Source organism: Muntiacus reevesi, chromosome 7 (genome assembly GCF_963930625.1).
Source record: "Muntiacus reevesi chromosome 7, mMunRee1.1, whole genome shotgun sequence".
Taxonomy (NCBI): domain Eukaryota; kingdom Metazoa; phylum Chordata; class Mammalia; order Artiodactyla; family Cervidae; genus Muntiacus; species Muntiacus reevesi.
Window position 1 is genome coordinate 4,867,063 of NC_089255.1, and position 245,071 is coordinate 5,112,133.

At 40.5% G+C, this 245,071-nt stretch overlaps 3 protein-coding genes across 4 annotated transcripts; 1 reads left to right on the plus strand and 2 right to left on the minus strand.

The window, feature by feature from the left end:
- Positions 1–88,862: 88,862 nt before the first annotated feature.
- Positions 88,863–100,318, minus strand: CDO1 (cysteine dioxygenase type 1). Its single transcript, XM_065941503.1, has 5 exons — positions 99,732–100,318; positions 97,076–97,153; positions 95,409–95,563; positions 90,457–90,626; positions 88,863–89,593 (listed from the first exon to the last, which is right to left on the minus strand). Exons 1-5 carry the CDS (start codon positions 99,899–99,901, stop codon positions 89,564–89,566), a joined length of 603 nt encoding a protein of 200 aa, XP_065797575.1. The 5' UTR covers positions 99,902–100,318; the 3' UTR covers positions 88,863–89,563.
- Positions 100,319–107,799: 7,481 nt separating this feature from the next.
- ATG12 (autophagy related 12) lies at positions 107,800–129,853 on the minus strand. The gene is made up of 4 exons (XM_065942065.1): positions 129,438–129,853; positions 116,969–117,105; positions 109,508–109,570; positions 107,800–108,981 (listed from the first exon to the last, which is right to left on the minus strand). Exons 1-4 carry the CDS (start codon positions 129,598–129,600, stop codon positions 108,922–108,924), a joined length of 423 nt encoding a protein of 140 aa, XP_065798137.1. The 5' UTR covers positions 129,601–129,853; the 3' UTR covers positions 107,800–108,921.
- Positions 129,854–129,940: 87 nt separating this feature from the next.
- On the plus strand, positions 129,941–204,769 carry AP3S1 (adaptor related protein complex 3 subunit sigma 1). Of its 2 annotated transcripts, XM_065942062.1 has the most exons (7): positions 129,941–130,137; positions 158,666–158,757; positions 162,145–162,256; positions 173,634–173,705; positions 194,791–194,898; positions 202,736–202,783; positions 204,050–204,769. In XM_065942062.1, exons 1-7 carry the CDS (start codon positions 130,069–130,071, stop codon positions 204,176–204,178), a joined length of 630 nt encoding a protein of 209 aa, XP_065798134.1. In that variant the 5' UTR covers positions 129,941–130,068; the 3' UTR covers positions 204,179–204,769. The 2 variants fall into 2 exon arrangements, with proteins under 2 accessions (XP_065798134.1, XP_065798136.1); XM_065942064.1 differs by lacking the exon at positions 202,736–202,783 and having other exon boundaries at positions 129,942–130,137.
- Positions 204,770–245,071: the final 40,302 nt, after the last annotated feature.

A 245,071-nucleotide genomic window follows, 5' to 3' on the forward strand; every position in this document is an offset into this window, starting at 1 on the left:
CTTAAGCTAACACCACACATCATCTCCCATTCTGTGGATCAGGGGGCTAGGAACGGTTTACCTGGGCCTCACAGGCTCAGTCAGAGCCCTGCCTGCGCTCTCGTCTGATGGCACACGCAGGGTGCTGGCACCTGTCAGCCTGAGGCCCATGCCTTCTTGCTGCTCATTGACTGGCAGCTGCCTCAGTTCCTTGTCTCATGAACCTCCCAATACAGCCCCCATTTCTTCAAAGTCAGCTACAGAGCTTCTAGAATGAGTGAAGTGAAAGTCGCTCAGTTGTGTCTGACTCTTTGTGACTCCATAGACTATACAGTCCACAGAATTCTCCAGGCCAGAACACTGGAGTGGGCAGCCGTTCCCTTCTCCAGGGGACCTTCCCAACCCAGGGATGGAACCCAGGTCTGCTGCATTGCAGGAGGATTCTTTACCAGCTGAGCTATCAGGAAAGCCCCTGTAGAATGAATGTGCATTACCAAAGTGGACCTGCATCTGCTCTCCGGCTGTGCAACAAAGCCAGTTTGCTGACACCAGTTTGTGGGGAAGTGAAGTACAGGGTTTATATTATGCTCAAAAGACCCAAACCTCAGGGAGACTTTTCTTTAACTGTTTAGTTTACACCAGAGGATAGCTGATTAGGAATGCTATGATAGCTTCAGGCGAACAGGACAGTCCCCAGCTGTACATACACATGCATCCATTCTCCCCCACACTCCCCCCCCATCCAGACTTCCACACAGCACTGAGCAGCGCTCCACGAGCTGTACGGTAGGGCCCTGTTATTATCCATTGTAAATACAGTAGAGTATGCGGCCTCCCGGGTGGCGCAGTGGTACAGAGTCTGCCTGCCAGTGCAGGAGACGTGGGTTCGATCCCTGATGCGGGAAGATCCCACATGCCGCTGAGCAGCTAAGTCTGCGTGCCACAGCTATGGAGGCTGTGCCCTAGAGCCCGTGAGCCGCAACCACTGGAGCCCGTGAGTCCTAAAGCCTGTGCTTCACAGCAAGAGAAGCCACTGGAATAAGCAGCCTGCACACAGCAACTGGAGAGGTGGCCCCCACTCGCCACAGCTGGAGAAAAGCCCAAGCAGCAATGGAAACCCAGCACAGACGCAAATAAATACACACATACATAATAAAAAATACATCAAGAAAATACATATAGCAGAGCATACATGCCAATCCCAAACTCCCTATCCATCCCTTCCCAGGAAAGCATTTAAAGGCAATATTTGGGAGTGAGGGTTTCAAGAGTCATGACTTTCTTCTGATTGGTTAGTGGTGAGGTAACAGGGTGGTGATTCAAGAATTTCAACCATTCTTCTGGTTCAGCCACTCTGGAGTCTCTGTGCTTATGCTCAGCATGTAGTCACCCTCTGCCACCGTGGGTGGGTAGCTGGCTGGGGAGGGTGTCTTAGTTGCTGTGGAAAAAGAGGACTCTGTTTTACTGCTGAACTTTTCTTGTTTAGTGACTTTTCCTTTGTTTCTGCATTCCTTCCCTTCTCTATTTAGTAATTGCCTATTTTCCTGTTTGAAACCCAGGGAAGGCCTAGAAGACCAAATCCTGTTTTCTACAAACAAGAAATGGGGGACACAGAGAGGCTATTGTACCCAGAAGGGCCCTGTAAGCAAGACAGAATCTTATACATCCTATTGTGATCACTGAAATCATTACCTGAAAAACTGCGTTTGTCTCTTGTTGGATACTAAGTTAAAAGACATAACTAAGCCAAAGATGGGGAGAAAGAAGGATTTATTACTTGCAACAGGGAAAAAGAACACTGGGGATCTTTCTCAGAGCGAAACTGAGGAAGTTTTAAGCTAAGGACATATGCATATTCATGAAGGGGCTCGGGCAGTCAATGGAGTTTAAGCTTTAGTTAATGAAGTTACAAGGGTCAGAAAAGGTCAATAACATCATTTCTTAGGTTCCAGTTGTCTGACACTTTGTGACCCCATGGACTGTAGCCTGCCAGTCTCCTCTGTCCATGGAATTTTTCAGGCAAGAATACTGGAATGGGTTGCTATTTCTTTCTCCAGGGGATTTTCCTGACCCAGGGATTGCATCTCCTGCATTAACAGGCAGATTCTTTACCACTAGCACCAGTTGAGAACCTGCTTTGTTCCCTTAAGATCATTATCTGTTCAAGGGCAAGCATTGTGTTCAAGCTTAGATCACATAATGGCTTAGGACAAAAATGGTTTCTGCTATGTCAAGAAAGTCATGCCTGATTCTCTTGCTCTGGGGAACCCCCACGCTATTTGCCTAGAAGGTGACATTCTTTCACTTTGGCCACATTCTGCTGTTGGCAGTCACGGGTCAGCCGGTATTCAAGCAGAGGACATGAGCTCCAGACCGTGGGACTGTGATGGACCACCTTAGAGTCTCTTGGGACCCTCTTGCAGGAAGCCCTGTGACACCTCAGAGAACTGTTCGGTGCACTGCATTCACCTACCGTGTGCACGGGTGAGATCAGGAGCCCTGTCTGACCTGCTCATGAAGGTATCTGGAGTCCAAAACAGTGCCCCTCCTCACCGAACGTCTGTCTGTGAGTGAATGGTTTCTGGTGTCGTGCATGTGATACAGAAAGGGAATAAACATGATGGGCAAGAAAGAGGCTTTACACATCTGATGTGTAAAGATGTCTCTTCACTCTTAGTTAACCAGTCTGTCTTCTACAACAGAAGGTTATAGGTGAAGAAACTTTAGAAAATTGAGCCTGGAGATAAGAGAGGAGGGGGAAAGTCCCCTTTTCTGGTAGACAGAAACCCAACCTGCTCTCAGGAGGGCTTTAGAGCCCAGGTTCCCGGGTTGTTCTGGGAGGCTCTGGTGTCATAAACTTTGAAAGCACCGTAAAGATACTAACAAGGGTGCTGTGTCTGTCTGTCTTTTTTATAGTATTTATAACTTATAAATCCTCAGGGAGAGTTTTCTTTGAGTCGCATTCTCCTGGTAGCAACACTGGACACAAAGAGAAAACAGATGGAAAGACAGAGAGACTGAAACGATAAGGAAAAATTTTAGCATTAAAGCAGCTCGAAGATCCAGCTAAAGATTAAGACCGGATATGGCCTGGAGCACCGAGGACTTGACTGTTCTCCCTAGAGTGTTTCCTGTGAGGCCTGTCTCGCTGTACTAAATCTGACCCAGGCTGTGAGGCTGTGGGCAAGCAAATGTGCAGAAGCAGGGACACGAGGAGGAGAGCACAGCAGACAGTCAGGGCGTGACCCTCACCGTTAATTTAAAATGTGCAGAAGCAGGGCAGAGGTTTGATTGACAAACGGTCATGTGCTAGACAAATTCAACATGGAAAACACTGCTGTGGCTGTGTTCACAGGCTAGTGTGTTTGTCCCCAAGGGTAGACGGAGGCATTCGGGAAAGCACACCCAGCCTCACTTCCTATGAATCACACGGTTATGAAGGGGAGAAATGAGGAGTTAAGAGGGAAGAAAAAAACATTAGACTTTTCCTACACGGTGACCTAGACAGTGTGTTGAAAAGCAGAGACATTACTCAGTCGACAAAGGTCCATGTAGTCAAGGCTATGGTCTTCCCAGTGGTCACACATGGTTGGGAGTAGGCAGAATGCCAAAGAATTGGTGCCTTCGAGTGGTGGTGCTGGAGAAGACTCATGCAATTCCCTTGGGCAGCAAAGAGATCAAACCAGTCAATCTTAAGGGAGATTGACTCTGAATATTCACTGGAAAGACTGACGCTGAAGCTGAAGCTCCTGTATTTTGGTCATCTGATGTGAACAGCTGACTTAGTGGAAAAGTCCCTGATGCTGGGAAAGACCGAGGGCAGAAGGAGAAGAGGGCGACAGAGGAGGAGTTGGTTGGACGGCATCACCGATGCAATGAACATGAACTTGGGCAAACTCGGAACATGGTGAGGGACAGGGAGACCTGGCGTGCTGCAGTCCACTGGGTCGCAGAGTCGGACACGACTGGGTGACTGAACAACAACAATAACAACCCAAGACGCGTGAAAAATACAGGGATCAGAACTCAGAGACTGCCTTTGGCCTTCTCTCCAGCAGGTTTTCTAAATTCTAACTGCACAGAAATTTTCAAACAGGACAAAAGATCTATTTACAGGCTGATCCTTCACGAAAACTTACAAATCACAACATACTGTATAACGAAGAGGTAGGCCCTGAAATCAGGCCAGGAAAAACTCTAAGAGGGAGGGATTTATTCCCAAAGAAGAAACAGTGACCGTAAAAAACAAAACACAGAAGAGCAGTGAATAATCAGCATCTCCTTCCCCAGATGCTATTTACACTAGGGGTTTCTAACATGCAGGTCTCATCTTGCCACTAGCAGGTCACACTCACTCACCACAGGCTCTAAGGATGTGAGTGATCCACTGTTCACCTAGGGGTCTTAGGACTTTCTCTGTCTTGTTCCTTTTCCTCTTCTACCTGCTCTGTGGCTAACGATGAGACATGTCACTTATCTCCAACACTCACCCATTACTTCTAGATAAACTGGTTGGATGAAGGGCCTCAAAACACTTTTGTTATTCTTCCATAAAATGTTCAAACATCTTCCTAACCAACTCACCAAGTAGGGAGCTGGAAGCATTTAAGACCTTTCCAAGCACTGGGCCTTCTGACCAATGTTTGTGATTACAGATGATATTCAAAGAAGTCATAACTGAACTTTGTTTGAACCCATGAAACCAGGAGAGCTTTTCTCAAGAGACAGAATGTACAATGGCAAACATTTTACAAGTTAATCAGGGACAGTCAGAATTTTTGGAGCTATTTACAAAGATAGCCAGGCACAAAGAGAAGCTCCGCTTTGCTCTAGGTAGGAGAGTCTGTGAGACCCTGGCTGTGCTGCACTCCTTGAGTACACCATGAGTAGGAAGAATATATAACAAACTTAATGAACACAACTGTGAACTGACAATTTAGTTGAATTTTATACACGCCAAGGACACTCAGAAATGCACAAGAGTGGTGGGAAGATGGTGTAAGAACTTGAATTAAAGCCTTCGCTTGATACAATGATGATAAAAAGGAGCGAGGACATAGTGGGAAGGGGAAAGGACACAAACATGATAAATGGGTAAATGTCACATCAGAACTGATGCACAAGACATCGTTGCAACAATGTTGAAATGCTGTTTTTGTGCTTAAGGAATAAAAATAATGAAAAGGTCAAAATAGGGAAAATCAGTTTATCTGGACCTTGAACAGGCTTAGAAACAGAATTCTACTTTGACATTTAAGACAATCCAAATCTTATCAAGATTATAACTTCACTAAAATTTGTCCTCTAAGTTGAAAAAATAAGTCTTTTCTAAACCACCTGCTCCCCACCCCCCACCACCCCACCAAAGAGGAATTTTGATGGATGGATCGAGAGCACAGTAATGAGAAAACATATGTAAAAAGTCAAATAAGCCTGGCTCTCTCTGACATACCAGCCAGTCTATGAGCTTGGATGTCACTGTCTATGAGTGATGAGATAATCAGTCCTTATCCCCTTCGTCCAAAGGGGAAGCACTGACTATTTTAGTCTGCTAGTGTTGTTACTGCAAAGTTCTAGAGAATGGGTGATTTGAACAACAGAAATGCATCATCTCACAGTTCTGGAATCCAGAAGTCCAAGATCAAGACATCAGCAGGGCTGGTTTCTTCCACGGCCTCAGTCCTTGGCTCAGAGATGACTGTCTACTCCCTGTGTCTTCACACGGTCTTCCCTCTTCGTACGTCTGGGTCCTAAACTCTACTTGTAAGACACGAGTCATATTAGGACTACTGCCTCATTTTGCCTTAATTACCTCTTTATTTTTCTTCCCAATTATTTTTATTAGTTGGAGGCTAATTACTTTACAGTATTGTAGTGGTTTTTGCCATACATTGACATGAATCAGCCATGGATTTACATGTGTTCCCCATCCTGAGTCCCCCTTCCACCTCCCTCCCCATCCCATCCCTCTGGGTCATCCCAGTGCACCAGCCCCAGCACTTGTCTGATGCATCCAACCTGGGCTGGCGACCTGTTTCACACTTAATAATATACATGTTTCAATGCTGTTCTCTTAGATCATCCCACCCTTGCCTTCTCCCATAGAGTTCAAAAGTCTGTTCTATACATCTGTGTCTCTTTTTCTGTCTTGCGAATAGGGTTATCGTTACCATCTTTCTAAATTCCATATATATGCGTTAGTATACTGTATTGGTGTTTATCTTTCTGGCTTACTTCACTCTGTATAATGGGCTCCAGTTTTATTCATCTCATTAGAACTGATTCAAATGTATTCTTTTTAATGGCTGAGTAATATTCCATTGTGTATATGTACCACAGCTTTCTTATCCATTCATCTGCTGATGGGCATCTAGGTTGCTTCCATATCCTGGCTATTATAAACAGTGCTGTGATGAACTTTGGGGTACATGTGTCTCTTTCAGATCTGGTTTCCTTGGTGTGTATGCCCAGGAGTGGTCATCAAGACAGTATGGTACTGCCACAAAGACAGAAATATAGATCAATGAAACAAAATAGAAAGCCCAGAGATAAATCCACGTACCTACGGACACTTTTCTTCGACAAAGGAGGCAAGAATGTACAATGGAAAAAAGACAAACTCTTAAACAAGTGGTGCTGGGAAAACTGCTCAACCACTTGTAAAAGAATGAAACTAGAACACTTTCTAACACCATACACAAAAATAAACTCAAAATGGATTAAAGATCTAAATGTAAGACCAGAAACTATAAAACTCCTAGAGGAAAACATAGGTGAAACACTCTCCTACATAAATCACAGCAAGCTCCTCTATAACCCACCTCCCAGAATATTGGAAATAAAAGCAAAAATAAACAAATGGGACCTAATGAAACTTAAAAACTTTTGCACAACAAAGGAAACTACAAGCAAGGTGAAAAGACAGCCTTCAGAATGGGAGAAAACAATAGCAAATGAAGAAACAGACAAAGGATTGATCTCAAAAATATATAAGCAACTCCTCCAGCTCAATTCCAGAAAATAAATGATGCAATCAAAAAATGGGCCAAAGATCTAAACAGATGTTTCTCCAAAGAAGACATACAAATGGCTAACAAACACACGAAAAGATGCTCAACATCACTCATTATCAGAGAAATGCAAATCAAAACCTCAAAGAGGTACCATTACACGCCAGTCAGAATGGCTGCTATTAATTACCTCTTTAAACACCCCTCTCCAAGTACAGTCACATTTTGAGGCGTGCGGATATTCAGCCCACAACAGACTCCAAGGATGTGGAGACCAAGATGGGATTTGTCAAAAGGTGCTTCTCGCTCTCCAGTGTCCCCATTACCTGCACACCACCACTCCTGGCTGTGAGTTCTGCAGATGAGCAAAGGTTCACAACCTCCCCTAAGGCTAGCAGTGATTTCTTGCTTTGAGGCGCCGCAGTGGGGTCTACTATTGACCTCAGAGTCCTTCATAGAAACTCATGTGACAGTCAGAGGGAACTCCCAGCGGACTTTCCTTTTCTCTTTTCTCTGGCCAAACTGTACTTTCTGAGTGGATATTGTGCCTGCATGGGACCCAGTACAGCTGCGTTTTCAAGGTGTCTCCATCATTTCACTTGGAAAAACAACATCTTCACAAATTTTAGCTCAGCTTTCTAAAATGTGATTGCTATTGGCAATATCTGAGACAAAATAAGCAGGGTATCAAGTTACATGGAATCAAACAGTGAAAATGCTATTCCTTTTTGATCATTTTTTAGTTCTTTCAATTAAAGGAAAAATAAAGTGTCAGTCTGGGGCTAATATGTCTTTAACACATGACAGGAATCTTCCTAACAAAGGGAGAAGACCTTAGGTCAGAGACTTTAGCAGGTAAAAATATTAAGCTGGAACTTAATGTTGTTTAGTCTCCATGACATTTATTTTCTATCACTAGGGAGGTGATAAATATCCATATATCTTTTTAAATTAACCTGTCTTAAAAACCAAGCTAATTTAAAGAAAGTATTAAAGGAATCATAGTACAGGCGGTATTTAAATATGGCAAAAATCACACAGGCCATTTTTGTATGGGTAAGTTGCAAATGACTGAAATCTGGGAAAATCTACTTCATTTCATTTAATTCTATCAACAACTCTATGAGGTAAATTTTATTCAGCACATTTTCACAAAGACGCAACTGAGGCTCAAATAGTTTGTTGTTCAAGATCACCCATCTAGTTATTTGCAGAGCCCAAAATCACACGTAGGTGCTGTTTGACTGCAAAGCTGATGCTCTTAACTACTAAACAATCCCACCTGTTCATCAGGCCCAAAACAACTTTTTCAGTAAAGGAGCCTAAGGGCCCAGAAGAAAACCCCTCAGGGGTGGGCCTGTGGCTCAGGAAGGCAGGCTCAGGTGGAGGTTTAACTGCTGTGTGAATGAGCACCTCTTCAGTCAGTCAACAGATCTGGACCGAGCGTCTGCTACTGTGAGCCAGTAAAGCTGGCGCTGAATTAGTTTTTCTGGGAGGAACTAAAGACATGAGTTCCCAGGCAAGAAAAACAAAAGTCAAACAAAGCAAAACAACCCATAGTGGGGAGCCTCTTTTTTCCATGGAGATCAGCTCATGGCTTGAGAATGATAAAACAACCAAAAGATCACCCAGACTTGTCTGCAGCCAAGTGTACCCATCTTCTGCTCTGGACCAGAAAGTAAATATTAATGCTCTCCTCTCTAAGGGAACATTGCACCATAACTACTTTAAGGCATGGGACTCTATAAAGAACAAGGTAGGAGTTTCTCATCCAGTCTCTGCTGGTAGGAGTTTCTTAGTGTTGGCAATAGTTCCCACTAATTTTGCCAGAATAGTCATTGCAGTCTTTTAAAGACTTTACCGAGGAGGACTGCCAAGACTGAAAATTCAAACTGCGACACGGATCAGAGTCCAACTCACTGATGCTTCTCCACCTCCCTATACGATCAGTCACAAAAAGAGATGATCTAAAAACTTAACCCTGCTGGTCAGCAACTGCCACGAACAATTCTGTAATTTCTATAGTAGCAGAACAGCAGCGTGAAGAAGGCAATTACATGCCTCTCTGCCACCTCCATCAGTTTGTGGGGACTCCGTCAGCAGCCACATCCAAGAGGCATCCACAGAAATCCAGTATTAGCAACTACGGGCTGCCCCTCGTCATCTTGGAGACCTTTTCCCACTTCAGCTGGACCAGAGAAACAGAAACTCCCTCAACAGAAGCCCTCTTTGTAGAGTCAGTTTGCGAGTTTCCCTCTGTATCTTTCTTCTTTGTGAAGTGTTCCCAATTTGGGGGGGAGCACCTGGAAACTTTTGAAAGTATTCCCTGAGAGTCAGTCTCCCCCACGTAGTATCTTGGCACTGACTGCCACTCGGCAGGGGCAGAATTCCCTCTAGGCCTAAAGCAGACGGGATGGTTTGGGCTTCTATCAAAACGTACCATCCACTCAGTAGATGCAGCCAACTTGACCACAAGAAGCTATTTTTAATATCCTCTAAAAAAATGCTGGGCACCATCACATGATCACATTTGTTCCCCTCATATGGGTTTTGAGATGATGTGTAATGACAAAAAAATATGAAATGAATCCTTCTGAATGATTTTAACAATTATTAATCCTAAAGTAACTACACACACTTTTAAAATAAAGCATATATATCTAAGGCAGATTATTTACTCAGTCAGATGAACAAATAGATTCTCAGAAAAAGGTTTCCTAAGGAATCTCCAAGTCTACAGGTTGAAAAACCTTGCATTCTGCCATGAGCTCCTTGAAGATAAAGCGATGTTTTGTTTAGATTTAAATCCCTGATGCCTAGCCCAGTGCTTAGCCCATAGTAAGTGCTTGATAAAAAATAGACGCATGGGAGGCATGTTGTTTTAGTGAACACGTGTGGGGTTCATGGAGCACTTATCATGTGCCAGGCACTGGTGTAAGGGCTGTACATGTATTATCTCGCCATCGAACAACCCTAAGGGGTAGACGTTTTTACCATCCATATTTATAGATGACGAAACTGAGGCTTAAATATCTTCAACAGCTTGCTCAAGGTCACACTGCAAATAATATTAAAAGCCAGGATAGAAACTCATATTCTACTGTTTTTCATGTTTTTAAATGTAGCTTCACAGAGACCATAGCTATGGATGTTGCGTGGGGCCGTGGGCACTGCTGACCGACCAAATTAATAGGATGCTACTTGTGGTATACATATACAATGGAATATTACCTAGCCATATGAAAGAATGAAATCATATTAAGTGAAGTCAAACAGAGAAAGACAAATATATGATATCATTTACCTGTGGAATCTAAAAAATGATACAAATGAACTTATTTACAAAACAGGAATAGATTCACAGACATAGAAAACAATCTTATGGTTAGCAAAGAGGACAGCAGGGTGAGGAGAAAGACAAATTAGGAATTTGGGGTTAACATGTTTGTGTTTGTGTGTTAATCACTCAGTTGTGTCCAACTCTTTGCGACCCCATGGACTATAGCCCCAGGCTCCTCTGGTCTTGGAATTTTCCAGGCAAGAATACTAGAGTGAGTAGCCATTCCCTTCTCCCGGAGATCTTCCTGATCCAGGGATTGATCCTGGATTCCCTGTACTACAGGCAGATTCTTTACTGTCTGAGCCCCCAGGTAAGCCCTAACGTATTTACATGTATTTAAAGGATGTATTTACATATAATATAGGTAAACCTGGAGGACCTACTGCATAGCACAAGGAACTATATTCATTATCTTGTAATAACCTATAATGGAAAATAATCTGAAAAAGAATATATATACATATAAATGAATCACTTTACTGTACACTTGAAACTAATACGACATTGTAAATTAACTATACTTCAATTTAAAGAGGCTTCCCTGATTGCTCAGCTGCTAAAGAATCCACCTGCAATGCAGGAGACCCTGGTTTGATTCCTGGGTCAGGAAGATCTACTGGAGAAGGGATAGGGTACCCACTCCAGTAATCTTGGGCTTCCCTTGTGGCTCAGCTGGTAAAGAATCTGCCCGCAATGTGGGAGACCTGGGTTCAATCCCTGGGTTGGGAAGATCCCCTGGAGAAGGGAAAGGCTACCCACTCCAGTATTCTGGCCTGGAGAATCCCATGGACTCTATAGTCCATGGGGTTGCAAAGAATCAGACATGACTGACTTTCACTTCACTTCACTTCTTCAATTTAAAAATAAAATATAAATAATAGGATGCTGCTTTGACAGCTTCACCTCATTTGAGGAGAAATGTGTGCCTTTCATGAAGAAGCATTAATGTCCTTGTCTCTAGGCTACTAAGAAACAGTTTCACAAACACGCATCACATATGTATATCCTGCCAGTCCCCACCCGATGTATTTCAGACAGTAAGCTCTCACCTGGCCTTTAAGGCGAATGAGAGAGGACCTGAATGAATGATTGAGTGAATTTCTGGAGGAAGGTTTTAAAGGACATCAATTACTTTTCTGGCTGGGAGTTTTGCGGCTCTATGGTAGGCCCTTCCAGGAAAGAGAAATCTGTCAGGGTTTTGTTTCCAGCAGTGGAAGCATCAGAATCCATCAGTAAAAGACACCAAGATGTGAGGGAGAGGGGCAGGGAGGCAGAGACTGGCCCAGTGCGGTCAGTCTGATCCACTGGTCCCCGCGTCTCTGCGTGCACCAGAGCACAGGTACCAGGGGAGATGCAAACAGACACGGAGGCATACTCCCTCAGGCTCAGGATGGATGACAGAAGATGAGCGTGGACGTCAATCACCACAATACAAGGCCAAATGGCACCTCTGTTTGAACAAAAAAAGATTTGAACCAAGTGTTCTGGGAGGAGAGAAAGAGGTCAGATGATGCCAGCTAGGGGAAGCAGGAAATGCCAGCCTCTGAACTAGCTGTATTTTGATTGACAGAGATTAGCAGGGAAGGACTTTCTACGCAAGTGAAGCTCCCTGGAGAGTTGGTGGGAGCGCAGGCAGAGGAGAACAGGCAGTTCATTCTGCTTGATCAAGCAGCAGTTGTACACTGGCCAACTCTGCACTAATCTTCCCTTGGCTGGCACATTATTGTATTTTTTTTTCCAAAAACAAACGTTGTATTTGAATGCCCTGAGGAAGGACATGGACTGTGTATCCATCATCCTTCTCCACTGTCTGACTTAGCATTCACATACTCGTGTCAGCTGCTGTCCCTATAGGTTTTAGGAGCGGATGAACCCTGTTTACTAAAGTAGAGAGTGTCTGAGGGCTTGTCGGGGAACAAGGGAACAGGCGGGAGATCATCACCTGGAATTAAGGCAGAGAGAGTCTGGGGAGTGGTGTATGGTAAAGGGGGAATTTGATGGGGGAAAAAAATCTACCTTTATTTTCACTAACTTCTAGCTGAAATTTAGCATTTCCTTTCCTTTTGTATTTGAATGAAATTGTATGAGCAGTATGTGTAACTTTGTCACCAATAAATTCACAGAAGATTCCACATATCAATAGTTGTTGCAGATTTCACATATCAATCTTAAACTACTGTCTATGTTCAATACTTTGACATTACAGTAGTTATGAGACTTAAGCCAGATCTAGTCATTTAATGAGTTAATGAAGAAGTAATATCTTACTATATAAAAAATTTGATACATATTTTGATATAAATTCCATCTAAATGGTTTCCTTTATACTCTTATGAGTTTTATTTACACATTTTAAAACATTACTCTGAGAAGGAGCCCATAGTTTTCACTAGACCATCAAAAGTGGCCATGACACCAAATAGGTTAAAAACCTTTGCTGAGGGTAGCTTGCAGCCATATAACATACATGCACACATTACATACGGTCACTTCAGTCGTGTCTGACTCTGTGTGACCCTATGGATTGTAGCCCACCAGGCTCCTCCATCCATAGGATTCTCCAGGCAAGAATACTGGAGTGGGCTGCCATCCCCTCCTCCAGAGGATCTTCAACCATGTAACAGAGAGCTTTAAATATTTTCAGCAGTGTGAATTTAATCTCATAGTCCAATGGGAGCCACTGAAGGGTTTTTTTTTTCATGTCAGTTATTACTTTTCAATAATCTGATTGGAGCATAATTTCTTTTAATCAATGCTATTGAGGAATTGTTGTTTAGTCTCAAAGTCTTGTCTGACTCTTTGCGACCCCATGGACTGTAGCCAGCCAGTCTCCTTTAAGCATGGAATTTCCCAGACAAGAACGTTGGAATGGGTTGTCATTTCCTTCTCCAGGCGATTTTCCTGACCCAGGGACCAAACCTGAGCCTCTGGCCTAGCACACAGATTCTTTACCACTGAGCCATCTGGGAGGTCCTTATAAATATAATAAAGCATATGCCTTTAGAAATTCAGTGAGTTTTGACAAATGTGCAGATATACATGTAACTACCACTAAAATTAAAATACAGTTTGGATAATAGAAAGTAAAATTTCCAACACTGTATGTCCTGCTCTTGCATTCTCAAAGGATCTCCACTCTGGGCTCACAAAGACACTAGTTCTTCACTGAGGGACCCAGAACCTGCACTTCCAGGAGAATAGTCCCCAGAACAATGCAGGTTCACAAAGGAATGGCTTATTGATAATAAGGGACTTATGTATTCACGGGATACATACATAAACAGCCTAATGTCAGTCCTCACATGTCTACCTATAAAAATTTATATAACCTCTATCAAGATCACAACATTACACTGGTTAAGAAGGGGCCAAAATCTGAAGGTCCATTTTTACTGACTGATTGCATGCAATGCTGCTAACTTACTGGTACATGGATTGAGGATAGCTGTTTTATATTACCCACAGCTTGCATGATATTTTATTGAAACTCCTGAGAACTATAGACGTTCATTTAAGAGGAAAAAGTCTCCCATTATCTCCTGGGACTCTGGGAAATCAGCACAATTTATTTTGCCAGGCCCCACAAATATTTACTGAGCTGGCATAAGACAAAACAAAGTCACAAGACTGTTTGCATTGGAAGTTATTACATTAGCTGCATTAGGGTAGGTTTCCACACTCCAAAAATAAACTAGGCTTTTCCCTTTTAAAGACATAAAAATCAATCATTTTAGAACAGCTCTCCTAATCTTCTTAAAGGGCTTCCTGGTAGCTCAGCTGGTAAAGAATCTGCCTGCAATGCGGGAGACCTGGGTTCGATCCTTGGGTTGGGAAGATCAGCTGGAAAAGGGATAGGCTACCCACTCCAGCATTCTGGCCTGGAGAATTCCACGGACTGTACAGTCCATGGGGTTGCAGAGAGTCGAACACAACTGAACGACTTTCACTTCACTTCAGTTTTCTTAAGGAATGCTGAAGTTATTACTGAAACACTACAAACATTTTTTTTTAGTGTGTGAAATAAAATTGAAAAGAGCTAATTTTCTAGGGGATTATTTGGGGGGCTTTCCTTGACTATTATACAAGTATTTTGTTACATGCTTCCTTGTATTATTCATGTAAGGAAAGCAAATTACACGAAGTAAACACATATGTTCCAATATAACCTTTTTGCAAGAATGTTCATAAGCCTGTCACTGCATAATGATGATGACAACAGATGTAAGTAATATTACAAGTGATGCAAATAATTTTTCCCAATGTAGATGGTGAGTCTTCTAGCATTTAATAATTATAGTTCTCATTTGTCGGATGCTGCCTGTGAACCAACATAGTATAAGGCAATTTATTTACATATATGTTCTCATTTAATCCACCCAACAATCCTAAAAACAGTAGTAATATCCATACTTTTTACCAACGAGGAAACTGAGATGCACAGAGCCCAAAGAGGCGGATCTGACTCTGCCTTCCAAAATTCTATTCCTTCCACTTCCTTATCTTTTTTTAAAAATTTTTCATATAGTCTTTATTTCTATGATTTTATTTTATTTTCCTAATCTTATCCAGCAATATATCACTTACTATCTTACTTTCTAGTTTGTTAATTGTGCTTCAAAATCTCATTTACAACACCTGAATTGAAAGGTATGAACCAAGAGTGATAGATTCTATTTTACAATGGAGAATCTCATCTTTTGTAACTGGTGAGGAGTGGATTCTGAAGGAGAGGACCCCACCACCAAGCTCCCAGGTCTAGTTGGCTTCATTCTTCCCTCCAAGACCTATATTCTGAGCTCCTTCGTTTGTCACTATAGACTGAATGTTTGTGTGCCCCCAAAACTCATGTGTTGAAACCCTAATCCCCAGTTTAATGGTATTTGGAGATAAGGACTTTGGGAGGCAATTAGGTCATGAGGGTGGAACCCTAGATGGGACTAGAGAGTTTTTAAGAAGAGACATGAGCGAATTTGCTTCCCCTCTGGTCTCTCTGCGGTATGAGGATATGACTAGTAGATGGTATTCTGCAAACCAGAAGGAATCCCCCACCAGACACCAGATGTCTTGATTTTGAATTTCCCAGTCTCCAGAACTGTGAGAAATAAATGTCTGTTGTTTACTACACTTTGTGGATTGTATTCTGTTACAGTAGCCTGAACTAAGAAATTTGATCCCCAGTTACCACGCAGCCATACAAATGCAACTAAAGACTATACTTCATCATCTTCCTTTCTCTCTTTTTAAGCTATTCTTAGTTATTCTTCCTAAGAGCATGTTTTTAGGTAATTTAACAATAATGGCAGAGAACGGCCATAGGATGACTGCAGGGCCTGCTTTAATTCTCCATATCGTGCGGTGAACAAGCACATTCACGAGAGGTAATCAAAAGGAAACGAGCTCTGACTCCAACTGTCCCTTTAAAATTAGTTCAGTTTCCCCTTCCCTGGGATGAAATCCAGCCTGTTCCATGACTTTACCGCTCACTCTTGGGAAACAGGCCATCTCAGGTCACTTTATGTCACAAAACAGTCTCCATGCAATAATGAGGATGCCCCGTTCCATGCAATACAAAGAACTCTTTCTTTGATTTAGTGTTAGATTTCCTCTCCCAGCAAGGGCAGAGTTCCAGCAAGAGTGGTGGTGGGCCTTTTCTTACTACCAACCTGCTAAGCAATGCCCGTAGGTCCTTGGGGTTAGAGGGAAGAGGGAAAGGAGTAGAAAGTTCTTCCTTGACTGGTGTCATTCTAAAGGGCTTCGTGCTATCTGGCATGGGCGATGCTTAAAGCTGATTCTCCCATAGGGATCACTGTGAATTCCTTGGAAGTTCCCTCACTCTCTTGAGAAACCAACAGTTTCTCATTAAATTTCAAAAACTTCCATTTTGATCTGTCTCCTCATCCTTTTTGGTACCTGCTAGATATTCTATTTCAGAATCTCAGTCCACATTTCCTATTTAACAGCATATAATATTCACCATTATATAAGGCTTACGTATTATGGCTCATTGTCACTTGGACAGACACTTTGAGTATAAGTGTAGAATGACATGCCTTTCAGTCAGGAAAACTACATATTAAAAATGTTGTCTGGCCCTTGTTACAGTACCTGGAAAATTTCTCATGTTTATTTTCTTTCATTCAATTTTTTTTTTTTTTTTTTTTTTTTTTTTTTTTGGTGTAACGCACGACTTGTAGGATCTTAGTTCCCTGATTAGGGATTGAACCTGGGTTCTAACAGTGAAAGCGTTGAGTGGTAACCACTGGACCTCTAGGGAATTCTCTCAAAGTTTTGTTTTGACTACAATTTGAAAATGGATTGTAATGTCTCTTCCACAGAAATTGATTCTTTTTTCAATTCATTCCACATTTTAGTGGTTTTTAGTAATAAGAACTCTTAACTCTGGTCATCCTATGCTTAGACCTGAAATCAATTCTGTCTCTCCTTACTGATGGAAAATTTTCCTATGAGCTCATCATGTTTTACATTTCTCTAAGTTAGAATGCAGGTGAGGGCATAAACTCAAATTCCTAATCCCCAGACGATCTGCATCCTACCAGCAGATCACTGCACCATTCTTGGTCAACATCACCTGTGCTGTTGATGCACTTATCAGACACCCATTGGAGTCATGCTGTTTAAAATAACAGTAGCATGTTAATCTTTAAACACTCGAATTCCTTTCCCTCTCTCTCACCCTCCCCTCAGAATTATATCAGAGACCACTGTAGCAATCACCTCACCATGACAGTGACTGGGGTAAGGAGAGTGTGGCGTCTAAGATAAAAAAAATTTAAGGAGGTCCTCACTTGCGTGGCTACTGAAGCTCTGTGTCTTCAATTTTCACCCTGGGTGCCTCACCACTTTACCCTGGTCCTGTCTCTGTGTTTCAGATCTGCATTTACTCAGCAGTACTCCCGAGAACCTTCTGTGAGCCAGACACTGTTCTTGACTGTGGACATCAGAAGGAGAGCAGTCAGATAAAAGTTTATGCCCTTAGTGGACAGTAGCAAGTGCCGTGGAGGAAGATACAGCAGCGAAAGGGGAAAAGGAAGGGCCAGAGGGGTAGGGGGTGTCACTTACAATAGGGTGGTCAGGGGAATCCTTATAGAGAAGGTAATATTTGAGCAAAGAATTGAAAGAGGTAATAAGTTTTTGAACACTTTCTAAACTGCTCAAAATATTTTCTGAATTTGTTGCCAATAGTTTATGATGAATATATTTTACAAAAATATCTGGCTTCTCTTGACACATCCAAAGATCTGGCAACATGGAGCCCCCTCCCTGAAACACAACGAGACGAACTGAGAGGGCTGGCCTCTCTGCACCGTGCTGGGGCTTTGTATGGAACAAAAAGCTTTCTCCAGCTCTCCATCTGCCTGTCTTGGTCTATTACATCACTTGTCTGTCCCTTGCAGAATCCGAGTTTGCAAACTTTGGCAAGAATCCTTAAGAGAGAAATCAAATGCTGCCAGTCTCCCTCCAAGTAGTGATTTGGAGGCTTGGTGGCTCTGGAGATGAGAGGGTCTGCTCACCAGACCCCAGTAAAGTCACTCCACTAATGAGGCCAGGTGGCCTTGACTCTGGACTCCAGAGATGAGGGCTGTTTACTTAGTTGCTTCAAGCCGAAGGGAGAAGGTACTACTAGGCTGTCCTCTTGCACAGTGACTGGCAATACCAGAACTTCGTTAAAACCCTGCTACCCTAGTTTACACATGTTCTAACTTTCAACTAGTCCTTTTCTTGGAGCAGAAAAAAAAAATATTCTGGGGTGTGCAATGCATGGTTTCTGTCTCAGCAGAATTTTAATACAAGCAGTTGCAGGTCTTTGAAACCCCACCTACCTGATGGCACATGTCAGGCAGAGGAATTTTCCACTTGGGTGAGACGCCTGTATGATCACTGAAACTACCCTGCGGAAGAGATGTGTGGTGACAGATAGCACTGACAGACACTTCTGTGAAGTGACAACAGGCCCCCATCCAACTATCACATTCCTTACATTCTTTAGCTGGAAGTCTGTTTCTGTAACTCTGCTAAATTGGGCTCAGCGGTAAAGAAACTGCCTGCAATGCAGGAGACGCAGGAAACTTAGGTTCGATCCCTGAGTCAGGAAGATCCCCTGGAGGAGGGCATAGCAAACCCACTTCAGCATTCTTGCCTGGAGAATCCCATGGACAGAGGAGCCTGGCGGGCTACAGTCCTTGGGGTCAGAAAGAGTTGGACATGACTGAAGTGACTTAGCATGCACGCACTGCCTATATTACAAGACCTTAAACTGAGGCCAAGTAGGTGAGAACAAGTTAAGATTTCTTAATTTCAATTTATGTAATAATCGCCACTGTGGAAAAAGAAAGAAAGAAAAGAGCGAAGTCAGGATAACAAGATCCTACTGCATAGACAGGTAACTATGTTCAGAATCCGGTGATAGACTGCAATGGAAAAGAATACGTATATGTCTAACTGAATCACTGCTGTAGAGCAGACATTCACACAACATTGTAAATCAACTATACTTCAATAAAATTTTTACAAATTTAAAAAACACTAAAAAATAATCTCTACTGTGAAATTGCATGAAACTAGTTTTGTTATAAAATGAAAAAAGCTGGGACCACTGTGACTCTGAGTCAGACACACTATGTTTGTTTGACAAACCATTTAATATTCTGGATGTTTTTCAATTAACTTGCTATGTTTACACTGGATTAAAAACTCTCAAACCCTGCCTAGTGTACAGAGTACATTACGTCTCTGCTTTATTTCACAATCGGTTAAGAAGAAAGGAAAACTAGGGAGGGGGAGCATATTTCCAACCTTAACTCCAAGTTGGGCATTGGGATATTGAACTTTCATGTTAGTAAAAATGAAAACCATGGGAAAACAATTAGAATTATTTTAAAGACAAGTTTGCAAATAACTAGCAGGCCACTCATGTAACATGAATATTAAAGGCAGATGAATTGAGGGGAAATATTTTAGGGTGACCCAAAGAAAATCTGTGAAACAGGAGAAATTTCTCTTTGGGGTACAAACTTTCTTTTCTCGGTACTGTCCTTCATCTTTATCAACCTGTCCTGCCCACCACTCCCCCCACAGTTCTCATGATCAGACGCTCTTCCACACTTTAGCCTCCCCCTGTCAAAGCATGGGCCAATGGGAAGGCACAAGAAACTTGCAAAAATCTTTTTTAGAAAGCTCTGGTTCAAAAATTGCTACTGATTTTACGAACGTGAGGGAAAGAAGGTCAAGGGAAGAAAGACTGTGTCTCCTTACAAATTCTTATGACTTATTTCTTCTCTGGAGCACATTTTTTTTCAAAGGATGCAAACATTTTTACAATGGAAGGTTTTTGTAGTTTTCTTTTGGGTATCAAACATTAAGCAGCAGCATCTGGGACTTAGCAAAAGGAAAACCAAGAGAAACTGAATTTTAATTTTTCCATTAAAATAAATCTTCAGAGTTTTTTTAGCCATCCTGTATCCCTTTTCATTCATCTTTTGTTTAACTTATTAGACAAACTTGCAAATAACTACTGACCCAAACCCAAAGCTTGAATACTAAATCCATATTAACTTCAGGAAAATTTAATTTTAGTTTAACCCTCCATTTTCAAGAAACCACATGTGAGAGAGATATTATTTTAAAATATCCTTAAGATGCAATATGGACATTTCACAAGAAACACATTTTTAAAAAAGACTAAAGAACAAAATGGGTACCAGTCTCTTTGCAGTGACCTAGAAATCACAACACTGGTGAATAATTCTGCTTTTCCTGAGATTTAACCTGCCTACCTGTTTTCCTTTCAGGAGTCATTACGAAGGTGCGGCAGTGTCTCAGATGTCCACAAACAGATGACAGAGGCCAGCCCCTGTTCTCAAGGCCATGCATGGTGTGAGAAAACCACTATCTTTTCTCCACCTTCTGTGACCACCCCTCCCTCTCCACCCCTGGCACCTTTTTCCTTCCTGCAGAGGATGAGCTTCTTTCTCTGACTCCTGGTTCCATGGGATCTTAGTTCCCCAACCAAGGACTAAGCCTGCGTCTTCTGCATTGGAAGGCAGATTCACAGGTGCTTAACCACTGGCCCACGAGGGATGTCTCTCTTTTCTCCTTTGGACCATCTTCCCCTCTTTCTATAACTTCCTTTCGTGCTAAAAACTTGCGCCCATCTCCCCTGTTCTGAGACCCTTCTTGACACTGTGCTGTCACTACAAGATACTACTGTCAATGTTCTTTTCCTGCCAGTCACCCTGAACAAGGACCCTGCAGCTGCTCCAACACTGCTTGCAGGAAAATCACCCAGAGTGCATCTGCATTCGAAGGCAGACTTTGAGTCAGTGAGGGCCAGAGAATCTGCATTTCTAATGAGAACCCGGGCAATGCCCATGTGAAGGACTCTCCAGTCAGCACATTCACTTTATTCATTTATTCCTCACCATTTCTTCCACCTCCCTGAAATAGTTCCTAAAAATCACCACTGATCTTCTTACCCTCTTATCCAATGGCTCGTCCCTTTGTTCTTAGCATCTTTAATCCATCCACAGTATCGTTTTCCACAAGTGGTCACTTGCCATCCTTCTCTTGAAATTTCTTCTCTTGGATTCACTGATATGATACTCCTTTGGCTCTTCTTTCATGGGCAACTCCAGTTTCCATTGGTTGTAGCCCTTCCTCCTCCTGTGACCTGAAGGAACCTAGTCACCACAAGTGACGACCCTCCTATTCAGTATTTGCTCTTTGGTTTACCTTTGTCTCTGTTCTTTCCCTCAGGAACTATCTGATTTCATGACCGCAAAGTGCATTTTTCAGATGCATGTTTCTAAAGGGCCTTTGCCCTAGATCACATTCCAACCTCCAGCTCCACCTGGACAAGCTGCTCATAGCTGAAACTTAGGTTTTAAATCAAACTCGAAACCTAATTTCTATGGCTCACTTTTCTGTTTCTGTGAGTGATGTCATTATTACTCTGGTCACACAAGCCCCCAGTCTTTGAGTTATCCTTGGTCTTCCTGTCTCTTTATATTCTCTCAGAAATTCTAAGCCAGAAGGACAGGAAAGACAGCTCACAGGGTCCAGCAATGAGTGAGTTGAGAGTACTGGACTGGGAGGTTTACTAACCACATTTCCAGCTACAATTTAGCAACACTTTTATATCCTGATGATAAATCTACATACAGCTCAGCTAACTCACCAGCTTAAACCCACCAGCCTGTTTTTCATCTCCCCCGTTCTGTCCTTTCTCTTTTCATTTGCATCCACATCTCCTATTTCCTTTTCATTCCTCTCCTATCTCATTGTTTCTCTTTCTCTTTCTCTTCCATTGGTAATCAATCAGACATTTTCAAAGGAATCATGGACTTCTCTCACGGTACAGTGGATAAGGATCCACCACTGCAGGGAACATGGGCTCCATCCCTGGTCCAGGAAGATCCCACATGCCATGGAGCAGCTAAGCCTGTGTGCCATAGCTCCTGAGCAAAAGAGCCACGACTCCTGGGTCCGCGTGTGCCGTGAGCCCACATGCCACTGGAGTGAGAAGGCCGTGCTCTGCAATGAAGAGCAGGCTCTGTTCACCGCCGGTAGGGAAAGCCCATGCACAGCAACGAAGATTCAGTGCAGCCAAAAGTAAATAAAATAAAGGCAATCACATTCCCTCAGCCTCTCTCCATTCGAACTCATTTAGTGAATAATATCTCTCCAGTCCTACGCATCTCTCATCTAGCTATCTCACATTTGTTTCCTCACCATACTCATTCTCATCATCCTTCCGAATCTTAAAACAGTTCCAGGAGAACAAAGACCATTTGTATGTTATTATTTTGTCTTGTATCCCCTTGGTGTCTGACATGAAGTGGTCAGTAAGTGCTTGTGAAAGGAGGAAAGAGGGAAGAGAAGGCAAGGGGGAAGAGAAAGAATACAATCGTCATTTGGCAGATAAGTAAGTAGGGCTCCAAGAGCTTAAGCAACCTGTCTACAGTCATACGCTTGACTGATGATGGAGACAGTCTGCTACATCTGTCCTGTCTGAAGCTAAAGCCTGTATTAAGGACGCTGCCTCAGACGATCTTATTTACAAAGCAGAAACAGAGACACAGGGAACAAATGTAGGATAGCAAGGGGGGAAAGAGACGGGATGAATTAGAAGATTGGGACTGACATATATAAACTATTACTACTAAGCATAAAATAGATAACTAATGCAAACCTACTAGATGGCTCCAGGAAGCCTCCTCAGTGCTCTTTGGTGACTAAGTGGGAGGGAAGTCCAGAAAGGAGGGGGTCCATGTCCACATACGGCTGATCGACTTTGCGGTACAGCAGAAACTAAGGCAATACTGGAAAGCAGCTTTACCACAGCAAACGTTTTGTTTTTTTTTAAGGGGCGCTACCTTTCTTTATCCCCAGCTCTGTATTAGGTGCCCCAGGAGGAGACAAATACATACAAGACAAGGGCTCTGCCCCCTAAGAAGTATGTAATTTAGTAAGGAAGTGAAATACAAAAATAACTGTAATATAAAGTAGGGTGTAATCATGAGCTCACATTTTCTAAAAAGATTTGATGAGTACATACTTTCTTGGTAAATAATTTTAGAGTGTGACAGAATAAAAAAGTTCATAAACAGTGTTCAAATGGAAGGCTCTCCTCTTCCCTGGAGCCTTGTGGTTGACATGACTAAGAATAAGAGTCTTGAAATTCGAGCATTGCGAACTTTCCCTCACATGTCAGATCCACAGGCCCAAGTTAATGGAGATTCCATCGTAGTTCTCAGCCTAAAACCAGATTCAAGGCACTTAGCAGCAAGTCTTAACTGCTGGCTGCCAAGAGCAGAAACAGTGTCATTTAAACATGCTGCCAGCTTACTGTCTACAAGTTGTCTACAAGTATTCTACAAGTTAGTACAAAAGAGGAAATTTCTCTAAGGCCTGGAAGGGAGAGAAAATTACTTCCCCCCCGCCCCCAAACCTAGAGCAGACACACAATGTAGGTCTCTTTTGTAATTTTTCATTTTCAGGTGGTTTATTGCAAAAGTATTTGATCTTCAGAAGAAAAATTGGGCAAGTCCTTCTGGTTGCTTAGGGAACAGAATGACTGGGTAATACATTCAAAATCACACAAGTTTATTAGGATAGAACTCAAGCAGCAAACAAGTAAGCATTATAGTGGGGTTAGTGTGTGGTGCAGCTCTGGGATGGAGAAGTTTAATATCATAAGGGTAAGCATTAGCCATGGACAAGCTGGTTCCACATGTGCTTCTTACATTTCTCAGTTTGTGCCAGTTTGGGGCCAAAGATTTTCATAAAGCAAACATTTCAGAACAGAGGGAATAATGGTATTGGGGTAACTGGCTACGTAACTAGGGGGAAAAAAAGTTAAATCATTGCCTTAACCCTCCATGGAAAAAATACAACAGGTGTGCTTAAAAATTTAAGTAAAATTTTAAACTATGTAAATAGTAGAAAAGGTGTGGAATAGGTGGATCATTTTCCACCCATAGGTAAATAAAGGTCTTTCAGCATGACACAAAGGCGGAACCGTGAAGTACAGGATTACATTTAAGGACACTTAAGAATGAAAAAAGAAAACTTTATATTGCCAAAAGGTGCAATAAAACAATGTCAAAATTAAAAACTAGAATATATTTTAAAGTATGAGATATTTACATTTCTATAGTCATTCAGTTCAAAAAGGAGGAAATACATCCATGCTATAAAGAGATAAGTAAAATAATTTTTTTAAAAAAGTTCCACAGTTTCTCAGCTAAACAGATGGCCAAAAATTATAAGCCTCATCATATTTAGTTACAGCAAGCATAGGGGAAAATGAGCTTCATGTAGGATTGGTGAGAGAATAATTGCTACCATTTTTGTGAAGGACACTTTGGTAATTTGTACCACAAAACCTTCAAAATAGACCCAGCAACTCTACTTGTAGGAATTAATCCTAGAAAATTATTAGAAAAACACAAATAAATTTATGTCCAAAACATTTATTGTGGCATTGTTTATAACAGTGAAAACTGAAATCATCTAAATGTTGAATCATGAATGAATTAAATATATGATGATCCAATCATATAGCAGAATATCCTGCTGCTATTAAAAAGATCACAATATGAATATGCTTTTACTGACACAGAAAGCTATTTAAGCTGAAGCTCCAATACTTTGGCTACCTGATACAAAGAGTTGACTCACTAGAAAAGACCCTGATGCTGGGAAAGATTGAAGGCAGGAGGAGAAGGGGACGACAGAGGATGAGATGGTTCGATGGCATTACCGACTCACATGAGTTTGAGCAAGCTCCAGGAGATGGTGAGGGACAGGGAAGCCTGGGGTGCTGCAGTCCATGGGGTCACAAAGAGTAAGACACGACTGAGTGACTGAACAAAAACAAGTTACAGAAAATCCCATTACACAACAATTTTATAATAATTTCTTTTTTATAGAAAGAATATCCTGTTTATATGCAGAATCTAAAACAACGATATAGACTAACTTATTAACAAAACAGAAATAGATCACAGACATAGAAAACAAATTTATGATTATCAAAGAGGAAAGGGCCAGGAGGAATAAGTTAAGAGTTTGGGGTTAAAATATACACACTACTATATATAAAATAATCAACATGGATCTACTGTATAGCATAGAGAACTATACTCAATACTTTGCAGTAATCTATAATGGAAGAGAGTGTAAAAAAGGAGTATATATGTATAACTGAATCACTCTGCTATATACTTGAACAAACACAACATTGTAAATCAACTATATCTCAGTAAAAATCTTAAAAATAAAATTAACTAAAAATTAGAAAGGATATCAGACAACACAACATGTATAACAACTTATTTTACATTTATTTAGATACATATGCATATTTATACACGTATGTGTGTGCTAATGAGTTCCCCTGGTAGCTCAGCTGGTAAAGAATCCATCTGCAATGCAGGAGACCCCGGTTCCATTCCTGGGTTGGGAAGATCTTCTGGAGAAAGGATAGGCTATCTACTCCAGTATTCTTGGACTTCCCTGACGGCTCAGCTGGTAAAGAATCCATCTGCAATGTGGGAGACCTGGGTTCGATCCTTGGGTTGGGAAGATCACCTGGAGAAGGGAACAGTGACCCACTCCAGGATTCTGGCCTGGAAAATTCCATGGACTGTATAGTCCATGGGGTTGCAAAATACATTAACACATATGTGATATGTATTGATACATACATACACATGGAGAGAGAGAGAAAAAATGAGCCAGACAGTTCAACCCCAATGCCTTTGAGGATCCAGTATTATAACCTTGTATTAGATTAACATGAACTTCAAGATCTTTGAATGTTCAACACCCTCCCCTCGGTTACTTCTTCATGCTTCCAATTGCCTCTGCACTTCTGTTCTACTGTGCACCTGTCTTTTTTCACCTCATGAAACACAGATGTAAATCTTAGCCCTTTCACAATAAATCCACTCACACTAAGCCTCTGTTGAGTTTTTGCTGACTTTATTGAAGTTTTAAGAAGAATGATGGTGATCACTTGGACTTCTATCTCAATAGCTATTTAGCCATTCTCCTTATTGATTCCTGGGAAGTTTTGCTGCCACCCAATATCTGACCCCAAAAGGAAGGTAATAGACTAAGATTCTCTCTTTATCATTAGATATGTGTGTATATATGTATATATATATGTATCATATATATGTATTGTATATGTACATGTATATATGTGCATATATAATTATATATATATATAAATGTATGTATAAAATATCCTCTGACTCCCTGGATATTTAAAAATCCAGAAAGCAATTATTCAAAATTTAGCAGGGGCTATCACTATTTAGTGGGAGTTCAAATGACTTTTATATTCTTCATACTTTTCTAAATTTTCTGAATTTTTTAAAGCATGTATTATTATTAGAATAAGAGGGAAAAAATTTAACTTATTTTTATTTTAAAGGGTAGAGGTGTAGTACTAACAACAAAGCAGTTTTTCTCTGCATTCGTTCACACCTGACTTGCAGAAACCCAGCCCCTTCTAATTTACCCCAAATTGTTTAAGGAGCCTGCGGGAGGCATCCCACAGGCACCCTAAAGCCAGCCATCTTGGGTACCACATTAGTCTCCCATTTCCTGCGGTGACATGCCTCACCAGGAGCCCAAACGACATCCCTCCTCACGTGGCCCTCAAAGAGCCCCACACTCCCGCTGGTCAATGCCCTCCAGCACCTCAGCCAAAGGACCAGAGGTCTCCCAAGGCCACCACCCCTTATCTTTGCCCAAACTGACCTTCTACTGACTTGCTTTTTTGCAGCTACTGCAAAGGACCCTGGTACGTTCCAGAGCCAATAGTGGCTTTCCCCCTCCCCTTTCCACCTTTGGTAGAAAGGAAAGATAAGAAATAAATAGGGATTAATGTCCAGAGCAGTTGGGCAGTTTCTCCTCCCTCTCAGGCTACAGAGAACAGGAGATGCCTGCACTGCCGCCTTCCTGGAAGTCTCGCTGTAAGGCCCGGGCAGAGGCTGCCTGGAGCAGCTGAGGGACTGGCTGGGCCACCCACACAGAGAGGGCAGAAGCTTCTTTGGCTCCCGGTCTGCTTGTTTGGTGGAGCGGTGGGAGACCAGGCAGAAGTACCCAAGTGAGCATCCCAAGCAGATTATGAATGACCGTCCCACTGGCCAGTCCATGGAGCTGTGCCAATACACTCTCTCACAAGGCTGAACCTTGTTGTGGCAGGGTCACCCCTTACAGCCCGCCCCTCTGCAGAGGGTGCGTGGGTGAAGAGCACTCCCAAGGCCGTAAGCTATGGCCTCCTGTGACGGTCTCCACCTGGCTCCACAGCCTCAGGATGGGGAATGTACAAAATCTGGGGTCAAGTCTCAAAGGGCCTGGGTAGGCAAAAAACCACACTAAATACGTAGGCTTCCAGAGAGAAAAAGAATCTCAGGATCTCAGACAAACTGGCTTGCCCCAGGCTAGACTAGGCTTGCAGCTATGCTTTATTTTAGGCCACTCACCTGAATAATATTTTACTAATAATATTATCTAGCACTTATATGGGGTTTCCCTGGTAGCTCAGATGGTAAAGAATCTGCCTGCAATGCAGGAGATTCAGATTTGATCCTTGAGTTGGGAAGATCCCCTGGACAGGGAGACCTGGCGTGCTGCAGTCCATGGGGTCACCAAGAGTCAGACACCATTTAGTGACAGAAGAGCAACACTCACCTAAAGGGGTGAGAAAGTGACTACGGATATATCCCAGGGAAGAACATTCTAGGCACAGGAAATAGCCCAGCGGAAGATTCTTAGCAAGGGAGGTTGCCCAGTGTCTTCAATCAAAAGCTCACGTGGTTTGGGTTCCCTTAGTGGTAAAGAATCCACCTACCAATACAGGAGATGGGTTTGATCCCTTATGCAGGAAGGTTCCGCATGCCGCAGAGCAACTAAGCCTGAGTGCCGCAACTATCGAGCCCGCGAGCCCTAGAGCCCGTGCTCTGCAACAAGAGAATCCACGTCAGTGAGAAGCCAGAACACTGCAACTAGAGACGAGCCCCCACTGTCCTGCAAATAGAGAAAGTCTGTGCGGCAACAAAGACCCAACACGCCAAAAATAAAATGAATTAATAAAATTAAATTGAAATTACATATATGAAAAAAAAATCTAATGTGGTTTGGTGCAGACTAAGTACATAAAGGAAAAGATATACCCATTTGAACGCAGAGTTCCAAAGAATAGCAAGGAGAGATAAGAAAGTCTTCCTTAGTGATCATTGCAAAGAAATAGAGGAAAACAATAGAATGGGAAAGACTAGGGATCTTCTCAAGAAAATTAGAGATACAAAAGATGGGCACAATAAAGGACAGAAATGGTATGGACCTAACAAGCAGAAGATATTAAGAAGAGGTGGCAAGAATACACAGAAGAACTGTACAAAAAAGGTCTTCATGACCCAGATAATCACGATGGTGTGATCACTCACCTAGAGCCAGACATCCTGGAATGTGAAGTTAAGTGGGTCTTAGGAAGCATCACTATGAACAAAGCTAGTAGAGGTGATGGAATTCCAGTTGAGCTACCTCAAATCTTAAAAGATGATGTTGTGAAAGTGCTGCACTCAATATGCCAGCAAATGTGAAAAACTCAGCAGTGGCCACAGGACTGGAAAAATCAGTTTTCATTCCAATCCCAAAAAAAGGCAATGCCAAAGAATGCTCAGACTACACACAATTGCACTTATCTCACGTGCTAGCAAAGTAATGCTCAAAATTCTCCAAGCCAGGCTTCAACAATACGTGAACTGTGAACTTCCAGATGTTCAAGCTGGTTTTAGAAGAGGCAGAGGAACCAGAGATCAAATTGTCAACATCTGCTGGATCATCGAAAAAGCAAGAGAGTTCCAGAAAAACATCTACTTCTGCTTTATTGACTATGCCAAAGCCTTTGACTGTGTGGATCACAATAAACCGTGGAAAATTCTGAAAGAGATGGGAATATCAGGCCACTTGACCTGTCCCCTGAGAAATCTGTATGCGGGTCAAGAAGCAACAGTTAGAACAGGACATGGAACAACAGACTGGTTCCAGATAGGGAAAGTAGTATGTCAAGGCTGTATATTGTCACCCTGATCATTTAACTTATATGCAGAGTACATCATGTGAAATGCCGGGCTAGATGAAGCACAAGCTGGAATCAGGATTGCTGGGAGAAATATCAATAACCTCAGATATGCAGATGACACCACCCTTATGGTAGAAAGTGAAGAAGAACTAAAGAGCTTCTTGATGAAAGTGAAAGAAGAGAGTGAAAAAGTTGGCTTAAAGCTCAACATTCAGAAAACTAAGGTCATGGCATCTGGTCCCATCACTTCATGGCAAATAGATGGGGAAAGGATGGAAACTGTGACAGACTTTATTTTTGGGGGCTCCAAAATCACTGCAGATGGTGACTGCAGCCATGAAATTAAAAGATGTTTGCTTCTTGGTAGAAAAGCTATGACCAACCTAGACAGGATATTAAAAAGCAGAGACATTACTTTGCCAACAAAGATCTGTCTAGTCAAAGCTATGATTTTTCAGTAGTCATGTATGGATGTGAGAGTTGGACTATAAAGAAAGCTGAGCACCAAAGTAATGATGCTTTTGAACTGCAGTGTTGGAGAAGACTCTTGAGAGTCCCTTGGACTGCAAGGAGATCCAGCCAGTCAATCCTAAAGGAATCAGTCCTAAATATTCATTGGAAGGACTGATGCTGAAACTGAAACTCCAATACTTTGGCCACCTGATGCAAAGAACTAACTCAATGGAAAACACCCTGATGCTTGGAAAGATTGAAGGTAGGAGGAGAAGGGGATGACAGAGGATGACATGGTTGGATGGCATCCCCAACTTGATGGACATGAGTTTGATTAACCTCTGGGAGTTGGTGATGAACAGGGAAGACAGGCATGCTGCAGTCCATGGGGTCGCAAAGAGTCGGATATGACTGAGTGACTGAACTGAACTGAAGTACATAAAGTAAGAGATTAGAGAGATTATAAGGTAGAGATGGTATGGGTCCTGTAGCCTATTGTCATTTACTGGGTAAGATGAGAAGCCATTGAAAGGTTTTGCTAATAATAATCACAGTAAAGTTGTTGATTTTATTTTAGTGGAGCTAAGAAGAAAAGGAAATATTTTTTATAGCCATGTCCCCTTCTTGGTCCCTGTAGACATCTGAGTTTGCAATTCCTGCGACAGTTCATAGGAAAATCATAAGACAGGACAAAACATGTGGCTTTCTCCACCCTGATAGGCAAAGCCAGTCATACTGACTAACTTTTCCAGATATGCCACCTTTGCTGGTTTCCCCTCTCTAGCCTTTGGAGCTTCAGCCGCACCACTGTACTTTCTCACTCTTTGTAGCATGCATTTGTTTTCCTCTGCTTGTCATTCCTTAGCTCCCTCATCACCTAGAAAGTGAAGTCGCTCAGTCGTGTCCGACTCTTAGTGACCCCAGGGACTGCAGCCTACCAGGCTCCTCCGTCCATGGGATTTTCCAGGCAAGAGTACTGGAGTGGGGTGCCATTGCCTTCTCCACTCATCACCTAGGGTCTTCCCTAATTCCCTGTGCCAAAGCCACCCCTCTGGAGGCTCCAATCAGGTATCTATTCTAGGTCCCAACCTGGCGCTGCCCTACTTTAGGACTCTCACATCACTGACAGCAAAATTTATAATCTCTTGCAAAGGAACTTGTAACACCTTGAAATTTACTTAGCAACCACACCCCAGAGGTAAACTCTACAAATGGAGCCCTTATTTGAAATGTGCTTTGAGATTAAAGGAAGCAGTTTCACTTCTACATCCAAAGCAAACTTCTCTGAAATTAATGCACCAATGAGGAAAAAATTTTATATTCACTCAGGAGATTAGAAGCTAGGAACTTAGCCTAAAAAGTTATATATGATTTTGGAAAAGAAACAAATTTGACCAACAGTATCTGGCAGAATGCAGTGTGTGAAAAAGCAAACGAGAGCAAGGTAAGTCAGTCAATGGAAGTTTGCGCCTACATTAATATCCCCAGTTACAAATGACAACTCAAACTCATGCGACTAGTTGATGGAACCAATTAAACAGGAATCCACATATTTTACCTTGTTTATAGAACTTTCTAGAGCCAAGTTATTTCAAAATATTTGGACCCTGAGCATACACCAAAAGAGTTAAAAGAACATGACTGGAAGCTAGAGTGGATGCATTTCTTCCTATTCCTTCCTCCAGGTATAGCCAGATCCCTGTACATATATCATATGTGAACAAGCAATAGAACTCAAAGGCTGAGAGAAGACAGACCAGCTAGAGCCCTTGGAACCTGAGAAAGAACAGGGCGTGAATTCTCACAGCTTTCTTTTGCCTTATATATTCTGGACTAGGTGCTGAAGAAGCCTGAAACCCAGAAACAGCAACAGACGCAGGCAAAAAACGCAGTAAGAAAAGCCTATTCTCTCTGGCTAAAGTCTTGCTCTCTCTAGCTATGTCAGCCTAGCAAGCCAGAACATTTGCCATGAAAACCACCCAGCTCCAGCTCAACACCATGGGGAAAACTAACATTACCCTCACCCCTGGCAGCAAAGTTCCAGCGGGGAGCTCAGGTTTTCACCCTCCCCCAGCTCACTGGGAAGGGCCCTCTCCCCTTTTTGCGGGGGAGACAGGAACTGGGGACCTGACAACGCCTTCCCCGGCCAGTGTGACGCTGGAGGAGCCTGCCAAAACAGGAGATTCCAGTAAGACCCGTAGTTTTACAGCTTAATACCCAACGTGTCCAGATACAATGAGAAAAGTCATTTCATAACAAACTCCAGGAAAATCTCAACTTGAATAAGAAAGGGAAGTAAAAAAAAATGCCAATACTGAGGTGACACATATGTTATTAGAATTATCTGATGAACATTTTAAAACAGCTATCATAAAATTACTTCAACAAGATTTACCATCACACTTGAAACAAATGGAAAAAAAGTCTTATCAAAAAACAACCAAAAAGAGGAAGAAGACAGAGAACCAAAAGGAAATTTCAGAGCTGAAAAATATAATAACCAAAGTGAGAACCTCAGCTGATGGGCTCAACAGACAATGAAGAGGAAGGAGGAAGGAATTAGTGAAATGGAAGACAGCACAATGAACCTGAAAATAAGCTGGAAAACAAAAATCAACAGAGCCTCAAGCACCTACAGGAGCATAACAAAAATTCTAATGTTTGTGTTATTGAAGTTCTGGAACGAGGGGAGAAAAAAATGGGGGAAAAAAATTCAAAGAAATCATGGTTGAAAATTTTCCAAAATTAGGCAAGAGACAAAAATGCACATATTCAAGAAGCTAAATGAATTTCAGATAGAATAAACCTAAAGAAATTCCCACCAAGACCTCATCATCAAGCTTCTAAAAGCTAAAGATATGGGAAAACCTTTAAAAAATCAGAGAGAAAGTATACTTCACTAATAAGAAAAAGACTGCTTGACTGATAATAGATTTCTCATCAGAAACCACAGAAGCCAGAAGGATGTGACTCACATTTGTCAAGTGCTAAAAGGACTGTCAACCCAGAATCTAAGAATGGGCATCATCAAAAAATCTATAAACAACTAATGCTGGAGATGATGTGGGGAAAGGGAACCCTCCTACACTGTTGGTGGGAATGTAAACTGGTACAGACACTGCGGAGAATAGTATGGAGGTTCCTTAACAAATTAAAAATAGAGCTACTATATGATTCAACAATCCCACTCCTGAGCACATATCCAAAGAAAACTATAATTCAAAAAGACACATTCACCCCAATGTTCAGTACAGCACTATTTACAATAGCCAGGACATGGAAACGACCTAAATGTCCATCAGCAGAGGAATGGATGGAGAAGATGTGGTATACATACACAATGGAATAAAAAAAGAACAAAATAAGGTCATTTGCAGCAACCTAGAGAGTGTCATACTGAGTGAAGTAAGTCGGAGAGAAACAAGTATCATATAATACCACTCATGTGTGCAATCTAAAAAACGGCTACAAGTGAACTTAAATGAACAATACAGAGTTATAAATGTAGAAAACAAATTTATGGTTACTGGGGGCAAAGGGGGAAGGGATAAATTGGAAGATGGGGATTGTCACATAGACACCGCTATATATAAAATAGGTGACTAATAACGACCTGCCGTATAGCACAGGGAACTCTATTCAATGCTCTGTAATGACCCATATGGGAAAAGAACCTAAGAAAGAGTAAATGTGTGACTGGTGTAACAGATTCGCTTTGCTGCACCCCTGAAACTAACAGCACTGTAAGCGACCAATGCGTGCATTCGTGCTCGGTCATGTCTGACCCTTTGTGACCCCGAGGACTGTAGCCCACCAGGCTCCTCTGTCCATGGAATCTTCGAGGCAAGAATACTGAAGTGGGCTATACCCCGACAAAAATTTAAAAAACAAACACCCTCCCCCCAAGATGGTTTAGTTAAGCTCTAAAATATTAATACATTAAAAAATGATTATGGATATATGGGTGCCACCCCATATTCCTCAGAGTACTATTATTTTGTGCTCTAAACCTTCATTTGTTAAAATGAAGGCTTGCATTTTCAGATACATCCAGCATAGTTAAGGTCACATTTTCCCTCATGATTTTCCATTCATCTGACTCGTTAAAAACTTTAAGATGTTCTTCAAACCACAGACCTCAGAAACTAAAGCAGTAATCAGTCGGGCAGGATTCACGATTACCTAAAGCTATGATCTAATATTCAGCACTTCCTCCAAAGTAAGTCTTTCCAAATATTTCAGAATTAAATTAAACCTTTTTTGTCTACCGTACCTCTGCCCCTTAACTGAGAGTAAGGACAATCTCTAAAGTTACCAGGAAGAAATACTCCAGCTGGTTGTATGACATCAACATATGTTGTGATTGGAAACAGGATGAAAGACTTTGACACAAGTCCATCTCTGGTACAATGCTTATCTTTTCTTTCCTTCTGTCATCTCTAAGGTTTGTGAGCTAATTCTTCTTCTAAGTAAAAGGAAATTACATCTACTTTGAAGATTAAACAAGTTTGGTAAATGTGAATGTATCTAATGTAGACCAAAGTAAACAGGAGGTAATTAATATGAGCTCTCCTCCTTCCATCTCAGTTTTCTGTTGGGCGGACAAATCTAGAAATCTTTAGAACGGAGCGCCACTATATACTTTCATGTTTTCTTTTTAATTTTTCTTTTGTGAACCCGAGTATAATCTTGATATACAGACCACTCAGAGAAGAAATTACTAGAGCATTTAATCATGCTGATGCTATCACTCATGTTTAGGGTGACTACTGAATCTGTGATTGTATGTGGAACACTTTTGAGAATGAAACTGGACACCATTAATATATTACCCTAGGGCATCAGGACTCTCATGGAAAAAGCTAGATATATAGTCACGGGTCAGAGATTTAGCTGTGATCCAAAGACGAAACCACAAAGGCAGCAGAGCAGCCAAAGTGAAGACCTCAAAATGAAGAATCCACAAATTCACTCAAGGTCATGCGTAGTATTTATGGGGAAGCGCTAATAGTTTTCAGCAGAGCCCATTTAATCTTATTTTGTTGTTGGTGGTGTTCAGCCACCCAGTCGTGTCTGACTCTTTGCGACCCTGTGGACTGCAGCATGCCAGGCCTCCCTGTCCCTCCCCATCTCCTGGAGTTTGCTCAAGTTCATGTTCATTGCATCGGTGATGCCATCCAGCCATCTCATCCTCTGATGTGCTCTTCTCCTTCTGCCCTCAATCTTTCCCAGCATCAGGGATTTTTCCAACGAATTGTCTGTTCTCATCAGATGACCAAAATACAGGAGCTTCAGCTTCAGCATCAGTCCTTCCAGTGACTATTCAGAGTTGATCTCCCGTAAGATTGATTGGTTTGATCTCCTTGCTGTTCAAGGAAGTTTCAAGAATCTTCTCCAGCACCACAGTTTGAAGGCATCAATTCTATGTGACCACTGGGAAGACCACAGCCTTGACTGGGAATATCATAGCCTTGACTATATGGACCTTTGTCAGCAGAGTAATGTCTCTGGTTTTCAACACACTGTCTAGGTTTGTCATCACTTTCCTGCCAAGTCTTCCGGTTTCATGGCTGCAGTCACCGTCTGCGATAATTTTGGAGCCCAAGAAGAGGAAATCTGTCACTGCTTCCACCTTTCCCCCTTCTATTTGCCATGCAGTAATGGGGCCAGATGCCGTGATCTTAGTTTTTTAAATATTTAGTCTTAAGCAGGCTCTTTCACTCTCCTCCTTCACCCTCTTCAAGAAGATCTTTAGTTCCTCTTGGCTTTCTGCCATTAGAATGGCATCATCCACATATCTGAGGTTGTTGATGTTTCTCCTGCCTATCGTCATCCCAGCTTGTAACTCATCCAGCCCAACATGTCCATGATGTACTCAGAGTACAGATAAAACCTACAGGGTGACAGCAGACAGCCCTGTCGTACTCCTTAGTCTGTCTTGAACCAATCTGTTGTTCCAAACAGGGTTCTAACTGTTGCTTCTTGACCCGCACACAGGTTTCTCAGGAGACAGGTCAGATGGTCTGGTATTCCCATCTCTCTAAAAGCTTTCCATAGTTTGTCATGATCTACACAGTCAAAGGCTTTAGCATAGTCAATGAAACAGAGATAGATGTTTCTCTGAAATTCCCTTGCTTTCTGTATAATCCAGTGAATGTTTGCAAGTTGATCTCTAGTTCCTCTTCCTTTTCTAAACCCAGCTTGGACATCTGGAAGTTCTTGGTTTGCATAATGCTGAAGCCTAGCCTGCAAGATTTTAAGCATGACCTTACTAGCATGGGAGATGAGTGCAATTCTTATTTTACACCTAGTTCATTAAGATTTCTTTTCCAGTTTCTAGTTCCTAAGGATGTTGACTACAAGACATGACAACTGATAGAAAGGATGCAAGGGAGGCAATATAACCATGAGTAAAACAAACAGGACACTCAATAGCATAGCAGTTTAGGAGTGGAGACAAACAGCTGCACCCTTCAACACGCAGGAAAGAGCTATATTATAAAACAGTGTCAGAAATCTTGTTTATAATGTTGATCTTGAGTCATTAAGGAAAGTTTGACTCATGCTCAGATTACACTGAGACATTAGTGAAGACTGAACTGCATTTCCACCTAAAACTTTTTTGAATTTCTGTTTCCCAATGAATACAAGTTTCACTATTTACATTTCAACCAGTTAGGAAATGTAATAGGAGGCTTAGCTTGAGCCTCAGAGCTATGTGATCATGAGAAGACAGGCCCGTGGAGAGGACTCTAGGGCTTCCGGAGGGAAAAAAGACTCACTGCAGGAAAAGGGAGCACCTGCAAAAGAAGGTGCAGGAAAGAGGTGTCTGAAGAGCCGAGGTTCCCCTCCCCCAGCCTTGCCCCCTGCCCCGGCTGGTCCCCCACACGCCGCCTACCGGCAGGCCTCAAAAGGGCCCCAGAGAGTGGGGGACTGACGCAGCCTTTCCCCGTGGCTGAGAGTGCTAAGTGTGCGCAGCCGGGGAGACCCTCTAGGGGTCTATGGTAAAGGGCCAGACACTCCTGAGATGAGTGGGTCTCAGACCCCTTTGGGGAAGCTGAGAGCTTCACTGTGCGGTGTCAAATGAATTCTATTTCCTCTATGCTGTTGTTCTTCTTGGTGTTGTTTTGGTTGGTTGGCTGATTTTGGCCACACACTATGTTATCTTTTTTCCCCAACCAGGGACAAACCCAAGCCCTCAGCAGTGAAAGCAGAGTCCTTCCTAATCACTGGACCACCAGGGAGGACCCACTGCTGTTTTTCACACTGGCAACACTTGAAGATTTGACACCTAAACTCTTACGCTGATGAAAAGGGAATATATCTACTACTAGTTGAAATAAAAGTAGTATCATAATATCAACTGTGAAGAAAGAAGAAAATATAAATATATATGTGTGTATGTATATACATAATGTATAAATGTAATATGTATGTACATGTATTTATGTATATTATATATATATACTCTCTTAAGTAATATGGGGAAATGGAGGAAGATAAAAGTGGAGCAAATAGCTGAAATAAAAACAGAGATAACAAGGTCTGAAAAGCTGGTTACAATGTGCGAAATCTGTAACTTAATTTTCTTATATGTGCACTTGTGTGATTATTTGTGCATGTTCAGTTTTTTTGTATCTCACTATAAGAGAAGCTATTTGGTCAATAATATATTTGGAGACTGAGACTATAACAAAACTGCTATAATGTGGATGAATTTTGGTTAGATCCTTATCCGGGGACCTTAGATAAAGGTTTATGTTCCTACAAAGCTGTTGTTTCTTGAATGGATTATTAAAATATCTTCTTAGATAAATTAGCTCTCATTCAAATATTTAAAATGAATATATAGTGTGTGTGTGTATGCATATATGAACACACACTAGTTTAGGGGCTAATTTTAGATATAAGAAACTGATCTGGAAAGTGATTAATGTATTTTGAATAATTAAGAGATAATTTTAAATAAAATACATGTGCCATTTAAAATAACAATGCACAGTATTGGGATTCAAAGATAGTTAAAAAATGACACCTTTCTTCTCCTTGAGTTTTTAAATAACATTTAAACAAAACAGATATAAATATTTTCAGTATTTATAACAAAGGGTGTAGAGCTTTACTATAAAATAGATACACCAAATGCCACATCAAACAGAAAGGGGAAAAGGAAGAAAGGACAATGCATGAAGGAGGAAATAGACAAGCGTGCAAAGCCTTTTCTCTACTATGAAGTTTAAGTGAGTAACATGATGTTCTCCCCCCTCCTTTTACTGGGAGGGAGAGAGGGATTTCCAAACCAAAGAGATGTTAAAAAATGTCTAGAGCCACTCAAGTTGGCAAAAGTGTTTAGAAATGGATTACGTCCCGTGAGTGCAAAGGAACACACAAGGGGTCAATAGCGCGTGATCTCTACCAGCCAGACCCAAGACAAGCTCAACATTCACTCGCAGAAAGCAGCTCATAAACCATAACACCACTGATAGAGTAGATTTACAGTCAGGTCAATCTGTGCTCACTCGTTAGCTCTGAGATTAATGACATGTTGTTAGGGAACCAGAAAAACAAACAAAACCCAGATGTGAGATCTATTACCTCTTTTGTTACTGAAAAAACTGATTCTGGAGAAGGCAGGTCTATATTTGTGGACAGGAAACTTCCTGGTACTGAACCTGGAATTGGGCCCTCTTTCAACAGCACGGGCAGGGCCGTTCTCTGCTCATGGAGGAGGAAGGCACATATGTGCTCTCTCTGGGGGCATTCACTTTCAGAAGGGAGGTTCAAATGAAGAGTATAAGTCACCCACGCTGATTTCCTCTCTCTGAACTCAAGGGTGTGATAAGACAGAGGGTGGAGAAAGTGGTACCTAATGAATGTGCTTCACGTGGAAGGAAACATCCAATATGTTTGGGAAGAAACAAATTCTCTAATTCTGTGTCCTATTAACCACTCATCCTGGGGTGTGGCCACTCTCTTGAGGGAAAATATCAGTCGTTGGCCAGGACCGTTCCGGGCTCTCCCACCATCAGCGCTTCCCAATAGCAATGCCTTCCCCTTTGAAGAGCATCCTGGAACCACTGATGGGAGCTTTGATTTTGCCTCCAGAGGCTTGGAACAATACATTAGGTAGATTAAGGGCAAAGCTGCTTTCTACCCAACTGTAGATATTGACTACCCCTTTTGCTTCCCATCATAAATCCTGAGCACAAATCCTCATCGTCCAACATAGTTTGTAACAGGTTCACCATGACAGCAAGTGGCAATATAAATTTAGTCCAACAAAGAATGGTCAACATAGGAATATGACTATAAACTTCCTTTCATTCTCAAAGAGGAGTTGAGGTCCATAAATTAAGTCCTACTTATAAAGTGAATCTACAGCCATTATGGTCAAAAGAAATGAAAAGTTGAAAATCAATTTCCCTTGCCTTTCAAAATTAAAAAGACATTAACATTCAAAATGCACCCTTCCTAATTTCTTATCTTGTTCAGCTGTAATAGAGGGATTCTCCATCCAGGGTAAAGTGATTCTTGCAGCAGCTATAGCGTAAACTGTCTTGTACTGTAGTCAATGTAGTTCATAAGAACTGTATTATTTATTGCCAAATCTTTACAAACCACCCTTGAAAGAAGTCCAGAGTTAATTGCCAGTAGGACATACAGGATTATGATAGCTCTGGCCCACAGCTACCAAATTTAGAAAATGACTCAATCCCTAGTCTCTTGGGCAGTTAGCTTGGAACAAAATTATATTCCCGGAACTTAGCACCTAGTCCAAACCAAAAAGAGTTGGCAAGAAAACAGCAGAGATTCAACAGCATTGACAGAAAAGTACCAGTTTGTTTTGAGCTGTGCCAGTGCACCAGAGTTTTTATCAGTTGTCCAGAGACCATGACCTGTGAACTTTAAATCAATGGGGAAATATCTCTTGGCAAGAGATTATTTTGTAACTATCAATTTTCTAGATTGAGAGAGAAGCCTATGCCTACTGTCTTCTCAGAGAAGACCATTTAAACCATTGCTGCTTTGAGCAAAGTCTAAAAATTTGACTTAGTGGCAACCCCAGTCTTATTTGAGGGGACTTTCATTTCTACCTAATGTATGTAACATTTCCTAAGTTTCAATTTTGCCTTTAAACTCCATGTGTCTAGTGTTAAAAGATATTTTCGAAAGATGCAAAATCATAACTCACACACAGATATAAAATGAATACAAGGTAAAGATTTTATTTAACTCACTGAGTAAACCAAAGAGATAAGCAACTGGTTCAAGGGAGAAGGCAAAGAAGCACAAATTCTTACAGAGTAAGGAATGTTGAAGTGAATATGCAAACAGATACAAAATTGGTTTTTGCATAGGATGGAGGGGTAGGTGTCCTCCCTCCATGGTAGGAATCATTTCCATGTCAGCAGACAACAGTTACTTTGTGTTGCCATCAGTAATTTTCAACTTACAGAGTTGTAAAATAGCTCCACAAAATCAGAATTGGATAACCACAAAAGGCGTGTGTTACATAATTGGGACAAAGTTACATAATTTTTTATCAGAGCGCACCTTTTACCTCACTAGAACCCCAATATTAATTTGAATGTAGACCCCACTTTGCTATAATACATAGCATTTACATTCTTCTGTGAGCAGGCCTTTCTCATCTTTGGCTGTAGATGCTGTTTCTACTACCTCTTGCTGTGGGTTCACTAGTCCTAAAAGTCCTGCCTTGTAATCTGAGCCTTATTAATATCACATGGTGGAGAGTGATTCTTGAATCTGTGCACAAGCTCCTTGACAGCTCACTTCTTTGGTCTGGAGGCAGAATGGAACTGACACAGCTCAGCTAATGCTCCCTACCAAGGTCTGGCACTCATCATTGAAACTCTCTCTCTCTCTCTCTCTCTCTCTCTCTCTCTCACACACACACACACACACACACACATTCTAAAAGCAGCAAAAGAACGCTGCTTTATAAGTGTGTCCAAAACAATTTCTTTCCCCTGTAAGTGGATAAGTGCCTCAGCCCGTCCACTATCAATCCTTCTGAAACTCACTGGTGTTGCAGGAAGCCCAGGAGGCTGAGGCACGTGTGCCTTGGTAATCCAAGGAACTGCAGCCTGGATGTCAAAGCCACCACCTGGGGACAGTACCTCCATGGAGGACAGCAAGGCCGGGATTGGGTTGCTCACCAGCCTCCCTCACGGCTGTCTGCTGAGGCCAATCATGGACCCCCTACACTTACTGTGTCTCCTCTTTCATAAAAGACAACCACAGGCCTTTGACTAAAACCTCATAAGCAGCAGTAACCAGCAAGTTCAAAACACCACGTGGCCCAGGTGAAAGAGACTCTGGTCCAGGCTGCAGCACTTAGGGGTTGCTTGTGCAGCCGTGCAGACTGCATCAAACACTATGGTCAAAAAATCTGTGTGATGCGGCCCCACCTAAACCTTCCATCTTGGATGGCTATTTTGGCGCACCCAAATCAATTCTACTCCTTACATATTTCTCCAGGTTCTCTGAAAATGCCCAAAGCCCATCATTCCCCTAGATTCAACTCGCCTCTCCATCCTCAGTCCAAGAGGACCAGGCAAGGCAGCGGGGGCCCCTGCAGCCCAGGCTCCACCATGCTCTCCAGCTGGGGAGGCAGGAAGGGAGCGGGTGGAGACAGGCCAAAAGAATCAGAGCTAAATGCTACCCCATCACATCCATCAAAGGAAATACAGAGTCAGAAATAACTACTCAGCTAATACCAAGGACTACTTCAGGTGAGTTTCTGTCTCACGTATCACCAAGATAGGAAAAAAGAACTGTCCTTTAAGCGACGTCACACCATCTAATGTAAGATACATCCCGGTTAGAAAGAAACTACATACTGGAACAAGAAAAAGTGAATCTTAGAATCAATGGCATACAATAATAATAGTAACACAAGCTAAAATTTGTGTGTAGTTCCTACGTGCCAGGCACTGTTTAAGTTCTTTATTTGCATTGTCTCATTCAGCCCTCAGAAGAGCTTCATGAAGGCAGATATTATTAGTATTATTATCCCACTCTTTACAGAAGGAAATGAAAGTAGAGTGAGTTAGTAACTTGCCCAAGGCCACATAGGTGTTAGTGGAACCAAATGACTGAATTCCTACTCCTGCATCATCGCAGCTCATCTGGAAATTACACAAAATACACAGAAGCAACAAAAAAGTCACTTGTCATCCTATTGCTGAAAGACAACAGCCAGATCTGACACTGTTCCTTCCAGTCATAAAAATAACAATACACTGTCTATGTGATTTTTAATGATCAGTATTTTTTAAGCAATAGTGTGTAGAGGAACCAATTGGAACAATATATATATTAATAAGTATCACCCTGAAATTTCTGTCCAACATTTTAGAATAAATGCACCATGAACCCTTTGAACTACAGGAATTTTGTTGGGCATCCCAGCCATTCCTCTCTTGCTTCATCCCTTACTGGGTTAACCCAAGCTTTCCCAAGGTTTGCCCCTTTTCTAAGAAGGTCACCCAGTAATGTGTTTCTCATATCAGTGCCAAATGCCTCTCTTAGACCCTGGACACCGTAACATGACTTTGCTGAATTCTTGCAGAAAATGTTCACAGACCCCTTGAGATACCATATGGCAAGCAACCAGATGTCATCATAAAAGCATGACTCAGATTTCCATGCAGCCAAGAGCCTCAGAGGACAAAGCTCCTCCAAGGCCCTGGAGTGCTTGCAACACCACTGACTGGTTGGAATGGGTATCTCCAGGTCAGAAAACCCATCCCAGAGGGGTGTCCGGCACTTGGGAATGCAGGTGGGGCTTAAAAGCTTGTGCAAAACAAAGTTGAAGGTTTCGCCTGCGCCTGTGACAGCAGCCAGTCACCCAGCCAGCCAACCCAGACCAACGGAAGGCAGATTAACAACAGCCTCCAGAGACAAACTGAAAGCATGAGGCTGTGATATATTCCCCTGAGACCACACAAAAGGAAAAAGTCCAGCTCCTTTCACTGTTAAAGCCTCCAAAGACCCTGTGTGTGATTGGGAATGCTTTTGTATAGAAATAGACTTGGGGCTGCTACAGGTTTTCTCAAACTAGGCAGCAGGTGAGAGGGATTTGCTATTTCTGTGAGGCTTGGGAGTTTTGTGAGGAGTTTTAAATGCTAAATTTTTTATTTTAAAGATAGCATAACATCATCTTGTTATCAAGAGATCATGCATCTGCAGTGATAATTCATATGCAAAGAAAGTCTTTCTGTAAAATAAGACTTCTGTTTCTTAAGTGAGTGTTTTTCCCACTGAAGTCAACCTATTCTTGGAATTTTATAAGAAGGTTTTTTCCTTGAAAAGGTTAATATAGCTCTCAAATTTGAGAAATATTGGTCTGGTATGTTAAAAAAAATTTTTTTTAAACTCCAATACCTCATCATGATTTGGGATCAAACTACAATGTGGGATTCCTCTTTATTTCCATTTCTCTGTTACATGACTTCCTCCCACTCGTTCCCTCAAATGAGATATAAAGTCGGGTGAAGTTAATATTCCCTGATGGCTCAGCGGTAAGGAATCCACCTGACAACTCAGGAGAGGCAGATCTGACCCCTGGGTCAGGAAGATCCCCTGGAGAAGGAAATGGCAACCCACTCCAGCGTTCTTGCCTGGAGAATCCCATGGACAGAGGAGCCTGGTGGGCTACAATCCATGGGGCCGCAAAGAGTCAGACACGACTGAGCGACTAAAAACAACACGAAATTAATGTGCCATAGATATCTCACTGGAAAGATATGGATTTAATGAAGGGCATTGATTGTTTTAGGCATAAGTATAGTTCTGTACCGGAGAAGGCAATGGCACCCCACTCCGGTACTCTTGCCTGGAAAATCCAATGGACGGAGGAGCCTGGTAGGCTGCAGTCCATGGGGTCGCTCAGACACGACTGAGCGAGTTCACTTTCACTTTTCACTTTCATGCATTGGAGAAGGAAACGGCAACCCACTCCAGTGTTCTTGCCTGGAGAATCCCAGGGACGGGGGAGCCTGGTGGGATGCCGTCTATGGGGCTGCAGAGTCGGATATGATTGAAGTGACTTAGCAGCAGCATAATTCTGTAATAGTAATGAAAGGCGCTCTACAGAAAGAAAAATGCATTCTTACCCAGAAGCCTTGTGGGGGCGAGGGCGACAACAACGAGACAGGTTCCCAAAGCCAGCGAGCGGCTCCTGGCTCCTCTGGCTCCTCCTCCTCGGGGGTGGAGCCTCCTGGGCATGATTGGCACCAGACCTACCGCTTGGGAGGAGCCGCAGCGGGGCTTCTATGGGTTGGCCAGAAAGTTGCTTGTTATTCAAGTAAAAATAAAAGACACATTTTTCATTTTCACCAAGAACTTTATTGAATAACGTATTCACCAATTTGTTCCGCTATCTTCTGTCATTTTTCAGGCAACTTTAGAATTCCATCTTCCCAAGACATTTGATCTTTTTGAGCAAAGAACTATTCCAGGTTCCTTTTACAGTCTTCCAGGGAATTGAAATGCTCTGTATTAAGAGAATTTTGTGAGGACTGAAATAAAGAGCAAGCTGAAGGTGCAGTGCCTGGTGAATACGGTGAATGAATCAGAACTGCCCAGCCAAGCTGTAACGATTTCTGCCTGGTCACCAAAGAAACACATGGTCCTATGTTATCATTATCCTGATAGAAGATTATGTGTTTTCTGTTGACTAATTCTGTGTGCTTTTCATCAAGTGCCGCTTTCAGTTGGTCCAGTTGGGAGCAGTACGTGTTGGAATTAATCATTTGGTTTTCCAGAAGGAGCTCATAATAGAAAATTCTCTTCCAATTCCACCATATACACAACATCACCATCTTTGGATGAAGACTGGGCTTTGATGTGGTTGGTAGAGGTTCATTTCACTTGTCTGATGATCTCTTCTGTTCTACATTATTATATAGTATCCACTTTTCATCACCACAGTTGTTTCATTGTCACAATTTGTTTTAAAAACCAAACATCTTCATTATGTTTAAGAAGAGAATTGCATGCAAAAATGCAGTCAAGAAAGTTTTTTCTGCTTAGCTTTATGTGGAACCCATGGAGAAGGAAGTGGCAACCCACTCCAGTGTTCTTGCCTGGAGAATCCCAGGGATGGGGTCGCACAGAGTCGGACACAGCTGAAGTGACTTAGCAGTAGCAGCAGCATTATGTGGAACCCAAGTGAAAAGTGTGTGTCCGACTCTTTGTGATTCCATGGGCTGTAGCCCACCAGGCTCCTCTGTCCATGGAATTCTCCAGGCAAGAATACTGGAGTGGGTTGCCATTCCCTTCTCCAGGGATCTTCCCAACCCAGGGATCGAACCCATGTCTCCTGCATTGGCAGGAGCCACAAGGGAAACCCATGTGGAACCAAAACATCAAAGCAGTTAATATAACCCAGCTGGTGCAAATTATCTTCAATGCTTGATCTGGATATTTTGAGTATGTTGGCTATCTCCCACATGGTACACCATTCATTGTTCTCAATTACTGTCTTAATTTGATCACTATCAACTTCAAGTGGTCTCTGGATGTGGAGCAAGAAATTTCCAGCCTGAAACTTCACAAACCGCTTCTGACACATTTGATCAGTCACAGCAACTTCTCCATACACTGCACAAATTTTTTTTTTTTACATTTCAGTTGAGTTTTTAACCTTCCTTGAAGAAATGAAGCATAGTATGCCAAAAATGTTGCTTTTTTCCTTCCATCTTCAATATTAAAATGGCTACACAAAAATTCACCAATTTTGATAAGTTTTTTTTTTAATGCAGTGCTGACATGACAGCCATCACCATGCAATCTAACAAAATTGTTTCAAATGAAGTTAAAGGCAACTAAGCTATACTAGAGCCATCTTATGGAAAAACTGAAAAAATTTTTTAGCCAACCCAATATTTTGACCGAATGAGTAAAGTAAACTTCCGTGGAGGGGTCTGTTGCATGCAGGTGAATGTGCATGTGAAAGTACCTTCATGATGCTTGGCACAAAGCAGATGCTTCACAAGATTTGTTCAGATCACCTAAGCATCTAGTTAAAATGCATAGTTTGATTCAATAGGTCTAGAGATCTTGAGATTCTGTGTATCTAACAAGCTCCAAGATGCCAATGCTGTTAATCCATGGATATTTGTAGCAAGGACGTAAAAGATGCATATGAAAAATATGAGTAGAATGGTTTATTGATATGTTAGAATGGGAGAAAATAAAATTTCTAAATTAGAACATTATTTTCTATAATATGTAATTTAAAATTTGTATAACAGATTTATTAAGTGACACGGTTTAGTAATCATTTCAAAATTTCATCTACTTCAGTAAAAGTTTTCATATTCAAGATGGCCCCCTGAAACTTTAAAAAATGAGAAATTAGGAAGACAGCTTTTATTTGTAGTTGCTTTTTATCTGGACATATTGAGTGCTTTTGGAATCTTGAATCATGTCCTATAGGGTTTCCCTGGTGCTTCAGTGATAAAGAACCCACCTGCCAATCCAGGAGACTTGAGTTTGATCCCCTGGAGCAGGAAGTGGCTATCTGCTCCAGCATTCTTGCCTGGAAAGTCCCATGAACAAAGGAGCCTGGTGGGCTATAGTCCACAGGGTCACAAGAATTGGACATGACTTAGCAACTAAACAGCAACAACATCGTGTCCTATAACTCTCCTGGATTTGATAACTCCTGGGGCCATCGCTTAGGTCACACTCAGTAAGACAAGACATTTTAAAAGTGAGAGGTAGTGAGAGAAAAGAAGGGTAAAGAATCCAGAATCTGCCTGCAGTGCAGGAGACCCCGGTTTAATGCCTGGGTTGGCATGTTCCCTTGGAGAAGGGAATAGGTTACCCGGTTACCCACTCCTCTATTCTTGGGCTTCTCTGGTTACTCAGACAGTAAAGAACCCACCGCAGTGTAGGAGACCTGGTTCAGTTCCTGGGTTTGGAAGGTCCCCTGGAGGAGGGCATGAGAACCCACTCCAGTATTCTTGCCTGCAGCGTCCCCATGGACAGAGGAGCCTGGCGGGCTACAGTCCACAGGATTACGAAGAGTCAGACGTGACTGAGCGACTAAGCAAACACAGTGAGAGAAAAAAGATGAAGAAATCTAGTTCTCAACTCAGACAAATCTGACTTCTAATCCCAACTGTATTAATGATCTCTTCCTATGTAATAAATTAACCCCAAATTTAGTGACTTAATACAGCCAAAATCATTTTTTATCTCTTATGTTTCCTATTGGGCTTCCATGGTGGCTCAGATGGTAAAGAATCCATCTGCAATGAAGGAGACTCAGATTTGATCCCTGGGTTGGGAAGATCCCCTGAAAAAGGGAATGACTACCCACTCCAATATTCTTGCCTGGAGAATCCCACGGACAGAGAAGACCAGTGACTAACAGACACATGATTCCCACGGATCAGGAATCCAGGCACAGCTTGAGTGGGCAGTCTGGCTTGAGTTCTGTCATGAAGTTACTGTCAGATGTTGGTTGGGACTTAAGTCATCTGAAGGCCTGATGGGGACTGGAGAATCCAGTGCTGCTGGCTCTTCACTGGAGGCTTCATTTCCTCTATGCATGGACTTCTCCGCAGGGCTGCTGGAGTGTCTTCATAATTCACAACTCAAAAGTGAGGTTGAAGCTCCATATCTCTTATAACCTAGTTTCTGAATCACGTACCATCACTTGTGCCACATTTTATTGGACACAGAGACCAGCTCTGACTTCACTATGAGAGTAGATGGCACATGAATGGGAATGCGTGTGTGCATGCTAAGTGCTCAGTTGTGTCTGACTCTGTGTGACCCTATGGACTGTAGCCCACCAGGCTCCTCTGCCCATAGGATTCTCCAGGCATGAATACTGGAGTAGGCTGCCACGCCTTTCTCTAGGGGATCTTCCTGACCCAGAGATTGAATCTGTGCCCCTTACTTTTCCTGCATTGGCAGGCAGGTTCTTTACCACGAATGCCACCTGGGAAGCCCATGGGTGGGAATCTCAGGAGGTAATGATCATTGAGGGCCACCTTAGAGACTGACTACTGTAGTTTAGCTCTGTCACTTATTTTGGGAAGATTTTCTAATCCCTCTGAGCACCAATGTATATATCTATAATGTGGGATTTAGTAATAGTCTCTAATTCTTAAAGTTGTTTAAAGAGGAGGTGATATATATGTGCTCTTCACTTAGTTGGAATCCAGTATACATTAAACATAATCATAATAATACTATCATCCACATTGTTAGATGATGGCTGTGATACTATGATTTATAATAAGAAACATAAATTTGATCTTCCTCTCTTACATACTGCTCCTAAAACCCTTGTAATTTCCTAAGTAATAAGAAAAATGGAAGCATCTTTTGTTTTTTATGTCCTGGTTCCTGAAACAGCTCTAGAGCAATAAAGATGAAAGGGGTACCTTTTGTTATTTACAAACAGTTCCTTTCAACCACTCTTGAAGTGAATTTTGGAAAGCCCCTAGATAACTACTGATAAGGGCTAGTTGCCAAGGAAACCAACCATGTGATTAAAGGTTGAAATTTCAGCTTCACCCTCCACCCTTCAGGGAGAGAAGGACTGGAGGTTGAATTAATCACTAATGGCCAATAATTTAATTAACCATGCCTATATAATGAAACTTTCCTAAAAGTTCCTAAGCTTCGTAGGCAGGGCTAATGGTAAAGAACCCACCTGCCGATGAAGGAATTGTAACAGACATGGGTTCTATCCCTGGATCAGGAAGATCCCCTGGAGGAGGGCACGGCAACCCACTCCAGTATTCTTGCCTGCAGAATCCCGTGCACAGAGGATCCTGGCAGACTACAGTCTATAGGGTTACACAAAATCAGACATGACTGAGCAACTTAGCATGCACGCATGGAGCTTGGGGGTCAGAGAGCTTCCAGTTTGGTGAACATGTGGTGATGCTAGGAGGGTGGTGTGCCTGGAGAGGGCATGGAAGCTCTGTGCTCCTTCCCAAATGCATCTCTTCCATTTGGCTGCTCCTGAGTTGTATTCTTTCATAATAAAACAACAACCTAGGTGTAAACTGTTTCTCTGAACTCCTTGAGTTATTCTTACAAATTAACAAATGGGAAGCGGGGGGTCTTGGGGACTTCTGATTTACAGTCAGTCAATAAGAAGCACGAGTGACAACCCAGACTTGTAACTGGTGCTTGAAGTGAGGGATTAGTCTTGTGGATTGCTGTTGCCATTCGGTGACTAAGTCGTACCCACCCCTTTGCGACCCCATAGACCGCAGCACACAGGCTCCTTTGTCCTCCACTATCTCCCGGAGTTTGCTCAAATTCATGTTCATCGAGTGGGAGTGATCCCTTTAACCTGTGGCATTTGATGCTAACTCTAGGTAGATAGTGTCAAAATTGAGTTAAATTGTTGTTGCTAGAGAACTGGACAGTGTAAGGGGAAAAAATCCACACATTTGGAGGCCAGAAGTGAAGTCTTAAGAGTAGTGTGTGTGGAGAGAAGGAAAACAATATCTTTTTCCTCTCAAAGCCTAAAAACCTTCCCACAATAAAACCACGTATCTGCCAGTCCAGTTCACAGAGAAATCCACGTTGTCCAGGTAAGGAAGTGGAAGCCTGGCCTACGATGCTGGTTCCTTCATAAATTCATAGAATGTGAGAACTGTCCATCTCCTGCAGCCCTCCTCCTGCCCTGCAGATCACACACTTCAGCTCTCTGCATTGAGTGACTTACAATAAGTGACTTACATAAGTTACTCCACATTTTAAGTCTTCATGAATGCTTTTCCCCTGCCTGAAATGCTTTGTCTCTCCAATACTTCACTGAATTTCAACTCATCCTTCTTTCCTTAATAAATATACGGATATGTTTTCCTAGGCATTCTCTTTTTCTCTTGTACTTTTTTTGTTTCTTTCCCCTATATTTATACTCTTTTTTTTTTTTTTTTTTTAAACTCCTTTTTCCTTTTATTCATTCAAGAAACAGTTACTGAATGCCAACCATGTGTCAGGAAAGCCTTGGTCAACAAAACTAAGTTGCTGTCCTCCTGGGACCGATAATTTGATGAGAAGCATAGAAATGAGTTTAGTTGCTTAAAGTCTCGTCTAACTCGTTTTTGACCCCATGGACTGTAGCCTGCCAGACTTCTCTGTCTGTGGGATTTTCCAGACAAGAATACTGGAGTGGGTTGCCATTTCCATCTCCAGGGGATCTTCTCGACCCAGAGATTGAACCTGCATCTCCTGCACTGGAAGGCGGATTCTTTACCACTGAACCACCAGGGAAGCAGAGGCATGAGTACCCCTCCCCTAATATATGTATAATACACCATGTGATGATAAGTGCTATGAAGAAATACCCAGCAGGCTGAAGAGATTAATAGTTGTGAACATGGGGAGCTATTTTAGTCAGAGAAATTTAAGTAATTCATCTTCTTCATAGACTGTCAGAGTCAGATATTAGATCATTGGCCTATAAATCTGCAATACTTAACGTATCTGGAGCCAAGGAGATGTTTAATCAATATTTGTTGAGTTAAAGAAAGAAGGAATGAATAGGTGGATGAATGAATGAATATTAGATTCTAGTGTAAACCACAGATGCAAAAACTGAGTCCCAGAGAGGTTTGATTTGTCGAAGAGCAAGAAATAAAATCTTAACTTCCAAGAATGCTTGCTTCAAGGACAATGCTGTTTTTACTGTATCATATTATGAATGCCTAAAACATCTTTGTTTAAATAATGTCTCATCTGTTCCTCTTTCCGCATTTGACTAGAGTTGGCTACTTGAATGGAATTCTGAGAGCTTGTTTTTCTAGTTTTTAACTTAGTCTTCATGGAAACCATCCACTATTGACTCTCGAATCGACAAAGGGCTTCACCCAAGTCCCTACAGTATATTTGTTTGCCTGGTCAAGCTGTTGATTGGTCATAAATCACAAGGGTTCAGAAAGCAAAGCGGATCAGGGACCAGGAAAGAGTTTCCAATGAGATCCCCTTGGATGCTTTTATAGAAGAAAAATAAATTTGGGTCAATAGATGTTTCAGACTTTTTGGCTCAGGACAACTTTACTCTCTTAAAAATTATTGAACATCCCGAACAGCTTTTGCTTATGTAAATTATGAGAAGTGAAAGTGTTAGTTGCTCAGTCCTGTCCAGACTCTTTGTGACCCCATGGACTATGTAACCCACCAGGCCCCTCTGTCCATGGAATTCTCCAGGCAAGAATACTGGAGCGGGTAGCCATTCCCTTCTCCAGGGGATCTTTCAGACCCGGGGATCAAACTCAGGTCTCCTGCACTGCAGGCAGATTCTTTACCCTCTGAGCCACCAGGGAATCTATATCTACTTGTATTTACTGTATTTGAAATTAAAATTAGGTATTTAAAAACATTTACTAACTTATTTTAAAATAATAAAACTGGCATCCCATGTTAACATAAATAACATGGTTTTATGAAAAATAAAACTTTTTCCAAACAAAAAATAAATAATGTGTGGCATTGTTTTATATTTTTTGAAAATCTCTTTAATATCCAGCTAGTTTAACAGAGAGAGACTAGATTCTCCTCTCTGCTTTGGCATTCAGTTTGTGGTGATACCACTCACCATTTCAGTTCAGTTCAGTTCAGTCACTCAGTCCTGTCTGACCCTTTGTGACCCCATGGACTACAGCACCCCAGGCTTCCCTGTCCATCACCAACTCCCAAAACTTGCTCAAACTCATCTCCATTGAGTTGGTGATGCCATCCAAACATCTCATCCTCTGTCGTCCCCTTCTCCTCCCATCTTCAATATTTCCCAGCATCAGGGTCTTTTCCAATGAGTCAGCTCTTCACATCAGTTTGCCAAAGTATTGGAGTTTCAGCTTTAGCCTCTGGGAAACTCCACTGCATATCCATGAAAGACTGTGCATGAAGGCCTTCCCTGGTGGCGCAGTGGATAGGAGTTTCCTGCCAACGCAGGGGACACAGGTTCCAATCCCTGGTCCAGGAAGATCCGCACACCATGGAGCAACTCAGCCCAGGTGCCACAACCGTTAAGCCTGTGCTCTAGAGTCTGGGAATCACAACTACTGATGCCCGAGCACCCTGGAGACTGTGCTCTGCGGCAAGAGAACCACTGCAACCAGAAGCCCTTGGAGCACAACTGGAGAACAGACTCCACTCTCTGCAACCAGAGAAAGCCCGCGTGCAGCAAGGAAGACCCAGCACAGCCAAAAATAAATAAATAAATATAGCAATGTGTACATGTCGAAACAAATTTTTTTTAAAGAAGAGTGCATACGAAAAAGTCAAGTAATGTCTATTATTACAAAAGTTGTTTCGATCTGTGGGCTCCATGAAAAGGCTTCAGGGATCCCAAGGATCCCCTGGGCCACACTGAAGACTGCTAGTTTCAACAGTCATAAGTTTGTATTGAAAAACAAGCCAGGAAATGAAATTAAACTATCTTTTGAGGTTTTTTCCCCCCTAGAAACCTATATGTTTTTGTATTCCTATAACAATGGTCCTCTATTTTTGGTGCATATGCTTAAGAATCATTTAGGAGGCATATTTAAAATACTGATTCTGGGCCTCCATCCCCAGATTGGCTGATACACTCAATTCAACTGAGATCTAGAATATGCACTTTTTAGCAAGTCTCCACCCCTGTTCCTCTGCCCGCAGGTAGTACTTATCCACGGTAGAGTGTTTGAGAAATTTGTTTTAGAGGAGAAGAAAAATAGTTTAGGTAGTTTGCAAAACTTAAACACGTTTCAGTGAGATGAAATTTTAAAATTTGAAATGAAAGAAAATACCTAAAACAGAAGGAGATACCAAGAAAAGGGAGACCAATTTCTTGGGTGATGTATGGGCCTATTCTGTGATTATTGCACCAGAAACGTGTCTTCTTGGGAGTGTGTGGCCTGTAGAGTTTTCCTGTCCACTGGATTTCATAATAGCTTAAAGTCGTCTAAGGTTTTCCAAACACAGTTCTTCAGCCTCCTAGTAGGATATTTACTTTATATTATGAGAGTACAAAACCAAAGTGCTATCTTCTAGAAGGAGCTGAAGATATCATTAAAGCTTATTAAAAATTTTAAGAAAAAATAAAGTTTTTTGTGAACATTAAGGTAGCTACTTTTTTCTTTACATAGTGATGGCAATTAAATTCATCATTTCATTCATTCACTTATCAAACAGTTAAAAGTTTGCAAGCAAGGTCCTGGAAATGTCAGCTTATTTACCAGTTGGCGCTCTCATTTCTGCCACTGGCACCACCATCACCTACCTATTTGTTCAGGTTGAAAACTTGTGAGCCACTTGACTTCTTTTCTTTTACACCTCACTTCTCATATATCAGCCAGTGCTATTGACTGTAACTCCAAAAGATATCTCAAGCTTGTTGGCCCTTCTCAACCCCCATCACCTCCACTTTAACCAAGCCAACAATATCTTATGCCTGGACTCCTGCAATTATTACTAACTCATTTTTTCATTCAATATTTATGAGCACCTGCTAAGTACCAGGAACTTTTCATTCCTGAAGATGGAGCAGAGGAACAAAACAGATAAATCCCTGCCTTTATGGAACTTTAATTTTAGTAATGGAGAGATAGACCAAAAACCAACTGTTCAATTAAATGTGGGTAAGCCAAAGAGATAATTGGGTTGGTGACAGGATTTTGGAGGCGAGGTCAGGATACGTTATATTTCAGTCTTCTGGAAATTCCAGGAATGAGCCAAGCACTCATTTGCTCCCAAGGCCTTTGTACATACTGTTCCCTTTACTTGGGACTCTATTCTCTTCACATTTTTCAAGACTGATACTTCCTCACACCTCATACCTCACACCATCTGTCACCTTCCTCAAGAGCCTGTCCCTGATCACCTGATTTAAATCAGGTTCCTCCTTTAACTTCCTCTTTAGTAGTGCCTATTTATTTTCCTTCTTAGTACACACCACACCTTGCAAATATACATTACTTGTGCATCTGTCATTTCTGCCCATACTAAGCTGTAAATTTCATCTCTGTTTTGTTTACCGTTGAACACTCAGTGCCCATCACAAAGTGGCCATGTGATTCAGCAAGGGTTCTGTCAAAGAGCACACGTCATACACGTGTGTGAGATTTATCAGGGAGAATTGCCTTATGCCCTCTGAGGGCTGCTGAGGCAGTTCTGAAATCCGTAAGGTGGTAAGGCAGGCAGGAAAGGCTCAGTCGGGCACTAAAGCTGCAGCCCTTAAGTAGAATTTTTTTTCCTGGGGGAAACTTTGGTTTTGCTATTGAGGTCTTTCAACTGACTGGATGATATGTACCCATATTATTTAGGATATTCCCCTTGATTTAAGGTCAACTGATCATATATGTTCATCACATTCACAAAATACCTTCATAGCAGCACCTAGATTTATATTTGATTAAACAGCTGAGTACTATAGCCTACTCAAGCTGACACTAATCATCACAACATGCAATAAATATTTACTGGATGAGTAAATAAATAAGTGAAATGTTAGTAAAGGGGCCCCTATTTTCAGGGAGCAAATAGGCTAGCAAAAGAGATGAACACGTGAACAGACAATTACAAAACAGCAAAGCAACTGTTAGGTCTCGAGGGATGCGCTTACTGCCACAGGCATCCTCAACAATGACCAAAAAAGTTACATATGTTGAAGCTGCAATTGTTTATTCTTGTTGTAATTAGCTATGAGATTAACAAAACCCCCCCACTAGCTTAGGGAAAGATGGAATTCATTTATTCCTGGAATTAGCTGGAGACTTTCCATTTGCTCTGAAATATTTTCTAGGATAATTCTGGTTGATGGTGTCTTCAGGGTTTATTCACACAATTAACCAGTGAAGGAATCCATAGGAAAGCCAAATCTTCCTTAGGTCTATGGTATTATCTATTAGAGGCATAGCCAATGAAAAGACAGAGCTTATAGTCAGAGGCTAGTGTTTATACAAAATATAGAATCTTTTCTTGGAGAAGAGCAACAGTGATTGTGAACTATGTTGAACATCTTTGAGGTGCTGTCTGTTAGCACTTACTAAAATAAAGGAAAAAATAAATATTGCTTCTTACAACCTATGAGGTCTTATGTGGAAGCTATAAAAGAAGGATCAGTTGTGCAGCTTTGTGTAGTACAATGAATTAAAACACAAGATTAATATTAATATATAGCTTTATTACACTGTAAAATATTCAAGACATACAAAATTATGAAAAATAAATAAAACTGGGCTCTCTAACTTCCAACCCACACTCCTACTTTATTTTGCAGTGCTGTGTATCCTTCTAGCTCTATTTTTATGCAGTTGACTGCAAATGTTTACATATATAATTTTTAAAACATCAGAGAGATTAAATAGTATATATACATTTCACCATTTTCTTTTTTCACTTATCAAGCTCTTGAAGAATTTTGCAAATCCATGCATGCAGCTCTACCTTTTTTATTTTAGTGGCTGCCTCAGTTCAGTTCAGTTTAGTCGCTCAGTCATGTCCGACTCTTTGCGGCACCATGAATCGCAGCATGCCAGGCCTCCCTGTCCATCACCAACTCCCAGAGTTTACTCAGACTCATGTCCATCTAGTCAGTGATGCCATCCAGCCATCTCATCCTCTGTTGTCCCCTTCTCCTCCTGCCCCCAATCCCTTCTAGCATCAAGATCTTTTCCAATGAATCAACTCTTTGCATGAGGTGGCCAAAGTATTGGAGTTTCAGCTTCAACATCAGTCCTTCCAATGAACACTCAGGACCAATTTCCTTTAGGATGGACTGGTTGGATCTCCTTGCAGTCCAAAGGACTCTCAAGAGTCTTCTCCAACACCACAGTTCAAAAGCATCAATTCTGCACTCAGCTTTCTTCACAGTCCAACTCACACATCTGTACATAATATTCCACAATAGGATGTGCTATATCTATTTATCCATTCTGCTGCTTATAAGCATTTAGGTTGTTTAGCTATTCTTCTCTATTACTAGTGCTGCAGTATACATTACATCAGTTAGGAGGCATTTGGCTGAAAATAATAGAAACTCTGACTCAAACTACTTTAACAATAAAGAAATTTATAGCTCACATAACTGGGATTAAAGAGATTAAGCAAACTTTATTGCTGGTTGATTAATTGGCACAACAATGCCATCGTGAACCACATGCTCTTGGACTGAAAGAATTAATATTATAAAAATGGCCATACTGTCAAAGCAATCTACAGATTGAATGCAATCGCTATCAAAAGTACCCTTGATATTTTTCACATCTGCCTGCAATGTGGGAGACCTGGGTTCGATCCCTGGGTTGGGAAGATCCCCAGGAGAAGGAAATGGCAACTCACTCCAGTGTTCTTGCCTGGAAAATCCTATGGACAGAGGAGCCTGGCAGGCTACAATCCATGGGGTTGCAAAGAGTTGGACATGTCTAAGCGACTAAGGACACACACAGAACAAATAATCCTAAAATGATACAGAACAACAAAAGATCTAGTATTGCCAAAGCAATCCTGAGAAAAAAGAACAAAGGAGGCAGCATAACCCTCCCAGACTTCAGACAATACTACAAAGCTACAGGAACCAAAATAGCATGATACTGGCACAGAAACAGACATAGTGATCAATGGAACAAGACAAAAAGCCCAGACATAAACCCACACACTTATGGTCAATTAATCTTCAACAAGGAGTCAAGAATATACAGTAGAGAACAGACAGTCTCTTCAGCAAGTGGTGTTGGGAAAGTTGGACAGTGATATGTAAATCAATGAAATCAGAACACTTTCTCAAAACATACACAAAAATAAACTCAAAATGGCATAAAGACTTGCACAAAAGACATGACACCAAATAACTCCTAGAAGAGAACATAGGCAAAACATTCTGTGATGTAAATCATACATAGGTATGTTTTCTTGGGTCAGTCTCCCTAGGCAATAGAAACAGAAGCAAAGATAAACAAATGTGACTTGGCCAAACTTACAGACATTTGTATAGCAAAGGAAATAATAAACAAAATGGAAAGATAACCTACAGACTAGGAGAAAATGATTTCAAATGATGCGACTGACAAGGGCTTAATTTCCAAAGTATACAAACAGTTCATACAACTCAACAAAAAAACAAACAACCCAATTGAAAAATGGTCAGAAGACCTAAGTAGACATTTCTCCAAAGGAAACATACAGATGGCTAGCAGGCACATGAAAAGATGCTCAACATCACTAATTATTAGAAAAATGCAAGTCAAAACTACAATGAGGTACCACCTCACACCAGTCAGAATGGTCATCATTAAAAAGTGTACGGATAACAAGTGCTGTTGAAAAGGAAGCCCTCCTACACTTTTGGTGGGAGCATAAATTGGTGTAGCCATTATGGAAAACAGTATGGAGGTTCCTCAAAAAACTAAAAATAGAGTTGCCATATGATCCAGCAATCCCACTCCTGGGCATATATCCAGACAAAACCATAATTTGAAAGGGTACTTGCATCCCTATGTTCACAGCAACACTATTCACAATAGCCAAGACGTGAAAGCAACCTAAATGTCCATTGGCAGATGAATGGATAAAGAAGATGTGGTACATATACAAATGGAATGAAAGCTCTAAAACAGAATGAAAAAATGTCAGTTGCAGCGACATGGATAGACCTAGAGATTAACATACAAAGTGAAGTAAGTCAGAAGGAGAAAGACAAATTCCACATGATATCATTTGTATATGGGAATCTAAAATGACATAAATGAACTTATTTACAAAACAGAGACAGATTCACAGACACAGAGGATAGATTTGCGGTTGTCAAGGGGGAGTGAGAGTGTGGAATTAGCAGGAGCAAACTATTATATATTGAATGGATAAACAAGGTCCTATACCAGGAATTATATTCAATATCTTGTGATAAATCACAGTAGAAAAGAACATGAAAAAGAATGTATATACACGTATAACTAAATTTTTACTTTGCTGCATAGCAGAAAATAATACAACATTATAAATCACCTATATTTAAATAAAATAAATTTTGAAAAACAAAAGACACCATCATGAGCCAGGTCCTTTCTATCTTGCTACCCTGCCAGTCTCAGCATTCTTCTCATCTCAAGGCTAGCTCACCTCTGGACATAAAATGACTGACAACAATGACCAGAGCTATATGCTTTCTAATTTGCATGCCAAATGGGAAAAGATCTGCTTCTCAGAGTTTTCTTTTAAGAGTGAAAAGGAGCTTTTTCAGAAACCTTTACTAAAGGTACCTCACATTTCATTGGTTCAGTTCAGTTCAGTTCAGCCACTCAGTCGTGTCTGACTCTTTGCAACACCATGGACTGCAGCACACCAGGCCTCCCTGTCCATCACCAACTCCCAGAGTCCACCCAAACCCATGTCCATTGAGTTGGTGATGCCATCCATCCATCTCATCCTCTGTTGTCCCCTTCTCCTCCTGCCCTCAATCTTTCCCAGCATCAGAGTCTTTTCAAATGAGTCAGCTCTCTGCATCAGGTGGCCAAAGTATTGGAACCTCAGCTTCAGCATCAGTCCTTCCAATGAACACCCACTAAATTTACTTGTTTCTGAACCAGTCAATGGCAGCGAGGTTGGGGTCACTAAGACTCTTCAGACCCACCATCCTTGCTGACTTCAGTTCCGTAAACTGCCAGGCAGTTTCCAGTAATAGAGAAATGGAATCGAGTTTGGAAAGTGAACCAAAATGTCCTAGTTCACAACATGTCACCTCACAGAACTACACTTTTGAGAATCTGTGCAACCAGAATTTCTTTAGGACTCTTTCTTGTACATATAGTTTCTGGTTTAAAATGTATGCACATTTAATATGTTAATAGATTCAGCTTAATTACCCTAAAAGCAACAACAACCATTATCACCACTACAAGGAAACACAACCTGACTCAACTTGAACTCTCACAAAAAGGATGAGAACACCTTTTATTCACGTATTTGTCAAAATGGCCCTTTCCCCACCTTTGTATTGGTGTTGGGAGTGAAGAATATATGTTTTAATATTCAGTTTGTGGATTACTGATGAAGTGGGGTGTCTTTTCATTTGCTCTTAGTCACTTGAATTTCTTCTGTGACTTGCTAATTTAATTCCACCATTGGATCTTCATCCTTTTCGTACGTATTCTATGAACTCTTTATATATTTGATATATTAATCCTTTCAGATATGTTTCAGATATTTTCTGAAAAATCTGTTGGTTGCTATCTTTTACAAGCTTATGGTAATTTCTGTACTGTAGATTTTTAAAATGTTTACAGTTTAAATATAATTTATTATCTTTTTAACCTTCATGGTTTCTAAGCTTTGACTGAATCTTGTTTAAGTGATGTCTTTCTCGCATCAAGATCATAAAATTTTTTCTTTATTCATCTTACTATTGTAAATAACTTTAGGCTATGTTTTAACATGGAATCATCCTGCCTCCCTGGGATAAACCCTACCTGCTAATACACCAGTGAGCTTCATTTGTTAGTATTTCATTTGTGCTTTTCTTGCCTCAGCTGGGTATCCAATTGAGGTTGGCCTATAATTTTTATTTCTTTGTTTGTTGTTTGTGGTGGTGGTGGTAGTATTTGAGCCTAATAGAATGAGGTAGGAAACTTTTCATCTTTATGTGTGCCTGGAATGTTTTCTATAGTCTAAATTAGCCCATATAAGTCTAGTCATTTGACTTGCTTGCCTATTTAGCTGAGAAGAAAAATATGTTGTCTTACAATGAAGTCTATGAATAAATACATTAAATATGTTAATATTTACAAATATCTAAAAAGATCTGTTATTTTGTTACTTTATTTTTATTAATTCCTTACTTAAATCTTTTTAAAAAACAAATTATATTTTTAGGATCCCTACCACCTCCCTCACTTCCCTCTGTCTACCCCTCCTCCGAGGTGGATATCAGAATTTCTAGGTGTTGCTAATTAGTAAATTAATTATTCAACCAGATCTTCTAACCAACATTTAATCTTCAATTTTGTCCATTCTTCTATTAAGTTTATTCACTGAGCTTTAACATTGTCTATGATCATATTTTTAATCTCCAAGAATTTTGGAGTTTTCAAATAATTGCCTATCTTATTGTATATATTAATTATAACTGTTTTAAACTCTTTTCTATTTGTTCTCTTCACTCTGTTTCTTTGACATTGGTGTCTCCCTTTCACAGTATTCAAACACTGAGATAGAATTCACAGCATTTCAAGAATCAAGTGGTGATTCTTAGTTGTGTGCTTATCTTAGTATCTATGGGTCTGTGTGTAAACATGTTTGTGGGTTTTACTTCTGTTTTCTACAGTCTGCTCCAGGGACTGTGGGTGAGACAGACTATGTGGCTAGGAGGAGACATCCCAACAGACGTCTTTGGTGTAAGAGGTCTTTCTGTGCCGCACCGGGTCAGCAGATCAGTGGGGCTGCTGTGCTGCGTTATCCCCGGGGTTCACTGAGCGCATCTGCTGTCACTGCTGTTGGGAGAAGGAGGAGGGGCTGACCTGCCCGTGTGCTCTGCATAGGATTCCCTAATTAACATCTGTGGCCTCTCTCAGCTTAATGGCATCTGTTGGATGGGCTTACAGGTTTCTGGAACTACAGTTGGATTTCACAGTTACTTACAACAGATTGCCTTTAAACAGCAACTATTATCCTAGAGAATTTACACATTGCATAAAATGAAGCACATTTATATCAGTATTATTATGATTTTATCACCATTGAGAGATCCAGATAATCCCGATGGTGTGATCACTCACCAGGAGCCAGAAATCCTGGAATGTGAAGTCACGTGGGCCTTAGGAAGCATCACTATGAACAAAGCTCATGGAGGTGATGGAATTCGTTGAGCTATTTCAAATCCTGAAAGATGATGCTGTGAAAGTGCTGCACTCAATATGCCAGCAAATTTGGCAAACTCAGCAGTGGCCACAGGACTGGAAAAGGTCAGTTTTCATTCCAATCCCAAAAAAAGGCAATGCCAAAGAATGCTCAAACTATGCACAATTGCACTTATCTCACATGCTAGTAAAGTAATGGTCAAAATTCTCCAAGCCAGGCTTCAACAATATGTGAACCGTGAACTTCCAGATGTTCAAGCTGGTTTTAGAAGAGGCAGAGGAACCAGAGATCAAATTGCCAACATCTGCTGGATCATCGAAAAAGCAAGAGATTTCCAGAGAAACATCTACTTCTGCTTTATTGACTATGCCAAAGCCTGTGACTGTGTGGATCACAATAAACTGTGGAAAATTCTGAAAGAGGTGGGAATACCAGACCTGCCTCTTGAGAAACCTGTATGCAGGTCAGGAAGCAAGAGTTAGAACTGGACATGGAACAACAGACTGGTTCCAAATAGGAAAAGGAGTACGTCAAGGCTGTATATTGTCAACCTGCTTATTTAACATATATGCAGAGTACATCATGAGAAACGCTGGGCTGGATGAAGCACAAGCTGGAATCAAGGTTGCTGGGAGAAATATCAATAACCTCAGATATGCAGATGACACCACTCTTATGGCAGAAAGTGAAGAGGAACTAAAAAGCCTCTTGATGAAAGTGAAAGAGAAGAGTGAAAAAGTTGGCTTAAAGCTCAACATTCAGAAAACTAAGATCATGGCATCTGGTCCCATCACTTCATGGCAAATAGATGGGGAAACAGTGGAAACAGTGGCTAACTTTATTTTTCTGGGCTCCAAAAATCACTGCAGATGGTGATTGCAGCCATGAAATTAAAAGACACTGACTCCTTGGAAGGAAAGTTATGACCAACTTAGACAGCATATTAAAAAGCAGAGACATTACTTTGCCAACAAAGGTTCGTCTAGTCGGGGCTATGGTTTTTCCAGTAGTCATGTATGGATGTGAGAGTTGAACTATAAAGAAAGCTGAGCGCAGAAGAATTGATGCTTTTGAACTGTGGTGTTGGAGAAGACTCTTGAGAGTCCCTTGGACTGCAAGGAGATCCAACCAGTCCATCCTAAAGGAGATTAGTCCTGGGTGTTCATTGGAAGGACTGATGTTGAAGCTGAAACTTTGGCCATCTGATGCGAAGAGCTGACTCATTTGAAAAGACCCTCATGCTGGGAAAGATTGAGGGCAGGAGGAGAAGGGGACGACAGAGGATGAGATGGTCGGATGGCATCACCAACTCAGTGGACATGGGTTTGGGTGGACTCTGGGAGTTGGTGATGGACAGGGAGGCTTGGCGTGTTGCGATTCATGGGGTCGCAAAGAGTTGGACATGACTGAGTGACTGAACTGATCTGAGAGATCTACGAGATTTCTTAAAGTCTCTTTAGAAATGCTTTTGCTAGGGAATTCCCTGGAGGTTAGGACTCCACACTTTCACTTCTGAGGGCCTAGGTTCAGTCCCTGGGAACTAAGATACTGTAAGCCACATGGCCAGAAACAAACAAGCAAAATATCTTTTGCTTTATGACCTACATAAATTGTTTTTAAAAATTTCTAAAGAAATGTAAAGTTCTCAGACTGCTGTTTTAAAAAGGCAACACTAGCCATGAATCACTTTCTTGGTTGTATTTACTGATCTCCTATTTATTGGTATATCTTTTTCTCAAGAAAGTAGAATTATAGCTTTTGATAAAGCAAAGAGGTAAGTAAAAGCAAAATAGTTACATGCAAATTCAGATCTTATTTTAAGAAATTTTTAGTAGGAAACTATTACCATCAACATCAGAAAAAAATTGAACACCTCCTTTAATACAATAGGGGACTTCCCTGGTGGCTCAGATGGTAAAGAATCTGCTTGCAATTCAGGAGACCTGTGTTCAATCCGTGAGTTGGGAAGATTTCCTAGAGAAGGGAATGGCAACCCACTCCAGTATTCTTGCCTGGAGAATTCCATGGACAACGGAGTTTGGTGGGCCACAGTCCAATCAGTTACAAAGAGCTGGACGCAGCTGAGCAAGTAACATACATATATTAATAGAATAGATTTTAAATATCTCTGTATAGTTTGAGGAGATTAAATGAGAGAGAGAGAAAAAGGCATAAGCTCAGTTTAAGTTGCTGTTTTTAAAGATACTAAGGTCAATAATGATATATTTTTTTTAATTTTAGAAAGCAAATCTTTTTACTACTGTGTAAAATGTTTAATGTTTGTTTTAACTAGAATATTATATTAAACAGGGTTGTCAGGCATCCTATATATATGGGACAAGATCTGTATTTAAACATGGCCTACCCTTTATAGAGCCTGTGTTGGAACCCATTAAATGCCTTGTAGTCAGATTTTTTTTTTTTTTTGAGAAATTACAAATATTTATCAGTTAGAGCTATTTTTCTGTCACAATGATTGGTGCTTAAATCACTTAAATGGTAATCCTAGGCATTTCTATATTGAGGCATAGAAAACTATACCTCTGTAAACAAATATCTGGACAATCTCTTACTGTTGCTCCTACAGGTTTGGTTGAGGGGAGAGAAAAAGGGGAAACTGAGAATTAAAAATATTTACTTTTCATATTCAAGAAAAGAGAACATTCTTCTTTGGCCAAATTGCCAAGCTGTGAACAAGAAATCACTGTTAATTCACAATAACTTGGTGCCAGTTTATATGCTCTGAATATCAGCCAAATAGCTATCGCCTCACTCCCATAGCCCTACTTCTGGAAGCTGGCCAGTCAACAGCCTCGCTGCAAGCATCTAAAAGCAGGCAAATTAGTACCAGCCCTGGTTTCTGAAGGCCAACCAATCAGTGACAAATCCCCAGTCCTGAAGGTCAGTGCTCTGTGCTAGCCTGTGCTTCTGTATACAATACCGGCTAGCAAGGAGCACTCCTGGAAGTCACGGTCAGCTGACCACCCGCCACTTTCTTCCAGTGACCATACCAACCCAGTTGGAAGTCCTTCAGTCTCTGTACACACTTGCTTCTGAAAGTTCTTAGTCTCTGAATGTCAAGTTTCCCAAGACCTTATGTAAGGTCAGCTCTGGTTTTGCTCATGAAAACTGTCTTACAAGTGTAGCTCTCCCTTGCAGGCAAGCAGAACAATTACCTACTTTGCATCAGATATGGAGTTCAGTGTATTATTGGTCAGCAACCTTGCAACCCTTTTCGTAGTTCCTTATGATTTCAGATTTGTGAGCGACCAATGGAATTGATGTGGCCATAAGATTATCAAGTTCAGTTGTCTCAAATTTTGCAGTGATTGATAATAACAAATCAATGATTTTTAAATTTGTGTATATTTGAAACCTCAAATGCCAAAACACAGAGTAATTTTGAGATGAATTTCCAAACAGTGGACATGTATGAAGTGAGAAAAAATTTCATTTGAAACCTTTGTTTAATACACAACAGTTTATTCAATATAAAAACTGTCAGGCATAAACCAGCATATAATAAAGGCTGAGCATAAGAGATGTATGATTTCATCATCTAGTACCAAAGAAAATAATAAAATATTAAAATTTTTTGATTGAGAGAAATTCATATGAAGATAAAATAATCACAGCAGAAGTTATAATGGCCTTCATGGTCTATATCATCAGCTGCATTTTAGCTTGAATGTTTAAATGTACTGCTACCAGGAGGATTTTCTGATTCCAAAACTGCCAATACATACTCAAGAGCTGGGACAAAATCTATGGCCATAATAAAGTGTTACTGCATTTATTACCACAGGTTATCAACAATCTAAATGCTTCCTCATCTTTTTGCAGCATAGCCACAAATAACCATAACCAGAAAAATTTTTTTCCTGTTTCTGCTTTATGTGAAAAAAGACTTGCTCACAAGGTCATTGTGAGTGAAATCTCTTCCAGACAAGACTTCAGAAACACTAGCAAATTTCAGCAAGGACTTTATTACTGAGTTAGAAGTTCATGAGATCAATTTCACTGCTTTTGATGTATATAATACGGATTTTTGTTTAAAGGTGCAAAAATGTTCATTCAAAGTTAAAGCAAAGAATGAGACTCCCCTAACAGTGTTGGTTGTCCTGGCTCTATTCTGCTCAAATAGTGTATGATGTTCTTTCTATGGATACTGCCAGGACATTGTTATAAATGTACGCTCTTATGTTAGCATTTATACTAACAGCATAATAATATTTGGATTAGTCAGTTTTAAAAGCTTGTGTCAAAGGACTTGTATTAAGCAATCCAGGAGCCAAAACTGAATAAAGAGCAACCAGAAACCCAGAACTGGGTTAACTTCTACAATAGTCATTGCTAGAGGATACAGAAGACAACTTTTTGTTGTTGTTGTTGTTGTTTTGTTTGTTTGTTTGTTTCATTTATTTTTATTATTTGGAGGCTAATTACTTTACAATATTGTAGTGGTTTTTGCCATACAGTGACATGAATCAGCCATGGATTTACATGTGTCCCCATCCTGAACCCCCCTCCCACCTCCCTCCCCATCCCATCCCTCTGGGTCTTCCCAGTGCACCGGCCCTGAGCACTTGTCTCATGCATCCAACCTAGCCTGGTGATCTCTTTCACAGTTGATAATATACCTGTTTCAATGATATTCTCTCAGATCATCTCACCCTCGTCTTCTCCCACAGAGTCCAAAAGTCTGCTCTATACATCTGTGTCTCTTTTTCTGTCCTGCATATAAGGTTATCGTTACCATCTTTTTAAATTCCATATATATGTGTTAGTATACTATATTGGTGTTTATCTTTCTGGCTTACTTCACTCTATATAATGGGCTCCAGTTTCATCCATCTCATTAGAACTGATTCAAATGTATTCTTTTTAATGGCTGAGTAATATTCCATTGTGTATATGTACCACAGCTTTCTTATCCATTTGTCTGCTGATGGGCATCTAGGTTGCTTCCATGTCCTAGCTATTATAAACAGTGCTGCAATGAACATTGGGGTACACGTGTCTCTTTCAGGTCTGGTTTCCTCGGTGTGTATGCCCAGGAGTGGGATTGCTAGGTCATATGGCAGTTCTATTTCCAGTTTTTAAAGGAATCTCCACACTGTTCTCCATAGTGGCTGTACTAGTTTGCATCCCCACCAACAGTGTAAGAGGGTTCCCTTTTCTCCACACCCTCTCCAGCATTTATTGCTTGTAGACTTTTGGATAGCAGCCATCCTGACTGGTGTGCAATGGTACCTCGTTGTGGTTTTGATTTGCATTTCTCTGATAATGAGTGATGTTGAGCATCTTTTCTTGTGTTTGTTAGTCATCTGAATTTCTTTGGAGAAATGTCTGTTTAGTTCTTTGGCCCATTTTTTGATTGGGTCATTTATTTTTCTGGAATTGAGCTGGAGGAGTTGCTTGTATATTTTTGAGATTAATCCTTTGTCTGTTTTTTCATTTGCTATTATTTTCTTCCATTCTGAAGGCTGTCTTTTCACCTTGCTTATAGTTTCCTTTATTGTGCAAAAGCTTTTACGTTTAATTAGGTCCCATTTGTTTATTTTTGCTTTTACTTCCAGTATTCTGGGAGGTGGGTCATAGAGGATCCTGCTGTGATTCATGTCAGAGAGTGTTTTGCCTATGTTCTCCTCTAGGAGTTTTATAGTTTCTGGTCTTACATTTAGGTCTTTAATCCGTTTTGAGTTTATTTTTGTGTATGGTGTTAGAAAGTGTTCTAGTTTCATTCTTTTACAAGTGGTTGAGCAGTTTTCCCAGCATCACTTGTTAAAGAGGTTGTCTTTTTTCCATTGTATATTCTTGCCTCCTTTGTCGAAGATAAGGTGTCCATAGGTACGTGGATTTATCTCTGGGCTTTCTATTTTGTTCCATTGATCTATATTTCTGTCTTTGTGCCAGTACCACACTGTCTTGATGACTGTGGCTTTGTAGTAGAGCCTGAAGTCAGGCAGGTTGATTCCTCCAGTTCCATTCTTCTTTCTCAAGATTGCTTTGGCTATTTGAGGTTTTTTGTATTTCCATACAAATTGTGAAATTATTTGTTCTAGTTCTGTGAAAAATTCCATTGGTAGCTTGATAGAGATTGCGTTGAATCTATAGATTGCTTTGGGTAGTATACTCATTTTCACAATATTGATCCTTCCAATCCATGAACACAGTATATTTCTCCCTCTGTTTGTGTCCTCTTTGATTTCTTTCATCAGTGTTTTATAGTTTAGAAGGCAACTTTAATAATAAACAACCAAACAGATACTCAAGGAGATTCTATTACAGCATAAATGGGACTTTCTGGGCCTAAAAAGCACTATTTTGAAATTAAATTATTCCGTGAAAAAAATGGAGAGAAGAGATGCAATTGAGAATCCAACTGATGTTGTAGTAATCAAGCTGTGAAAGTGAAATGAACGTAAAAGTCACTCAGTCGTGTCCGACTATACAGTCCATGGAATTCTCCAGGTCAAAGTACTAGAGTGGGTATCCCTTCTCCAGCTCCAAGGGATCTTCCCAATCCAGGGATTGAACCCAGGTCTCCCACATTGCAGGAGGATTCTTTACCAGCTGAGTCACAAAGAAAGCTCAAGAATACTGGAGTGGGTAACCTATCTCTTCCCCAGGGGATCTTCCTGACCCAGGAATCGAACCAGTCTCCTGCATTGCTGGTGGATTCTTTACCAACTGAGCTAAAGGTAGATTTTAACCAAGACATGTCTCAAAACAAAGAACAAAATTTCTGGTTTAAATAAAGACTGAAATCATCACCTTGAAAAAGTTTACTGAGTTCTAGGCAGGTTGAGAAAAATAAATAATATGTCTATTTCTGGAAATATCCTGGTGAAATTTTTCAAGTGCAAGGACAAACAGAAAATCTTACTTGCTTCCAGACAAAAGACAAAGTAACAACAGCAAATATGGAAGCCAGGAGATGGCAGAATAAAAAGTACAGGGCATGGAAAGAAAGGAAGGCAATTTCAAAAGCCTGCTCTCAGCCAAGATGCCATCTACCTCCCAGAGAAAGATGAAACCTGTTGGTGAATATGGGCTGATTTACATATCCCATGTGTATCTCAGCTGAGGAAAATACTAAGAAAGAATGCTTCAAGCTAAAGGAAGCTCAAGAGAAGATTTAAGAGTGATAAGCAATGAACCTTGACATACATATTGTTATATTTTATTTATTTGTTTTGGCCTTGCCTTGCAACATGCAAAATTTTAGTTCCCAAACCAGGGATTGAACCTGTGTCCCCTGCATTGGAAGGGCAGAGTCTTAACCACTAGACTGCTAGAAAAGTCTCATATTGTTATATTTTAAATAAATAGCAGCACAAAGGTTACAAATGTGCAATGTAAGTGGCAAATACAGAGTCTCAAAACTGAAGACATTGAAGACACATATGGCAAGTGAAAAGTCGAAAAATCATTTAGAATTAAAATAGCAAAGGATCTCAGCCAATAGCAACTGGGCAAAAGGGCCAACTAAGGGAATTATTTGCATCCTAAAGTTCTCCTTTAGTGAATGAGGAAGCAAAACCATGAGGATGAGTAGAAGTGCAATGCAACTCTTTAGTATCTTGTTTTTATATAAAGTAGAATATATACAGAAAAATATAAATTTTATGAGTAGGAGAAATTAGAAAATAACGTCCAGTGGAATGGAAACATAAGTAAGAACTAAAATGAGGGCCATTTGCCAGGATAATTTGGACAGAGTCTCAGTTTTATGCCCAAAGGCTCAGTTTCTTGGCTCTCAGCATCCGAACATCTCAGCCTGAAGCCAGGACGCTCATCTGGCCTCCAGCTCAAGAGTGTGAGAAAAACCTGCTGGCAAGGCAGAGCAGCAGGATACATGCAGCATGAAGTTTGGAGGCAGCCATAGCTTGACCCCATTCAGAAGCCTGTGACTATGTAGCTTGTCCTTGTCTGTGAAGGAATATAAGCCGCCCTTTACAAGGCTGCTGGGAGATGGGGTGAAGCGACATGTGGAAACGCATGCAGTGCCTACCATAAGTAGCTATGCTGCAGTAGGGATTCTTACTTTTTATTATTGTTCTCATTTTTTGAAGGGATTAGCTCAGTCTGTGCAGATGCTCTGGAGACCAGGGGCCAGCTTGACTCAGCTGGTTATGGACACCAGTTTCAACACCCTGACCCCTATTTTAGCTCTTTCTTATGTGACTTTGCTTTGTAGTTTCAAAACCACCCTCTCATGCTGAGACCCAGGACATTTCCAGGATTAAACCTCCTGCCTGGAGGTAGACTGGACTGGCTTTTTGGACCTCTGTTAACTTGAATCTTTGAATTATCTTTAGATGATTTTGGTCAGTTTCTTCACATTTTATGAAATGAGGATAGGGCTGTTGTTTAGTCGTTAAATCATGCCTGACTCTTCTGCGACCCTATGGACTGTAGCCTGCCAAGCTCCCCTGTCCATGGGATTTCTCAGGCAAGAATAATGGAGTGGGTTGCCATTTCCTTCTCCAGGAGTTATTCTTGACCCAGGGACCAAACCCATGTCGACTAAGCTGCCTGGAAAACCCAAGGATAGAGTAAAGGGAGTCAAAAGACATCATTTTGCAACTATTCAGAATAGTCTATTCAGATATAAAAATATTTGAAAATTTTAAAGTAGAAGAGTTCTATATTTCCAACCATCTTGGATTTTGAAGTTAAAAATAAAAAAACATGAAGTTGGGTTTGACCTACCCACACTAAAAGTAAAACCCATAAATTAAAGTCAAATTTTTCCCTGTTAGGACCACTGGAAGTTCCTGCCAATATTTGGTCTGGATAAAGAAAGAATGCATCAGATTCAAAACTGGACTTAAAATATTGCAGATGGGGAAAAAAACTTGATGGTCTGGCAAACAAGGAATGAATTAACACATGCAGGGAAGTTTGTATCTTGGAGAACTATAAATCATAGAAAGTTAAGTACAGTTAGCTTTTCAGGCAGCCTTAAAAGTACCTTTTATGACTTGCATAGGAATTTTTTTCCCAAAAGAAATTAGTTTGACAATTCTTTCCATCACCTGCCTAAGAATTAGATTCAGTTATATTTAGTTCAATAACCTATTTACCCAAGTAAATTAAGTGAATCTTATATGTGGAATATTTTAAGTTGAACTCACAGAAACAGTGTAGAAAAGTGGTTGCCAGGGGCTGTGGGTGGGAGAAATAGGTAGAGGCTGGTTAAAGGGTATAAACTTTTACTTGTAAGATGACTAGCATTTGAGGATCTAATGCATAACATGGTGATTATAGCTAACAACACTAGATTATACAACTGCAATTTGCTAAGAGAGTAGAACTGAATTGTTCATACCTCCATGCCACCTCCACCAAAAGAAAAGGCAAATAAGTGAGATGATGGATGTGTTAACTCAATGGTGGGAATTCTTTCACAGTGTTCAGATATATCAAATCATCATGTGCTATATATTAAATATGTTATGATTTTACTTCAATAAAGTTAAATAGTTATTGACAGAATGAAATGAAGTGAATCTACATGTTGAATTTGTAGTGACTCACACAGAATTGACTGTCCCTGTAAAGCATCTTCACTGACTTCATTTATTTTCGTTACTATACCTCATTCATGTTTCCCTGCAGATTCTGCTGATGGCAGTACAAGTCAACTTGATAAGAGAATTAATATAAAGCAGATCAGCAGATCAGCTTTAATTCTGTGTCCATATGAAAATACCCCAAATTAAACAACTTTATCTTTACAGGATATATTTCTTCCTGACTTGTCTATGGTAAATATGAATTATTCCTCCTCCCTGGAGCCTGGTGGAGATGTCAGGGTCATCTTTGATTACTTCTCCCTCCAGCCAGTTCATGGAGGATTCAGTCTGGCCAACAGCTCCTCTCTTCCTTAGCTTTTGTCTTTTCAAGTGTCAACTCCTCAACCAGATCTCCCTGTCAAGACTCCTGCAGAGGCCTCTAAAATAACCTCCCTGTCTTAACTTCTCTCCTTCCCCAGCCCGACTCACACCAAGAACTGGGTAAAACATCCTAAAACCTAGCTCTGATTATGTGACTCTTTTATTTGTCTCACCTCTCCATTGCTTTCTCCCATGACTGAACATGGCATGGCTGCTGTAACTGGGGTATGTCTCCCTTGTTTGCAGCCAGTCCCAGGGACTTTCTGCTGGGATGATAGCATTCTGTCCTTGAACAGAGAGAAAGAACGCAGAGGAACCATCTTATCTCATCTTGAGAACTGTGCCTTTTGAACATTCTGAGTGTCCTCTGGACAGTCTGCTGTCACTGCCTGCACAACTTGTCGATAGCTTATCAGCGGCATCACTGTGAGGGGGGCGACATGGAGGGGAAGCAGTAACTCTGGTGGAGATAACAGGAGTGGATGGGGCGTTGTCCTTCACTAATGATCAGGCTTAATGACTCTTGAGTTGATCCCCATAAGCACTGGTTATCACATGCCCCTGTCACCTACCCACACCTCTGGCTCTTACTGCAGCATGCTTCCCAGGAGTGAATCCTTTCTCCCCACGCTAATAACGCTAGCCACCATTGATTGAACGTGAGATAGGACAGATAATTCCACGAGGAAGGGTTTGTGCTAGGTATTCCAGCCAGGATTTGGTACCACAGACACTAGCGGTTAAGGGAATCTTTTAAAGATCTCTTTAAATCTTGCAGATCAAAAAAAATTAAAAATCAGTAGTGAGGCCTCTCCTCTGCTGAAACAAAACTATTATTGGAATTCCAACTTATAAAGTAAAAATTCAAAACCAAGCTGGTTTGGTTGCTGAAAGAGTTGGGGGTTGAGAGGTGGTGGCTTAATCCCAGACTGTTAGTCTATCCTTTATCCTTCATGAAATCTTTGAGTCTGGAGGAAAAATCCAAGTGTTTCAGGGTTTAACGGAACTCAGCATTTAAAAATTCTTCTAACTGAAAGATGAAGAAACCAGGGCCCAAAGAAGTTAAAAGCCCAGTACAAACTAGTAACAGAGCAAGGTCAGAAGCCCATATCTCTTGACTGAGTATTCTTTCCATTCCTCCTAGCACAGGGCTGTGATAGGAAAACAAAGTCAAATGAGAAACAGACTAAAATGCAGAGGAGTTATTAAGAAATAGTTTAGGTGTATCAACCTAGAGGGAGGGAGAGGGGAGGGAGGCTCAAGATGGAGGGGATATGTGCATACCTATGGCTGATTCACGCTGATGCTTGATGGAAAACAATACAATTCGGTAAAGCAATTATCCTTCAATTAAAAAAAGAAAAAGAAATAGTTTAGGCACATGCGTCATAGCTGAAGAAAGTCCCAACAGTAGTAACAAGAGTGGTGTTTCTTCACACGTGTTCTGTAGACCTTGTGAATCAGAATGTCCTGGGTTTCTGCAGAAAGCTGTTAGGTGTAGGTTTCTGCGTAAGTCAGTACAGCCTCTGTCAAGAAAAGTATGGAAGTTCCTTTAGAAACATCGAAGTAGAGCTGCCACGTGATGCAGCAATCTCACTCCTGGGCATATATCCGGAAAAGAGGAAAACTCTAATTTGAAAAGATACACGCACCCCAGTGTTCATTGCAGTACTATTTACTATAGCCAAGATATAGAAGCAACCTAGGTGTCCATAGACAGGTGAATGGATAAAGGTGATGTATATATATATTTACACACACACACACACACACACACACACACAAGGAATATTCAGTTCGGTTCAGTCACTCAGTCATGTTAGACTCTTTGCAACCCCATGAATCGCAGCACGCCAGGCCTCCCTGTCCATCACAAACTCCCGGAGTTTACTCAAACTCATGCCCATCAAGTCGGTGATGCCATCCAGCCATCTCATCCTCTGTTGTCCCTTTCTCCTCCTGCCCTCAATCCCTCCCAGCATCAGGGTCTTTTCCAATGAGTCAACTCTTCGCATCAGGTGGCCAAAGTATTGGAGTTTCAGCTTCAGCATCAGTCCTTCCAATGAACACCCAGGACTGATCTCCTTTAGGATGGACTGGTTGGATCTCCTTGCAGTCCAAGGGACTCTCAAGAATCTTCTCCAACACCACATTTCAAAAGCATAAATTTTTCGGTGCTCAGCTTTCTTCACAGTCCAACTCTCACATCCATACATGACCACTGGAAAAACCATAGCCTTGACCAGACAGACCTTTGTTGGCGAAGTAATGTCTCGACTTTTTAATATGCTATCTAGGTTGGTCATAACTTTCCTTCCAAGGAGTAAGCGTCTTTTAATTTCATGGCTGCAGTCACCATCTGCAGTGATTTTGGAGCCCCCCCCCAAAAAAATCTGACACTGTTTCCACTGTCTCCTCATCTATTTCCCATGAGGTGATGGGACCAGATGCTATGATCTTAGTTTTCTGAAAAGTTTTCAACTTTTTCACTCTCCTCCTTCACTTTCATCAAGAGGCTTTTTAGTTCCTCTTCACTTTCTGCCATAAGGGCGGTGCAGATGATATTTCTCCCGGCAATCTTAATTCCAGCTTGTGCTTCTTCCAGCCCAGCGTTTCTCATGATGTACTCTGCATATATGTTAAATAAGCAGGGTGACAACATACAGCCTTGATGTACTCCTTTTCCTATTTGGAATCAGTCTGTTGTTCCATTTCCAGTTCTGTTGCTTCCTGACCTGCATACAGGTTTCTCAAGAGGCAAATTGGAAGTGGTTAAACAGGAGATGGCAAGAGTGAATGTCGACATTCTAGGAATCAGCAAACTAAAATGGACTGGAAAGTGTGAATTTAACTCAGATGACCATTATATCTATTACTGTGGGCAGGAATCCCTTAGAAGAAATGGAGTAGCCATCATAATCAACAAAAGAGTCCGAAATGCAGTCCTTGGATGCAGTCTCAAAAACGACAGAATGATCTCTGTTTGTTTCCAAGGCAAACCATTCAATATCACGGTAATCCAAGCCTATGCCCCAACCAGTAACGCTGAAGAAGCCGAAGTTGAACGGTTCTATGAAGACCTACAAGACCTTTTAGAACTAACACCCAAAAAAGATGTCCTTTTCATTATAGGGGACTGGAATGCAAAAGTAGGAAGTCAAGAAACACCTGGAGTAACAGGCAAATTTGGCCTTGAAGTACGGAATGAAGCAGGGCAAAGGCTAATAGAGTTTTGCCAAGAGAACACACTGGTCATAGCAAACACCCTCTTCCAACAACACAAGGAATATTACTCAGTCATAAAAAAGAATGAAATGTTGCCATTTTCAGCAGCATAGATGGTCTCAGAAGGTATTATGCTGGTGAACTAAGTCAGACAGAGAAAGACTAATACTATATTATATCATTACATGGGGAAATCTAAAAAATACAACTAACTAGTGAATATAACAAGACAGAAATAGACTCACAGATATAGAAAACAATGTAGTGATTACCAGTGGGGAGAGGGAAGGGGAGGAACAAGATGGGGGGTAGGGGATTAAGAGGTAAGAACAGTTATGTATAAAATAAATAAGCCATAAGGATCTATTGTGCAGCACGGGGAATATAGCCAACACTTTATAACTGTAGTTGGAGTGTAACCTTTAAAATCTGTGAGTCACCGTCGTCCACCTGAAAGTCGTATAACACTGAACACCACCTATGCCACTGCGTTCAGTTCTCAGCTGTGTCTGCCTCTTTGCAAACCCATGGACTGTAGCCCGCCAGGCTCCTCTGTCCACGGGGATTCTCCAGGCCCAAGAACACTGGAGTGGGGAGCTTATCCCTTCTCCAGGAGATCTTCCACACCCGGGAATTGAACCAGGGTCTCCTGCATTACAGATGGACTCTTTACCAGCTGAGCCACCAGGGAAGCCCCACATCGCCTACACCTCAATTTTTTGAATTTACATTGAAATCATACATGGAGACAGCCCTAAGTGACCACTATTAGCCGCCAAGAACAGTAATTCCCACCCTGCTGCAGGTCCACGACAGCACACTAGTCTGGCACCCCCTCACTTATCTGAAGTGGGTTTCAGGAGCAAGAAAAGGAAAAGCTAGGCGAGACAGAAATGGGGCCTCTGTCACCAAGGCTGAGGACACGCAAGGCAACAAAACTTTGCTTCAAAAGCTCAGAGAAGGGCAGCTGGGAAATGCACCAAGATTCAGAATCAAGAATAACACAATCATCCTGAATCATGTCCACAATGCTAGAATTATTGCAAGAATCTGGAGACTTCATTATAATGTCATATGATTTCTAGTTCCTGCATCATGAATCTTTTACCATTCCAGCAACATCCAAGGAAAAGAAGCAGTAAAATGTAATCTTAACTTTTTCTTCATTTAATATCAGTTTTCATGTATTATATTTGCCTTTGACCAAACATGGAATGGTTTATCTGCTGAGGTGGACCTTACTGCTTTTGTGGGGTGACATCAATCAATATCTCATAGCATAATTTCCCCAAGTGTGATATACATCCACTGATACATGTGCAATTATTTAAAATGGTACACGGACCAACAACTTTTAATAGTTGATTAAAACAGTACTTATTTTCATGTATAGCAGAAAAATGTATAATTAGCTAATTGAATCCCCAATTTTATGAGAATTTTTGCTTAGGACAAGGTTGAAGTAGAAAAAAGTTAAAGAAACATAATAAATCTTTAATAATAATGTGCTAGGAGGTATGACATTCCTGTTTCCACATGGAAGTCGCTCAGCGGCACTAATGCTATGCATGCCTTTTCCAGGCCCTCATTCTGCTTGGAGGGGGAGTCTTCGGATTAGTGGGTGGGAGAAGAAGCTGAGCATGCGCACTTAGCTCCATCCTCGGCGTTACAGACTGGCCCCCACTTCGCTGCCCCTGGGGAGAGGTGGGCGAAGGGAAAGGAGTTAGGGAGGAGGCCTGAAGTTTTCCAGCTGGACCAGCGCCTGGATGAGTGACTAAGCCTAATCTAGGAGTGAGATATTAGCAAACGCACTTGGCTACAGCCCTGAAGCCTCAGGCACCAAACAGGATCAGTAACAAAGTTGATATTTTCGGCTCTATAAATCTGACTCCTAAGTATATCTCTAAACTTGTTCCACACTCAGGCCGCCCCACACTCCCACAGTGTGTGCAGCTGTGAAAGGAATCTCAGAAATATGAGCGTATACATTCCATGAAGACAGTGATCATGGATTCATTTGATATCTGTATCTCTAATCTCCCAGCACATTCCGGTTATTCTGGATAACAAATTACCCCCGAATATAATGGTGTAAAGCACCTATTTGTTGTGCTCATAATTTTGAGGGTTATGAATTCAAACAAGGCACAGAGGAGATGGTTTTTCTCTGCACTGTGATATCTGGGATCCTCTAAAAGCTCATTTACTCACATGGCTGGCAGTTTAGGCTGACTGTTGGCTGAAGGCCTCATTCCCTGTTCTCATGGGCCTCCCCATGTGATCTTTCTGCATGAGCTGGTTTGGGCTTCTTGAAGCATGGTGGCTGGGTTCCAAGAGTGAGCATGCTGAGAGAGAGTTGAGAGACAGAGAGATTAAGAACAGGTAGAAATTGATAGTCTAGCCTTTGACACCAGGTAACATTACTTCTGCCACCTTCTATTCATTGAACCAGGTTTGGGGAGAGGAAAAAGGTAGTGTCTGGAAGAGCATGTGGGCCCAGAGTGTTGGAACCATTTTAGAAAATATAAACACTGCCACACAGAGAAGTTGTCTCCCTCTTACTAAATTTGCACAATTGCTGTTGTAAGAATATGCTACATTCTGTCATTGCTTAAGATATGTGAGTCTACATAGCCATCCCTCTGAATTGTTAATCAATGCTGATGAAGTTCTGTTTGTTTAGCACATAAATAAGGAAGGGGTTGAAGTGGGCACTGTAGATGACTAGGATGAGAAAGAGAAGAAACCTTTCAGAACACCACCCTGTGGTCAAGAATATGATGGTACTTGGCCCGTGGGGACGAGCTGGAATGCAGAAAAGAGAAATTCAGAGATGTCAGCAAAATTGCACTAGCATGATTGTGAAGTTATTGTAGGATCTGGATCTTCATACTGAAAAACTTTGCATTGTGTGCAATGCTGTTTCTAATAAAGTATTTTTAGCCAATATTTTATTATGAATAATTACAAATACATAACCTAAAATAATTTGTAATTATTTATCTGTAATTTTTAATTAATTAGAATTCAATATTTGCTTACAGATCTTTTTTGAAGTAAAATTTTTAATTTTAGTATGAGTTAACTTATCTGGCACTGAAATATTAATAGCACCATATTCGAGAAATTTGAGCTTTATATCCTTGCCCAGGCCAGAGTGTTGACCAGGGAGCAGCGTTCCTTGGGAAAACCAAGCTGGGTGGTAGCAGCAGAAGCTGGAATGGGGGAAGCATCTCACAGAAAGGCAAGGCTTGAGGGCACAAAATAAGACCTACTTGGCCTGGTGCCCTGCCTCTCATGGGATGCTGCCCATGCATTAGGTCCAAAATAAACCGCTCACCAGTCTGCAGCTGTAACCTTAGATCACCACATTCTATAATATATATGCATGATGAAGCTTCCAGACCCTACCAGCATGATTTTGGATTCTTGCAAAATGACACCTGGGTATTTCTGAGAATGTGCAAGATGCTTTCTTGTATGTGTGCAATGAATTCCTTTTATTCCTCTTTGTTGACTCACCAACTGATGCTGCCAATGATGCTTAAAGATTACTGAGCACTGGGCCCATCACTGCACCCCAGCTCTGACCTCAGGGAGAGGCTGCCATGGACTCTTTGCAGATCCAACCCAAATCTTCCTTTGATCTCTCATGGCGCAACAAAAATTAAGTCGAAATGAAAAAGACAGCACTGAGGGCTTGGACAGAGTGAAATGGACTGCGCGTGGTACAGAGCCTCACGGTCCTGCGGGATGTGGTCTCTCGAGCCCTCAGGCTCGGACCTGCCCTGAGGCCCCTTGAAGAGCTGCCTCCCACCTCTACCTGGAGGGAACAGCCCTGCCCTCCTACAAAAATCCCCAGAATCATGACACATTTTACACTGTTTGGCTGGGGCAAGGAATTTCTCACCCCCTTTTAGTCTGTGGCCCACCTTCTCTTTCTCTCAGCTAGCATCTACCTCTTCCCAAAATGACTGCGAAAAAACAGACACTCCCTTCAGGAAAAGCCTGCCCCATCCTGTTCTCACCCCTGTCTCCAGATACGACCCGGCCCTCTGGCTTCAGCTGGACACCCACAACAGCAAACAGTCCAACCGAAATGCCTTGCCAAAATCTGGTGCAGTCCGTCTGGAGAGGAATTATCTGCAGAGTGACCCCCGGCCAGTCCAGTGCCTTTCCACCATCTCCCGCAGAGGGTGGTGACAGTGAACGTTTCTCCTGTAGGTCTCTGCAGGTAGCTTCCGGCAGGCTCAGCCAGACCATACGTGTTATACAGACTAAAGATCCATTTACCCCAAAGTAACAGCAAAGTCTGGGCTTCCCAGGGGGCTCAGTGGTAAAGAATACGCTTGCCAATAACAGGAGACACAGGAGCTGTGGGTTTGATTCCCTGGGTCAGGAAGATCCCCTGGAGAAGGGCATGGCAACCCACTCTAGTATTCTTGCCTGGAGGAACTCATCCCATGGACAGAGGAGCCTGGTAGGCTAAGGTCCACAGGGTCGCAAAGAGTCGGACATGACTGAGCACACACACACTACAAACTCTGCAGAGACACAAAACTGATTTATATGACACCCACCACATTTAACTTGTTTATTTCAACACTTGTAGAGAGATAAATGATAACACCACAGTTTTCCCAAAAGCAAAGGTATTGGGGGGAGGACTGTCTGAAAATACTTTCCAAGAACAAAAAGTTAGTGTTTCACAAAAGTAAGTTTGGGAAATTCTAATAATTTTCAAGTCATATTTTCCCCCAATTTTCTATTGTCCTCAAACTTTCTGATGTTGTTCCTCAAATACCAGGGTATTTCATGACATCTGTTTATCTTCTTCCTGACAAAGGCTTGAAGGCCCCCCATGATTTACACATGTTTATAGTTGATAGTTAACTTCTGTATTTGCTGATGATAATGCGCATTTTGAACCTCTGATAAGTGCCTGTTGTCAGGGACCAAGAATGACCACTATATAAACTGCCATAACAAGGAAGTGCATATTTTCAGGTGACAAAAGCATTTAAGGAGGTAAAACTAAGTGCATCTCTCAGCTCCACAGTCCACAGAGGCTCACCTGATACCTGTGAAATAGGATGGAGGTGGGCAGGGCACAATCCTTTCAGAATAACAGAGTCCTTGTGGATTTGGTGTAAACTGGTTATTAGGTTGGTGCAATAGCAATCACGGTTTTGCATTGTTGAAATTTGCCATTTAATATTGGAATACATTCTTAAATAAATGTGGTTATATTATACATCATTTTAATGCACAATTTATCACTTTAGTTTTTTTGCTAATGACATTACTTGCTGCTTATTTTATATTAGATAATGTTAGACAAAAAGCAAATTCTAGTGCTTTCTTGTTCAAGTTCAAAATGGGTTGTAAAGCAGTGATGATAATTCACAACATCAATAACACATTTGGCCTAGGAACTGCCAACGACCGTACAGTGCAGTGGTGGTTTAAGAAGTTTTGCAAAGGAGACGAGAGCCTTGAAGATGAGGAGCGTAGTGGCTGGTCAACAGAAGGTGACAATGAGCAACTGAGAGCATCATCGAAGCTGATCCTCTTATAACTACGTGAAAAATTGCCCAAAACCCAACATCAAGCATTTTAGGGTTGTTCAGCATTTGAAGCAAATTGGAGAGGTGAAAAATCTCAATGTGTGGGTGCCTCATGAGCTGACTGAAAAATTTAAAAGTTGTTTTAAAGTGCCATTTTTCTCTTACTCTAACAACAACAACCGTTTCTCCATCAGATTGTGATGTGCGACAAAAAATGGATTTAATGTGACAACTGGTGACAATTAGCTCAGTGATTGGACCAAGAAGAAGCTCCAAAGCACTTCCCAGAGCCAAAACTGCACCAAAAAACGGCCATGGTCCCTGCCTGGTGGTTTGCTGATGGTCTGATCCACTACAGTTTTCCGAATCCCAGTGAAACCGTTACATCTGAGAAGTATGCTCAGCAAATCGATGAGATGCACCAAAAACTGCAATGCCTGCAGCTAGCACTGGTCAAGAGAAAGGGCCCGATTCTTCCCCCCAACAATGCCTGACCAACACTGCAAGAGCTGAACGAATTGGGCTGCGAAGTTTGGCCTCATCTGTCATACTCGCTCTCTTGCCAACCGACTACCACTTCTTCAAGCATCTCGAGAACTTTTTGGAGGGAAAATGCTTCCACAACCAGCAGGAGGCAGAAAATGCTTTCCAAAAGTTCGTCGAATCCTGAAGCACGCATTTTTATGCTTCAGGAATAAACCAACTTATTTCTCTTTGGCAAAAATGTATTACCAGCGATTGCACACTCAGTTGTGTTCGACTCTTCACAATCAGATGGACTGTTGCCCGCCAGGCTCCTCTGTCCATGGAATCTTCCAGGCCAGAATACTGGAGTGGGTTGCCATGCCCTCCTCCAGGGGATCTTCCTGACCCAGGGATTAAACCTAGGTCTCCTGAGTCTCCTGCATTAGCTGGCAGATTCTTTTACCACTGGTGTTGCTGCTGCTAAGTCGCTTCAGTCATGTCCAACTCTATGCAACTCCATGGACTGTAGCCCGCCAGGCTCCTCTGTCCATGGGGAGTGGGGTGCCATGCCCTCCTTCAGACGATCTTCCTGACCAAAGGATTGAACCTGCATCTCTTACGTTTCCTGCATTGGTAGGCAGGTTCTTTACCACTAGCGCCACCTGGGAAGCCATAAAAGGTCAAAAAGTGGGCGGCAGCCTAATTCCTGGAAAACTCTGTTCCTTCCCTGAAATAGTTGGAATCATCATCCCTCTCATTAGCCTATGAAATCACCCAGCCCATTAAAACTAACCACCCAATATTTCAGAGTCTCACCTCCTGAAATGGCTCACACTCTTCCTGAGGAGTTTGTTTCTGTCTTGACTGCTCTCACTTTCTTGGACGACCCCATGCCCTGGAGTTGCTCTCATCTTTTGAGACGAACCACATTTTGTTTATGGAATGTGTGTGTGTCCTAAGTTGCTTCAGTCATGTCCGACTCTGTGTAACCCTATGGACTGTAGCCTGCAAGGCTCCTCTGTCCATGGGATTCTCCAGGCAAGAATACTGGAATGGGTTGCCATGCCCTTCTACAGGGGATCTTCCCAACCCAGGGATGGGACCTGCATCTCTTGCATTGGCAGGAAGGTTCTTTACCACTAGCGCCTCCTGGGAAGCCCTTACGGAATGTGTGTATCTCGAAATGGGCTTCCCTGGTAGCTCAGCTGTGAAAGAATACACCTGCCAGTGCAGGAGATGTGTTCAATCCCTGGGCCAGGAAGATCCCCGGAGAAGGAAATGGCAACCCACTCCAGTGTTCTTGGGGCTTCTCAGGTGGTGCAGAGGTAAAGAATCTGCATGCCAATGCATGAGACGCGGTTCGATCCCTGGCTCGGGAAGATCCCTTGGAAAAGGGCATGGCAACCCACTCCAATATTCTTGCCTGGTAAATCCAATGGACAGAGGGAGCCTGGCAGTCCATGGGGTTAAAAAGAGTAGGACGTGACTTAACAACTAAACAACAGCAATCTCTCTAGATAAATCTATTTTTTCACCTGGATGACATTGCTCTCTATTCTTATAAAATTTCTGCTATTTTTGCTCATGATTTGGGCCCTTTCTGAGTTAGAAACCCAGGTGTTTATAGCAGATTCTTGCCCCAGGGTCCAGTGGACTGCAAGTCTATGACTCTGAACCCATCTTGAAAGAAAATCCTTTTGACTCAGCATTCAGGTCACAGCAGCCAGGCTCTTATCCAACACTGGAAGCACTATTACTTTATTTTTCTGTGAATCAAAGTAATTCCAACTGTTGGCCAATATTGTGCCAGGCTGGTGAGAAGTTCACTCTTAGGTTTTGACTGGAAGCAGTTCCTTCCCCCTCTCAGAATTACACAAGAATTCAGGAAGCCTCTGTGCTGCTGAGAAGGCAAATACTTCCAGGTTTCAGTTTATCTTTGTCATCACTGATAAGCTCATTGCTTAAGTCTGTGTAGTCCCTGAAAAGAGCCTGCTTTGTGCTAGCTCTCAGAGTCCAGCCTTCCTAAGTGCACCATAAATCCACTCTTTAAAAACTTCCAGGGAATAAGGAGCAAGTCTTTCTAAAAGAAACCATGTCCTAAAAAAAAAAAAAAAAAAGAAATAATACCAGAAATAACAAAATGGAAAATTTGAAGAACTAAGTGAAAAACATTCATATAGAGAATTAAAAAGGACAATTAAAATATGTTTGACATGTATAATAAAATTTTAAAGATTCATTGTAAAAAAAAAAAAAGAAACCATGTACTTTCCCATTCAGCTACCACCCACAATCCCCATCATATCCAACTCCTGAATACTCAGCATAATCTCTTCATCAGTTTAGGCTTTTGGGGGAAAAAAAAGTCCAGGAGAAGTTGTCTGAAGTCACTTCTTTATCCCCTGAAGCAACAGAATTCAAAGGCAGGCACAATCAGAAAAAAAAAAAAGAAAAGAAACTCAGTGGCCCATATTCTTTCTCATTTCTGTACAATAGCAAAACAAGACACAAATTATATTCTGTAAAAAAGAAAAAATTGTCTTGCTGCAGCTCAATGCAACAAGAATTAGGGGGCCCCAGTAAAGGGAACACTGTCTAAGTGACTGCCCAGCACCTTGAGAGTCTGCTATCTGGTAGTAGAAAGGACACAAATGAATTCCTATAACCGAGAGCACAATGCAGTAATGCTACGTTGAGGAATAAATTGTCAGTCAACCTAAGGAAGAAATGGCAAATTTTATTTGAGCCATGTATGAAGATTATAACCTGAAAACACCTCAGAAAGCTCAGAGAACTGTTCCATCCATTGGAAGTCAAGACACAGTCAGATAAGTTTTTCTAAGACAGAGGACTATACTTTAAATGATGTATTATTGAGTTTATACAATCCAGAGCTAAGCCTCATTGAGGCCCCTTACAAAATCAAGAAGAAATGTTATCTTTTCAGTGGTCTTGCTGATGCTAGGAGAATGTGGCTCTTTGAGCAGGTGATTCTGCCAGTAGGGGAGGTTTGGCTGATGCGTAATTCAGATATACAATGCACAGTAGTAGGGAGAGAGGAGAGCAAAGGGTAGAGAACATTTTTCCCATTTAAATGTTTCTTATCTTGCTATAAAGTGTGAATTTTATTTCACAGCTACAAGAAAATGAAAATTACATTCTGTGGAAGCCCAAAGACAGAGAGACCCTCTCTCCCTGCGGTGCTTCTGGGGCTTTCTCTGGTGGCTCAGCAGTAAGAACATGCCTGCAGTGCAGGAGCCCAGGGGCCTCAGGAGACTCAGGTTCAGTCCCTGGGTGGGGAAGATACCCTGGAGGAGGTGTGTGGCAACCCACTCCAGTGTTCTTGCCTAGAGAATCCCAGGGACGGAGGAGCCTGGTGGACTACAGTCCAGGGGGTCACAAAGAGTCAGACACGACCGAAGTGACTTAGCATGGCACGCATGCCCGTGGTACTTCTGAAAGAATTGGTATTTGAGCTGGGCCTGAAAGAGGAGCGTGCAGGGAAGCCTAAGATCTGAATGAAACATCTGGGGAGGGGAAGGGGGAGCTAGAGGAGGGACAGGGAAGAGCTACATGAGAGGTGGGCCCAGCAGCAGCTGGAACGCTGTCCTAACAGACTTAAGCACTCATGTGGACAAAGGAATGGGCTTCCCGCATAGCTCAGTTGGTAAAGAGTCTGCCTGCAATACAGGAGACCCGGGTTCGAGCCTGGGTTGGAAAGATCCCCTGGAGAAGGAAATTTCAACCCACTCCAGTATTGTTGCCTGGAGAATCCCATGGACAGAGGAGCCTGGCAGGCTACAGTCCATGGGGTCGCAAGAGTCAAAACTTAGCAACTAAAGAGAGAAGAGAGATTTAGGAATGAACATAAAGAGAGGGATTTGAGGAACTCTCAGAGGCAATGCCAAGACTGCAACTCTTCAGCCTTGCTTTATTCAGGCTGGGGAAGGAGTGATGGGGTGGTGCTACAGCTGGGAGACACAGCTCCTCATAAGCCCTGAAGAGAAATGCCTCATCCTGCCTCCTAGTGACTTTTTCTGTTCACTTTAGTGCATGACATTTTCAACATCGTTTGTTTTCAACTTTAAGATTTAGCGAGATTCTGGGACAGTGAAAAAAGTCTGCTTGCCTCCTATCACATAAGGCTGCAATTCTGGTGGAAAAATGTTATTCATGGGTAAGAACTGATGGAGAATATTTATATATTGGAGCTTTCTTTGGGGGCACACTCAGGAGTCTATCTATAAATTCCTGTCTTTGGAGGGATGGGGTGTTTTATAAATTTCCTTAGTAAGTCAAAGAAAAACAGCTAGCACTGAATTGTTTAAATTAGTGTTAGTGGTAGTGTAGTAATGTTAGTTGCTCAGTTGTATCAACTCTTTGTGACCCCATGGACTGTATCCTGCCAGGCTCCTCTGTCCACGGGATTTTCCAAGCAAGAATACTGGAGTGAGGTGCCATTTCCTCCCCCAGGGGATCTTCCCAACCCGGGGATCAAACCCAAGTCTCTTAAATCTCCTGCATTGGCAGGCAGGTTCTTTACCACTAGCACCACCTGGGAAGCCCTAAATTAGTGTTACCAGGGATAAAAAGGTGATGGTGGTTTAGTTGCTATGATCGTTCCTTCCTTCCTTCCTTCCTTCCTTCCTTCCTTCCTTCATTTATTCAACAAATATCTATTGACTTCCCAAGTAGTAAAAATCTGTTGATTTTGTCTACCTGGCCTCTAGTCTCCCCTTCTGACTTCCCTGGGTGACCTCATGCCCCATACTAAAGCATTTGATTTGACGGAACTGGCTCCAGCCGACTCCAGAGGCAACCAGATGACTCGGGCCAGAGCCGAGTTCATATGCTGCTGCCCATAGTGAACGGGTTGGAGATGGGTATACGATGCAATGAGCGCCCACATGGCTAACTTCCTAAACTTCTATAGAAAGATTGTAAGGAAATACCTTATTTTGCGAAAACTGAATTGAAACTGTGAGCCTGGCGTTACTGGGAATCGTCCTATACAAGGGTTAGACTTCAGAGTCAGGAATGCTAGGGCAAGGTCAGAGTACTAAGAAGCTGTTTCAACCCTTTGGCCCACCTTTGCCTGAGAACCTACTGGATTTGACAGTTATATGACCTCATTTTGCTCAAGTCAGTTGGGTCACATGTTGTCACTTGCAATTGAGTGAGTCCTAATGAAAACAACCTGGAATATTGGTCTGGTGTCATAGAGTACAGCTGTGAATAGTCCCAGTGAAGACAGCCTCACTCTGTCAGACAAGCAGGAGAGAAGCACAGCTCACTCCCGAACTGTGTTATGACAGGATAATTAATTCAGATCCACTTAGGGGAAAGATCGTCCCTCTCCCTGGGTCATGAAGATCCATCCCCTGGAGAAAGGAATGGCTACCCACTCCAGTACTCTTGCCTGGAGAATTCCATGGACAGAGGAGCCTGGTGGGCTACAGTCCATGGGGTCACGAAGAGTCAGACACAACTGAGTGACTGACACTTTCACTTTTTCACTTTTCACTGTCCCTTTCAGCCTGAGTACCTTCTGAGTATTTGTTTTTTTTTTTTTTTTTTTTTAACTATGAAGTCAAGAACCAGTTGACAGATAGGAAAGCCACAGAACCACCATTGCATATTAACTTTCTGTTCCTGCTTAATAGTTTTGCTCTTCTGCCAAAGGTTCAACGTGTCCTGGGCAGAGCTAACGTCTATTTTGTTTTTTCCATTACCTAGCTGTGTGTCCTTGGGTAAACTATTTTATCTACATCTGCTTATATGTCCCCATCTTTGACATGGGGAGGGGAGAAACAATATCTCTGTCTCAATTTAAAGGATTTCTCTGAAGTGACATTTTTCTATGTATGCAAAAGTCCAGTGACAATGAAAGGATTAAAATGTATATTTAAATAGTCCAGGCAAACCTTGTCTTTATTTTGAATTGACTGAATAGGTTTAGATATAGTGGTATGCTCTCAAATATTTAACAGACTCTCTTAAGATAGAGAACTACCTACTCGGACTTGTAGTATTGACAGATTGACACTGTGTAAATATTCCCATTATTGGTAATTTTAATCTATCAGTCAGCTTGTGAAATTTCTCCACACCATCTCCCATGGGGCTGTGTGAACCTACTCCGGTACAGTGGTTAACCCTGACTTCAACTGCCTCAGTTTCATTTATCAAAAGATTTGTTTGGCAATACTCATTTCATCTTCATGATTTCATGCTAGCATTATCTTATATTTATCAGTTAGATGAATCCTGCATAAATTCATTAGAATCATACTTTCATTTCTGGAAAGGTGTTTGGCAGTGATCTATTGTTGTAATGATACTTTTTCTTCTTATGACATGCCCAGGAGGGTCCATGGAATGGAAGGCTAATCAATCTTTTCAGTTGCAGTAGATTACTTTCTAGTTCTATATTTTTACCCCTCATGTGCAAGGAATTTTTCTGGTTGCATTTTTAGGTAAATATACATCCCACTCTATCATATGATATACAGACATAAACATGTCAAGCAGATGGCCATCTCCTTGAGCTTGTATAAGAATGCCCTCTCAGGCTACTGAGGCTAAAATTAGTGCTCAAAATCACATTCAGAAGATCTCAGTCTCTGAGATCCTTTACATCTCTTTGTGAATTACTCAAGAAGCAGTAAAATGGCCCTCATTAAGCAAACTGAAGGATGTTTTCAAAAGCACAGAAAGCCGTCACATCTTCAAGCATTCATCAGGGTGAGTGAGTGAAAAAGCAAACAAAAATGGAACATCAGGAATGGGTCAGCTCTCCGATCTGCACGGGCAGAGGCCTACATTGGTCAGCAGTTTGCTCACAAAAACGCAGGTTTTCCTGCTCGTGATAAGGAATCTGAATGTCAAACTTCTGACAGTTGGAGGCTTAACGTGAACACACTTGACCAATGAACATGTGGAAGTGGCTGAATTGAACAGTGATGACATCAGGTGATAAGTTCTACACCGGAGGGGCCCTCTCCAGTTAGGGTGGCTTGCCATGACCTTCCACTGTTACCTCATTTCTTGGGGCTGAGTTATCGCAGTTGTTTTGTAATAAAGACATGTCCACTGATATTTGTGAAATGACATCACATACATGGTTACTCATTGCAGAATTGTTTGTGATTGTAAAAGGTTACAAATCACCTCAAAGTCCATCAGCGGAGGACCAGTGGGTTAAACTACAGCACATTCACACAGTGTAACACCATACAGGCAACCATCAGTACAGAGTGAGGGAACTGCTTGTGTCTGGCTATGGAAAAGTCTCCTTGTAAATGCACCACATGGGACTTCAGAATGCTACCCTGTGTCTAAGTAATGGGGACAAGTAAATGAGGAAGCACAGGAGAGTGGTCATATGGGCCAGGTTACATGGAGAGAGGAAAGCTGAGAGCCTGAGGATGGGGTGAAAAAGATACTTTTCACCACATGCCTTCCATTTCATTTGCATTCTCTATGGCAGGAAGTCTTACCTATTCCAACACACACAAACTTTACTTCCACATACACTTTTTTTTTTTTTTTTTACTATTTTAACTATACACAAGTGTTCAATTCAGTGATACCAAATACATTCACAATGCTGTGTATGCACAACTACTATCTATACCCAAGTCATTTTCATTACCCCCAACAGAAACTCTGGACCCATTGAATAGTAACTCTCATCCCCTGCCACTCCCTACCCCTCAGCCTCTGGTTGCCTCTAGGCTACCCTTTCTGTCTACGTAAATTGGCCTTTTCTAGGCATCTTGTGTAAGTGGAATCATGCATTGTTTGTCCTTCTGTGTCTGACTTATTTCACTATCCCACATACACTTTAAAGAAAACACCTACAAACTAGACAACTGAAGTTGTGAAAGACTGCAGTTTTTCATGTCTTTAGAGAGAACTGACCTTGTGAACTACGTGGATGTGCCTCAGACAAGGTAGCATCAACCTCTGGTGATTCCTAGAAACCTCCCTGCAACTTTCACAGGTTAACTAGTAACCCAGCTTGCTCAGAAAATGAAGTGAAATAGCCACCATTTGTCACGAGCCTTGGGAAAGCCTCAAATGTGGCAAAGCTCTTCACTGGGGCTTCTAAGGGCCTTCACAGGGTCTAGGAATCTTTTCTGAAATTGTAAGCAAATCTGTTGTGTGCTGGTCTTTCTGGAGACTTCTTTAGTGTTTGAGATTTCAAAGTGGGAGGAGTAAAAAAAAAAAAAAAAAGACTAAGCACCATTACTAAACGTACTGCTATCCCTTCACATGAAACACAGGTAAAAGCCCTTCATTCATCAACCAGTTCGTCCAAGTACATGGTCAATGAACCCACACCAAAAGATAAGCCTCTGACATGGGCCTTGCACACGAGGCCATGAAGCTTCTGACTTCTGACCAACAGAGCTAGCTGTAGGAAAGTGAGTCTGTGGTAGTGTTAGAGCAGCAGAATGAAATCAATCCAGTGTCTAATTCATAAGGAAGAGCTTTCTGGAATTCAATTTGTTAGTACATCTTAGCAACTTATAATAACGCCGAGTATATTGTAAATGCTCAGTCTCATCTGACTCTTCACGGCCCCATGGACTGCAGCCCACCAGGCTCCTCTGCCCATGGAATTTTCAGGCAAGAATACTGCAGTGGGGTGCCATTTCCTCCTCCAGGGAATCTTCCCAACCCAGGGATTGAACCAGTAACTCCTACATTGGCAGGTGAATTCTTTACCTCTAGCACCAACTAGACATTGATGTCAGTAAACATTAATATCCTTCTCAAAAGTGAGAGGAAGCAAAGGTATAAAGATGTAAGTAATTCTATGAGACTCCACAATCAATGGCCTAATCAGAAGTATCTTCAAAAGAGTTTACTTTCTAATTCAGTTACCAGAGATAACAAAACCCACGATTGTGACAGCTATTCGTAAGAAAATTGCCTACAGTGGGGGCAGCAAACTCAAAGGCATGAGTGGGCTTTGCGGGAAACACACAAAGGAAACAGGGAAAATGGAGATTGCCACAGATGGGGGAGGCGGCCCCATCCAAGGGGCAGATCCCAGGCCGGTTAACTGCTATCAGTGAAGGTGCAGCGCAGGTCCAGTCTTGCCAGATACTTCAAAGTCCATTCCTCCTTCCGTGAAATCCCCAGTTTTTAACTGTCGAAATCTAATTCATATATAAACACATGCAGACCCCACAGACAATTTTCAGGCAAAACTGATCATGTCTATGAGCTGCCCTAGGGCCAGAGACCCTTGGGTTGTTATCTCTGGCCAGTTGGTGAACACATATAAAAAACCCCAAAGGTAAGTTCTTCTTGAATGTGGTTTTAGGCCTTCTTATATTCTTATATCATAAAAGCACCTTCTGCAGTGCTTTTGGTAGTCTACCTAAATCTAAGAAGCCATGAATCATATGAAATTCTGATCAAGCTAAAGAAAAAGAAAACTTTGAATTATGTTCAAACCCAACTTTATTAAAATTGTTTGGCAATTCTGGCAGCAGTACAAAGTCTCAGACCACTGGATACATTAGACATTGAGTTCATAGTTTTAGTTTGTTGTGGGTTTGAGTATATGTACTTTTTGAAATCTTCTGCCCTTCATTTAATTACCAAATGGCAAAGTGCCTTACGTTTCTCTATCTACTACCCTATTATTTATAGAACAGGAATTTGTAAAATAAGATTGAAAAAATAAAATGCACAGATTCAAAAAGTTCTCCTCAAATATTAAGAACATACAAAGTATATTGAAGACATCTACATTTAACCTTCCAAGTAACAAGGTGGGTGGTCTGATATCTTGCTTTTATTTATTGCTAATTACAATCCAGAGACCAAAGTGTTTCCAGAAACTATAAAAACCATCATTGACATTCCTAGTATGGTTCTGATGGGTTTAGCAGGAAAAACAGTGGAGCTTGATTTGACTTTTACGATCATAAGCCTTTTTATCTTTAGTGGGATTTTTCTTATATAGTAGCTCGGGGCACTATTTGCTTACTTAATCCCTTATAATTAGCATCTGCCTTATGGTAGATCTAATATTGGCCTTGTAAAGTGTGTTACTGGACAGGCAAGTGGTGGGAGACCTTCCTGTTCGAGGTGAAACTTCACTGGACCTTAAAGTAAAACCTCAGAGGGTCTGGTGCCCCTTAGTTGTTCTCCAGTGATCCTGAAGTTGCCTGTAAGAAAGAAAGAAAGAAAGCAGGGTAGGATCTTTCCATCAGACATTTCTGCCTGTTCTAAGTAGTTCTGCTTCTCTAGCAGTGTTTGAAAATTCAGTACATGGCAATGAAGCTTCTGCTGTTTTGTTCCTGTGATAAGAGTATCTATCTCTTGGGGATTGGAATGCAGGAAATAAAGCAGGGCAATCAGTTGAGAGAATTCTGCCCTGGCTTCTCGCAAAGGCTGTACTTTCCTAAGATGGATAAGGATATTCAGTCTTTTCAGGCACTGTGCATTTCTGGGCATTCCCACGACTGATGAAAGATCCCTCAGCTAAACAGCCCATTGACCTCAGAGGTAGAAGACTGCCATAGCATGTTACTATTGGTTGCCATCACTGCTCAAAGACAAAGCAACTTGGGAATCAAAACAGGCAAGTTTCTTTATTCACGCTATCAGAATAGGATCTCAACGTTGCAAAGGTTAACTACGCAAGTTATTTGTGTTGTCTCAGCAGATCAGACCTACGGACATGAAGTCATGGCAGCGGCGGATTTATCAGTATAGTTCTCACTCTTATTTCCCTAATGACGATAAGGTATTTTCTTTAGTAATAAGTATAAATTTTGAAATCTTTCAATAATCAATTCTTTGCATCTAATTTAAGCTTTTTCTTTTTAATAAATGGAAGTACAGTCTCTGAAATTAAAGAAAGTAAGAGAATACAGAGCGGCCTTTTCCCCAAGTTAAGGCTCTTTCTATACGTCAACTTAAGAATTTAAATAATTCACATAATATCTAGAACAAAAAAAGCAATGTATCCATGTGATGCTGTTGACCTACAAAGCACTCAAATAAAGGAGAGAGAAACTACACTTACGAACGGAGTCCTGACCCCAAACGCGCTGTGGAATGTCATGGTGACTTTGTTTCTATGTCCTGTTCTTTGGTCAAAGGCGTGGCACGTGTCAAAAGGCGGACTGTACAGGTGCAGGCTCACAGCAGGCTCTGTGTGGCTAATGTTCTCCACTCGATGTAAGCCAATGGAATCTAAACAATACCCAAGAGGCATGGAGAGATGAAGGGGCTTAGATGATGGACTTAGGTAAAAATGTTAATCACCTCAAATCTTAAATCAACCAATACATATGGAATTATTAAAAACTAGTTATAACTGAACTTCCAGTTAAAGGGTAAATGACACTCTGCTTTTTTCCTGAAGACGCTCTTTCCTGAAGTGGAAGAATTAAAAAGGCATCAACATATAAAGATAAAAGGAAAAGAAAAAAACGTCTTTATTAAAGTGAAAAAAAAAAAAACTTAAAAAAATTGAAAGTACAGAAGTAGATTGATGACTTTGCAGAGGAGAGAAAGCTAAATCCTCAGTTATGCTTGGACATGGCCAAGAAATAACCTGATTTATACCCTGAAACTGACAAACAGCACAGAGACTGGCAGCACAGACACTTCCTGAAATGAAGGTAAAGACGGGCTTCAGATATAAGAACTCGTTGAAGTCTATCTTAAGTTTAGCCTCAAACTCTTTCCATCACGTCTCCCTCCCCTCCCCTCTAACCCTGGTAGAAGTCTGAGATCTATTTATTCTCTAGAAAGAGTATAGCAGATGAACTCAGGACCGGTGGATACTTGGTGAAAAACTGGTGACTAAAATGAAAATTTACACATTGAGTGGTAAGATCTCCACTTTCTTCATCACAAAATTGCCAAAATGCTGCCAGATGGGAATTTCTTCTCCAGACAAGAAATGGGAAACAGTTTCTCTGAGAATCTGATCAGCTCAAGAAAAAACTGAAGATATGGCCCTTGGTTGGTCCTCAAGGAAAAGCTTTACCATGATGATCTAGAGTGAAGTCCAGTTGACAAACACCATCCATGTGTGAAAGCTTCCAATTAACTTTTGTGTCCCTGGTTTTTAAATGCTAGCACACAGTCAGGGCCACCAGACATGTGAGCAGAGCCTCTAGTATAATAGAGGCAAGAGCAACCTGAAAAAAGGCAACGTGAAACAGACACGACTCATGAGAAGGCTAAAAAAACAAAACCAAAAACATCAATATCCTCATAGAAACAAGAGAGAGGGCGTTCCCTGGTGGTCCAGAAGTTAGAACTGAGCACTTTTACTGTGATGAGCTGAGTTCAAACCCTGGTTGGGGAACAAAGATCCTGTATAAGCCACCTGGTGCTTAGAGACAGAGATAAGAGGAGAATACCATAAAAGGGCTAGAGAGTAAAAAGAGCTTTCATAGATATAAAGAGAAGAAATAAAAATCTGAATAGAAGCGCTAGAAGAAAAACCTGTGAAGACTCAAAGAACAAAGGGCCAAAGATAGAACATAGGGAAGATAAATAAACCCAAAACACCAGAGGACTAGTTCGGAAGGTTTAACATCTGACCCATAGTAGTTTCAGAAACAAACACAACAATAGCAAAATCAAAGAAACGACCTGAGAATATTATTTTGAAGAACGTGAATTCCTAGCTCATAGGACCTCGTGAGCTCCCAGCACAACGAGTGTCATGAAACAAAGTGCATCAAAAGACACCCAAAGAGAAGGCCTCAAGAGTTCCTAGAAAGAAAAAATAGGATTCAGAGAAATATTCAAGAATCAGAATGGAACCAGGCTTTCAACAAGAAGAATGGAAACTAAAAGACAAGGGGTGACCTTTATAATTCTGAGAAAAAGCGGTTGCCAGGTCATGATTTCATAAGGGTTGAAGACAGAGATTTTTAGATATAAGAGGTCTCAAAAATTTATCTTCCGTGTACCCTTTCTCACAGGGCCATTGGAAGACTTGTGCTACCAAAACAAGCATGCGAACCCAAGAGAAAGCAGGCATGAGATCAGGAAATGAGGGAATAGGCGCCCGGAGAGAGGAAATGGAAAGCCTGGATGGTGTGAGGGGACCCCGGGGGAGCCCTGGCCAGCCAATCCACATTGAAGGAGGTCAAAAGGCCCAGGGGAGGTGTCTTCAAGAAGACTGAAATAAACAAAACAGTATTTTTATACCTGTGGATAAAGAAATTTCTATAGTAGAGAGACAGTTGGAAGGTGAATCAAGGAAGGAGTTCAGGGTATTAGTGTAGTTAGTTGTTGTTCAGTTGCTAAGTCATGTCCGAGTTTTGTGACCCCATGAACTACAGCACACCAGGCTTCTCTGTCCCCCACGCTCTCCTGGAGTTCGCTGAAGTTCATGTCCGTTGAGTCGGTGATGCTATCCGACCATCTCATCCTCCGCCACCCTCTTCTCCTTAGGGCACTTAATTTGGCCTTACGCTTTATCATCTAGCTCCAGGAGCTTGCATGACAAAGAACAACGTAGCCCAGAAACAGAAGACTTTGATTCTACTCCCAGTTAGACTGACTGCCTTTGAACAACTCAGAACTTCCAGGATCTTCTGTCTTCCTCATTTAAAAAAATGGGGCTTAGTTCTTAGATATGCAAACCCTTCCATTTTATAGCCTATGCTTTTATAATACACTGGCTTAATTTTGAACAAAAGTTAAACATTCTGAAGAACTGATTGCCTTTCCCCTCCAATTTCAAGCAAAGATCCCACAAAAACAGCTCGCCCATTCTTTAGAAGCCCCCAGTGCTCATGTCTGATCCCTGATGCTAGTAATTCCAACATTATTATTAGTTTCTCCCTCCTTTCCTTTTTGCCAATGATATACCCTCTGTCACACTAATACCAGACCGTTCTTGGTGATACTTATGAATGACAGCTTGTTCGAGGCAATGTCCACCTTCCACCTATTAAGACAGGTAACTTGATTTCCTTGCCCCATTTTCCCTCACCTTCCCCCTGTGATGCATACTGCTTGATCAAGACATTCCCAGTAAAATTCTGCTGACCAAAGAAAGCTCTTACTCGAAGCTTGTCTTGGAGGCTAAGGCCCTGATCTAGCTTTACTCTCCTATTATTCCTATCCAAGTCCATTCTTCTTCCCTTCCAGCTAGACCATCCGTGCAGTTTTCATTCTTTGCAATGGCTGTGCCTTCACTCATGCTTTCCTGTACTTGAAACATCTTTCCTCTGATCACTATCCATATCTAGCATTCCTCCTGCATGTAAAAATCAAAGGTTGAAAGTCTGTAGTTTTTGAGTAATACGTCTACAGAAATATTTAGCTTATCTTGTCCAGTATTTTGCAGGTTAGCAAAATTTCCCATAAAAATCAAGAATTTCCCAGGACCTCTCTGGTGGTCCACTGGTAAAGATGGTGAGCTTCCAGTACACAAGACATGGGTTCAATCCCTGGTCAGGGAAGTCTGGCATGCCATGAGGTGCAGCAAAAAAAAAAAAAAAAAAAAAAATCAGAATATTCCACTTTTATGGAAAAAAGTCAGGATGATCTCACTGGAGCTGATAGTCATGTTGTCCCTTTAGACAGGACCGCTTGCACACCAGTTCCCACAGTCTCTTGCATTGAAGATCCTTGAAAAAAAACCTTAAGTGTTTTCCAAGATCTAACAAAGCTTCACAATGACTCTGTGATTCTAGCGGAAAGTAATTATTCTGAAAGGCTTTTGGCTTTATTGTGAGGAGTATTGGTAATCTTGCTCTTGGGAGTCTCGTGTGCCTGCTATTTATGTGTGTGTATTTATTTATGTGTATGTATTTATGTGTGTCTCTTCAGTCGTGTGTGACTCTGTGCGACCCCATGGATTGTAGCCCACCAGGCTCCTCTGTCCATGGGATTCTCCAGGCAAGAATACTGGAGTGGGTTGACACGCCCTCCTCCAGGGGACCTTCCCGACCCAGGAGTGGAACCCACATCTCTTATGTCTCCTGCATTGGCAGGCAGTTTCTTTAGTGCCATTTGGGAAGTCCACCTCAAATAAGAGTTTCCTGCCACTTGAGGAATTAACCTCCTTGTGTTATGTGAATGGGGGAAAAGTTCCTACACAATCTGACCTTTGTAAGTGACTTGCATTCTTAAACTAATGAGCAAAATTAAGCCACGTACCAAGGCCAATATTTAACTTTAAGAAGAAAGAACTTGCTTTGCCAGAAAAGCCTCTGTAATACTTTATTTTAGATAAGTGGGATAGCGTCCCAACTAAGAGTGTGGGCTTTGGCATCAAATTCTTTGGGTTAAAGTCCTGAGTGACCTTACTCTTCGTATGTGTTGGCAATTTCATCTGTAAATGGGAATAAAAAAGTTATCTCATAGAAGCTTTGAGGAGCTTTTTGCAGTTACTAAGCCCTTTAGGAACACAGATGTTAATCATTGCCTCTACTGAAGAGCGTTCAGCTCTCCCATATTATATTCAGGAGAAAGAATGAATTGTCAGAGATCTAGAAATCATTGCTAAATAATGTGCTTCATAAAGTTTCTCCTGAGAATACTGTATGCACTTTAGGAAAACAGGGACTAGCTAGCATTCTTAATCACTTCCAGAACATTTCTTTCCATTTTCTAACCAAAGACTAATACTTCCAACTTGGCCTCTCACCTTTATTAAAAGACTCTCCTTATGTAAAGTCCTATTTGATTCTAACTGTCCTAAGACTTGGTAGGTAAATGACTCTTCAATGGATGCTAGCCTGCATGCATGTTTTTAATAAGTGATTCCTTTCCACACATGGGGATGGTTTAGTTACTGTCATGTCCAACTCCTTGCAACCATCCACATGCAAAAGCTTTAAGGAAAAAAAGCAAAATCCACTGCTTTTAAGTTACTTCCTAAGCAGATGAGATCATGCCTACAGGACCCATGCTCTACTGCACAAATGTAAGAGAGCAATATTTCAGATGGGCGTGCAAGGTTTTCCCCACTAGTTTGTTAAATGTATTGGATGTTACCGTTGATGTAGGCACACTGGTTTTCCCTCAAGATTCTTTCAGACTTCTTGATCATCTCATTGGATTTCTTGTCAGGCCAGGCAAACAATGTCTCCTTTAGATTTCCCTGCAGCATCTTCAGAAAGCAGTGGGAGTCGGTGTGATCATGGATACTGCTATATTTACACAAAACAACAACTGAACTCAGTAGATGAACTCAGACCTGTAACAGTCTGTCCAGAGCTTACAGCTATAACTGTCAGTAGGATACCTCCCAGGCCAATATCCTTTTCAGCTGGATTGCTAAATGTCATCAATTTATAATTCAACATTGTTCAGGGCAAAGTAATGCAACACTATATTTTCCATGTTGATGCATATAAGGGGTACAGTTTTGATCCATAACCCTACTGAAGAACAGTTCACTTTTTTAAACCCTGTTGTAAAACTACTTTGCTAACAGAAACACAAAACCAGTAACCATTTATCTTTTCCAAGATACAGCTTTTCAGTTAGAACTTGATTTAAAAACTACATTAGTGTAACTTTAGAAAGGATAATAATAACTGTAATAACAGCATCACGTTGAGAAGGTCAAAGGTCACATGACTGTTTTCCCCCTCGGGCTTTTTTTCTCTTTCTTCTGGAGGACAAAAGGTATGAACGTGTGTGACCAACTGAAAATTATACTGTAAAGTATATAAAATGTTAACATTTTATAGATTTAGAGTATCCTACCTGTGATTACTTCCCAATATTGATGGAAGAATAAAAAAGCAAATTGGATTTGGGGAAAGAGTTTATTCCTGTAAATAGTATTTAAGCTTATTAAGTAGTATCAGCTATAGGGTTGATTAAAAGGTATGAATTTGTATACATTAGAGCATTTATTTCGTACGTTGAATTCTGTTAACCCATATATGTACCATAAGAACTTGCTTCCTAATTCACAGAGCGTTGTCCTACTCCTAACATATAATCTGCTTTCAAAAAATTTTGAGAGGATGAAAACAACTTCATTCTAGATAGATAAGTAAATGCACTCTATAAACCTAACTTTCCAAAATCTTATAAATTCATGTTTCCTTTCTTGTACCAAAAACGGGTCTGGATTATTGTTTGTTTGTTTGTTTTACCATTTTCAGACCGAGGAGGACCTACTTAGAGAGGAAATCATACTTGATTGGTAGTGAGACTTGCAAATGCATCAGCTGAGGGAAAACTAAGGAACCAAGAACTGGTATTAGCCTAAATTACCTTATCTCTATATAAAGAAAATAAACAGTCAGCTTGAAGTAGAAAATTTTCCAAATTGCTTTTCTAGTTTCACATCTGGATGCTTTGGTCTTTGGCCTGACAATTGTTTACACACTTCAAAGCACCGCAAAGGTCAAGTTTTAGCATAATTCCATAGAAAGTTTAACTCCAGAGAACACAGAGGTTAAATTAAGCTGGTTACTTACCACCACCTCCTTTGATTTACCACTCATTTGAGCAGCAGGTCTCTCAGACATGGTATATGCTAAACCCCTCATGCTAATTCCCATGAGAAGTTTTGCTGGGATTAGGGAACACTGTGAACAATTTGTGATTTATTAGTGCTCACAGACACGTGGCCAGTTTGCACTATACTTTTCATGTGCTGGACTAAGTACTTTAATAAATATCCAAACGAGCAGCTGTCTTACCTGCCATGTCCTTCACCCCAGCACAGAATCATGAGATTAAATTTTCCATTTCCTTGATCCACAAGATTTCGAGTATACCTAAAAAGAACATTTCAGAAGCTTGAATTTGTTTGATGAGACAAGCACTGGGAGAAAAATGTCATACAGTATCATTAATTTACAAATGCTAATATTTTTACCTCTCAGCAACTTTAAATGTGGTTGTCTAGTTAGAAATTGAGCACAAATGAAAACAAATATTTTTCTATGGTTCATTTTAGACATTTTTGTATTTTGAATCACTGTTCACAGCTGCTCAGTTTCAATCAGTGGCATGAAAAAGGTAACCAAAAAAAAAAAATTCAAATTCCTTGATTTTTCACGTGACAGCCTCAAACTGATAAAAAGAATAAAAGTTTCTCACAGAAAGTATTTTCAAAGTACACTACTGCTCTAAGCAAGAATGCTGCTATTATCTTTTGTCCCCCTCCCTGTAGCTAAACCAGAATTTGAGAAACAAGGTTTTACTAAATAGCTGTTCTAGAATTCTCCTTAGTTTTACTACAGCCAAGACACAAATGACATCCACATTCAAAAGCATCAGAATGAAAAGTCCTCCAGAGGGACCTAAGTACCAGGACAAAAGTCACTGTACTCGTGAAGTAAAATAATACCCTAAACCTTGTACATTAGCAACTGGCCTCCAAAAATCTCAAACCAAAACAACCCCACCCACACCACCCCACCTCAGAAAATCAACTTTAAAGCTTCTCTTGGTCTAGCGGGTTCTCTTGACACCATCTAATTAACAAAGTCCATCTAATTAACAAAGTTAGGTAATTAAGACATTTATTTAAACTCATTTTTAAGGAAAGGAATCTTTATCCCGTGTTGTTTGTTCACATGGTCATCTGCTCACTGTGCCCCACACACCCCCTCCTCCCCTGGGCTAGAGGCCAGGTGCTGGCAGAGCAGGGTCCCTGAGATTGATTAGTGGATTAGAGGACAGTTATCCTTACTTTGCAGCCCTTTATGATCTGCAAGGAGCCACACACATAGCCCTTGACCCTGGGAAACGCTTCTGTACTAGGGATCCCAGTTTCCTTCCACCAGTCTTAGGGTCCTCCTCTTGCTGGGGCTTCTTCCAGAGAATTTACTGCCTAGCACTTACTCTGTGTTGCTTCTTCTGCACTGGCCTTCCCAAGGCCACGATGGCATTGATTTCTGTTCTCCCATCTCCCTCCCTCCTCCAACTGCAGGACTGCACCCATTATCTTACTGAGGGGTGCTTCAGAAACCTGTGGAATAAGTCAACCCAAAGGTATCAAGTGGTTTCGAGCTTGTCTGTCAAGGTAAATTCAAGGCCTTGGAAATGCCCTTGTTCTTACAAGCTACCCTGGTTAATTGATTTCACTTGGTCAATAATAAATCTAGGCAAAAGAAAACTATGATGGCACCTTATGTCTATAGGAAGTTTAGCAGTGGTTTAGAGTGTAGGCTCCGGAACGAGAATGCTAATTTGAATCCTGGACATAAGTTCTTATGCAGGTAATCCAACCCTCTCACTACCTACTCTTCCTCCCCCAATGGCACCTATCTCACAGAACCGCTGCAAGGTAATAAGTTAGTTCACGTGCCAAGTGATCGGAAGAGGCCCAGAGCCCTCCCAACCCTCAACACAACCAACCATTATGACCGAAGCGCTGGCTACCCTTCGGAAAAAGAAATCCTCACTCTTCTGGGTGACTAAATTTTACTCTTCTCCCCAGGGGATTGGTAGTGCTTCATGTTTCAATTTTACTTAATCTCCAAGCCAGGGCTGCCACGAGCAGCCACCCGTTCATCTCACTCTAGCACAGCTGAGGAGCAGGGGTCTTCAATTTACATTCCAGACGCTCAGATCTAAAGGATAAGAAACGGCATATTGCTTGGGGGCTGAAAGAGAAGCACTCATTTGAGAACCAAACAGTGGGTTTAAATAAACCCGCAGTCGGTGGAGACAACTTGCTTTGGGAGAGGGATCAGCATAGACTGAAAAATAGCAGCTGACATCCCCAGGTCGTTATTTTATATTAGCAAAAATGCTTGCCAGCGGACGCCTGGTTGCAGGCGACCGAGGGAGAAGTAATGTCGCTTAATTGTATCTTCCACGGTCACCCCTTTCTCCGGACCGCTCTTGGACCTTCTCCTAGGAGCACCCCAGGTTAATCCAGCCAGTCCGAGCCTGAGGGCGTCCAGCCCCCAGGGGCTCCCCGCATCTCCTCCGCGGACTAGGCGAGCGAAGGCTCCGGAGCCGGGTGGGGGGTGGAGGGCTACTGCTCTGGACGCCAAGGTTGGGAGGAGGAGCAGTGTTCGGAAGCCGAGCGGTCGATCAACGAGAAGAGAACAGAAAACTTGCAGCCGCGCGGTGTCCTCCCCTCCGGGAGCCTGTCGCAGTCTCGGGCCAGTGGGACCCACCTTCGGCCCTAAGCGCAGGGCGCAGGCCCCAGGGCTCGCGGGCATGGAGGCGCGGCGCTGGGGTGCGGGAGCGGGCTGGGAGCATCGCGAGGGTGGGCGCGGCGGGCGCCGAGCCGCCTGCGCTCTCCGGCGGTCGAACCCCCTCCTCCCGCGCCGGCCGCCGTTGGGCCGGGAGGCCGGCGCTGCGGAGCCTCGGAGAGCGGGGCGAGAGCGCGCTCACCTGTACTGGTCGAACTTGGCGTACAATGCCCACTCGGCGGGGTTGCTCTCGTAAGCCTCCAAGACTGCCTGCACCTCCTCCACGTTGACCTCCTCGCCGGCGAAGAGTTGGTGCAGGACGCGGATCAGATCGGCCAGGGTGCGGGGCTTTAGCACCTCGGTCCGCTCCATCCCCCGAGGAACTGGCGGCACGCGTCTCGCTGAAGGATGATGAAGGAGGAGCCGAGGAGCCGGAGGCGAGAGTCCCTAGGCGCTAAGCTAGACAGTTACACGCGACACAAAGCCCCCTAACGCAAGAGGGTCACGGCGTAAATAAGCCCTTTGCCAAGATACCCGCCCTGGCGGGTCTGGGTACGCGCTGCGCACACAAATTCAAAATCAAACCTTGTAGGGTCAGCCTCCCAGGGCCCTTTTAAAGCTCTCGGAGTCGGCGGGAATGTACCAACGTCCCTCGGAGGGTGGGGAGGAGGGGGAAGCGACCTGAGAAGGGTGGTTAAAGCGGCGACAACGTGTGCGCGCAAGGCCCACGCAAACGACCCCGGCTCCCTCGGCACCCTCACCCTGGCGGAACGCTGTCCTCGCGGGTCCCAGCGCTTGCGATGGGCTTCGCACAGTCTCTCCCCCGCCGGAGCAGGGCGCCTTTTGACAGCCCATCCAAAGCCTACTCCCCCGCCCAGCTCCCTGAGGCTCCGTTCTGCAGCCTCGAGTCAAAACGCTAGGTCGTCGACAGAAGGGGTCTGGAGAAGGGGAGGACGACGGGCAGGAAGGAATGGGAAAGAAAGGGGGTTTTCTTCCAAATGGAGCCGAGGGGTTGTGAACAGTTTGCCAAGGTTGAGGATGGATTGCACTCCTAAGGCTGGAGAGCTACTGTTCCGCCGATTGAAACCATCGATAACGTGCTTCAAGGCTAGGTGAAAATAAATGAAAATCTTTAAAAAATTTTTGAATGTGTTGTACTTTAAATTACAGTTTGACGAGGGAGACTTGTGTCTAGAGCAACCTAGTGAAACAATAGGCCGGATATCCCTCTGATTTTTAAAATCAAACATTTCCTTAAAAATAATATATTCAATGCAAAGACCTGATGTTTCAAGTAATGGGTCAAAGAAATTTAAAGCGTTCTAGTTACTTAAATCTCTCAATTTTAGGCTTGTGCTTGAAGGATAATACCACTGGTACTTGTGTGTACCAGTAATACATACAAGAAAATGCATTTCTATGTTGTGTGTGGCACACGGCAAGCTTTGATATGAACACAAATTAGGTATAAATGAAAATAAAAGTGAAGGACAGAAGAAATGCCAGTAGACTCTTTCTTTTTCACTATAGATAGATTGGGGTTTATTAAAGGTCTAGACTTCTGGAAGACTGGTTTATTTTTCCTAGATTTTGCTCCAAGGTATTTATATGTATATACATATGTATGAATATATGTATATATTGTAAATATGTTAGTACTCCAGAAGCCAACCTTTTGTGGTGTGTGTTGCAGGGTGGTTACAGAATCATAGGACAAAGTATTAAAAACTTGCACCCTTTTGATCATTTGCTCAAAATTTTTTATTCCTGTATTTCCTGTTGTTCAGTTGCTAAGTGCTACTCTTTGCAACCCCACTTCCCTGTCCCTCACTACCTTCCAGAGTTTGCTCAAACTCTTGTCCATTGAATTGATGATGCCACCCAACCATCTCATCCTCTGTTGCCCCCTTCTCTTGCCCTCAATCTTTCCCAGCATCAGGGTCTTTTCCAATGAGTCAGTTCTTCGCATTACGTGGCCAAAGTATTAGAGCTTCAGCTTCAGCATCAGTCGTTCCAATGAATATCCAGGGTTGATTTCCTTTAGGACTGACTGGTTTGATCTTGCAGTCCAGGAGATTCTCAAGAGTCTTCTCTAACACCACAATTCGAAAGCATCAATTCTTTGGTGCTCAGCCTTCTTTATGGTCCAACTCTCACATCCTTACACAACTACCAGGAAACACATTGCTTTAACTATATACGGACCTTTGTCGGCAAAGTGGTGTCTCTTCCAAGGAGTATGCATCTTTTAATTTTGTGGCAGCAGTCATTGTCTGCAGTGATTTGGGAGCCCAAGAAAGTAAAATCTGTCACTGTTTCCACTTCCCCCCTTCTATTTGCCATGAAGTGATGGGATCAGATGCCATAATCTGTTTTTGAATGTTTAGTTTTAAGTCAGCTTTTTCACTCTCCTCTTTGACCCTCATCAAGAGGCTCTTTACTTGCTCTTCGCTTCTGCCATAAGGGTGGTGTCATCTGCACATCTGAGGTTGTTGATATTTTTCCCGGCAATCTTGATTCCAGCTTGTGCTTCATCCAGCCCAGTCTTTCACATGCTATACTCTGCATATAAGTTAAATAAGCAGGGTGACAATATACAGCCTTGACATACTCCTTTCCCAATTTTGAACCAGTCTGTTGTTCCATGTCCAGTTCTAACTGTTGCTTTTTGACCTGCATACAGGTTTCTCAGGAGACAGGCAAGGTGGTCTGGTATTTCCATCTCCTTTAAGAATTTTCCACATTTTGTTGTGACCTACACAGTAAAAGCTTTAGCATAGTCAAAGAAGCAGAAATCGATTTTTTTTTTATTCCCTTGCTTTTCCTATGATCCAACGGATGTTGGGAATTTGACCTCTGGTTCTTCTGCCTTTTCTAAATCCAGCTTGTAGTTGGATTACAGTTGGATATCTGAAGTTCTTGGTTCATGTACTGTTGAAGCCTACCTTGAAGGATTTTGAGCATTACCTTGCTAGTATGTGAAATGGGTGCAATTGTATGGTAGTTTGAACATTCTTTGGCACTGCTTTTCTTTGGGATTGGAATGAAAACTGACCTTTTCCAGTCCTGTGGCTGCTACTGAATTTCCTGTTGAGTCTCTTAATTACTGAATACCTCATTTCAGCCATTTTAACTCACAAATATTGGGAATGAAAAACAAAAATCAAATACAAGCTTAACGTTCCTTCATTTCATAGTGGATTACACTTCCCTAAATTTTTCAGACAGTATTTTCTTTTTCCAGCTCCTCTTGACATTCAGAGACCTCAAGGATACACATATATACACACACACATATATATATGTATACACATTATATATATATATATATAATATTATATGTATCTATAATCAAGGATCTATCTATATAATATAGCTATATCCACAGGTTCATATTGCCTCTCTAAACTCTCCCCCCAAAATAACGATTGACCCCCTCTGTGGATGTCTCCTACATCTCCCTAATTGCATACACTGAGAGCAATCTTGAACACCTTTTAGTACCCCAAATGAAATATACCGTATGTAAAAACTCCTTTCGAACATGCTTTTCATTTCCTGGAGGTTCTACTTCCACGAGGCTACCGAAGTTTAAGAACCTCATCCACCACTGTCTACTTTTTCCAACTTCACTCTCATTTCAGTTCAGCTCAGTTGCTCAGTTGTGTCTGATTCTTTCCCAGCACCCGAGTTTTTTCCCATGAGTCAGTTCTTTGCATCAGGTGGCCAAAGTATTGGAGTTTCAGTTTCAGCATCAGTCCTTTCAATGAATATTCAGGACTGATCTCCTTTAGGATGGACTGGTTGGATCTCCTTGCTTCATTCTCAAGCCTTTTCAACCAATAAATAAGTTTTTAAAAGCTCCAGAATATCTTTTAGGGTTCCCCACCTTTCTATTCCTATTGCTACTCCACTTGTTCAAGCCTCTACTATAATTTTGGGTGGATTATTGCGCTGGCCTTTCCCAGTGTGGATCCTTTATTATACACACTAACTATCCTTTAAACTCCAGACAGATTATGTCTCCTGGTCAGAAACTTTCAGTAACTCTTTTTCTACACACTAGGTTTGTTAGTCTGGCACTTAAAATTCTCCATGTTTTGGTTCTACAATTCCTTTTTCATCTTTCATCTTTCCTTTTCTCGTTTACCAGATGTCTTCCAGCCAGATTGTATTAGTTAGTATTTCTTGTGGTTACCAAATCCATTCTTCTGCTTAAGCTTTTCCTTCTGCCTTTTTTTCCTTCTGCTTTTTGTTTTTTTGCAAAGAACACCCATATTCTTTCACAAAGAACTGCACATTGTAATGGTAGTATCCCTCATGCCCACCCTACCCCAAGTCACTGCCAGGACACGCTCTATGAACATAAGCAGAATACCTAGATTCAGAGGTGGCAGCTCTACCGCACGGTGCGTGGCCCAGGGCAATGATCATCATGTTTAAGAAAGATTCAAGATCATTTAAGAAAGACGCTGACATGTGGTGGATATCCAGAGAAAGGAGCTAGAATTATTAGAGGTTTACAATATTGACCTATCTTTCCACTCAACACATATTTAAAAGCATGTACCATACAGCAGGTACTGCTTATAAAACTTAAGACTGCCCTCAGTAGGCTTATGTTCTAATGTTCATGGGGTTAGCTACGGCAACTAATACTACCTATAGTACACATGGAGAAATGGACACATGGTACTATATACAACACACAATGGAGAAAAATTAAGCAGGGGGAAAGACAGTGGTGAGGAGGTGTCATTTCAGAGGGAGCTCAGGGGAACAGTTCCTTCATGAAGTGATAGTTGAGCAGGAACTGAAGGATGTTAGTGAGAAATGTGGTTGTCTGGGGGACGTTTCCAGGTGGACGATATGGTAAGCAGAAAGCCTTGGGATGGAAGCACGCCCAGTGTGTGAATAACACAGATGAACACGGATGTGGGTGGCAAGCTGTAGTAATGGGGACTTTAGATCACTTAGGACTTTTAACTTGGGGGTTTTGGTTACAGAGCAGATAAAGGGAAGCCAATTAGCTGGCTATTATATTTCACATGAAAGATCATGGTGGCCTTGGCTAGTGTCAGAGAAGAGATGAAAAATGGCTGAATTCTGAACATGTTTTTGGTAAAGTTGCCAAGATTTGCTGACAGACTGGAAGTGGGTTGTTAGAGAGGAATTAGTAATTAGTTAAAGAATCAGAAGGAATGGATCTGCCATGATTAAATAAGAGGATTTGGGAGAATTGAAGTGGAAAAGGGGAAAAGATACACTTCGTACATAGAAGAACTAGGAAGAGACAGTTTTAAGAGGCAGGGAGGAAGGCAGTAGGGAAGAGTTCTGTAAAGAATAGATCCAGCTCAAAATGGATAGGATGTCATTGTAAATAACCAATGGGCTTCAGGTATGTCTGCTTCATATGAGAATATACAGGGAACCATGGGAGCTGATTTATAAGGATTCCTCTAACTCAAGATTCTAAACATATTCATATACATACCTGCTTTCTCTTTCCTTCATCAATATCATATAAGAAAACAAAGGGAATTCTCTGGTAGGCCAGTGGTTAGGACGTGGCTCTCTCAATGCTGAGAGCCCAGTTTCAATCCCTAATCAGGGAACTTAGATCCCACCAGCTGAGTGGCACGACCAAAAAGGAAAAAAAAAAAAGAATTATTTAAATTCATACCTGACAACCTACCTAATTAGAAAGTTCCAGAACAGGGGCCTTTTGCTTTATTCCAATGCTGAGGACATAGTAGGCACTCTATAGGTGAATAAACAAACAAATGAAAATTTATAATTTCAAGGGTTTTGATAGATGGCCAAAATGTCCCTTAAATATGTAGTACTAATTCATATTCCATTCACCAAGAGTATGATAGGACTTATTTCCCCAGAATGTTGTCAATACTGGTAGTTGTTTTTAACTACTGATAATGCAAGAGGTGATAATCAGCATTTCATAGTTTTTACTTGTACTTTTCATAACTAGTGATGTCCAGTACTTTTCATGCTCCATTAGCCATCAATATTTTTATTCTTGTGAACTGCATTATACTGTATTTCGCCCATTTTTCAATGGTCTTTTTTTTTTTTTTAATCAACTGAAATGAGCTCCTCAACTATTGGACATGAAAACTGTTGTATGTTGCATTTTTATCTTCTGCCATAAAAAATTAAATCTTTATTTGTTGCTTTAAGTTAAATCATTTTGCAAACCATAATTAATTTCATAAAGTCAATATATAATGAATTACTGATTATGTGTAAGGCAATGTACTAAGTATTACATAGTGGGTACCAAATAAAAGCCCCCAAAACATCCCATTTTTAGGGATATTACAATGATGAAATGGTGTTCAACATGCTTATAAGGTAGTAAGTGCAGTAACTGCTGTAAGCGTGGTAAGTTCGCTGTGTTCTTATGAGAGTATCTCCTCCTTCTGAGATTCAGGTAATCTTTAAGATAAAAAAAGAATTAGGCAGATAAGTAAGACTTGAAGGGGCTGAGGTGTAAGAAACAGAAAACAAACACAATGCAAGTTCAGGGAATAGCGAATAATCTAGTGTAGACTGAACAATTTTGAAGGAAAAGAGTTATTTGTAAAACTAAACCTGCTGTACTGTTTTCTGAATATTTTCCTTTCATTATGTGGTCTGTAGCTGAATTCCCTTATGCCTTAGTAAGGCATATTGCACTAAGGATATTATAATCCTTGGAAAATGAAGCAGAAGCTGCACAAAAGATGGTTTTCATTATTATACCCCTGAACCCTGCACTTTCCCACTGTGGGTTGCTCACAACTAAACTGGTTGTGTAATCTAAAGCAAGTGTAATCCAATGCTATGTGATCTAAGCTTGGTCTGCACTTCTCTTTTCTAATCTTATCAGAATAGATAATATTAAGTCCCTTCAGGGTTAAAACTCCCCCACAACCCCCAACGCCTCAAAAAAATATCCAAAAAACAAAAAACTGGTTATTCCAGAAACTACTCCACCTTCTTTTGATTCCAGATAAACATTCTTACGCTTACCTTACGCCCTCACTACGGAGAGCTCACGGTGCAGTCCTCGGCACAGGCAGCTTCACAAGGAAAGCGAAGCGCCGTGAGGCCGTGTGCTGTGTGCTCAGCTGTCTACCTGTGTCCCAATCCTTGCGACCCCCACTGCAGCCCAGCAGGCTCCCTGGTCCACGGTATTCTCCAGGCAAGACCTCTGGAGCGAGTTGTCATTCCCCTCTCCAGGGGACCTTCCTGAACCCGAGTCTCAGCATCTCCTGCATTGGCAGGGCTCTTTACCACTACCTGGGAAGCCCCATATTCCAACACTACGTACACTGTAATCTCTGTACAGTAAGATAAAGCATGACATTACTGACACTCACTTTCTCATAAATATGAAAAACTTAAAATGTAACCTGCAGATTCAGGTCCCCCCCAACACCCCAAGCTCATGTCAATCAAGAGTTCAAACAACTGCAAAAATATTTTTGTAAATTGCAGTCTAGGTTCTGATAAGCAAATAACTTAGGGGATCTAGGCTTACAAGTAAGTGTTGCAAATATAGTTTGAAAAACTTGTAAAGCCCTATTTTTAAAGGTTGTGAGGGAAGAAAACAAAGTACATATTTAGCTAACCTCAGATTTAATAAATTAATTGATTATTCAGATCAAAAAAGAATAAGTTGATGACAGAATTCAAACTCAAGTAGTTTTGACTGTTGACAGTCTATCATTCTGAAACCTTAGCAGCAAACATAATATACACACAGGTTAAACACATTCTCGCTGTCTGTTAAATATAAATGCATACAGATAAATATATTTACATCCTTCAGTAAGCTCTAAAAGCATAAAACCAGACAACAGATCTTCATCATATTCAACTTATTTGATCTGAAAATAATATACTTTCCAACTTTCAACACATACGCTGATTTCTTACCTCACCTTACAAAATAAATTTACACAATTCAACCTATATTATTTCAGGGCTGAATACTCGTTGCATTAATTTATTAAACAGAGACATCATTAATAAGGGGGCTTAGAAATTTGTTCTCAAGTAGAAAATGAGAACTGAACATGATTTCATCACCTTAAACTGAATTGTTCCTTGGCATTCCCTAACGATAATGTATGGCAGATCATTAACCATAAAGTACATTCTGGGACTCAAAGGACATAAGTGTAGCTCAAAAATTCTTTGACAAAATCATACAATTCTCATTACCTTTGAAAATAAACACTTAGATTTCTTGCACACACCTTAGATCCTGTTTGAACATTCCATTCAATTTATTAGAATGTGTTATAGAAAATGCTGCATCACAAATATAATACAGAATGAAGAAAAAAGTTAAATCTTATTAAAGCAATTATCAGTTTAATAGCATCAGTAAAAAAAAAAACTAGTACTTTTACTCATGGCATAAAATCTAGCTATTTTCCAACCATTCTTTGAGCATTTTCAAGTTGGAAAATACATTATAAAAAACTGAAAGATGCTGCCAAACTTACTCACTGAGTGTTTTTGACACTAGAGATTAATACCACAGTTATAACCACTGGGACTCAAGAATCGTTAAATGATAGGATTGAAAGAGTTGAAAGACTCATTTGTCTAGAATTTGTAAAATCACTTCTGTTTCCCAATAAAACACACCAAAACCACAGATCCTCTCTAAAGCAGTATTCCAGCGTGTCAACACACGTGCTATCTTGGCTAGATGTTTGCTAGAAATCAGCAGGGAATAGCTATTATCTTCCGCTGAAGACGGAGAACAGAACTGCTCAACTCTTTCTGGCAGCTGGGCTGCCCTCTACTGACTGTCTAAGGTAATAAAGCCAGCAGGTCAATGCAAATCTGTTTCACAAGATAACACTGCTGACAGAAATGTAAATGAGAAAAGGCCTATCACAGCCACAAACGAATTGAACTCCCCTGAATATGCCCCCAAAGAATCTTTTAGTAAATTGACTTTTGCGGAGGGGGGGCGGGGGAAATCAGTAGAGTGCTAATTCTTCAAGTAAACAATTTCAGTTATTTTGAGTAGTACAAAAGCAGCTTTATATCATCTTAGTCTCCTTTTCTTTTTTTTAAATTAATTAATTTTTTTTATTAGTCTCCTTTTCAATACCTTGAAGATACCTCTGAAGAAATAACTGTAGTAATGGGTATATACTAATGTCAATCTTTTATGATGATTTGTGTATTAATACAAATCACATTTTTAAAGTCCATCCATTCTGTGGATATTTTAAAGAATAAACATGAGTCATAGTAGATACATGCTGAACAGATTACATCCACAAGTCTCTTGCGATCAAAACTTTTCAGAGCGGTTTCCTTTGTGATGATTCCTTTTAAGTTAGCAAGATCTTTTCCTCTATAGTTCACCCCCATGCTTGAGATTTGCAGTAATGCAGGACCAGTTTACCATCACTGCCAAAACACTACAGAAAGGAAAAAAAAAGGCAATAAATTAAACTCAATTTTTGTTATCTTTAGATGAAACTAAGAAAGAATTGTTATGTGTATCATAAATATCCTTGCACATGTATCTATAAAGGCTATTTCCTTCAACAGATGCAAGCTGCTATTGGACAAATACTAGTAATCATAAATGTTAAAGATGCTAAATCATTCTTACATAGTCTCCTTTTCAATTTCTTGGAGGGAGATCTGGATTACTGACTATATAAACAACGTAGAGGACACTCCCTGTAGGTAAAAAAGGAGATCTCACTTTCTGGTCATATTTCAGTCATCTTCTATTTGTATTATTCATTCCTTAATTCTTCAGTCACTGTGTCATTTATTGAGATACACTATATTCAAGGTGTTAAGAGACACAACAAAGTAATCTTTTTTGATAGACAATTATGAATGGCTTATCATCTCTTAAATGATGTGAATTAATGATCCCACTATACACAGATGAGCATATTCTATGAAGAAAATAAAGCAGGAATGTTTTACCTCATAGAGGGTCCCAACTTCCTGGTCTGGGGAGGGGGCAAAGGACTGATTCACGTAAATAAACTGCAAGAAAGAACATTTATGGTGATTCATTTTTAAAGGTATTCAGATTAATCTGCATTTTTCTGGTTCCCAGTCAGCTACCTCAAATTCTTTGTTTTCAGAAGTGAACAAAGTGTCCCTAAACTCCTTCTTTCTAATTCTCATAGATTAGTAATTAATAAGATCTTTCAGAACAATCTGTTTTCCCTCTGGAGGAGTAACAGAATTTTTGTTTCCAGTTTTTTGTAAGTAAGAAACTTTTGTTTTCACCAATAGCTTTTAAAGACTTATTCAAGAAATTACATTTGTAAAACATACCAAAATTCTCATTTATTCATAATTAAAGACAGAGTTTCTCTTAACAAAGTTTTACACACACAGCCCCAAATCAAAACATCTAATTATGTGCTGCGTACCAATTGTGTCTGATTCTTTGGGACCCCATGGACTGTAGCCTGCCAGGTTCCCCTGCCCATGAAATTTTTCAGGCAAGAATACTGGAGTGTGTTGCCATTTTCTACTCCAAGGGATCTTCTCGATCCAGGGAGTGAACCTGCATATTTTGTATCTCCGGCATTGGTAGGTGGATTCCTAACCATTGCATCAGTTAAAGTAACTTGCGGCCAAATGACACAGAAAAAAATGTAACAAAATTGAAACCTAACATCCTTATAATCTTGGTGTTCCTTAAAGGATTCATTGTTAAATGTTTCAGTCTAGTCTGTTTCCACTAAAACATTTTAGTACTTAGAAAAATTCCTTAAGATGCTGAAGCAAAAGATCATAGTGTCTAGGTGACCTTTCATAGTTTCCTTTTTAGAAAACAAAACACTGAAGGTTAACACAGTCAATTTTCCTTTGTCTATATTAAATTCTAAGACTAAAATTTCCTGGGTTTCACATATGAGCATATTCTATGAAGAAATATGAAAGAAATATGCTCATAGTATATAGCTTTAGAGAAAATTTGTGGTTTGTTTATTGGGAAACAATTTATTTTACAAATTCTATATAAATGAGTCATCTCTTTTCAATCCTATCATTTAATGATAGCTTGAATCCCAGTGGTTATAACTGTGGCATTAATCTTTTAGTCCTTAAATATACATATATTCACACACACATAGTTGGTTACTAGATACTATTTGGGATGCCAGCTAGAACAAGAATAAGTATCATATACATTTCTCCCTCAGACAATAGAGAGTGATAACAGTACTTCTTAAGTAAGGGAGAGAGGGCTTCCTGGGTAGCTCAGCTAGTAAAGAATCTGGAGCAATGAGACCCTGGCTTGATTCCTGGGTGGGCAAGATCCCCAGGAGAAGGGAGAGGCTACCCACGCCAGTATTCTCGGGCTTCCCTGGTGGCTCAGATGGTAAAGAATCCACACGCAATGGGTTTGGTCTCTGGGCTGGGAAGACCCCCTGGAGGAGGGCACGGCAGCCCACTCCAGTATTCTGGCCTGGAGACTCCCCACGGACACAGGAACCCGGTGGGCTACAGTCCTGGGTTTGCAAAGAGTCAGACTCGACTGAGAGACCAAGCACAAGGAAGAGGAGGGGTCCTACTGAGATCCAGGTTTGAACTCTGGCTCTAAATCCAAGTAACTTTTTTCAAACTGTGTGCTTGCTTGTAAATATGGAAAACAACAGGACCTATACTTCTTGAAACTGCTGGGAACAATAAAATGAGATTGTACACATCAAGTATAAGTGCCTGGTATATGTATTCAATAGATTTATAAGTTATACTATTTAACTATTTAAAATAACTCATGTATAAATATCAATTCATTATTAAGACTGAATAAGGCTCTAACATAATTTCAGAAATCAGTGTGCATTTTAATGTGAATTTCCTATGATAGAGACATAATAATTTGTGTTTAGTTCCTGACAGTTCAACTATGAGTGAACCCAGATTTTATTATTTTTTGGTACACTTTAAAATAGAGAAAGGACTCTGGATGACAATTTAGTTTATTTCAGCAGACAAACCCTGAGTGTCTATTATGTGCTAGGAAATGCACAAGGTGTGGAACAAAAATGAGGATTGTGATTCCTACCTTCAATAAGCAAGCATACTCAGATAAGAATATAGTTGGGAAAGATGCACTGAGAAGGGGTGTAGCACAAAGATGTGGCATTAGTTTAGCCTAGCCGCTTGGTTAGGAAAGACTTTCTGGAAGAAAAAAGTTGAGGACTAAATATGGACTTTACTAGGTGAAGAGAGTAATAATTAGGACTCTGTAGGCAAAAGCGACAAAAGATGTTTTGAATGTCGAACGGACAATACAGCAGACACAGTAGAGAACTGTAAGAAACCCGTGTAACTCTGTCGCAGGAGTTAGCAACTGAAAGTTGACTTTAATATAAAAAATCAATTAAGCTAGTTTATATGGGATATCCATGGAGATAAAAATTTCAAAATACAATCTTTAACTAAATGCCAGAACATGGGAGGATAAAATTTTAAAGACTAATGATTTGCTTTTAAATCACCAGTATTCACATAAATGTCTCTTTAGTCGTCTTGGTTGTTATAACCTCTCGACTAGATTACGTAGAAAGGGTTCATGGGAACAGCATACTCTTGAGTTCTTGCACACTGCTAATAGTTGCTGCCTTAAAAGCCAGTTTTGTATTAATAGTATAAAAAATCCATTATCTCACACTTTCTTTGTATCTCTGCTAGCTAAATTTGGAGGTAACCTAATATCCTAAGCCATGACCTTTTCTCCTTAGATGACCAAAGGATTTTTCTTTTTATTTCACGTCCAGTAATCTTACTAGAATGTGTCTTGGTGATGGTTGCACTGGGTTGGTATTCTCAGGATCTTGGTAAGTTTTTTCAGTATGTAGTTTCAAATCTGTTTAGAAGCAATTTCTCTTGAATTATAGTTCCAAGTATTTGTCTTGTTCCTTTGCTTTGGTTTTCTTCTTCGGGGACTCCTGTTATCTATGTTTACTCTCCTGTGTTCATACTCAATATTGACTGTCGTCTCATTCTTTTCTTCACTGTGGTGCACAGAACTCTCTAGTTGTGGTACGCAAGCTCAGCTGTTCCATCACACAGGCTTAGCTGCTCCATGGCATGTAGGACCCAGGTCCCCAACCAGGGGTCTAACCCGTGTTCCCTGCACTGCAAGGCAGATTCTTAACTGCTGGACCACCCAGGAAGTCCCTCAAATTCTTTCAACATTTCATTCCACCTCTCCTCAAGACACATCCCAGAGCCTGAGTGACCAAACACTCCAGGCTGAAGTTCTTTAAGTTAAAAAAAATTTTTTAATACAATTCTTAAGGGTTACTTTCTATTTACAATTATTATGAAATAGAGGCTATGTTCCCTGTGTTGTACAATACACCCTTCATCCTATCTTGCATCCAACAGTCTTTACATCCCACTTCTCCAGCCCTATATTACACCCTACTCCCACCACTGGAAACCATTAGTTTGTTCTCTGTATCTGTTGAGTCTGCTTCTTTTTTGTTATATTCACTAGTTTTTTTTTATTTTTTGGTTTCCATGAATAGGTGATATCATACAGTATTTGTCTTTCTCTGACTTATTTCATGTAGCATAATGCCCTTCAAGTCCATCCATGTTGCTGCAAATAGCAAATTTTCTTTCGTTTTAATGGCTCAGTAGCATTCCATTCAGTTATTTATAAAGCTTCCTTAGACAACAATTCGGAGAAAGCAATGGCAACCCACTCCAGTATTCTTGCCTGGAAAATCCCATGGACGGAGGAGCTTGGTAGGCTGCAGTCTATGGGGTCGCTAAGAGTCGGACACGACTGAGCGGCTTCACTTTCACTTTTCACTTTCATGCACTGGAGAAGGAAATGGCAACCCACACCTGGAGTCGCACAGAGTTGGACACAACTGAAGCGACTTAGAAGCAGCATACAACAATTGTGCCTTCTTTCATTTTCTTTGGGATGGTTTTGTTTGCTGCCTCCTATATAATATTATGGACCTCTGTCCATAGTTCTTCAGGCACTGTTTACTAGATCTAATCCCTTGAATTGATTAATTACTTCCACTGTACATTCACATGTGATTTAAGTCATACCTGGCTGGCCTACTGGTTTTCCCTGCTTTCGTTAGGTTAAGCCTGAATTTTGCTAGAAGCTGATGATCTGAGCTACAGTCACTTCAGGTTTTCTTTTTGCTACTATATACACCTTTTCCATCTTTGACAAGGACTGATGCTGAAGCTCTAAAACTTTGGCCAACTGATGTGAACAGCTGACTCATCAGGCCCTGACGCTGGTAAAGAGTGAAGGCAGAAGCAGAAGAGGACAACAGACGATGAGATGGTTGGATGGCATCACTGATGCAATGGACATGAACTTGGGCAAACTCAGGGAAATGGTAAGGAACAGAGAAACCTGGCGTGTTGCAGTCCATGGGGTTGTGAATAGTCAGACACAACTTGGCGACTGAACAAGTATTTCACTGTGTTATGTGTGTGTATACACATCTTCTGTCCACTTACTATTGATAGGTTGCTTGCATATCTTGGCAGCACATCTGCTAATATGACACAGATCCTGTAGTTGTTGGGAATTTCTACCAGGTTGAATCTTAGGGTTCACGAGAATACTGTCATCCGAGTCTTACGTATACTGAATACGGGGATTTGGTTTTACTTTCTAGTTGACTGTTTTAGTGGGAATTCATGCCTTCTGACACTAATGCTATCTTCCCAGAATCCCCAGCATTACTTTTTCTTTTGACATTTATTTTGCAAAAATGATGTAGGGTCCAGATGGTGACTGCAGCCATGAAATTAAAAGACATTTGCTCCTTTGAAGAAAAGCTATGACAAACCTAGACAGCATATTAAAAAAGCAAAACAAACAAAAAAAAAGCAAGACATCACATTGCCAACAAAGGTACATATAGTCAAAGCTATAGTTTTTCCAGTAGCCATGAATCGATGTGAGAGTTGGACCATAAAGAAGGCTGAGAGTCAAAGGATTTGATGCTTTCAACAAACTGTGGTGCTGAAGAAGACTCTTGAGAGTCCCTGGATGGCAAGGAGATCAAACCAGTCAGTCCTAAAGGAAATCAGTCCTGAATATTCACTTGGACGACTGATGCTGAAGCTGATGCTCCAATATTTTGGCCAGTTGATGTGAACAGCTGACTTACTGGAGAAGACCCTGATGCTGGGAAAGACTGAGGGCAGCAGAAGGGGGCGACAGAGGATGAGATGGTTGGACAGTGTCACTGACTCAGTGGACATGCGTTTGAGCAAGCTCCAGCGGACAGTGAGGGACAGGGAAGCCTGGCGCCCTGCAGTCCACGGGGTCGCAGACAAGAGACAGCAGCATTGAACGAGAACAGCCCCCTGAGAAGACGCGAGTTCCAGCTTAACCTAGAAAGGGGGTAAAAGGCGGCTTTTATGCTTTCATTTCCTAAAAGGGAAGAGAGAGTCATTTTAACTACAGAAGTTTAAAATTGGACCATACGAAATTACTGGGACTTTTTTTGGTCAAAACGATTCATGGATGAAAAGTTTACATGGTTCAATCAAATACATGTTGACATCAACCAAGTCCTTTCAGATTACTGAATATAGGCAATATAAACTGTCAAAATTCTAACATTAACATAGAACAAAGCACTATTTCATTTTTTCTTCTATCTAGAAATTTCTAAAGGTAATGCTTTAATTACTTGGTTCTCCTCTAGTTACCTATCTCTCCAACTCTTCATGCTCTACCCTTAGTAATCTCTTAAGTGTATGTCCTTATCCCCCTAACTATTCCATTTAGACTTGGCCTCCAGGCAAGGCCCTTTGTTCCTCAGGTTTTAGCTACCATATGCAAATGGACGACACTATAATCTTCTTGCCCATCTCTGAAATTTAAATAAATTCTTTATGGCACCCTTTAGAAAACATTTTCTTACTCCAAGTGATCACAAATGGAGATGTTCACCTGTAAAACTCAAAAATCTCCAACACTTTCCCCTCGCAACCTCCTCTGGAGGAATCCCTGGCTTTATGCTATCCTTATCTCAAGTAACTTGTAGTGATTAATCTATCTTGCACTTAACTTTCGTACTCGTGACAATGACACTTCCGTGAAAACCAATTACCACCAAAATCTTAGATCAGAGTAGTTTCTTCTTCTTTGACAAAAACAGATAAATTCCAACAAACCTCACTTAATAATCACGTCATTCATTTTGCCAGTTCTCACTCCTGTGTTCACAGGCAACTATGTCCGTCCCCAATCCGTATACATACTTGTATTCAAAAAATACTTAATGATTCTTCAATTACCTATCCACTTATACATTATGTGTTAACACGGACCAAGACTGTGATCTGAAGATAAAGGCATTTTATATATTAATACATGTGACAAAAAGTCAAATCCATGTAGACATTTAAGTTTCTGTGATCAAATACCAAATTCAAAACCAGTGGCATTTAAAATGTTAATGCTAACAATCTGGCATGAAACGCTTAACATGTACCACAGTATGAAATGAGCACAGCTGACCCTCAGAAACAAGGGGGTTGGGAGGCCTACCCTCTGAGCAGTCAAAAACCTACATATACAAGGCAGATTCAACCAACAGTTGGTCGTGTAGTGGTACACTATGTATTTGAAAAAAATCCACGTGTACGTGGATTTCTGCAGTTCAAAGTCCTGTTGTTCAAGGGCCATGTATAAGCGGATTTCTGCAGTTCAAACTCATGAAGAAAGAACGGTACATCTCTTAGTTCTTCCATAGCACATGGCAAAGGTATACTGCTTACCTTGAGAAGAATGCGAAGGACGCAATATTGAAACCAGAACAAAGAAAACTCCAAAACTTTCTGTACCAATATTCTAGGATAGATCTTTCTGCATGGGCATTCAGTGACTTTTTGAGGAAAATCAATACAGTAGGCTAACAAAACTCATTTCATTTCAGGGTTCACCAGAGAATCCTTCAATAAAGCACAGAAATTCCACTAACAAAAGAAATAAAAGGACATTACTAAAGTAACATATGTGGCTCCATATGTATTTCTATATAAAAGTTATTCATTGTCACCTAGGAACTATAGTTCCCCCTCTGAATCCATGGGCTCTGAATGCTCCCTCAGATTCACCCAGTTGTGATGAAAAACATTTGGAGAAAAAAATTCCAGAAAGTTCCAAGAAGCAAAACTTTAATTTGTTGGGTACTGGCAACTATTTACATAGTATAAGGTATCATAAGGGATCTAAAAGTGATTCAAAGTATATGGGAGAATATGCACAGATTATATGCAAATATGCCATTTTATATAAGGAACCTGAGCATCTACAGAAGATGGTCCTGGAGTCAATCCCCCCCGCCCCCCCAGATACTGAGAGATGAATGCTCTATGAATTTCTGTAGGGAAATGACCACCACTGGTTCATACCAACTGTTCTGAAGCCACAAGTTTAAGGAACTTTTTGATGAAGTCAATGAGTCCTTGGATGGTTCGGGTTCGCTCTACAGCCCATTTCTTTGTTTTCATTATAGGAGTGTCTCCCACCGCCTTTAGCAGAATGTCAACTGTAAAGAAGAAAAAAAATACAGCTGACCCTGGTCAAAACAGGAACTCAGAGCATCAATGTCCATACAGTCGAAAATCCACCTATAACTTATGCATCCACAGATTCAACCTACAATGGATTATCTATTATTCTGGTAGGTATTTACTGAAAACAATCCATGTATAAGTAGACTTGTTACTCAGATGCCAAGTCGTCTGACTCTTTGCAACTCCATGTACCCACTAGACTCCATGGGATTTTCCAGGCAAGAACACTATAGTGGGTTGCCATTTCCTTAACCAGAGATCTTTCCGACCCAGGGATCAAACCAGCATCTCCTGCATCAGCAGGCAGATTCTTCACCACTGAGTCACATGTGAAGATATAAGTAGACCTGCTTAGTTCACTCATGTTGTTCAATGGTCAACTATACTGACAAGTACACTGAAACACCTAAAGAGAACGCGATATAAAAGGTTTTAGAAAGCTTAAATCTTCAACCAATACACACTTTATGTATTTATGATCCTGGAGGCATGCCTGAGATTAAAAACACAAGATATGAAAAGATTCATTTAGAAGAATTTCACTTTCGTTGAAACATCTAGTTTTAACTAAAAAAAGGTAAATCTAGATTTCCAACAAAGATATTTAGAGGGGATTGGTTAAATAAAAGATATTATACTCTCTGATAGAATTCATATACTATAGTAAAGATAAAAGAACATACTCTGAGCTCCCTGAGTTCAAAATCTTGGCTCTGCCACTTGCCAGGTATATATACATGTATCTAGGTGAGCCCTTCAACCTCACCACACTACAGTTTCTCCACTTGTAAAATGAGGATAACAGCAGAAACCTGGTAAGACTGTTATAAAGATTAAATGATTATGTATAGAGTGTTTATTTAGAACAGTATCATATAACTCACTCATTAAACCACAAGATAATTAAGCTGCCATTAAAGATAAGTATTATAAAAGCATATTTAATAGTATAAAAGTTATCAAAAAGTAATTACATATAAAACAGCATAATTATGTATAAAACTGCATATGATTTCAATTTCATTAAAACCATCACGGGCACATATTCATGTAAGTGTATAATATGCTCCAAAATAGTATTCCCTAGTAGGAGTATTATAGGTGATTATTACTTGATTTTACTTGTGCTTTATGTAATTATCAAGTTTTCTACAATAAACTTTTTAATGAAGGAAAACACTAAAAATTATTAAAAATACATCAACTAGGGCCAAAAAAGTTTCAAAGAAATCAAATGTTTCAGTAATTCAAAAACAAAGATGCAAATAGAAAGACTATGAATTTGTCTCCAGAAATTACTTCACTTAACAAAAAAATTAGTAGAAGTTTAACAATGAGGCAGAAGAATGGATTAGTTCTGATAAAATAGTGGAAATCACTGCTGCCAAACAGAAAAAAGAATGAAAAGCAATGAGGATCGTTTAAGAGACTTCTGGGACAACATTAAAGGTGTAATATTTACATTATACCCTAGAAGGGGAAGGAAGAGACAGAGAGAGAGAAAGAGAGAGAGAGAGAACGTGCCTGAGAAAATATCTAAAGAGATAATAGCTGAAAATTTCCCTAACCTAGGGAAGCAAACAGTCACCAAAGTCTAGGAAGTGAAGAAAGCTCCATATAGGATTACTTCACAGAGAAATATACAACATATTGTAATCAAAGTGACGAAAACTGAAGATAAACAGAAAATACTTGTACGTATAAAACATACACGGGAACTTCCATAAGGCTACTGGCTGTTTTTTTAACAAAAACTCTTCAGGTCAGAAGGGAGCGACATGATATACTCACAGTGATGACAGAGAAAAACTTACAACCAAGAACACACTACCCAGCAAGGCTCTCATTCAGTTTTGATGAGGAAATAAAAAACTTTAAAGATTTAAAAAAAAAGCTGGAAGAACTCAGTACCACCAGCGTTACAACAAATGCTAAAGAAACTTTTATAGGTGGAAAAGAAAAGGCCCCAACTAGAAATAAGAAAACTATGACACAGAAAAGCTCACTGGTGAAGGCAAACATGCAGTAAAGGCAGGAAGTCATTTGTAGACCAAGCTAGCAGGGAACTTTAAAGACAAAAACAGTAAAATCATCTGTATTCATAACAGGCAGTTTAAAGGATACATAAAACAAATCAGATGTAAAATATAGAATTAAAACAGTAACTATGAAAGGAGGAAAGTATAGCTGCAAAGTATCTAAAGTGCATTTAAAATTAAGAGATCAGCAACTTAAAAAGTACACATACATACTGGCTCCTCCATAAACACCTCATGGTAACTGCAAAACAGAAATCTATTAACAGACATTCAAACAAAAAAGAAAAAGGAATCCAAACTTAACACCAAAGATACTCATCAAATCACAAGAGAATGAAAGAAGGCAAACAAAAAGACCTACAAAGATGAACCCAAAATAATGATCAAAATGGCAGTAGGAACACAGATATCAGTCATTACTTTAAGAGAAAATAGACTAAATGCTCCAACCAAAAAAGACTGGCTAAATGGATACGAAACCAAAATCTGTATAGTTGCTGCCTACCAGGGAAACCCTTCAGACCTAAACATACATATAAACAGAAAGTGTGGGGAATGGAAACAGGTATTCCACACAAATGGAAATCAAATGAAAGCCACAGTTGCAACAGTTGTTTCAGACAACATACACTTTAAATAAAGACTGTTACAAGAGACAAAGAAAGACATAATAATGAAAGGATCAATCCAAGAAGATATAACAATTGTAAATATATATGCACCCAACAGAGAAACACCTCAACATATAAGGCAAATGTTAACATATATAACAGGAGTAAATGACAGTAACACAATAGTTGGAAACTTTTAACACTCCACTTACATCCATGGACAGATTATTCAGACAGAAAAATCAATAAGGAAACGTAAGTCTTAAATGACACATTAGACTAGATCGACTCAACTGATATTTATATACAGTGTTCCATCCAAAAGCAGCAGAACACACATTCTTCTCAAATGCACGCGGAACATTCTCTAGGACAGATCACATGCTGTGCCACAAAACCAGCTTTGGTAAATTGAAGAAAACTGAATTCATATCAAGAATCTTTTCTGACCACAACAATACAAGGCTAGAAATCAACTACTGGGAAAAAACCTGCAAAAACACAAACACAGGGAAGCTAAACAATCAATGCATCACTGAGGAATCCAAAGAGGAAACAAAAAATACCTAGAGACAAATGATCCGAAAGCCATGAAACACAGCAAAAGCAGTTCTAAAAGGAAAGTTGACAGTGATATAGATTTCCTTTGGGAAGAAGAAAAATCTCAAACCACCTTACATCTAAAGCAACTAGAGAAAGAACAACAAACAAAATCCAAAGTTAGTAGGAGGAAAAAAAAAAAAAAAAGATCAGAGCAGAATCAGTGAAATAAAGACAAAGATCACAGAAACTGAAAGCTGGTTGGTTCTTTGAAAAGATAAACAAACTTGATAAACCTTTAGTCAGACTCATCAAGGAAAAAACCAAGAGGGCCCACATCAACAAAATCAGAAATGAAAAAGAAGTTACAACAGACACCACAGAAATACAAAGGATCATAAGAGACTACTCTGAGCAACTATATGCCAATAAAATGGACAACTGAGAAGAAATGGACAAATTTTAAGAAAGGTACAATCTTCCAAGACTGAACCAGGAAGAAATAGAAAATATGAACAGATCAATTACCTGTTTATTCAGTACTAAAACTGAATCAGAAATTTGAAAACTGCCAATAAACTAAACTCCAGGACCAGGTGGCTTCACAGGTGAATTCTACCAAATATTTACAAGATTTAATGCTTATTCTTCTGAAACTATTCCCAAAAGTCGCAGAGGAAAGAACACTCACTAACTCATTCAATAAGGTCACCCTGTTGGAAAACCAGAAAAAGGTATCACAAAAAAAGAAAATTACAAGTCAGTATCAGTGACAGACATAGATGCAAACATCCTCAACGAAATACTAGCAAACTGATTCCAACAATACATCAAAAGGACCACACACCCTGATCAAGTGGGTTTTATCCCAGCGGTGTGATGAGTTTTCAACATCTACAAATCAATCAGTGATACTAAACTAATAAAGCTCATCAATAAATTCCCTTAAGTTGCTGGATACAAAATTAGTGTACAGTAATCTGTTGCATTTCCATTGACTAACAACAAAATATCAGAAAGAGAAATTAGGGAAACAACCTCACTTACCATTGCATGAAAAACAATCAAATAAAGAGGCAAAAAAATCCCTTTATTCCAAAAACTGTAAGACATCGATGAAAGAAACCAAAGACAAACAAAAGAATGATAATGATATACTGTGTTCTTGGATTGGATGAATCAGTATAGATAAAATGACTACACTACCCAAGACAATCTACAGATTCAATCCAATTCCCATCAAATTACCAATGGCATTTTTCACAGAACTAAAACAAGCATTTTAACAACCGTGAGAAAGACCAGAGCTGGAGGAACCACAGTCCTTGCCTCTGGACTGTACTACATGCGACAGTCACCAAAGCAATACAGGACTGACACCAAAACACACACAGATCAATGAGAAACCACACTCAAGGTCAAGTAATGTGCTACAGAGGAGACAAGATACCATGAAAAGACAGTTTCTTCAGTAAGTGCTGCTGGGAAACTGGACAGCTACATGTGAAAGAATGAAATCAGAACATCCACTACCACCACATACACAAATAAACTCAAAATACATTAAAGACCTAAAATATAAGACTGGATATTATAAAATTCCTAGGGGAAAACACAGGCAGAACACTCTGACATAAAACGAAACATTTTCTGGATCTGTCTCTTACTGGAAATAACAGCAAATGTAAGCAAACAGGACCTAATTAAAAGTTAAAGCTTCGGCACAGTGAAAGAGACCATCAACAAAACAAAAAGACAACCTATGGAGTGGGAGAAAATATCTACAAATAATGTAATAGACAAAGGATTAATTTCCAAACTATATAAAGAGCTCTTACAACTTAGTATTAAAGAAAACCAAACAGCCCAATTAGAAAATGGGCAGAAGCCCTAAACAGATGTTTCTCCAAAGAAGACACAGATGGTCAAAAGGCATTTGAAAAGATGCTCAATACTGCTGATTAGACAAACGCAAATCAAAGCTACCATGAAGTCACGGCAGTCAGAATGGTCACGGCAGTCAGAATGGCCATTTAGAAGTCTACAAGTAATACATGCTGGAGAGGGTGTGGAGAAAAAGGAACCCTCTTATACTGTTGGTGGGAATGTAACTGACAGACATTATGGAGACCAGTACAGAGGTTCCTTAAAAACTAGAGTTACCATAAAACCCTGCAATCCCACTCCTGCGCATATACCTGGAGAAAACCAAAACACACCCAAATGTTCATAGCAGCACTACTTAAAATAGCCAAGCTATGGAAGAAACCTAAGTATTCGTCAACAGATAAACGGGAAAAAAGATGTGGGGTATCACTCGACGAAAAAATAGACAAAATAATGCCACTTGCAGCAACATGGATGGATCTAGAGATCATATTAAGTCAGAAAGAGAAAGATAATTATCCTATGATACAACTTACATGTGGAATCTAAAAAAATGACACGAATGAACTTACTTACAAAATAGAGAGTCACAAACAGAAAAAAAACAAATTTATAGTTACCAAAGGGGAGAGGTGAAAAAGGAAATGACTACCCACTCCAGTGTTCTTGCCTAGAGGATCCCAGGGACAGAGAAGCCTGGTGGGCTGCTGTCTATGGGGTCGCACAGAGTCAGACACGACTGAAGCAACTTAGCAGCAGCAGCAGCAGCAAAGGGGAGAGGAATATATTAGGAATTTGGGATTAATATATACTACTAGATATAAAACAGGTGAACAGGACTTGCTTTATAGCACAGGGAACTATACTCAATTATCTTGCGATAATGTACAATGGAAAAGAATTTAAGACAAAGAATCTATACATGTATGTACAGCTGAATCGGGGCTTCCCACGTGGCGCAGAAGTAAAGAATCCACATGAGACAAGAGACTTGGGTTTGATTCGTGGGTTAGGAAGATCTCCTGGAGTAGGAAGTAGCAACCCACTCCAGTATTCTCACCTGGAAAATCTCATGGACAGAGGAGCCTGGTGGTTACAGGGTTACAGAGTTGGAAATGATTGAGCAATACACACACATGTAGCTGAATCACTTTGCTGGACACTTGAAAGTAACACAACGCTGTAAATTAACTATGCGCATGCTTGCTGGGTTGATTCAGTCATAGGTGACCCTCTGCAACCCTACACACTGTAGCCCTCCAGTCTCCTCTGTCCATGGGATTCTCCAGGCAAGAGTACTGGAGTGGGTTGCCAAACCCTCCTCCAGGGGATCTTCCTGACCCAGGGAGAGAACCTGAGTCTCTTAAGTCTCCTGCATTGGCAGGCAGGTTCTTTATCCAGAGTACCACCTGAGAAGCCCAAATTAACCATACATCAATTTAAAAAAAATTAAAAATTAAATCAAAAGAAAGACTGAAAGCAGAAGAGTTCTGCTGCCCCCTAAAGTCAAGTGTATTCTACTACATCCTTCTTGCCCCATTCCTTGGTATTAAAAATTGTGTCACTATGAGGTTACTGAGATTAATTTATTCAAGTTTATCCCTGGAATGAAGCTATCTGAAACTCATAATGCACTGTTTCCCTTTCTACTAAAGTTTACCTTCATAGAACCGTTCAACTTCAGTTTCTTGTGTTACTGGTTGGGGCATAGGTTTGGATTACCGTGATATTGAATGGTTTGCCTTGGAAACAAACAGAGATCATTCTGTCATTTTTGAGACTGCATCTAAGTACTGCATTTCGGACTCTTTTGTTAACCATGATGGCTACTCCATTTCTTCTAAGGGATTCCTGCCCACAGTAGTAGATATAATGGCCATCTGAGTTAAATTCACCCATTCCAGTCCATTTTGGTTCGCTGATTCCTAGAATGTTGACATTCACTCTTGCCATTTCCTGTTTGACCACTTACAATTTGCCCTGATTCATGGACCTAACATTCCAGGTTCCTATGCAATATTGCTCTTTACAGCATCAGACCTTGCGTCTATCACCAGTCACATCCACAACTGGGTACTGTTTTTGCTTTGGCTCCATCCCTTATATTCTTTCTGGAGTTATTTCTCCACTGATCTCCAGTAGCATATTGGGCACCTACCGACCTGGGGAGTTCCTCTTTCAGTATCCTATCATTTTGCCTTTTCACACTGTTTATGGGGTTCTCAAGGCAAGAATACTAAAGTGGTTTGCCATTCCCTTCTCCAGTGGACCACATTCTGTCAGACCTCTCCACCATGACCCGTCTGTCTTGGGTGGACCCACACAGCATGGCTTAGTTTCATTGAGTTAGACAACGCTGTGGTCTTGTGATCAGATTGGCTAGTTTTCTGTGATTATGGTTTTAGTGTGTTTGCCCTCTGATGCCCTCTCACAACACCTACCGTCTTACTTGGGTTTCTCTTACCTTGGACGAGGGGTATCTCCTCATGACTGCTCCAGCAAAGCGCAGACACTGCTCCTACCTTGGACAAGGGGCATCCCCATTCAATATCACGGTAATCCAAGTCTATGCCCCAACCAGTAACACTGAAGAAGCTGAAGTTAAACAGTTCTATGAAGACCTACAAGACCTTCTAGAACTAACATCCAAAAAAGCTGTCCTTTTTGTCACAGGGGACTGTAATGCAAAAGTAGGAAGTCAACTAACACCTGGAGTAACAGGTAAATTTGGCCTTGGAGTATGGAATGAAGCAAGGCAAAGGCTAATAGAGTTTTGCCAAGAGAATGCACTGGTCATAGCAAACACCCTCTTCCAACAACACAAGAGAAGACTCTATATATGGACATCACCAGATGGTCAATACTGAAATCAGATTGATTATATTCTTTGCAGCCAAAGAGGGAGAAGCTCTATACACTCAGCAAAAACAAAACCGGGAGCTGACTGTGGCTCAGATCATGAACTCCTTATTGCCAAATTCAGACTGAAATTGAAGAAAGTAGGGAAATCCACTAGACCGTTCAGGTAAGATCTAAATCAAATCCCTTATGACTATACAGTGGAACTGAGAAATAGATTTAAGGGACTAGATCTGATAGACAGGGTGCCTGATGAACTACGGACGGAGGTTCGTGACACTGTACGGGAGACAGGGTTCAAGGACATCCCCATGGAAAAGAAATGCAAAAAGGCAAAATGGTTGTCTGAGGAGGCCTTACAAATAGCTGTGAAAAGAAGAGAAGTGAAAAGCAAAGGAGAAAAGCAAAGATATTCCCATTTGAACGCAGAGTTCCAAAGAATAGCAAGGAGAGGTAAGAAAGCCTTCTTCAGCGATCAATGCAAAGAAATAGAGGAAAACAACAGAATGGGAAAGACTAGAGATCTCGTCAAGAAAATTAGAGATACCAAGGAAACATTTCATGCAAAGATGGGCTCAATAAAGGACAGAAATGATCAGGACCTAACAGAAGCAGAGGATACTAAGAAGAGATGGCAAGAATACACAGAAAAACTACAAAAAAGGTCTTCATGACCCAGATAATCATGATGGTGTGATTATTCACCTAAAGCCAGACATCCTGCAATGTGAAGTCAAGTGGGCCTTAGGAAGCATCACTACAAACAAAGCTCGCGGAGGTGAAGGCATTCCAGTTGAGCTATTTCAAATCCTGAAAGATGATGCTGTGAAAGTGCTGCACTCAATATGCCAACAAATTTAGAAAACTCAGCAGTGGCCAGAGGACTGGAAAAGGTCCGTTTTCATTCCAATCCCTAAGAAAGGCAATCCCAAGGAATGCTCAAACTACTGCACAATAGCACTTATCTCACACGCTAGTAAAGTAATGCTCAAAATTCTCCAAGCCAGGCTTCAGCAATACGTGAATCGTGAACTTCCAGTTGTTCAAGCTGGTTTTAGAAAAGGCAGAGGAACCAGAGATCAAATTGCCAACATCCTCTGGATCATCGAAAAAGCAAGAGAGTTCCAGAAAAACATCTATTTCTGCTTTATTGACTATGCCAAAGCCTTTGACTGTGTGGATCACAATAAACTGTGGAAAATTCTGAAAGAGAAAGGAATACCAGACCACCTGACCTGCCTCCTGAGAAACCTATATGCAGGTCAGGAAGCAACAGTTAGAACTGGACATGGAACAACAGACTGGTTCCAAATAGGAAAAGGAGTACGTCAAGGCTGTATGTTGCCACCCTGCTTACTTAACTTATATGCAGAGTACATCATGAGAAATGCTGGGCTGGAGGAAGCACAAGCTGGAATCAGGATTGCTGGGAGAAATATCAATAACCTCAGATATGCAGATGACACCACCCTTATGGCAGAAAGTGAAGAGGAACTAAAAAGCCTCTTGATGAAAGTGAAGGAGGAGAGTGAAAAAGTTGGCTTAAAGCTCAACATTCAGAAAACTAAGATCATGGCATCTGGTCCCATCACTTCATGGCAAATAGATGAGGAAACAGTGGAAACAGTGTCAGATTTTATTTTTTTGGGCTCCAAAATCACTACAGATGGTGACTGCAGCCATGAAATTAAAAGACGCTTACTCCTTGGAAGGAAAGTTATGACCAACCTAGATAGCATATTATAAAGCAGAGACACTACTGTCTAGTCAAGGCTATGGTTTTTTCAGTGGTCATGTATGGATGTGAGAGTTGGACTGTGAAGAAACCTGAGCACCGAAGAACTGATGCTTTTGAACTGTGGTGTTGGGGAAGACTCTTGAGAGTCCCTTGGACTGCAAGGAGATCCAACCAGTCCATCCTCAAGGAGATCAGTCCTGGGTGTTCATAGGAAGGACTGATGCTGAAACTCCAGTACTTTGGCCACCTCATGCAAAGAGTTGACTCATTGGAAATGACCCTGATGCTGGGAGGGATTGGGGACAGGAGAAGAAGGAGACAACAGAGGATAAGATGGCTGGATGGCATCATGGACTCAATGGACATGAGTTTGAGTAAACTCCAGGAGTTGGCCATGGACAGGGAGGCCTGGTGTGCTGCAATTCATGGGGTCGCAGAGTCGGACAGGACTGAACTGAACTGAAAGTTTATTTTACTTCTTCCACTTGGTAATTCTAATCTCAGTTATCCAAGGAAAAAACGATAAATTAAGAGATAACTAAGGGATTTTGGTTAACTAATCTTCCATACTGCCTTGTCCCTGTTCCCTAAATTCCCTGGGGCTATCAGTCAACTGCAAGTGCGCATTCCAAGAATGTGAAGCAGAAAATAGTGAGCTGTATTACTGAAGAAGGCAAGGGCAAGAAGCTAGAGAGGAAAAATATTTATAATTAAAGCTATACATTTAAAAAAAAATTATAAAATGTAATTTGCCTGTAGTTCTCAACCATAGCTACACATTAAGACTCAACTGGGAGAACATTTACAAGAATACAGATGCCTACATCAATTAAATCAGAATCTTCTGGAAGTAGGGCCTTTGTACTGGTAGTTTATAAGCTCCCTCAGATGATCCTAAAGGGCCGCAAGAACTAACAACCTGGGTCTGCTTCAATAAGCTGTAGATTAAACCAAATGTGGAATATATGAAATATTTAAGCTTTTCTCTGTCAAAAAAGGTCCTCAAAAAAGGATGACACTTTCAGGGTAGAAATTCAATAGCTAGAAAGTAAGTGTGACATCAGAGAAGCTAACTGAAATATTCACAGGAGCCAGAAGATGAAAATTTGATTTTTAAAGAATGGTTAAAAAATCATAAATTGAGCAGACCCAAGAAAACAGACCATATCTAGGTTGTGAGCAGTTATTTTTTAGCCACAGTGCTCACAGCGGATCTCCAGGGTCAAGTACATAGTAAACTGTTGACTATGACTGCTAGATATTAAGACAAACCCTTTCAAAGTCTGTTTCGGCTTACAGTAAATTGGAAGGGGAAAAAAGGGAACAACAGTACTATATATAAAGCAGATAACTAATAGGAACCTACTGTAGAGCATGCTACTCAATACTCTGTAATCACCAACGGGGAAATGAATCTTAAAGAGTGGATATATATATATATAACTGATTCACTTCACTGTACAGCTGAAACCAACACAACGACTCCAAAAAAATAAGATCTGTAAAACTCAAGGGATTCATCTGAAGGACGATTTTAGTGGTTATCTACAGAAATAATTACAGGGTTTTGTTCCTCTACTGGTGCATCAGCTGGAAATCAAAGAAAAGACTTCTCTCAAATGTAGAGTTAGTCTGACTTGAAAGAGGGCCACTGCTGGGACAGACAATTACACTCCACAGCAGCAGAAAATGAAGCTGGATGAAAGGCCAAGAGATCAGTAAGCACAAAATGCCATACCTACACTTTAACACTCAGGACAGAAAATGATTTCCTGCTTTCCTCATAGGCAACTCTACATAGAGAGCTCCACTTAGGAATTTCTGCATTTTTCAAAGGAATTTCTGTATTTTACAAGGGCGAACTAATTCTCAAGCAATAAAGTGTTGAGGACAGCCAGTTCAAGCAACGAAATGATTTGTAACGAATGTAATTCCTTACAAAGATTCTAAAATGGTGTTGCCTTTTTTTGTTTTTTAAAGGCGATGCTAATGTTTTCGGTTTTCCCTTAGCAGTGCTCAAAACCCGTTTTTTGGTCCAAGATGAGCTCTCACCAATTTGGAATAAAAAAAATCGGTGACCTAGTTGGAAGGTGTGGATTCTACTTCAGATCTGCTACCGACTATCCTTACCACCTAGATATGGCTGGATGGCATCACCGACACAACGGACATGAGTTTGAGCAAACTCCGGGAGATGGTGAAGACTGGAGTACTGCAGTCCAGGGGTCACCAGAATCCGAAACGACTGAGCGACTGAACAACGACAATCCGTATCAGCTAAAGTCACTATTCAAACAATTAGATCTCGCATTAAGTTCTCAGAGCTACCAAGATCCCACAGTGCTCCCACCCTCACAGAGCTCGCAGTCTGGCTATTTCAAATGAAGGTGAGAGTACACGGTTTTAAAACCCAGCGCCACATCGCGAAGGCGCCTGTAGGGATAGCTCTTCTTTCGAGGCACTCAACTTAAACGTCTTGAAAGCCTAAAAGTAAACTTCCTTTCTCCTGACTTGTCAAGAACCTCGTCTGGAACCGGCCCTACCCTAAATTTTGCTTATTAGCCGCCATCCCTTTTCGAACACAACCTCAGCCTCCCGCCTCTGCCCAGAGACAGTGCTCTGAAAATTACTTTTTTTCTTGGTGTCACCGACAGGTTCCTCTGTTCCCGGAGAGACTGCAGCCGAAGAAGGGGGCTCCGGAGTGGCTGTTTCTGGGGAGACCTCCGTAGGCCCTTCAGCTTCGGGAGCAGTTGCGGAAGGCAGCTGCAGCGCAGACTCCTGCTCCTCAGCCATCTTGCTTGGAGGGAAGGGAGGGCGGAAGCGGTGGCTCAGCGCGTGCGGTGGGCGGGCCTTGCGCCGAAGAGCATCTAGAGAGGCGCCGGGGTAGGGGCGGGGGAGAACCCGACCCAACCCTGACTCGGAACCGCAGGTTGGTCCCCAGACCGCTGACAGAACAACTACTATTTCACTCCAGCAAGCTTCCGGAAAAGCTTCCTGAAGGCGACGTCTCCGTCAGCCGCCGAGTGCGCAGGCGCCCCTAAACTCCGCGCCCCGGCCCTGGAGCTGTTTCCGCTTCCCCCCGTGCCGACCCCTCCCAAGCCCCGCCCCGTGCAAACCCCGCCCCGAATCTCGGGGGCGCGCGCGCGCGCGTGTGCGGGAGGGGGCGGGTGGGGAAGGACAGCCGGCGAGATCCCGAGGCGAGGCTCGCGCGTCCGCCCCCGCCCTGGCCCCCAGCTCCCACCCGGTCCGCCCGGCTCAGCCATGATCAAGGCGATCCTCATCTTTAACAACCACGGGAAGCCGCGGCTCTCCAAGTTCTACCAGCCCTACGTGAGTGCCCGCCGCCGCCGATCGGGGCGAGGGGGGAGTCGTTGGCGGCCGGCAGCGCCCTCCGGGCGACCCCCTCAGGCGCGCCGCGGCCCTTCTGGCGCCCCGGCCGCCGCGCGCTCCGGGCTGTCAGCCCCCGGGTGGGTGTGCCAGGTGCCTACCTCCCGCCGCGCTCCCTTCCTCCGACGTGGCTCTTCTCAGGCGGCTCCTCCGTTTGTCTGTGGGCTGGGTGGCTTCCCGGCTGTACGGGCGAGGCCCTGGAGACTTCCCGGTGCGGGGCCGAAGCGGGTCTGGAGGCTGCAGCCCACCTGCGCGGGCGAGCCCACCGGGGTTTGCAGCTCCTGTTAGCAGCCGAGGGAGACGGCGCGGAGCCGGTTGGTCTGGCAGCTCCACCTCCCCGACTCCCAGCCTTTCCTGCCTGACTTCTTTCTCTTCTCCTGTGTGGACAGATGGGCTAGTGGTTTTTTTTTTTTTTTCCGCTGTAATCCTCTCGTCGCGCAGGAACTTTGACTTCCTGCGTTTGGAGAGACCTGCACACTCTAGTCTCTCCCGCAGGTTGCCATACGTGATCGAGTGCTCAGTGTGACTTTCCGGTGTCTCCTTTTTAACGACAAAGATAAGTGAGGACCTCTGTGGCTTTTCCCCTAGCGGCTGCATTTTATTTACTCCTGCAATAACTGGCGAGGATTGTTGTTTGATCAAGTAGAACGGTGATGCTATACCTGAAAGTGACCATTTCAGCGACTGGTTTGTCATTTTTCTACGTAAGGGAGTTTGCCCTAATTTATAGTTTTTGTTCTGCTTACAAAGAATAGTAATATTTGTTAAACTCTTTCAGAAGTGTAAATATTGTGGGACAACGCAGGTTTTACGGTAGTAATTTACAAGTAATTTATCACTGTTTGATGAAGGGTTATAGACCAGTGTGCCTATCTGAGGGCAAAATTTACCACTGTGGAAACACAAAATTAGGCTCTCAGTGATAGGATTAATGTGGATATATAACTCTTGTTTATTGCTGCATTATTTATTGTTGTATATAACTTTGTATTGGACATTTTGCTTAGAGCCAGAAAATGAACTTTCAATTAAAGATTGAAACTGTGCCATGGCTAACACTTTTATGCACATAAACCCCAAATGGAAGTCATTCCTGTCTTTGAAAATTAAGTGTGACAATTTCACTTTGCCTGAAATGATAATGCAGTCTGTGTGGAGGTGTTAGTTGAAGTGAGAAATCTTGAGCTCATTTCTCATATCCGTAAGTAGTTTTGCTTTTGCTGGCGATAAGTAGAAAAGAATATTTTCTACTACTCTCGTTTCATTTTAGTGTAGCATAATTTCGATCTTAATACTTTAAGAATTCTACACCATTCTTTATCCAGGATAAAATTCTAGTTGATTTTTCTGAATGGAAAAAAATCCCCTTGATTTTACATTATTACCCATTTGCCTTAAATAGATTGCTGTGCTAGCCTTTCCTGAAGGTATCTTTCTTTGAGCCATTTCGCCCTGCCATCCATTTGCCGTGTAGAAACAGTATGTTCCAGTTGTGAAATAGAATTTTAATATGTGTTTCTCCATATCTCCACTTAATAATTAAGCACTATTCAAAGTAGAAGGTTTTCTGGCTAATCCATAATATTAGTGTTACCACTCCTGTAGTGTAGACTTTATGTACATAAAAATGTGTCGAATTTGAAATGCAGAAATACCTCTCTCTCTTTTCCAGCGCTGGCAACAGATTATCTTTTACCTTTACTCAGCAGGTAGCAGTAAGGTTAAGGTGGAACAGTGACAGCTCTGGTGTTGTTTTGTTGTCGTTCAGTTGTGAGGAAATGTCCGACTCTTTGCGACCCTGTGAACTGCAGCACTCCAGTTTTTCCTGTCCTTCACTATCTCCTGGAATTTGCTCCAACTCCTGTCCATTGCTAAATGACGGGTGTGGCTGGGAGTAGGTTGCTAAGAAATGTAAAAGAGGAATCTAGTGGTCACTGAACGTGAGGAAGTGGGGGATGCAGGGTAATGTTATTACTCTTTCATAAATTGAATTTTGCCAGCTGTTTGTTTATTTTTTGTCATTCAGGCCTAATTTGAGATTATTTATATATTTGCTTTCTCTGACGGATCATAACCTGTTTGAGGGCAGAAATCCTTTTCATTCAATCAGTTCATTTATTCAGTTTTTATTCCATCAGTTTGTCAACAAATATTGATTTCATGCCTACCATGTGCAGGCAGTGTTTCAAAATTTGGAGGTGAACAAACAGATAACTTATGCTTTTCCAGCTGGGACATAGACAAAGCTAATAAGTAGAATATATACCATGCCGGATAGTGATAGGTGCTGTGGGAAAAATAAAGCAGGGACGGGTGATAAGGAATGCAAAGGTGACACTTTAGAATAGTCAGAGAAGTTTCCGCTGAGATGGTGATACTTGAGCAAAAACTTGAAGGAGTGAGAAAGGCAGCCTTGCAGTTATCTGGGGGAAATTCTTTCCAGGCAAAGGGAGCAGTAGGTGCAAGGGCCCTGAGGAGGGAACGGAAGAGCCCGTCCTGTTGGGAGAAGACCAGGACTGGCATGGCCAGAACAGACTTCTGCGGAAGGAGGGCTCGAGGTCTGTATGGGGGGCAGCAGGGTTTATTCTGTTCTCGATGCTCGCACTGTCCTTCCCGACCATCGCCAGATGTCCAGACTCCGGGCTTAATTCATCACTTAGGCATCCACTGAAGCCGTTTTGTCTTGCTTGAAGATTCCTCTTAGTTCTTAGGATTTTGTCTTTATTTTATGATGGTATAGTATTCTGTTTCAGATTGCATAATTCCTTGGGGCATCCTATACATTCCTTAACGGAAGGTATCAGGTTTTAAACATCTTTGTGTTACCCTCAGCAATCAACATTAAACCTTAAATATAAAGAACTCTTTATTTCTTTGCTAAATGTATTCATCAGAGTTTCCTAGCTTCAGCTGGAGTGTGTTTAGAAATGATTTCCTAAGGTTCCTTCCAACTCTTTATTTAGTCTTTTTATTAACTGAAAGTTTTAAGAATCCATGTCTTTAGGACAGAAGTAATGAGAAAACAGCTGCTGCTGCTACTGCAACTGTTTTGGTTTTTAGTTGAAAGAAGGCTTTAAGAAGTATATATCCAATATCATTGGCAGTTTTGAGTTTAATTTATTGAGGGATATCTAGGGGTGTGGTTTGGGTACCATTCCTGTACTCTGATGAGATGCTGAGGTTTGAGTCCAGCAATAATGATTTGACACTGAAGAGTTTGAAAACTGTTTAACCATTTGCCAAGCAGTTTTCCTTACTGCATTGGATTTCCATTTCTCATTTATTCTCCCTTATGATACAACAGTTTGTATTTACCCTTTAATAGTACAGATTTCCAGTTCCTGCTGTAATAAATGTTTAGATTTGATTGTGCCTCCGACCTGCTGTTCAATGTATGGGACATATAAAGTCACCCTAGGTTTTCTAAACTGAGGTTTTTAGTTCATACTGCTAGAATCAGACATGTAAGATTTCAAGAGTGGACTCAGAATTTGTTCACTTTTGTTTTTCCCTCCTGTATTCTTGAACTGGGCTTCCCAGATGTCGCTAGTGGTAAAGAACCCACCTGCCAATGAAGGAGATGTAAGAGATGCAGGTTCTATCCCTGGTTTGGGAAGATCCCCTGGAGGAGGGTATGGCAACCCACTCCAGTATTCTTGCCTGGAGAATTCCATGGACAGAGGAGCCTGGCAGGCTACAGTCCATAGGGTTGCAAAGAGTCGGACACAACTGAAGTGATTTAGCATGCAAGCACATCCTTGATCTTAACTGCAGAAATTCAAATGTTTTTCTTGCTTTACTTCTTTAATTGACATTTAGCAACAGCGACTTGGCAACAGTAAACTTCAGTGTTTTAGTATTTGCCTGGCAATATTTGTATATTACTACAAGTCACTAAAGAGATTTATATTTCATAAGCCAGATATATATTTTATATAGCCATTAAGCAAGGAAAAAAACCCTTGGGTTATGATTCTCATGTTATTAATGCACCATGGCATATCCTTTGGTGAATATCTGTAATAAAATAAAATTGTTTTCCTTTTATATGAATTATTGTAGTTGTGTCTACAGATTTAAGCAGTTGTGTATGTATAAGGGTGTACACAAAGTACAAACAGGAAAGTTTTCAAACTATTACATACATGAGTTGTCTCAACATTCTTATAAACTATATCTGATTATTAAGTTATTTTTCAACCAAATGCAAGCCCTAGATAGAACGCTTATTTTGTTCTTTCCTTTTTTTGAATTTGTTTACATAAAAAATTTAAAGTGTAAGTATATGTAACTTTTTTTTTTAATTTCTTTGAGAAATGGTGGTGTTGACTGATGTCTTTTTTAGCAGCTATTAAGACATTGTGGCAAGTGGGATAGTTAAACTTACTTTTATGATTGAGATGTCAACAATTCTAAGTTTAAATTTAGGTATTAACACATACATATAGTATTTGACTGTTTTGTTAACAAGATAATTCAAAATTATTTTATTTCCTTCCACATGAGTTAGGACACTTTTGACTATAGAAATTGAGTTTTATGTAACCTGACTGCAGTTTGCTTTAAAAGGAACTTTGTTAGGATACAGAATAGGAAATGCAGACTAATAGACAAACTCCAAAATTATTTGATTCAGCAAATCAGTGACTTCACTATAGATCCAGTTTGTTTCTCTTTCTCTGCCCTGTGCTTCACAAAGTTGATATCCAGAGGTTGATTTCCTCCTTGAAATCAGTTTTAATAAAATCAACAAGGAGAGAGTGATCTGCTCCTGTAATCCTAGACTATGTTGTTCCCTTCAGTCTGGGTGGTTCTACTGTCTGGTTAGACTAATTGGGGTCCACCCTTACAGCTGGGGCTTCTCTTGTGGCTCAGCTGGCGAAGAATCCGCCTGCAATGTGGGAGACCTGGGTTCCATCCCTGGGTTGGGAAGATCCCCTGGAGAAGGGAAAGGCTACCCACTCCAGTATTCTGGCTTGGAGAATTCTATGGACTCACAAAGAGTCAGACACGACTGAGTGACTTTCACACTTTCACTTGCAGCTGAGGATGAGGGTGGAAATATGAAGAAAATTGCTATTCTGTTGGAAAGGTGGAAGAGAGGAGTGGATGTGGGTAGGCAAAATAGTATCCACTATTCCCTCTTCATTAGCTCATGTTATTTCTTTTGAATAGACATTTTCTTCTCTGTAATTTTATTTTATTTTTTGGTTGCAGGGTCTTCATTGCCATACACAGGCTTTCTCTAGTTGTGGCACTGGGAGCTTCTCTGCTGTGGCGTGCTGGCCCCTCGCTGCAGTGGCATCTCCTGGGGAGGAGCACAGGCTCCGGGTGAGGGGCCTTAGTAGTTGCAGCGGGTGGGCTCGGCAGCTGTGGCTCCATGGTTGCAGCACGAGGGCTTAGTTGCTGTGCAGCGTGTGGGATCTTCCCAGACTAGGGGTCCAACCCCTGTCCCTTGCATTGCAAGCCCATTTGTAACCACTGCACCACCAGGGAAGCCCCATTCTCTGTAATCTTAGATTGTTTCTGAGGATGTTAGTATCAAGAATAGTTCTTGATACTATGTGTTTCTGAACACGTGACACAAAAAATCTTACTTATTACTTAGTTCAAGGTGTTCCTTATACCAGTGGAATATTGAAAAATTCAAATTCTAATATAATCACAATTTTTGTAGGTAAGTATGCTTAAAGACTTGCTTTTTAAAAAATTAAGACTAGTAAACCTGTTGCAAATTGTATTGAAAGGAAGAAATAAAGTGTTTACCCTCACAGTGATTTTTGGTTTGGGGGAAAAGGTTATGAATAGGAAAATGTTATAGTCCACTCCTCTGCCTTTCAGAACTGAAAAAGACCTTGTATCGAGTGGCTGCATTATGTTTCTTTGGTTAAGCTGATTGCTAGAATATTTATTGTTTTTATCTTTAAATAAATTTATTGTGGTTACATGAAAAATATGTAAGTATTAAGATCACTAAGGTCATCCTTGATTTCACCACCCATAGATAACTGTTGCTATTTAATATACTTCTTCCCTGTGTCTTCTTAAATTTTTTCTTTAGAATATCTCAATGAAGAGTATATCCCTTTTAGACATTAATAACACAAAGAATGCATTGAAGCTGTTTTTGGAGTTATAGAATACTTAAGGCTTTCAGTTTAGTTCAGTTCAGTCACTCAGTCATGTCCGACTCTTTGCGACCCCATGAACCGCAGCACACCAGGCCTCCCTGTCTATCACCAGTTCCTGGAGTCTACCCAAACCCATGTCCATCGAGTCAGTGATGCCATCCAACCATCTCATGCTCTGTCGTCCCCTTCTCCTCCTGCCCCAATCTTTCCCAGCATCAGAGTCTTTTCAAATGAGTCAGCTCTTCACATCAAGTGGCCAAAGTATTGGAGTTTCAGCTTCAGCATCAGTCCTTCCAATGAACACCCAGGACTGATCTTGAGGATGCACTGGTTGGATCTCCTTGCAGTCCAAGGGACTCTGAAGAGTCTTGTCCAACACCACAGTTCAAAAGCATCAATTCTTCTGCACTCAGCTTTCTTCACAGTCCAACTCTCACATCCATACATGACTACTGGAAAAACCATAGCCTTGACTAGACAGGCCTTTTTTGGCAAAGTAATGTCTCTGCTTTTTAGTATGCTGTCTAGGTTGGTCACAACTTTCCTTCCAAGGAGTAAGCATCTTTTAATTTCATGGCTGCAGTCACCATCTGCAGTGATTTTGGAGCCCAAAAAGTAAAGTCAGCCACTCTTTCCCCATCTATTTGCCATGAAGTGATGGGACCAGATGCCATGATCTTAGTTTTCTGAATATTGAGCTTTAAGCCAACTTTTTCACTCTCTTCTTTCACTTTCATCAAGAGGCTCTTTAGTTCTTCGCTTTCTGCTATAAGGATGGTATCATATGCTTATCTGAGGTTTTTTATATTTCTCCCGGCAATCTTGATTCCAGCTTGTGCTTCCTCCAGCCCAGCATTTCTCATGATGTACTCTGCATATAAGTTAAATAAGCAGGGAGACAATATACAGCCTTGACGTATTCCTTTTCCTATTTGGAACCAGTCTGTTGTTCCATGTCCACTTCTAACTGTTGCTTCCTGACCTGCATACAGGTTTCTCAAGAGGCAGGTCAGGTGGTCTGGTATTCCCATCTTTTTCAGAATTTTCCACAGTTTATTGTGATCCACACAGTCAAAGGCTTTGGCATAGGCAATAAAGCAGAAATAGATGTTTTTCTGGAAATCTCTTGCTTTTTGGATGATCCAGCGGATGTTGGCAATGTGATCTCTGGTTCCTCTGCCTTTTCTAAAACCAGCTTGAACATCTGGAAGTTCTCAGTTCACGTATTGCTGAAGCCTGGCTTGGAGAATTTTAAGCATTACTTTACTAGTGTGTGAGATGAGTGCAATTGTGTGGTAGTTTGAGCATTCTTTGGCATTGCCTTTCTTAGGAATTGGAATGAAAACTGACCTTTTCCAGTCCTGTGGCCACTGCTGAGTTTTCCAAATTTGTTGGCATATTGAGTGCAGCACTTTCACAGCATCATCTTTGAGGATTTGAAATAGCTCAACTGGAATGCCATCACCTCCACGAGCTTTGTTCGTAGTGATGCTTCCTAAGGCCCACTTGACTTCACATTGCAGGATGTCTGGCTTTAGGTGAATAATCACACCATCGTGATTATCTGGGTCATGAATATCTTTTTTGTACAGTTCTTCTGTATATTCTTGCCACCTCTTCTTTATGTCTTCTGCTTCTGTTAGGTCTCTGCCATTTCTATCATTTATCGAGCCCATCTTTGCATGAAATATTCCCTTGGTATCTCTAATTTTCTTGAAGAGATATTTAGTCTTGTGGCTTTAAGATAACCAAATATGTTAATGTCTTGTTGTTAATGTCATGTCACTAAGTCATGTCCAACTCTTTGCAACCCCATGGACTGCAGCATAACAGGCTTTCTTGTCCTTCACTATCTCCCAGTGTTTGCTCAAATTCGGGTTCATTGAGTTGATGATGCTATCCAGCCATCTCATGTCTAGCTGTTCTGTTATTAAATATTTAAAAACACATAATGTATATTAATTGCATTTTAATAACTTGCATGTATTTTTTTTCTCCATATATATCTTCCTCCCTCCCCGCATAGAATTGAACTTATGTAAGTAAGCTGAGTGTATCAGGGCCCTTCCCTTTTTTTGATTCTGAAGGGAAATCCTTGCTAATTTTTGTGATAAAGTCAAAGAATTCCTTCTTTAGCACTTGGAATTGTCTTTGTACTTTTGGGTTACTGATTTCTTCACTGCTGCTGCTAAGCCAAGGCAATTCTGGCCCTGTCAACCTTCCTGTCACGACCCACCTGAACTATACAATACAGATATGCGGCTTTATTTACTAAAGGTTCAGGAAACTCTCAAGCTGTGTAGGAGCAGTAAAGGCCAGCATTCTAGCTATCAGGTGTTAACTTCTTGACTCCAAGGGGAGGCACATCCAGGCTTAGTCCTTTGAAAGTAAGAGTGTCCTTTTTGGGTACTCTCTGACCTTTCCATTGCACTCTTCTTTCTCTCCTCCCCTGCCCATATTCCTTCCACGCATATTTATTTGTTGTTTTGTATGCCCCTGTTCTAAGCTCTGGGAATATTGTAATGAGTAAGACTGACAGCCTTCCTGCCCTGTGGGTTTATTAATACTTTCCATTGACAAGAAATAAACAATAAATGAATTATGTCAAACTGTGATTAGTCTATGAAAAAAAAAAGGAAACCGTGTAGGGGGATAAAGAATAATGGGGAGAAGTTATCTTAAATAAAATCATCAAGGAAAGACTCTTTACAAACCTGACGTTGGAGAAGAGAACTGAATTAGGTGAGGGAGTGTGTGAGAAGAACTGAGGAAAGAACGTTTCAGGCAGAAGGAGGTGCAGGATCCCTCAGACAGGTGCACAGTTGGTGTGGGGGAATAGCGAGAAGGCAGGCGGAGTGATCGCAGGGAAGAGTGGCAGGAGATGAAGTCAGAGGAAAGAGAGGGACAGATCATGCCTGTGTCAGATCGCACCGTCTCTTCTTCCAGTCTTTCAGTCAGATGACATCATCCCTGTCGTGTTCTCCACAGGAAGCGGCGTTTCTTCTTGAATCCCACTTGTATTTTGTATGGTTGAACAATGCCTCTCGCCTCTGCAGGAGAGGCAGTGATGCTCTCCTCTGCTCAGTTATTTTCTTCTCTACCTGGTTTGGAGAGGTAGGAGAGCTCGCCCAGCAAGTGAAGGCAAAAGTGAGCGCTCAATTCTGTGCAGCCTCTGTATTAATAAGACCAGTGATCAAGCTGGTTTCGTTTCCTAAGTAACCTGTGAAGTAACACAGCTCAAGAAGAAAAGCATTTATCTTCTCAGACATCTCACAGCCTTAATTATAGATGAGCAAAGTTTATGTGAAGCCTACTAGACCACCTCTGTTATCGTGCCCGAAAGCATTTACATCTTTTCTGCTTTGCTCGGAGCCTCCTAATGCAGGAATCCATAGCTGTCAGTCACTGTTCTCTGTTACCCAGGAGGGAAGGGCTCTTGATCAGAGTGTCAGACCCACTGTATTGTTTTGATGACTGTGTGCTAGCCAATTAAGTGGAAAAGATTGCCAGTTCATCCCACCAGACATGTATTCTGCCATTACCTGTCAATTCTTGGTGTGATTGTTATAAAATGATTTTTATGGTGATAAAACATTTGTAACAGATTTACCATTTTAAGTATATAGCTCTGTAGCATTAAGTAAAGCGTTGTGTAACCATCACTCCCATCCATCTGGAGAACTTCTTCATCTTCCCCACTTGAGACTGTACACTGTTAAACACTTAACCGCCCCATTGTCCCCTTCTCCCTGGAAAGCCACTGGCAACCACCATTCTACTTTCTGTCTCAATGAATTTGGTTAGGAATCTCATGAAAGAGGAATCACGCAATGTTTGTCCTTTCATGACTGGCCCCTTTCATTTAGCAGGAATGCATGCTATGCATGTGTGCTATGCATGCGTGCTGTCGCTTCAGTCATATCTGACTCTTTGCGACCCTATGGACTGTAGCCCGCCAGACTCCTCTGTCCATGGGATTCTCCAGGCAAGAATACTGGAGTTGGTTGCCATGCTCTCCTCCGTGGGATCTTCCCGTTCCAGGGATCGAACCTGTGTCTCTTGTGTTTCCTGCGTTGGCAGATGGGCTCTTTACCACTAGCGCCACCTGGGAAGCCCTTCACTTGGCATGGTGTCTTCAGAGATTTAACGGTGTAGTTGCGTGTTCCCTTCTTTTTCAAGGCTGGATAACAGTCCATGGTATATATGCACATGCCCTGCATTATTTATCCATTTGTCTATTAATGGACACTTGGGTTCCACTTTCTGACTGTTGTGAGTGATGCTGCTGTGAACCTGGGTGTTAGGTTACACTTCCCTGTTGACTAGTGATGCTGAGCGTCATCTTGTGTGTTTACTGATCACGTGTATATCTTCTCTGGAGAAATATCTAAGACTTTACCCATTTTATAATCAGGCCATTTGGTTTCTTTGTTGTTGAGTTATTTCTTATCAGATGCATGATTTGCAGATATTTTCTCCCAATCAGTGGGTTGCTTTTTCACCCAAGGAGTGTTATCCCTTTTCAAAGGACAGTCTTTTGATGCACATAATTTTTGATTTTGGTGAGGTCCATCTTTTTTTTGTTCTTCTGTGCTTTTGCCATCATATCCAGAAAATAATTTTTTAATGACTATATAATAGTTTATTGTATAGTATATCATGATTTATTTAACCAGTCTTCTGCTGTGGCCTTTTATTTTGAATAAGGTTTTTTAAAGTGAATATTGGGTAAGAAAATACTTTCAAAACCTGATGCATAATAAAAACTCAGTACTTGTTACCTAAATTAATAATAACTTTCATTGCTACTTTTATTATTACTACTTCTTGTTACTTCCTATCCTTGGTTGGAAAATTATATAGCTAAGGGACTATAGAACAGTCCAGAGATTGTTTTTGGATGTTCTTTCTATTTCCTCAAAATGAATTGTCTTTGTAGACCTTGTTTTGGAGTGAACTTCCTTCTTATTACAAAATGTGAAGTTCTACACGAGTCTTCCAGAGAAGAGAGTTTCATTGGGAGGTATTTTAAAGAGAAAGCTAAAAGACTTGCCCAGCTTTTTTTTTTTTTAAAGAATTACCTAACCTTTAAAAAAATCTTTAAGGTATACTTTATAATGCACATACTATAAAATTTACCCATTTAAAGTGTACAATTCAGTGATTAAAAAAAACTTTTTTTATTCATGGCTGTATTAATGCAACTATTAGCATACTGTATATTTAGAACATTTTTATCAAACCAAATGAAACCTCATACCCATTAACAGTCAATCCCTAATCTCTACTCCCCCCCAGTCCTTGGCAACTACTAATCTATTTTCTGTGTATTTAGATTTGCCTATTCTAGACATCTCACATAAATGAAATCATGAAATATGTAGTCTCTTGCGGCTCTCACTTAGCATGATATTTTCAGGATTCACCCATGTTGGAGCATGTATCAGTACTGCATTTTTATGGCCAAATAATATTCCATTGTACAGACATACCACATTTGTTTGTCCTTTATCAGTTGATGGATGTTTGAACTGTTTCTACTTTTTGACTACTGTGGATAGTGTTGCTATGAATATTCATGTACAGATTTTTTCTGTGGACATATATTTTGGTATCTTTTGGTTATGTATCAAGGAGTGGAATGACTAGGTCATATGGTAACTATGTTTATTAATTATTTAAAGAATTGCCAGATTGTTCTCCAGATTGTGTATTCCATTTTAAATACCCGTCAGCAATGTATGCAGGCTCCAATTTCTCCATATCTTCATTAACTCTTATTATTACGTGTCTTTTTGATTTTAGCTAATGTGTTGGATGTCAGATGGTATCTCATTGTGGTTTTCGTTTATATTTTCCTAATGACAGTAACAGCATCTTTTCATGTGCTTGTTGGCTATTTGTGTATCTTTGGAGAAAAGTCTATTCGAATCCTTAATCCATTTTTAAGTTGGGTTATATGTCTTTTTGTTATTGAGTTTATAAGAGTTCTCAATATGCTCTGGATGCAAACACCTTACAGATGCATGAGTTGCACATCTTTGTTGTTGCTTTCACTTTCCTTCTAGTGTCATTTGCAGCACAGAAGTTTGTAATTTTTAAGGCCTGTATTTGTTTGGCCACGTCAGCTCTTTGTTGCGGTGCTCGGCCTTCGTTGTCCTGTGACATGTGGGAACTTAGTTCCCTGGTCAGGGATCAAATCCACATCCCCTGCACTGGAAGCTGGGTTCTTAACCATTGGACCACAAGGGAAGTCCCTAAAGGTTTTTTATTTTGATTTTGTTCAATTTATCCTTCTTTTTCCCCCCTGTCCCTGTGTTTTTTTGGCATATCTAAGAAAATTTTGTCTAATCCAAGATCATATAGGTTATATTTCCTTTCAGGAGTTTTGTAGTTTTCTTACATTTAGGTATGTGATCTTTTTTTGAGTTAGCTCTGTGTATGGTGTGGGGTAGAGGTTAATGTCATTTTTTGCATGTAGCTATCCATTTTTCCTCTCACCATTTGTGGAAAAGGCTATTCTTTTCCCATTGAATTGTCTAAGTACCTTACTCCAGTTTTCTTCCCCAACTTTTACTTTGTTTTTTAGTTCTCAGACCTTTCACCTTCTACCACGGTTCAGGCTCTCTCTTTAAATATTTCAGACTCAGTCTCTCACCTTCTCAGCTGTTTGTTATTTAAATTAAATAATAGGGTTTTTGCCACTGAAAGTGGCAAACTTCTTAGTATGATAGATGTTAATTTTAGAGTGTTGATAATAGCTTTCACATATTGAGTGCTTTCTTGTGCTAAGCATTATTAATACATCTTTATACATTGTAAGGGGAAACACCATTGAGTTCAAAGAAATTTAATGAACTGTCTGGGCAGGTGTTAGTGTAATTTCTGTTCAGGTGCTGCCTTCTCTCCTTGTTGGCTGGGATATAGGGGTAGCCCAGTGATGACTACTGCTTCCTTATACACTCAGGCTAAAAGTGAAGCCTACTCGCGTATACCAAGTTTCAAGGCAGACTTCCAACTTGGGCAAGATCTGGCAAAAAAAACCCCATGCTAACTGAATTTTTTGTGTTGAGGCCTTCTCTTTTTCATGTTTTCTAAATGTTGGAGTGCTCTGTGGCTTAGTTTGCAAACTTCTGTTTCCTTTAGGAAAAAGACAGTCTTTCTCTCCCTTCTGCATTTTAATGCAAAGTAAACTAATTATTCCTCATATATGCTGCTCACTGTGGTCATGCTTTGGTCCTTGCTTTGGCCCAAACTTCTCCTTCTGCCTCCAATATCATGTAGCATCACATTCCTCCTTCTCTGCATTCCTGAATTCTGTCTGTTCTGTAAGGCCATCCATAGATATATGTCACTTTTCTTTGAAGATAATCTTGCTGTTGAAAATCATGTGTTCCCCTTGACTTCTTACAGTATTGAATATATTTTTTGTGCTGTTCTTATGTTAGAGGTTACCCCCTTTTATCATAAAGATGTCTGTTTCTTTTTTGAACAATAAAAAAGGCAAAATATAGAATGTGAAATAAAAATACTAAGTAGATATATTCATTTTATTTCTTGTTTTAAGCTCTTTTGGAAAAGAAACTTTCTTTTTGTGTTGGTAATTGTTGATATTCTGACATTCAGTGGAGTAAGTGAATGTACTTTAAGAAAAAAATTATTTGTGGGAGGCAAGGAAGCGGATAATGATATATTTACTGTCTGATTAGAGGAAAGTTTGGGTTTTTGTTTTTTGTTTGGGATAAATGTTTAGAATCAAGGAAGGAACATAGAAAAAGGTAAGTTTTTATAACTGGGCTACTGGATTTTTAAAATTTGGTTTTCAGTGTGGATTAAGAAGTATTAAAAATAATAAGCATTGTTGCCTTCATGTAATTCTAGTTGTCTTTAGACTGATGTAATCTAGGGGATGTGATTGACTGAAACGTATGTGTATCTTTTGACTTCTGTTATGAAACTGTAGCGTTAGGAAATCTGATCTGCCTAAAGCAAGCTTCAGGCTTCTTTATGAAAGCTGTTAAATTAAATTGATTTTTAAAGAAAGGGAAATTGTCTTTTGTCAGTAGCGACGTGATTTGTTTAATCTTAACTTAGACTTCGGTTGCTTGATTAAAATTTCAGGACTTCTTTCTAGTATTGATTTTGTTAGTTGAGTATTGCTTGGTATTTTAAGAAAGATGATTCCAAGTAGCAGTCTTGAAATTTGTATGAGAAATTCTTTTCACTGTTAAAACAGTGAAACGTAATTAGAGTTTCACATATTTAACCTGTTATTTGTTTATAAACAGTAATGTAATGCAAAAAGATAACTTTTCTTAAGACTCATATAAGACCTTTATACTTTCATTATAATTCTCAAGCTATTTAACGGATGATGACAAGGCCTCGAAATGGATATTCTAAAGTAAGTCAGTGTTAATCCATGCTTATTATGTGCCAGCTGTTGTTTTTTAGAGCTTTATGTGTATTAATTCAATCCTCACAACAACTCTGTGAGGTAGATATTATTATTCTTGCTACCAGAGGAAAACTCAGGCAGGTAAAGCAATTTGCTCAAAGTTACACAGTTAATAAAGACCATATCCAGGAATAAAGCCAAGTAGTCTGGTTGCAGAATCCATACTCTGTTCCCTCCTTTCTTTATTTTTAGCTTGCTTATCAAAGTTGTATACATAAGTGTAGGTTATAGAGTGTAACAGGATTCCCCACTGGCTCAGCAGGAAAGAATCTGCCTGCAGTGCAGGAGATAGGAATTCCATTCCTGGGTCAGGAAGATCCTTTGGAGGAGGAAATGGCAACTTATTCCATTATTCTTGCTGGGAAAATCCCGTGGACAGAGGACCCTAGCAGGCTGTGGCCCACAGGGTTGTGAAGAGTCAGATATGACTAAGCAACTGAACACACACACACAAAGAACTATTATATAGTTCTGTAGGATTTATTATGAAAAATAACATGCTCTCATTCTCCCCCTCCCATAGGTACATACATTTATCTGATAACTCGGTGTTTATTACATGTCTCTAAATAACATGCTTGTTTTGTTGCCCGTAGGCAATGGGCACTTTTCACTTATAGGCATGATCTGTTGATTTCTGCTATTGAAAATGATTATTTAGCTCTTTTTCCACCCCTCCCACTCAACATCTGTATCCTTCCAATCCTTTCATAGTTATTTCATAATTTTGGTTAGATCAGTATTTAATGTTTACATTAGTTTCTTTTGTGAACACCATCCTCATCTGAACCACATTATAAATCGCTTGGTTTTTCCTGACATTTCCTTTTCCTTGGAGATACAGTCACCTTTTCCTTTGATCTAATCTTTTACTTACTTACCATTAATCCATGTCTTTGCCAGTTGTCTCAGTTATATACATTTTCTATCAGTTTCTTACTCCTGAAGAAATCTCTCTTGGAGAGATTGATTCAAGATGGCAGAGTAGTAGGATATGCGCTCATCTCTTCGTGTGAGAGTACCAGAATCACAACTAGCTGTTGAACAGCTATCCACAGGGGGACTCTGGAACCTACCAAAAAAAAAAAGGAAGTCTCTCCTGAAATCCTTTGGACCTGCTTTATGGCAGTCACGTTAGAATCTTTGTTATTGTAGGTATTCCTTTTTCCTGTTCCTGTGTTGGATCTCCTCTTGCTTGGTTTTTTTGGTTTATTACCTTACCATGGTGGAACATATCTTCCAGTAACTCCTTGAGGAAGAAAGATCATGGGAGATATTAATAATTTTTTTTGAGACTTTGCAAGTCTGAAGAGACTGTAACTTTACATTGACCGCCTATAGAATTATTGCTGGAAATAACTTTTCCTCAGAATTTTGATGACATTGCTCTATTACCTTTTAGTTTCCAATATTGTTATCAAAAAGCCTGATGAAGTTCTAATTACCTATTCTTTGTGTATTGGCCTCTTTTTCCTCTGCAGAAAATACGTAGACTCCTGTTTGTCTGCAGTTTCTTAGGTTTCATGGACTCTTGCTGTGAATCTGTTTTCACTAGTTGTGCTGGGTTCTTGATGGGCGCTTTAATTCTGGAAATTCTTGTTTTCTCTCCTTGAAAACTTTCTCAGTTCTTTTTTTGAATCTCCTTTTATTCAGCATTCCTCTGGATTGTTGTTCTATTTCTGTTATTCTTTCTCACTTATTTTCTGTTTTTCTGCCCTTTGGTCCTATTTTTTGAATGGTTTTCTCACTTTATTTTCTAGTCTTTGCCCTGAATTTTAAGATTGCTTCTCATATTTTTAATTTACATGAGCTCTTTATAAAAAATTTGAGTGTTACTGCTTTGTGGTGTGCTGTCCTGTTCACAGTTGGATAACCTTTTCTTGGCTCACTGGTACTAATGCTGTGCACTTACGTTTTTGCTTCACTCTACTTGGTTTGTTTCCTGTCAGTTGCTTTTCAGCCCTGGTTTTGTCCTTAGCTTTTGTTTAGAGCGCTCATCAGATGTGCACTGGTCTCTGGTTGACTCCTCTGTAGAGGTAGGGCACTAAGAGCCAGCTGGAGACTCCAGCTCCATGTCACTGCTGTTCATTCGCTCAGGCCTGTCCGACTCTGCGACCCCGTGGACCGCAGCACGTCACGCTTCCCTGTCCTTCACCATCTCCCGGAGTTCGTTCAAGCTCGTGTCCATTGAGTCGGTGATGACAACCCGCCATCTCATCCTCTGTCGTCCCCTTCTCCTCCTGCCCTCAGTCTTTCCCAGCATCAGGGTGTTTTCCAGTGACTCAGCTCTTCACATCAGGTAGACAAAGTATTGGAGCTTCAACTTCAGCATCAGTCCTTCCAATGAATATTTAGCGTTGATTTCCTTTAGGATTGACTGTTTGATCTCCTTGGCTGTCCAAGGGACTCTCAAGAGTCTTCTCCAGCACCATAATTTGAAGGCATCAGTTCTTTGGCACAGCCTTTTTTATTGTTGAGCTCTCACATCCATACATGACTACTGAATCTGTGAATAGAGGTTGTCTATATGAGCTTTGGAGAAGGCACTGGTGACCCACTCCAGTACTCTTGCCTGGAAAATCCCGTGGATGAAGGAGCCTGGTAGGCTGCACTCCATGGGGTCGCTAAGAGTCAGACACGACTGAGCGACTTCACTTTGACTTTTCACGTTCACGCATTGGAGAAGGAAAAGGCAACCCACTCCGGTGTTCTTGCCTGGAGAATCCCAGGGACGGGGGAGCCTGGTGGCCTGCCGTCCATGGGGTCGCACAGAGTCAGACACGGCTGAAGCGACTTAGCAGCATATGAGCTTTACTGAGATGGTCAGGATAGGCAGTTTCACTAGTCTAACGGTGGAAACTGCTATAACAGCAGTCTCCCCAAGTCGTTGTGCTTAATACAATAAAGACTTATTTTTAACTCACATTAAGTCTAGTTTAGTGTTCCTGATCAGCTAGAACCTCCTTTGTGGGCACTTATTTGTCATCCTTGAGATGGTGTCAGAGGAGCTTCTAGTTACCGTGGAAGATAGTATAGGAATTTTTATGAGTGAAGCTTGGATGGTATATTTTTTAAATAAAAAAATGTTCATTGACATGTAGTTGATTTACAGTGTTGTGCCCATTCCTGCTCTACAGCAGAGTGCCTCAGTAATACACACACATTCTTTTTTAAAAATATTCTTTTCCATTATTGTTCATCACAGGATATTGAGCATAGTTCCCTGTGCTATACAGTAGGAATTTGTTGTTTATCCATCCTACATATAGTAGTTTACCTCTACTAATCCCAAACTCCCAGTAGTTCTCCCCATTACTATCCTTTCCCCTTGGCAGGCACAAGTCTGCTCTCTATGTCTGTGAGTATGTTTCTGATTTATAGATAGGTTTATTTGTGCCATATTTTAAATTCCACATATAAGTGGTGTAATATGCTTTTTGTCATTCTCTTTCTGACTTCACTGAGTATGATAATCGTTGTGGAGTGAAAGTTGCTCAGTGGTGTCCAATTCTTTGTGACCCCATGGACTCTACAGTCCATGGAATTCTCCAGGTCAGAATACTGGAGTGGGTAGTCTTACCCTTTTTCAGGGGATCTTCTCAACCCAGGGATCAAACCCAGGCCTCCCACATTGTAGGTGGATTCTTTACCACCTGAGCTTTCAGGGAAGCCCCATGATAATCTTTAGCCACATCTGTGTTTCATTCATTTTTATGGCTGAGCAGTAGTCTATGGTATATATGTACCACATCTTTATTCGTTCATCTGTTTGTGTCCTGGCTGTTGTAAAAAGTGCTGCTAGGAACATGGGGATGCATATATCTTTTCAAATTGTAGTTTTGTCTGGGTATATACCAGCAGTGGAATTGCTGGATCTTATGGTAATTCTACTTTTAGTTTTCTGAGGAACTTCCCGTAAGTTGACTGCACCAACTTACATTCCCATCAACAGTTTAGGAGATTCCCTTTTCTTCATACCCTCTCCAGCATTTATTATTTGTGGACTTTTTAATGGTAGCCATTCTGACCAGTGTGAAATGATACGTCTTTGAAGTTTTGATTTGCATTTAAGGAAGACATACAAATGGCCAGTATTTTTTTTTTTTTAACAGCTGGCTTACCTGGAGGAAAGAGCTCTATTTTGTGGTATTTGCTACATGGTGTAAGGACTCCATTATGGTCAGTTTCATGCTATCAACATGATATGGTGACGTCGTGTGACGGAACGCAGAATTTGGAAGAGATGTGCCCAGTTGACTTTCGGTTGTGCCAGCTCTGGTATAGAATTCTGGGAGCTGACCAAAGTAAAGAAATAGGGATTTCAGCATCTGGCTTGTTGATATTTTCTTTATCCCCCTGTTTTCAGTATGGTCTGGTATTTACTTTTATTGCTGCCCTAAGAATTGACCACAAACGTAGTGACTTAAAAACAACACAGATTTACAAGCATGCCTCATTTTATTGCCCTTTGTTTTATCACATTTTGCCCCAGATTCTGCATTTTTTACAGATTGGAGGTCTGTGGCAGCCCTGCCTCGAGCAAGTCTATTTGCACCGGTTTTTCTGACAGCATTTGCTCACTTGTGTCTCTGTGTCCCATTTTGGTAATTCTTGCAATATTTCAAATATTTTCATTATTATTTTCTTTGTTATAATGGTCTGTGAGTGATCATTGATGTCACTGTTGTAATTTTTTGGGGGGCGCCACAAATCACACACATATGAGAGCAAACCAAATGTGTGTGTTCTGACTGCCCCACTGACCAGCCAGTCCCCTTCTCTCCCCTACTTCCTGGGCCTCCCTGGTTCCTGAGATACAACAGCTTTGAAATTAGAGTAGTCGGTGACCTGATAGTAGCCTATAAGTTGTTCAAGTGAAAGGAGGAGTCCCACATATCTCACTTTAAGTCAAAAGCAAGATGTGGTTAGGCTTAGTGGGGAAGGCATGTTGAAAGATAAGGTTGGATAAAAGCTTGGCCTCTTGTACCAAATAGATAGCCAAGCTGTGAATGCAAAAGAAACTTTCTTGAAGGAAAGTAAAAGTACTATTGCAGTGAGCACACGAATGATAAGAAAGTGAAGTAGCCTTACTGCTGATGTGGAGAAGGTTTCAGTGGTCTGAATAGAAGGTCAAACTTAAGCCTTGTTTTTCCCTTAAGCCAACATTCCCTTAAGCCAAAGTCTAATCCAGAGCATGACTGTTAATTCTTCAGATCTGTGAAGGCTGACAGAGGTGAGGATGCTGCAGAAGAGAAGTTTGAAACTGGCAGAGGTTCATTCATGATGTTTAAGGAAAGAAACCTTAGTAACATGAAAGTGCAAGGTGAAACAGCAAGTGCTGATATAGAAACTGCATTGAGTTATTCAGAAGAATCAAGATAATGAACGAAGGTGACTATACTAAATGACAGATTTTCCATGTAGACAGAACATCCTTCTATTGGAAGAAGATGCCATCTAGGACGGGCCTGGCATCAGTGATTCAAAGACTAGGCTGACTCTTGTTAAGGGCTAGTGCAGCTGGTGACTCATTTGAAGCCAGTGCTCATTTACCATTCCCCAAATCCTGGGGCCCTTAAGAATTATGCTAATGTTATGCTGAAATTGTGCTGCTCTGCTTGTGCTCTGTAAATGGAACAACAAAGTCAGATGACAGCACATCTATTTGCAACATGGTTTACTGAATTTATTTTAAGCCCACTGTTAAGACCTCCTGCTCATAAAAAAAATAAATAAAACATTCCTTTCAAATTATTGTTGCTCATGACAATGCAGGTGGTCACCCAAGAGCTGTGGTGAAGATGTACAATGAGATTCATGTTATTTTCATGCTTGCTAATACAATATCCATTCTACAGGCCACAGATCAAGAAATCATTTTGACTTTCAAGTCTTCTACTTTAAAAAATATATTTTGTAAGGCTATAGCAGCCACAGACAGTGATTCCTCTGATGGATGTGGCCAGTCAGTTGGAAACCTTTAGGGAAGGGTTCACCATTCTGAATGCTATTAAGAGCATTTATGATTCATGAGAAGAGGTGATAATATCAACATTCACAGGAGTTAGAAGAAGTTGATTCCAACCTTTGTGAATGACTTGCAGGGGAGGGATTCAAGAGTCCAGTGGAGGAAGTAATTGCAGATGTGGTAGATATAGCAAGAGAACTAGAATTAGGAGCAGAGCCTGAAGATGTGAATACAAAGTTCCAAAGACTAGCAAGAGAGATAAGAAAGTCTTCCTAAGTGAACAGTGCAAAGAAATAGGGGGAAACAATAGAATGGGAAAGACTAGAGATCTCTTCAAGGAAATTAGAAATACCAAGGGAACATTTCATGCAAAGAGGGAAACAATAAAGGACAGAAATAGTATGGACTTAACAAAAGTAGAAGACATTAAGAAGAGGTGGCAAGAAAACACAGAACTATACAAAAAAGATGTTGATGACCCAGATTACCATGATGGTATGATCACTTACCTAGAGCCTGACATCCTGTAATGTGAAGTCGAGTGGGCCTTAGGAAGCATCACTGTGAACAAAGCTAGTGAAGGTGATGGAATTCCAGCTAAGCTGTTTCAAATCCTGAAAGATGATGCTGTTAAAGTGCTGCACTCAATATCCCAGCAAATTGGGAAAACTCAGCAGTGGACACAAGACTTGAAAAGGTCAGTTTTCATTCCAGTGCCAAAGAATGTTCAAACTATGACACAATTGTACTCATCTCACACACTAGCAAAGTAATGCTCAAAATCCTCCAAGCTAGACTTCAGTAGTACTGGAACCAAGAACTTCCAGATGTACAAGCTGGATTTATAAAAGGCAGAGGAGCCAGAGATCAAATTGCCAACATCCACTGGATCATAGAAAAAGCAAGAGAATTCCAGAAAAACATATGCTTCTGCTTCATTGCGCAAAAGCCTTTGACTGTGTGGATCACAACAGACTGTGGAAAATTCTTAAAGAGATGGAAATACCAGACCACCTTACCTGCCTCTTAAGAAATCTGTATGCAGGTCAAGAAGCAACAGTTAGAACTGGACATGGAATAACAGACTGTTTCCAAATTGGGAAAGGAGTACGTCAAGACTGCATATTGTCACCCTGTTTATATAACTCATATGTAGAGTGCATCATGCAAAATGCTGGACTGGTTGAAGCACAAACTGGAATCAAGATTGCCAGGAGAAATATCAACAACCCCGGATAGTCAGATGACACCACCCTTATGGCAGAAAGCGAAGAGGAAATATTTTTACTTCTTGATGAAGGTGAAATAGGGGAGCGAAAATGTTGGCTTAAAACTCAACATTCAAAGATGAAGGTCATGACATCTGGTCCCATCACTTCATGGTTAATAGATGGGGAAACAGTGACAGACTTTATTTTCTTGGACTCTAAAATCACTGGGGACAGTGACTGCAGTCATGAAATTTAAAAGATGCTTGCCCCTTTGAAGAAAAGCTGTGACAAACCTAGACAGCATTAAAAGCAGAGACATTGCCTATAAATCACAGCAAGATCCTCTATGACCCACCTCCCAGAATATTGGAAATAAAAGCAAAAATAAACAAATGGGACCTAATTAAACTTAAAAGCTTTTGCACAACAAAGAAAACTATAAGCAAGGTGAAAAGACAGCCTTTAGAATGGGAGAAAATAATAGCAAATGAAGAAACAGACAAAGGATTAATCTCAAAAATATACAAGCAACTCAATTCCAGAAAAATAAATGACCCAATCAAAAAATGGGCCAAAGATCTGAACAGACATTTCTCCAAAGAAGACATACAGATGGCTAACAAACACATGAAAAGATGCTCAACATCACTCATTATCAGAGAAATGCAAATCAAAACCTCAATGAGGTACCACTACACACCAGTCAGAATGGCTGCTCTCCAAAAGTCTACAAGCAATAAATGCTGGAGAGGGTGTGGAGAAAAGGGAACCCTCTTACACTGTTGGTGGGAATGCAAACTAATACAGCCACTATGGAGAACAGTGTGGAGATTCCTTTAAAAACTGGAAATAGAACTGCCATATGATCCAGCAATCCCATTCCTAGGCATACACACCGAGGAAACCAGATCTGAAAGAGACACATGTACCCCAATGTTTATCGCAGCACTGTTTATAATAGCCAGGACGTGGAAGCAACCTAGATGCCCATCAGCAGACGAATGGATAAGGAAGCTGTGGTACATATACACAATGGAATATTACTCAGCCATTAAAAAGAATACATTTGGATCAGTTCTAATGAGATGGATGAAACTGGAGCCCACTATACAGAGTGAAGTAAGCCAGAAAGATAAACGCCAATACAGTATACTAACGCATATATATGGAATTTAGAAAGATGGTAACGATAACCCTATATGCAAGACAGAAAAAGAGACACAGATGTATAGAACAGACTTTTGAACTCTATGGGAGAAAGCGAGGGTGGGATGATCTGAGAGAACAGCATCGAAACATGTATATTATCAAGTGTGAAACAGGTCAACAGTCCAGGTTGGATGCATGAGACAAGTGCTTGGGGCTGGTGCGCTGGGATGACCCAGAGGGATGGGATGGGGAGGGAGGTGGGAGAGGGGTTCAGGATGGGGAACACATGTAAATCCATGGCTGATTCATGTCAATGTATGGCAAAAACCACTACAATACTGTAAAGTAATTAGCCTCCAACTAATAATTGGGAAAAAAATAAAAAATAAATTTTAAAAAAATTAAAAAAAAAACCCCAAAAGCAGAGACATTGCTTTGCCGACAAAGGTCTGTATAGTCAAAGCTATGGTTTTTACAGTAGTCATGTATGGATGTGAGAGTTGGACATAAAGAAGGCTGACCGCCGAAGAGTTGATGCTTTCTGAATTGTGGTGTTGGAGAACACTCTTGAGAGTCCCTTGGACTGCAGGGAGATCAACCTTAAATTAAATCAATCCTGAATATCCATTGGAAGGACTGATGCTGAAGCTGAAACTCCAATACTTTGGCCACCCGATGTGAAGAGCCGACTCACTGAAAAAGACCCTGATGCTGGAAAGATTGAAAACAGGAAGAGAAGGGCATAACAGGGGACTGAATGGTTGGATGGCATCACTGACTCAATGGACATGAGTTTGAGCATGCTCTGGTTGATGGTGAAGGTCAGGGAAGCCTGATATGCTGCAGTCCATGGGGTTGCAGAGTTGGACATTACTGAGCGACTGAACAGCAGCAGTATGATAAAACTTGAACAGGTGAGGAGTTGCTTCGTAATGATGAGCAAAGAAGTGATTTCTTGAGATAGAATCTATTCCTGGTGGGGATGCTGTAAAGAGTGTTATTAGGGCAACAAAGGACTTAGAGTAATTCATAAATTTAGTTGATAAAGCAGTTGTAGGCTTGAGAGGACTGACTCCAGTTTTGAAAGAAATTTTCCTGTGGGTAAAATACTGCCAAGCAGCACTGCACGGTTCCTCCTCTATGAAAGGAAGAGTCCATCGACCTGGCAAACTGCATTGTTGTTTTACATAAAGAAGTGGCCGAAGTCACCCAGACCTGCAGCAGCCACCACCCTGATCAGTCAGCAGCCACTGAGGCCACACCTTCCACCAGCAGAAAGATTATAATTCAGGGAAAGCTCAGATGATGGTTAACATTTTTTAGCAATAAAGTATTCTTTAATTAAGGTATGTACTTTTTTTTATACGTAATCCTGTTGAATACTTAGTAGCCTACGTTATAGAATAAACATAACTTTTTTATGAACTGGGTAACCAAAAGTTTTGTGTTACTCATTTTATTGCTGCACTGTGGTCTGGAACCAGACCTTCAATATTTCTAGGGTATGCCTTGATATGCACCACATTTTATTTTCTCTATCTTTGCATGGGCACTTAGGTTGTTGCCATATATTGGTTATTGTGTATGATGCCCAGATGAACATGAGAATGCTTTTATCTTTTCAAGTTAGTATTTTCATTTTCTTCAGATAAAAACTTGGAAGTGAAATTGCTGGATCATGTGGTAGTTCTATTTTTACTTTTTTGAGGAACCTCCTTACTGGTTTTCATAGTAGCTGCACCAGTTTACTTTCCCATCAACAGTGCACCGTGGTTCCTTTCTCTCCACCTCCCCACCAACACGTGAGCATCTTTATTATAGTCATTCTGACAGGTGTGAAGTGACACTTCATTGTGGTTTTAGTTTCTATTTCCCTGATGATTACTGATATTGAGTGTCTTTTCTTGTACCTTGTGGCCATCTGTATGTCTTGTTTGGAAAAGTCTATTTAGATTTTCTGTCCTAAGGTTTAAAATTAGGATTGTTTGGATTTTTTTTTTTTTTTTTTGCTATTCAGTTGTATGGAGTCTTTATATGTTTTGAATATTAACCTCTGATCAGATATATGATTTGCAGACATTTTCTTTCATTCAGTGGGGTACCTATTTTGTTGATGGTTTTCGTTGCTATAGAGAAACTTTTTAGTTTGTTGTATTCCAAGTCTTATTTTTGCCAAGTTATTTTTCTGTTAGAATTTTTATCTTTTTCTTGCTGGCATTTAAGTATTTTTTGTGTGCTGGATACTATTCCTTTTGTCAGTTTTATGTATTGTAAAAATGTTTGTCATGTTTGTAGCTCTTAATTTTTTTTAGTGATGTCACTTCAGCATTAAAAGCAATTACTTGCGATGTGATCAAATTTGCAGGTCTTTTCCTTTATAGTTACCATTTCCTTTATAGTTATCATTTGTGTCTTGTTTAAAAGTCCACACTGTTACAATGTTATAAAGATATTCTTCTGTGTTATATTTTTAGACTTTTGTAGCTTCATCCTTGACTTTTTTTTTAACTTTAAAGTTTTTGTTTTGTATGGGGTATAGCCAGTTAACAATGTTGTGGGTGGTTTCAGGTGAATGATGAAGGGACTCAGCCATACACATACATGTATCCAAACCCCCTCCCAGCTATACTGGCTCATAGCGCTGAGCGGAGTTCCGTGTGCTGTGCAATAGGGCCTTGTTGGCATCCATTTAAACATGGCAGTGTGTGCATGACCTTCCCAAACCCCCTGATTATCCCTTCCCATCCTTCCTTTTAACCTTCAGTCCATTTTCTAGGCTTGTAAGTCTCTCTCTGTTTGTAGGTGAGTGCATTGGTGTCGTTTCTTTGTGGGTCCCACACTTAAGGGACGTCATGTAATATGCTTGCCCTCTGTCTGACTTCACTCAGTACCACACTCTAGGTCCGTCCTGTTGCTGCAAATGGCATTTCATTCTTTTTAATGGCTGAGTAATATTCCATTGTGTATATGGACCACATCTTCATCCATTCCTCTGCTGATGGACTTTTAGGTTGCATTGACATTTATTTTTAATCAGTCTGGGATTGATTTTTGAGTATAATATGAGAGCTAGAAGTTCATTGTATTGGAACAAAGCCAATAATTTTCATCCTGGGACCATTTATGAAAATGCCCTTCCATCCGTGCTAATCTGTAGTGCATATTATATTTAAAATTAAATTATTATACTTATGTGTGGGTGTGCTTCTGGCTCCATCAGTCATTTTCCCTATTTCTGCACCAATATGCTGTCTTAATTACTGTGGCTTTATAATAATTCTTACCTGGTCAACAGGTCCTCTTTGTATTCTACTTGAGAGTGCCTGGTTATTCTAGCTGTCTCCTCTCATATATAAATCATATTTTGAGTTGTAATCAGGTTTTCAAGTTTATCTCTCACACCCATGTTGAAATTTTGATTAGAATTACCTTAAGACTTTGGAGCATTTTGGGGAGTTTGAGCATCTATATAATATTGGATCATTCAGTCTATAAACATTGTACATATTTTCATTTACTTAGATCTTCTTTAACTTTTTCCAGTAAAGTTTTTTGTTTTTTGTTTTTTTTTTGTTTCCTCTTGCAATTTTTTTGTTTCCTTTACTCCTAGGCAATGCATGGTTTTTGATGGTATCTTTTTAAAATTACATTTTGCAACTCATTCTTGCAGAAGTTTAGAATGGCATCAGGATTTTTATGTAATGTCTTTGTGTTCTTATTATAACCATTTATTAATTGTATCACTTCTGTGTAAATTATGTTAGATTTTCTATGTGGAAAATCTTTTCATCTATGAATGACAGTTTTGTTTCTTCCTATGAAAATGGGCCTTTGAAATCTGTTAATCATTTCCGTGATTTTCTTTATAGTTTTTATTTTTATCACCCCCAAATTTTTGTCAGACATAATGTTTAGTTTTTCATGTTTTTGAATTTTATACAAATGGAGTGATTACATATTATTCTGGTACTTGCTTTACTCCCCTACTGTAGACTGAATTGTGTACCCCCTACATTTACATGTTGAAGCCCTGACCCTCAGTTTGATGTTATTTGGGGTTAGGACTTTGGAACTTAATCAGGTTTAGATGAGCTGATGACCATGGGGCCCTCAGGGTGTGATCAGTACCCTTACCAGAAGAGATACCAGAGAGCCTGTTCTTGCTGTTTCTCCCCATAAGGACATGTAAGAATGCAATGAGCAGGTGGTTGTCTTCAAGCCAAAAAGATATCACTCACCAGAAACCAGCTATCCTGGCACCTCAGTCTTGAACCTCTAGCCCCCAGAATTGTGAGAAGATACATTTCTGTTAGTTAAGTCATCAGTTTGTGGTATTTTTTTTTTAAATGGCAACTTGAGCTCTGGTAACTCCTTTTTTCCACATTAATTTTTTGAGAATCATTCATATTGGTGGGTATTATTTACTTATTTAGTTTTTACTTCTTATAGGATTCTGTTGTATAAGCATACTGTAACTTATGTGATTGGTGAACATTTGGGTTGTTTTCAGCTTTTTTTGTTGTTATTGTTCTTATGGTGCCTTTATGAACATTCTTCTATGTCTTTCTTGGTATACAGGTTAAGAATTTATTATGTATATGTAGTTGTCAATATTATACTGTTTTTGACCTTCAAACACTTATGGTTTCATATGGGTTAGCATTGTACCTAAGAGTAGAGTGCTGAATTATAAAACTTCTTGCCCGAATGGTTATACCATTTACCTTTTCCCTAGTAGGACGAGAATTTCTTTGGCTCCATATCTTTGTCAACATTTGATATTGTCATACTTTTATATTTTTGCTCATATGGTACATGTTGAATTATTTCATTGTTACTTTAATTTATATTTCACTTCATAACTAATGAGGTTTAGCATCTTTTCATTTGTTTATGGACCATCATATATTCTTTTCTGGAAAAATTCTTGTTCATGATTTTACCCAGTTTTATATTGCAGTGTTTGAGAAGCTGATTCTTTTTTTACTTTGATATGAATTGCTTGGTGAATTTAATAAATATTTATTGAGCCAATTCTTGGTTTTAAGCTGTGCTTACATAAAGATAAGTAAACTGGATAAACTCTTACCTCAGTTTGCACTTAAACTTACTTAATTGAGAGCACCAAACTTCTGTTCTTTATTCTATTAAAGTATAGATTAGTTCCATGAATTGTTTATGACACTATCTCTTTGTTTCAGTTTACCCATTTGTACAGTGACAGTGTACTTTGACTAGTTGATATCTAGTTTCCCTTTTGCCAATATCTATAATTCATGTGTCTGATATTTTTCTTGTTGGTTTTTGAAGCTGAGAAATAAGTTTTATTATACTGGAAAATATTAAATGCTGATTTTTTGTTATGTTTTTGCTTTTTGTTTTTAATTTTAATATGTTGGGTTTTGTTTCTATTAAGATATAATAGGTTAGTTATCCAGTGACTATACTCTTATATGAATTTCCCAGACAGATTACTGGCTTTTATTTTCAAATTCTTATAAAACTGTTAAACCTAGAAATTGGACTCTAACGTGTATGAATTATTCTTTCTCAGAGTGAAGATACACAACAGCAAATCATCAGGGAGACATTCCATTTGGTATCTAAGAGAGATGAAAATGTTTGTAATTTCCTAGAAGGAGGATTGTAAGTAAAGCATTTCATGGACATTTCTAATCTTTGACTATATAAGTAGAGTATCACTGTTTAATGATTTTATTGTAAAATTTCCTGATTTGATTAATTGGGTCAGGGGAATTAATTGCATCTTATATTAGCTATAAATCTAACATAATTTTTAAGATACTTAATCTTTTTCTTTTAAAAATTTTTATAAAGGCATTTTATATAGAGGTAATACGTTCATATGGCAAAAATTCAAACAGAAATATAAAACGTAAACCAAGTCTTCCTCCTCCAACTTCAGTCCTTCTTCCCAGTTTCCTGTGTATCCTTCTAGAAAATTAGTTTTGCACTAACATATAAAAATGTAAGGCTTCCCTGGTAGTTCAGCTGGTAAAGAATCCGCCTGCAATGCAGGAGACCCCAGTTGAATTCCTGAGTCGGGAAGATCTCTGGAGAGGGGAGGGGATAGGCTACCCACTCCAGTATTCTTGGACTTCCCTGTGGCTCAGACGGTAAAGAATCCACCCCAATGTGAGTGACCTGGGTTCAATCTCTGGGCCGGGAAGATCCCCTGGAGGAGGGAATGGCAACCCACTCCAGTATTCTTGCCTGGAGAATCCCTATGGACAGAGGAACCTGACAGGCTACAATCCATGGGGTCACAAAGAGTTGGACACTACTGAGCGACTCAACACAGCACATAAAAATATAATGTTAAAAGTTTTACTTATGGGATCACACATGTATTTTGCTTACCATGTTGCTTGTTTGCACTTATATTTTGAAAAGCTTTACATATAAACCCATCTAGAGCAATCTCATTCTTTTTAATGACTACAGAGTACTCCTTAGGGTGAATACCTGCTTTCATAAAAATTTAGATAGCATCTTTTATTTTATATTATGGACAGTTCTGAAGTCTGCTTTTCAGATATTATATATGTGTGTCTAGATAAAATAAGTTCAAATTCAGAGAACAGACTTTTCTATTTTTAAAATGAATAAATAAAAATTGCATATAATTAGTTTGCCAACTATTATAAATTTAAATTAATGGGTTTCATGAAAACAGTTTGTTCTCAAATGGTTTCATAGATGTTCCCTTCCATGCTTATATGTTTAATTTCTTAACAGGATATTTCCTCACTGACAATTCAAAAAACTCAACTTTAACTGAACTTCACTGCAAATAATTAGAAATTAGTTAGAGAAACCTACAGTTTTCTGTATTGCTAAGGTAGATGATGTATATTATAAAGAATAGCTTTCACAATAGAGAATTCAATCATGCCTGACCATAAATTACTTTTTATCATGTAGAAAGTTTACTTGCATTTCTTTAAAGGTTATATTATGTTGCACTTAAATTTGCAAATGCACACCTATGATTTGTAAATTTTGCTGTTAACTCGAGGCCTCCAATTTCATAGTTGATAGATGTACCTGCTTTCTCTTTTTGTATTTTAATTGTGCCTCACTTATCTCACTTAAACTTCTGTGGTTGAGTTGTGTTTGCCAGTACCGTCATTTCCCTTTATTTCAGTCTCTTGATCTTCTAATCTCATGGGAAGTTTATCACCCAGCACAGTGTACTGCATGTGGTACATGTGCAAGAACTTGATTGATCTAACCAGGGCAGTGTTTGAACCAGAAAGTATGACTTGAATTTGTGATTATTCTTTTTAACCTTATAAAAAATAGAAAGCAAATATTGCATCAGAAATGGGGCTACACATCTGGTTTAATCCTAGTGTTGTTACTAACAAGCTGGTTTTCTTGGTTAGGTCACTAAAATTCTTTGTATCTCAGTTTTCCCCTTTTATGTTAAATGAGGTATTTGGACTAAGGATTTCTAGAATTCTGTGGTTTTTATATTGTGTGTTACATTCTATACAAGAATTTGAATCGGTATTATACTATGTAGCAAAATTATAATAAATGTATTTATATTAATATTTTTATTTCCTTTCAATAATTTTAATTGCCATTTTAAAACTTACAATTTTTTAATATTTGGTCTTCTTTTACAGCAGAACCAAACAAAAATTTAAGATAAATGACTAAATTGCAGATTCAGGATGAAGCCAGCTGTTTGTGCTCTCTCTGTCCCTTTCAAGGGTCAGGTGCAAGGATAGTGTATAAATAAATACAACTCAGGGACTCTTTGAAGTGCTTGTACATATTTTTAAATGGCATATCTTTTCTAGATAGTAGGAGTTTTAATTCTTGTCCAAGATAATTTTCATTTTTGGCGTAAAAGGATGTTAAGTAATGAATGAGTGTATACTTAAGGAAGTTGTTTCTACAAACTTGTGGATTTGGTATTACTTTTACTGAGTAAGAAATAGGGACTTCCCTGGAGAACCACAGGTTAAGACTCTGTGCAGGGGGCATGGGTTTGATCCCTGGTTGGGGAACTGAGATCCCGCAAGCCTCAAGGTGAGGCCAAGAAAAAGAAACAGTTGTTATTTTCCTGTGTCATGTTTGAATGTTCAGTTAGCTCTCTTTTTGTTTAGCTTTGATTTTTGTAAACTTAACTATGGAATAGCTAAACTATATTTAGAAAAATAAAAGGTGTTTATAATGATTCCTGAATTATTATTTTTAAAGTGCTGAAACTCCAATAAGTAAAAAAAAGTATTTGGCAAAAGAATTGAGTATCTCTTAGCTCAGTTTTCTTGCTCTTCTACTCCAAAACAAAATGTGCTTTTGTAGAAGAATTTGATAGTAAGTCTGTCCAAAACTGAAGAAGAAATGTCCTTTTTTTTTTTTCCTAGTTGATAATCAGTCTCAAGCTATGTAACTTACTGTGACCTATGGGATTAAATCTAATAAGCACTTAAAAATGCCCTATGGACTCATTTCTGCCTACTTCTCTGGCCTAATCATGTACTTATCTTTCATTGATTGAATCTTTCTTTTTCTTTCTTGAACATAGATATTTCATTCTTGATTAATTTGCTTTTTTATTAGTTTACCTGTGTCTGAAATGCTCATCTCAAAATTTTTCTTATCATTAAATCTCAGCCTAAACATCAACTCTTTTAACTCCCAATCGAAAGTAGCAAATCTATGGGTGTGGCATTGTCCTATTTTGATTCTCTAAGTAGTTCCTTCCACTTATGTACTTCCATTTTTTCTTATTTGTTCATTGCTGCTTACCCACTCTCAGTGCCTGACACATGGCAAGTACCCAGTAAATAACTGAATGAATGAACTAAGATTAAGCACTGGCATCTTTCCTTGGGTTCTCTGAAGATAACAGCCATCTAGTTCACTTGAATGCTATGTCATTACTACCTTTCATTTTATAGAAAGTTTTAAAAAAATTATCAGTTTGCTTGAGTTAATGAAAATGTTTTTCAGTTTGTTTCTATAACATTCGAATTGTTTTGTTTTGTCATTTAGATTAATCGGAGGATCTGACAACAAACTGATTTATAGACATTATGCAACATTGTATTTTGTCTTCTGTGTGGATTCTTCAGAAAGTGAACTTGGCATTTTAGATCTAATTCAAGTAAGTTAACACTTGCCTCTTACTGTCTTAAACAACAACTTTGGCATTTTTGTTTTTTAAAACTTCAGTGTTCTAAATTTTCTAAAATGATGTTTTGTTTGGTAAGAAATAAAGTATTCCGTAGTAGATATTGGGTGGGTAAAAGAGGGGTGAGGGACGTAGAAACACAGACTGGTTTAATCTGATGGAGCTGACGACAGCTGGCGTCCTCGTGCCCCTTTTCCTGCTCACGTGAGTCACCAGAGGAAGCCCTTCACCACATGTGTCCAGGTCTAACCCCAAACCTGCCCCTTCCTGTCTCCTGCAAGTCTGCCTTAGTGCCCCTGTAAACTCACGGTCAGGTATCAGCAAAGTCCTTCAGCCTCTTCTATTAATATTGCCTTCATCTTTTTGCTGTCATCTAAATCTGGCTTCCCTGATGATAATACCTGCCACCTTCTCAAACAGTAGTTTTCTCTCCTCCTTTCTTCACTTCATTGAGCCTGAAGGGTGTTCTCTTTGCTTTTCATTACTTTGTCTAGACCCTTTTCTCTTCTGAAACATCTCCAGACTTTATCTCATGTTCTCAAACTGTACCACTTTCTACCCATTGCAGTAACCTCTCACTCCCACTCCCTATTCTTGGGAGATTTTGTCAAAAACTTTTAGTGGTCTGAGATTTTATTCTACCTGCAAGCTAAAACTACCCCGGTTTCATGGATGCTAGCAAAAGATGGAGTGAGGGGGGTGGTTTTTCTGGTGCAGAAACAAAGGGCTTTATTACTAACAGCAAAAGCAGTAGCCAGAGTGACAGCGTTTGCTTACGCTGGTTACTCAGGTCGCAGTTCCTAAAGTGTGACTCAATAAGGTGTCTTTTTATAACATGCACTAAGCATGTCTGCCCATGTCATGGAGGAAGAGAATGTCTTCCAAGCAAAGGAAACGTACCCTTTGCTTTGGAGGGAAACACCGTCTATTTTCCAAGGCTGTTGGCTATACAGGTTTGCTTGGAAAGTTTATCCTCAATAAAGGTAGTCAGTACCTCTGTTCACATGATGTAGAGGAATGCAAGACTCATGGAGGATTGTCTCCGACAGACACTAGTTCTTAGATCCATGACATTCACTCTGGTACTACTTGTATTATAATTCTTGGTTATTTCAACATTCATGTGGGTAATTCATTCAGTACACTGGTATCTTCAAACTGAAATTCCTCTTCTCCAGTGAATTTTGCCCATTATCCCACTTCACTGCTCACTTCTAGACCTTGTGTTTATCCAGACTTCGGTCCCTCACAGTTTCCACTCTCTGCTACCATCTCTTATCTTTTCATATCACAGTTTCTATTACTCCAGCGGTTCTTGGAGCCTATTGGGACCCTCAGTCCTTTTCTTTGGTTGTTTTTTTTTTTTTTTAAGAATAAAAACATTTATTGACAGTTTTCAGTTTTCTAAGCTATAGTTGTATATTCTAAACTATTCAGTGTTTATTAATAAATAAATGGCAGTTTTAGAAAAATAGATATATCTAGAATCCAGTATTCTCTTCCTATGTTTTTGTCTTTTCAGTGGCTCTTTGGGATCTTCCATCTTTTAAATCTATCTTTTTCTCACTGTCCCTGATCCTCCTGATGTCCAGCTTAAATTCCATGGTCAATCATGATAGTCACAGGCTTGCATATACTCAGCCTTTTGCCTATACCCACATATCTGAGAAAAAAAAGGTAACCATACATGCTGTCCTCACTTTACATTCACGATCCCAGACCTAGTGAGTCCTTAATGCTGCCCAGTAATCACATTCTATTTCCCCGGTCATTTCACTCCCCTACACCCCTCGACAATGGCTGATACGTTCTCCTCCTTTCTCAAACCTCTAGCGCTTCTCCAGCGTATAGCTTCCTGGTTTGTTAGGCAGTCAGAAGCAATCAGAAGGGAACTTCCACAGACTCTGTATCTGTGTCCTTGTACTCTGTCCTTTTCTGTAAGAAATGAGTGAACTCTGCTTCTAGCTAAGGCCCGCCCCCCACTTACACACTAGTCTGCTTCCTCCTCATTGCGCTAGCATTTCTCTCTCCTCTGTATCATTTTTTCTTCTCTTCAAGATTATTCCCACTAGTCTGTAATGTGTTGATATGTTCTGCTGTCTTAAAAATCCTGTCCCTCCTTCCTTTTCTAGCCACTGCCTTATTTCTTTCCCTCTCCTTATAGCAAAACACTTTAAAAATGTTTTCTATATTTAGTGTCTTAAATTTTCCTTCTCCCATTCTTTCTTGAACACATTCCAATTAGGATTTTCAGCTCCGCTCTTGCTAAATCTGAAGGTGCTTCTCAGCCCTCCTTTGCTCGATCAAGATTATTTAGCTCTCTCTTCATGAAATACCTTCTTCACTTGGCTTCTAGGACACCTTACTTGTCTGGTTTGCATCCTACTACTATTAGTTGCTTCATTTTAGTTTCTTGATCTCTCTCAAGTCTTCTTTGGCAAAAACTCTGTTGAGTATGCAGAATCCACTTAGTACGCTCTGCACTGCCTTCACACGGTCCATGCCACCATCAGCTCTTGCTTCAGTTATTTCAGTAGTTTTCCGACTGGGCTTCCTGCTTCCACTGTCTTTTCCTTTTTGTCTTTTCTTAGAACAGCCAGAGTGATACTGTTCAAATATGTTGTGTTTTACACTCTTCCGTATTGAATTCTCCAATGGCTTCAGCCTCTCACAGCAAAAGCCAAATTCCTTATAAATGACCCGTGAGTCACATAGTCTTACTCTCCTCCCCATGCCTTATGACTTACCTCCATTTTCTAGTGTTTTCCCCTTTGCTTCACACACCCTGGCCTCTGTTCCTCAGATCCACCAGGTACACTTTTATCTACAACCTTTGTACTTGCTGATCTTCCTACCTGTATTGTTCGCCCATCATTGATTACTATTTTGATATTATTGCTGATCTTGATGGATATGACGGCATGGTTGTTACAGCTCAGATGGGAATTAAAAACCAATATCCTTCATCATATCTGAAGTCTATCATCCATTTATGAAAAGTGGAAACTATGTCTTACGTTTTGCAAAACTGTTTAGCTATGACTATTTGAAATGTTGGTAATATGTCTTGTTCCTAAATAAAATACAGAGAAAAGAATTTCAGGAGAATTATGTTGTCTTTCCATTTCTAATGTAGACTTGAGCTGTTTTTATAAGAAGATGCTCTTGAGTTATTACATGTTGATCTATTATGTCACAAAAAAAGAAACTTTCTATAGTTTGCCTTACAGAGATGGGTTCTTTCACTCCCTTGAACATGTTGGAAGTTCTGTAGTTACTGTCTTTCCCCTGTGGTTATTACAGATCTTTAAAGAAGAGGGAGTGCTGAGTATGCACAAGGTAGTCATTTTTTAAAAAATTGGTTGAGTGAAAAAAATGGAAGGGAGTAGCTTATTGTTACTGCTTCTGTCTCATGAAACAAACAGCTTTTCAGAGCTTATTTAGAACTGATTTTCTGGCCTTGTTCATCCTCTAGTTTTGAGAAAGGCAAGTGTAATACAAGTAAAGGTGGAAAATTATATAAATCAAGAGAGTTTAGATCAAAACCTCTTGGTTTTATATTTTCGTTAGCGAATGGGTCAAGAAAACTTAATCAACATCAGTATGTGATGACTAAATACATGTTTTGATTGTGTTTTTTTTTAATATTAATGATACAATTCAGATGATCATTGGGCACTTATGTTAGTACTTTTATGCAAAGATTTTGTGTTTCTAAGGTACCAGTGTGTCTTGTCAGATTTGACTTTTTATCTTATATAAAATCTGAAAGAAGGACTTGCTAGTACCTTCCATGTGAGATTTATACCAGCATGCCACCAAGCCTCTATTTTCTTTTAATTCTTTGTTAGTCAGGGGGGAAAGGTGACCTTTTTTTCTTTCTTGTGTGTGCTATTTTAGTGTGATATTGACTGCAATATAATCCAGTTTCAGAGTTGTAAGCTAGCCTTTTTGAAGTCCTTTCTATTGTAGCATATCTTCATTGGAAGTGTTGAAATATTTACACAGAGTGAGAATAAGACTTCATTAAATATTCATGTTGGTTGTTTGAGTTATTTATAAGCAGTGTGTCCTCAGTTAATTTGGTATGCCACGCTGATAATGGATGCATAAAAGTTTACTCAGTAATTCCAAATTTTGTAACAGCTTTCTAATACATGATGTCACATGTAGTAGTTATTCAGTTGTCAGTCTTGTTCAATTATAGTTAGGAAGAAATGGAGAAGAAGCTGCTAAACTTTTCTCTAGATTTAGAAAGATATGTGTTGATCTTGGTGTTAGAATATGCATATAAACTAGAGTTCTTATATATATAGCATCTGTCAGTTCTGTAGTACTGACTGTTACACTGACTTTTGTGAAGTTATTTTACTTATTGCTATTAATGTTAATTTAATGTAATAGTGAGCAAGTCATTTAATGCTTGCAGACCTTGAATTTTTTTCAGTTGTAAAGTATGCCTATTTCAGTATACTACCTATAGGGTTCATGAGTTGTTAGAAATATCAGTGAATTAAAGCACACTGGTAGTGATTAAAACCATTCAGGCCCTGCTTGTACTTTGGGCAAGTTATTTAAGCTCTTTAACCCTGATTTTCCTTGTCTGCAAAATGGGGGTAATAATAATAATAACTCATAGAATAGGTGAAAGCATTAAAAAATATATAGTGTATGTGAAGCCTGTTGCTAAATGACTGACTTATAGCAGTCAGTTTTTTTAGCTGACATTATCGTTAAAGCAAATATTTATGAAAGTGAAAGTGAAGTTGCTTAGTCGTGTCCGGCTGTTAGCGAACCCATGGACTGCAGCCTACCAGGCTCCTCCGTCCGTGGGATTTTCCAGGCAAGAGTACTGGAGTGGGGTGCCATTGCCTTCTCTGATATATTTATGAGGATAGTGTATAAAGTTTTATGTCATTAGTACACAAACTGAATTGGGTAAAGAAGTCGTCTTTTTTTTGTTGTTGTTATTACACGAATTTGGGCTTCTTTTTATCCTATATGGTCTTAGATGAATTCTTAGGAGGAGTTCTGCATTGTGATAGAGTTATGTGGTAGGGATAGGCATAATTGAAGAAACTTATAAGTCAAAAATACTCAGCTAAAGATTCTCTGGTCTTTGCACTATCGTGTAGGAAGCTGTGCTGAGGTAGATACTACTACACATGGAAGAGTGTGCCAACGGATGGCTCACACCTTCCGCCACATCATTGTTCTTTCATGACAAAGGTCAGCTTCATTGAAAGCACCCTAATCCATAGGGTGGCGTACGCATTACTTAAGCTTTGAGCTGTACATGTTGAGGTGCCACCTGCTTTTAAGAACTGTCTGGGAAACCTAACTGACCAGCTCTTGAGGACTGTGGGAAGTTGCAGCTTCCCTGTTAGGGACTGAGAAGGATAAACCCCTGGTTCCAGAGAGAGGAATTCTGGTGCAGTTCCTCCTGCTGGAGAAAGAGGGAACTGTGGCGCGATTTGTTTCTTTTCTGGGCATTCCACAGTGAACGCCCAGGATCATTTTAGGAAAATTCTACTTGTTCCACCAGACTGTGTTACCAGAGTATTAGAAATTCCTGTTTTTAATAAGACTTGTTTTTTTATGTATGTAGGAAACCAAGAAATAGTTCTGTAGACAATTTGAATTGACACTGTTAAGGTGATTCAGCATTCCTAAGATCCTTTTCCTATCTTATTTTCATTGTTGAAAATTCTAATTTATAATAATTGAAGTAATGCACTTTTCAGCTATTTCCATTGTTGTTTCTTCATGATAAATCCAGGCGTCAAATTTGATGATACTCCCTATTCTATGGAGAAGGAAATGGCAACCCACTCTAGTACCCTTGCCTGGAAAAGCCCTTGGACAGAGGAGCGTGACAGGCTACAGTCCATGGGGTCGCAAAGAGTCGGACATGACTGAGTGACTTCACTTTCCCTTTCCCTTTCCCTATTCTAATTTACATGTTTTATTGACCTCTCAGCAGTCCCCTTGGGAGGCATTATAGTGTCAAGTTGGTGTTTGGAGTTCGATGGTATGGGCTTAAGTATTGGTTATGTCATCTAACAGTTCTGTAACTTTGAGTAAATTACTTAGTCTTATCCATCCCCAATTTTCTTGTCTCTAATGCCAATATCCATACCTGCCTTGCCAGCATTGTGATAAGAATTGGAGCTAGTGTGTATAAAGTAGTCAGCCCAGGGTCCGGAATGTAGCAGACACATTGTTATTACTTTGTGGTGAAGAACTCAAGTATGTAAAGTCAGAATTTTAGAGCTAGAAGTTAAAATTTATTTTTTTCCCCTTCACAGTAGGACAGAGAGAAAAACTCAGCTTATGTTAGTATTTTTCTTTGAAATAATGTGATTTCTTTGTCAGCGTAGAATAGTAGATTTCAGGGGGGATTGGATATACAGGAGAAGAGTACCTTTTCAACTTGGTTTTTCAAAAATTTTTTTCTTTAAAATTAAAAAAAAACTTTTCATGTTGAAATTATTTTAGACTTAAAAGAGTGGTAAATACTAATATAATACAAAGAATTTTCAACACCATATCTTCATCCAGACTCCTCAAATTTAACATCTTCCATAACTTCAAGTAGGTAATTAAAATCAGGAAATTTACATTTATAGAATACTGTTATCTGCAGAGTGTATTCAAGATTTGCCAGTTGTGCCATTCATATAATTTTTCTTGTTAAGTGTACAGTTAAGGTCATGTACTGTGTTAGTTTTTCTGTCTTCTAAGTCTCCTTCACTCTGTAATAGTTCTTCACCTTTGTCTCCCATTCATTTCATGTCTTTTGTACCTTGATCCCTTGGAGAGTACTAGCCAGTTATTGCACAGAGTATTCCTCAATTTGGATTTGATGTTTCTTAATGGTTAAATTTGGGTTATATATTTTTGAATACCACAAGTAATGTTGTGTCCTTCTCAAATGCATCATATCAGGATATGCATGATGTCATTTTGTCCCATTACTTATGATAAAGTGCCTGCCAGGTTTACCTCCTTGAACTTCTCTTGCCCCTTTGTGCTTAGAAGTATCTTATGGAGAATAATTTTGATAGTATATAAATAATATTTTTTCTAATCATAATTTGGACATTAGTTTTTAGCATCTTTTGATGATTCCTGCCTGAATTATTGTGGTGTTTGCCAAATGGTGATTTTTTTCATGATTTTTATATTTATTAGTTGATATTCTGTAAGGAAAAGCTAAGAATTTTATTCATTTTAAGTCAGTGCTCAAAATACCAATTGTAGGGACTTCCCTGGTGGTCTGGTGGTTAAGAATTTGCCTTCCAATGCAGGGGTTACCAGTTTGACACCTGGTCAGGGAACTGAAAAGATCCTACATGATGCGAGACAGCTAGGCCCGTGTGCCACAACTAAGTCTGGATTCAGCCAAATAAGTAAATAAGTAAATACATATTTTAAAAAATACCAGTCGTGTCTGACTCTTTGCGACTCCATGGGCTGTAGCCCGCCAGGCTTCTCTGTCCATAGGACTCTCCAGGGCAGGAATACTGGAGTGGGCTGCCGTTTCCTCCTCCAGCAGATCTTCCCAACTCAGGGTCAGACCCGCGTTTTGTCTCCTCCACTTCCTGAATTGCAGGTGGATTCTGTACCACTGTGTGCCATTATCATCGTTAGCCTTTAAATTTTTTTTCATTTTATTTAAAAAAATAGAAATCACACAGTAAAGAATCACTGAGTTAAGAATTCTTAATCATTATGACATGAATACTGAAAACAGTCCTTTCATCAACTCAGTTTTTTCATATTGAAGTCAAGAGTTTAATTTGTCTCAATTAACTGCTACATGGTAAATGCACAATAAATGTCTCATTTTTACTGATAGAAAAAATATCTGTTATCATTGGCATGTTAGTATCTAGGTCAGATTTAGTGGAAATCCAGTCCAGAATCCAGTCATATGCTGACTCAAGTGCTATTTATGTACCTTAAACATCATACTTTCTATAGTCTGGATCTTATGTGCAACTGTATTCATAGTTGTTCTTCTAGGGTAATTGATCAGATTTTAAGTTCAGTCTGTCTTCCCTAGCTTTGTTAGTACATTTTTATTGATGTTTTTTGATTCTTTATTTGAGCTAAGCCAATGTTTCTCTAGAACATCTCGCTGCTGGCTGAATAAAATTATTATTTTTTTGATCTCGGCATATTTTTATATTTATGTCCTCTTTTCTTGGGTTTAAGGCATTTCTTGTCTTATAACATGTCAGTTTAACACTTATGTGTTATATTTAATATTATAGATTAGAAACAGTAGGATTGGTTCCTCCTGAAATTTAGCCGAAGTCCGTAAACCTAGAAATCCTTTATAGTTTTACCTAGATAATCTAAAGGAGGGCCTGCAAAGTCAGTGATATTGGTTAAGGAAATTTTTATGACATTTACTTTATCTAGTGCACATTTTTATTTCTGCATCTGTATATTATATTTTAATCCTTGCTAACATATATTGAAATATTTTTTTTGGTGAGATACTGTTCTAAGCCCTTTATATTTATTCTTTTAATCATTAAAACAACGCTGTGGCATAGGCACCATTATTATGCCCAAATGAGGCTTGGAGTTAAATAACTTGCCCTAGTTTTCATTGTTAGAGTCTAAGCTGTAATTTTAGTAGCATACTAAGTACTCTTATGGAAAAGGCAATGGCACCCCACTCCAGTACTCTTTCCTGGAAAATCACATGGACGGAGGAGCCTGGTAGGCTGCAGTCCATGGGGTCGCGACGAGTCAGACACGACTGAGAGACTTCACTTTCACTTTTCACTTGCACGCATTGGAGAAGGAAATGGCAACCCACTCCAGTGTTCTTGCCTGGAGAATCCCAGGGACGGGGGAGCCTGGTGGCCTGCCGTCTTTGGTGTCGCACAGAGTTGGACATGACTGAAGCGACGTAGCAGCAGCAGCAGCAGCAAGTACTCTTAGGTACTAAGCTTGTGATAGATTCCCGCTACCCTTTGTGACCCAGGCATTATTGCTGTTGTTGTTCAGTCACCTAGTCGTGTCTGACTCTTTGCAACCCCATGGACTGCGGCATGCCAGGCCTCTCCGTCCCTCACCATCTTCCTAAATTTGCCCAAGTTCATATCCACTGCATCGGTGATGCCATCCAACTGTCTCATCCTCTGACACCCTCTTCTCCTTCTGTCCTCAATCTTTCCCAACATCAGGGACTTTTCCAATGAGTCAACAGTTTGCATCAGATGACCAAAATACTGGAGCTTCAGCTTCAGTATCAGTCCTTCCAATGAATAATCAGTGTTGATTTCCCTTAAGATTGACTGGTTTGATCTCCTTGCTGTCCATGGGACTCTCAGGAGTCTTCTCCAGAACCATAGTTTGAAGGCATCATTTCTTTGGCGCTCTGTCTTCTTTACCATCCAGGTGTTACAATTGTTTGTGATTACTGGGAAAACCATAGCCTTGACTGTGCAGACCTTTGTCTGCAGAGTAAGGTCTCTGCTTTCAGGACACTGTCTAGGTTTGTCATAGCTTTCCTGCCAAGAAGCAGATGTTTTCTGATTTCATGGCTACAGTCAACATCTGCTGTGATTTTAGAGCCCAAGAAATACAGACAGAGGCATATAAGTTTGTAGTTAAAGAGAGAGGAGATGCAAGGAACTTCTGTTGTTAGAAGGGCACTGGTAAGGGAGACTCAGTTTATATGTGAATGTGGCATTTTTCTGAATATCTTTATGTTTATTTTTAGAAAGCTGTATAAGTATTAAAATGTGGGAAGACCTAAAATATTATTCTTAGTAACTTTGAATTTCTAAGGCCAGAGATTAATGAGTAGCTACTTAGAAGATAACAGTTACCTTGAAATTGACTTTAAACTTTTATCATTAAAAATGAAACACAAGAGAGTGCCATTTACCATGCCAGTTCTGGGTTTTTACTTTTTATCTTTCTCTTTGTGAAATACAATGCAGCAACAACTGTTTATTTTTTGACTCTTCTGACTAGACTCCCCAAAGCCCATTAATTTGTTTTTTTTTTAATTTCTTAATTTCAATTTGTAGATTATTAGTTTTGAATTGACCTTGTCCATGTAACAGATTGTCAGTATGTATCTGCCTTGGGGCTTTCGATTCTAATTATAAGTAATTCTTGCTAACTTGAAAGTTAAGGAAGAGTTTTTTGAAGCAGGTTTTTAAGTTTTCAACTACGCATTTGTATGCCTTAAATCTTAAAAATTCTTTTCCTAAGTTAAGAGCATGTAGTTATAATGATATTTTGCTGCAAGACACTTAAAAAAAAAAAGTATTTACATTTTTCATAGGTGGTATTACTCTGGTTTAAATATTGACAACCTTTTTTCTAAGTTAATAAGCAACTTCCAAAGTTTTGGTAACCACATAATTTCCTTGCTTTTATATCAGTGTTTATTAGCAGAATTAGAATTTTCTATTTTTGTTTTAACTTGTAATCATCATATATGTTAAACAACCAGATAAATAGTAGTGACTTTGGTTAGTAGATGTGTTTGGGGCAGTGTTAGGTGCTTTATTAGGGGTCAGTCACATAGGCATGTGATACCTCTGTGACTGAACTACTTAAGCTTCAGAACCTGAGAGAAAAAAGTGTGTTCATCGTAAATCACATTGTCAGCATAAACTGTCTTGTCACGCTAGTACAGTGTGGTCTAGGTTCTCAGGCATGCAGAAACACTCTTATCAGACAGAACTTTCCAAGGGCTGGGTTCCCAGGAACTAGTCGGAGATTAGTCTGTAAGCAGACCATTTTGGGGAATGGGTAGGGTTGAACAAGCCAGGCTTACTGGGTTAACCTTTTCCCATACAAGGCCATACAAGGAATTCTAGCCAGAGTTTGAGTCCAGGTTAGTGTGATTCTAAAAGCCTGTGCTCTTTCCTTGAGTTTGAATTTTAGTGATCTTGTATCCTGGTTTGCTAATTAAGAACTCCTGGCTCTGTTAGATGTGGTTGAGACTTGGACCGTGCCTGTCCAGCTTGACAGATGCTTATGACAGGTTTTCTTTTTTCCTCATATGAAGAAAGGGAGCCTGATTTGAGTGTTTGTCAGTAGTTTTGTAAGTAATGGTGCTAACAATTTCTGATTCTTAATAATTTTCAGTGAAGTTTATTTTGGTTATTACCATATTGAAAATTAGCTTAGAAGAGTAGTCTATAATTATTCCTTTTATACTTAATACAGTTTTCAATTTAAAAAAGAGAAATGTGATAATGGATTTTGACATTTTAGTTCTCAGTTACAAGTTGTCTGCCTTGTAGGTGATAGATTTGAATGAACTTGTATAGTTCTTTAAGCTTTTAACCTTTTTTCTTTTCCTTAGGTATTTGTGGAAACATTAGACAAGTGTTTTGAAAACGTCTGTGAACTGGATCTAATTTTCCATGTAGACAAGGTACAGCTTCTGTGTTATCAAATTTTCTAAGCTTTTTATCTTAGAAAAATGTTAATTTGTATTTGTCAAAGTAAAAATAAATTTAGTGAATAATGCTCTTTTTAATCCTTTATTCAGTTCATTAGTTGTGTTTACTATGAGCCAGGCACTGTGTTTAGTGATGAAGTTTCAGACCCTGACCTAGAGGAATTCATATCTAGAGGATGAGATGAGAATGGAGGAGATTAAACTGGAATTTTTTTTTTTCCCCAGAAAAAAGGTTAAAGGGTTCATAGATATTTCACAGACAGAAAAGGAGAGGATGACTCTACAGGCAGAGATATAAAATACATGCTTTTTGTGAGGGGAAGATTTGATATTGATCATGAAGCCTAATTTTAAAGTACCTTTACTCCCATGGATTTGGGCTAAAACAAGTATTTTTTGGCATTGTTGTTGCTTTGTTTGTTCATTTTTGGGGGGGACAAAACAAAATAATTTTCTACTTTAAGGATGGTGGGTTGGTAGGTGGGAGAGTAAAGACAAGGAAATCAATTAGAAGTGTACTGCTGTAGTCCAGGAAGAAATAAACTAAGGTGGTAGAGTTGAGATGAAAGAAGGTAAAATTGATAGGACTTGATCTATTGAAAGGAGGTGAGAGCAAGGAAGAATGACTGAATTCTTTAGCCTGAATGACTGAATTCTTTAGTGTTACTGACTGTTCAGTATAGGGAATTTATGAGAGATTCCACTTCTACTATACATGGATTTTTTCCTCTGTTAAGTTGATAAAATGTAACATTGTTTTGAATGGCTAAATCATTGAATAAAATTATTGGGAAATAATATGAAAATTTTAACAAAAAATTGTGATTTTTAAAAGTCAGCTTCATTGAAATGTAATTCACAAACATTAAAATTCAGCAGCTGTAAGCATACATTTTACTAAGTTTTGGCAAATGCATTTAGTTACGTACACTACCACAATCAAGACACAACAAAAAGAATGCATTTTATTATTTGTGAACATCAGAAGATTGCATTTACCATTAGCCTGTCCTTTAGGTCACATTTCTCATCTACTAAGTGATTTAATTTCATATTTTGACTTATTTTGCACAAAGAACTTAACCTTGATATTTTTAAGAGAATTCATTTTAGTTTTCTGTTGCTTTTTCTAATATCTATCTTATGCCATTTGTACTTACAAAGACTCCTGTTATTTTTAGGCCTTAGAGTTTACAATATTCTAAAGTATGTTTTGGTACATGGTTAAAATGTTTAAAATTCTGTTTTTAAAATGACTGCTCAAAGATCATTAGCTTATCTGTTACATGTAGCAATTTTTTGAGAAAATCGAGGGTTCTATTATAAAATGTAAGAGTAAAGTTGTTGCATTTGTAGTAGAAAAATTTTCTTTAATAGAAGAATTAAACTACATATATATACTTTCCATTCATGACACATGGTGTTTTTATAACTTCTATTTTACATTAATATACACTCATTTTAGAAAAATCTGAAAAAACAAATAAAAAAATAAATAGAAGCCATTTCAATCTCAGAGATTGTCTAGTATTAAAAGATAAATTGAGGGACATTAAACATTTTAAGTTTATTTGCATAAAAATGGATTCAAATTGGTCAACACCAAACCAAAACTAGCTATGAGCACTCCACTGATGCAAGCTAAATGAAAGACATTTATAGAGAAGGAACAGAAGCATCTGATGAAAGTGAAAAAGTGAAAGTTGCTTGAAAGTGAAAGTGAATGGCTGTTGCGTGAAAGTGAAAGTCGCTCAGTCATGTCTGACTCTTGCGACCCCATGGGCTATGTAGTCCATGGACTTCTCCAGGCCAGAATGCTATAGTGGGGAGCCTTTCCTTTCTCCAGTGGGTCTTTCCAACCCAGGGATTGAACCCAGGTTTCCTGCATTGCAGGCAGGTTCTTTACCAGCTGAGCTATCAGGGAAGCCCTGGCTGTTGCTTAAGCAGTTGCATGATTTGGGGAAGCCAAGTTGGCTGTGTAAGTTGGTGGTTCTTAGGCTTTGATTTCTTAACCTTGAGGCGTTTCAGGCTTAGGCTTTACTTTGCTCATGCAGGCTGTTAATGTATTAGAACCACCTGGTCTAATCACCTCCTTGTTTAACTGACACTAGTGTTAGCATTTTAGAGTATGTGTATTTCTAGATTTTTTGGTACAATTAAGTACACAAGCAAATATGTCTTTATAGAATCATATATATAGGGTGCATAACCTGTTCATCAGAGAAGGCAATGGCAACCCACTCCAGTACTCTTGCCTGGAAAATCTCATGGACAGAGGAGCCTGGTAGGCTGTAGTTCATTGGGTTACGACTGCGCAGCTTCACTTTCACTTTTCACTTTCCTGCATTGGAGAAGGAAATGGCAACCCACTCCAGTGTTCTTGCTGGAGAATCCCAGGGACGGGGGAGCCTGGTGGGCTGCTGTCTGTGGAGTTGCACGGAGTCAGACTGAAGCGACTTAGCAGCAGCAACAGCCTATTCATATCACACAACCATGTATCACTGTTTTTGAACCTACCAAAATTAGCTGTGCCTCTTCTTTCTGGCCTCAAATCTTGTTTTAATTTTTCTTCAGTGCAATCAGGAAAAAATTTCAGTTTAACAGAAGTTACAGAGCCTCTTGATAAAAGTGAAAGAGGAGAGTGAAAAAGCTAAAGCTCAATATTCAGATAGCTAAGATCATGGCATCCGGTCCCATCACTTCATGGCAGATAGATGGGGAAACAGTGAAAACAGTGGCTGACTTTGTTTTTTGGGGCTCCAAAATCACTGCAGATGATGATTGCAGCAATGAAATTAAAAGACTTTCTCCTTGGAAGGAAAGTTATGACCAACCTAAATAGCATATTAAAAAGCAGAGACGTTACTTTGCCAACAAAGGCCCATATAGTCAAGGCTATGGTTTTTTCAGTGGTCATGGATGGATGTTAGAGTTGGACTATAAAGAAAGCTGAGCACAGAAGAATTGATGCTTTTGAACTGTGGTGTTGGAGAAGACTCTTGAGAGTCCCTTGGACTGCAAGGAGATCCATCCAGTCCATCCTAAAGGAGATCAGTCCTGGGTGTTCATTGGAAGGACTGATGCTGAAACTGAAACTCCAATACTTTGTCCACCTGATGTGAAGAGCTGACTCATTTGAAAAGACCCTGATGCTGGGAAAGATTGAGGGCAGGAGCAGAAGGGGATGACAGAGGATGAGATGGTTGGATGGCATCATCGACTCGATGGACATGGGTTTGGGTGGACTCCGGGGGTTGGTGATGGACAGGGAGGCCTGGCGTGCTGCAGTTCATGGAGTCGCAAAGAGTCGGACATGACTGAGCGACTGAACTGAACTTAACTGAACAGAGCAGTCAAATAGATATTTCTTGTCCCTGTTAGTTGTTGTTGATGTTCAGCTTCTAAGTCGTGTCCAAATTTTTGCAGCCCCATGAACTACAGCACTCCAGGCTCCTCTGTCCTTTACTGTCTCCCGAAGTTTGCCCAAACTCATGTCCATTGAATCAGTGATGCCATCCAACCATCTCATCCTCTGCTGCCCCCTTTTCCTTTTGTTTACAGTCTTTCCCAGCATCAGGGTGTTTTTCTGTCCCTATACTCTCTATCTAAAACAATGCTAGTCTTGTGTTTACCCCTTCTGTGAAAGTAGGCTTGTTTTCAGCTTCCAAGCAGCCCTGGACCTTTTAGCAGTAAGGGATCACCTAAATAGCTTAGCCCATTTCTTCTTAGGGGCAAATACAGTTTTCTGCACAACCCTCTGAGTGCTGTTAGACCACACTTGGGTAGAGGAAAGAAGGAAGTTGTAAAGAATACTTGTTCTGTTATCAGTCAAGATGGATTAGTTTATACTGCAGTAACAAATACCAGATTATTTCTAATTTATGCAGTATGTTTATCTTGTCCTATATGCTGTCTCTCTGGGATCCATGGTAACAAAACTGATAGTATCTGGAAAATCATCAGTTTTTATGTTAAAGAGAAATGCGTTTTCATGGGTAAATTTATCTGCTTTTTTGCCAGTGTTTTACCACTACAAACTTGGATCACTAACTTTCTAACCTCCAGTACAATAATTTCCACATGACCTACTGCCCAACCCCTAAGCCATTGTCTTTTCCTTTATTGTGATTGTTGTTGAGCTTCTCATTACCAGCCTTTAAGTAACAATTTGTTTATCAGTCACATAAGCTAATATTTGTAGTCACCCTGAAGAATGAAACAGTACCCCCAACCCAAAATTTATTTGGATGTAGAGACCGAAGATACCACATGTACACCAAGATCTGATATGGGAAGATTTATCAGTCATATAACAAGTGTTTAGAGGGAGAACAAGAACACTGACAGTTTGGGGGTTTTATGTGGTTAGCAGGTTGGGACTGGAATGAGCATTTCCACAGGCAGCTCAGGTCTTGCATAGTTTGAATTTCCTGGCAAGGTAAAGGAAGGAGCACATGGACTTTCTTATCAGTTCTCCCAGATGTGGGCAGGAGAGGAAGGGAGAAGAGTGGGGGTTGCAGGCTGTCAGGGGGCAGACATCAAAAAGAGTCAGACTCTTTATTACAGTTCGGTTACATTACCGTCATAAGATCAGAAATATGAGTAGCTTGGTTTATTTCTTACTTACTTGCCATTGTGGGTTTACTGGGAAGGTCTGCTTATTTGCTCAGCTGTGTTACCTGCCCATTTCCTGCACACCCTGGCTCTAATTGAGCAGCCCCAGGTTGTTGCTGCTACTGCAACACACCATCAAATCCCAGGGCAAAGATGATAGAGCTGAAGATTTATAAAGAGCTCGGTTTGGAGCATGTATGACTTTGACATTGACAGCTATAATGTGCTCTGTCTATTTCTCCCTGCTTCTTCCCCCACCCCCACGCTCCCCAAAAAAGATCAGAGTAAGGGAGATCTGATTGGAGGCCTCAGTATCTTTCCTACCCTTTGGGCCAGGAGAATGAAGAATTAAGAGCAGAGGTGGTTTCCTCTAGCCTACTCCCTGTTAAGGAGTTTGATAGCCAGTCCTTAAACCACAGGACATAGGGTGAGAGTATCCTTTCCCTTTCACCCATGGAAGAAATTAACCTTTAAGAGATCTCAGTAACCACACCTAAGTACCAGTGAGTAAGAAAAATATATATATATATATATATATAGAAATACTATGTTATAAAAAAAATAGAAAATTAACATGTGGTGCAATATTATTAACTAAAAAACAGATTTTGCTCAAATTTAACAAAATCTTACATGATGGCCTTTGCTTGTTTTCTTTAAAAAAAAAGCCATCTCAACAAGAGAAATGAAAAATAGGCTGAACAATCAGTACATATGCTTCATGAGAAAGCATATGTAACTACTAGAGGAGTTAATGGGATTTCTGGAAAAGGAAAGAAAATGTCAAAATTTTCATTGGCTAAATTTAAACAGACACATCTGAGTAAATAGGTAGAACACATTGTTCATATTGTAGCATAAAAAGTCAAGAAAGACTGAAAATGTTATTTGTGGTTAATGTTTTATGTTCATGGTTAAAAGTTATATGTGGTTAATATTAACTGCATACTTATATAACCAATTACTTCCTCAGCAAAGACTTTTTTCAGGTTCATGACATTAACAGGTGAAACTTTTGCTTTATACAGCACTTTGATATGTCAGCTATCCTCCTAAAGAATAAATACACAAAAATTTAATGTATTTTTAATTTAATGAAGTTCTAATAAATATACTTTGAGAGACGAAAAGATTGAAAATGGAAAGATAGTTTACAGGTCAAGGAAAATGGAACAAGAAATGTCTAATATAGAAGAGGGAAAGACTGAGGCATACTCAGCAATTTTAAAAATGCATTAATTATTATTAGTATATTATAGCATATTAAAGTATGTTGTCAAATCAGATTCCTTATGATTATACAGTGTAAGTGAGAAATAGATTTAAGGGACTAGATCTCATAGAGTGCCTAATAGACTATGGACATTGTACAGGACATATGGATCAAGACCATCCCCAAGAAAAAGAAATGCAAAAAAGCAAAATGGCTGTCTGAGAAGACCTTAAAAATAGCTGTGAAAAAAAGAGAAGCAAAAGGCAAAGGAGAAAAGGAAAGATATGCCCATTTGAAAGCAGAGTTCCAAAGAATAGCAAGGAGAGATAAGAAAGCCTTCCTCAGCGATCAATGCAAAGAAATAGAGGAAAACAATAGAATGGGAAAGACTGGAGATATATTCAAGAAAATTAGAGATACCAAGGGAACATTTCATGCAAAGATGGGCTCAATAAATGGTATGGAACAGAAATGGTCTGGACCTAACAGAAGCAGAAGATATTAAGAACAGGTGGCAAGAATACACAGAAGAACTGTACAAAAAAGATCTTCACGATCCAGATAATCACGATGGTGTGATCACTCACCTAGAGCCAGACATCCTGGAATGCGGAGTCAAGTGGGCCTTAGGAAGCATCACTATGAACAAAGCTAGTGGATGTGATGAAATTCCAGTTGAGCTACTTCAAATCCTCAAAGATGATGCTGTGAAAGTGCTGCATTCAATATGCCGGCAAATGTGGAAAACTCAGCAGTGGCCACAGGACTGGAAAAGGTCAGTTTTCATTCTAGTCCCAAGAAAGGCAATGCCAAAGAATGCTCAAACTACTGCACAATTGCACTCATCTCACACACTAGTAAAGTAATGCTCAAAATTTTTCAAGCCAGGCTTCAGCAATATGTGAACCATGAACTTCCAGATGTTCAAGGTGGATTTAAAAAAGGCAGAGGAACCAGAGATCAAATTGCTACCATCCACTGGATCATCGAAAAAGCTAGAGAGTTCCAGAAAAACATCTATTTATGTTTTATTGACTATGCCAAAGCCTTTGACTGTGTGGATCACAACAAACTGTGGAAAATTCTAAAAGAGATGGGAATACCAGACCACCGGACCTGCCTCTTGAGAAACCTGTATGCAGGTCAGGAAGCAACAGTTAGAACTGGACATGGAGCAACAAACTGGTTCCAAATAGCAAAAGGAGCACCTCAAGGCTGTATATTGTCACCCTGCTTATTTAACTTATATGCAGAGTACATCACAAGAAACAACGGGCTGGAGGAAGCACAAGCTGGAATCAAGATTGCCGGGAGAAATATCAATAACCTCAGATATGCAGATGACACCACCCTTATGGCAGAAAGTGAAGAAGAACTAAAGGGCCTCTTGATGAACGTGAAAGAGGAGAGTGAAAAAGTTGACTTAAAGTTCAACATTCAGAAAACTAAGATCATGGCATCTGATCCCAGCACTTCATGGCAAATAGTTGGGGAAACAGTGGCTGACTTTATTTTTGGGGCTCCAGAATCACTACAGATGGTGATTGCAGCCATGAAAGACACTGACTCACTGGAAGGAAAGTTATGACCAAACTAGACAGTTTATTAAAAAGCAGAGACATTACTTTGCCAACAAAGGTCCATCTAGTCAAGGCTGTGGTTTTTCCAGTAGTCATGTATGGATGTGAGAGTTGGACTATAAAGAAAGCTGAGCACAGAAGAATTGATGCTTTTGAACTGTGGTGTTGGAGAAGACTCTTGAGAGTCCCTTGGACTGCAAGGAGATCCAACCGCGCCATCCTAAAGGAAATCAATCCTGGATGTTCATTGCGAGGAATGATGTTGAAGCTGAAACTCCAATATTTTGGTCACCTGATGTGAAGAGCTGACTCATTTGAGAAGACCCTGATGTTGGGAAAGATTGAGGGCAGGAGGAGAAGGGGATGACAGAAGATGAGATGGTTGGATGGCATCATGGACTCAATGGACATGAGTTTGGGTAAACTCTGGGAGTTGGTGATGGACAGGGAGGCCTGGCATGCTATGGTTCATGGGGTCGCAAAGAATCGGACACAATTGAGTGACTGAACTGAACTGAAAGTATGTTGTATGCTTTCCGTTTCCATTTTGTCTTGAAAATTTTATCAAAATTTTGATGGACTAGCAAAATATACTCTCAGTTCATTTCAAAATCGTTTTCAAAATGGTCATACTTTAGACTTTTTTTCATGATGTAATATTAAAGAAGAGAGAAGAAAATCCTTAACAAAATTCTAGCAAACAAATCCAGCAACATATTAAAAAGATCATACATCATGACCAGGTGGGCTTTATCCCAGGCATGCAAGGATTCTTTAATATCTGCAAATCAATCATTGTAATACACCACATTAACAAATTGAAAATAAAAACCATATGATTATCTCAATAGATGCAGAAAAAGCCTTTGACAAAATTCAACATCCATTTATGATGAAAACTCTCCAGAAAGTAGGCATAGAAGGAACATACCTCAACATAATAAAAGCTATATATGACAGACCCACAGCAAACATTATCCTTAATGGTGAAAAATCGAAAGCATTTCCCTTAAAGTCAGGAACAAGACAACGGTGTCCACTCTCACCACTACTATTCAACATAGTTTTGAAAGTGTTGGCCACATCAATCAGAGCAGAACAAGAAATAAATGAATCCAGATAGGAAAAGAAGAAGTAAAACTCTCACTGTTTGCAGATGACGTGATCCTCTACATAGAAAACCCTAAAGACTCTACCAGAAAATTACTACAGCTAATCAATGAATATAGTAATGTTGCAGGATATAAAATTAACACACAGAAATCCCTTGCATTCCTATACATTAACAATGAGAAAACAGAAAGAGAAATTAAGGAAACAATACCATTCACCATTGCAACAAAAAGAATAAAATTCTTAGGAGTATATCTACCTAAAGAAACGAAAGACCTATATATAGAAAACTATAAAACACTGATGAAAGAAATCAAAGAGGACCCAAACAGATGGAGAAACAGACCGTGTTCATGGATTGGAAGACTCAATATTGTGAAAATGGCTATACTACCCAAAGCAATCTATAGATTCAATGCAATCCCTATCAAGTTACCAACAGTATTTTTCACAGAACTAGAACAAATAATTTCACAATTTGTATGGAAATACAAAAAACCTCGAATAGCCAAAGCAATCTTGAGAAAGAAGAATGGAACTGGAGGAATCAACCTGCCTGACTTCAGACTCTACTACAAAGCCACAGTCATCAAGACAGTGTGGTACTGGCACAAAGACAGAAATATAGATCAATGGAACAGAATAGAAAGCCCAGAGATAAATCCACATACCTGTGGACACCTTATCTTCGACAAAGGAGGCAAGGGTATACAATGGAAAAAAGAGAACCTCTTTAACAAGTGGTGCTGGGAAAACTGGTCAACTACTTGTAAAAGAATGAAACTAGAACACCTTCTAACACCATACACAAAAATAAACTCAAAATGGATTAAAGATCTAAATGTAAGACCAGAAACTATAAAACTCCTAGAGGAGAACATAAGCAAAACACTCTGTGACATAAATCACAGCAGGATCCTCTATGACTCACCTCCCAGAATATTGGAAATAAAAGCAAAAATACACAAATGGGACCTAATTAAACTTAAAAGCTTTTGCACAACAAAGGAAACTATAAGCAAGGTGAAAAGACAGCACTAAGAATGAGAGAAAATAATAGCAAACGAAGGAACAGATAAAGGATTAATCTCAAAAATATACAAGTAGCTCCTGCAGCTCAATTCCAGAAAAATAAATGACCCAATCTAAAAATGGGCCAAAGATCTAAACAGACATTTCTCCAAAGAAGACATACAGATGGCTAACAAACACATGAAAAGATGCTCAACATCACTCATTATCAGAGAAATGCAAATCAAAACCACAACGAGGTACCATTGCACACCAGTCAGGATGGCTGCTATCCAAAAGTCTACAAGCAATAAATGCTGGAGAGGGTGTGGAGAAAAGGGAACCCTCTTACACTGTTGGTGGGAATGCAAACTAGTACAGCCATTATGGAGAACAGTGTGGAGGTTCCCTAAAAACTGGAAATAGAACTGCCATATAACCCAGCAATACCACTCCTGGGCATACACACCGAGGAAACTAGATCTGAAAGAGACATGTGCACCCCAATGTTCATCACAGCACTGTTTATAATAGCCAGGACATGGAAGCAACCTAGATGCCCATCAGCAGACAAATGGATAAGAAAGCTGTGGTACATATACACAATGGAATATTACTCAGCCATTAAAAATAATTCATTTGAATCAGTTCTAATGAGATGGATGAAACTGGAGCCCATTATATACAGAGTGAAGTAAGTTGGAAAGTAAAGACCAATACAGTATACTAAGGCATGTATATGGAATTTAAAAAGATGGGAAGGATAACCCAATATACAAAACAGAAAAAGAGACACAGATGTACAGAACAGGCTTTTGGACTCTGTGGGAAAAGGCGAGGGTGGGATGTTTTGAGAAAATAGCATTGAAACAACTATACTATCAAGGGTGAAACAGATCACCAGCCCAGGTTGGATGCATGAGACAAGTGCTCGGGGCTGGTGCACTGGGAAGACCCAGAGGGATGGGGTGGGGAGGGGGGTTCGGGATGGGGAATACATGTAAATCCATGGCTGATTCATGTCAATGTATGGCAAAAACCACTACAATACTGTAAAGTAATTGGCCTCCAACCAATAAAAGTAAGTGAAAAAAAAAAAGAAGAGAGAAGTTTATGTGGAGATTGTGCTCTTGAGTAGCAGAACCTGCTCAATTGCATCAGTCTCAACGTTAACCACATACCAAAGAGCCAGTTACTTCCTTTGCAAACAAGCATATACTTTCTTCAGGTTAATGATGTTACCAAGTGAAAACTTTGGTTTGTATAACACTTTGACATGTCAGCTAACCTGTTGGAGAATAATTATACAAAAATTTAGCATATTTTTAGATTTAATGAAGTTCTGATAAGTATGTTTTGAGAAGGTGTATTTCTGAAGGTAAGCTCTTTTTTCGGTGTTGGTGTAACTCCAGTATAACCCAAAGACATCAGTTTTCCTACTTAAAATTTTTCATTATAGCTTTTCTTTTATTTATAAATACCTGTGGAACTAAAGCATGATAAGAAAATATCACATTTCAATGATTCTAAAATGCTGATTTTCTTTCCCATTTTTAACATTGTTGAGTTCAGTCACTCAGTTGTGTCCGACTCTTTGCAGCCCCATGGACTGCAGGATGCCAGGCCTCCCTGTCTATCACCAACTCCCGGAGCTTGCTCAGACTCATGTCCATTGAGTCCATGATGCCATCCAACCATCTCATCTTCTGTCATCCCCTTCTCCTCCTACCTTCAATCTTTCCCACCATCACTCTTTTCTAATGAGGCAGTTCTTCCCAGCAGGTGCCTAAAGTATTGGAGCTTCAGTTTGAGCATCAGTCCTTCCAATGAATATTCAGGACTGATTTCCTTTAGGATTGACTGGTTTAATCTCCTTGCTGTCCAAGGGATGCTCAGGAGTCTTCTCCAACACCACAGTTCAAAAGCATCAATTCTTCAGCACTCAGCTTTCTTTGTGGTCCAACTTTCACATCCATACATGACTACTGGAAAATCATAGCTTTGACTAGACAGACCTTTGCTGGTTAAGTAATGTCTCTGCTTTTTAATATGCTGTCTATATTGGTCATTGCTTTTCTTCCAAGGAGCAAGTGTATTTTAATTTAGATCAATATACATTTACAATTCTATAGCTTGTCATAATTTAATTGGCAGCATTCTTCCTTTTCAGTGGTTCATAAAGTAATGATGTTTTTAGTAATCAAATGTAAAGCTAGTGGAGGTGATGGGATTCCAGCTGAGCTATTCCAAATCCTAAAAGAAGATGTTGTGAAAGTGCTGCACTCAATATGCCAGCAAATCTGTAAAACTCAGCAGTGGCGACAGGACTGGAAAAGGTCAGTTTTCATACCAATGCCAAAGAAAGGCAATGCCAAAGAATGTTCACACTACTGAACAATTGCGCTAATCTTACACACTAGCAAAGTAATGCTCAAAATTCTCCAAACCAGGTTCAACAGTACATGAACCGTGAACTTCCAGATGTTCAAGCTGGATTTTAAAAAGGCAGAGGAACCAGAGATCAAATTCCCAACATCCGCTGGATCATCAAAAAAACAAGAGAGTTCCAGAAAAACATCTACTTTTGATTTATTGACTATCCCAAAGCCTTTGATTGTGAAATTCTGAAAGAGATTGGAATACCAGACCACCTGACCTATCTCCTGAGAAATCTGTATGCAGGTCAAGAAGCAACAGTTAGAACAGGACATGTAACAACAGACTGATTCCAGATTGGGAAAGGAGTTTGTCAAGGCTGTATATTGTCACCCTGCTTATTTAACTTAAATGCACAGTACATCACGTGAAATGCCGGGCTGGATGAAGCACAAGCTAGAATCAAGATTGCCGGGAGAAGTATCAGTAACCTCAATATGCAGATGACACCAGCCTTATGGCAGAAAGCAAAGAAGAGCTAAAGAGCCTCTTGATGAAAGTGAAAGAGGAGAGTGAAAATGTTGGCTTAAAACTCAACATTTAGAAAACTAAGATCATGGCACCTGGTCCCATCACTTCATGGCAAATAGATGGGGAAACAGTGACAGACTTTATTTTTTTGGGCTCCAAAATCACCGCAAATGGTGACTGCAGCCATGAAATTAAAAGACATTTGCTCCTTGGAAGAAAAGCTATGACCAACCTAGACAGCATATTAAAAAGCAGAGACATTACTTTACCAACAAAGGTCCATCTAGTCAAGGCTATGGTTTTTCCAGTAGTCATGGATGGATGTTAGAGTTGGACTCTAAAGGAAGCTGAACGCTGAAGAATTGATGCTTTTGAACTGTGGTGTTGGAGAAGATTCTTGAGAGTCTCTTGGACTGCAAGGATATCAAACCAGTCAATCCTAAAGGAAATCAGTCTTGAATAGTCATTGGAAGGACTGATGCTGAAGCTGAAACTCCAACACTTGGCCACCTGATGCGAAGAACTGACTCATTGGAAAAGACCCGGATGCTGGGAGGGATTGAGGGCAGCAGGAGAAGGGGACGACATAGGATGAGATGGTTGGATGGTGTCACCAATGCAATGACATGAGTTTGAGTCGCTCCGGAGTTGGTGATGGATAGGGAAGCCTAGCGTGTCCATGAGGTCGCAAAGAGTCAGACATGACTGAGCACCTGAACTGAACTGAACTGTACTTATATTTGAAGAAATACCAAAATGTGAAGTGAGATTTATTTAGACCACTCAGAATTGTAAATACAGGTATTAATAGATGACTTTAGGTACCTTGTTTAAATTTGATAAGCAAATATATGTATTAGTATTTTATTATCAAATTAGCAAGCATATGGCCCATGTAAGTACATAGATGGAAATGTCCTAGCATATCTTAAATAATGTGTCATTTCATCATAATTGGCTATTCTGTCTTAATAAAAAAATCATATCTTAACAGTTTTATAGTTTTTAGAGTAGACTTGTGACTACTCTACTTTGCCTCCTCTTCACCCCTTTGCAAAACTCCTGCTCCTTTTGCAAGAGGAGAAGAGGAAGGTGTTCTTTGCAAAACACATTTTACAGAATATTTATTGAGTATGTAACACTTTGCAGGGTTATGTGAAAACTGTTTCCTTACCCCAGTCCTCAAGTAGTTCATGTGTGATATCTGTTTTAGGAAGATGTGTGATATCTGTTTGCCTGTGTCTTTTTCTCACAGACACACAGACAGCCATTAACATTACAGTGTTATTCATATGTTTTGTTATTTTAAAATTAAAATAATAATACTTAGCTTCCTTTAGAAACACATCAGATAATACTGAAGGCTATATGATTAAACATGAAAGTTGTTCTTACCTCATCCCCCTCCTTATACCAACTCACCCCGACCACACAGTGCTCCCAGAAGTAATTTCTCTCAATAGTGTGGCTTGGTAGGCTTCTGGACTCTGTATTTTCAAAGATATGCATAGTTCTCTTGGTTCAGTGAATGATTAAGTATGTTTTTATTTCACATAATATTCTATGCCTTGCTTTTGTCTTCATCTCTCTTTAGATCCTTCCGTATCAATATATCAGCTTTGTTCTTAAGTGAAATATTGTTTATGCCGTGTTTTACTTGACTACCCCTGTAGTGAGATATTAGTGTAGTCAAATTAAAAGATGTTTAGTACCAAGGACCTCATTTCTAGCATAAATTACAGCAAAGTAGCTTTTACGTTTTGAAAACAAACGGATCCATAGAAAGGACTCTATGTAATGCAACCTCCTTCCATTTCTTTGTTTTGAAATGCTTTTTTCTACCTGGTTGACTTGTAATTGTTAAAAAGTGAAATGTGTTTGATTTAATCTTCATTTACTGTCCAATGATTATATAGGTTTTACTCAACCAAGATGCTGCTGTCTGTAGCACTATATATAAATATCTAATAAATGTGATTTATTGATGGAGTAAACTGTTATGCATAAAAAGAATGCTATGTTTTTTTTAGTTTTTTAATTTTAAGATAATTGAGATAAATGATTTTGAAGAAAAAAAAGTGTTGTCATGTTGTCATCTAATACTTATCAAATGTACTTATTAGAGGCCAACTGTAGACATTATAATGCTGTATAAATAATAATAAAATAATACAGAGACCACTTAAACTTTTATGTTACATACAGTAGGTTTAAGCAGAAGTCTCATGTTCTGCATTGACCCATAAAAAGAGTTATTGTTCAACAATGTAAAAGGTGGCATGCCTGTTTTCTCTTATCACTCACAAATATTCAGCACTTTTGAGTTGCCTCTTAAGTTACTTAAATACATACGTGGCTGTTGCCTTTAATATTGTTCCTCCGAACTCTTTTTGGAAGCTGGTTTTTTTTTTTCTTTAGCAATACATGCTTGTGTTAAAAGTTTTCAAAACGAATGAACAAAAACTATAGAAGAAAGTAAGTCTCCTTTCTTCCTCATCCTCTGGTACCATTCCTTAGATAACTACTATCTATTAAAAAATATTTGTAACACATTGTACACCTATTGGAATGGCTAAAGTCCAGAACATCGATAAGGTCAAATTCTGGTCAGGATGTGGAGCAACAGGAATTCTCATTCATTTCTGGTGGGAATACAAAATGGTAGTCACTATGGAAGTTAGTTTGGCAGTTCCTTTTTAAAAAAGTACTGCTACTGCTACTGCTAAGTCACTTCAGTCATGTCTGACTCCGTGCGACCCCACCCCTGGGATTCTCCAGGCACGAACACTGGAGTGGGTTGCCATTTCCTTCTCCAATGCATAAAAGTGAAAGTGAAGTCGCTCAGTCATGTGTGACTCTTTGCAACCCCATGGACTACAGCCTGCCAGGCTCCTCCGTCCATGGGATTTTCCAGGCAAGAGTACTGTTACCATACAATCCAGCAACCATGCTCCTTGGTATTTGCCCAAAAGAGTTGAAATCTTGCGTCCATACAATAGCATGCACATGGGTGATTATAGCAGCTCTTTTCACAGTTGCCAAAACTTGAAAGTAACTGAGATGTCTTTCTGTGGTAAATGGAAAAACAAACTGTGTCATATTCAGTCAGTGGAATTTTACTCAGTGCTAAAAACAAGTGATCAAACTATGAAAAGACATTGATGAACCTTAAAATACATATTGCTAAGTATAGGCAACCAACCAGAGAAGGCTATGTACTGCATGATTCCAATGGGATGGCATCTGGAAAAGGCAAAGCCAAGCAAATACTGAAAAGATTGGTGGTTGTCAGGGTTGGGGAAGGAGGGGGATGGATGAATACATGGACCATAGAGGATATCAGGTACTCTCTGTGACAGAACAATGCTGGCTGTAGGACAACAGAAGAGAGCTCTGAGGGCGACTGTGAGTCTGGGTGATTTTGTGTCAGTGTAGGTTCATTAGTTTTAACAAATTGCCACTCTCAGTAGGTCATGTCTGTCAGAGGCCAGGGCTGTATGTGTGGGATGTGTTGTGAACCTAAAACAGCTCTTAAAAGATAAAGTCTTACTTTTAAAATTATTTATGTGCCTTTCCATAATTTTTCTGGGTATATCCAAGTGTGTGTATGTGCGTAATTTTTTTAGTATACCTTAGTGGGGCTATATTATAGATATTGTTCTGTCCCACTCATTTGTTCATTTAGTAACTTACCTGTATTCCTGAAGAATCTGTATATTTCTCTCATTTTTAGATGTGTGATAATATGGTAGATTCACCATTTTAATTTTATATTTTTGTTTGTGCTTACCAACAGTTTCATTGATCATTTTTGTACATGTATCTGGCTCCAGTAACTTGTATTATTTTATTAACTGACAGACTCATTTTCTCTTGCCTATAACTTTCAATTCAATCTTTGTTTTCCTGTAGAACTATGAGAATAGTGTGTACAATGTAATCTCATTTGTGTACATTACATATGCACACATATAACAAGTATGTGTGTCAGTTTTCTGGAAGAATATATAAGATACAATTAACTGTGATTATCTTTGGATAGAGGGACCTAATAACAGAATCAGAGGGTTGTAGAGACTATTTTTATATATGTTTCTGTTTTTCTTTTATGGTGATTTTTTTAAAAAGTAAAAATGAAATTTAAAAGTTATGGTCTATGTCCAGAAGAAGCTGTGTGGTTGGGTAGATAGGGCATTTTTTTTTAAAAGCAAAAATATATCGTTAATGTGGTATTTGCCACTTTTTAAGCACTTAAAAAAATTCATAAAAGAGAGTGAAAACTTATTGAGCTTTTACGTGAACATCAAAGCAGTTTAGTAGATGAGTTGTATTATAAGCATATTGTTACCCTTTTATTTCCATAAATATCTGTTTTTAGTAAAACTTGTAAAACAAAATACTGAAATGTGTCATCCATATGAGTTAGGGCTAAACTGAAAACAGAGCTTATCCTCTTTCTCTTACTAAGTCTGCCAGAATTCTTTTCAGTTCTTGGAACATGAATCTTTCTGTCACTGGACGTGTTCACCTTCTAAATTCCTCTCCTCATGTGCCATCCCTTACTTTGGACAGCTGGCGCGCTTAGTCCATGGGGTTGCAAAGAGTTGGACACGCCTTAGCAACTGAACCACAGCAACCTGGATAGGCCTGGAGTAGCCTCCCAGTTGATAGTTCTCATTCCCAAGCCATTTATCTCCTTGGATTTCTACATGACTTATAGGACCTCCTCATTGGGAATACTGTCTTTAGGCATTTTTTGTCTTTATAATGACTGAGATTATGTTTAGGAATTTAGCTCATATTTTCTGCCTCTTCTGGATCAAAATTTGCTTTCATAAGAATTTTTTTTAACTTTGAGGACAAATTTGCATACATTCTTAGAATTTGTTGCTTACAACTCACACTGGTAGGCTGCTCATATTGTGATACCTCTAATCTTAGCAGACATTTCAGTATTACTGAATTCTACAGTTCTACCAATCTAGTGCTTGTGTTCTGAGATGTTGTGAAAGGCAACAGAACAATGTGTGTAGGGATGAAGCCACAAGAAAGCCTGAGCAAAATGGGGCTGGTGGAATTGCTGCACATCTATCAGTGTTACAAGTCATGCCATCTCATGAGAATTTGCTTTACAAAGTAGAGAAGAATTTCTACTGCTAAAACAGAAGTTTTAATGAATCTCTTTCCCCTCAGTTCAGTTCAGTCGCTAAGTCCTGTCCGATTCTTTGCAACCCCATGGACTGCAGCATGCCAGGCTTCCCTGTCCATCACCAACTCCCTGAGCTTGCTCAAACTCATGTCTATCATGTCAGTGATGCCATCCAGCCACTGCTGTCATCCCCTTCTCCTCCTGCCCTCAGTCTTTCCCAGCATCAGGGTCTTTTCCAGTCAGTCAGTTCTTAGCATCAGATGACCAAAGTGTTGGAGTTTCAGTTTCAGCATCAGTCATTCCAATGAATATTCAGGAACTGATTTTCCTTTAGGATTGACTGGTTTGATCACCTTTCAGTTCAAGGGACCCCCAAAAGTCTTCTCCAACACCACAATTCAAAAACGTCAATTCTTTGGTGCTCAACTTTCTTTAGAGTCCAACTCTCACATCCATTCATGACTACTGGAAAAACCATAACTTTGACTAGATGGACATTTGTTGGTAGAGTAATATGCTGTCTAGGTTGGTCATAGCTTTTCTTCCAAGGAGCAAGCGTGTTTTAATTTCATGGCTGCACTCACTATCTGCAGTGATTTTGGAGCCTAAGAAAATAAAAGTCTGTCACTGTTTTCATTTTTTCCCCATCTGTTTTCCATGAAGTGATGGGACCATATGCCATGATCTTCATTTTTTGAATGTTGAGTTTTAGGCCAGCTTTTTCATTCTTCTCTTTCACTTTCATTAAGAAGCTCTTTAGTTCCTCTTCATTTTCTGCCATAAGGATGGTGTCATCTGCATATCTGAGGTTACTGATATTTCTCCCTGCCATGACTTTTCTTTCTGAACACTTTTTACACATACAGTACCTATTAGCTATTACAAGGTAATTTTATCACCTAGTTACCTTCTTGACCTTTAAGTGAATTTTCATAGATTAAGACTAGAAAGTAATTTGCTGTACTTATTATGAATAAATTAGTTCATTTATTATTTCATTTATTATTGTTAACAGAAGAAAACAAAGTATTGGACTTGGATCACCCAGATTTAGGTTTGAGTCATTAATTTGCTACATATTAACTTATGTATCTTGAGTAAGCTGGTTTATTCTGTCAGTGTAACAGGTTAATGTGAGAATTAAATCAGATACTGCAAGTCCAGCAGCATCAAAACAGTTTTAATAAATGGTATCTAGTAACAGAAAGGATAGTAGTCGAAGTGATGATATTTAGTACTATTTTTTAAAGCTTCTATAGCTTCTGGCTTTATTTTGTTAAGGAAGAATAATTTCTAGAATTTTTCAGAATCGGAGTGTGAAGTGTCCAACTTTCCAAAATAAAGCATTAGTAAATAATGATAAGATATTTTAAAAATCATGAATATATTTGCATGAAATCCTAAAAGAATGAAAATTGAATAGCTTAATTCTATATTTAACATTTTAAAAGTTTTGTTTAAAAGAAAACCTGTAAGGTACTATGCTACAGTACTTTCATGAGTTTGTTTAGTCCTTATGATAACTCTCTGAGGCACCTATGCTGTTTCTACCTCTGCTTTACAGATAATGCAACAGAGAGGTCAAGTAGCTACTGAAGGGTGTACAGCTAGTAAGTGATAGAGTTAGTATTTACACCTATCTAACTTCACAGTCTCCATTCTTAATGCTACCACATTATTTTAAAAAATGTATATTATAGCACAGTATACTGCTCTTTGACACCCACTTCAGCTTTGAATTGGTGATTTTTGATTCAGTAAATTCCTTATGATAAAACACCTGGGTTATAGTTTTTCTCCCCAATGGAAAATGATATTTTTGTCATTGTAATGTTTTTGATCATGAAAAATCTGAGTAATTAGATTAGTAGAGAGAGCTTTGGGGTAAAAGTATTATTGAAAGTGAAAGTCAGTCAGTCATGTCCGACTCTTTGTGACCCCGTGAACTATATATTCTCCTAGCCAGAATACTGGAGTGGGTAGCCTTTCCCTTCTCCAGGGGATCGTCCCTGAGATCAAACCCAGGTCTCCCACATTGCAGGAGGATTCTTTACCAGCTAAACTACAAGGGAAGCCCAAGAATACTGGAGTGGGTAACCTATCCTTTCTCCAGCGGATCTTCCTGACCAAGGAATCGAACCAGGGTCTCCTGTGTTGCAGGTGGACTCTATCAACTGAGGTATCAGAGAAGCCCTGAAGTATTATTAAAGTACCTATAATATAAAGAAACCACCACTTGCCACAATATAACAAAAGCGCCACTTCCCAGGTGGTGCTGTGCTATGCTATGTTAGAAAGAAAAATAAGTGAAGTCGCTCAGTCATATCAGATTTTTTGCGACCCCATGGACTGTAACCTACCAGGCTCCTCCATCCATGGAATTTTCAGGCAAGAGTACTGGAGTTGCCATTTCCTTCTCCAGGGGTTCTTCCTGACCCAGAGATTGAACCCCGGTCTTCTGCATTACAAGCAGACTCTTTACCATCTGAGCCACCAAGAACTCAAAAAGGGCATGTTGCCTCCCCGTCAGAGAATCAGATCCCAGTCTCCCACATGACAGGCGGGAATACTCAGCACTATACTAACGAGGATGCTAAGTCACTTCAGTCTTGTCCGACTCTGTGCAACCCTAGGGACTGTAGTGCGCCAGGCTCCTCTGTTCATGGGATTCTCCAGGCAAGGATACTGGAGTGGGTTACCATGCCCTTCTCCAGAGGAAGCTTCCCAGTCTAGGGATCAAACCTGCGTCACTTGTATCTCCTTCATTGGCAGGCAGGTTCTTTACCACTAGCACCAAATAATCTGCCTGCCAATGCAGGAGACAGGAGAGACGGTGGTTTGATACCTAGGTCTGAAAGATCCCCTGGAGTAGGAAATTGCACCCCACTCCAGTATTCTTGCTTGGAAAATTCCATGGACAGAGGAGCCTGGTGGGCTACAGTCCATGGCATTGCAAAGAGTCAGATATGACTGAGCAACTGGGCACAATAAAAAAAAAAATATTACTTCATTTTAAATCTAGAGCTAGTAGTAAGGCCACATAGCCTTATTAAGTACCTTGAGCATAAAACAACTTTATAATTATTGATGAAGAATCTGGTATAAAAGGCCCCAATAGGTCATTTTTTTAGCTTTAATTTTGATACTATAATCATGGTAGCTAATGTTTATAGATTATTTATTTTGGGGACACGTCCATGGTGGTTGACCTCACTTAATCTTCTCAACAGTCTCTAGGAAGGAGATATTATTATTATCCCTGTTTTACAGCTCATTAAACTAAGATTTAAAGAGGTTTGTATAATTACCTAAGGCTTCAGAGCAGTGACATAAGTGTATTATGAACTCTCACTCCAAATTATTTTTATTTACAGCTCATAAAACAGACACAGCAGTATTTGAAAGAAAAATTATTGGAATCATGAAACATAGTGAGTTTTCTTTATGGATGTGTATTATATTTTCCTTTAGGTTCACAATATTCTTGCAGAAATGGTGATGGGGGGAATGGTATTGGAGACCAACATGAATGAGATTGTTACACAAATTGATGCACAAAATAAACTGGAGAAATCTGAGGTAAGAATGGAAAGTGCTGTAGTTAATGAAGGGAGTAAGCATGATCATAAATTATGCATGATTTGTAGCTTTCACTGTTTGTCCTTCAGTATCACCCTTTAGTACAACTGATAGGCTTATTCAGTTTTGAAAATCAATGGAATATACACATTTTAGTATGTTAAATGTTCTGTGACCACTATCCACCAAATAGTTTTGTGTATTCTTTTAGCCACAGTCATAATTACTTTGAGTAATAAATAAAATTCCCAATTCTTACTGCTTAAAAAAGAAGTTATTTACTTGAATAGTGGAATCAGTATTTGTTATGTTCTTAGTCATTAATTATCCAAGAAATCTTAGAACTGGTTTTCAAAGATATATAAACTTAATGTTTTGTAAAACTTTCTGAAAAAGGAGAGAAAACGGAATTCTCATAAGGAAGTGATATTAATAATAGATGCTTAGTAGGCCTGAGTGCACATTGAAAAAAAAAAGAAATTCAGCCCGATAGTCTTTTATTTCTGGATCCTTGTCAAAAGTCACTGACACGTTAGCTAAATCATAAATATTTCCTACAGTGACCCATGTAGTCATGGCTTTTGTTGCATTCTAGAAAAGCAAGATGTGGTGATATGAGCTAACTGTGCTGTTAGGTTGAGGGAATGAGGACCGACCAGCATTCTAACCTTGTGTAAAACTCTGCTATGCACATGTACTTTAAGCATGCTACTTCCCTCAAAGCAAGGCCAAATATAACAGGTGCTGAAGCTGAACCACTCAAGTGGGCATTATTTTAGTGATTTCTTACTGCTGTAGAAGAAATTTAGAAAGATGAACAGTCTTGATACCTCATTCAGCACTATCCATATTTGAGGATACCCTTACCTTTGATATTTATAGTCATAACTCAGAGTAGAAAACTAATTTTATTTATAATTATTAGTACAGGTGTTCAGATGATCTAATGTAAATATTACTATAAAAGCAGAGAGATATTAAAAATATGCTAGCATTGATTTACAACAGGTGAGTTGTGAAGAATTTTTCTCTTGTTGGCTCTTTAAAGGATCAGCTTAACAAAATGCTGTGCTCATTGTAATTAAATGAAATACAGGATGGTGGATAAATCTGAAATCTGAGAGTTAGAAACAATTGAAGTTTTGTATAAAAACCTTTTCCAATGTTCTACTTTAAATTAAAATAAGTCCTACATTCCTCCTTATCTCAGTTTATTATCCTTCTTGGTTTCCCAAAGAAGGGGCTTGAAATGGGGAAGAACTTAAAATTATGACTCTTACAAGTAATTGCATATATTTTATATATTCTACAACCAGTTTTTAAAATACTGGTTTTTGAAAAGGGAAAACAAGCTAGATTAATAAAGAAAATTTCATTTTAGGACAAGGAAAAGGGCTCAGACTATTTGGTAGAGTTGGCTTGCAATGGATTTATCAATATGGCAAAAGATTTACTATAAGCTCTAAGCTATAGTTTTTAAGGTCTTAAAATGATAATTTGTGTAATCTGTTAAATCTTGCTTTGCAAAATTGTATGGATATAGATTTTAAATGCTAAGAGACAGACAATGATACAGTCCCTTAATATTTAGTCCAAAATGAGTGGATATGTGGTAATTTATAAATTCTGTATAATCATATGTAGAAACATATCAACCTCTTGTCTGGAATTTTCGCCTTTCCAGGTATTTAATTCCTTTCCATTGGTGGTGCCCTTCACCCCTTTTCCTCCTTAGTTTCCTATCTGTAATATTGATAGAAGTCATGAGAGACCTATAATTATTCCATGATGGATATTTGCTTTTTGATTGTCCAGTAAAACTTTGTTCATAAGCCAATTTTTCTTATCTGTAAAGAGCAGTAAAATATAGAATTGATGTTTTCAGTGAAAATAGTTATAAGAATATTACAACTTTAAAAATGTCCTTTCACCGAAACAGTGCTATTAAAACTGGTCTTGAATCCTAGGGAATGAATACTTCTGTTTTTCATCCACTGATCATTTTTTAACATGTATAATCAATTGTTGTCTATTGCCGAATTAGTTTTTCTTTTTCTTCTTTACAGAGAAGTATGTTTTAAATCTGATGGGATAAACTAACGTTATATGTTTATCAAGCATTTCCCTATATGTGATGTCTGCTAATATTTTACTCACAAGATAAAATTTTGAGTCATAGTGAAGCCATAATTTAGTTCTGATCACATTTTAAGAAATTGTGTTGAAGCAACATTGACTTTGTGTAATTTTCCAGTAATTTTCGTATATGTTAAATGTGTTTGGAAGGCTGCCAGCTTTATTCCAGACACAGGGAAATGTTAAAGATTTTCATATGGGTTTCATTTCAATATTATTTAAGTTGGTTATATCTACCAAATATATGACTGCAGAATAATCCAAAATTATTTGTGAGCAAACTGTAAGCTTTTATTAATCTTACTCTTACAAAATTTTAGTTAAAATGTATTACGTAAGCAAAAATTTCCAAAGAAAATCTTAAATTTCAGAAAACCATGATTGGTGAAGAGACTTATTTATCATATTATAAAAATTAAGTATTGTTTAGAATATCATGTGTCATTTAAAAAGCTTGGATGTAATTACTTTACAGCTTTTAAAATATAACATGGGTATTTCAAGGTCCCTTTAACTTTGTCAGAAATAAAAAGATTTTATTATTTTAAAAGTAGTGTATTTCTAGTAACAATCAAAAGTGAGCCAGTTTAATTCCCATTACCTAGACAAGTAGAAGCAAAGATTACTCGGATCTTTGAAAAGATGAGAAACAAAGATAACGCTCTGAATAGATTTTCCTCTACCCCGCTTTAATAGATGAATGGTTTACTATAACATTGGGATCCTGGGAAAGGAGGGTTTACGCTGGGAGGTTGTTGGGACTTGGGGGCCGGAAGAGGCACTCAGGATCTGCCTAGGTATGAAAAGACTCCCTGGGGGTGGAGCTCGAGGGGTGGGGTTGGGGAGGTGTGTGTTTCATGTGATTTTCAAGATGAATAAATGGGTCTGGATTTAGTCACTACTTTTTAAAAGTCAGTCCTCTTTTTTCCGAACATCCTGATCTTTCTAGCTCTTTCCATTCTTCTCTCTTACAGACCTTTATCTTTCAATCTCCCAGACAGGACAGGTAGACAAGGTATTGCTGACTTTGAGAAAAATGTACTTTAACAAAGGGAAAGCAAAATGATGTCAAAGGCAATTAATTATTTAGGCCAGACTCAAAAATTCTTTGTGTTAATGAACCCATATAGTCCCTGTAGCTATTTTCCATTCTAGTTTCTCCTTGTAGTTATTCATCTTTTATTGGACTTAGTGTATTTTATTAGTATATCATTAATGTCATGTTTGTTCTGTTTTGTCTGCCTGCATTGTGAAGGAAAGTTTAAATTTTTTGTTCTTTTTTTAAAAACATTGTCATTTAACTGACAAATCGCATTTGTAGAAATGACAATTTACTTTGTATATATAAATTAGAGTTTATTTTGAGCACCATATGGCAGAACCAGTCTTAATTTAACTCTCACAGATACTTTTCCCTCATCTTCCTAAATTAGGATTCTATTAGTAACATAAAATTTCCTGCTGGGTTTTGGAAGCTCTGAATTTAAAAACCAAAAGCTGAACCTTTAAAGATTTGGATACAAAGTGGGAACCCACAAAGGCTTACAACAGTGACTGTTAAATAGTCCCTTTCCCCCCACTTAATGGTTTTCAGTTCCAAAGTCTTAACAGAATTGCTTTTACAGTTTTGACTGACAGGTGAACATTGAAAGTGGCCAGCAAAATAAGATCAGAAATTTTCTAAAATTGAACTAAATGCTCTAAAACATGGAATTAAATATATTGACCAAACTAAAATGGATTTCTACTGTAGCAAACTTCTGATATCTAAATATATCATAATATGACTCAATAAGATATTGTAAACCTTGAAAATTCTTGCAAATCATGTTGGAAAAAATTGGAAATGTTTTAAATAGACTCCTAGCCCTACACAACTAAATTTTCTCTGCTGTTTCCTGTGAAGTTTTCACACCACAAGTTACCTGTGTGAAGTACTGTCAATCATCTCCACGCAGAGATGATAATGGACAACTTTTTGTGCAGAGCCTTTTCAGGAAGAATGAAAATGTTTATATGCCTCCATTTAAATTTTCAAATGAAAATACTTTATTGAGTCTCATGCAGGGAAAAAATGTATAAACTTAGGTTAGCCACTTTAGTATTTAGAAAAATGCCGCTGATAATTTGGCACGATTTTTTAGACAGTAAATTATTGCTTTCTGGATGTGTTTAGAAAACAACACCATACAGGTGGTTTTATCATTTCTTATCCTGAGTTTGTGGGCCTTGTATCATGAAGCTGGGGACACCACTTTTGAAGCCCAGATCTATATTACTGTATCTCAGGAACAGAAAATGCATAATGGGTCTCATTTATTCCATTAATCTCAAATCACTGCCCGTTTCTACATTCCAGTCTTTATGTTAAATTGTTTTTTCTAGCATAGAACCATCAGTAACTTGGGTCTTATAATGTCTGTCACTAAAACTACTGATTTGCTTTTTTTTTTTTTAATCAAGTATCTATTTTCAAAGAATAGAGAACAAGAAAAGTGGCCCTCAGATATAGATGTTGGAAAGTCAGCTTGTGAGTTGGTTCTGCCCCTCTAACTTGACATGCCCAGTTACTCTCCCCTTCAGAATTATGGTGAAGACCCTGGAGGTCACGTGTAATGGTCAAAACTATTTATCTTAAATCCATAAATGACATCAGTCTGCTATATTTATTTCACACAGGTAAATCCTATGCTAGAAATTAAAACTATAATTTAAGATTACATAAAATTACTAGACGTGAAAGGTTTACAATTTTTAAATATTCTCATTTTGATAAAAATTTTCACAAAGTGCCATCATTCTTGCTCACTAGAGGACTGTCAGCAGCATTTCTAGTCTGTTTATAATTGCAGTTTTAAAACACTGCCTTTAAAGCAAAGAGCAAGCCTGTCCCCAGCTTAAAAGTTATTCTGCCTTAAATTCAGAAATTGAAATATTGACATTTTCCATTCTGCTCAAAACATGCTTTCAAAACCTGCCATTATTTTGTTAATGATTTTGAGTCTGAAACCATTTAATACTGTGTTTATTAATGTTGATGTTCTTTCACTTTGCTGTTAGGTCAAAATTATGAATTGTGCATATAGCAACTTCCAGCAGGATGGGTGGGTAAAGGTTTTAGTATGTAAAGATTATTCCAACTACCATCTTATTATGGTCTATTTCAAGCTTGAAAAAATATCTTAAGATGGTAGAATATTTTATGTGTTAGATGAAGTAAATACCTAGGTTCTTTCCTTTTCCCTTGGAGAAAGCTAATCGCTTATTGCATGAGGAAAAGGGAGCCTTCAGATCCTTTGAATGAAATGTATTTTATAATGCTGCTTTTTCAGTTTTGCTTGCACACATTTTGTTTATTTTTGGGTCTGGCAATTAAAAAAAAATCAAAAATGAATCATATCCATCCATTACTATCTTTGTGATTAAGTGCTTGAAATTTCTGAGAGTATGTCTGTATAAGTCTTCTATCTGTTTGGCCTCATTTTGGTATACTTGCAGACTTCATTTTGTTTTCTTTCTCTTAATTCTGTTAATTTATTTAATCTCATGGGAGAGAAAACATGATCATTCTTTTATATACTGTACTTCATTCTTCCATCCGACTCATACTCTTAACTGCTTTGGATTCATGTATTTGTTTTTGTTAGTGAAGTTGCTGCGGTTTACCTGCCATGGTGGTGCTCCAGTATAACAGCTTAGATGGAAACAAGTTATTTCTCCAGTAGGGTTTCATTCTTTTTATTTCTGCTTTATGTCAACTGTGTAATCTTAAATCTATAAGAACTATGCTGTACTGTCAAAAGGATCTTATTTTTACATTTTAAACTGTACATACTACTAAGAAGACAGGTAAACTTAATTTCTGTAAATTTCAGTGTTAAAAAAATTGTGTTAGTAAATGTTACCTTGTTTTGAGTATATCTAAAAAAACTCAGATGAAAATTCCTTTATACCTTTTTGTTGGCAAACTGATTTTCTAATGGCAAATGACCTCTTTTACATTTTATTCTTTAATAAAAATGTTTCAGACTTCACATTCATGGAAGTCTGAAACTGAAATGTGTTTATAGCAGTTCTGGTGTTAACTATCTGAGTGACATGAAGTCTATTATTTTTTAAAGTCTGAATTTTTGTGCATTAGCAGCTCATTTAAGCGTCTACTTACTGATCAACAGTCCTTCTCATGTTTTTCTTTCCATTTTATATTCTACAGAATCTGATTTCTTAAAATGTTAGTTTAATTAAAACTTAATTGAAGTATACATTACAATTTTTAAGTTTCTATCATTTAAATTTGTGACATACTACACAGAAGTATTGAACATGCTTGAGAAATAATTTGATTCTCTAAATTCATTTGCGTGTTCTGAGTAGTTACCACCCTTTGCATGTCTATGGCTTGCTGCTTATGTTTAGAGGAATTGTAGTTTGTTGACTTAGAAACTTTTTGGTTTTACATAATATGAATTTGGCACATATATGCTATTTAAATCGATTGCTATATTGACTTTATGTATTCTTATTAGCAGCCAACAGTCAACACCGTCTGTGGTCACAAAGAAACAACTTAATCTAATGAAATCTAACAGGATGCAATTTTATTCTCTAGTTTAGCTGCTTATGGTGCAGGGTATTATGGGGGAAGAAACCTTCTTGACAGTGACTTTTAATACTACAAAAATGTATTTTTACTACTTATAAATGTTAAGCATAGCATCCAGTAAAACAGATGGACACATACACACACATGCCCCCCTACCTTTTCTCTTTTTCTCAATAATAAAAATCCTCTAATAATCCATGCCTTTAAAAATATTTATAGTTAAATACTTTGTCAGTGCTTTACTATAGCCTACTCATAACTAGCACCTGGTATATAAATTCCAGAGTAGAAATAGGAGCAAGTTGCTTATTTAATTAGAAAAATGATAAAACCTTTTTACCTGGAAAGATGATAACTATTTCCAGGTTGTCTGTTATTTTGTTAAGTAGTTTTTGATCCCTCGGAAAACAATATACTTTCTAGTAAAAGGAAGAAAGCCTACAACATGGCAAAGCTGTTTGGATTAGAGTCTTCTCTGATTCTAAACCATCCTAAACTTTGGTAGCTAAACACTGAGCTTGAAAATATCAAGTTGGCATGTGTGCTAAGTCGCTCAGTCATGTCTGACTCTTTGCGACTCTGTGGACTGTAGCCCGCCAGGCTCCTGTGTCCACGGGACTCTCCAGGCAAGAATACCGGAGTGGGCTGCCATGCCCTCCTTCAGGGGATCTTCCCGACCCAGGGATCAAACCCATGTCTCTTGCATTGGCAGACGGGTTCTTTACCGCTAACGCCACCTGGGAAGCCCAAATAATATTCATCTGTATCTCCAACATCTTTTGGGGGGCAGTTGGAGAGAAGTGGGGTATAACAAAAACTGCATTGTTTCAGGTAGGTATAAATGTAGAGGTCAATCAAATTTTTAGTTATACATCAAAAACAACTAACCTCCATTAAATTATAAAAGTTGAATTCTCCGGCCCTGTTTAGTCTTTAATTGGGTATGGAGTTTTTCATCCATATCACCCTTATCATTGCCTGTGTGGACCATATATATTATTAATACTGTTTTGCTGATTTTTCTATTATTTCCAATTCTGACTTGATAATCCATGACTTTTATTTCATTGCTTAACAATGTTTGTATCCTTTATTCAGCTAATAGTTTACACTGGCCTATTTTGTATCAGTCAAGATTTTTCTCAGGTAACAGCTTTATTATTATTATTTTTTAATTAACAAAAGAGGTAGGATTACATTAGAGAAAAAACTAAATTACAAAAAGGGACATTAAAATTCATCTTTCTTATAACATGGACACTGTCTCATATATGAAATCTAAGCAAAGTGGAAGATTTGTTTTTGTTACTTAATTGCTTTTGTGCAAGATAATGTATGGTACTGAATTCCCATATGTTTGTTGGCTTTTTTATATAACCTGAATAAAAATGGATGAAATCTAATTAATATATAAATTAAACCTTAAAAACATAATGATGATTGTAGCTTTTTAAGAAAAGTGATGTATATGCATTTTTCTTAGAATTTTAAGCATGTTTTCTCTCAAAATTTTTCACAATATAAATTGTCCTTCTAAGATGAAAGCCAGATATTGTACACTAATGGCATAGGAAATTGTTAAATTCATGTATTCATATATATATCCTACCTTTTACATTTATGCTATTTCTTTCTCTAAATTTGTATATTATAAACTGATCATATGCTGAATCTACTTTATATGACAAAATATTTTTAATCATTATATTTTTACTAATGTATTGAAGGGTTGGATTGATCCTCTTCTTACAGTTTCATTTTTTAACAGAACCATTCTCTTTGGATTGAGGCTTCACTTTAAAAGCCTGATTTTGCTTTTTAATGTTCTAGAACTTTCCTAGAAAAGTTTAGAAGAACCTCTACAGTTGTAAAAAATAATTTTAAAAAGCTGTATTGTATTAAAATGTTTTAAGGGTTTAGCCCTAAGAAACTAAACAAACATGATTTATTACTTTCAATTTTTATTTCACAGCATATATTAATAATAAATAACAGTTTAAAAGCAAAAACCCAAAATCTATCACAGTTGTTGCAAGAGGTGTCTAGTAAGGAAAGTAATGTAAAATATGCTTCATGTTTATATCATAAGTCAGTTAAATCAAGATAAAGGTGAAGATCTAGCTATGCAATTTAAATATTTTATGTGATGTTTCCATAGTACAAGTTGATTTGTATTTAAATCTTTACATTGTTATCATTGCATGTATTCACTGTATTTTTTAATGTGTCAACTGTTTTCTCTTTATAGATTAGTATTTCAAAGTAACCATTCCATACCAATTCCAACTACCATCTGGTCTCTGAGCTTGTTATATGAAAATCTTTTACCATTGTCCTCCAGTTTTAGTGTTTTTTGATGAGCTACACCTGAGTTGTTCATTTTCTTTTTCTTTTATTTGCTTCTGTATACAGGCTGGCTTAGCAGGAGCTCCAGCCCGTGCTGTATCAGCTGTAAAGAATATGAATCTTCCTGAGATCCCAAGAAATATTAACATTGGTGACATCAGTATAAAAGTGCCAAACCTGCCCTCTTTTAAATAAAAAATTAAAAAGGCCACTCCCAGGTAAAATCCAGGGGAAAAAGTCATCTAAGTTTACCATGCAGTTGTTTACCAAAAATAAAGGAGGAGAGTCTTAACTTTTACTCTTGGATTTAAGTCAAGGTACTGTATAGACATTATATAAAATCAGTATGGAAGTTCAGTGTTGCTTTTCTTGCTCAGTGGTTTTGAAGAAATTAAGTAGTTCCAGTGTGATTTTTTTTCTTTATTTTCTAAACTGCATTCCTGTGGCCACCGAAGGCATGCCTGTGTGTATTGGCTAGTTCAGTATTTCGAGAAGTGTTCAGGACATTTCTTTAAATTGTGTACAACCCATAATGTTGGTGTTTTGTATGGATCACAAGTGCAGCATTCCTTAATAATTTCTGTTATTTGTCACAATTGTTATTTAAAGAACGAAGTATGTATTGCATGAAAACCTTATGACCTATTTCTCTTAGTTTAAATAAACTCCAAGGTAACCGGACTTATAAAGAACCGTTCTGTTTGCCTGATATCTACTTTAGCAATAATTTTTTTTACGACCCTCTGACTCAACAAAGTAAATAAAAGTATATTTTATCACTGTTAAGCAGCTGTTAATGTTGATTTATTTAATTTATATTTTTAACATTCAGAAGTTCGTTATTATAAAATTAAATTATTTCACAAGAGCAGTGTATCATATAATTTGCCCACATTTTCATATGTAGTCTTATCTTGTGATCCGTGAGTGGAGTTCCTCTTCCAGTTAGACTAAGATTTTCTCTGTAGTTTCTAGTCCTATCTCCCTAAATGTTCTCTTTTGAAACATTTCCTTAGATCTATGGCATGTCTGAATTTTACTCCAAGGTCTGGGGTATAAGAAAAGTCACTATTTCTTTTTAAATAAAATTAATCTGACTCTAAGCCTCATCCAGGAAATTCAGTCTGTGATTATTGGGATTTACATCAGTTCAGAGGTGGATCACAGTTCGAGAAGAAAGTTATGCAAAGCAGAACATGCAGGGAAGTCCCTGCTCTTCAGTCATTTGACAGATGTTTTAGTCATTTGACAAATGTGCCAGGTTAACAAGTCCCTGTCCTAATGGAGCTATATACAGTACCACACAAGAGTGCTTGGCAATATGTATTTTTTCTTTTTTTCATTTTTCTGTGTGAGAGGTGTGAATTATGGAAAAATTTAAGTTTTTGTTTGGTTACAATGTACCAAAATTAGGGAAACTTCTGGGCCAGATTATGCTTTAACCTAAATAGTGGAAAGGGTTTTATCCCTCACTATATTCTAGTATGAGAAAGAAACCCAGTCATATGCAAATGACAAAAATAAGCAAGTCATAGAAAACTAAATCTCAGCGATCACTTAGTATGTAAAGATGCTTAATCTCACTAGTAACCGAGGGAATGCAAGTTTAAAGAACAATTACTTTCACTTGTCGTGGGTTTCCCTGGTGGCTCAGACAGTGAAGAATCTGCCTGTGATCTAGGAGGCGTGAGTTCGATCCCTAGGTCGGGAAGATACCCTGGAGAAGGGAGTGACAGCCCACTCCAGTATTCTTGCCTGGAGAATCCCATGGACAGAGGAGCCTGGTGGCTACAGTCCATGGGGTCGCAAAGAGTTGGACACGACGGAGCGACTTCACTTTCACTTCTGTCATACTAGCAAAAATTAGGAGGGGTGACAATATCCAGTACTGGAGAGGATGTGAGGAATGAGAACTGTCAGATATTGCTGGTGGGAATGTAATTTATGGTAACTTAAAAAAAAAATAATATGCTAAGTTCTGTGAAAATTTTTAAAAATTAAAAACACACATATCATACATACCCTGTGACTCACTTTGGAGACTCTCTGTTCTCTTAGCATTCCTGGATATCTTTATATACAAAGGTAATTATTTCATCACCTTTTTAAAGCAAAATAATTATAATAATAAACTGGAAATATCTTTAGTGCCCACCAGTAAGGAAATGGTTGAATAAATAATGGTAACTATCATACTAGTTATAATAGCAAAAGCCTGGAGAGACCCAAATGTCCTTTATAAGGAGACTAATTGAGAAGTTGGATTGCATCCACATTATGGTGTCTTAGGAGTTGTCAAAATGAGATATCCCTCTATAGTGCTAAACACTGATAAAATTGATTTCCTAGAAAATAGAATGTTAAGTGAGAAAAACCAAGATAAAAAGAAGAGTATCTGTATCTGTGGTATGTGTATTAGTTAGGGTTCTCTGGAACCAGTAGGATGTGAGTGTGTGTATATGTGTGTGTAATAGGTTGACATTTTATCAGCAGACTGAGTAAAGCATATTGCACTCCCTAATGTGAACAAGCCTTACCCAATGAGTTGAAAGCATGAATAGAATGAAAAAGCTGCCTCTTTTCATTCCTCCTGCTTATTGCCTTCAGACTGGGACATTGGCTTTTTTCTGCCTTCGGAGTTGAAATAAAACAGGGATTCATCCTGGGTCTCAACCTTGCCAGCTTTCAGACTGGAGCTCCACCTTAGGCTCTCTGGGTCTCCAACTTATCAACTCACCCTGTAGATCGTGGGACTTATAAGGAACAGGACTCATGTGGGCCGTTTCCTTATGATAAAGATCTTTAAATAAAATCATCATGTTGCTGATCATTTTTAAATGAGAAGGCAAGAAAAGAAGAAGGCTGATGTCCTGGCTTGAAGGCAGTCTGCCAGGAGCAATGAAGAAGATCATTCTATTCATGCTTTCAGCTGTTTGGGTGAGGCCCATTCACACATGGGAGGGCAATACACTTTACTCAGTTTACTGATTTAAATGTTAATCTCAACCAAAAACACCCTCATAAAAATACCCAGAATGTTTGACCAAGTGTCTGGGAAACCCCAAGACCCAATTAAGCTGACATAAAATTATCCATCACGGTATGCTATCAGTTACCCAAGAAAAGGAAAATTAGTGGTGTGTGTGGGATACACACATACACACACATACACACATACACAGTGAGAAGGAAAAACGGCAGAGGCCTGGACTTCTTGAAGTGTATCTTGTTTTGAAACCATGTAAATGTTTTACATAGTTAGTAATCAAACTTAAATTTTTAAACCTCCCAAAATTAAAAGCAAAGCAAATAAATTGAACTATGTGATGAGTTGGTGGCATGCGTGCGTTGCTCAGTCGCTAAGTCGTGTGCAACTCTGCGACCCCACGGACCGTAGCCCATCAGGCTCCTCTGTCCATGGAATTTCCCAGGCAAGAGTACCAGAGTGAGTTGCCATTTCCTCCTGCAGGGGATCTTCCTAACCCAGAGGTCAAATTGCATCTCCAGGGGATCTTCCTAACCCAGAGGTCAAAGACGCCATCTCCTGCATCTCCTACTTTGCAGAAGGATTCTTCACCATTAACCACCTGGGAAGCCTGACCCCAAAGGGCAACTTTAAAACTCTTAATACCATGAAAGGCAAAAAAACCTGCCCTGCCTGCCTCCAAAATTAACTTGTTTTCTTTAACCCTGGTGTCTGTAATATTTTAGAATTCCAAGGGGGCTGTGCAGGGGGACAGTGCAGTAGAACAGGGGAGAAAGTGCCTCAGTGCCAGAAGCGGCGCCTTGGCGTGCCTTCTGCAGGACTGGAGCACGCACCTCCTCAGCTGCCGGCCACGTGGGTGGGGTGGAGGGCACTCTGCTGGTTGCTGAGGATTGCCACCAGCTGAAGGGAGCTACCTCACCTCAAGTCGTGACTCCTCTCCAGAGACATCCTCCAGCCAAGTTATAAAAGCGCAGTCCACTTGGCTAAGGCAGGACAGCCCCAGCTCCAGCGCTGCCCATGGGATCAGCTCCAGCCTTTGTCAGGACTGCACTGCCATTTAACTCTTCCCTCTGGCTCATCCTACCTCCTTGAGACTTCAGGCTTTGATCCCAGTGATTGGCTGGCATGCAAATCTCTATCTCAGTCTGGTTTTCAGCAAATTATAGCCTAAAATGATCTGAGGGAGCACATTCTGAAATGAGGTTTTGAAACGTGACTGCCTCCTGGCAGGCTGGCCTTGGAAGACCTATTACTGACAGCAAGTGGAGCGAGGCTCACCAGTAATGTGCCGCAGCAGTGTAAGTGTTGGCACTGTCACGGGTGGTGAGCTGGGCATGCCCTGGTGGGGGCAGTGTCTCAGGCCTTTGAGAAATGCATGAGAACTAGTAATTGTGAAGAGTATGCAAGTGGATGACTGTTATTCCAGGCCATCAATCCATTAGAGAAATGCTGAGTGTGATTAATTACTAATTAAAGGCTATTTGTTAAGAGCAGGTTCAAAATTGGGAAGGAAGTACATCAAGGCCATATGTTGTCACCCCACTTATTTAACTTACATGCAGAGTACATCATGTGAAATGCTGGGCTGGAAGAAGCACAAGCTGGAATCAAAGTTGCAGGGAGAAATATCAATAACCTCAGATATGCAGATGACGCCACCCTTCAACAAAGAGGAAGTAAAGAGCCTCTTGATGAAGGTGAAAGACGAGAGTGACAAAACTGGCTTAAAACTCAATGTTCAAAAAAACGACGATCATGGCATCTAGTCCCAGCACTTCATGGCAAATGGGAAACAATGGAAACAGTGATAGACTTTATATTTTTGGGCTCCAAAATCACTGCAGATGGTGACTGCAGCCATGAAATTAAAAGATGCTTACTCCTTGGAAGGAAAGCAATGACAAACCTAGACACTGTATTAAAAAGCAGAGATGTTACTTTGCTGACAAAGATCTATATAGACAAAGCTATGGTTTTTCCAGTAGTCATGTATGGATGTGAAAGCTGGACAGTAAAAAAGGCTGAGCATGGAAAAATTGATGCTTTTGAACTGTGGTGTTGGAGAAGACTCTTGAGAGTCCGTTGGACTGCAAGGAGATCCAACCAGTCCATCCTAAAGAAAATGGGTCCTGAATATTCATTGGAAGGACTATTGTTGAAGCTGGAGCTCCAATGCTTGGCTACCTGATGTGAAGAGCTCACTCATTAGAAAAGACCCTGATGCTGGGAAAGATTGAGGGCAGGAGGAGAAGGGGGGCTGAGTGACTGAACAACAACAGTGAAAAGCAGGCCTTCTTAACAGCCTATGAAAGTACTTTCATCTCTGTTCAGCTGGATGACAGAAAAAGCTAAGCATCAGGCCCAGACTTAGCTGTAAAATAGGCAAAGTTCAAGGGAAGACTAGATTCCAGGCCCATCATGTCTGCTAAGCCAAAGTCAGGGACAAAAATCTTAGATACAGACCTACAGAAGTAGCCCACCCTCCATTTACCTCGCAGGGTAAGATGAAACCTCCTTAGGACTTGCCTCCCTTGGTCTGATCACCAAGCCAATAACTAGGGTCAAGACACAGCATAGTCAGGCCAGGGAAGTGCTAGGTCTGCCAGAGATGTTGCAGAACCTTGCCAAAGTAAGCCTGGAAGAGCCAAGAGAGTCTATTAACATATGGACATGGATCACGAGGCTTCTGACTTAAGGTGGAAGGAACATAAAGTTGGACGAGGGAGAGAGTTTTATATGTGAGCTCTCCAGTGACAGAAGATTTAACTGTTTGGTCAGGACCTTGGGAGACAGAGCTGTTACACTGCTAGGGTATTTCTTGAAAGCTTGGAGAAAGGCTGAGCCACTTGGTTTGGCCCAGCTAAGTGAAGTATAACAGAATGTGCAAGCAGACAGGTAGAGTTCAGTTCAGTCACTCAGGCATGTCCAATTCTTTGCCACTCCAAGGACTGCAGCACGCCAGGCCTCCCTGTCCATCACCAACTCCCAGAGCTTGCTCAGACTCATGTCCATTGAGTCGGTGATGCCATCCAACCATCTCATCCTCTGTTGTCCCCTTCTCCTCCCGCCTTCAATCTTTCCCAGCATCAGGGTCTTTTTCAATGAGTCGGTTCTTCGCATCAGGTCTCCAAAGTATTGGAATTTCAGCTTCAACATCAGTCCTTCCAACGAATATTCAGGACTGATCTTTAGATGGACTGGTTGGATCTCCTTGCAGTCCAAGGGACTCTCAAGAGTCTTCTCCAACACCACAGTTCAGAAGCATCAATTCTTTGGTGCTTAGCTTCCTTTATAGACCAACTCTCACATCCATACATGACTACTGGAAAAACCATAGCTTTGACTAGATGAACCTTTGTTGACAAAGTAATGTCTCTGCTTCTTAATATGCTATCTAGGTTGGTCATAGCTTTTCTTTGACAGGAGGAGGAAGACATTAAAAACCTTAGAGAAGCATGTGAGCTAAAGTGAATAATATACTGTGTAAAGCAAGACAGCCCAGAAGTTCCTCCATTTATTAAAGCAATAAGTAATATGCCGTCTATAGGGACACTGGCATCATTTAGGAGCTCCTTAGTGGCTGTCTTCTGAAGGCCAGGGCTGACGGTGGGAAATGCTGTTAAAGAGCTGGGTACCCTGAAAACAGTAGGGATGTTGAGATCCTGAAATAAGAGGTTCCAGATTGTGGCGATTGGATTAATTTTTTTTGGCTGTGCTGGGTCTCCATTGCTGTGCGGGCCTTTCTGTAGCTGTGGTGAGTGGGGGCTGCTGCAGTCGCAGTGCCTGGGCTCTGCAGTGGTGTCCCATGGTGTGGAGCACGGGCTCTGGGGGGCGAGGGCTTCAGTAGTTGCAGCGCGTGGCTCAGTAGTTGCAGCTCCTGCACTCTAGAGCACAGGCTCAGTAGTTGTGACCCATGGGCTTAGTTGCTCCGTGGCATGTGGGATCTTCCTGGATCAGGAGTCAAACCCATGTCTCTTGCATTGGCAGGCGGGATTCTTTACCAGTGAGTCATTGGGGTAGGCCTGGATTAATCATCTTAATGAAATGGCAGCCAAAGGTCTAGATTCTCAGAGGGCTATAGAGATGGTTAATGGAACAGGGCTTCAGCAGATATAAGACAGACGGCCAGCCAGTGAGGGCATTGCCCAATCTGCATAATCAAAAGAAATAAAACATGGATGATCGGGTTGAGAGTAGTCACCACGATAAAAAGGCATGACTCTTGGTCCAGTCTCTGATCCTGACCTGGTTCTCAGACCCAGAACTCACTGATGCACAGAAAGATCGAGTCTCCGGGAGGACAACCCAGCACACCATGGCAAGCATAGATGAATTATTTTCCCACTTACTTGACTAACCAGACACTGGCAAATGGGAGATACCCAACCTTTTGAGGAGTATTGGGCACGGTTCCCAAGTTAACACTGACAACTAGCAATCTAACCTCACCATGTGCCTCTGTCCCCATTATGGTGGGAGCATACAGGGGCTAGCCCAAGTCCCAGAAGGACAAAGATTGGCAGATCAAGGGTAAGGAAGCTTGGGGAGGAGGCGTGTGGATAGACTTATATTGGAATGAGCATGAAAATGTAAAGATTTTTGAATCATATGTTACCCATAGAAATCATCTGAAGAGATGCTGTCCTGCCAAATACAGACAGAACGACTCAGCAAAGTGTTCCTGTGCTTCTGCCTTTGGCCTCAGGGTTGGTCCAGTGGAGCCTGAAAGGGGTATCCAGGCATTGAGGCCACACGTGGGCCCAGCAGCGTGAACTCCTCCACATCAAGGCTAACTTAGCCACTGATTGTGTCAGATGGCCTTCTACCGGTAACAGAGACCAATGCTGAGCCCCTTGAGGAAACCCAGCAGCCGCTTGTGGCAAGTAATTTTTGCCTCTTCCATTTTAGAAAGGAGAGTGAATTAAGCCTGATAGAGTGGACACGTATTCTGGATACGAGCGTGTGTTTCCAGGCTGCATGTCCTCAACCAACATCACTATTGAAGGACTTACAAAGAGTTTGATCAGCTCACACGGGAGGGCCCACACAGCGTCACCAAGGGCCGTAGAGCAAAGGAGAGGCTGCGGTGAATGCAGAACAGTGGATCAGCTGATTTCGTTACGTGCTGCCCAGCTCAAGCTGCTGGACTGCTAGGGCCATGTCGTGGCCTTTTTTAAAGCACAGCTGAGGTCCTGGATGCCTCCGTCGACAATCATTATATGGTGCTCTGCTCCCAACAGGTGAACCACGGGGCAGAAGTGGCCAAGCTTACACCACTCCCAGTGAGCTGCCAGGGGAATTTGTGCTTCCTGTCGTCACAACTCTAGGGTTTATTATGGTCTAGAGATCTTGGATCCCAGAAATGCTTCCTCTTGGGGTGCAGCAAGGGTTGTATTCCTCTTTCATCTACAGCAGCTGTCCTTTCATTTCAGGATCCTCATATCAAAACATCTTGTTGGCAAAGTAAAGAGTCCCCATCCTCCATTTCTCCTCAGCTCACTGAAGTCTGACCCAAAAAAAGTGTATTTCAGGGCACCAAAAATAATAGCAATCATGTTTTGTCTAGTGATTCAAAATCACAGCTGTTTTGAGGACAGGTTTCATTAGGACTCTGTTGCTAGCATTGCAGTTGCTGACTTAACACAGCTCATTTAGTGTGACTCCAAAACCAGAGAGAGAGAAAACTGAAGAGTAACCAATAAATTCAGAGAAAGCACTTGACAAAATATAACATCTTTTCATGATAAAAACCTTCAATAGATTGGTATAGAAGGGACACACTTCAGCAAAATCAAAATGAGAAATCCATAGCTAACATTGAAAGCTTTTTTTTCTAAGATCAGGAGCAAGACACGTAAGTTCACTCTCACCTCTCTTGTTCAATGTAGTACTGGAAGTCCTAGCTGGAGCAGTTAAGCAAGATAAAGACATAAAATCATCCAAATTCGAGAGGAAGAGATAAAATTGACATTATTTGCAGATGATATGCTATGATTTTAAATATAGAAAATCCTAGAGACTCAATTAGAAAACTGAACTAATCAACAAATTCAGTTAAGTTGCAGGACATAAGATTAACATACAGAAGTCAGGTGCATTTTTATACACTAACAATCAAAAAATCTGAAAAAGAAAACTGTCCCTTTCACAATAGCGTCAAAAACAGAAAAATACCTAGAAATAAATTTAATCAAAGAAGTGAAAGATCTCTAGAATGAAAACTACAAGACTATTGAAAGAAATTGAAGACACAGCAAATGGAAATTTGTGGATTGGAATTAAAGAATTTAATTATTTAATTAATCAATTTAAAGGATTTTTTTTCCTTTTTTTTTTTTAAATTAGTTGGAGGCTAATTACTTCACAACATTGCAGTGGGTTTTGTCATACATTGACATGAATCAGCCATAGAGTTACATGTATTCCCCATCGCGATCCCCCCTCCCACCTCCCTCTCCACCCGACTCCTCTGGGTCCTCCCAGTGCACCAGGCCCGAGCACTCGTCTCATGCATCCCACCTGGGCTGGTGATCTGTTTCACCATAGATAATATACGCTGTTCTTTCGAAACATCCCACCCTCACCTTCTCCCACAGAGTTTAAAAGTCTGTTCTGTACATCTGTGTCTCTTTTTCTGTTTTGCATATAGAGTTATCGCTACCATCTTTCTAAATTCCATATATATGTGTTAGTATGCTGTAATGTTCTTTATCTTTCTGGTTTACTTCACTCTGTATAATGGGCTCCAGTTTCATCCATCTCATTAAAACTGAGTCAAATGAATTCTTTTTAACGGCTGAGTAATATTCCATGGTGTATATGTACCACAGCTTCCTTATCCGTTCATCTGCTGATGGGCATCTAGGTTGCTTCCATGTCCTGGCTATTATAAACAGTGCTGCGATGAACATTGGGGTGCACGTGTCTCTTTCAGAAGGATTATTTTTAAAAATTAAATTTAAAAATTAATCTTTAATTAATTTAAATAATTATTTAATTCTTTAATAAATTATTAAATTTTAATTAAAGAATTATAACTTAAAAACGTCATCTATATTCTGTTTATTTTTCACCATTGCTAGGGTATAGCACTCTTTGATTTACTTTTATGTCACTAATTAGCATCTTTTCATTTCAACTTGGAGAACCACTTTAAGCCTCTCTGGCCAGGCAGGTCTCTCGTGATGAACTCCTACAGTTTTTGTTTGTCTGAGAATGCCTTTACTATTCATATGTGAAGGATAACTGCTGGATAAAGTGTTCTTGGCTGGCAGATTTTATCTTTCAGCACTCTGAATATGTATTTCACTTTCTCCTGTCCCGTAGCATTCCTGATGAGAAATCTGCTGATAGCCTAATGGAGTTCCTTTGTAGGTTACTTCCTTTTGTCCCCTGGCTGCCTTTAAGATTCTGTCCGTATTACTAATTCTTAACAATTCCATTATAATGTGTCTCAGGAAGTTCTTTTTTTCATGGAGATAATAGGATGTTCTATTAGTTTCTTGGACTTGTTTGTCCAGTTCCTTCCCCAGGGTTTGGAAATCCTCAGCTATTGTTTCTCTAAATACACTCTCTGCTCCCTCTTTCACTCTTTTCCTCCTGGTAGACCAACTATTCTTTTATTTGTTTTTCTCATCATATCTCATAGTTATCATAGGGTTTCTTTACTTTTTAAACATCTCAGTTTGTCTTTACCCTTCAGAGTCATTTCCACATTATTATCCTCTGGGTCACTAATTCCTTTTTGATCTTTCTGCCTCTTTTCCTAAGTTCTCTAATGTATTCCTTATCAGAATCATTGACTTTTTCAGCTTTTTGTCTGTTTCTTTTTTAAAAAAATTTTTTTGTCTCTTTGGTAAATAACTCTTTCTATTATAATTTTACTCCTGAGTTCTTTTATTTGCTGTTCTGAGTTTTCTTGAAGCTCATTGAATCTCTTCATAACAACTGTTTTGAATTCCTTAACAGATTGCAATATTCTGTACCTGTGAGTTCAGTTGCTACAGAATTATTGTTTTCTTTTTGTTATACCATATTACCATGATTTTTTTTATAGTGTTTGGTGAAATGTGCCTGTCCTGTTGCATTTGAAATACCACACACGCTTTTCTTGTTTTTTTTTTTTTTTTTAATTTTTATTTTTCAGTGGGTTTTGTCATACATTGATATGAATCAGCCATAGAGTTACACGAATTCCCCATCCCGGTCTCCCATCCCACCTCCCTCTCCACCCGATTCCTCTGGATCTTCCCAGCCCAACAGGCCCGAGCACTTGACTCATATCTCCCACCTGGGCTGGTGGTCTGTTTCACCACAGATAATATACATGCTGTTCTTTTGAAACATCCCACCCTCCCCTTCTCCCACAGAGTTCAAAAGTCTGTTCTGTACTTATGCGTCTCTTCTTCTGCCCTGCATATAGGGCCATCGTTACCATCTTTCTAAATTCCATATATATCTGTTAGTATACTGTAATGTTCTTTATCTTTCTGGCTCACCTCACTCTGTATAATGGGCTCCAGTTTCATCCATCTCATTAGAACTGATTCAAATGAATTCTTTTTAACGGCTGCGTAATATTCCATGGTGTATATGTACCACAGCTTCCTTATCCATTCATCTGCTGATGGGCATCTAGGTTGCTTCCATGTCCTGGCTATTATAAACAGTGCTGCGATGAACATTGGGGTGCATGTGTCTCTTTCAGATCTGGATTCCTCAGTGTGTATGCCCAGAAGTGGTATTGCTGGGTCATATGGCAGTTCTATTTCCAGTTTTTTAAGAAATCTCCACACTGTTTTCCATAATGGCTGTACTAGTTTGCATTCCCACCAACAGTGTAAGAGGGTTCCCTTTTCTCCACACCCTCTCCAGCATTTATTGCTTGTAGACTTTTGGATAGCAGCCATCCTGACTGGCGCACACACGCTTTTCTTGTTTCCTTTGTTCAGTTTAGCAGATGGGCAATTAGAAACTTTTGTTTTCCACACGGTGGCGCTACAGGTCAAACTTACCTAAACCAGTGCTGGGGCTGCACTTCAGAGCTCCTGGTAGAATAGAATCTGACATAGAAAAAGCTAGCAGGACACTGCGAGGAAGTGTGGGCTTAGCACCTGGGGCTTTGTGACTGCCCATTACGCAGTAGGGGGTTCCCTGATTGCAGGTTAGACCTCCTGCTAAAATCTTGAAGCAGATAGCAGGGCCGTTGTTCCTGTAAGGCCATTCCTTACACTTGTCTGCCTCTTTCCCTTTCCTCTCTCACCCACTTTCCCCCTCAGTCACAGAGACTTTTCCTCAAATCCATCCTGCTGGAGAGAAACAGGTCCATCCTCCTGTGACCCGGGCAGCCCACTGTTAGCCACTCACCCTTTTGCTTTCCATCTCCCTTGTAAGGGAATCACCATTGTCAATGCCGGGAAAGCCCGGAGCAGGCAGTGTTACCCCGGGAAGGAGGGCTGACGTTTGAGATTCTCCTCCTCTGTTTCCAAACTTGACTCTCCCACGCCAGTAGCACGCCTGATTCTCCTGACGGTCTCTCTGGACTTTCACAGGTTTCTCTGTTTTCCTTTGCTTGTCTGCCTTATTTTGCATTCACCAGTTTCATCTCCCCTCCCCACCCAACTCTGTTTTCTGGTGTAATGTGAAGAAGCACTTTTGTTTGCTTGTTAATCACCAACCTGCTGCAAATAAAAGGGGAGAGAAAAAGGAACAGCTCATGCTGCCCTGATGCTGACAGCAACCCCCCATTCCCAAAGCCACCCATAGATTCAGCGGGACCCCTATGAAAGTTCCAATGACATCTTCCACTTCTAGAAATAGAGTTACCATCTGTAACAGGCAAATTCGGCCTTGGAGTACAGAATGAAGCAGGGTAAAGGCTAATAGAGTTTTGCCAAGAGAATGCACTGGTGATAGCAAACACCCTCTTCCAACAACACGAGAGAAGACTCCACACATGGACATCACCAGATATTCAACACCGAAAATCAGATTGATTATATTCTTTGCAGCCAAAGATGGAGAAGCTCTTGTCAGCAAAAACAAGACCTGGAGCTGACAGTGGCTCAGATCATGAACTCCTTATTGCCAAATTCAGACTTAAATTGAAGAAAGTAGGGAAAACCACTAGACCATTCAGGTATGGCCTAAATCAAATGCCTTTTGATTATACAGTGGTAGTGAGAAATAGATTTAAGGGACTAGATCTGATAGAATGAGTGCCTGAAGAACTATGGACTCAGGTTCATGACATTGTACAGGAGACAGAGAGTAAGACCATCTCCAAAAAAAGGATTGCAAAAAAGCAAAATGGCTGTCTGAGGAGGCCTTACAAATAGCTGTGAAAAGAAGCGAAGAGCAAAGGAGAAAGGGAAAGATATTCCCATTTGAATGCAGAGTTCCAAAGGATAGCCAGGAGAGAATAGAAAGCCTTCCTCAATGAACAATGCAAAGAAATAGAGGAAAACAATAGATAAGGAAAGACTAGAGATCTCTTCAAGAAAATTAGAGATACCAAGGGAACATTTCATGCAAAGATGGGCTCAATAAAGGGCAGAAATGGTATGGACCTAAAGAAGCAGAAGATATTAAGAAGAGGTGGCAAGAATACACAGAAGAACTGTACAAAAAAGATATTCATGACCCAGATAATCATGATGGTGTGGTCACTCACCTAGAGCCAGACATCCTGCAATGTGAATTCAAGTGGGCCTTAGGAAGCATCACTACGAAGAAAGCTCGTGGAGAAGATGGAATTCCAGTTGAGCTATTTCAAATTCTAAAAGATGATGCTGTGAAAGCGCAGCACTCAATATGCCAGCAAATTTGGAAAACTCAGCAGTGGCCCCAGGACTGGAAAAGTTCCATTTTCATTCCAATCCCAAAGAAAGGCAATCCCAAAGAATGCTCAAACTACCGCACAATTGCACTCATCTCACACGCTAGTAAAGTAATGCTCAAAATTCTCCAAGACAGACTTCAGCAATACATAAACCATGAACTTCCAGATGTTCAAGCTGGTTTTAGAAAAGGCAGAGGAACCAGAGATCAAATTGCCAACATTCAATGGATCATCGAAAAAGCAAGAGAGTTCCAGAAAAACATCTATTTATGCTTTATTGACTATGCCAAAGTCTTTGACTGTGTGGATCACAATAAACTATGGAAAATTCTGAGATGGGAATACCAGACCACCTGACCTGCCTCCTGAGAAATCTGTATACAGGTAAAGAAGCAACATTTGGAACTGCACATAGAGCAATGAACTGGCTTTGACTTGGGAAAGGAGTACATCAAGGCTGTATATTGTCACCCTGCTTATTTAACTTATATGCAGAGTACATCATGGGAAATGCTGGTCTGGAAGAAGCACAAACTGGAATCAAGATTGCCGGGAGAAATATCAATAACCTCAGATATGCAGACGACACCACCCTTATGGCAGAAAGTCAAGAAGAACTAAAGAGCCTCTTGATGAAAGTGAAAGAGGAGAGTGAAAAAGTTGGCTTAAAGCCCAACATTCAGAAAACTAAGATCATGACATCTGGTCCCATCACTTCATGGCAAATAGATGGGGAAACAGTGGAAACAGTGACTGAGTTTATTTTTTGGGCTCCAAAATCACTGCAGATGGTGATTGCAGCCATGAAATGAAAAGACGCTTACTCCTTGGAAGGAAAGTTATGACCAACCTAGACAGCATATTAAAAAGCAGAGACAAAAAAAAAAATAAATAAAAAAAAATAAAAATAAAAATAAAAAGCAGAGACATTACTTTGCCAAAAAAGGTCCATCTAGTCAAGGCTATGGTTTTTCCAGTGGTCATGTACGGATGTGAGAGTTGGACTATAAAGAAAGCTGAGTGCCAAAGAATTGATACTTTTGAACTGTGATGTTGGAGAAGACTCTTGAGAGTCCCTTGGACTGCAAGGAGATCCAACCAGTCCATCCTAAAGGAAATCAATCCTGAGTGTTCATTGGAAGGACTGATGTTGAAGCTGAAACTCCCAATATTTTGGCCACCTGATGCAAAGAGCTGACCTATTTGAAAAGACCCCGATGTTGGGAAGGGTTGAGGGCAGGAAGAGAAGGGGACGACAGAGGATGAGATGGTTAGATGGCATCACCGACTCAATGGACATGGGCTTGGGTAGACTCCGGGAGTTTGTGATGGACGGGGAGGCCTGGTGTGCTGCTGTTCATGGGGTCGCAAAGAGTCAGACACAGTTGAGTGACTGAACTTAACTGAACCAGCAATCCCACTCCTGGGCATAGATCCAGAAAGGATGGAAACTCTCATTCGAAAAGATACTCACCCCCCAGTGTTCACAGCAGCACTGTTTACAACAGCTAAGACATGGGCGTGCCGTGCATGTCCGTCAGCAGATGAATGGATAAAGAAGACGTGGCAGCCACAGACACGCATACTCAGCCGTGAAGGAGAAGGAAATAATGCCAAATGCAGCAGACAGGATGGACCTCGAGGTCATCACACTAAGTGAAGTGAGCCAGACAAAGACACGTGTCATATGATATCACTTGTGAACTCTTAGAAAGTGATCCAAGGGAATTTATTTACAAAACAAACTCAGAAATAGAAAACAACCTTATATCACCAAAGGGAAAGGGGTAGGATAAATAAGGAGTTTGGGGTTAACATACACAGTACCGTATATAAAATAGGTAAGCAACAAGAATCTCCTGTGTAGCACAGGGAACTATATTCAATATATTCAATAGCTTGGAATAACCTATAATGCAAAAGAATCTGAGAAAAATACATTTGTGTATATGTATGTATACAACTGAATCACTTGCTGTACATCTGAAACTAACACAACATTGTAAGTTAACTACAGTTTTAAAAAGGTTAAAGAAAAAACCACAGTGAGGTATCAACTCGTATTTGTTAGAATGGCTCTTATGAAGACAAGAGGTGTGTGTCAATGAGGACTCATCGTGAGAAAGCAAGTCCTGCTTTTTACAGCCACTCGGGTCTTCAGGCATCATGCTAAGTGCAGTACGGCGGGTAGGGAACGATAAATGGTAGGTGTGATAACACCTGAGTATGGAACCTAAAAAAAGCAGAACTCGTGAAAACAGAGAGTAAAATGGTGGTTACCAGGTGCTGGGGGTTGAGGGAATGGGAGATGCTGTTTAAGGGTAAAAAGTCACGTCCAACTCTTCGAGACACCCTGAACTGTAGCTCGCCAGGCTCCTCTGTCCACGGGATTCTCCAGGCAAGAGTACTAGCATGCGTTGCCATGCCCCACTCCAGGGAATCGTCCCAACCCAGGGATCAAACCCGTGCCTCTGGCAGCTCCTGCTTTGCAGGAGGGCCACCAGGGAAGCATTGCAGGTACCACAATGATTAATTTCATGACCTCTAGATTCAAATCACCTGATTTTTAATTCTAGCTTGTCCATGTTAAACCAAATACGCAAGGCAGCTAAGCCTCAGTTTTCTCACGTGTAAGTAGAATATGCCAATGGTACTTATCTCATAGAATTACTGGGATGAGTCTATGAACTGGACTTACGTGGTAGCTCAGTGGTAAAGAATATGCCTGCCAATGCCGGAGCTGCAGGAGACGTGGTTTCAATCCGTTCCCTGGGTCAGGAAGATCCCCTGGAGAAGGAAATGGCAACCCATTCCAGTATTCTTGCCCAAGATATCCTGTGGACAGAGGAGCCTGGTGGGCTACAGTCCATGGAGTTGCAAAAGAGTCAGACATGACTTGACTACATAGCAGAAAACTCCATGAATAATCTATGTAACGTGCCTAGCACAGTGCCAAACAGAAGATTGGCATTCAATGAAATGGTTGCTTTAAAAAAAAATGTGGTTTTGCTCCAGTGGGGGAGATGCATACAAGTGCAGAAGGATCCTGGCTGGCTAGTAAAGAATATTTTTCACTTTCAAGGGTTTGTTCTGCTTGGAACAGTGCCCTTCTGGAACTTTGCCTTTCAGACACCTTCCTTAACCATTTAAGGTCCTGAGGTTTGCTTTGCCAAGACCTCTCCTGCTACTATTCCAGATTCCCCTGGGGTTGGGAGAGGGCTGCATACAGCAACACAGAAATTAAGATCGGAGTATTTTCCACAGTAAAGCTATCTTAGTTTCAGAAGGCAGGAATTCTAATTATTATGTTTAAAGCCCTCTTTGTAATGTATCTTCCACTTCCTGGAGTTTATTTTTATAGGTGCTTTCATGTTTCTCTGAAACTAGAGGAGACAGTCATACTTAAACCACAGAACCATTCATTCTAGAATTAACAATGCATGTGGTATTTTTTCCCCAAAGACCACCCCAAGTATGAAGGCTGAAATAGATTATTTTCACAATCCGCCCTTCACGCTAGGCACCACCACGCCCTCCCCTGTGCGTGTCACTCCTGACGTCTCCCAAGGAGCTGGCCCTGTGATTGTGGCCTGGGCCTCCCTTAGAAAGTTGTCCCCTATCGGCTCTAATTAGATGTCACTTCCTAAACATATGGTACATTTTATACCAATTCCTTGCAGCAACAATGGAAGGTGGTTATTGACTGTTCCCTTCTACTCTTAAACTGCTTTCTCGTGCCCTGCCCATGGAACATACAGAATTAGGGACACTGTAAAGTTATTTTTAGAGTGAAAAACCTTTTAAACAGCCTTACAGTATGGAAGTCATTGTGTTTTCAGTTTTCAGGGGACCAGTGCCGCTCGCCTCCCATTCAGGTGACTTTCAACTGTGAAGTCTGACTGCGTGTTCATCACTCAGTCGTGTCTGACTCTTTGCGACCCCATGGACTGTAGCCTGCCAGGCTCCTCTGTGAGTGGGATTTTCCAGGCAAGAATACTGGAGTGGGTTGCCATTTCCTTCTCCTGGGGATCTTGCCAACCCAGGGTTTGAACCTGGGTCTCCTGCATTGTAGGCAGATTCTTTACCGTCTGAGCCACTAGGGAAGTCCCTAAGTCTGACTGTAGTAAAATCTAATAAAGCTAAACGACGGCCAGATGAGCTATTTTGTAGTTTGGCAAGTCTGAAACAGTTTGTAGGTGTGCTGGTTTAATTCACTGAGGGCTGCAGTCTGGGGTAAGCTGCTGTGTGCCAAGGAGGGCTCGTGCACTTTTCACCAATCACTGCTTTCCGTTTGTAAGCCCTTCCAAAGGCAGCTGCCGTTTATTACAAGCTGCTGTGGTCTGAGTGTGTTCCCCCAAAGTTAGTATGTTGAAATCTAACCCCCCTAGCTGATGTTATCAGGAGATGGGGCCTTTGAGAGGCACTTAGTCACGAGCGCGGAGCCTTTCCAGATGGGACCCAGGCCCTTATAAAGGTGGCACCCTGGGACTTGCTCTCCTCTTCCGCCACCCAGGATTGCTGGGAAGTCTCAAGCCGGAGGAGGACCACCTCACTCCATAACGCTGGCACCTCGATTTGGACTCCCAGCCTCCTGAACTGTGAGAAGCACTTTTGTGCATAAGCGACCCCATTTGTGGTGGTGGTTACAGCAGCCCTCATGGACTAAAACACAAATGTAATTCATAAGAGCTTGCGACTGTCTTCTGCCAGCTAGAAAAGGCAACATTTTAGACCATGGGGCATTGTAAGGGAGCATGGGCCTGGAAAGGGCTTCTAAAGAGAGAGACACAGCTGATCTGGACACAGCAGGCTATGAGAGGGTGCCAGTGGAGCGTGGTTTCTTAGCCTCAGCAACAGAGACACGCGGGCTGGATAATTCACTGTCGTGGGGGCTGTCATGCGGGCTGTGGAATGACTGGCAGTGTCTGCCCTGGCCTCCGCCCACTTTATGCCAATAGCTGTCTTTCTCCGAGTTGTAACAACAAAAATGTCTCCAGGCGTGTTTGCCCAGTGTCCCCAGGGATGCAAGATCACCCTCAGTTGGAAGCCACTAGAGAAGGGAATTCATTTGGAATTCCAGGGAAAAGCTAAACAAAGTCTGTACTTTGTTTAGGCCCCAGATGGCAGGGGCACCAACTATAAGCTACTAAGCATTTGTCCTATGCTGTCTAGAGGGTGACATTTCTTTTTAATTCGGCTGTGCCGTCCAGCTTGTGAGATCTTAGTTCTCCAACCAGGGATCGAACCTGGGCCCCATCCAGTGGAAGCATGGTGTCCTAACCATTCGACCCCCAAGGAATTCCCAAGAGGCTGACATTTTAAAGCCCACCTTACTTAGGTTCTAGTCTGCGTTTCTTAAGTGGTAGTCTCTTCCTTGAACAGGAGTGTTTTTCAGGATACTCAGGAGGTTATGAAATCTATTTAGTGGGTTCTGGTAAAGAGTCCACCTGCAATGCAGGAGACCCTGGTTCAAATTCTGGGTCAGGAAGATCCCCTGGAGAAGGGACAGGCTACCAACTCCAATATTCTTGGGCTTTCCTGGTGACTCAGCTGGTAAATAGTTCACCTGCAGTGCGGGAGACCTGGGTTTGATCCCTGGGTTGGGAAGATCCCCTGGAGAAGGGAAAGGCTACCCCTTCCAGTATTCTGGCCTGGAGAATTGCATGGACTCTAAAGACTCAGACACGATCAAGTATCTGACTTTCACTTTCAACCAGCATTAAAAAAAAAAAAAAAGAATGGAATAGAATAAAATAGTCCTGAAAATGTCAGGGTAATACTTTGTGGAATAAACATTGATTTGTAAAACTTTGGGTTACATATTTGTGTCTAATTGTGTATGTTTGCTCATATTGGTTGTTAATATAAAGCATATTTCTTACCAAGAGTTGGCAGTCCCTGTTCTGTTAACACATCCTCTGGCCATACCTTTCTCTCCTAATGTGCAGTTTTATTCTCTCGTTGATGCTGTAACAAATGACCACAGTTTAGTAGCTTAAAACACACACGTTTATTCCCTTACAATTTCGGAGGTCAGAAATCCAAAATCAACTTCACAGCTCTAAAGTCAAAGTGTTGACAGGGCAAGGACCTCAGTCCTGTAGCTGCAAAGACGTGAAGTTCTGCCGGAGGCAAGCTTAGAAGAGGGTTGTGAGCCTCAGGTGAGAAGGTGACCCAGACTGACATGCTGACTGCAGCCTTGTGGACCCCGAGCAGAGGAATGCACTGTGCCTGGACTCCAGACCCGTGGAAACTGTGAGTTAATAAACTGGTGGTAGGGGGAGTTGTAATATAATTTTATTGGGTATTTTTTTTTTATTTATGATTGTGCTGGGTCTCCGTTGCTTTACGCATTCTTTCTCTAGCTGTGGTGAGCGGGGACTACTCTTTGCTGCCACGCGCAGACTTCTCACTGCTGTGGCTCCTCTGGCTGCAGAGCAGGGGCTCTAGGTAGGCGGCTGTCAGTAGTTGCAGCTGATGGGCTCTGGAGCGTGGGCTCAGTAGTTGTGGCTCACAGGCTTCGTTGCCCCACGGCATGTGGGATCTTCCTGGACCAGGATCAAACCCATGTCCCCTGCATCGGCAGGCAGACCCTTATCCACTGCACCACCGGGGAAGTCCAATCAGATGTTTAAACTTCCTAAGACTGAAATGATTTGTTATGTAGCAAAAGGAAACTAGAAGACGTATTCTAGGGTTTCACTGGAGCAACAATCTAAGCTATGCTGACATAGTCCATAGATATTAATATTAAAATTATGAGATTTTATGTAATAATGTGAAGGAATCTCAAATGCCTTTTTTGCTAAGTGAAATAAGCCAGACCCAAGAGACTGCATGCTATATGACATTTTGCAGAAGACAAAACTGTAGGGCTGATGACTAGGTCGGTGGTTATCAAATGCTGAAAAGAAGGAAAGGAGATTGACCATGAAGGGAAACAGGGGAGTTTAGGGGGTGAACGAGCTACTCTGTATCATGACTATTGTGATAGATACACATCTCTACACATTTGCGAAAAGACATGGAATTGCACATCACAGACAGTGACTCTTCATCTGCACAAATGTAAACATGTATTTTAAAACTAAGTGAACTACCAATCCTTACTTGAAGTTACTTGCCCTAGAAGAGTTTTTACACTAGTTGAACAATACGAGAGGCCAAAGAGAAGTCTTCGTGACAGGGATGGAGCAACCACCTGGAGATTGTGGAGAAGGTGATTTCCTTGTCTTGTCCTCTGAACACTTCTGTCCCACTCATGGAGCCTGGGTTCAGTCAAATCGGTCAACTCTAATGCAGGGCATGGTAAAGTTACTGAATGCCAAAGATAAAATTGCGACAAAATGTGAAGTAAATAAAAGCAGAGAAAAAAATTACATTGGCTTTATATTTTTCTACTGTTGCAGTATTTTTAAAATGTATGGTAATGAATTAGACTTGCAGACATTAGTATGAACTCATGTTTATCATAATATATAGACAGATGCATAAAGAATATTTATAGATATGCATATTTTTGTTGTTATTCAGTTGCTAAAGAAAGAAAGAAAGTGAAGTCGCTCAGTCATGTCCGACTCTTTGCAACCCCATGGACTGTAGCCTACCAGGCTCCTCCGTTCATGGGGTTTTCCAGACAAGGGTACTAGAGTGGGTTGCCGTTGCTAAGTCATGTTCAAATCTTTGTGACCCCATGGACTGCAGTATGCCAGGTTTCCTGTCCTCCACCATCTCCTGGAGTTTGCTCAGACTCACGTCCCTTGAGTTGGCGATGCTATCTAACCGTCTCATCCTCTGCTGCCCCCTTCTTCTTTTGCCTTCAGTCTTTCCCAGCATCAGGGTCTTTTCCAATGACTCAGCTCTTTGCATCAGGTGGCCAAATATTAGAGTTACAGCTTCAGCATCAGTCCTTCCAATGAATATTCAGTTTATTTCCTTTAGGGTTGACTAGTTTGATCTCCTTGCAGTCCAAGGGATATGTGTATATATACTGGTTAGTATACACAGAAAAGTTTCTCTACTCTGTCACCTGAGAGGATTTGCTGCTACTGCTAAGTCGCATCAGTCGTGTCCAACTCTGTATGACCCCATAGACGGCAGCCCACCAGGCTCCCCCATCCCTGGGATTCTCCAGGCAAGAACACTGGAGTGGGTTGCCATTTCCTTCTCCAATGCATGAAGGTGAAAAGTGAAAGGGAAGTCGTTCAGTCATGTCTGACTCTTAGCGACCCCATGGACTGCAGCCCACCAGGCTCCTCCGTCCATGGGATCTTCCAGGCAAGAGTACTGGAGTGGGATGCCATTGCCTTCTCCTGAGAGGGTCCAGAAGAAGCAAAATGGAAAGAAGTGCTAGATTCCAATGACAAAGAGAACACCCAGCACCAGATCTTGGATTCTAAATACCATCTTTCAATAAAGGGGAACAGGACTCACTGGAGAAATGTCTGAATCTAGGGCTGGGAATACGCAAGATGAACCTGGAGCATATTGTGGTGCCAGAAAGTAAAGAAATGCTCAAAAAAACAAGACAGTCCATAAGTCTATTCTGTATGTCTGTTTCTACATTGTTGCCCTGTAAATAAATTCTTCAGTACCAGTTTTCTAGATTCCGTATATATGCATTAGAATATGATATGTATCTTTCTCTTTCTGACTTAGGAGGACAGATGTATGGAAAGAGTAACATGGAAACTTACATCACCAAATAGACAGCCAAAGGGAATTTGCTACATGGCTCAGGAAACTCAAACAGGGGTCTGTATTCTCCTAGGGGGGTGGAATGGGGAGGGAGGTGGGAGGGAGGTTCAAAAGGGAGGGGACATATGTATACGTATGGCTGATTCATGTTGAGGTTTGACAGAAAACAACAAAATTCTGTAAAGCAATTATCCTTCAATAAAAAATAAATTAATTAAAAAAAAGACAGTGGGTGTGTGTCAAATGGACTGAAGGGCTATCTGAAAGAGCTATCCACGGCCAAAGCTGAAACAATTGGAATAACAAAATAAATAATGTAGTATTGGATTATAACCCAAAGTACAAAATAAATACCTTGGACTCCATACTGACATAAATAAATGAGTAGGTAAATAAATAAGAATAGACAAATTTTCTGTACAAAAGAATTTCAAGGAATTTCTTAGCAGTCTAGTGCTTAGCGCTCCTCACTTCTACGGCAGAGGAGGGCCTGGATTCAATTCCTGGCTTGGGAACAGAGATCCCACAAGCTGAGCACCGTGGCAAAAAATAAAAACCAATTTTGAATAATTTATGTAGGGGCTATCTTCTGAAATTAATAGAACATAACTCTCTATCCCTTATATATGGGCTGCCTAGAGTGACTTCCCTCCAAAGGATACAGTTTGGAAAGGAGGACAAGGGTGGAGAAAAATCTGACAAACTCTGCAAACACTGCCGCAGGTGTATAGTCAAGTTTAACCTCATCGGCGATGTCGGACACGGTGCCGTGAGAATGGCACTTTATCTTTGCAGTCTTCCTCCCAAGCGTGCTAATTCCAATCATGAGAAAAACATCAGACAAACCCAAACTGAGGGCCAAGCTATGAAGTATTCTGACCCATGGCCTGCAGAATTCTCAAGTTCGTAAAAAACCAGAAAAATCTGAGAAACTTTACAGGTCAGACGAGCCTAGAGAAGTGATCACTTAATGTAATGTGGTATCCGATCAACAGATGAGGTCCAGGGACAGAAAAAGGGCATCAAGTAAAAACTAAAGAAATTTGAATACAGTATGGAATTTTGTCAGTAATAATGTTCATTAGCTTGACAAACTACTTCATTAGTTTTGACAAACATATTGTTGAGGTCCAGGGCTGTCCCCTGGTAGGTCAGACGGTAAAGAATCCTGCAATGTAGGAGACCCGAGTTCAATCCTGGGTTGGGAAGATCCCTGGAGAAGGGAATGGCAACCCACTGCAGTATTCTTGCCTGGAGAATCCCATGGACAGAGAGGAGCCTGGCGGGCTATAGTCAGTGGGGTTGCAAAGAGCGCATTTAGCACACAGGGCTGTCCACAAATATGCCTCTGTGGCATATTGATTGCTTTGGACTAAAGTTACTTGAGAAGCAGCTGGTGAAAAAAAATTTTTTTAAACTGACTCTGACCCGGTCTTTCCCCCTGAAAGCAGGAAATGAATCTCCCACGTGAAGGCATCCTCCCACCAGGGGGATAGAAAGTATCCCTGTCACCAGTTCGGGAATTCAGGGCTAGGAAAGTTGTGTAAACAAACTGATGCTCTTCATTCAGTCTGCCACTCCAAGCACAAGCCCCTTTGTTTTGTCAGATCTTCACAAATAACTATTTCTTTGTCTAAATATGATACATAAACAGTTTGCTTTGGTCACTTTGGGGATTCTAGTTCTATGAGACCTCCATGCATACAAATTAAACTGTTTTTTCTTTCTTGTGTCAATTTAATTACCAAACCAGCCGAAAGAACTTAAGAACGATGGGGGGAAATTTCCCGCTCATCAACAGTATCCTACTAATGGAGGATACTAATGGAGTATGGAGACTAATGGGGACTATTAGCAATGGGGACACCTGGAGACAGGGTACCTGGGCGGAAGGGGACCCTCTGTACGGCTCTTGCTTGTTGTTTTTGTTTAGTCGATAACTTGTGAACGACTCTTTGTGACCCAGTGAGCTGTAGCCTGCCAGGCTCCTCTGTCCATGGAATTCTCCAGGCAAGAACACTGGAGTGAATTGCCATTTCCTCTTCCAGGGGAACTTCCTGACCCAGGGATCGAACCTGCGTCTTCTGCATAAGAAGCAGACTCTTGACCGCTGAGCCATCAGGGAAGCCCAGTGTGTATAGTAGTGTATATCCATTTTATACATAGTAGTTAACCCCAAACTCCTTATTTGTCCCTCCCAAGCCTTCCCCGTTGGTTCTATAAGATTGTTTTCCATGTCTGTGACTTGTTTCTGTCTTGTGAATAAGTTATTCGTGTCTTTTTAGACTCCACAAATAAGCGACATACACTTGTCTTTCTAGGTCCATTCATATTGCTGCAAATGGTACTATTTTGTGTCATTTTTATGGCTGAGCAGCAGATGCTTCACCATCTGAGCTACCAGGGAAGTCCCTAATATTTTACTGTTTGTACATACCAGGTCTCCTTTATCCATTCACCTGTCATTGGACACTTCAGTTGCTTTCCTGTCTTGGCCATTGTAAATAGTGCCGCTGTGAACACTGAGGTACATGTGTCTTTTCAAATTGGAGTTTCCATTTTTACCAGCGCTGTGCCCAGGAGTGGGATTGCTGGATCATATGGCAACTCTATTTTTAGTTTCCTAAGGAACCTCCATAACGTTCTCCATCAGTGCATCAATTTACATTCATACCAACAGTGTAGGAAGAGTCATTTTCTCCACACCCTCTCCAGCATTTATTATTTGTAAACTTTATGATTGTGACCATTCTGACCAGTGAATGACACTTTAAAAAACTGAAATATAGTTGACAATACTACATTTGTTTCAGGTATAGACATTGTAATTTGATAACTTTATAGATTATATTCCATATAAAAAGTTACTATACAAGATGGATTATATTCCCCGTGTTATACATGACATCCTTGTAACAGCTATTTTATACCTAGTAGTTTTTACTTTTTGATTCCACTCACCATTTTGCCCTTCTCTCCACCCCTCTTCCCTCTGGCAGCCACAGGAGGAAGTTTGTATGAGTTTGTATATATAAATCTCTGCATCTGCGTGTTTCTGTTTTGTTTAGACATTTAGATTCCCCATATAGGTGAACACATATGGTATCTGTCTTTCTCTGACTTATTTCACTAAGCATAATACCTTCTAGGTCCATCCATGTTGCTGCAAATGGCAAAATTTCATTCTTTTATATGGATGGGTAATATTTCATGTTGGTGTGTATGTGTGTGTGATCTGTTTTTCTTTATCCATTCATCTGTTGATGGTCACAGGTTGCGTCCATACCTTGCCTATTGTAAATAATGCTGCTGTGAATGTGGGGGTGCATACATATATGTTTTTAATTAGTGTTTTCATTTTCTCTGAATAAATACCCTGAAGTAGAATTGCTAGATTGTGTGGTATTTCTATTTGCAAATTTTGAGGAAACTCCATTGTGTTTTCCATGATGACTGTGCCAATTTACCTTCTCTCCAGGAGTGCGCGAGGGATTGTCCGCCACATTTTAAGGGCTACTAAAAGGTTTTCACTAGTATCTAACTAGTGAAATTTGTGGTGATGTTCTGAACTACTTGAATTATTTTTAATAATCATGTTATCTTTGTCAAAGTATTAAAGTCACTGTGTTTTTTAAATAAAGGAATTGGAGAGAGAAGTACCAATCATCAAGAACTTGATGCTCTTCTAGTTATGGTAGGAAAGGAACCAACATAGTTTCCTTTTGTAAGGATTTATAGGGTACTTGGCTCAGCTGGACATGGAACAACAGACTGGTTCCAAATAGGAAAAGGAGTACGTCAAGGCTGTATATTGTCACCCTGCTTATTTAACTTATATGCAGAGTACATCATGAGAAATGCTGGACTGGAAGAGGCACAAACTGGAATCAAGATTGCCGGGAGAAATATCAATAACTTCAGAAATGCAGATGACACCACCCTTATGGCAGAAAGTCAAGAAGAACTAAAGGGCCTCTTGATGAAAGTGAAAGAGGAGAGTGAAAAAGTTGGCTTAAAGCTCAACATTCAGAAAACTAAGATCATGGCATCCAGTCCCATCACTTCATGGCAAATAGATGGTGAAACAGTGGAAACAGTGTCAGACTTTATTTTGGGGGGCTCCAAAATCACTGCAGATGGTGATTGCAGCCATGAAATTAAAAGATGCTTACTCCTTGGAAGGAAAGTTATGACCAACCTAGATAGCATATTAAAAAGGAGAGACATTACTTTGCCAACAAAGGTCCATCTAGTCAAGGCTATGGTTTTTCCAGTGGTCATGTATGGATGTGAGAGTTGGACTGTGAAGAAAGCTGAGTGCTGAAAAATTGATGCTTTTGAACTGTGGTGTTGGAAAAGACTCTTGAGAGTCCCTTGGACTGCAAGGAGATCCAACCAGTCCATCCTAAAGGAGATCAGTCCTGGGTGTTCATTGGAAGGACTGATGCTGAAGCTGAAACTCCAGTACTTTGGCCACCTCATGCGAAGAGTTGACTCATTGGAAAAGACCCTAATCCTGGGAGGGATTGGGAGGAGAATGGGACGACAGAGGGTGAGATGGCTGGATGGCATCACTGACTCGATGAACATGGGTTTGAGTAGACTCTGGGAGTTGGAGATGGACAGGGAGGCCTGGTGTGCTGTGATTCATGAGGTCGCAAAGAGTCGGACACAACTGAGCGACTGAACTGAACTGAACTGGCTCAAGAGAGAGCTTGCTAAATTATCATAATCCATTAGTACATTTAAATGTTACTTTTTTTTTTTATTACTTTTACAATCTAAAAGAACAAAAAGCATTTAAACATTTTTCCTGTGAAAACTCCCTCACACACACACAAAAAGGATCTTAATTGTGTGATTTTTGCTTCTAAGACACGTGGTTTTTACAGTCAGCCACTTGGGGAGGGGGGGGGGCGTGTGTGCTCCGTTGTTGCCACTTCACTCCAATAGAGTTCATTTCTTTTGTAGTCAAGAAGTAAAGCGTATCTAAAGGCAAGCAATGCATTTAATCCAGAGTACAGCTCTGCCTAATAGGAGAGGTAGGGCTGGCATACGACAAATAATTATTCCAGGAGGATATAATTGCAATAAGGAGCTAATTGTAAATAAATGAAAAGAAGATAAAACTTGAGAAGAATCACTCAATTTTTTTCTCTCTATCCCTCAAAGCAGAAAAGGCAGCCAAAATTCTCAATTTCTAAACTTCAATGTTATTTGAAGGAAGGTTCTAAAACTTAAAATGTTAGCACTGGAAGAAATATTCAATAAAAAGAAAAATATTCAAAATCATTGAGTCTGATCTCCTTACTTTACAAGTGGAGGAACAGAGTGTTCTGCATGTTCGGTTTTAAGGAAACCTGATAAACCCAATTCTGCTTACGAAACAAATAAATCAGGAAGTTGTTCTAACTTTACAAAATGGTCTAATGCAGTGTTCCTTTAAATGTGTTCCCCATATGTTCTCCCCCTGCATATGTTCTTAAAGTATAATTCAACTTACAAAAATGGAATTCACCCACAACCTTTAGAATTCATCCCTGGAATGTCTCCTGTGGGCAGGGCTTTGTGCTGGGCATCACAAGCATGGTAGAAGCAGACTCCAGCTCCATTGTGAGCTAATAGGAGACCCTGGAGAAACATTTATCCTAGAAACAGATTGATGCAGTGTTTAGAAATCATCAGAGTCCATCGACAAGGAACAGCCACCAGGATCTGAGTATCATTTCCACTCCCTGGCATCCCCATCTTCCTCCCCATTGTGGCTGCCTGAACATCAGGCCAAGAGCCCACAAACATCTGGCTAGAACAAGTCAAGTGTTTGCTTGTGTAGATTTCCAAGGAAATAAACCAACCTACACAGACATGAATTAGAAAGTAGAAAATATTAAAATTCTTCTAAATCTTTTACTTTTCAATTGGCCTTTATTTTGGACTTTTTAGTGAGTGTGTGTCTTAATGCTTTTAATACACCCAGATTACTGAAGCTGATACAGTCTGGGTTTAGATATGACTCTGCTGTTTGTCTTCTTAGGAGTATGTTAAGATTTTACTAGCAGGGTGTTAAAGCCCACCTAAGTGTCAGTCAACACTCTTCTGACACCTCCACCCTGGAGAAGGTATTTGCTTGCAGATGATCACAGCCTGACACAGTTCCTGGAGAATTTGTAACCGACAGACCAACTCCAGGACTAGGACTAAAATGAAAAGATAGCATGATTTAATCCTTTGTTTACAGCAGCAACACAGCCGTGTGCATGTCAGTGTGATCCTTTGTAACGGGTTGACAAGTGGGGTTGTGAGGATGAAAGTAAAGCGTCATTTATACCACAGCAGTGCTACCCCTGGTTCTGTTATGGTGATGGAGGGATCCAGACAGATCCAACAGGAGTTCTGTGGAGATTTTATTCAAATGTTTATAAAACATCCAGGTACATTTCTAAATAACAGACATTCAAAATGCATCTGTTCCCAGTTCTATTCCTGAAGCTCCTGTCTCCCAGCCTCACAGAAGCTGCAGTGACAGTGTTTTTCTTTTTTAGTGGGTGATCAAGTTTCGGATTTGAAGTAGTTAATGAAGAAAATTGGACTGGAAGAAAAACAAAGCCCAAGAACAAAAAAAGGGAAGAAAAGTCAAGGTGCATTCAGATTTCTAAAGACATTGTGTTTCTGGCCAGAGGAAAGAACACGTGTTGCCAGTTGGCTTCATGGAACCCAGACTGGGCCCGGAGACAAAGGGAGCAGGTGTTGGAGCCTCTTCCTGGATTGTGTGGCCAGGATTATATCCCACGGAATCTCCAACAACAGTTCTGTGAGAGGTGGGAACTCGTCCAAGTCCTCTCTGTTCCCGCACATTCTCACTCAGAGCTGATGACACTGAGGCTGTGTGCTCCCCTGGTATAAGCGGGGCTAAAGAGGGCGCCGTGTCCCTGCTGGGCCCTGGGTCCAGGAAGGCCCCCCACAAATCCTCCACTTCTGGGAACACCTGCTGCCGTTCAGCGTCACCCATCCCCTCCCTCTTCCCGTCAGTCAGACCTGCCTTCCTCACCGCGTGGAATGGTTTTTTCAGAAAGGGTCAGTACACAGCTCTTATTCACATTCTTATTAGGGCCCAGATCCACATGCCCTAAGCAAGCTAGAAATCTCAGCAGGCTTGAGGGCAGGTCAATGAAACACAAGCTAAACCCCCTAACATTTCACAACCAGGATGGACTCACAGAAACCAACTGTAAAATGAATCCAAATGTCAAGAATGTGACTCTAAAACTGTGAGGGGAACATTGACATCATATGTGGAAAGCTGATGGATCTGTTCCCATCTGTTTAGAAAGAGCCTGCAATCTGAGCAAGAAGGTGTGAACTGTCCGCTTGAGCATTTCATAGCCATTCATCTCACAGAAGGCCCTCAGAGGGATGGGAATCTTTAATTTAATGTAGTCATCTGAATGGGCTCTTAGAGTAATAACAGCAAAAATGTGTATGAGTCACATTGCACTCAAGTTTTGATGGGTTTATATAAGCTTCTTTTTTGACATAATCTTGACATAAAGACAATGACATAATTTTGTCTTTCCAACTAAATGCAAATTCTAGGAGATCAGAGACTGAGTCTTAGCCTCTGTGTCCTCTCTTGGTGCCTGGGCCACCCAAGCAACTTGTGAGTGCGTGCTTAGGCGCGCAGTCGTGTCCAACTCTCTGCGACCCCATGGACTGTATCCCACCAGGCTCCTCTGTCCGGGGGATTCTCCAGGCAAGACTACTGGAGTTGGTGGGTTGCCATTTTGTCCTCCAGGAGAGCTTCCTCACCCTAGGGCCCACCCATGTCTTGTGCGTTGGCAGGTGGATTCTTTACCCCTGAGCCCCCTGGGAAGCGTACGAGACTTGTAGTAGGCGCATAACCCAAATGGAGCTGGAGGCACTCACACAGCTAAAATGGACCTGAATAAGCATCTTCTTCTCTAACCCCCTGTTAAAGCAGGTGCCTTCTCTAATGCTCCTGAAAACACAATTCTCTTTCCTCTTACACAGCCTTGGAAGAGACAGACTGTGAGCACCCCGCCGCAGAGTCTGGCCAGGTAATCAGTTTGTACATAAACTGATGCATAGCCGAGGTGATTGCTCAAGTCCCGAAATGCTTTCATATCTGTTGGAAAGTAGACACTGCCATAAGCCTTGGAAAGTTCTCTCTCTGCCACCCAGGCTCTGCCCCAGGACTCCCAGACCCCCCTCCCCTTCCGTACTGGTTTGCTAGGACTGTTGTAACAGACAATCACAAACTGGCTGGCCTCAATGAGAGAAATTTACTGTCTCACAGTGCTGGAGGCTCGATTTGAAGTCTGACATCAAGATGTTGGCAGGGTTATGCTCCCTCTGAAGGTGTCCAGTTCAGTTCAGTTCTGTTCAGTCACTCAGTCGTGTCCGACTCTTTGCGACCCCATGGACTGCAGCTCGCCAGGCCTCCCTGTCCATCACCAACTCCCAGAGTTTACTGAAACCCATGACCATTGAGTCAGTGATGCCATCCAACCATCTCATCATCTGTTGTCCCCTTCTCCTCCTGCCTTCAATCTTTTGCAGCATCAGGGTCTTTTCCAATGAATCAGTTCTTCTCATCAGGTCACCAAATTATTGGAGTTTCAGCTCAGGGAAGGGTCTATTCCAGACCTCTTCCCCAGTTGCCTGGAGCTTGCTGCCCATCTTTGGTGTCCCTGGCTTATAGACACATTGGTCTGATGATCTCTGCCTTCATGTTAGATGGTGTCCTCTCTGTGTGAGTGTCTCTGTTCAAATGTCCCCTTTTCATATTGGATTAGGAGCCTGCCATCCTCCAGTATAATTTCATTTTAACTATCTCTATAATGACTCTATTTCCAAATAAGGTCACATTCTGAGGTACTGGGGGTTAGGACTTACACATATGAATTTTGAGAAGGACATAATTCAACCCATAACATAATTTATCAAATAAAGTCGACATCTGGCCCAACAGGAGGTCTCCAAGGCCCACTACAGTTTCTCGTCCATTCTGATTTGTCCGTTCATGTGATGTAGAACTTGGTCCATAGTTTGGACAGTTCCTTGCTCTCAAGAAGTACATTCAGTGCTGATGGATCGACTGACTTCCTAAGAGGTGTGTGTAAAATTTTTGTTCCACATTTGGAAAATACTAGGAATGCTACAGATCAGTCTATGAGTGGTCCCAAGCCAACTGCAGGCTTAGAATTCCACCTTTACTTTATACCAGCTGGGGCATGAGGGGTGCCAAGTGGATCTGCCTAACTCCCTCCCGTGGGTCTAAGGAAAACAGAGACCCTCAGAAGCTGATGGCAGCATGCTGAAGGAGATTCTTAGGCTAGAGACGTTTGGCATCCAGCCAAGGGCCTCTGAATTCCTGTTGTATTGGGGTGAGCCAAGATGGAACGAGGATGTCTTTACCAGTAGAAAGGAGGCCTGCAGGGACTGAGGAACTCTCTTGCAGAGCGGGGAGGGCTGGTAACCTGCGAAGCCTTGAGAACACTGAGGATCTCAATTCTGGACACATTTATTGGGTCCCCACCTCCTCCCATGCACATTCAGGATCTACCAACAAGGACAAAATTCCTCAACATGTTTTCTTCTCCAGCTCATTGAGAGTTGTTCCCGTTGTGGTTGTATTTACAACTAACTGTCACAGACTGCAGCCCAGATCATCTTTTCTCTTCCCTCTTTTCTGCTAGAACATAATAACAGTTCTGATCTTTGAATATCACTTAGCAACTTTAAGATTCCCTTAAGGGGGTCTTGCTGCGTGACAAGACATCATCTGTCTTGGGGGAGGGTGCAGGGCGTGAGGGAGTAGTGCTGGGGAATTTTCAGTCCTTGAGACCAGGAATTCTCAACTGTTTCCTTTCCAAGTTTAACCAGAGCAGTTCTTTAAAAAAATAAAATAAAAAATCTGTTTTGAATAAAGAGTGTTCCGCTTCACAACAAGCTTGAAAATCTCTGATATAGGCTAACAGTCAGCCTTCTCAGAGGTGAGACTTCTGTGGTTCCAAGAGGCTAGGATAGGGCCTTACTGGGGCACTCATGGACATCTCTCTCGGGTGGGTGAGGGACGGGGGGTCAAGCGGCCTCTCAGCCCAGAGCTCCTGCTTCCATGCCTCACCCTCTCTTATTCCAGCCCCTGACACTTAATGCAAATGGAGCTAGCTCCCCACCTGTTTGATTTTTTCTACCTGTTCAGAAGCACTGTCCTTTCAAAACCAGGTTCACAGACTCCTGCAAGAGCTGTGGCTGCAGGGGAAGAGAGCGCTGGGGTGCAGAGGAAAGAGACGGCCGAGGTGTAACGTCTGGACAGCTGCCTCAGGCCTCTGCCTCCTTGTACTCATGGCCTGAAATTCCAATAAGCTCTCTGGATCACTTAATGATTTCTTCCGGGCCTCCTGCCGGATTCTTCGGTGAAGCCTGTTTCTGTGATGTTGGAGGACGGGGGCGGGCGCCACGGAGCTGAAGGCTTGCATCGCTTTGGGGTCCTGACGGTCCTGCTCTGCGTCCCTCAGGTTCCCGGCTCATCCCTGCAGAGCAGGCTGCCCACCTCCGGAGGAGAGCCACGGGTTCTGACCAAGCCCCTGGTGTCGGGTCCTCCTGAGCTCACGGGACCTGCAGGCGGTCGGTGTGTTCTGGGGGTGTAACAAGCAAGGACACCCAAAGCCTGAGCCTGCTCTCTTTTTCGGCAACAGGACTGCCCCAGAACATCCCCCTCCTCCCAGCTGTGAAGCTGAAGAGGGGGAAATCACAGTAAGTCTCCTACATACGAATGAGTTCTGAGAGCAAACTCCAGCAAAGTCAGCCTAGGTACCAAGGAATGGAGTCTTTCCTACGGGATCAGGAAACAAGAGTGTCACAGTCAGCAATGAGATTGCAGCCCTCCAGTGTGAGCCGGTGAACGCCAAGGGAACTGGTAAGGAAAACAGCACCCGCTACCCAGCAGCCATCTGCCTCCAGCTGCTCCCCACGGTGAGGCCCGACCAAAGCAAGCTCAGGGCGTGAGAACACAGGAGATTGGCCCCAGACAGCTGAGGTGCGTATCAAAGGACTGGTTCCAGTGAGCCCGGACTCTTGCATCTTCCCACACATAGAAACTGCTAAATTCCTTAACTTGCGTTATCTGGTTTTCTTTAATTAATAACAATCTTTTGATGTTCAGACTATCTGCCCTTTGTTGCAAGTCTTCTCTGTAACCTGGCTCCTTCCCCCACGTCCTTGCAGCTCTTCTCTCAGGGTTACTTGAGATGCTGTCTCCTGGGCTTGAAGTCCTAAAAGTCCCCACCAAATGAAACATAACTCCAGACATAAGGTTGAGAATAATTTTTAAGTCAACTGCACCCAACTAACACAATCGACTAAATAGTACTGTACTGTAATAGGTTTTTATAATACTTTTCACATAATATATGAAACAAACACAAAAAAATAGAACCTTTTTAATCTTACAGTACAGTACCTTGAAAAGGGTAGCACAACAGCATACAGGTGTCAAAAAATATTCACAGCCTAGTGAGCAGGCAAGAAGAGCTACCAACCCAGGAGGGAGAGGGGATGGGAGATGGCAGAGCTGAAGGGTCATCTGCAGTGGGAGGTGGAAGGCAAGCTGCAATTTCCCTCACGCCTGATGTTGACAACACGGGTTCTGGCGTCTTGCTGGGTTGGATTCTATCTGTTGCAGCAGGCATGTAGCTAGGTATGAGCAGAGAAATGGAGGCAGGGCAGGAAATCAAGCATAGGGGTCCACAGGCGGACATGCTGAAGCTGAAGTTCCAGTACTTTGGCCACCTGATGTGAAGAGCCGACTCACTGGAAAAGGCCCTGATGCTGGGAAAGATTGAGGGCAGGAGGAGAAGGGGACGACAGAGAATGAGATGGTTGGATGGCATCACGAACTCAATCGACATGAGTCTGTGCAAACTCTGGACGATAGTGAAGGACAGGGAAACCTGTGGCCTAAGTATTGGAGCTTCAGGTGGCCTAAGTATTGGAGCTTCAGCTTCCATCCTTCCAATAAGGGTGTATTCTTACTTATGTAAACTTTCACTTTACTTTCTTAACCTCTCTGCTTCATCTCCAAATTCTTTTGCTATGAAGAAAAAACCTCAAATTCACCAGCAACGTATCTACCCTCTTGAAGAAATGATCCAGTGACGTCTGGGTAGTAGCTCTTTTAGATAACATGCTAGCCCTGGATTGCACTCCAATGGCTGCTATCACCATTCTATGTTCAGATCCTGTGCCTCAGAAAGCTAAAAGTGCCTCCTCAAATAAAGAAACCCCCCCTTGCTATTCCCTGGGTTGTGAATCTCTTCAGTTCTTCGGTGACTTCTCCTCTTGTCTCTCTTCATCCTTTCTCTGGGGCTCCGATTCCATCAGGTCTTCATTAGTAAGCTTCTCGTGTTGCACCGCAAGGAGTACAGTGAAGTCATCCCTCTGCAGATCCACCTCTAGGCTCTCGCTGAGGGTGAGTGAGCTGCCTTTTGAATTCCTCATCTGCCTTCTCAAATCCACAAACATCATAAACAACTGCCCAGTAAAGTACACAAAAGCACAGCTCCCCGTAGAGGATGCACACACGTGACAACGTACGCCAGACACGTGAATTGTGTTTGTGTGATTGGACATGTGAGCACATGTTTGCACTTTGGAAGTTCACAACTTGAAGGTTCATATGTAGGGAACTCAGTGTAGTTCATCTCTAGCAGGTGCTTCAGCCACATTATTGTACTATTAGGTGCAAGTCGGCTGGGAACTATGAGTGACACTTGAATATAAGTCCCACCGCCAAGAGGATTCAGTTGACGTACCACATTAGTTTGGTAATAATTTCTTTGGAATTGTAAACGGTACTGCTTGGTATAATGCACTGTAGTTTTTCTTAGGCCCGGTTCCACGGTGGCCCTAAAGAATTCCTCATAAAGGCTCCTCTGAAAACACCCTTGTAGGTGTGTCTAAACAATGGGAACAATGTCTCTGCATTGGACACCAGATACCAGATGAAGGTTCAGGACATAGAAACATTTCTTACATTCTATCTTCTTCATCTGAGTTCCCTGCCTTCAAAGACTCGGGATGATCCCCTGCAGAAGGCAATGGCACCCCACTCCAGTCCTCTTGCCTGGAAAATCCCATGGACGGAGGAGCCTGGTAGGCTGAAGTCCCTGGGGTGGCCAAGAGTCGGACACGACTGAGCGACTTCACTGTCACTTTCACTTTTTACCTTCAAAGAAGAACTACAAGTACACTCAATAGTCCCAGCCTTCTCAGCTGAGGGAAAAATGATATAAGTACTTCCCTGAACTTTCAGTCATAGGGAAAAGCAAGAGAATGAGGCAAATTTGCATGCATTAAAGCTCTAATTACAAGGGGAAGTGGGGAAGGGGCAAAGTTAGAATGTAGAGTTTTTTCCTTTGTTGGATGGGTGGTGGGGTGGGAAGGGGAAATTTTTTAAAATTTTAGTGACATATAGTTGATTGATAATGGTGTGTTAATTTCTACTATATAGCAATGTGATTCAGTTATAAATATATGTATAAATATATATACATTCTTTTTCATAATCTTTTCCATTATGTTTTATCACGGTATATTGAATACAGTTCCATGTGCTATAAAGTAGGACCTTGTTGTTTATCCATTCTATGTATAATAGTTTACATCTGCTAACCACAAACTCCCAATCCTTTCCTCCACCATCCCTCCTCCCCATTGGAAAACACAAGTCAGTTTTCTATGCTGCGCGTCTGTTTCTATTTCATAGATATGTTCATTTGTGTCATATTTTTAGGCTTCACATATAAGTGATATCATATGGTATTTGCCTTTCTTTTTCTGACTTACTTAACTTAGTATAATAATCTCTAAGTCCATCCATTTTGCTGCAAGTGGCATTATTCGATTCTTTTTTATAATATTGCATTGTGTATTTGTACCACATCTTCATCCACTCAGCTCATGGTGGACATTTAGGTTGCTTCCATATCTTGGCTGTTATGAATAGTGCTGCAATGAACATTTGGGTGCATGTTTCTTTTTGAATTACAATTGTGTCTGGATATATTGAAAGTCCCTTCGACTGCAAGGAGATCCAACCAGTCCATCCTAAAGGAAATCAGTCCTGAATATTCTTTGGAAGGACTGATGCTGAAGCTGAAACTCCAGTACTTTGGCCACCTCTTGCGAAGAACTGACTCACTGGAAAAGACCCTGATGCTGGAAATAGTGAAGGTGGGAAGAGAAGAGGACAACAGAGGATGAGATGGTTGGATGGCATCACTGATTGGATGGACATGAGTTTGAGTAAACTCCAGGAGTTGGTGATGGGCAGGGAAGCCTGGTACCAGTCTTGGTACCAGGGCTGAAGCTGGTATCATGGGGTCGCAAAAAGTCGGTCACGGCTGAGTGACTGAACTGAACTGAACTGGATATATGCCCAGAAGTGAGATTGCTTCACTGACTATGCTAAAGCCTTTGACTGTGTCAATCACAACAAACTGTGGAAAATTCTGAAAGAAAGAGATGGGAATACCAGGCCACTTTACCTCCTGAGAAACCTGTGTGCAGGTCAAGAAGCAACAGTTAGAACTGAACATGGAACTGCCAACTGGTTCCAAATTTGGAAAGGAGTACATCAAGGCTGTATATTGTCACCCTGCTTATTTAATTTCTATGCAGAGTACATCATGCAAAGTGCCAGACTGGATGAAGCACAAACTGGAATCAAGATTGCAGGGAGAAATATCAAAAGCCTCAGATATGTAGATGACTCCACCCTACTGGGAGAAAGCAAAGAGGAACTAAAGAGCCTCTTGATGAAGGTGAAAGAGGAGAGTGACAAAACCAGCTTAAAACTCAACATTCAAAAGATGAAGATCATGGCATCTGGTCCCATCATTTTATGGCAAATAGATGGGGAAATAATGGAAACAATGAGAGACTTTATTTTCTTGGGCTCCAAAGTCATTGCAGATGGTGACTGCAGCCATGAAATTAAAAGACACTTGCTCCTTAGAAGAAAAGCAATGACAAACCTAGACAGTGTTTTAAAAACAGAGACATTTCTCTGCTGACTAAGATCTGTGTAGTCAAAGCTACGGTTTTTCCAGTAGTCATGTATGGATGTGAGAGCTCAACAATAAAAAAGGCTGAGCACTGAAGAATTGATGCTTTTGAACTGTGGTGCTGGAGAAGACTCTGGAGAATTCCTTGGACTGCAAGGAGATCAAACCAGTCAATCCTAAAGGAAATCAACCCTGAATATTCATTAGAAGGACTGATGCTGAAGCTGAAGCTCCAATACTTTGGCCACCTTATTTGAAAAACCAACTCATTAGAAAAGACCCTGATGCTGGGAAAGATTGAGGGCAGGAGGAGAAGGGGACGACACAGGACAAGGTGGTTGGATGGCATCACTGACTCAACGGACATGATTTTGAGTAAACTCTGGGAAATGGTGAAGGACAGGGAGATCTGACGTGCTGCAGTCCATGGGGTCACAAAGACTCGGACATGATTGAGTGACTAAACAACAGCAGCAATGGCAAATCTATTTTCATTTTTTTGAACAACCTCCATACTGTTTTCCCTAGTGGCTGTACCAACTTACATTCCCCCCATCAGGGGAGGAGGGTTGGGGTGGGGAATTTCTACACAGCCACAGTCTTGAGGTCCTGGACCAGCCACGTCATTTGCACATGATAGGTTGTTTTGCTGCATGGTAACTTTTGATACTGAGACATTTTGCCCTAACCTAAGAAATAAATCATGTTATCCTGGATTCTTCAATGAGTGGAGGCTGAGGTAGAAACTTATGTGCTTTATTATTGTGTGCAACCCCAGGAAAGGAGTTAGGGAATGGGCTGAGGTGGGGAGGTACAAGATCCAATATAATCAATATTACCAGATCCACAGCTGGTGCCAATTACAACTGATTGCCCAGTCTCACAGAACTGAAGAGAAGGACAAGAGTTTATATTCTGCCTCCTATCTAGTCAAAGCTATGTGTTTTCCAGTAGCCATGTATGGATGTGACTGTAAAGAAAGCTGAGTACCGAAGAATTGATGCTTTTGAACTGTGGTATTGGAGAAGACACTTGAGAGTCTCTTGGATTGCAAGGAAATCCAACCAGTCCATCCTAAAGGAAATCAGTTCTGAATATTCATTGGAAGGACTGATGCTGAAGCTGAAACTCCAATACTTTGGCCACCTGATGCGAAGAACTAACTCACTGGAAAAGACCCTGAGGCTGGGAAAGACTGAAGGCAAAAGGAGAAGGGGGCAGCAGAGGATGAGATGGTTGACTGGCATCATTTACTCGATGGACAGGACTTTGAGCAAGCTCTGGGAGCTGTTGATGGACAAGGAAGCCTGTGTGCTGCAGTCCATGGGGTTGCAAAGAGTAGGACATGACTGAGTGACTGAATTGAACTGATTGTCAAATAAGACCTTAACTGCCCACCTCCTTAACCATTCTCCCTAAACGTGGGCACTGAGTGGTCCCATGCCTCATCATCATTGAGGAGATTGAAACCCAAGCCAAGAGGATCAAGTTGCAATTGGCAAGACTGTCAGGTGTTGGAGGCTTCATGGTGTGGGTCGTTACAGTGGAGGCTGAAAGTGACCTCTGACTCCAGGTCCTCCCAGGCCGAGGACTGGAAGTAGGTTTGACCTCAACTCTAGGTCACTCTGAGCTTCCCTGGTGGCTCAGATAGTAAAGAATCCTCCTGCAATGCAGGAGACTCAGGTTTGACCCCTGGGTTCAGAAGATTCCCTGGAGAAGAGAATGGCTACCCACTCCAGTATTCTTTTCTGGAGAATTCCATGGACAAAGGAGCCTGGTGGGCTATAGCCCATGGGGCCATAAAGAGTCATGCATGACTGAGTAACTAACACACACACACACACACACACACACACACACACACACTAGCTGGTTCCAGCTTCTTCACTCCTTGTCCCACTTATATATTTTTATCTTCTGTGCTGCAACCCATGGGGTCGCAAAGAGTCAGACATGACTGAGCGACTGAACTAAACTGATCTTTTCATCTCTTTCCCCTCCTCCCTAGTTTGGACTAGCCCGTCCCTGTGGTAGACAGTGATAGGCACCATGGAGATCTCTCTTCAAGGAAGCATTTGCTAACCAGCAGTGAGATGTGCAATCAGCAAACAGCCTCTAGCCATCATCTGCTTTAGACTCTACCTCACCTGCAGAGAACTTGCTTTTGCCCAAGACCACATCCATTCTAGGGCAGTAGTCTGTGTCTTGTAACCGAACATGGGCTGGTCATTTATTTCAGGGGTATAGATCCTCAGATCTCTACTTTGGGTAAGTTTTGAAGGGCCGTTTTCAGTAGAGTTCCCCACTGGTTTGACCTATGCCACAGCTTGACTTCTCCCTCAGTTCATCCCTGCTTCATCCTACTTCCTGTCACAGGTTTTGACTCCTAGTAAATATCTCACATCCCAAACCTCATCTCAGCATCTGCTTCTGGGGGACCTGCCCACCCAGCTTCCAATATTGCACGCCCAGAATGTGTTAAATGTGTGTAATGAACTGGAAAACCAGGCCATTCAAGAATGTGCGACTTGTCTTCTACATCCCACCCATGGCCCCCACTGGTCTCAAGGGGCCTAACCCTAATCTCTTCCAAGAGCAGTGGTATTTATGACAGCAGTAAATTTCTAGTTCTTATTGCTAACACCATATGAAGCTCTTTGGGGCCCAAAAAACTCTTGGACAGAAAGCACTGCAATTTCTGCTACTTACTGTTCTGCCAAATAGTGTCTTTGGGGCAGTACCATATATGTGACCTCATTTGTATCTAAAGATTGGCTATATCCAAAGGTCAGGACATATAGGTACATTTATATTCATTATTTGATGGTCGCAGAATACCTGAGCCCTTGTATTTCCTGTCTGAATTACTTACCTACCGATGCCATGGCTTCCACATGTATCAGGCCAGGAAGGAGGCAGAGAGCTCCATATCCTTCTTTCTGTCCCCATCTTTGATCTTTCAGTGTGGCTCTGTTTAGCATTACAGTAGCTTAGGGAGTAGGTTTCCCTGGTGGCTCAGTGGTAAAGAATCTGCCTATAATGCAGGAGACATGGATTTGATCCCTGGATCAAGAAGATCCCCAGGAGAAGAAAATGACAATCTGCTCCAGTATCCTTGCCTCATGGCAAGAAATCTCATGGACAGAGGACCCTGGTAGGCTATAGTCCATGGGATCGCAAAGAGTCAGACATGACTGAGTGGCTAAACAACTGCAACAGTTTAGAGAGTGGTGGGAAGTTTTAGGGTAAAGGCTGAAGAGCTAGGCAGCAATAGGATATTTTTCCTGACGATTCCTAGTCCTGTTGCTCATGTTGGACACTGTAGGGCGCTATCAGAGGAGGCTGGCCTGGCGGTTTCACGGTCTGCCTTCTTCCGTGAAGGAGAAACACAGGACACGCAGGGTGTGCATATATGCCCGGCACCCTCTCCTTAGGAGGTCACTCTTCCTTCCATCCAATCTGCCTGGAGCCTCTTTGCA

Coding starts and splice junctions, on each gene's coding strand:
- CDO1 (XM_065941503.1), bottom strand. CDS start 99,901: ATGGAGCGGACCGAGGTGCTAAAGCCCCGCACCCTGGCCGATCTGATC. Junction 97,154..99,731: donor GCCAAGTTCGACCAGTACAG/GTGAGCGCGCTC, acceptor TGTTCTTTTTAG/GTATACTCGAAATCTTGTGG. Junction 95,564..97,075: donor TGGGGTGAAGGACATGGCAG/GTAAGACAGCTG, acceptor GTGTAAATATAG/CAGTATCCATGATCACACCG.
- ATG12 (XM_065942065.1), bottom strand. CDS start 129,600: ATGGCTGAGGAGCAGGAGTCTGCGCTGCAGCTGCCTTCCGCAACTGCT. Junction 117,106..129,437: donor CGGTGACACCAAGAAAAAAA/GTAATTTTCAGA, acceptor TCTTCTTTACAG/TTGACATTCTGCTAAAGGCG. Junction 109,571..116,968: donor TTGTGGCTTCAGAACAGTTG/GTATGAACCAGT, acceptor TCTTTCTTGCAG/TTTATTTACGTGAATCAGTC.
- AP3S1 (XM_065942062.1), top strand. CDS start 130,069: ATGATCAAGGCGATCCTCATCTTTAACAACCACGGGAAGCCGCGGCTC. Junction 194,899..202,735: donor ATAAACTGGAGAAATCTGAG/GTAAGAATGGAA, acceptor TCCTTTATTCAG/CTAATAGTTTACACTGGCCT. Junction 202,784..204,049: donor TCAGTCAAGATTTTTCTCAG/GTAACAGCTTTA, acceptor TTCTGTATACAG/GCTGGCTTAGCAGGAGCTCC.